This window comes from Thamnophis elegans, chromosome 2, assembly GCF_009769535.1.
Source record: "Thamnophis elegans isolate rThaEle1 chromosome 2, rThaEle1.pri, whole genome shotgun sequence".
Classification (NCBI taxonomy): domain Eukaryota; kingdom Metazoa; phylum Chordata; class Lepidosauria; order Squamata; family Colubridae; genus Thamnophis; species Thamnophis elegans.
Window position 1 is genome coordinate 143,684,033 of NC_045542.1, and position 223,366 is coordinate 143,907,398.

The window sequence follows — 223,366 nt, forward strand, 5'->3', positions numbered from 1 at the left end:
AACTGTTCTTGTTAGGTTGAGGGCTGGTAACACAAAGCCTTCATTGGCCTCGGGTGCTGTGTAGCAACCAGTCCGACCCGATAGCATAATATAATGCGGAATTGAAATTCGATTACCGATTTTCTGTTACGTTGCTATCCAACAGACGGAGGCCATTGTTCTTTTTTTGCAAGCATTTTCTTTATTAAAGATTACAATTGCAATATTAAAAACCGAATGCAAGCTAAAAGAAACAAAAATAGTAAAAAAGACGCAAAGGGAAAAAAAGGCAAGAAGTAAAGAATAGGAAAAAGAAAAGAAAAGAAACAAAAATATAGTTATGAAAAGAAATATATAAAGAAGTGACAATCTTCACCATAATAGATAAAAAACAATTTTAGAACGTTTTGCTTCCTCTTACATGACAACAGATGATCTTCCCATATCCCATCTCTCTATAAACAAATCCATAAAGCATTTCAATCCTGGTATCAGCAGCAGGCCATTAAAGGTTACCACCGGAAATAACAGCATATCAATTTTAATCTTGAGCAAGTAAACTAACTTTTGCTTCTAACAATATTTATCTTCAGTACATTCAAATAATGTAATGCAAACGACAGTCAATATTTTTTATAGCCTATAAAGCAGAGAGGGCAAGCCGCTAGAATATAAATGGAGAGCAAATCCCACTCCCTAACAACAATAATGATGTTTGGTTTAGGTAATGAAACATCTGCAAGAAAACAACCAAGCTCAGGGACCCCCAGGGTAATATAACTTTTGTCCCTTCACATAAGATTCTTCAAAGCTTTAACAAGTCTCTTTTGTAAGACCAATACAGGAAAATTATCCAAGTCATTATCTTGGTGTATAGTTTGTATGTCCCTTTGTAGGAAGTTATCACCCAGCCCTCTTCCAGAAAAATGAAAGATCCTAAGAAATATTGAAAAGGCAGAATATTTCTCGGGATGTGAAAAGAAACATGTTTTAAAAGACAGAATAGCTGCCTGTAGCTTCCTGCCCATTCCCACTTTGTTAATGGGCCATTAAGAAGGCCAAGCTAGTCCCTTTACATAATAAAGAGTTATCCACTTCAGCTCCAGGGGGATGGGATCAAGGCATGATAATATTGTCCCTTTACCCAACTCCCCACATGGCATTTGAAAACTCAACCAAACCTGGATTCAAAACGCAGCCTAGACAGTTGCCCCTGCTTGGCCCCATGGGAGTCCAACAGCCAATCAGAATACAAGCTCAAGATCAAAGGCCACAGAGGGCATAAATCCAGGGTCTCAGCATCTCAGCCTCCCTTCTCTTCTTCTCCACCAACATTGAAGCATGTGATCACCTTTTCTGTTCAGGACTCAAGCCATGTGGTCCTGTCCCATGACCCGTCAAAACCGCGCTCGACTGAGCCGCGCCCGATTAAACCGCGTCGCTGATGTCATCAACAGGGCGACAACAGCCAGCGCAGAGAAAGAAGGGCGCTTTAAATAGCGCTTTGAAAGCAAGCCGATTCAACTTAAGGTAAGGGTTAGGTTTAGGGTTAGGTTAAGGGTTAGGATTAGGTTTAGGGTTAGGTTAAGGGTTAGGGTTAGGGTTAGGATTGGGTTTAGGGGGGTTAGGTTTAGGTTTAGGGGTTAATTTTAGGTTTAGGGTTTACAGCGTGCTTCTGTCTCCGCACTGTTGTTGCCCTGTTGATGACGTCAGCTACGCGGTTTAGTCGGACGCGGTTTAGTCGAGCGCGGTTTTGTGGTGGAACCGTCCTGTCCATCATTAAAAGCATCTTTCCAAACAGTCTCCATGTCACCAGTGTCTTTTTCCCCACTTGGAGCCGAACCCAGAAGGACATTCCTTTCATCATCTTTTAATTATTAAACCATCAGCCCATTTCTTTTCTATGTGCAGAGTAATTTTTTTATCCATATCATTCTTGTAGCTTCTTGTATGTAAATCCAGTTTCAACTCAGCCTCTCACTCGTTAGGTAAACATCTTTCCTCTTCCATAGTATCTTTTGACACACACACCCCAGCCAGACATTAATCGGTTGCTTGAATAATTGCATCAAGCCTTGGGGGGTCAATACTGAGCTGAGCTGGATGGAGCAAAACGTATATAACCGTGATAGCAAACTTATGGCACAGGTGCCAGAGGTGCCATGCAGAGCCCTTTCTGTGGGCACTCACACCGTTGCCAGATGCTCTTCTGCCCCTAATGTCCAAATGAACCCGCGTGCATGCTGGAGCGTCAGAAGCTCGAAGACCAGCTGGCTGTGCACCAGCCACCTGGTCTTCAGGTTTCCAGCGCTCTGGAATGCACAGCTGGTGTTCGAGCCTCCAGACTTTCAGTGTGCACATGCGCATTCCAGTTTGGACACTCGGTGCTGAAAAGGTTTGCCATCACTGATATATAATTTTATAGTAGAATGATGGCAGCAAATACTACATGCTTGCCATATCGTCACTTATCTTGTTCTGTGGGAAGTTATCATCCAGCCCTCTCCCAGAAAAATGAAATATCCTAGGAAATATTGAAAAGGCAGACTATTTCTCTGGATATGAAAAGAAACATGTTTTAAAAGACAGAATAGTTGCCTGTAGCTTCCTGCCCATCCCCACTTTGTCAATGGGCCATTGAGAAGGCCAGGCTAGTCCACTTTACATAATAAAGACTTCTCCACTGCAGCCCCAGGGGGGATGGGAGTAAAGGCATGATAATGTTGGAACTTTAATCAACTGACCACATGGCATCTGAGAACTCATCCATACCTGGATTCAAAACACAGCCTAGAGAGTAGCCCCTGCACGGCCCATGTGAGTCTGACAACCAATCGAAATACATTTCTTACACAGGAAAAGGAAACAGAGAGGTGGGACTAAACAGGTTATAAAAAGCCTAGCAAGCCCCTCCTTCAGCCCTTCACTTCTTCTCCACCAACATTGAAGTATGTGATCACCTTTTCTGTTCAGGAGCTCAAGCCATGTGATCCTGTCCACCATTAAACCATCTTTCCAAGCAGCCTCCATGTCTCCAGTGTTTTTTCCCCCACTTGGAGCCGAACCCAGAAAGACATTTCTTTCAACAGTTCAATTGGCACTTTTTCTTCTTCCATGGCTTCATATTATCATCAGCTAATAGCTGAGAAAATATAAGTACTACGTATTCAAATAATCTTGATGGGTTTGAGGGACAGGCTAAAAGTTATGCAATGACATTTAACAGAAGATAAGGTGACTGCAGGGGTGTAGGACAGGAGATACCTGGCATGGTAATGCAGAAAATGTTGATATAGGCTGTTGTTGTAATATAATTCCTTGTGTAGGCGTAGCCGTCACCCATGGCCCAGTGCATAACGGGGCATGCGCGGCCACACTGAACCACATAGGAAGAAACAAACTCCTAAAGAACATAACATCCTGACATCCTGATAGTACTCCATAATATCCTGATAGTGAATAACATAACATCCTGAGATGTGCCCTACCAATGACGCCCAGGATTTGACCATATATAGACAGAACTTCCCTGAGCAGTAGATTAGAAATTGTACTTTTACAGGCTGTCTTTAATCACATGCTATTGCTCCTCCTGCCTTTGTCCTATCTCAATAAAAGGGGCTCTCAGACCCCCAATCTTGGTCGCTCCATCCCGAGAAGGATCGTGTCCGTGTCTTTTCTCCACATTGGCCTCATGGACGAACCACGGGAACATCACATTTGGTAGCAGAGGATGGTTACTTCGCAGGCTGTGAAAATAACCTTGAGGAGCAAGAAGAAGAGACACACCTGAGGCAACAGACAGAGCCAAGAGCAGGAAGGTAATTTGAGAAAGTATTTCAGGTTTGATCCTCCCTAGTTCTCTTGAGTGTAAAAGTAGGAAAGGAAAAGGGGCATCCAAACCTGCAAGATTCTGTTACTACAACTTTATGTGAAAAATATTATTAGCATTTGGGTCTGTAGAGATTCTCAGTCATCCATCATTAAAGGGCAGTTGCCTCCTGAAAAAACACCTTTGGGAAAACTGTGACCTGGATGACTGAGAATCTCCACAGCCTTTTAGCTACACAATTTGGGATGAGTGCCCTTTGAATGATGTGGGGGTAGGAATGGATTTCCAGAGGGGAAAAAATTGCAGACTACAAGAATCAGGAGCACTACTCAGGTGATCCTGAGGACACAGATAAACCTCTCAAGTGCTTCAATGACCCTCTTAAAAGGATGCAAATGACTAGCTGCTTGCAAGGAGTATAAATCCTTCCATTCTCCACTATCCTGTCAGAGCTGAAGAAACTTCTTGGATGAGAAGTGAAATGTCTTCAAAGAAAAAAACAACAAAGTCCAGTTGCCTCCTGAAAAAAGCACTTTTGAGATTATTAGCATTCACAATTTTGGTTTCCTGGTCTAGACTACCTTGAAGGGTTGAGTCTTGCAATAGTAGTTGGTTGCAAATCAATTATCCAGCAGTGTGATATATCTGCTTAAAAGGCAAGTATAACTTTAGGTAGCATCAACAGAAGTATGAGCCATGGTGGCTCAGTGATTAGAATGGCAGGCTCAAGGTTGACTCAGCCTTCCATCATTCCACGATCGGTAAAATGATGACCTAGTGTGTTGGGAGCCATATGCTAACTCTGTAAACTGCTTAAGAATGCTGCGAACCACTATGAAGCGGTATATAAGTCTAAGTGCTATTGCTATAATGTCTAAATCACAGGATGTAATTTTTCAACTCTGTACTACATTGTTCAGTCTGCCACCTTGCATACTGTAGAAACAGCAAAGAAATGTGTGCAGCTCAAGGTTGAAATGTATGGATTCTTACATACCTGTTGATTTCTGGGTGTTTATTAAGGGAGGATGTATTTAGGACTACGTTTGCTTCCAATAATTTGTTACAATAACATTTTAATTCAACCCAAATCCAAGACTGCAATAAAATTCCTAGAGAATTCCTGGCATTCTGACAGACCAGAGATTAACAGATACAGAGAGAGAACCCAGGCTACAACAGGGAGAACCAACACAATGGGCAAGAACCATGTAAGACAGGGTTGTCAAACTCAATTTCATTGAGGGCTGCATCAGGGTTGTGTTTGATCTTGGTGCTGGAATGGGCGTGGTCAGGGTGGGTGTGGCCAGCTTGATGTCACTCAGGGGCGCCTGTGGCGGCTTGAGTGCTCTGCCAGAGAAAATGAGCTCCTGAGCTTCGTTTTTGGCCCCGATGGCGAAAATGAGCTCCTAAGCTCTGTTTTTGGTTCCAATGGCCTCCTGCAACCCTCTGCCAGCAAAAATAGAGCTCGGGAGGGCTCCGTATGTGAGCTCCATTTTCGTCTGTAAAATGTGTTTTTTATTTTCCATTTTTCATTTTCATACAATCACATATATACTGTGCATAACCGGGGCCATACAACATTAAACAATAAACACAGCAATTCCTCTTGTCAACAATACCCCCCAAAATAAAGACCCAATATACCTCTTCGACCCTCCATACACCTCTTTTTTTCACCCCCCTCCAACTTTCCATCTTCCCTCCATCATTCCCCTCTACCCTACTTCCCCTCCCCCTCTACCACTCCTCTCTCCCAGTCCACTCCCTCCCTTCCTTCTCACCCTCCCTCCAATCCTCTCTCCCACCCTCTCTACCCCTCTTTCTTCTATCCCGCTACTCCTCCCTTTGGTGTATTTCTACTATATGTCAATATATTCAGCTTATGAGCTCCATTTTCGCTGGCAGAGGTACCACGGGCCAATCCTTCACTGTTCCCAGGGCAGCCCCTCAGGCCAGATCTAAGCACTCTGTGGACTGGATCCAGCCCCCAGGCCTTGAGTCTGACACCCCTGAACTAAGATGAAACCATTCAAACCAACTAGCTCACCATGGCTCATACTTCTGGCCTAATCAGAAACAGACACACAAACTCCCAACTGCCATCTATAAAAATGCCAGCAAACTCTCTTGTATCAGAGCACTGACAGTGTCACTCAGCTTGATCATGAAACATTTACAGGAAGAAAATCAAATTCAATAAACACCAGGATCCCAACACTTGAGTCCTGTGTCCACTTCTGTATGGCACACTTTAAGAAGGAGTCAGGATCAGAGAAAGGCAACAAGATGATCCTGGGATTAGAAAATAAATCCGGGGAAAAGAGATTGAAGGAGGTTGTTCTGTTTAGCCTTGGGAAAAAGACAACTGAGTGGAGGACACAATAGCATTCTTCAAATACTGGAAACAATATGACACAGAAGGTCGCCATGACCTGTTCTTCATTGTAGAGTGTAAGATATAAAATAAAGGATTTCCATCACAGGGAGACAGATCCTGATTGAATGTTAGGAAAACAAATATCTTTAACACTAGCAGCAATTACTCAAGGCAGTGGTGAGGGGGCTCCCTTACATCTGATGCTTTTAGTAGGAAGCAGTGCAGCCATCTGTCAAGGATGGTGTGATTTGGATTCAACCTGGTAAGAGGTTGAACTCTGTGGCTTAAGTGTCCTCTTCTAACCCCGTGATTCTGTTAGTATCTGCTTAACTGATGGCTTGGGCGAGGCAGATAGCTTAACTCTCAATATGTCCCTCCCAGGTCCCTTTGAAGCTCCTGATTATTTAGATTTCTCTCTTATGATGCAAAGGGAAATTCCCCCATGTTCCAATAAGTTCAGATATAGGGAAAATAATTGAATCAAATGTTATGTCTTCATTTCCTTAGAGTCCTGCGAAAAAATCAGGTGGAACAACGGCTGATGACCTCTTTCTATCGGTCCACGATAGAAAGTGTCCTCACATACTGCATTATACTATAGTACGCTGGTTTAACTGCTGCAGACAGAAAGACACTACAGAAAATGATCAATCTGGCACCATTGGTTGCACTCTAACCCCACTGGATGACATTGCCAGATCTCGCTGCTTTAGCAGAGTAAGGAAGATACTCAGATATGATTCACACCCTGGTCAGTGTCTCTTCACACTTCTACCATCGGGCAGAAGACATCAAAGCATAGCCAGCTGAACAAATAGGTTTAAAAATAGTTTCTATCCTTGGGCTGTCAGACTCTTAAACACAACCACAATGACTCCACGCACATGCGGAATAGTTTTTCTTTTGCTAATTACTTGTATAGGGATTATTCTTTATACTATTTATGTTGTTTGTATTTGTTGTCATGGATTGCACCAGTGAGGCTAAACCAACTTCATTGTATACATAATGTATAATGACAATAAAGGCTATACTGCACTCTCTCTCTCTCTCTCTCTCTCACCCTCCCTCTCCCTCTCACCCTCCCTCCCTCCCCATCCATCCATCCATCCATCCATCCATCCATCCATCCATCCATCCATCCATCTTTGTACTCTAAAATCTAAAGTATATTGTTGCTGCCACCATCCAAACAGACAGCTCTTAACCAGAACTTGATGGTTTTGGCAAAATTCTTGTAATTGGAATGCCATAGATTTAGGCAGTATAAACCACAAGGTAAAGAGCTGAAATCCAGGACGCAATTATGCATAGCAATTTTCATGTTTCCTTCTCAAAAAAGCAGAACATTGATGCTCATTTTTGGCAATGGCTATAGAAACGGAGGGTTCAGTCCCTAATCACTCAGCCTAAAATCAGATTTTACAACCCTGCTCTATTTGCATCATTGCCTCACTCATTACTGCTGGGCCTCCTATATGAAAAAGCTGCCTGCTCCTTCTTTAGATAAAGAAGAGAAAAACAACAACCAAATGTTCCTTTCACTTCTCCTTTTCTTTTGTTTCACAAACATCATTTTATGTCATCTAGTTATTTTCTAATCATCCGTAAGGGATTTGCATTTAGTGATGAAGTGCTAGAATCTATGTATTATTTCCTATCATTTTGTAACTTGGGGATTATTTCTGACACAAGGCTTTTAAGCGTACACTGCATTGATCCATGAAACCTGAAACTCTTGAACATGCTGGGATGTTTTAGGGCAATGTGCAATAAATTACTACAATAAAGGGCATGCAGCAAAATGAGAAATGCAGATTTACTAGAAAGAGAAGACTGTAGCTCTGGGTACAAATCTTTAAAAGGATTTCTGATAAACAGCATTGTATTGTAAAAAATAAAAATACAACCCTGGAGTTAAATAAATTCTACCCCTCTATTTGCTTTTAAGGTATGGTTCTCAGGAACGGGTTCGCATGTGTTGGAAGAAATGTCCACCTGGGATCAGTTCAGTGGTGGGTTGCTCTTACCGTTGCTACCGGTACGCTGCTTGTGGTCTGTTCGTGCACATGCCGTATGCGCGCTGTTCATGCACCTGGTATGCGCTGCACATGAATGTGCACTCCACCGCCCCTGCAATACCCAGCTGCTCATCGGAGGTCACGCAGGCGCCGCATGCTGTGCGCGCATGTGTAATTGGCCCAGTTGATTCAAAAACAGGTATGGAACATGGGCGAGCGGGTGGGCCAAATGAGCCACCATACTGGTACGGTGGCCGCTGCTGCCGACTACTACCGGTATGGCTGTACTAGCCAGAACCCACCACTATTTCAGTTCCAAGTGGGGAGAAAGATATTGGAAACAATGATGGCTGTTTGGAAAGATGGTTTTAATGGTGGACAGGGCCACAGGGTTTGAGGTCCTGGGCGAAAGGCACATGGGAGAGGGGGGGAGAGAGGGGGGGAGAGAGAGAGGGAGAGAGAGAGGGAGGGAGGGAGGGAGGGAGGGAGAGAGGGAGAGAGAGAGAGAGAGAGAGAGAGAGAGAGAGAGAGAGAGAGAGAGAGAGAGAGATTTGTACCCTCTGTGGGGCTTTGAATTTGAGCTTGTATTCTGATTGGTTGTCAGACTCCCATGGGGCCATGCAGGGGCAACTCTATAGGCTGTCCTGAATCCCAAGCTTGGTTGACTCTTGCTGGACGATGATACAATGAAAGGGCTTTGGGATTCCTATTATGGCTCTGCCTGAAGGAGGTTGATCTTTGTTATGTAGAATAGACACCCAGGCCTTAATGGCCCATTAAGGGCCATTAGCTCAGGGGCTGAGTTTCTGCCTCCCTTTTAGGGGAAATATTCTGCCCTTTTAATATTTCCTAAAATATTTCATTTTTCTAGGAGACGGGTGGGTGCTAACTTCCTACCCATGTAACACGTTGTGCTTTTTAACTATGATTTGATGAATCAATTAACAGGGCTTATAGAATACCAAAAGCTATAACCAATGATTTATAAACCCCAAGGTTTGGGTTTATTCAACTTTATTCATGGCCCAAGTCCAACACATGAGCCCAGTGGGTGTGGTTGTTTTTGTTATGTATGTCAAGTAGTGGCTCATTGGCTAAGATGCTGACCATGTCGATCAGAAAGGACGGCAGTTCGGCGGTTCAAATCCCTAGCGCCACGGAACAGAGCAAGCTCCTGTTACTTGTCCCAGCTTCTGCCAACCTAGCAGTTCAAAAACATGTAAAAATGCAAGTAGAAAAATAGGAACCACCTTTGGTGGGAAGGTAACAGAGTTCCATGTACCTTTGGTGTTTAATCATGCCGGCCACATGACTACAGAGACATCTTCCGACAGCACTGGCTCTTCTGCTTTGAAATGGAGATGAGCACCGCCCCATAGTGTTGGGAACGACTAGCACATATGTGCGAGGGGAACCTTTACCTTTACTTAAACACCCCTGATAGAGGGGTGGGTTGCTGCCGGCAATACTACCGGTTTGGGGGCCGTGTGCACATTTGCACCTAAAAAGGTCTGTCCATGTGCACGTTAGAAAAGGGGGGGGGGGTGGGATTACATTTTTGCAATGAAGATTGTTCTGCGTATGCGCAGAACCAAAAATCAAGATGGTGCCACCGCCGATGGAACTGGTTGGGTCCAGTTACTACCTATTTGGCCGAACCTGTAGGAACCCACCTCTGCCCTGATCTGTTGTCACAGACATGGCCATACCATGTTTAAAGATCCAGCTGAATTTTATCTCTAGAAGCAAAACACTTTCTCTTTTTTTTCTGCGTAGCTTTGTTGCGTGACTCCATTCTGGTATGAAAAATGGATCTGCAATTACAGAAAAATATGAAGGCGTATTCCTCTTCCCCTTATGTTTTTCCCAAAATTATTTTCCAAAATGCAAAACTAAAGTAAATCTTGGAGGAAAGGTCTCTCAATGACGATTAGCCAGGCTGGCTTTTTACAGTCTTCATCTTTAGGAATAATGTGCCCCTGGATGCCAGTTGTTTGACAAAAAATAGTTCTTGCTTTTTGGTTTTTTTTTTTTGTAGGCTTCTCGGAAACTAATCTGATCTAGCTCAATTTTTATAGGGATGGTTCTTCTGCAGCAAAGCTGTAATTGCTTTCCTATTGCTACTGCCTATCTTGTTGTTGCCTGGGTTCTGCCCTTTGGGACGATTTCCAATTTTGGATAATGGCCATGTTTGACATTTCAGTGTTAACATCTCTGTAATATCCTGCATCAATTCTACCCAGCCCATACTATCTGAACCAGCATTTCTCCTCCTCGGCAACTTTTTAAGATGTGTGGACTTCAACTCCTTCGCTGGGGAATTCTGGGAGTTGAAGTCCATGTATCTTAAAAAGTTGCTAAGGTTGAGAAACACTGGTCTGAACTAATAGTGTCAGCATTTTCTAGTTTACCTGTATTTTTTGGAGTATAAGACATATTTTTCGGACAATTTTCCCTCAAAAAAAAAGAGGATGAAAATCTGGGTGCATCTTATACACTGAATACAGCATTTTTTGCCTCACAAAACAATGCCCCCTTCACCAAAATGGCCATGCATAGACTCTAGGAAGCTTTCAGAGTACTCCTGGGGGCTGGGGAGGGCAGAAATGAATGAAAAACAGGCCAATTTTTGCTCAATTCTGCCCCTCCCCCAGCCCCCAGGAGCACTCTACAAGCCTCCTAAAGGCTATTCATGCCCTTTTTTTATTTTTGACAAAAACCGGGCTGTTTTTGGGAGGTCTGCAGAGTGCAAAAACTTTTTTTTTTAAATTTGCCTCTTCAAAATCTTGGTGCGTCTCAGTGACGTGCAGTCAGGGGAGGCAGGGGAGGCAGAGGCTCACCACTGTCATCATGAAAAGAAAAAAAAATGTAAAAGGAAAAAGGCAAGAGCTGAGGTCAGGCTGAGCTAGTTGCTGCCAGTCACAGTGGATGACTCTGCTTAGTGCTTAACTGTTTAAAAAAGCCTCTTAAAAAGCACCCTCTACAGGAGAAGGCAGGAGAACGACGTGCCTCATCTAGTCTGACTTTAGGCGTTTTATGATCACTCGAGCAGAGTTAAGCAAGGGTTAAAAGCCGAAAAATTCCTGACGTAGATGAGGCACGTCGTTCTCCTGCCTCCTCCCGTAGAGGGTGCTTTTTAGAGGCTTTTTTAAACAGTTAAGCAGAGTCATCCACGGTGACTGTGGCAGCAACTAGCTCAGCCTGACCTCAGCTCTTGTCTTTTTCCTTTTACATTTTTTTTCTTTTCATGATGGCAGGCAAGAGCAGAGTTGAAATCCTCTCTGAAACAGCTGGAAAAGGTACGTGTGGGTCGGAGGGAGGGGGAGGCATTCAAACTTCATCCTCCTGGTGCGGGGCTTTGGGCAAAGGCTGGAGGGAAGTGTTCTCCCTCCCCAAGTGTAGTTCAATTGCAGGCAGAGCCACGTTGTCTTTTGAAACCTGTAATCAGTGAAGCTGGGCTGGATCCTTCCGGGGCTGGGGGAAAGTGTGTGTGCTCCAGTATGGCTCTTTGACTGGCTTCCTGCCTCCTCCTGTGATCTCCCTGACTCCCTCCAATCCAACTTTGTGTGTGTGTGTGTGTGTGTGTGTTTGAGAGGGGGGGAGGGAGGGAGAGAGGGAGGAAGGAGGGGAAGGGAGAAGAAAAAGAAAAAGAAAGAAGGAAACTTATTTCACAAAGGAGGAAAACAAATGCTGTCACTTTAAATCGGAACTGAGCAGGCCTGGCTGTGGAATTCTGGGAGTCCACAAGTCTAAAAAAAATTGTGTCAGTGCCTCACCAGCCATAAACCTCACCGCACGTCACTGGTGCGTCTTATACTCCAAAAATACAGTAATTCTAGTTTCTGTGGGGAGTATCGAAACTTGCTTTAAGCAGACAAAGGAACAAGGTAATATTGCAAAAAGCATTGCCACTTTTGGGTCTTTATTTTCCCACAAATGTAAGCCACTCCAGTTGGGGCAGGTCATGTGAAACATATACACCAGTGTATCAGACCTCATCTGATCCATTCTTAGACCATCCTTCTCTGCTTTTGCCCGCATGCTTTGAAAGGAGAGTCCTACATTGCCACGTGTGAAACGCTGAAAATAAAAACAGTATAACAAAACCAGAAAAGCTTTTAAGTACTGCCAGACTGACATTTGCTGGGCAGGATGTTAGCAGTCTGACAGGTTACGGGGCAGTGTTGTGTTTGTGATACAATAGAGCAGTGTTTCTCAACCTTGGCAACTTGAAGATGTCTGGACTTCAACTCCCAGAATTCCCCAGCCAGCATTCGGAGTTGAAGTCCGGACATCTTCAAGTTGCCAAGGTTGAGAAACACTGCAATAGAGGTTGTGAGCAGGGTGATGGCGATATATCGAGAGATGCTGAGAAGGAATGGCCGTAAGAATCAGTGCTCCGTGTAGTACTTGGAGCTGGGCCATGCTAAGCTGAAAAGTGTTGCTGCTTTAAGCACATGGACAGGGGTAGTAAGTGGGAGCACCTGATGGGGAATCATTGGCAAGTGTTGTAGATTTGGATTTGCTCATTGATGTCTCTTAAGATGCTTCTCATCTTGGCTTCCAGCCCATCCAGCTGGGCTGCCTTTTCTTGTAGCAACTTCTCATTTTCTTCATAGGTTTCTTCCAGCTCTGAGTAAGGAAGGGGAGGGGATGGTTAAAGATCGGGAAATTCAAACAGTATACAGAATAATCTTTGCTCATGGCGCATTCACAGTTCTGATTCTAATAGAAAAAGCTAGTTCTATATTAACTTTGAGAATCCAGACAAATATCCACTGCCTCTGGCTGAGATACAGATAGTCCCTGACTTACCACTACAATTGAGCCCAAAATTTCTGTTGCTAAGCAAGGTTTAATGGTTTAATGGTTTAATTTATTTGTATGCCGCCCTTTTCCCTGAAGGGACTCAGGGCGGCTCACAACTCAACAGGGAGGGGAAATACAAACAGAGTAAGGCCGTTTTTAAGTGAGCTGTGGTCCATTTGACCACCTTTCTGGCCATGGTTGTTAAGTGTATCACTGCAGTTGTTAAATGAATTGTGCAGCCATTAAGCGAATCCAGTATCCCTCATTTACTTTGCTTGTCACATGACCCATGGCGACCACATGACCCATTGAAAATGTAAATCGGCACTGTTTATTCTGACAGGAATTCCCTCTTCTAACACACAGACACACACGTCTTAGGCACTCACTGCTCAGCTGCCGTAGCTTTTCGTGAGCATCGCGCAGAAGTCCTTTGGCCTCATCTCGCAGGTGTTCTGCTTTCTTTCGGGCCCCCACTACATGCTGGGCTTTTCGTTCCACTAACTCCTGCATGGTGCGGTATCGATCCCCCAGCGGTCCCTCCAGTACCTGAGATTCAGCAGGAAACATCAGCAGAAAGCATATGAATATAATTTGACATACAAATATAATGGAGCCTAGCAATTATTGCTATAAGTCGGTTGTAAAACGGGCCATTTTATAACCTTTTTTTTTTGTGGTGGTCATTCAGCGAATGCAGAGGAGTGGTGCGGTGGCCTAGAGGCAGAGCTCTCGCCTCACAATCAGGAGGCTGTGAGTTTGATCCTGGGTGGAAGCAGATATTTCTCTCTCTGAGAATATATCTGCTGAACAAAACTCCGCATTGGTGACAGGAAGGGGCATCCGGCCAGTAAAACACACTGCCAACTCCATTTAGTTGCTCAGACTCCACTCCACAAGGGATTATGGGGTCATTAAATGAAGATGACGATGATTCAGCGGATGCAGAGGTCATAAAGCAAATGCTCCAGTGATTCAGCAAACATTGTGGTGTTTAGGTTGCTAAATGAACCCCTTGTTTGCTATAGGCTGGTTTTTGATTTAAAAAAAACTGAAGTAAACACCAGGAGATAGTGAGTGATGATCTCACCTCTTGGGCTTTGGTGTTTGTTTTTTTTAAAGGGCTTTCCAATTTGATTTGATTGATTTGATTTATTTAATTTGTATGTAATCAATCAAATCAAATCAATCAAATCAAGCTTTCCAATTTAATGATTTTATGTAAATAAGATGCTGCACAGGAGAAGTCGATGGCTATTAGCAGGATGGAGTGTCTGGAGGTTTCCAGAGTAGCATTTCTCAACCTTGGCCTTGGAAGTGTGTGGATTTCAACTCTCAGAATTCCCCAGCCAGCATACTGGGCTGCAGAATTCTGGATGTTAAAGTCCAAACACCTGGAAGTTGCCACGGTTGAGAAACACTCTTCCAGAGGAACAGTGGCAGAGGATGCTGAGCGTTGTAGCTCTCTAAATATTGATGAAATATAACTTCACCACCACGAGGCTAGAAGGAGGATGAATGTTTGTTTTTGCTGGAGACTTCAGTGCACACACCCCTTCCTATTCCTAGTAAAAATTCATTTTTATGGATGACGGTATCCTGGCACTAGCCATGGCAGTGGTTAAAATGCAGGCATATTCTGTCCACAGCCTGAAGTTTAATCTCGATAGAGCTCAAGGTTGACTCATCCTTCCATCCTTTCGAGGTCGGTAAAATCAGGACCCAGTTTGTTGGGGACAATATGTAAATAATGCTTACACTCTGACTTACCCAGAGAGTACTATAAAGTGCTATGGAGCGGTCTACAAGTCTAAATATTATTGCTATTTTTGCTACCAGCTTCATGTGTTAGCATCTGATCATTAACTAGCTGACCATTTCTTAGGCCACACAATTTCCCCGTTCTGACGGGAAATCATTGTGAGAACAAATTGAGATCATTTTTAGATAACACCTGATAAAATACAAGAAACTTGTGTGTTACAATTGTCAGGACGTATTTGTAGTAATTCACTTGAGATCTGAATAAAATCAGCAATCTTGAATCTCTGAAGAGGCTGAGAAAAAAAACAAAATAGTTTTCCGTATGTCTTAAACAAAGGAACAAGGTGAGTTTTAAGTACCGTTTTAAATCAGAAATGCACGATTTGGGTTATTTGTTGTCAGCTACCTGATCTATGTGAAAAGGGTGCAAATATTTTAGAATTAAAAGTAACCAGTTAAGACTCCAACAGGCTAAGTTATGGCTCTGGACCCCACAATCGAGCAAAGAAAAGATATTTAAAATCCCAAGCCATTTTTGCCATTTTTGCCAGAATCCTACCTGTTCAGCTTCCTTAGCTCGGTTCTTGGCAGCACTAGCTGTCTCTTCTGCTCGGGTCGCTTGCAAGATGTTGCTGGCCCGCTTCATTTTGAGAACGTCCACCTGCCGGTCAAGATGGCCCACCCGCTTCTTGGCTGCAGCCAACTCAACCTCAGCATTTGCAGTCTTCCTGTTAATCTGGTGGAATAAGATAAGATAAGAGGGGGAACAGGAGAAAACAAGTGTGGAAGCATTGACATGTCCAGTGAGGGCTGCTTGCCAATCCTGGAGCTCCTTGGTGAACCAAGGAGATGAAGTGACAGAAGTGATAACTAGATACAAGAAGTGAACACAGCGAAACCTAGATACAAGCTGAAGTTCAAGCCTATGGTGACAAGGGAGGTGAAGGATTTGTAAGGTAAAGGTAAAGGTAATGTTCCCCTTGCACATATGTGCTAGTTGTTTCCGACTCTAGGGGGTGATGCTCATCTCCGTTTCAAAGGTGAAGAACAAGCGCTGTCCGAAGACGTCTCCGTGGTCATGTGGCCAGCATGACTAAACGCCGAAGGTGTATGGAACGCTGTTACCTTCCCACCAAAGATGGTCCCTATTTTTCTACTTGCATTTTTACGTGCTTTTGAACTGCTAGGTTGGCAGAAGCTGGAACAAGTAGCAGGAGCTCACTCCGTTACACAGCGCTAGGAATTCGAACCGCCGACCTTTCTGATTGACAAGCTCAGTGTCTTAGCCACTGAGCCACCGCATCCCTCACTTCATTGTGTTGGTGTGTGCATTTGGCCATAGCCTTGTTTCTGGCGAGGGGAACAATTCCCTCTTGGGGAGAAATGAGCAGATAAATCTACTAATATTGGGTTTAGGGATCTAATGAATGGAGGTGATCCTTCTTCTTGGACTTTAGGATTGATTTTTTTTAAGGGTCTTTCAATTTAATGATTTCATGTAAATGTTTAGAGATTCTAGACAGGAGATTTTGATGGTTATTAGTAGGATGGAGTGTTTGGAACTTTCCAAAACAGTGTTTCTCTGTCCTCTTTTGTTATCCTTTTATATCCTTTTATCCTTTTATATTAATGGTAATCCTTGTTTACCATTTTATCTTTTTATTGCACAGTTTTGATTTATTGTTAATTACTGAGTGTCCTTGGAGATTTTAGTGATATATAAATGTAAATAAAATGAGGATTGTTTTTTCACATACTGGTAGTCTTCAACCTACCATCACAATTAAACCCAAAATTACCACAGCTGCTAAGCAAAACACTGTAGTCTTTAAGTGAATCATGCGGTTGTTAAGTGAACCTGGCTTCTCCCATCGATTTTGCTTGTCGGAAGCAAAGTCTGGAAAGGTTACAAATTTCCAACCATGGACTTCAAAGGTTTTACGTCATAAACCATGAGTTAAAGCGAAGTATGGGAAGCTAGTAACATGGTAGCTTGCGCATATACAGGTTAACCGAGCAGGAAAATTCACAAATCACTACATGTTAACTTGCCTTGCAGGAAATTTTTGGCACCTCGCCACTCATGAGCCACAACACCTAGGCAACACAGCTAGAAAGAACTACGCAAGCATATTTAGTGTTGCTTCACAGATTAAAGACAAATAAATATTAAACGACTGTCAGGATGTGCTCTCGGTTCCAGGAAAGTGGTTTGGAACCTTGATTGCCATGAAACTCTTTATTTTTTTTAAGCTCCCAGAGCCACCAAGATGGCACTGCCAAAAATCTGATGGTAAAATGCTGAGCGACAAATCTGATGGTAAAGTGCTGAATAACGGCGCTGCAATTCCGTATCAATTTTCATTGGGGTAAAAAAGAAAAGCTGACGTGTGAAGACTTGGGCATGCCAAAGCACAACATGGAAAAACTAAAGGATGCCCTTCAGCATCATCATTAATTGTTCTGCCACTAATGGTTACGGTAGATGTTCGCTGTAACCACAAAAGAAGTAATACTACCAGGCATACTTTATCTGACACATCTAATGCGACATATATCCGGACACGTTATTTTCTTTGGACTGGTAAAAATAATTCATTACAGCGCCTTACCTCGTTAACAACTGTGTTGGTGTGTTGAATATCATTGTCTGCAGAGTTGATGGCTTTTTCGGCAGCATTTTGTGCCCGTTTCGCATCATCCAGAGCCCTTTTCACTGCTTCAGCTGTGTTTTTAACACTCTCTGCCCGAGCACTAGGGAGGAAAAATTCAGTAAGACTGAACAGAAGCCTACAACTCATTAGCAAATTTGATGCGACAAGCATCAACATCAAATGAGAGGTTGTAGAACTATTAGTGGCCATTATCACTAAATGAAATCTTCCCATTGCACGTGCTTTACACAGGTAGTCCTTGACTTGTAGTTGAGACTGGAGTGGAATTACAGTCACTACAAGTTGTTTGGAGGGTTTTTAGGACCTTTTTTTTGTGGCAGTCACTAAATGAATTGCCACAGCTGTTAAGTGAATGCCAAGATTATTATTAAGAGCCATGGTGGTTCGAATGCAGTACTGCAGGCTATTTCTGCAGGCTGCCGGCAGTTCGAATCTCACCAGCTCAAAGTTGACTCAGCCTTCCATCCTTCCGAGGTGGGTAAAATGAGGACCCAGATTGTTGGGGGCAATAGGTTGACGCTGTAAAATGCTTAGAGAGGGCTGCAAAAGCACTATGAAACAATATATAAGTCTAAGTGCTATTGCTATTGCGTGAATGCGGCACTTGTAAAGGAATCTACATTGTCCAATGTGAGGGTTTGTTTTGCCATAAACAGGAACTAAACATTGGTTTCCAGAAAGCGAGAAAAGGGAGGGAGTGAAAGGAAGGAAATGGAAGGGAGGGAGGGAGGAAGGAAGGAGGGAGGGAAAGAAGGAAGGAAAAGGAAATCACGTCCATGTGACCAAATGGACGTAAATGTGAGTTGGTTTTCCAAGCACTCACAACGTGATTACATGCATGTATGGTGGTTGTGGTTGAGGCCACCAGAACTTCAAATCTAAGTAGCCCTGAAGAGGTCCTTTGTAACTTTAAACGGTTGCTAAGAGACCAGTTGTAAGTCAAGGATTACCTGTATCTCTAATCGTAAGACACAGGATATAAAGCAGAGAGTTAAGTTGCCGGCACTATGCTTGCTTGTGAATTTCCCAGACCGTTTAAATGAAACACTATAGTTTTTTGTCAGATCAAGCATTAAGAGCCGAGGTGGCGCAGAGGTTAGAGTGAAGTACTGCAGGCTACTTCAGCTGACTGCTAGCTGCAGTTCAGCAGCTCAAATCCCACCAGGCTCAAGGTTGACTCAGCCTTCCATCCTTCCGAGGTGGGTGAAATGAGGACCCAGATTGTTGGGGGCCATAGGCTGACTCTGTAAACTGCTTAGAGAGGGCTGTACTATGAAGCAGTATATAAGTCTAAGTGCTATGGCTATTGCTATTGGAGCACACTTCAATTCAGTAGAAAGAAGAGACTCATGGAAAAGGCAGTTCCAATTTCTGATACGTAACATGTTCAGCTCCTATGCAAACATCTTCCAGAAATTGATCAGAATCCAGGTGAAAAGAGACTTAGCTCTGCTTTTCCTGAGCTCCCTCTACTCTCCCTAACATACTTACTTGGCCCGGCGTGCATCCTGCAGTAACTGCCCTGCGATGCGGACATCCCCTGCTGTTTGATCCAGGATGGCATCCACATTGGCCAGGCTGCTGACCCGCTCCTTGATCTCCTCGGCAAGGTGGTGGATCTGCACGGGGGATGCTGGGATGGAGAGCTCCAGCACACGGGAAGCCACCAGTGCAATGCTGTCAGGATCTGCCCCCTCGACTGTATGCAGGATGGATCCATTAGAGCTGTGGAAAAGTAAATGGCAGCCCCCTTCCTGGCTCTCCACAGGACTCGCTCTTAAAGGGGCCCCACCTTAAGTCTGAGGCCTCCCATCCCGATGCGAATGTTCTCCCAAATTCCCCCAAAGTACCGTATTTTTCGGACTATAAAATGAATCTTTCTGTCTCCCAAAAGGAGGTGAAAATGTCTGTGGGTCTTATAGACCAAATATTGCTGAAGCCCCGGCCACCCGCTGATCATTTTTTGGCCTCTGCACACCCTCTTTTCAAGTCTTTTTTGGATCCATTTTGGGGGCTTTTTCTGGCCCATTTTTGAGGCTTTTTCAGCCTGTTTTTGAGACTATTTTTGGCCTATTTTGTTTTGCAAAAAAAGCCCAAAAAAACCTCAAAAATAGCCCAGAAAAGCCTCAAAATGGCCCCAAAAAAGCCTAGAAAATGAATAGAAAAATGGCTGGAAAAGGGCTGAAAAAAGACCCCCCAAAAGGGCTGAAAATGCGGTGTGCGAAGGCCAAAAACTTTTTTTTTTTTGCTGTTTTCCTCTTCTAAATTTAGGTGCGTCTTATAGTCAGGTGCATCTTATAATCTGGAAAATACGGTATATTACTCTAGACATATTCTCACTGAGATATTTTCCTTTTTAAATTTAGGAGACAGTTTGGGTGCTTTGCTGAGAAATTAGCAGCTCAATGACGTCTCACCGTTTGTTCTTTGGATGCTTTGCAAGGGTGTCAAGACAAGTGGCAGGCACACAGATGTTGCACCCATGTGCAAAAGAGGCAAGGCTTAGATCTCAATATGCCACTTGCATATTTTCACCATCATTGACTGCCCCCTCCCCCAATACTTTTGTTCTGTTTTCATAAGTTTTTTACTATTTTGAGCTGAGGCCCCCAAAATTTGGAAATGGCCTGAACCTGCCCAGATCTTTGAGAAGATCTGATTGTGTTGCTGGATTCAGAGAGGGAGGTGGTTGCTGTGGCACAACGAGGCAACTGATGATCTATGCACTTAGGTAAAGGTTCCCCCACACATGCGTGCTAGTTGTTTCCGACTCTAGGGGCTGGTGCTCAGCTCCGTTTCTAAGCCGAAGAGCCAGAGCTGTCCGAAGACGTCTCCGTGGCCATGTGGCCGGCATGACTAAATGCCAAAGGCACACGGAACTCTGTTAGCTTCCCACCAAAGGTGGTTCCCTATTTTTCTACTTGCATTATTTAAGTGCTTTCAAACTGCTAGGTTGGCAGGAGCTGGGACAATTAACAGGAACTCACTTTGTTACGCAGTGCTAGGGATTCGAACAGCTGAACTGCTGACCTTCTGATCAACAAGCTCAGTGTTTTAGCCACTGAGCCACAGCATCCATTCTATGCATTTAGTTAACCATTATTGCAGTTGTAAACCAATGTATCTGGAGGGGCTGGGGAATGCTGCACAAGTGATTGGTTTTTACTAACTGGGAGAAGAGAGAGAGATTCTGAAGGAAGTAAAAAGTTAATTCAGGCATATCTGGAGAAAAGCATGGAGGAATTTGGGACACATTCAGGAATAGTGACTTCTCTTTCTTTCTTTCTTTCTTTCTTTCTTTCTTTCTTTCTTTCTTTCTTTCTTTCTGTTAATGCTTAAATCTTAACAGTTGCCATTTTAGGGATATGGGCAACATATGCACTTAATAAATTTAATAAATAAATAAACAAATGAATAAATCTTCATGTACTTTCTACTTCTACTTTACCAGAATCGCCATTTTTGAAGCAAAATAAGTTAGTATATGAACAATCATGATCACATTTTGAATCCCAATATTTTAATTTTTTTAAAAAGATGTTTCTGCCAAATTCAGAGATTTTATAATACATTTTATCTCAGAGAGGCCATTCTGGCGTCAGACAGAGATAAAACTTATCAGAGTTGAATTTGATTCCCAAAGACATCATGGCTGTGTTTAGACAGGTTTCTAGGCAATACTGTGGGAGGAGTGGGGGAGGAGGGCCTGCTAATGTCTTCTTTGAAGTTTTATTCAATAATACCCTGTTTCCCCCAAAATAAGACTTCCCCGGATAATAAGCCCAATTGGGCTTTTGAGCGCATGCACTCAAATAAGCCCTCCCCCCAAAATAAGCCATCCCTGAAAATATTTCAACACAGCAACAGCCATGAGGTGACCACACTTGTCTTATTTTTGTGGAAACACGGTACATTTTTTTTCCTTAATTAGATCTAGGACTTCAAGACGTAATATTAAATTCCCTTTCCGCAACAACAACCCTGTGAGGTAACTTGGGACGAAAGAGAGTGAGTGGAGGTTTTAGGATTGAGGGTAGATTTGAATCGTGAACCACACTGGCTCTCCCACAGTCCTGCTCTTTTCTGGTGGGCTCTCATCCAAGCACAACTGGGCCTGTTTAGGTTTTTGAAATCAGTAAAAGATGGCTAGCTGTTATCCCTTAGGAATGATGTCACAAAATTGAATGATATTGATGGCACGAAGGCTAGGATTTAAAAAAAAAATTTTTTTCTGCTGTGGCCTGCCAGCGGCCAGCAGAGCTGGCAGCAGATTCGGACAGTGAGGTGGAAGTTGGGGAGGAACATGGTCCAGTCCTGGAGTCTGGGGAAGGCTCTGAGGAGGGCTCTGTGTCGGAGGCAGAGAGGGGGCCAGAGCCGTATGCCAGTTATCGGCTGCCTTCAGAGTCAGACATCAGTGAAGTAGACAAACAGCTGGAGCCTGTTCCCAGTGTGTGCATACACAGAGTTGCCAGAAGAAGGGAACAGCTAAAGAACAGGGGTCAACTTGGGAGTAAGGCCACAGATGGATAGTGAATGGCCCCTCCCATAGGGAATAAAAGAGGGATGAAAGGGGAGGGGATTTTGCAGGAGACAATTAGTTCATTCCTGCGTTCCTGCCAAGTATTGCGACGTCTGAAATATATTGGCCTGGCCAGTCTCCAAGCCCGATAAAGGTCAGTAATTGTGAACTCTCTTGAAAGACTATGGGAGAGGAAAGACTTTGCTTTTATTGCTTAAATAAAAGGGGTTTATTGGGATGAAGACTCAGCTTTGTGTTGCTGGGGAAGCCTTGGTCAGAACATTTATGTCCTTCCATTTTGTTTTATACTTATTAGATTTGATTGAACGTTTTGGACTATACCTGGAATGTTTTACACAACTTGTCTTGAAAGACACCTGTTCATGGAGGGCAGAATATATACTTTTAATAAAACATAGCAAAAAGAGAAGAGAGGGGGTGGTGGCGCAGCTCTCATACTTACGATTAAGGAATTCTTTGACTTGCTGGATAAGGTCTCTCAGCTCCTTGTTTGAGTGCTCCATCCGAGCTTTGGTGGCATTGGCATGATCCAAAGCTGCCTGTGCCCTCTGCTTTGCTTCAGCTGCACGGGCCTTCGCATTGGAGACCTGTCCCAAAAATCAAAATCTGAGGGCCTGGTCAACCAGCAGGGGGCAGCAGATACACAGGGATGGGGAAGTTGCTGCAGCTCCCCAGAATTAATGCTGCTTCCCAAAATGAAAGGAAGCCCATTGGGATCATCTGATGGGATATGAAAGGCAGGGCATCGAATTGTTCTCGGATTTGCTTTCCACAAATGTCAGCCAAGCAACCCTCCCTACCTGATGCAGCAGACTTTCCACTTCAGAGACGGCGTTGTGCAGCTCCTCTTCGACATGCCGGGCTCGGTCCAGAGCGTTGTCAGCGGTAGCCACTGCCCCGTTGCAGTGGAGGCCTCCACAGTGACGTCTGCCATCTTCGTCATAGCAACCGGCCCCTCCACAGGAATCGATGGCACAGGGAGTGTCTCCCTGGGCCCCACAGATCTAAAGAGGAGTGTGGGGGGGAGGAAGAGTTACTGCTGAAGCTGCAGGGTCTTTCACTCTATTCCCCCCCCACTCCCCTGGGTGCTTTTCACAACAGCTCCTCTCAAACTCTTCTTCTTCCCCTCAGTTGACACTGGCAATTTGCATAAACCTTGATTTTGGCTCCATTCTGCATGCAAGAGGTTTATGGCACCCTAGAGACAAATAAATAAACTTTTAGGGAACACAGTTCACTTGATTAGTTGCAGGTCTGGGGAAAAAAGTGGATTTACTGGTATTCATATTTATTCATAGAAGCACACTCACAGCAACCATTGGGGAAGGAGCAGAGAAAGGGAAAGGAAATAATTAAAGGAAAGGTGGAAAATAGTGGTAATTTTCTTCCCAGAGAAAAGCAGTTCAATGTGACAGATATTCTTTGCACTGACAAGCTAGTTAACCTGCGCAAAGCAACCTTTTCTTTGTTTCATATATGAGAATTGGTGTTAAATTTTGTAATGAATGTCAACTCTGCTCCTGCCAAGCTCCCGGAAGCTGACAAACCAAAGAAACAAGAACCACATGGATTTTGGCCAGTTTGTGGTAAAAAAAAACAAATCTTGAAAATTTATGACAATAAATTCCAGCCAGATTTACAATTAGCTAATTAAGGCAAGGAAACACTTCCTTCCCAAAGCAGCTCACACCTGAATGGTGGATTTATTTCAATTACACTGATATCAAGAGGCCCAAGTTCTCTGATGGTGCATGGAGTTTTCTGATGTGTATATATAATACAATAGCAGAGTTGGAAGGAACCTTGGAGGTCTTCTAGTCCAATCCCCTGCCTAGGCAGGAAATCCTATACCGTTTCAGACAAATGGCTATCCAACATCTTCTTAAAGACTTCCAGTGTTGGGGCATTCACAACTTCTGGAGGCAAGCTGTTCCACTGATTAATTGTTTTAACTGTCAGCAAATTTCTCCTCAGTTCTAAGTTGCTTCTCTCCTTGATTAGTTTCCACCCATTGCTTCTTGTTCTGCCCTCAGGTGCTTTGGAGAATAGTTTGACTCCCTCTTCTTTGTGGCAACCCCTAAGATATTGGAACACTGCTATCATGTCTCCCCTAGTCCTTCTTTTATTAGACTAGACATACCCAGTTCCTGCAACCGTTCTTCATATGTTTTAGTCTCCAGTCCCCTAATCATCTTTGTTGCTCTTCTCTGCACTCTTTCCAGAGTCTCCACATCTTTTCTACATCGTGGTGACCAAAACTGAATGCAGTATTCCAAGTGTGGCCTTACCAAGGCATTATAAAGTAGTAATAACACTTCATGTGATCTTGCTTCTATCCCTCTGTTTATGCAGCCTAGAACTGTGTTGGCTTTTTTGGCAGCTGCTGCACACTGCTGGCTCGTATTTAAATGGTTGTCCACTAGGACTCCAAGATCCCTTTCACAGTTACTACTGTTGAGCAAGGTAGCACCTATATTGTACCTGTGCATTTCGTTTTTGTTGCCTAAATATAGAACCTTACTCTTTTCACCATTGAATTTCATTTTATTAGATAGTGCCCAATGTTCAGGTTTGTCAAGATCCTTCTGTATCTTTAGCCTGTCTTCTGGAGTGTTGGCTATTCCTGCCAGCTTGGTGTTATCTGCAAATTTGATGAGTTCCCCATTTATTCCCTCATCCAAATTATTGATGAAGATGTCGAAGAGTACTGGGCCTAAAACAGAGCCTTGGGGTACTCCACTGTATACTTCCCTCCATGAAGATGCAGTTCCATTGAGGACTACAAGTTGAGTGTGGTTGGTCAGCCAATTACAAATCCATCTGGTGGTGATGCTGTCTAACCCACGTTCTTCTACTTTATCTAGTAGTAGATTATGGTGCTCCAAAATCTCCTGGTAGACGGCTGCGTTAACCCTGGTCTTAATGAAGCACAGTGGTTCAAAGTCCTGTTGCTCAGTGGTCCAAAGTCCTCTTTTTTGATGAGAGCAACTTTTGCCAAAAGCACCAAAAGCTGGTTCAATGACCGTGGGATTACTGTGCTTGATTGGCCTCTCCATTCTTCCTCCATACTCTGGGTCCGTGGTTTCCAAATGAGATGCAAAGGTTGCACGATATTCTAATTTTTCGAGTTTCACCTGTATATAGCAGAGGTGGGTTCCTACCTGTTCGGCCTGGTTCGGCCGAGTAAGTAATAACTCAGCCAGCCATGCCCCCGAACCGGTTCTATCTTCTGCATGCACAGAAGCATTTTTAAACCATGCACGCATAGTGCGCATCAAGCACATGTGCCCCCAAAGTGCATCCCTGAGCAAACTGGCAGTAGAAGCCGGAACCCATCCCTGGTAAATAGCATGTGTATATGTGTGTCGTATATGTGTTTGGGTATACACTTTCTCTTGAGAGCAGGCAACATAATTTAATTTTTAATGTGGCCAGTGAGCGCACAGTAAAAAAATGACAATAAAGGTTTATCCATCCATCCATCCATCCATCCATCCATCCATCCATCATCTATCTATATCATTTAGCCCCACCTTCAATCATCAGAAAACAAAGAGTTCTAGTCCAGCCTTAGACATGAAAACTGATTTGGTGATTTTGGGCCAATCACCAGGAAACGGTGAGTTCTAATCCTGATTTAGGCATGAAAACCAGCCCGTTGACTTTGGGCTGGTGACTTTCTCTCAGCCCAACCCACCTCATAGAGTTTGGGGGGAAAATAGGAGGAGGAAGGAATATTAGGCATGCATACCAAACCTTGAGTGACTTATAAAATAATAAAGATGGGATAAAATAACTAACACGAATATTTCCCATGTTGTCTTAGCAGACTTGAAACATCCTGTTTTCGTGCTCCCTCACCTTCTCATTAATCAGATCCAGGCTGAGCCCTCGGGTGCGCGTCGAGAGGTCCACCAGCCCTCGGCGGTTGGCGGCATTCTGCCGATTGAAAGCTTCCCTTCGGGACGTCATCAGGTGTTCTGTGCGACGCCTGGTAGCAGCTGATTGGCTGACGGGGCTGGGCACAGCCAAGGTCGAGGCATTTGCCTGGTGCTCTGCTTCGCGTGACTGCACAAAGGACTGGCGGACGCTGTCATAGACCCCTGCCAGGGGAGGAATTATTTAATATAAGCATCCCAGGGACTCCCCCTGGGCAGTAAAACCTCTCTCACTAGACCTGCCAGAAATGCTCCTAGAATCATTACGCGTTTCCTAAATTCCCACTTGCGGGAAAGAGACAGTACAGAGTATGATTTGTTTCCACAGCACAGTTGTAGATACCAGTTTCAAACTAGGTGAAATACTCCTTTCTTTCTCATTAGAATCGGTTTACTCTGTTGGATTTGAGAAAACCTAGGCTAGGAGACGGGGTGGGATGCTGCTGGCATTGCTGCTGGTTCGGTGCCTCAAAAGTTTTACCGGTGACCGATTCACAAATGTGAGTGGTCCACCTTCCGTGCATGCGCTTTGCCTAAAAAAAGGGCCGTAGAGCTGGGGCAGGTGGGCGGAGCCACCCACAATTTCCACAACCAGTTGGATTGAACCAGTCAGAATCGGCAGAATTCTACCTCTGGTCTCTAACCCTAACCTTCTTTTACGACTTTTTGAGAAGCAAAGTCAATGTGGGAATCTGGATTCACTTAACAACAGTGTAACTAATTTAACAACTGCAGCGATTCACTTAACAAATTAAGCAAGTAAAGTCATAAAATGGGGCAAAGCTCACTTAAAAGAAATTTCTCACTCAGCAACATAAATGGCACTGTAGGGAGGGGGAACCGATTAGGTGGTTCCGCCCCAGGCGCCTGATGGACCTTATGGGATTTCAGACGGCGCTTGGAGAAATACCTGACACTCTCGTCCACAATCCGGTCGAGTCCTTAGTCACTGCCTGGAATACAGCGGCGGCGGGGGGCTCTAAACCGGATTGCGCCTTTGTGACCTCTCCGAGGCAGCGGATCCAGGAGGGCCCCTTGGTTCACCGAGGAACTCCGGGAGATGAAGCGCCAAAAGAGACGCCTAGAGCGCCGCTGGAGGGCCAGTAAATCTGAGTCAGACCGAGCACTGATGAGAGCCTTTATCAGAGACTATCTCGTGGCAATACGGGCGGCAAAATGTTCGCATTTTGCCGCCCTTATTACATCCGCTGAATCGCGCCCAGCCGCCTTGTTTAGAATAGCCTGCTCCCTCCTGAAAGGGAGGGATGCGGATGACCCTTTACAAGGTAGAGCTGAGGAATTTGTTCAGTATTTAACGGATAAAGTTGCTCGGATTCGGACAGAGCTGGACTCCAATTGCACGGTACCAGCCGAGGTACCGGGGGAAAGTCTTGAGCATACTTTATGGGTTGAGTTTCAACTTGCTTCTCCTGAGGAAGTGGACAAGGCCATGGGAGCGGTGAGTGCCTCCACTTGTATACTGGACCCGTGCCCCTCCTGGCTGGTCTCGACCACCAGGGAGGTGACACGCGGCTGGATCCGGACGATAGTTAACACCTCTCTCCGGGAGGGAATTTTCCCGCTCCTCCTAAAGGATGCGGTGGTGAGACCCCTCCTGAAGAAACCATCTCTGGACCCAGCCATTTTGAGCAACTATCGTCCAGTCTCCAACCTGCCCTTTGTTGGGAAGGTTGTTGAGAAAGTGGTGGCCTCTCAACTCCGACGGTCCTTGGATGAAACCGATTATCTGGATTCCTTTCAGTCGGGTTTCAGGCCTGGTTACAGCACGGAAACTGCTTTGGTCGCGCTGATCGATGATCTCTGGCGAGCCAGGGATAGGCGCACCCCTCTATCCTTGTGCTCCTTGACCTCTCAGTGGCCTTCGATACCATCGACCATGGTATCCTTCTGCGACGGTTGCGAGAGGTGGGAGTGGGAGGCACCGTCCTTCGGTGGTTCTCCTCCTACCTCTCGGACAGGTCGCAGTCGGTGTTGGTCGGAGGGCCGAGGTCGACCCCAAGGCCCCTCAATTACGGGGTGCCGCAGGGTTCGGTCCTGTCCCCCCTCCTATTTAACATCTACATGAAGCCGCTGGGTGAGATCATACGCCGGCATGAGATTAAGTACCACCAATATGCGGACGATACGCAGTTGTACCTGTCCGCCCTGTGCCAACTCAGTGAAGCAGTAGAAGTGATGTTCCAGTGCCTGGAGGCTGTTAGGGTCTGGATGGGAGTAAACAAGTTGGCACTCAATCCAGACAAGACTGAGTGGCTACTGATGTTCCCTCCCAAAGATTGGCCAAGTATTCCATCTCTCAGGCTGGGGGGGTGAAATTATATGCCCCTCAGAGAGGGTTCGCAATTTGGGAGTCCTCCTGGATCCCCAGCTGACTTTAGAACACCATTTGTCGGCTGTGACCAGGTTCGCCTGGTGTACCAATTGCAACCCTACCTGGATCGGGAGGCCCTTCAGACAGTCACTCACGCCCTTGTGACCTCAAGACTGGATTACTGTAACGCACTCTACATGGGGCTGCCCTTGAAGAGTGTTCGAAGACTTCAGCTGGTCCAGAACGCAGCCGCACGAGCGATTGTGGGTGCACCCAGGTACACCCACGTCACACCTATCCTCCGCGAGCTGCACTGGCTACCCATTAGTCTCCGGACCCGCTTCAAGGTGCTGGTCGTTACCTATAAAGCCCTACATGGCATCGGACCTGGGTACCTGAGAGACCGCCTCCTGCCAATTACCTCCCATAGACCGATTAGATCTCACAGGTTAGGTCTTCTCCGGATTCCATCTGCCAGCCAATGTCGGCTGGCGACTCCCTGGGGGAGAGCCTTTTCTGTCGCAGCTCCAGCCCTTTGGAACGATCTCCCCGTGGAGATCCGGACCCTTACTACCCTCCCGGCCTTCCGCAAAGCCGTTAAGTCCTGGCTGCTCCAGCAGGTTGGGGGGCTTTCGAAATATCCAGCCCCACGGAAACTGTGATTGTTGTGTATTTTAAAGTGTTGTTTTGTTTATTTATCCCCTTCCCTTGTTTATTGTAAGCCGCCCGGAGTCCTTCGGGAGTGGGCGGCATACAAGACCAATAAACATCAACATCAACATCAAACATGTTGGGTTCAATTTTGATCGTCAAGGACTACCTGTATATAAACAAGGGATTTGTAGCTGTGGATTGCTTTGTTTTCTAGACGCAACAAAATGAAGAAAACACTTACCCAACACATTGGTGTTTATGAGAATGTTAAGCTGGTGTTTCAGGTCTGCTAGGCTGAGATTGAGGCTCCGAACTCCACGCTCCAGGATGCCCAGCCCGTGGTTGGCATTAAAATTCTTGTCCTGGGTGGCTGTCAGCAATCCCTCCAGCTGGGTCAGTGTTTCTGTTATATCAGCTATCTCCTGCCTGATCAGAGCAAGAGGGAGACATGAAATACCTCCCCCACAAGACTTGTTAATCCAATGGGATGCTTTTTCTTTAGGGACTAATTTAAGATGTGTGGACCTCAACTCCCAGAATTCCTAGCCAAGCTGGCTGTAGTATTCTGGGAGTTGAAGTCCACACACCTTAAAGGGGCCAAGTTTGAGAAACATTGAAATAGAGAACGACAAGAAAGCTTTATATCCAGAAATTCTTCAGATGCATATCAGTCTTGGAAGAGCTACCACCAGTAGGAATATTATTTTGGTGGTAGATGATATAAATCCAGAAAGTGGTATTTAGCAGGTTCTGACCAGTTCTGAAGAACCGGTAGCGGAAATTTTGAGTAGTTTGGAAAACCGGTAAATACCACCTCTGACTGGCCCTGCCCCCATCTATTCTCTGCCTCCCGAGTCCCAGCTGATCGGGAGGAAATGGAGATTTTGCAGTATCCTTTCCCTGCCATGCCCACCAAGCCATGCCATGCCCACTAACCCACGCCCACAGAACCGGTAGTAAAAAACTTGAATCCCACCACTGGTCTATAGGTAAAGGTAAAGGTTCCCCTCGTACATATGTGCTAGTCTTTCCTGACTCTAGGGGGCGGTGCTCATCTCTGTTTCAAAGCCAAAAAGCTAGCACTTTCTGAAGACATCTCCATGGTCATGTGGCCGGCATGACTAAACACTGAAGGTGCCCAGAACTGGTAGCGGAAATTTTGAGTAGTTTGGAAAACCAGTAAATACCACCTCTGGCTGGCCCCGCCCCCATCTATTCTCTGCCTCCCGAGTCTGGAGGTTTTAAAGAAGAGACTGGACAGCCACCTGTCTGAAATGGTATAGGATCTCCTGCTTGAGCGGGGGCCTGGACCTGGTCCTTTCCAACTCCATTCTGATTCAGTTTAGTGGAAGTTGGGGCTGGGCTGCCTTTTGACTTACCGTATATCGTCCATATTATGCAAGAGGTGAGCAATCGCAGTGGCGGTGGCATTGCGAGCGCTGACCACAGCCTGGATGGCACTCAGTTTGTCCTGCAGCCGACGGAAGGGACCCTCGAAAGCGCCAGCAAGCCCCGTTTGGTGGAGCTGTTGACCCCTCTGCATCAGGTTGCGAGTGTGGGCAGCCAGATCTTGCACAATGCGATCCCAGTCTCCAAAACATTGGTGGCAGGGCTGGCAGGCAGGGAAATCACCAGCAAAACCACGGGAGCACTGGTCACAGCGCACGCCAGACACCCCCAGGCGGCAGGAGCAGTGCCCAGTAGTCCGGTGACATTGCGGCTTCTCAATCCCACGTGGATCACAATCGCAGGCTGCCAAAAACAGACAAGAAGCTTAGCCCACCATCTCTGCTCTTCTACACAGTGCCCCTTAGCAAGCTAAATTCAGCAGGGCTGCATTATTCCAGAAATAATTCCTTTAACAAGTTGAACTGAACCTCAGACATCAAAGCCATTTTCCCATTTTGCATATTTGCAGTAGTGGGCTTCAAATTTTTTAACAACCAGTTCTCTACACTAATGACTGGCTGGCTGGGTGTGGCTGGTTGGGTGTGGCCGGTTCGGGCTGATTCGGGCTAATCCCACCACTGGCTGGCCCCGCCCATCTGTTTTTCAGGTCATTTTCAGGGCTGTTTTCAGGGCCTTTTTGAGAGTGTGTTCTGGGCTGTTTTCCGGCTGTTTTGGGGGGGCTTTTTTTTCAGGCTGTTTTGGAGCCATTTTCAGGGCTGATTTCAGGGAGTTTTTCAGGTTATTTTCTGGGTTGTTTTCTGGCTGTTTTCCAGGACTTTTTCCAGGCTGTTTTCAGGCCATTTTCTGGGCCATTTTTGGACCATTTTTCAGGACATTTTCCAGGCTGTATTTTGGTTGGGGTCGGGGCCAGCCATTTGTGGGATTAGCAGGTTCACTGAACTGGGCAGAATTTTAACAACTGGTTCACCCAAACCAGTCTGAACCGGCTGCCGCCCTCCTCTGCAAATAGGTAGTCAGTCCTCAACTCACAACTCATGTATTAAGTGACCATTCACAGTTACAATGGCATTGAAAAATGACTAGTCCTCACACTTATGACTGCTGCAGCATTCCTAGAGTCATATGATCAGAATTATGTAAATTGATGAAGGTTTTATGTTTTGTTTGTCTTTTGTTTGCCCAAAAATAAAAAAACTTTTACAAAAAAAAAAAAAAAGAATTTGGACGCACCAGCATCTATTTACAACGATTGCAGCATTCCAGGACACATGATCACTTTTTCATCTTTCTTGCCAGCTTTCGACAAGCAAAGTCAATAGGGGAAGCCTGGCTTGCTTAATGACCACATGATTTATTTAATCACGTGGTCATTAAGCAGTTATTTGCCTAACTATTTGCAGGAAAGGTCATAAAATTGGGTACAAGTCATTTAACTTTCTTGCACAGCCACGAAAACACAAACTTACAATTGTGGTTGTAAGTTGAGGATTTCACCTGTATGCTTCCGTTCTATCTATTCCAATCAATAATAAAAGTTCAATAATCTCAGCGTGGGTGCCCTTATTTCAGGCAGGATTGTTTTAAAAGAAGGACTGTTGTTTCATAATTTCATCCACTTGACTGCTTGCATGCTTTCAGGGATATAATTGCCCATTTGGCTGTCACAATCTCTGTGGAGGACTCGTTTACCTTCTTCCACACTTTCTTCAGTTTTTGGAATAAATAAATCAACACTATGCTAAAATGCCACTGTCAGCCTCTGCTTTGCTGTTGCTTCGGCTGCCATGAAACAGGGAGGGAGGGCATGGTATTTGGGAGGGGTTACTCATTGTGCTGGAGGAAGGTTCTGGAGTTCAGCTGCCTATCGGACTACGCATGCGTGGGAGATTCCCGCCAGGACTAACGGCACCGACATTCCATCTTCGTGATGCCTTTTGAAGTTATCTCACACCTGACACTTGAGAGAATTATGATTGGACTGTAACTGTGATGCCAAGGGGTGGGGAATGGGCTATTCTATATATCAATCGCTTTCGTGCCTAAATAATCAGACTTCGCTGCGCTATGCCTTTAATCATTTATAATTAGTAAAAGTACACTTGATTTCTACACATGGAGTCTCGTGGTCTTCTTTCCTAATTATCTAATGGAGAGGTTCTGACAGCCACTTTTCATTGATGAAATTTTTGGTGGTTTTTTTAAAAATGAACTTAAATAGAAATATTAAGACTCTAGTAGATGCAAGACATTTACTTTGCTTTTAAAAGCAACCCGCCTATCCTACCGCCTCCCCCACCCCCGATAGATTTAAATTTTGCAGTCTGTCATTTTGACAGAGTCTCACATCTTGCTTTCTCTCTTACCTCTGCATTGCTGACCCGGCTGACCCCAATGGTTCTCCTGGCACTCGGAACAGGTGCGGCCTCCGAATCCTGGGCGGCATTGGCACTGCCCTGTGAACTACAAAGACAGGCGCCATTAGAGGATCCAAGGCTGCTAACAAGGGCAGAGGTAGAAATACAATATGAGGCCTGGGAGAGAGGCGGGAAGAAAGGGCAGCATCAATAACAATGTTAATAATACCAGTAAGAATAATATAATAGTACATAATGTTAAAACATACTGAAGTTTTAATTCTCTGAAAAGCCTGATTATCTTCTCCTGGTATCTTCCTGTTCTACCTAGGCTTCCCAAGAGCATGAAGCAAATTCCTGGTCCCAACAAAAACCACTTTTATTAATTTACTGTGAATTCTGCTCATTCACATCCAGCAAAGTCTTTCAAAGGAGGATTTACAGTCACAGACTTTATTTGGCTTGGAGAGCTGACTGGCTGATATCTGCAAAACTTGGCAAGGAATCTCGGAGAGTCAGGGACCAATTAAGCGAACTAATTGTCTCCTGCAAACTTCACTCCCCTTTTATTTCCTCTGGGAGGGGCCATTCATCGTCCACCTGGAGCCTCACTCCCAAGTCGACCCCGGTACTTTAGCTGTTCCCTTCTTCTGGCAACTCTGCGCATGCGCACACTGGGAACGGGCTCCAGATGTTCGTCTGCCTCACTGATGTCTGACTCTGAATGCAGCTGAGAACTGGCATATGGCTCTGGCCCCCTCTCTGCCTCCGACACAGAGCCCTCATCAGAGCCTTCCCCAGATTCCAGGACTGGCCCATGTTCTTCTTCAACCTCCTCACTGTCTGACTCTTCTGACAGTGGCTGTTGGCAGGCCACAACACTTCCCAATAGAGGTAATGGGAGCTACAATAGAATCTAAATTTGTGAGAATAACCTTGGGGGAACAGGAAGAGCTCCAGTATAGATGATAGTCTAATAACAGAAAACTTAGTCCAAAGAAGGGATGGGAGTAGAGAAAACATCTCAAAAGGGACCTCCCTAGTTCTCAGCGAAGTATAGGCAAGGTAGGAGAGGAGTAGTTTCAGACTTGCAAAATTCTGTTACTGTAATCTTACAATAGGGGTAGCATTAATACTCATTGTTTTGGTTTCCTGAACGACTAACAATATCTGAACACTACCAAGGTGGAAGAAATGACAACAAACCTATGCAGCAGATAAGGTGTAAAATTATGGACATCAGCCAGCTTGGGACAATATGGCTTTCCTGCCCAAAAATTATTTAAATTGACGGTGGAGGGAAATTTGCTGTCAGAAGGATGTAAAAGGTGATGATATGACCTTGGGACACAGCAACGGTCATAAGTATGACCCAGTGGCCAAGCACCTGAATTTTGATCACATGATCCTGGGGATGCTCCAAAGATTGTAACTGTGAAAAAGGTCACTTTTTTCAGTACCACTGTAACTTTGAACAGTCACTAAATGAATTGTTGTAAGTCGAAGACTACCTCAGAGGTGGATTGCTCCCAGTTCGGCCTGGATCGGGCGAACCAGTAGTGGCGGCGGTGGGAGGCTCCGCCAACCCGCCCGGATGCTTCTGCGCATGCGCAGAAGCATCATTCACACAAGCAAACCAGTAGTAAAAAAATGGAAACCCACCACTGGACTATCTATATTGCTTCATAATGCCTACAGCACTTCCTGAGTGGTTTGCAGAGTCAGCCTATTGCCCCCAACTATCTGGGTCCTCATTTTACCCACCTTGGAAGGATGGAAAACAGACTCAACCTTGACCTGGTGAGAATCGAACTTCTGGAGTGAGCAGTGAGTTAGCCTGCAGTACTGCATTCTAACCACTGCACCATCACGGCTCCAGCCCACTTTTTAGCCTCTTATCAAGCCTACGAAATACAACTGAATTAAACTCTCTTCACCTTCTCCCAGCCTATCAGTCAAGGGCTTCCTGCAAGCTGCAGTCTTCCAGGTTATGGCCAGGGGTGGTATTCATTTGCTTTCTTTACCGGTTCTCAAATCTTAACGCCCCCCTCCCCCCGTCCATGCATGCGTTTAAATCGCACGAGCGGGCTTGCACGCATGCGCTCGGCTTGAAAACCTGCCTAAATAGCATAGAGCCGGGCGGGTGGGCAGGCCCACTCGCGATTTCCACTAACAGTTTGGGTGAATCGGTCCGAACCGGCTGAATGCCACTTCTGGTTGTGTCCCACACTGTTCTTCTACACTGGAAGCTCTCCAGTTTTCAGCACAACATTGATCAAGATGCCTATGCCTGTCCACCCAGAGCTCAGACTGACCTGATTACAAGCGGGGCTCAGTGAGTAATAGGAATGGCAATCGCAGGGTTGGCAGCCCTGCCCACTGGTTAAGTTCCAGAAGTTGGGGGCACAACGGTCGCAGTTCTGTCCTTGGACATTGGGTAGGCACTGGCACTGCCCACTGTGCCGGTCACATTGGCACTGGTCTTGCGAGGAGCATTTGTTCTGCACAGTACCCAGATAGTTACAAGAGCAACCTGCAGGGGGGAAAAATGTATGATATTCAGCCCACTTCTTTGAAGGAAAAAGGATACCGCAATTAGTAAGCCAAACCATCTTTACAGAGAAGTAAATAAATATGTCAATTAAAAAGAAGCCAAACTCATTGGGCACCATAAACTAAACCTTTTTAGTTTGGAGATGGCTGGGAAATGATAAGATTGTGCAGACTGTTGTGGTTCGCCAGCAGCCTGCGGAGTCAGACAGTGAGGAGGTTGGGGAAGAACATGGGCAAGTCCTGGAGTCTGGGGAAGGCTCGGACAAGGCCTCTGCGTCACAGGCAGAGAGAGGGCTAGGGCCATCTAAGAGTTATGTGCTGCCTCAGGAGCCTCCACACTTGGACATCAGCCAGGCAGAGGAACAGGGGGAGCCTATTCCCAGTGCGCGCATGCACAGAGCTGCCAGAAGGCAAGAACAGTTAAGACAAAAGGGACAACTCGGGAGTAAGGCTTGGAGGTGATTGACCCCTCCCATAGGACATAAAAGAGGAGCAAAGGCACATGAGCTTTTTGCAGGAAGCAACTTTGTTCATGCTGGTCAGTTTAAATTCTGAAGCTCTGTTTTGACTCTTTGCTCCATGTGGCCTTGCAAGCTAATTGCCAGTTAGGTCTTTGGCAGAGTTTCAAGGAAGATAAAGGTGGGTGCTTATCAGCCTTATCCCGAAGGACTGTGGCAGAATACTGTCAGACTCTTTACAAACTATTTGTGACTCATTACGGGCTGTGAATGAACATAATTCACAGCCTTTGAAATAAAAAGAGGGTTTTGGGGACTAAAAGTGTGCTTTTTACTGTATCAGGAAGCCTAGGTCAGAATACAGGCTGTCTTTTTAATAAGACAGTCTGCACAATCTTTTAGTAAATGTTTTAATAAGAAGGACTGTCTTTTTCCCAGTCATATCTACCCAACCCACCAGAGTGAGGGAATGCTATGAGTCGCCTCTCCTAAGGAGGCCCATCTATCAAGAACCAGAAGAAGGGCCTTCTCCGTGGTGGCTCCCTCCCTTCCTGTGGAGCATCATCCACACATAGAGATAAGATTGACCTCCGCTGTGACTCTCTTTTGCAAGACCATGAAGACATGGTTGTGCCAATGAGCCTGGGGACTTTTCTAAAATAAAAAATAAAAATAAACAAATAAAACAAATAAAATAATAAATAAAACAAATAAAACAACAAATAAAACAAATAAAACAAATAAAACAAACAAATAAAATAAATAAAACAAATAAAACAAACAAAACAAACAAAACAAACAAAACAAACAAAACAAATAATAAAACAAATAAAATAATTAAATAAAATAATAAATGAAATAAATAAAATAATAAAACAAATAAAATAAATAAAAAATAAAAAATAAACAAAGTAAATAAAATGAATAAAATAAAATAAATAAAATAAATAAAATAAATAAAATAAATAAAATAAATAAAATAAATAAAATAAATAAAATAAATAAAATAAATAAAATAAATAAAATAAATAAAATAAAATCCAGGGAGGCAGTGTTTGCAGCAGATACTTACGGCGGCAGGTGTGTTGCGTGGCATCGCCATAGTAACCCCTTTGGCAGTGTTGGCACTGGTCTCCCTCGCTATGGTAGAGGCAGCGAAGGCATTGGCCTGTGCGTCGATCGCAGGATTTGGGGTCTGCCAGATCAATGTTGTTATTACAGGTGCAGGGCTGGCATCGTCCTCTAACCTGCCAGGGGTTGCCATAATAACCAGGAGCACACTCGTCACAGCGCGGGCCTGTGTGAAAGAAGAGTGCCAGTTGGGACGGCTGGGACAAACAGGAGCAAACTCAGCAAGCACAACCAAAGAGCCACCAAGGTCACTCCAGGGGTGGGTTTCTGCCAGCATTACTGCTGATTCGGGATGCGTGCAATTTGCTCCTTGCGCTTGAGCAGTTGCCTGTAAATAGGTCTGCACATGCGCAGAACATTAAAAATGTGGGGGGAAAAAGATGTCGTGGCAACCAGGGAACTGGTTCGTGGCATGGTGAGCATGCCGTCTCTACCGGTTCGGCGACCCAGTCACTATTTCCACTACCAGTTCCACCGAACCGGTAGGAACCCACCTCTGGGTCACTCCCACCAACACTGACAGGGCAAGCCAGTAGAATATAAATTAAGCAAACACCACCCCCTACCATTGATGACGTTGCCTAGTTTGGTAATGAAACGTCTGCAAGAAAACAACCAAGCTCAGAGACCACCAGGATCCTTCATTTCAACCCCGAGCTACAAATGTTTTCCTTTATTGGAGCAAACTCACTTGTCTCCCCAACAAAATGTATTTCACCTCCCACAGTTCCAGCCTCTCAAGCCTTCCAGACTTGTGTTCCGCTCTTTCAATGCAGCTGGTGTAATGAGCCATTCCCCCAACCTCGCCACAAGGTGAATGAAGACCTGCTGTTGTGGTCCGCCAGCAGCCAGCAAAGCTGACAGCAGATTTGGCAGCAGTGACGGGGTTGGGGAGGAACATGGGCCAGTCCTGGAGTCTGGAGAAGGCTCTGATGAGGGCGCTGTGTCAAAGGCAGAGAGGGGGCCAGAGCTGCAAGCCAGTTATTGGCAGCCTTCAGAGTCAGACCTCAGTGAGGCAGACGAACAGATGGAGCCTGTTCCCAGTGTGCGCATGCGCAGAGTTGCCAGACGAAGGGAACAACTAAAGAACAGGAGTCAACTTGGGAGTAAGGCCACAGGTGGACGATGAATGGCCCCTCCCAGAGGAAATAAAAGAGGAGCGAAAGCGGAGTGGAGTTTGCAGGAGACAATTCGTTCGCTTAATTGCTTTGTGACTCTTTGAGACTCCTTGCTAAGTTCTGCAGCTCTGCAGTTCAGCCTGGCAGCTCTCCAAGCCAGATAAGGTCTGTGACTGTAAATCCTCCCTTGAAAGACTTTGCGGTGAATGAGCAGAAATCACAGTAAATTAATAAAAGGTGCCCCAAAGCTGGACTTGCCTGTATAACCTCCAAGGCAGCTGCACCTCACAGTTCCGGAGGGGTTGTCTTGATGGCAAGTGACTGCAAAATTGCGCCCGGAGCCAGGAGCCTCAGGGCAAGGGCAAGGACGGCATTGGCCACCCAAGGACAGTGCTGGATTCCCATAGTAGCCACTGACACATCTGCACATGAGGGAAGAGATTGTTTTAGGAACACGTGATTTTATTTCTACTTTATTTATTTATTTGTATACCTGCCCAACACACCTCCTTCCTCCTATTTTCCCCACAACAACAACAACTGTGAGGTGAATTGGGCTGAGAGAGAGTGACTGGCCCAAAGTCGCCCAGTTGGTTTTCACGGCTAAGATGGGACTAAAACTCTCCTCCATTACATCTTCATACAAGATTTCTACTTCCGGTTTGGTTTCTTTCGCTTCTTTCCTCTTCTTCCCATATCCATTTGTTCCTAAGATCTAGTTTTGATACTTACTACACAATGCTTTTACTCAGCAAGGTCTACTCGTTTGATCTCTACTACACGAGAGGCAATGTGCTATTTGTACTTAGTGTATTTATTTAGGACTGAAAAGGAAAAATGATTGTATACGAAGCTTTCACCTCTTACAAGAAAATCAATTTGAATGGTGGTCAAGTTCTGGTGCTTTTATAGTTTTGTATGTAGTTTCTTTTTTTTTAGTTTTTTTTAAAAAAAATTAGGGGGGGGTTGGGGCCAAAATACTGAGCAGTGGCTCAGTGGCTAAGACGCTGAGCTTGTCGATCAGAAAGGTTGGTGGTTCAGTGGTTTGAATCTCTAGCACCGCATAACGGAGTGAGCTCCTGTTACTTGTCCCAGCTTCTGCCAACCTAGCAGTTTGAAAGCATGTAAAAACGCAAGTAGAAAAATAGGGACCACCTTTGGTGGGACGGTAACAGCATTCCATGTGCCTTCGCCGTTTAGTCATGCCGGCCACATGACCACTGAGACGTCTTTGGACAGCGCTGGCTCTTCAGCTTTGAAACGGAGATGAGCACCGCCCCGTAGAGTATGTGTGCGAGGGGAACCTTTATCTTTACCTTCCCCTAAAGTGTGTGTTTTTCAACTTACATATTAGCCTTCAGCTATAATATTATCTAGGAGGTTTGTCATCTAACAATCAAACTATTAAAGAAGCCCAACCTTGTTTAGTGTCCGAGCCTGAGAGAGCCATTGGATGATAACTCCTAGGCAAATGGCAGGATTGTGATGAATCATTCACGGTATACATAGTTATGTGTTGTGGCCCAGCAGGAGCCGTTGGAGCTGCAAACAGACTCCCGACAGCGAGGGGCCCTATGAGTCGGCTCTGGAAGATATGGAGGACCCTGGACAGGGTTCAGACTCCGAGCAGGGACTGGTTGGCCACCATGAGGCACCTGAGGCGTGGAGCAGCGGTGAAAGCCAAAGGGAGTTGGTCCCGGACGCCAGGCAAAGGCAGGCAGATAAACGTAGAGAGCAACTACGCAGATACAGAAGATAATTGGACTCAGGTGGTTGTAATTAGGCCCCTCCCTAGACAGTATATAAGGAGAGACTTTGGGAGGAGGCTGTTTGCAGGATTCAACTAATATACCAAGGCTGGAGAAGCTCTTGTGTGTATTTCTTATCTTGGAAGTCTGGATTGCTGCCAAAGTTTTGTCGGTGTGTTAATTTACTATAAATAAATTGTCTAGCAGTAATCTTGTCTTGGAATGCCTTAGCGTACGGAGGGGGTGGGGTCAGAACAGTTATGCATACTTTTTTTGCAAATAGATTTTCTAAATTATCTTTCACAACTAAAAGGTAGTGTACTGTCTGACTCAATTGTGGTCGTAAGTCAAGGACTATCTGTATTCTAGGCTGCTGTTACTCTTGAAATCCATGCAGGAGGTCACAGATGGACTTATGCCTATTAGCTAATGGCCAGCTCTCAGCACCCCCAACCATTCCTGCCTTACCTCTCACACCGATTTCCTTCCGTGTGGCCCCGGCAATGTAAACAGCTGCCTGTCCGTGGCTCACATTCTTCTGCTCGGCCATTACACTGGCATGGCCGGCAGTTTGGGAAGCCCCAGTGACCGGCCTGGCAGTGGTCGCAGCGAAGCCCAAAAACACCTGCCCGGCAAGGACACTGCCCACTGAAGTTGTCACAAAAGCTGTTCTGGGACCCTTGGCTGCTGCACTGGCATGCTGGAAGGGGAAAGAGAAATCACATCATGGCAAGCCCTTGGGAGTTTCCATTATGGGATGAAGGAAGGCGGAACAGACCCCAATGGTTCAAAAAGCAAAACAGATGGAAATTAGAAGTGAATCATAACAATAACAATAGCATCAGTGGTGGCTTCTGGCGGGTACGCCCCGGTATGGGTGTACTGGTGGCAGCTGGGATCAGCAGCCACGGTATCGGAACAGTGTTTTGTTGGGCCCACCCAGTCGGCTGCATTCACTACCTGTTTTTAAACCAACAGGGCCACTTGCGCACGTACGCGCAGCGCACGGCGCCTGTGTGACCTCCGCCAAGCAGCTGTAGCATCGCAGGGTGGTGGGTGTTCCTGCATGTGCAGCGCACGTGCCCGAAGTGGACACTTGGCCCCGTTGCAGCGTATGGTTACAACAGGATCCGGAACCCACCACTGAATAGCATGTAGGCTTATTTATACATAGTGGTGGGATCCTACCGGTTTAACACCCAGTTCGGTGATCACGCGCTTCACTGTGTGCACAGTTTGAGTTCTAGTCTTAGGCATAAAGCCAGCTGGGTGAAGACTTCCAGCTCTATTCTGATTGATTGATAAAAAATATCCGCCAGCGTCTCAGACACTGAGCTTGTCGATCAGAAAAGTCAGCAATTTGGCCGTTTGAAGCCCTAGCGCCGCTTAACGGAGTGAGCTCCGTTAGTTGTCCCAGCTTCAGCCAACCAAGCAGTTTGAAAGCACGTAAAAGTGCAAGTAGAAAAATAGGGACCACCTTTGGTGGGAAGGTAACAGCGTTCCGTACACCTTCGGCGTTTAGTCATGCCGGCCACATGACCATGGAGACGTCTTCGGACAGCGCTGGCTCTTCGGCTTTGACAGGGAGATGAGCACCCCCCCCCCCTTAGAGGTGGGAATGACTAGCACATATGTGCAAGGGGAACCTTTATGTTTATCTTACATAGAAAAGGGCTGAAGTTTCCATAGAGGACCAGTTCCCACTAAATACATTTTCAAAAATAGAGATGGAGATAGGAGGGTGAACTTCATCCTGTCCTTGCAAGCTGCTTCTTCACCCCAACAAGCCCCACCTAAACAATTTCCATCACCTCTAACAGTACTTCCAGTCAACGCTCAGTCAGCAAAAGCAGATCAATATTTCTGTACTGTCTCCAGCAGCACATGAGCTGGACTGGCAGGGACGGATCTGTGCTTTAAAGGAGAAAGGAAGCTGAGTTTCACTCACACTTGCATCCCCCAGGCCCAAAGCCGAAGGTGCCAGGAGCGCAGCGTTCACAGCGGCGGCCCATGACGTGAGGCTTGCACTGACACTGTCCGCCACTTGGGTTGCACTCGAGACTCAGAGATCCCTGGAGATCACACTGGCAGGCTGGAGACAGAGGAAAGAACAAGCAGCAGAGAAAAAGGACTTGATGCTCTTTGGTGATAAGCTCCTTCGTTTCTCCTTCCCACTGGCACAGAAATGGACCTGAGGCCCATGTGACCCTGTATCCCCTCTCTCCATTATGTAAGGGGGAAAATGTGAAGGTGTTTTGCCAGGGTCAGCCCTGTCTGTGCTTGCACAAGAGCAGCCAGGATTCTTCTCCCTGAGCTCAGTTAGCTCACTCACTTGGACCACTCGCCTTTTGGCTGTGAAAGAACAGAAAGCTAAACAGGCATAGTTTACCGTATTTTTCAGAGTATAAGACGCACCAAGATTTTGAAGAGTTAAATTTTAAAAAAAGTTTTTGCACTCTGCAGACCTCCCAAAAATGGCCCATTTTTCAAAAAAAAAAGACGGCATGCATAGCCTTTAGGAGGCTTGTAGAGTGCTCCTGGGGCTGGGAGATAAATGAGCAAAATAGGTCCATTTTTCATTCATTATTCCCCTCCCCAGCCCCCAGGAGCACTCTGGAAGCCTCCTAAAAGCTATGCATGGCCATTTTTGCAAAGTGGGTGGGGTTTCGGGAGGCGAAAAATGCTGTATAAGTGTATAAGACTGCACCTAGATTTTTACCCTTTTTTGAGGGAAAAAGGTGCATCTTGTACTCTGAAAAATACAGTATATCCCATTACCAGTCCCAAAGGTTTCTATTCTGACTTGATGGTCTTGCCTTCCCCAAGCCCCAAGCCCTTCTCCATATCATCAAGGAAAGCAAGTCCCAATCATAGCACCACTGTCATTGGCAATAGATTTGGAGGCGGCTCAGCATATGGATTTGTAGTCTACCTGTTTTGTCCCTGCTTCCCTTCCTGCCTCTCCCAGCTGGAAGGCCACCTGGGAGAGGTAGCAGGTGAGTTGCATGCCAGATCTGAGCTGGTCTCTGCCTTGGCTTGCTGCCCACAAAAACAGCTGTCAGGGTGCTGGGCCCGATGGATCTCTGCTGCTGTTTCATAATGCAATCCCGCAGTTCCCGTTAGCTATGGTTCAGGTTGACTTTGAACGCAGTTTTAACATTCCTCCGGGCTTCAGAGAAAAGCCATAGACCCGTGTTCAAAGGCAGCCTGAACAATAGCTGGCAGGCACCGGGTGCGCATCTGAGACAGCTGAGATCCAGTTTGCTCTCCCTTATTTCACCACACAGCCATCCTTCCGCCATTGGTCAGCTGCTTTTCGGATTGCAGCCGCAGTAAAGCTACTGCAACCTATTGGCTGCTAAAAGGAAAACTCTTAACATTGGGATTACAGACATATAGGCTGGGAACAAGGTCAAAGCAACCTCATGGAGACCTCAGATAAAAGGGATTGCCAGGATATATTCACACTTTGCTAAGATACATGTGGGGGAAGTCTTAGAGCAGGGATGGTGAAACTTTTTCGCCTCGGGTGCCAAAAGGATGCACACACGCGCTATCGCATGCGCAAGGGTGCCCACACTCATAATTTAATGTTCCCCCCATACTGTGCCCCCCGTGCATGTGTATGTGACCCCCCCTGCTGCCCCAGGCATGGCTTTTTGGGAGCCTGGGGAGGCCGAAAACGCCTTCCCAGGGCCTCTGCATGAGACCTGTACTTACCTGACATCACATGGAGACTGCTGGGAAGGGAAGGGCAGCGTAGGTGGAGCAGTTGAAAATCAGCTGGCCAGCACGCACATAATGCGTAGGAGCCGAGCTAGGGCAATGGCGACAGCGTTGCCACCTGTGGCATGTGTGCCATAGGTTCTCTATCATGGGTCTAGAGCAGGGGTGTCAAAATCAAGGGCCCCATGGGGTGCTTAGATCTGACCTGAGGGACCACCCTGGAATCAGCAAAGGACCGACCCATGCGTGGCCCCACCCTCTGGGCTCCGTTTTCGCTGGCAGAGGACTGCAGGGGGTGGTCGCAGCCGAAAATGGAGTGAGTGACATGGAGCTGGTAAGCCACCACCCACCCTGGCCACACACACCCTCCCTCCCCTCCCGAGGTCAAACAGAACCCTGATGCAGCCCTCAAGGAAATTGAGTTTGGCACCCCTGGTCTAGAGTCTCTAGGAACTGTCTCTCCCATCCCATTAGGGCTTCACTTTGAACTTTCCCCGTCTTCCTCTGAGTGAGTGGGAAAGCCTCCCTTAGTGCATGAATGATTTCTTCTGGGTCGAGCCCCTGGGTTGCGGTTGTATCTGGGCAATTTAACACTCACGGAGTGCCCCCTGGTGAATGATGGCTGACATGCTGGTGAGCAACTTGGCACAAGCTTCCGGGGTGGGCCCCTTAATCACGGGGTGAGCCTGCTGGGCACAGCGGTAGCGCTCAAAGGTCTCTTTGCGAGCAATAGAGGCGGCATCCCCGGCAATGAACATCTCCAAGGAGGAGTAACGTGGCACCAGAACCAACTTCCAAGGAAGAGAAGGAGAGAGGGAAAGAAGAGGATATGGTTGGGTATTTGCAACTGGTTCCTCCAGCTATGGTCCTCCCTCCACTAGGGGTGCCAGGGTTAACCAATCTCAGTACTTACAGAGTCCAAGAGTACAGCAGCGCCTTGCAAATGCTCACGCCCTCCGTAATGGGTAAACTCCACCCTTATGGTATACCTGATTCCTTGTTCTAGGCAGACTGGCTGTGACAGCACAATGTACCTGTGGAATGAGAATGCCAATTCACTTCACAGAGGTCTCCAGCACCTACCTCACGTACCCTCAAAGTTACCGCATTTGCAGTGCCCCCTGTTGTCACATGATCACGAACCAGGTGTTTGGTAAATGGCCCGTATTTCCAAATGTTTCAGCAACCCACAGCTGCTCCAGATTTCTGGGATTCCTTTGCAGCTTCCCACAAGCAAGGTCAACAAGGAAGCCAGCAGGAAGTTAGGCATCCTGGTTACAATACAATACAATAGCAGAGTTGGAAGGGACCTTGGAGGTCTTCTAGTCCACCCCCCTGCCTAGGCAGGAAACCCTATACCGTTTCAGACAAATGGCTATCTAACATCTTCTTAAAGACTTCCAGGGTTGGGGCATTCACAACTTCTAGAGGCAAACTGTTCCACTGATTAATTGTTCTGTCAGGAAATTTCTCTTCAGTTCTAAGTTGCTTCTCTCCTTGATTAGTTTCCACCCATTGCTTCTTGTTCTACTCTCAGGTGCCTTGGAAAATAGTTTGACTCCCTCTTCTTTGTCGCAACCCCTGAGATATTGGAACACTGCTATCATGTCTCCCCTGGTCCTTCTTTCTATTAAACTAGACATACCCAGTTCCTGCAACCGTTCTTCATATGTTTTAGTCTCCAGTCCCTTAATCATCTTTGTTGCTGTTCTCTGCACTCTTTCTAGAGTCTCCACACCTTTTCTATATCGTAGTGACCAAAACTGAATGCAGTATTCCAAGTGTGGCCTTACAAAGGCATTATAAAGTAGTATTAACACTTCACGTGATCTTGATTCTATCCCTCTGTTTATGTAGCCTAGAACTGTGTTGGCTTTTTTGGCAGCTGCTGCACACTGCTGGCTCATATTTAAATGGTTGTCCACTAGGACTCCAAGATCCCTTTCACAGTTACTACTGTTGAGCAAGGTACTACCTATACTGTACCTGTGCATTTTGTTTTTGTTATTAAATGTTGAACCTTACTCTTTTCACCATTGAATTTCATTTTATTAGATAGTGCCCAATGTTCAAGATTGTCAAGATCCTTCTATATCTTTAGCCTATCTTCTAGAGTATTCCTGCCAGCTTGGTGTCATCTGCAAAGTTGATGAATTCCCCATTTATTCCCTCATCCAAATCATTGATGAAGATGTTGAAGAGTACTGGGCCTAAAACAGAGCCTTGCGGTACTCCACTGCATACTTCCCTCCATGAAGATCTAGTTCCATTGAGGACTACACGTTGAGTGCGGTTGGTCAGCCAGTTATGAATCCATCTGGTGGTGATGCTGTCTAACCAACATTCTTCTACTTTATCTAGTAGTAGGTTATGGTCCACCTTATCAAATGCCTTACTGAAGTCCAAGTTAACTATATCGACAGCATTCCTCTAGTCCACTAATTTTGTCACATTATCAAAGAATGCAATAAGATTAGTCTGGCATGATCTGTTTTTGACAAACCCATGTTGGCTTTTGGCTATTACTTTGTTTGCTTCTAGGTGTTCGCTAATTCGTTGCTTGATTATCTTTTCCAGAATCTTTCCTGGTATTGAGGTCAGGCTGATAGGTCTGTAGTTTCCTGGATCTGTTTTTTCCCCTTTTTTGAAGATGGGAATCACATCAGCTCTTTTCCAGTCCTCTGGCAGTTCCCCGGGGCTCCAGGATCTCTGAAAGATATAGCTCAGTGCTTCTGAGATTTCGTCTGCCAGTTCCGTCAGAACCCTGGGGTGCAATCCATCAGGTCCTGGTGATTTGAACTTGTCTAGGGTAGACAGGTGCTCACTTACCATTTTCTTCCCTATTTCAATTTGTGTTCCTAATCTGATTTTTGTGGTGCTGTTTTTGATAGGTTGGACTGTTTTATCCCTTTGTGTAAAGACAGATGCAAAACATGAGTTAAATAGTTCTACTTTCTCCCTGTTGCTTGTCACCTTCTTGCCACTTTCTCCCAGCAATGGACCAATTATTTCCTTAACTTTTTTCTTGTTTTTAACATGTTGGAAGAAGCTTTTTTCGTTATTTTTTACTTTTGTGGCAAGTCTTTCTTCATTGTGAGCCTTAGCTTTCCTCACTTCATCTTTACATGCTCGGGCTATTTGCTGATATTCTGCCTTAGTTATGTCCCCCCTTTCCACTTTTTATACTTATTGTTTTTGTCTTTCAATTTGTCAGAGAGTTCTTTATGCAGCCATGCTGGATTCTTTTGGTAGCTGTTAATTTTCTTCTTCACTGGTATTGTGTTAGACTGGGCTTTTGTAATCTCATTTTTTTAAAAATTTCCCCAGCTTCTTGAGTTGTTTTCCCCTTGAGGGTTCTCATCCATGGAATTTTTTCCAACCTCTCTCTAAGTTTATTGAAATTAGTTCTCTTAAAGTCCAAGACTCTAGTTTCACTTTGTTCTACTACTTGAGTTTGCATAATGTAGAATTCCAATATTGCATGGTCACTTGCCCCCAGGGTTCCTGTGGCTTCAACACCTTCTATCATTGGTTACGAGAGGACTTTGCTTAATGATGATGCCTTAATGATGGCAACCGGGGACTGCTACAACTATGGTCATTAAGCAGTGCAGTGACATGATGTTGCTCAAACTGCCCAAGGAGCTGCTGATACAGTTCTATAGAGGAATTATTGAGTCTGTCATTTGCACCTCTATAACTGTCTGTCAGACACAGACTTCAGAGGATAATCAGAACTGCAGAAAGAACAATTACTGCCAACCTGCCTTCCATTGAGGATCTGTATACTGCACGAGTCAAAAAGAGGGCTGTGAAAATATTTACAGATCCCTCACATCCTGGCCAAAAATTGTTTCAACTCCTACCCTCAAAATGACGCTTTAGAGCACTGCACACCAAGACAACTAGACACAAGAACAGTTTCCCCCCCGAATGCCATCACTCTGCTAAACAAATAATTCTCTCACTGCTGTCAAACTATTTACTAAGTCTCACTACTATTAATCTTCTCTTCGTTCCTATCACCCATCTCCTCCCACTTAGGACTGTATGACTGTAAGTTTGTTGCTTGCATTCTTACACTTTATATTGATTGTTTCCTAATAGGATTTAATTGCTTATTTGTACCCTATGACTATCATCAAGTTTTGTACCTTATGATTTGTGACAAATGTATCTCTTTTTTTATGTACACTGAGAGCATATGCACCAAAGACAAATTCCTTGTATGTCCAACCACACTTGGCCAATAAATAATTCTATTCTATTCTATTCTATTCTATTCTATTCTATTTATGATTCTGTCACGTAGCAATGGTAATTTTGGGTACAAGTACCATCATTAAGCAAGGACTTTCCAAGGCACCTGAGGGTAGAACAAGAAGCAATGGGTGGAAACTAATCAAGGAGAGAAGCAATTTAGAACTGAGGAGACATTTGCTGACAGTTAAAACAATTAATCAGTGGAACAACTTGCCTCCAGAAGTTGTGAATGCCCCAGCACTGGAAGTCTTTAAGAAGATGTTGGATAGCCATTTGTCTGAAACGGTATAGGGTTTCCTGCCTAGGCAGGGGGTTGGACTAGAAGACCTCCAAGGTCTCTTCCAACTCTGCTATTGTATTGTATTGTATTGACTACCTTTATTAAATGGGCAGAAGATGGCTTTCTTGCACCCTGTACTATAGAGGCAATTGAATGGCATTATCAAGGAATCTCTGCCTCCTGTTTTGGATGGGAGGAGAAGCAAAATAATTTGGTGCTACTTCTAATCATACACTATAAACTTCTAAAATAGTTTAGGCTTCTGTGAAATCTCACTTGCTTATTATTTTGGTACATACACAAAAATAATATTATGTGCATTTTAAATGCACCAGGTATCATGGCTACAGAGAAAAGTCTGTCTAAAGATTGTCATTAAGACTTTCAAGCAGAAGAATACAGCATGGTTTCCAGGAAAAATTGACTAAGGCTTTGTTATTTGCTGCCAACTTAACCCCTAATCCTTTTTTTTTCCACTCAAGAGATTTCTGGTACCTTAGTGAAGATGGTTTATTATGCTGTTTATATTTGGTTCTTATGCTTTAAAAAATTTCAGCTACAGAAGCAGAATAAATTATGACAGAAAATTCATGCAAACACACTGGAGTTATTCAATATGTCTTGGCACAGTTCTTTACTGTCTGTTCCATCTTTTTAAGAAGACAAAAAACTTCATGCTGTTTTGAAGATTAAGAATCTGTTAAAAATGCAATCCATCCTCGTTCTTGAATCGACATTTGAGTATTTAAAATATTACACATCCCAGTCTCCTGATTTACTTATTTACTGAATCAATATAGACACAGCACACAGAATAAAAATCCCCCCAAACCATTATTTTTATAGTTAAAACAAGCCCGGACAGTCTTAGATCAAACAGGATGGAGAACTGAGTTGAGTTGATCCTGCCAATAAATGCCTCAAAATCCATCCCTCTTAATCCCAAAGAGGAGGCAACTGGACTTTCATGAGGCAACTGGACTTTCTTGTTTTTTTCTTTGAAGACGTTTCGCTTCTCATCCAAGAAGCTTCTTTAGCTCTGACTGATCCTGTCAGAGCTGAAGAAGCTTCTTGGATGAGAAGTGAAATGTCTTCAAAGAAAAAAAACAAAGTCCAGTTGCCTCATGAAAAAGCACTTTTGGAACAACCACGTCCTGGATGACTGAGAATCTCTATAGAATCCCTCTTAATATTTCCCTTTCTCAGCAATTAAAATACCACTACAGGTAGTCCTCAACTTACGACCACAACTGAGCCCAACATTTGTTGTTAAGTGAGACATTTGTTAACATTTTTGCCCCATTTTGTGACTTTTCTTGCCACAGTTGTTAAGCGAATTGCTGCAGTTGATAAGTTAGTAACCCAGTTGTTAAGTGAATCTAGCTTCCCTATTGACTTGCTTGGGAGAAGGTCGCAAAAGGGGATCACCTCACCTTGGGACACAGCAACGGTCATAAATATGAACCGGTTGCCAAGGATCTGCATTTTGACCACATGATCATGGGGATGCTGCAAAGGGCATAACTGTGAAAGACGGTCATAAGTCACATTGTCCGGTGCCCTTGTAACTTTGAATGGTCACTAAATGAACTGTTGTAAGTCGAGGACTACTGTATTTGTCAGTTTGAACTACACTTTCCCAGCAATAAAGTCAAGGTATCCCTATTTTCTAGTTTTTCACTGAAACATACCGGGATGTGGGTAAGAGAGCAGTAGATATCAAGTCATCAGCAGGGATGATGTTTCCACATGGACTACCGCTGGGGACAGGCCCAGGTCGCACCACAGACACCTTCACTTTTTCCCATTTTCCTGCAAACTGAAAGAAGAGGGGAACAAATGGCATTGCCCATGGCGTAACGTGGCTGGATGGGCAGACAGTGACTAAAACCACATAGTGGTGTTTTTCAACCTTGGCAGCTTTAAGATGGCTGGACTTTAACTCCCAGAATCCCTCAGCCAGCAATGCAGCCTGAGGAATTCTGGGAATTGAAGTCCATACATCTTAAAATGGTCACGGTTGAGAAACACTGCCAAGTACCAGTCCGGCCAAGAATAAGGGACAGATAGTAAGGTGAAAACTGTTCAGACTTATATATGAATGAGAAGACCGTGTTTTGAGGGCTTTAAATGGAATTAAGACAAAAGGAATGGGAGCATGAAGAAATTTAAAGTGGGGTGGGACAAGGGAGGATTTTCCACAGGCAACACCAGCAAAGAGGATTGATTTTCCCCGTTAGCTTTCCATAGACAATTTTAGACCAACACAACTTTCTCCCTGGGGCAGATTTGCAGAAATCTTTCCAAGCCACGTATTATTAAACAAAAATGGGAAGACTTGGTTTGAATTCCTTGCTCAGAAGTGGGAGAAATAAACGGAGAAATGAAATACGTTGATCCTGTGAGGCAGTGGTGTCAAACTCGAGTTTATTGAGGGTCGTAACAAGGTTGTGTTTGACCTTGTGGACTGGGTAGGCATGGCCATGGTGGGCGTGGCCAGCTCAATGTCACTCATGTTGGGGGCACCTGTGGCGGCCCGGGCAGTGCTTGGGGGGGGGGGAGAGAATCCTCCTGCAGCCCTCTGCCAGCAAAAACAGAGCAGGGCGGTCCTCCGTTATTTCCAGGATGATCCTACGGGCCAGATCTAAGCACCCTATGGGCCAGGGGTGAAATCCAGCAGGTTCTGACAGGTTCTGGAGAACCAGTAGCGGATATTTTGAGTAGTTCGGAGAATCGGCAAATACCATCTGTAGCTGGCCCCCGAGTTGGGTGGGAATGGAGATTTTGCAGTTTCCTTCCCCTGCCACGCCCACCAAGCCACGCCCACAGAACCCGTAGTAAAAAATTTCCAATTTCACCACTGCCGAGGGCCTGATCTGGTCCACGGGCCTTGAGTTTGACACCCCTGCTATAAGGATCATTGAGAATCTGCTAGCTAAACATATAACCTGACAAAAAATTAGAGGCAATTGAGGATACAGGTTCTGGAATCAGTTCCTCCCTGACAATGACATGAGTTGTTAAGAGTATTGTTTTGGTGATTGCCAATTAAAAAAAAAGAAAACAGGCTCTATACTTAGGCCTTTAACAGGGATTTTCTGGGCAGCAGACACATTTTTTCCTGGCATGAGGACCAAGTGATGCAATGGCCTCCAGATGTTTTATTTCTGTACAGCAGGTTGCTGTAAAATAACAAAATCAAAGGGAATAGTTTGGGAAGTGGAGGCCTCACAGCAGGTAGAGAAGTTGAAATAATACGGTAGATAGAGAAATGTTTCTCAAACTTGACAACTTTAAGATCCATGGACTTCAATTCCCAGCATGCTGGCTGGGAGTTGAAATCCATACAAAAGTTGCCAAGATTGAAAAAGACTGCAGTAGAAGCTCAAAATTCGTGAATGCTGCAGATGAAACTTAGCAGCAAACCAAAACAACCGTGCCAGTTAAACTTTACATTCATGAAGTTGAAATTCACCATTTTAAATAGTTAGTGACAATGAAAATTTAGGGAATTCTGTTAAAGTAACCATTGCAGGTAATTTAGGACCTCAATTAGAAATCATAAGTAGAGGCACCCCTGTGTCCAGACCATTTTTTTCAATATTTTTTCTTGCAGTCGTTAAACAAATCACGTGGCCATTAAGTGAAAAGAATGGTTGTTAAGTGAACCCCATTTTTTCCAAATGGGTGGGGGGGTTTGCCAGAAAACGGCAAAGGTTGCACATTGCAGTCTTGTCACTAACATGCTTTTATTACGCTGATGCCTTCATTTTATACATCCCTAATCATTTTATTAAAGGTTTGATTTCTGATGAGTACAGTATATCATACATTTTAAATCAGGGCAGTGGTGGGTTTCAAAAATTGTTCGAACCTACTCTGTGGGTGTGGTCTCCTTTGTGGGAGTGGCTTGCCGCCCATCTGACCGGATATGAAGATGCTGACGACACTTGTCAGAACCACCTTAAATTACCTCACACACAGCACTGGCATGCATAAGAATATGATGTAAACTTATTTTTTAAAAGGCATCTTTGGTTTGCGTTCAAACAACTTCAACACACGCAATGTTCTGATTGCACCACAAACGCAGTAGTCCTCCTTACCTTTCACAGAGGCACTGAGTTTTATAAATATGAGCATGATAGTGTAGAATAATCATATCCAAGGACCAGTGGTGGGTTTCAAAAATTTTTGGAACCTCTTCTGTAGGTGTGGCCTGCTTTCCGGGTCCACTGGTGGAACCTCTTCTAACCGGTTCGGTAGATTTGACGAACCGGTTCTACCGAATAGGTGCGAACTGGTAGGAACTCACCTCTGAATCAGGGGTATGAAACTCAAGATCTGTGGGCCGGATCCAGCCCGTGGGGTTCTTAGATTCAGCCCATGGGGCCGGTCTGGAAACAGCAACAGTGCCTCTGCCGTTGAAAACAGAGCTCGGGAGGACCAAAGACAGAGTGCTTAGGCCACCACAGGCGCCCCCAACACAGGTGAGTCGAGCTAGCCACACACACCCTGGCCATGCCCTCCCCCAGCCCCTCTGAGGTCAAATACAACCCTGATTCGGCCCTCAATGAAATTGAGTCTGACACCCCTGTTTTAAATTATGAAGGGCAGAATTAATAAAAATGTTGTGTTCCCAAAGGATGTATTTCAGAGGTGGTATTCAGCAGGTTCTGGCCAGTTCTGGAGAACCGGTAGCGGAAATTTTGAGTAGTTTGGAGAAGCGGTAAATACCACCTCTGGCTGGCCCCGCTCCCATTTATTCTCTGCCTCCCGAGTCCCAGCTGATCGGGAGGAAATGGGGATTTCGCAGTAACCTTCCCTTGCCACGCCCACCAAGCCACGCCCACCAAGCCATGACACCCATCAAGCCACGCCCACAGAACCGGGAGTACAAAAATTTGAATCCCACCACTGATGTATTTCAATGGAGAAGCAGCAGCCGAGTGACAAGTGGAAAGTCAAAGGGGTCTTACCTGAGGTTCATAGCGCAGCAGGATATCATACTCCATAGAAAATGGCACATTGTTGATATGGAATTCTACCACACTGCCTTCCAGCACCCGAGCTAAGCCCAGCCCGGTCCACGTGACTGGACGGCCAGGTAGGGATACTCTCTGTATAACTTCAGCTCCCTGCCAACAGAAAGAATGGTAAGCAGTTAACGTTTCCTCAGAAGGACATCTCTACAGGTAGTCCTCGACTTGCAACAGTTCATTTAGTGACAGTTACAATGGCATTGAAAAAAAAGTGACGTCTGACCAGTTTTTACAACTCAAAACCACTGAAGCATGTTCAAGGTCACGTGATCAACGTTCAGATGATTGGCAACCGACTCATATTTACGACGGTTGCAGATGTGATCACCTTTTGCAACCTTCTGACAAGCAAAGTCAATGGGGAAGCCAGACTCGATTAACAACCGTTTTCCTAACTTGGCAACTGAAGTGATTCACTTAACAACCGAGGCAAAAAAAGTCTTAAATTGGGGCAAAATTAACTTAATAGTCCTGCTTAGCAACAGAACTTTTGAGCTCAATTGTGGTCATGAGCCGAGGATTAACTGTAACATTACCAAACTTATCAATTCATAATTATTTAACGGAATCAGAAAACTTCCACTTTACCTAGATCTGCATATAAAACATAATTTTCCAGTCCTGAAATTGTTCCCAAAGAAACTCATAATAAAATAGGATCAGAAAAAAAATTAAAAAGCAATAAGTACAATTAGAATTAGCTGCAACACAGCAGATACTACATCTGTACAATACAGAACATGATGCATTTCAATGCTTGTGGATGCAAAATAGCAATAAGGAAATAGTCTCCCCAGAGATTCTTGCAAAGGTTATATGGCTCTTGCAGCTTTGGTTAGCACAATCGCAAGGAAAAGACACGACTGCTTTAAGATGCTGCAAAAAAAAAAATCAGGGGTGAAATTCAGCAGGTTCTGACAGGTTCTGGCGAATGAGTAGCAGAAATTTTGTGTAGTTCGGAGAAGCAGCAAATACCATCTCTGGCTGGCCCAAGTGTGGGGTGGGAATGGAGATTTTCTAATATCCTTCCCCAGGAGTGGGGAGGGAATGGGGATTTTGCAGTATCTGTCCTCTGCCACGCCCACGAAGCCACATCCATAGAACTGGTAGTAAAAAAAATTGAATTTCACACCGCTGTGTTTGTGTGCCCAAACATTCCAAAGCCCCTTTTGGAGAATGATTCTAAAGCCTTCTCCCTAATATTTCTTTTCTTTTCTTTTCTTTTCTTTTCTTTTCTTTTCTTCTCTTCTCTCTCTCTCTCTCTCTCTTTCTTTTTAAAGCATCCCTTCAAAACTGCCATATGTATTTCCAGGGTTAAAACTCCACTAAGTGTTAAAAAGCTGTGCTTCTTAGCAGTTGGTCTCTACTAGGCTTCCCCTTTGCTGCTTAGAACAAAACGTGTGTGTGTGTGTGTGTGTGTGTGTGTGTGTGTGTGTGTGAGTGAGTGAGTGAGTGAGTGAGTGAGTGAGTGAACAGAGTTTGGCATTTGGGATTGTGCCTAGGATTTAATTTATAAATGTGGATGCAAGTAAATCTGGCAACAGGTAAAGACTGACAGCCTCCTCTCCCCCCAATCAGAACTAAGTCCTTACCCTGCTTCTTGTCCTCACCGGGTCATTTAGCAATGAAATATACAATTACCTGCTTTTATTGCCACTGCCCTGTAGCTAGTTTAGTTTAGTTTAGTTTCCCTTTATTTGTATGCCGCCCTTTTCCCTGGGGGGACTCAGGGCGGCTCACAGTTCAAAAAGAGGGGGGGGGGGAAGGACAAACAATTTTCCAACATGAAGACAATACAACATATTAAAAAGAAAACACAACAGTCACACAATTCGGGTGGGGTTAGAATCTTAACCCCAGGCCAGCCGGGACAGCCAGATCTTTAAAGCGGCGCGGAAGGACTGGAGGGTGGTGAGGGTCCGAATCTCCACGGGGAGTTCGTTCCAGAGGGTAGCCTGAGGCCACACACGAAATTACTCCCAGGTAATTCTTTGCCATTCCTCACCTGGTGGAGGCGGGCTTCTTCTGCCTCGTAGGTATAATGATCCAACACGATGCAATAATAGCCAGTCTGAACTTGATTGCACTGCCGGCCCACCATATGGCTACGGCAGCGACACTGTCCTGTTTCTCTGGCACATCTGTTAAAAGAAAAGGAACCAGGTTCAAAATAAGCAAAGCGTTCTCCCAGGTTTGGGGTCCTTGGTGCTCTCTGAACTTAGTTGTTTCCTTGGGATGTTTCTTTTCCCAACTAGGTAACATTAGTATTAGTATTGACCTTGTTGTTAAACTCTGCTTAGGAATCCATGTGGCAGCATTACCGCATGGCACACTCAAACCTAACCAACATCTACATGCCATTCAAAAGAGACAATCAAAAGGCCAAAAGGGAAACAATACCGCAATTAAGAAACAATTTGGACAAATAAGCTAACAGTAAACATCTCCCTAATCAAGGAACTGCCAAGAACACTCGCACCAATGCTGAAAGGACATTGTATACAAAAATAAGAGCAAACCCCACTCCCTTCCAGCACTGATGATATTACCAAGTTTGGTAATGAAATGTCTGCAAGGAAAATCACCAAGTGTAGGAAGTTAAAACCCACCCCTCTCCTACAAAAATGAAATATCCTGGGAAATATTAAAAAGACAGAATATCATATTTCCCTGGGTGTGAAAAGAGAGAAACATGTTTTTAAAGACAAAGTAGCTCCCTGCAGCTTCCTGCCCCCTCCCCCTTTGTCAATGAGCCATTAAAGCCTGAGCTAGTCTACTCTACATAACAAAGGTAGGATTAGCCTTCCGCAGAAACTCACCACAAGGCACCTGGGAAAATTACATCAGCCAGCAAAGCAACCAAACTTGGACAGAGTTGCCCCCGCATGGCCCCATGGGAGTCTGACAACTAATCAGAATATAAGATCCAGGTCAAAGGCCAGAGAGGGCATAAAATGAGGAACTTTCAGCATCTCGGCCTCTTTTCACTCAGCATCTGGAAGCATGTGATTCCCCCTTTTCTGTTCACGAACTCAAGACATGTAGTCCTGTCCACCATCAAAACATCTTTCCAAGCAGCCTCCATGTTTCCAGTGTCTTTTTCCCCACTTGGAGCTGAACCCAGGAGGACATTTCTTCCAACACATGTTCAGAGAGCACCAAGGACCCCACAAATCAAGATAGGGAAGACTACTCTAGTTTCTGTGCATAAAGTATATTGGGGAGAACTTTATTCATCTGAGATAGGAAGTAGTGAGGACATGGATGTGGAGTAGGCAAAGATGCTGTTCAACTCTGAGCTACAAATATTCTCTTCCTTCAATTAAGTGAGAACGGGACTGTCCGAGGTGGCGCAGTGGTTAAATGCAGCACTGCAGGCTACTTCAGCTGACTGCAGTTCAGCAGTTTGGCTGTTCAAATCCCACCAGGCTCAAGGTTGACTCAGCCTTCCATCCTTCCGAGGTGGGTAAAATGAGGACCCAGATTGTTGTTGGGGGCAATATGCTGACTCTGTAAACCGCTTAGAGAGGGCTGAAAGCCCTATGAAGCGGTATATAAGCCTAACTATTGCTATTGCTGTACGCCTTGTCCCCAGGGTTAAAACTGGCTTTGGTCTTCTGGAGGTTTACTAAAGTTAAATAGGTTCAGGCTTAGTCAGTGCTTCTGTCTCAGGTGCACACATCTTATTCTGAATTATATGGAAGAAAGATGGGGTAAATAAGAACAGAGTTCTCTCTCCTTTGTGTTGTGGCCCGCCAGCAGGCAGCAGATTCGGACAGTGAGGAGGTGGGGGAGGAACATGAGCCAGTCCTGGAGACTGGGGAAGGCTCTGAGGAGGGCTCTGCATCGGAGGCAGAGATGGGGGCTAGAGCTATATGCCAGTTATTGGCTGCCTTCGGAGTCAAACATCAGAGAGGCAGAGGAACAGCTGGAGCCTGTTCCTAGTGTGTGCATGCGCAGAGTTGCCAGACGAAGGGAACAGCTAAAGAACAGGAGTCAACTTGGGAGTAAGGCCACAGGTGGACGGTGAATGGCCCCTCCCAGAGCAAATAAAAGAGGAGCGAAAGGGGAGTGGAGTTTGCAGGAGACAATTAGTTCGCTTAATTGGTTCCTGACTCTCTGAGACTCCTTGTCACGTTTTGAAGTTATCGGCCTGTCAGCTCTCCAAGCCAGATAAGGTCTGTGACTGGAAATCCTCCCTTGAAAGACTTTTCTGGATGTTAATGAGCAGAATTCACAGTACATTAATAAAAGGGTTTTTTTTTGGTTGGGACAAGGAATTTGCTCCACGCTCTTGGGAAGCCTAGATCAGAACAGTTCGCCTTTCCTCCCACAGCAATCTGATTCTTCGCCATCCCATCTCATTTTTTCTCATCCTGGATATTGCATGGCGGTTACTGCACCCATTTTTTCCCCTGCACCCAGCTTCTCCATATTTGCACACAGAACTGTAGCCATAGTTCCTTACTGGTTGTCGTAGGCACCCCCTACATCGCAATCACAAGGACGGCAGCCATACAGATCCAGACTCAAAGCCCAATGTTCTGGCTGGAAAGCAACATAGGGTTTATTAGTTCAAGAGAAACACAATGCACAAAGGACAAGTGTTAATTAACTGTCTAGTACTTACCAGGCACTGATTACAGCTGCGCCCAGAAACCAAGCGTTTGCAGAAGCAATCGCCTGTGATAGCATCACATTGGGGGCCATCTTGCACTGTGCCTCGGGGATCACACTGGCAGCCTGTTAAGTCAAACATGGCAAGCTCACTCCAGTCTCAAGAATTTCCCAGTTTATCGAACCACAATGAATGTATTTCCCCACTGGATAACCGTGGTGGCGCAGTGGTTAGAATGCAGTATTAGCAATAGCAGTTAGACTTATATACCGCTTCATAGGGCTTTCAGCCCTCTCTAAGCGGTTTACAGAGTCAACATATCGCTCCCCACAGTCTGGGTATTGCAGGCTAACCCTGCTCATTGTCAGGAGTTCGATCCCGACCAGCTGAAGGTGGACTCAATCTTCCATCCTGCCAAGTTCGGTAAGATGAGGACAACAATAGTTGGGGGGGCAATAGGCTAACTCTGTAAACCACTTAGAGAGGCCTGTAAATCAGAGTTCCCCAATATTTCTGGCTTTGCAGGCCGATGGGGAGGGGAGAGAGGAGATGGTTCCGTGTGAGGTGCCGGCAGGCATGTGCACACTTAAATGGAATGCGCACATGCTTGCCTGTTGCTCACACAAGTGAGGATGCAAATGCGCATGCATGCGCTTGCTGGCCGTTTCCATGGCTCAGTTGCAAACCCCACATGGCCCACGGCTGTAAAGCACTATGAAGCGGTATATAAGTCTAAGTGCTATTGCTATTCGCAGCTTTTAGAGGACGGCCACTGAAGCCCTACAGCATTCCTTTTATCTTTTTTTTGGTTTGGCTTTGAGAGATAAGCTGAAGTTTTAGCCACTAAGCTTTAGGGCCGGAGTTTCAAATGTATCCTTCATTTTATGCTACCCTGGAATGGAATGGAATAGCAGAGTTGGAAGGGACCTTGGAGGTCTTCTAGTCCAACCCCCTTCCTCAGGCAGGAAACCCTATGCCATTTCAGACAAATGGTTGTCCAATCTCTTCTGAAAAAACTTCCAGTGTTAGAGAATTCACAACTTTTGGAGGCAAGTTATTCCACTGATCAATTGTTCTAACTGTCAGGAAATTCGTCCTCAGTTCTAAGTTGCTTCTCTCCTTGATTAGCTTCCACCCATTGTTTCTTGTCCTGCCCTCGGGTGCTTTGAAAAATAGCTTGACTCCCTCTTCTTTGTGGCAACCCCTGATAAGCTTCCCTACTTTAAGGGAATCCATTCCAAGAGACCAGCCGGGGTTAGAATCATGTGGGGTTCCCTAGTGGAAAACCCCATCTAAGCCCAGGGGAACCCTTCAAGGAGGAAGGTACCTACGCTGGCATCCTTGTGGGTTTTTTGCACTCAGTCCGGAGAATCCAGATTTGCATCTGTCACAGCGGGCTCCCTCCACGTGCTCCTTGCACCGACACTGTCCGGCTATCAGCCTCAGCATTGGATCATCGTGTGTGTCACACACTCCGCCGTCTAACGTCCCATCAGGGTCACAGTCACAAGCTACATGGCAGAAGAGGGGGGGAATTATGGAGCTGTGGTGAAGAGAACACTGGCCACAAATTCAGATTCTAAAGAAAGAATTTCCCACAGTCACATCATCCCCACTTCTGCTCTTCACTGCCGGCTTCCAATAAGTCAAGTCAGTGAGGAAACCAGCCACCATGATGTTGTACTTAATGACTGCACATGATTCCTTAACAACCACAAGCCGAACTATCATTGCGCACTGAAGATCACATTTAATTTCGTTGTACAAGGTGCAATGGCAATAAAGTAAACTAAAGTAAAGTTAAAAAAAGAAAGACCAGCAGGGAACAATTAACACACAAATGGTTTCAGATCCAAACTAAAAAGAAAACAACAACACCACCCTATCTTTTTTTCGTGGATTATCACTGGCTAATAATGTTGCTAAAAGAAAAGGTGAGATACTACACGTAGTCCTCAGCTTACGACCAGTGGCTTAGTGACTATTTTAAGTTATGGTAGACCTCTCCTCAGGGCTACCTGCGGCCTGGATTTGAAATTTTGTCGGCCATCCATAGTCACACAATCACTTTTTGAGTGCTAAGGAACCAGTCCATACTTATGGCTATTTGCAGTGCCCGACACTGACATGGTTGCTCTTTATGATTATTATTTTTTGGCTGGAAACCAGCATTTACTTCTAACCGTGTTTCCCTGAAAATATGACCTACTCAGAAAGTAAGTCCTAGCTTGATTTTTACACGTACACCAATTATAAGTCCTACCCCCCAAAATAAGCCCTATTTAAGACCCCGCCCGCTCCAAGGTGCACTGGTAAAAATTAAGCTAGAGTAGGGATGGGGTTTGTGTGGTGCTGCCCTACTACTTCGGATAGTTGCAACCATTGCCTTGCACACCTCGGCCCATTTCTTCTGCAGCCAGCAAGGCTTTGCTGAAGGCCTCTGTAGCCGATAGCAGAGCTCCGGATCAACCCAGAGCTCTGTTATCGGCTGCAGAGGCCTTCAGGAAAGTTTTGCTGGACTTGCTAGAGAAAGTTCTGACAGCGAAGAAGAGGCTGGGGTTGATGCACACAAGTGAGGTGAGTCAGTGGAGAGTATCCCCCCCGGCCTAAAATAAGACCTGGTATTTTGGTGGCAAAACTATAAGGCAGAGTCTTATTTGGGCGGAAACACGGTGGTTTCCAGCAAAAAATGCCCATTGCAGATAATGGATCCGCTTAACAATCATGAAGCTCACCTAACAGCAGTGTTGCTTCACTTAATGACTACTGTAAAAAAGGTTGTAAAATCGGACATGGTCACCTGGTGACTCCTTAATGACTGGCACGACTTACGACTGTAATTCTGGGCTGAATTTATGGTCCTAAGTCGAGGGCTGCCTGTAGTTTACCTTTCCTATTTCAAGCTTGAGTGGAAACATGGCCCTTTTAAGTTCCCATCATTGTGCGGAGCCATTGTGCTAAGCCAGCGTTTTTTCAACCTCGGCGACTTTAAGATGTGTGGACACGTTTTAAAGTTGCCAAGGTTGAAAAGCACAAGGCTGAATTCTCCACTCTGCTAGCTCAGCTATGAAGAAACAGGCAGCCTAACCTGTAGATCGGGGTAGTCAACCTTTTTATACCTACCGTCCACTTTTCTATCTCTGTTAGTGGTAAAATGTTCTGACCGCCTACCGGTTCCACAGTAATGGTGATTTATAAAGTAGGGAAGTAACTTTACTTTATAAAATTTACAAAGCAGAGTTACGGCAAACGCCTACCGCCCACCATGAAAGCTGGAACGCCCACTAGTGGGCGGTAGGGACCGGGTTGACTACCACTGCCAGTGTAGATGGATGCAGAGAACAACGTTCACTGAATGCGCAACGAACACGTTGGTTCCAAAGCCTCCAATCTAGCTTTTGCAGATTGTCACTTAGTGCTTTGTGCTGCTGTTGATCTGCAGGGTTCTGTTTATACCAGTGACATTTTCTGGACTGAATGCCCAAAGTGTACGCCCCAAACCCCAAGATGCAATGCACGTGCAGGCCCCGCGCATGCGCTCCCCGCATGCAAGTGTGACCCCCTGCATGTGCCCCACCCCCCATGCGGCCCAACGCATGTGCCTTGCCCCGCATATGTGTGCGCAACCCCCGCATGCCCCTTGCCCCCCCCATGCATGCATGACAGAGACCCAAAGACCAGCTAGCTGGTGGGAGGTGTGCACACACATGCGGCAGAGCTGAGTTGATGCGACAGCTCTCGTGCCTGCAGAGAAGGTGCTGGGTGCCATTTCTGGCACTCGTGACAGAGGTTCGCCACCACAGGTCTGTATGTTCAGGGAAACAAAGCTGCAGTAGTAGCAGGGGCACTAAGACACTTTGTGGCTGTGAGAAGGGGAACACAACCAGCCATTCCCAAGAAGGATATTTTTGTCTTGTTCAAATGCTCCAGGCAGAAGGTATTTCTCAGTCCTCAGAAACACCACTGAAGTCAATTATTGAACAATCTAAGCGTAATTTTCCATTGATTTCTGTTCCATGACAGGATGGAAGCATTGTGGTTAGCACTGGGGAGAAATGGCTTTTCAAAATTCTCCACCTTTTTAGGGGAGAAATAAAGCAGTAGGATAGGTTAACTTTCTCCAGAGGAAGAAGAAATTCTCCTCAGGAATTTTTCTCAGCAGTGACCGAAGTTCTGCTCCTAAAATACCCCATGAGGGGAATTCCCTATGTTCTCCTTAGGGATTTCATTGAAGCCTGGGAAGCCAGAAGGCTGCTGTCCCTAGTGAGATAACTGAATAAAAAGAGAATAATTATGTATGTATCTCCTTACTTACTTTTCAACTAAGTACGGGTAATCCTTGCTTAAAGACCAGTTGTTTATCAAGCGTTCAAAGCAGAGGGGAAATGCTACGACGATCAGCTATGACGGGCAATTTATATTAGCTAGAATCGTCAGATTTCCTGCTTTCTAGCTAATCTAAATCACGTGGCACGGTGGATTCCCCCCCCCCCAATTGTTCTACTTAACTTTGCAAACTCGGAAGGTTTCAAAATGTTCCTTTTTTAACGCTGCAAGGGCGCACCTCAAGTGCACATGTGTGTGTGCTCGGAAGCAGACTCACCGAACCAGTAGCAGACTTCAGAGGATTACACTGTTGGTTCAAAGTTACGACGGACACTCTCAAAACCTATGTGCAGTCTGGTTCCAGAGTTCCAATGGCTGCACGCATCCCCACAGCCACATGCCGTATTTTCCGGAGTATAAGATTCACCTTTTTCCCGCAAAAAAGAGGGTGAAAATCTGGATGCGTCTTATACACTGAATACAGCGTTTTTGGCCTCCCCAAACCCTGCCCCCTTCACAAAAATGGACGTGCAGAAGGTTTGGGAGGCCTGGGGACTGGGGAGAGCAAGAAACAGTGAAAAATGGGCTGTTTTTGGCTTGTTTTTGATACACACACACAGAGTACTCCAGAAGCCTCCCAAACCTTATGCATGTCCTTTTTTTAGGGCAAAAACCGGCCCAGTTTTTGCTTCCCCCCAGTCCCCAGGAGCCCCCAGGAGCCCTTTTGGGGGGCAAAAAACAGGAAAAATGGGGCGTTTTTTGCTCATTTTTGCCCCATCCCTAGGAGCACTTTGCAGGCCTCTCAAACTCTCTGCATGCCCCATTTTTCACAAAAAAATGAGGCATGCAGAGGGTTTGGGAGGTCTGCAGAGGGCAAAAACTTTTCTTTTTAATTTACCTCTTCAAAATCTTGGTGGGTTTTTATACTCTGGAAAAAAACACGGTATTTCATGTGTCTCCTTAATCTTTAGGATTTAATTTTCAACAGAGGTTCAAAGGGCAGATAGGACCTAGAAATATCAGGGGTTAGATGCCTTCACCTAGGTAATCTTCAACTTATGGCTAAAATTGAGCCTGACATTTTGCTTGCTAAGCGAGACGTTAAATGAGTTTTGACCCATTTTGCAACCTTTCTTGCACATTAAGTGGACGACTGCGGTCATTAAGTGAGTAACATGGCTGTTAAGTGAACCTGGCTTCCTTTGTTTCTCAGAGGGTAGCAGAAAGTGATCATGTGACCCTGGGACACTGCGGCCTTCATAAATACCTGTCAGTTGCCAACTGTCTGAATTCTGATCCCATTATTATCAGAATGCAACAACTCGTATGTATGAAAAACGGTATAAATCACTTTTTTTTCAGAGCCGTTGTAACTTTAGACTCTCCAACTTCAGATGGTCACTAAATGAATGGTTGTAAGTTGAGAACTACCTGTGCTCTTGTCCTCCAGCTCTCCCAGTGGTGAAAACTGGAGCCTGTCTTCAAGAAAATTCCTCTCTTCTTGCAGATTCTCAATCCTGAGAGTCCATTTTTCTCTGCCCGCCCTCAGCTGCCTCTCTTACCTCTGCACATGCCAGGATCACGGATATCCTTGGTGGGATCCTTATAGTAGAATGGTTTGCAGAACTGGCAGTGATGGCCCATGGTGTTGTGCTGGCACTGATCGCAGACCCCACCGCTGACGTTGCCCGTGGCCAGGTACGCAGCCATGTCGAAGTGGCACCGGTGGGAATGTTCATTGCAGTTGCATTCTGAGGAGGGCAAGAACATACAGGTGCTTCCCTCTACACTCCACCAGCCAATGGCATTTCCCACCCTTCAACCACACCAGAAGCAGCATCCAAGAGACCACAAGGATCGCAACAGTACTTAGACTTATATACCGCTTCGTAGTGCTTTTACAGCCCTCTCTAAGCGGTTTACAGAGTCAGCCTATGGCCCCCAACAATCTGGGTCCTCATTTTACCCACCTCAGAAGGATGGAAGGCTGCGTCAACCTTGAGCCTGGTGGGATTCAAACTGCCAAACTGCAGCTAGCAGTCAGCTGAAGTAGCCTGCAGTACTGCACTCTAACCACTGTGCCACCTTGGCTCTTTATGGATCCCCTGAATCACCTGGCTAGGACGTAGAGGCTCTTCCTTACTCTTGTTTGAACCCTTGTGGCAAAACAGAAGCCGGCCCCAGCCAGCATTTTATGCCTGCAACAGAGCATGGCTGCTGAGGCCTGTCCCAGAGCTGAGCTAGCCCTTCTCTAAACCCCTTCACGCGTAAGAGTTTTCTGCATGTAATTTATTTTCTTGCATGTCTTTGTGTCAACAATCCCGTGGGATCTGTTTGACCCAAGTTCTGTGGGACCTGCTACCACATAAGCATTCATTCACTGTTCCGGCTTGAAACATAAATCTTTCTCTGTGTATAAAATACTATGTTAAATAATTGACAGGTTGCTTTGCTGCATCCTAATGAACATGTGGAAGAGATCTGTGATCTTCCAGATGCTGCTACACTTAAAGACTCCTAGCATCCCTTTACTGTAGGCCATACTCATCATAGTTTTGAGAATGGCTCTGTCCAATAATATCTGGAAGGCTTCAGACTACTATATCTCTCAGGGGAAGAAAGCCTTCTGTGTGATAAATGCCTTACACTAATAATTATATTGTTTCTTAGAATGATTTGACTGCTTATTTGTACTATCATCAAGTGTTGTACCTTATGATTTGTGAGGAATGTATCCTATCTTTTTATGTACATTGAGAGCATATGCACCAAAGACAAATCCTTGTGTGTCCAATCACACTTGGCCAATAAAGAATTCTATTCTATTCTATTCTATTCTAAACAATTGGTAGAGTATATGTCTTTACCATCAACACCTCTACTCTAAGGTCATCTACATAAATGTTTTGGGAGGACACGTGTCATTTCTGACCCCACAGCCTCCCCCAATTTGTCTTTAGAGGCACTGCAGCAGAGGTCCCCAATCTGTGGGCTGCAGCTCATTCCCGATCTGTGGCCTATTCTCAACCGGGCCTCCTGAGTGGCTGGCTGGTGCATGTACATGCACAGCCCCACTCATGAGAGCAGCATTGCAGGTGCTCATGGCCTCACTCACACAAGCAGCAGGTGCACACCTTTCCCCTCCCACAAAACCATACCTTCTTTCCCCCCCTTCCCCTGCCAGGGACTCTGCACAACAGTGTTCACACACACTCACTCTTGCAGGCATTTGTGCGGCGTCCCTCAGCCGGGCGCCAGGGCAGGTCATGGTAGAAGTCGTTGCACAGCTCACAATTCAGCCCTTTGGTGTTGTGCTTGCAGACACAGCGACCGTGGACCTGTTGGTAGGCAAACATAAGAGGCAACACACACCTCAATGGCAGAGGAGAGAGCATCCACAAGGGTCATGTGGTCTAGCCCAGGGATCTCCAACCTTGGGCGCTTTAAGCCTTGCGGACTTCAATTCCCAGCTGGCTGAGGAATTCTGGGAGTTGAAGTCCGCAAGGCTTAAAGCGCCCAAGGTTGGAGACCCCTGGGCTAGCCCAATTCTGTACGTTTGGAAGAGCCCCATGCAAAAACAGGGCCTTTTATTTCTGGTATGAACTGTGGCTTCCTGTGAAAAGGCTTTTGGAAAAAAATAATGATGGTGGCTCTTAAGATAGCATGGAAAGCCTCGAAAGACAAAATGTTCACACATTTTGCAGCTGAAACACAGAAATAGCCAAATCTAAGTACGGCCACAATTGAGCCTTATTGACCTCCTTTATTTGTACCCATTTCTTATGTTCATGTCCATATTTATACACTTATACCTGTGATCTCATACATGTTTGACAAACTAAATAAATAAAGAAAATAAACTCCATGGTTCTAAATCTGACTAGTGTCACCATTGGGCATAGCAATAGCAACAGCACTTAGACTTATATGTCGCTTTACAGTGCTTTCCAGCCTCCCTCTAAGCGGTTTACAGAGTCAGCCTAATGCCCCCAACAATCAGGGTCCTCATTCTGCCGACCTCGGAAGGATGGAAGGCTGAGTCAACCTTGAGTCTGGTGAGATTCGAACTGCCAAACTGTGACCCCTAAGATTTTCCCTTAAGTTAAACATACCTAGTGCCTTTAGCCATTCATCTTATGATTGAATATCCAGGCCCCTTATCATCATCTTTGGCACTCTGCATTTTTTTCCTAGGGCCTCAGCATATTTGTTGTTGTGCCAGGATGCCTTACCATGCCTTCCACATCATCAGCAGGATTGCCAGCGAGAGGGGCACATTCCGAGGCATGCCCATAGCAGAAGCAGTTGCCCCGCAGCACCATCTCATACACCGCATAGTAGTATTTCTCCTTGACTTCCCGACGTGAATCCAAGAGGTTGTCTCCCAGAGTGTGCAATTTAGTCAAGTTCATCCTCAGGTTGGTGACTTTCAGGAGATCTGGGCATTGAAATCATGAGATGCAAAAAGATCGTAAGAAGATTGTGGTGACTAATAAAGGAGAATAGTTGTAACTCTCTGCTCTTGAACTTGCTTGTTTTCTTGCAGATGTTACATTACCCAAACTAAGTAACATCATCCGTTCTAGTAAGGAGTGGGGTTTGCTCGTGGTTTTATATTCTGGCTTGCCTGTGTAGATGGGTGGTGCAGTCTTAGAGGTTTTTGGTTGGGCTGTTTGCTGTTGGTTTCTTTGAGTGTTTCTTGATTGGGATTTTGTTTACTTGATTGTTGGTTTGATGCAGGGGTGGGTTCCTGCCAGTTCTAACCTCTTCTATAGAAGAGGTTCCACAAATCTACAGTGCCGTTTAGAACCGGTTCCAGCTCCCTCCCCCCGCCGGTCCACACATCATCAAGATGAAGAGCGAGAGGAGGAATTCTGGGAGTTGAAGTCCACAAGTCTTAAAGCTGTCAAGTTTGAACACCCCTGGGTTTTTTTTCTAAAGGGTTAGGGGTGCAAGGGTCTTGTAACTTGACAGCTTTAAGGCTTGCACACTTCAATGCCAGAGTTTCTGAGCCAACATTTTGAATGCTAAGCAAGAGCGTTGTTAAGTGAATTTCACCACATTTTACAAGTTGGCCATGCTCACCTGGTCACATGGCCACAAGTCACTCCCACCTGGTCACATGGCCAGCAAGCCACTACCACAAAGCAGGCCACACCTACAGAAGAGGTTCTAAAAATTTTTGAAACCCACCACTGGTTTGATGTTAACCCTGGAATTAATCATTCTGATTGGGTGCTGATTGTTGGTGGAGAGGTGCTTGGGTCTTTTTGTTCCTTTTTGGGTTGGGTGATTGTATCTTTTGGATAGTCTATAGCAGAGGTGGTATTCAGCAGTTTCTGACCAGTTCTGGAGAATGGGTAGTGGAAATTTTGAATAGTTTGGAGGACTGGTAAATACCACCTCTGGCTGTCCCCGCCTGCATCTATTCTCTGCCTCCTGAGTCCCAGCTGATCGGGAGGAAATGGAGTGCCCACCAAGCCACGCCCACAGAACCGGTAGTAAAAAAATTGAATCCCACCACTGGTTTATATAGGTAAACGTAAAAGTTCCCCTCGCACATATGTGCTAGTCGTTCCTGACTCTAGGGGGCGGTGCTCATCTCCGTTTCAAAGCCAAAGAGCTAGCACTGTCTGAAGACGTCTCCATTGTCATGTGGCCAGCATGACTAAAAGCTGAAGGTGCACGGAACACTGTTACCTTCCCACCAAAGGTCGCCTATTTTCCTACTTGCATTTTTACATGCTTTCAAACTGCTAGGTTGGCAGAATCTGGAACAAGTAACGGGAGCTCACTCTGTTACGCGGCACTAGGGATTCAAACCACTGAACTGCCGACCTTTCTGATCAACAAACTCAGCGTCTTAGCCACTGAGCCACCGCATCCCCCAACTATAGTCTATATATGTGGTTAATGTCCATGTGTCTGTTGATGGTTGATTTATCAGAGTGCCTGGCTTCTAGCCCGCCTTCTTCCTGGCGTTTTTTGGACTTGGCTTGGTCTTGGATGGTCACATTTTCCCAATGGAAACTATGGTTAAATCTATCTATATGTTGTAAAATTAAAGAATTTTCATCATGTCTTCTGACTGCTAGTTGGTGTTTGTGGATGCGTTCTGCCTGTTTGGCCTACATAGTGGTTATTGCAGCCAACAGCCAACAGCCCAACCAAAGAATCTCTAAGACAGCTCCCACCAACACTGAAAGGCAAGCCACTAGAATATAAACTGACAGCAGACAGCACTCCTTACTGGCCCTTGATGATGTTACCTAGTTTGTAATGAAATGTCTGCAAGGAAACAAGCAAGCTCAGAGAGCACCAAGGACCCCTCAAGATTGTGGTGAGAAAGCAAGAAGCTTGACCATTTTGGATTAACTGGCTTGTACGAAGTATCAGCTAGAATCAGAAAAATATGCACCACGTTAGGGAGGAGGGAAGGCAAGGGATAGTAAATGCCCAGACAGATCCTTGGAGCCAACAGAGTAATTGCTAGAGCAAAAAATACATGGAGGGCCAAAATTAACTAGCCTGAAATAGGGCAAAAGACAAGGCCAGCTGCAGACTGGACTGCAAACAGAGTGAACTAACTAGTTAAATAAATCTCTCCTTTATATGGGTGTGTGTGTTTGTGTGCTACATAGACTGGTATAGGATATTTTCTCGTTGGGAAGAGATTCTTGTGGTAACAGCATGTTTACCTAGGATTTTGAGTCTACTGGGGGATATATATTTTTCAGAAGAATCATCGGGTTGGAAAAGAACTGGAAAAGGAGGAAAAGTAATTTCATAATCCCCTTCACCGCCAACAAAAGAAATCCCTGGATAATTTTTCACCCATGATAAACGGCTCTGCAGTTTCTGCTTAAAATACACCAGTGGAGTATTCTCGATATGGAACAGCCTGCCTTTGGAAACCATTCTCGTCAACAGGTTGAGATTTAGCAACTGAGAATAAAGAAATGGCCTTCCCCAGAGAGATGACTTTGAAATGTATTCTTATCTTTATTGCCGTGGTGGCCGAGAATTTTAGAAGTTGAAGTAGTCTTACCACATATGGATGCTACTAAAAAAGCAAAAGTCCATTCCTTGAATGTCGCATTGTTTCCTGGACCATTCTATTCCTCCACCCACACCCCCAAGAACACGTCAACCTATTTGGGTTTTTCCTGAAATAAATCTGGAACAGGAAAGAATTTGCAATACTTTGGACACGGCCCAGCTCTGAAAATCTTGAAGGGAAGTGGGATATATTAAATCTTTCCTATACCTCAAACTAATGTTCTACTCAAGTGTTTCTCAATCTTGAGAATGATAAGATATCTGGACTTCAGCACCCAGAATTCCTCACCCAGAATGCTGGCTGGGGAATTCTGAGAGCTGAATATTTTAAAGTTGGCAAGGTAAACTACTCTACTCTTTTCAGCCCCAGAATCCATTGAAAAAACTCACTCTGAATTTTTGCACTGTAGGGATCATGGATTGGAATAGCTGGATCCAGTACTCTATAGATGACCTAGAAGAAAGAAGAAAGACATAATGTAGAGAAGAGAAAAAAAAACCTGGTTGAATGCAGTAGCTTTGATTACAGGTTGTCCTCTACCTACAACCCTTATGGAGCTTGCTGACCAATGACCTACCCATTTTACAACCTTTGCTTGCACTGGTCATTAAGTGAGCCAGTGGTTCACTATGGGGAAGGTTTTGCTGAAAACCAAAAACGCCAGGTTTTGGCAAAAGTGTCATAAAATGTGGTCACCTGACTGCAGAGAGGGTCCAGCTTCGGAATTTCGAATCAAGGTCCTAAGTCCCCTTTTTCAGGTTGGTCATGACATCACGAAGTGATTGGTCATAAGTTAAGGACTATTTATTCTCCACTTTGGAGCCCTGAAGCCAGGAGTCACACTCACCTCCCCTTCTGTAGAAGGTTCAATGTCCGAGTATCGCGACTCGCAGATCACATCATCCACACGTCTCAATGGGCCAGTGGAGGCCGTGGGGAAAGACGCTGCACAGTCATAGGCAAAGTAGCGGTACACCTGCCAGGTGCGGCCAAAGTCTGCCGAGCGCTCCACCAGCATGGCTGCAGGCCGGAAAGTCTGCGGGGTAGAAATGGTCACCCAACAAATCACTCCAAATTGGACTGGAGATCTATAGGGATCACTTTCGGGGTCTTCAGGTTACCATCTGAAGTGTTGTTCAGCTTTTAGTTTTCATTATGATTCTACATTGTCTACATTTAAAATTACTGTATTGCTATTATTATTAATAGTAGCAGTACCATCTTGATCATTATCATCATCATCATCATTAATTGTTGGTGTTATATGTTGCCTGGAGTTAAGCTGGGTTGAGGAAGTGTATAAATTTCACCAATAAATAGAATAATGAGATATTGAAAAAGGAATAAAATATAAACATGGGTGAACCAGGCCCTGTACTATAACTTTTGTGTTAAAGGCCTATCAGCCCTTCAATGTAGGTCAGGTCAAGGAGCAGACATCACAAAAGAGTTTTACTTTATTGATACAGGCTATCAATAGATTTTATTTGGTTTAAGGAGGGAGGAAGAAATATCAGACTTCCGTAATAGAATCGTGGAAGTCTGATGATATTTTTCCTTCCCACTTTAAACCAAAGAGAATCAAGGTGAGGCAATCCTGAGTTTCTCTCTCAAATTTTCTGTTTGGCTGGGCTAGGTTTTATGAATGGTTACCACATATTTAGTCAAGGCTATGGTTTTCCCAGTTGCAATGTAAGGCTGTGAAAGTTGGACCATAAGGAAGGCTAAGTGCCAAAGAATTGAGGCCTTTGAATTATGGTGCTGGAGAAGACTCCTGCGAATCCCTTGGACTGCAAGACGATCAAACCAGTCAGTCCTAGAGGAGATCAACCCTGACTGCTCTTTAGAAGGCCAGATCCTGAAGAGAAAACTCAAATACTTTGGCCACCTAATGAGAAGGAAGGACTCACTGGAGAAGAGCCTAATGCTGAGAAAGATTGAGGGCAAAAGAAGAAAGGGATGGCAGAGAATGGGGTGGCTGGATGGAGTCACTGAAGCAGTCGGCATGAGCTTAGATGGACTCCAGAGGATGGTAGAGGACAGGAAGGCCTGGAGGAACGCTGTCCATGGGGTCATGATGGGTCGGACACGACTTTGTAACTAACAACAACCACATATTTTCTCCAAGGTCATCTCTGTATTCATCCACATGGTCCTAGATTTTTCTTTTGGTTACACTATCAGGGATACAGTCAACCCTTATTTTAAGAACCTCAGTTTAACAAGGCTATGCTATGCTGCAATATTGGCTTTAGGGAAGGGAAGCAAACGAAATTTAACAAAGTCATCTTTACAAGTTGCCTCCAGAAGTTGTGAATGCGCCAACACTGGAAGTTTTTAAGAAGAGAGTGGACAACCATTTTCTGAAATGGTCCAGGATTTCCTGCCTAAGCAGGGGGTTGGACTAGAAGACCTCCAAGGTCCTTTCCAACTGTTATTCTGTTACTCCCCTCAATAATATATCAAATCAAGTGTTAATTATACATGTTTACATAATAGATGAAACAGATTTAATCAGATATTTTACAAAGTAGTTTTATAAGGCTTCCCCCCCACATTTCATAAGAAAAATCATTTGTATCACTGTATACAATGGAGTTTCAGTCTTATAGGAAACTGTATACAAAGGTGTTGCCTTTAGATTCTGCAGACAGGAAAATCGGCATTGAAATGGGCGTCTGTTCTGTACTTTAAATAAAGGCCCTCCCCTGTGAAGAATTGTATAAGGCAACAAATGCTCCCCAAAGAGAAACGCATTCATGCTTCTTAAAGAAAAAGGCATCGTGGGAACCCTCCCCTATGGTCTTTGGTCGAGCCGAGGTGGCACAGTGGTTAGAATGCAGTACTGCAGGCTACTTCAACTGACTGCTAGCTGCAGTTCAGCAGTTCAAATCTCACCGGCTTAAGGTTGATTCAGCCTTCCATCCTTCTGAGGTGGGTAAAATGAGGACCCAGATTGTTGGGGGAAATAAGCTGACTGTGTAAACTGCTTAGAGAGGGCTGTAAAGCACTGTGAAGCGGTATATAAATCTAAGTGCTATTGCTATTGCTATGGTCAAATGGAACATACCTTGAAAGTCATGATTAAGTGCGTGAAGTGGAATTCAGCCTCTAAATCCAGGCGGATACTGACTTGCTCCACTCCTAAAGAAATAAAGAAATGGGTGATAGTGGACCCCAGAAAAATATCAGGGCAATGGTTTCTGACCTAATTTTATTTACTTATTAAATTTATATACCACCACTTCGCTGTTTGAAGCAACTCTAGGCGGCTATTTGGGAAGGGAATCCAAGATTCCTCAGAAATCTATTGGGATTCTGATTATAGAATAATGGCGATGACCCAATTTTCTAAATGACAGCTGGCTCACTGTTGCTCTTTTTCCACCTTTCAAATTACATTGAGCAGTGTTTCTCAACCTTGATGACTTTAAGATATGTGGACTTCAACTCCCAGAATTTCCCAGCCTGCATGGCTAGCTGGGGAATTCCGAGAGTTGAAATCCACATATCTTAAAGTTGAGAAGGTTGAGGAACACTGTGGTTGGGTATCTTCTATGAGCCATGGAGAAATCTATGAACCAGTGGTGTATTAACCATTAAGCAGGCTAAGCACTTGCTTAGGACACCAGACCCAAAGGTGGCACCGCAAAATTGAGAAAGAAAAAAAAAACCCAATGAAGATTTGTTCTGTATGTACAAAGGAGGAGGGTACCAACATTTGTCAGTGCTTAGAGCACCAGTGAGCCTTAATCAGCCACTACTAAGAATCATAGTAAATTCCCCTCCCCTCTATATGTACAACATGCAGGGACACTTTAACTCCAGCAGCTGCCAAAATCCCACCACCAACAGCTGACAAGGAAGGCAGGCCTCTTTTAACAAAACCTCCTCGCCACCACTCAATATGTCTTGTAAACCATACAGGTAGTAGGAAAGAGTTCCTGAATTTATAAGATTCTACCATTAGGTCAGACAGAGTTGAACTATAAAGAAATAAACACATTTCCGCATTAATGATACAAGAATGTAATTCCAGATAATATATTGGATTATTTTATGTATGACTTTTTATAATGGAGTTTGCTAGTTTCTTAGGAAGTGTAGTTCAAAAATAAAACAAAATATACTAAGCAAGGGACAACTTAAATTACTGATATACATATACCGTGTTTCCCTGAAAATAAGACAAGGTCTTATTTTCTTTTGACCCCCGAAATACTCTGGTTTCTCTTCAGATCGTATAAATCTTTCGCCTTTTGACCCCCGAAATAATCGCTTGGCCTTATTTTCGGGGAGGTCTTATTATTTTTGAGGTACAGGAGGCAATGAGCGTGGTCACCTCATGGCTGCTGCTGTGTTGCAATATTTTTGGGGATGGCTTATTTTCAGGGGAGGGCTTATTTTAGCGCCTGTGCTCAAAAGCCCAATTGGGCTTATTATCTAGGGAGGGCTTATTTTGGGGGGAACAGGTTATTCACAGTGGTTTTTAAAACTAACAAAAAGTTAGGTCAGTTTCACTCCCCTAGAACTGTGCATTATTTTTCTTAAATTGATCCAAACAATCTGCTCTTACTCCTTTTTAACAATATATAAAAATTGTTTTTATATTAAAAAAAACCCACCCCACATTGTATTGGGCAGATAAAATATTGCTCTGGTGTAAATATTCTAAGCAAACTGTTGTTTTGATTGCTTGGCTGCAAATTGCCTCTCTGATGTTTTTTTTTTTTTTAAAGCTGAGAATGGGGAAGAAATGATTCATCCCCTTGTCCACCCTCTTCAATCCGGAACAAAGGAGAAGAGCAACTCCAGATGAATCTAGGCAGAAGGAGCACCTGGGAACTTCAAGGAACCAGCAGAAGAAGACCTGCTTAAGGAGACTTGAGCTCTAAGCTGTGTGGGTGATTTTTGGACCCAGGGAGAGACAGTCTGGCTGCCAGTTGCTGGTGCTGAGTTCCTCTCTGAGTAGCTGGCGCTTCCTGTAGGAGCCCCCACCCCCACCTGGCAAAAATCAGAGGAAGAAGGGACTTGGTGGTACATGATTCAGCATTTCCCCTGCGTGGGAGAAAAAGGAAAGCAACGGGACTCTGGGGAAGCCCTCTCTCCTACTCTGCCTCGGAACAAAGAACAGGCAGATCCAAGGCAGGCCGGCCTGGGGGTGAGGTTGGCTTGCTGCTGCAGAGAAACACACGGTAGAAGGAAGAAAATGGCTATGCCTATTTAGGAGTCCTGTTGGTAGACAGTTTACAACACCCTTGCGATGGTGCAGCAGGGACCAGGCCATCCCATCTCCCATCAGCCTCATCTCTCCTACACACAGCGCTCTGCATTATGGTAGAGCATCCAAAGGGAGACCCGAACACCAGACATTGAGTAGCCTGAGGGGACTTTCCATTTTCCTTGTTATCGTATAAAAGGCCTTAAAGCACCTTTCTTGGAAAGCTTTTACTCATGATTCAGCAACAGGTCATAAGATTTAAGGACATGCCTGTATTCAACAATAAATCTTAGAGCCGGGATGGCGAACCTATGGCACACGGGCCACAGGTAGCACGCGGAGCCATTTGTCAGGGCACGCAAGTTCAACCTTTTTTAAAGGCATACCCCCCCCCCCCGCCGGACTCCAGAGGCTTTATAGGAGCCTGGGGAGGGTGAAAAGAGCTTCCCCCACCTCCCCCGGAGGCCCTCCGGAGGCTTCAGGAGACAGACAAACCATGCCCATCTGCATCTCAGGGTGGCTAAGATAACTCGAGGACATTTATGGTGCTCTACTCTGAAAGATGGTTCCATTTGTTTCGTGATTTATAGGACTCACATGGTGACCTATCTCATACAATGATTCTAGGCAACAACCATCCATAAAATACACCCTTCCCGGCAGGTGCTAGATCAAACATCTTTATAGTCCTGTGATGGCAAACCGATGGCACGCGTGCCAGAGGTGGCACACAGAGCCCTCTCTGTGGGCAAATGCGCCGTCGCCAGCTGCTCTTCCGGGTTCCATCACGCACATGCATGCACTGGAACCCAGAAGAAAGCATCTGCCCACTGTGTATGCACAACGGATCAGCTGTGCACGCATGTAGGGTGGAACCTGGAAATGCAGCTGGCTGCTGTGTCCATGCTCACCGGCCAGCTGCTCTCTTCCAGGTTCCAGCGCGTGCTCCAGTTTCGGCACTCAGTACCAAAACAGTTAACCATCACTGTTATAGTACAATACTGCATGAGGGGTCCTTGATATTTTCTGAGCTTGATTGTTTTCTTGCAGACGTTTCATTACCAAACTAGGTAACATCATCAGCACCTTACAGGTTGTACAACTGATTTGCACTGAGGATTGCCTGTACAACTCCTCAAAAACTTGTCATCCTGGCATTTATGTATGGAGATTTCCATTTCTTACCATTCTCTGACTGCCACCAGGTCTTCTTCCGATAGCGAGCGAAGGCAGTGATGACATTCTCAATGCGATGGCTGTTACGGTTGGACACTGAATCATAAGGTCGACGTGAGTCGCACACAAAACACTTTTTCTCATCCTGTTAAAGAAATGGAGTCACATACAGGATATTCTCCCTATAAAAATGGATTCAGGGGAGAAATTCATACGGAAGGAAACTTTTATCGCATGTAAACAGATAGAGAAGGAGCTATTAGCTTTTGTACTGCAAAAAATTAGCTCAGAGTCCTGCAGGGTAGAATTACTAGTGAATGGAAGTCCAATTCCTGGAGCCGTGTTTCAACAACGTTTTGTTGTAATGGTTGTTAAGAAAATGCTGCAGTCAAATAGCAACAGCATGGTTGTTAAGTGAATCCATGATGGCCACATGACCATAGGACACTGCAAGCAGCTGTAAATGTAGGCGGATGGTTCAGTCACTCTCTCACAATCCCAGGAAGGAGACAATGGCAAACCACTTCTGAAATCTTGTCATGAAAACTTCAGGGACCTGTCCAATTGTCAGGAGTCAACAATGACTTGAAGGGACAAAACAACAACAACTATAATCACGCATGTTCAGGCTGGGTTCAGCATTTTTTGTTTACCTATCGAGTCCTTACCAAGAACCTGGAATAGGCAAATCTGGATGGTTGACAGTGTTAGAGATATTGTTGCAGGATGGAAACTGTTCCAAGTAAAGCCACATTCTGCAATTGACTGATGGTGAATTTGTCAATGCTGATGGTGTTCAAATGGTGCTGCAGTGTTTTGGGATTGCACCTAAGGTGACTACTACTACTACTACTACTGCTGCTGCTGCTGCTGCTGCTGCTGCTGCTGTTGTTGTTGTTGTTGTTGTTCTTGTTGTGATATATTTTATTAATTAAACAGGAAACTCAGTCAACTGAATATTCAAAAATGCATCACAAATACCATTGATTGGTGCTAATGGTTGATACGAGTTGCTGCCAGTGTCCTAGGTATCAACCAAGTACCTTCTTAAGATGTACAATGTTCCGAGTAGCACAGTTTTTTGCAGTTCCGCTGATGTTATTGCAGGAAGCTGCAATTTCTTTATGTATTTTGTAAAATTCTTGGACATGGTACCAAGTGCCCCGATGACAATGGGTATCACTGTTTTGTTTTTGTTGTTGTTGTTGTTGTTGTTATTTAATATTCAATTCAATTCACATCTTGGGACTGATAAAAATTTAACATTTCAAGTCCTAACCAAGGACAAAAGAACTAACATCTAAGTATATAGTAGATTATTTACTTTTATTCATTAAACATGAAATCCATGCTTCTGTTTATTATTAGAACTAATAATATTATTATATTTATTTATTTATGTAATAATGAATAAATGAATATTATTTAACTTAAATTAAACTAATTGTCACCACCATCATCATCTCTACCTACCTTTGCAATCCAATACTCACCTGCAAATGACTGACAATGCAGTAAGGACGTGGGTGTCGCAGGCCACAGGTAGAAGTGACAGAGAGTCGATCAGCCCTGCCTACCAGCAGATCTCCAGTGGCTGGGTAGCAGCTGCCGTGGGAACAGCCATGGGGATGTTCGGGTTCCTGGCACAACACTCCTCCCAGCACTGTGGAGACAGGAGGTACCAAAAGAAAATATTATCCTGGAGACAGGATAGAGCCCTAGGAAGCCCTGACCCATCAGGATCCGAATGACAAGCCAAGAATAAGATTCTATTAGAAGTATTTGGATTTGTTAAAAGCAAAGTCTGAGTTTCAGGTTAACACAAAACAGTGGTTTTCCAACTGAAAAATGATTGGAAGAGAAACTTTTTCCACTGCATAATTATTCAAGAGCAAATTACTGGATCAGGGCATTATCTGTTTAGTATCCACCAAAAAAGAAATCTCAGATCTGGAGATAAAAGTTAGTTAAACAAAAAAAAATATTTTTAAGATATACTAGATTCCCCAAAGAATGTATTTGAAATTTTGGACGTCATTACACATATCAAAGAAATTTGCAGGCTTACTGACCCATGTGAAATGTGATAGCTTGCTATTATTTTAGAACAGTGTATTAATGTATGTAAAGATGCTTACGGGAAAATCTCTAAATGTTCATGATGTTGGTGTGATGTTGAACTATGTATTTAAACATTGGAATCTGACTCTTTATCAGGAATTGTGGTTGTATCAACCATGGCAGATGGCTAAAATAATTATATTGAGAAATTGGAATAGTGATATTAATCCAGATGCTAAGGGATTATTGTCAGAAATTGCGATTTATTTTTTAGTGATTATGTGTGCGCAGCACAGAACAGGCAAAGCAGCCTCTGGCTCTGCTCCCTTCTTCACCAGCTGTTCCTCTTCCTTGATTCCATTGTGTCGTAAAGTCAATCAGAATAGAGCCAGAAGGGACCTTGGCGGTCTTCTAGTCCAACCCCCTGCTCAAGAAGGAAACTCTATACCATTTCAGACAAGAAGCTGTCCAGTCTCTTCTTAAAACCCTCCAGTGTTGGAGCATCCACAACTTCTGAAGGCAAGTCATTCCACCAATTAATTGTCCTCACTGTTAGGAAGTTTCTCCTTAATCCCAGGTTGCTTCCTTCTCTCCTTGATTAGTTTCCATCCATTGGTACTTATCCTGCCCTCTGATGCTTTGGAAAACAAGTTGACTCCCTCCTCTTTGTGGCAACCCTTCAAATACTGGAATACTGCTATCTTGTCACCCCTGGTCCTTCTTTTCTCTAATCCTAAAACCCAACTGCCTTAAAAGCTTTTGAAATTAATAAAGCCCAAAATAAACAACACAAGTTGAATAAAATGTAAGTGTCAGCATCACTCCATTATATAATTAGGAAAGAAAGGCTAAGAGATTCCATGTGTTGGAAATCAAAAGTACTTTTACTAATTACAAATGGTAAGCAAGCAGTTGCAAAGCAAAGTCTGCTTAATTAGGCGCGAAAGCGATTGATATATAGAATAGTCCATTCCCCACCCCTTGGGACCATAGCCTCAGGCCAATCATAAGTCCTTCAAATGTCAGGTGTGAGATAACTTCAAAGACATCACGAAGATGGAATGTCGAGGCCGTTGGTCCAGGCGGGAAGCACTCACGCATGCGCAATCCAACCATCTGGTACATACTAGAACATTCCTCCAGCACATCGAATTACCCCTCCCAAATACCAACCCTCCCTCCCCGTTTCATGACAGCTGAAGCAACAGCAAGGCAGAAGCTGACAGTAAGTATCACTACTAATAGAACGAAGTTGCCGAAAACATTTGAGAGGAGGGGACAGATTCAGGAATTCCCTTCTCTTCCTTCTCCTCTCCTTCCCTTCTCCTCCTCTCTTCTCCTCTCCTCTCTCCTTCCCTTCATTTCCTTTCCCTATATGCAGGTAGCCTTCAGCTTACAACCCCACCTCAGCCCACCATTTCTGTTGTTAAGCAAGACAGTTGCTAAGTGAATTCTGACCCATTTTACGACCTTTCTGGCCATAATTATTAATTGAATCACTGCAGTTGTCAAGTTAGTAACACGGTTGTTAATTGACTCTGGCTTCTCCATTGACTTTGCTACTCAGAAGGTTGCAAAACGGGATCACATGACCCCGGGACATTGCAACCGCCATAAATATGAGACGGTTGCCAAGTGTCCGATTTCCATTCATGTGACTGGGGGGAGGCTGTAATGGTTGTCAGAAACATCCATAAGTCACATTTTTCAGTACCACTGTAACTTTGAACGGACACTAAACAAACTGTTGTAAGTTGAGATTTACCTGTAGTCCAGTGGTGGGATTTAATTTTTTTTCCTATTGGTTCTGTGGGCGAAGCTTGGTGGGCGTGGCAGGGGAAGGATACTGCAAAACCTCCATTTCCTCCCGATCAGCTGGGACTCTGGAGGCAGAGAATAGATGGAGGCGGGGCCAGGCAGAGGTGGCATTTACCGGCTCTCCAAACTACTCAAAATTTCCACCACCGGTTCTCCAGAACTGGTCAGAACCTGCTGAATAACACCTCTGCTGTAGTTGCTAATACAATACAATAGCAGAGTTGGAAGGGACCTTGGAGGTCTTCTAGTCCAACCCCTTGCTTAGACAGGAAACCCTATACCATTTCAGACAAATTGTGATCCAATCTCTTCTTAAAGGCTTCCAGTGTTGGGGCATTCACAACTTCTGGAGGCAAGCTATTCCACTGATTAATTGTTCTAACTGTCAGGAAATTCCTCCTCAGTCCTAAGTTGCTTCTCTCCTTGATTAGTTTCCACCCATTGCTTCTTGTTCTACCCTCAGGTGCTTTGGAGAATAATTTGACTCCCTCTTCTTTGTGGCAACCCCTGAGATAGTCGAACCCTGCTATCATGTCTCCCCTAGTTCTTCTTTTCATTAAACTAGACATACCCAGTTCCAGCAACCATTCTTCATATGTTTTAGCCTCCAGTCCCCAATCACTGATCTGCAGATTCCTTCCTGTTAAGAGCTGAGGCACAGTGAAGGCCCGAGCTGGCAATAGCACTATATAGCTACATTATTTCACCTAGCATACTATTTCACTGTTATGTTATTCCAGACTCCTAGTAGTTTCCTGAAAGAGCTATCTATGTCCAGCTCTTTAGGGAGCAAAAAGCAGAATGGCACCATTCAGAAAATGACCAGAAGTGACCACAAAATCGTGGTCACGTTCAACTTGAAAACCCAGCCTGTTTTCTCCTGTTTCCCACCGTTGAACACCTAACTTTGGCTCCCATGTGAAGGCTGGTAAAACCTAACCATTTTTCCACATCATAAAGCTAGCACTGGATGGTGTGGGAATAAGGGAATTTTTTCCCCTTTTAATATTATCTCTATAGCTAAAAATAAATTAAGCTTAAAGTTGGGCAGAAGACGCAGAAAACATCATGGGAACAAAGTGGAAAATTGCTACACAGGCAGTCCTCAACAGTTGTAACTGTTCAAAGTTACAACTTGTCACCCCTTAGGAAGTGGACAAGGCCATGGGAGCGATGAGCGCCTCCACCTGCTTACTGGACCCTTGCCCCTCCTGGCTGGTCTCGACCAGCAGGGAGGTGACACGAGGCTGGCTCCAGGCGATTACCAACGCATCTTTGCAGGAGGGGTCTTTCCCGCAACCACTAAAGGAAGCGGTGGTGAGACCCCTCCTCAAGAAGCCTTCCCTGGATCCACCCGTCCTGAAAAACTACCGTCCTGTCTCCAACCTTCCTTTTCTAGGGAAAGTTGTTGAGAAGGTGGTGGCGCTTCAACTCCGACGGACCTTGAATGAAGCGGATTATCTGGATTCCTTTCAGTCTGGTTTCAGGCCTGGGTACAGCACTGAAACCGCTTTGGTCACACTGATCGATTATCTCTGGCGGGCTAGGGATAGAGAGCACTTCTATATCCTGGTGCTTCTTGACCTCTCAGCAGCTTTCGATACCATCGACCATGGTATCCTTCTACGACGTCTGAAGGAGGTGGGAGTGAAAGGCACCGTTTTACGGTGGTTCTCCTCTTACCTCTCCGGTAGGTCGCAGTCGGTGTTGGTCGGGGGACAGAGGTCGACCTCTAGGCCCCTCAAATGTGGGGTGCCACAGGGTTCGGTCCTGTCCCCCCTCCTATTCAACATCTACATGAAGCCGCTGGGTGAGATCATACGACGGCACGGGATAAAGTACCATCAATATGCAGATGATACATAATTGTATCTATCTGCCTTGTGCCAGCTCAGTGTAGCGGCAGACGTGATGTGCCGATGCCTGGAAGCTGTCAGGATCTGGATGGGGATGAACAAATTGGTACTTAATCCCGATAAGACTGAGTGACTTGGGATGTTGCCCCCGAAGGACAGTTCAGACAGTCCGTCCTTGATCCTGGGAGGTGAAAATTTACACCCCTCAGAGAGGGCCCGCAATTTGGGGGTCCTCCTGGATTCACAGCTGACACTGGAACACCATCTGTCGGCTGTGACCAGGGGGGCCTTTGCCCAGGTTCGCCTGCTACACCAATTGCGGCCTTACTTGGCCAGGGGGGCACTTCAAACTGTCACTCAGGTCCTTGTTACCTCAAGGCTCGATTATTGCAATGCGCTCTACATGGGGCTAACCTTGAAAAGCGTTCGGAGACTACAGCTAGTCCAGAATGCAGCCGCGGGAGCGATATTGGGTGTACCGAGATACACCCATATTACACCTGTCTTCCGCGAGCTGCACTGGCTGCCAATTGGTCTCCGGATGCAATTCAAGGTGTTGGTTATTACCTTTAAAGCCCTACATGGCTTAGGACCAGTCTATCTGCGAGACCGCCTACTGCCACACACCTCCCAATGGCTGATAAGATCCCACAGGGTGGGCCTCCTTCGGATACTGTCAGCCTGACAGTGTCGGCTGGCGGGCCTCCGGAGGAGAGCCTTCTCTGTGGCTGCTCCGACCCTGTAGAATCAGCTACCCCCAGAGGTCCAGACCTTACCCACTCTCATGGCCTTCAGGAAAGCCCTTAAAACCTGGCCGTTCTGGCAGGCCTGGGGCTGTTGACCTTAGTGTTAAGGGCCAGCCCCAATTAAAACGTATGTGTGTTGTGAATTTTAAACTATCTTTTATGTTTTTTTGCTTTTCTTCTTTTTTCTTTTTTTTCTTTGTTGTAAGCTGCCCGGAGTCCTCCAGGATTGGGCGGGCTATAAATTTAATAAATGAAATAAATGAAATACTCTCCATCCCGCCTCCCCCCCCTTCGCCTTTCGATACATGACTGCATTTTTGGACACTTGGCAACTGGCCTGCATTTACAGTCATTTGCAGAATCTTGCAGTTATGTGACCACAATTTACAAAGTTTTTGGGGGAAAAAAGGGGGGGGACACATTTATTTCCAATTGTCATTAAAAACGCTCCACGGCTAATGATGGGTTTGGTTAGCGACCAGGGCATTCAATTAATGATCATCAGAAAACAAGGATGTAAAACTGAATCATTTGTGTGATAACATGCTATTCGGATTTATGGCCATAATTGCCAGGCTCCATTACGGTCACAAGTCAAGGACCATTGTGTTTCCCCTTTGCTGTGGAAGTGGCACACCCTGGGGCATTTAAACTAGGTGTCTGAAGAAAAGGAAGGATTTAATAATAATTCTTTATTGTCAGTGCACAACATATATACAATGAGATTGGTTGAGCTATCTCAGTGCACCCCCCCCCCCCCGCAAGACAATACAACTTACAGCGTAGTCAAAAAGAAAAAATATCCGTAACCCAATAAATCATATTAACAAACACCGAATCCCATTGCACCAGTGTGAACATGTTACATGTTGTGCCGGCTCTGCAAGTCCACAGTACTACTTAGTTATGATATTCTTTCGCTTTCAGGAGTCTGATGGCCCATGGATAAAAACTGTTCTTCAGCCTGTTTGTGTGGCTGGCTATGCTTCTATATCTCCTTCCCGATGGTAGGAGGGTAAAGAAGTGCTGACCAGGGTGTGAGCCATTTAGAACAGTGGGGGGCTTCCTACTAGTTCGGCCCAGTTTGGCGGGCAGGGTCGCTGGAACTGGCAGCGACCCAGGCCTGCTGCCACGCCACCAAACTGGCTCTCCTGGCGCTGCCATCTTGGGTGGTTTTTTTTGCTTCTGCGCATGTGCAGAACACTTTTTATTGCGATGTACATGTGTGCAGAGCGCGCATCAAGCGCATGCGAGCCCACAAGCAAACCAGCAGTAGTGCCTGCCAGAACCCACCCCTGGTTTAGAAGTCTAACACCACCTCTGAAAGTAAAAGAAGAAGACCAATAAAAACAGCAGAGTAGGTAGAGCTAAATAATTCAACAAAATTCACTACATGTAATCAAAAAATAAATAAATGTATGGCTCAATTCTTTGTATATTTACCAAGCGGTGATTTTCTGGAGGCTAAATGGAAATGATTTCCAGGTAACTGTGTATGTTATTTTCCCCTGAAACCAGAGTGTTTTATTGACTGCGTAATATCAAAATTAAAGAAAACTCATCTTCAATGCATTCTATTTCTTACCAGGAAAGAAGTATTTTTCCCCGGACTCCTGAAGAAATAGTTTATGCAAAGAATACCTGTTTTACTGTAATATTTTTTTTTACAGGGTCTTCCTGTAAATACAATTTATTTTCTATTGGATGTGCTGCTTTAACTTTTTTCTTCTTTCTTGACAATATACAGGGAGCGATTGGCAAACACTCCACAGTCTTATGCATTCCATAGCACTTGGCCCCCAGTCAAGTTTTGTTTTTAACTTAAATACGCCTAACCCCCCCACCCCCCACCAAATAACATCCATCATCACATACCATCATACCAGAGATGTCTTTCTCAGTCTAATGGGGGAAGAGAGGGAGAAGAAGGAGCCAAATCATTTTGTTCCGAACCAAAGTTCCCTCCAAATACAATTTTTTTAAAAAAAAATTCTACTGCATCTAAGCTTTGGGCTTCCATGAAGACAGAACAAGGGTGGTCTTCAGTCTGGCTGTTTATTATTCGGATTTAAGAGATGCTTTTCAAATTGTTCTCTTCCCCCTCATTTTATCTTTAGAAAGAAAGCCTGAGGTTTTAATACAAGACTCCAATGAATTGAAACTCTATGTCTTAAGCAGATGTGAACTGAAAAACTGCCTTGGATAAAAGTTTACAAGAGCGCCACTCAAAATGTTCCTTAAAAAAAAAAAGCAATAAATATATAAACATCCAGAGACTGGGGCGGTAGTTAAGGCACCAAGCTACAAATTGGGAGATGGTGAATTCTAATCCCGCATTAAACAAGAAGTCAGCTGGGTGACTTTGGATCCGTCAGAATCTCTCAGCTCTTGGAAGAAGAAGCAGAGGTGGTCTTCAGCTGGTTCAGACTGGTTCAGCCGAATCAGTAGCGTAAATCCTATTGCTGTCCTATTTAGGCATGTTTTTGAGGCTGGTCACATGCACGGAAGGCCAGGCGCATGTGCATGGCGAACCGGTGGTAACAAAATGTGAAACCCATTAATGAGAAGAAGCCAAGGGAAAACCACTGAAATTTGCAAGAAAACAGCTGGAACTAGTTCAGGCCATCTCCAGGAGTCAAAACTGACTTGAAAGCAATACAGGTTGTCCTCAACTTACTATCACAATGGAGCCCAAAATTTCTATTGCTGAACAAGATAGTTGTTAATTTTACAACCTTTTTTTGCCACCGTGGTTAAGTCATTCACTATAGTTGTTAAATGAATCATGCTGTTGTTAAGTGAATCTGACTTTCCCCATTGACTTTGCTTGTCAGAACCCGGCTGGAAAGGTTACAAATGGTGATCACATGACCCCGGAAGAGTGCAACTGTCATAAATTACAGGTAGTCCTCGACTTACGATCACAATTGAGCCCAACATTTATGTTGTTAAGTGAGACATTTGTTAACTGAGTTTTGCCCCATTTTACGACTTTTCTTGCCACAGTTATTAAGCGCATCACTTCCGTTGATAAGTTAGTAACCTAGTTGTTAAGTGAATCTGAGTTCCCCGTTGACTTTGCTTGTAAGAAGGGCGCAAAGGGAGATCACATGATCCTGGGACGCAGAAAATAAATATTTATGACCCGTTTGGCCATGGGGGGGGGGGCAAACATCTGAATAGTGATCACATGATCATGGGGACGCGGCAAAGGTCGTAACTATGAAAAATGGTCATAAGTCACATTTTTCAGTGCCTTTGGAACTTTGAACAGTCACTAAATGAACTGTTATAAGTCAAGGACTACCCGTAAATAACAGTTGTCATGGACCCAAATTTCGATCGTGGGGATGCTGCAACAGTCATTGTGTGAAACCTGGTTATATTTTCGCCGTCACTTTCCATGAGGCTGTAACTTCAAACGGTCCCTACATGAATTGTTGGAGGTCAAGGACTACCTGTAATCAATCCAGAGCTGGATTTAAATCAATTTGGTTTGGGGTGAGTGAGTGAGTCGCATTCCCCATCTGCGAAACGAAGCTCAAGACTATTTGATGTTACAGTGAGAAGAAGGTGGAGGACAGATTCCAACATGCTCTGAAAATTCAAGAACTGACAGTAGCTTTTTGTCATCACGATCCTCCATCTATCTATGCTCTGCCCCAGAGAAGCTGCTATTCGGTGATCCTCACACAGACACAAGGATTCTAGCGGATCTTCCAGACCAAGGCTTCCTTCTTCCAGATCCTTTATCCTTCCACCTGTTTCTATGGCTCAATGCAAGGGTGGGGCTGGAAAAGAGAAATGTCAAAGCTCCCCTCCCCTCCCCTTTCTTTAGGCCTGAGAGCGGAAGCTGCAGCACTGCCAGAAATAACCCTAGCGGGGATTGGCTCTGTTGACCGGCCAGCCTGGCCCTGGGCCAGGGACGTGGGGGCTGAGTTGTATTTGTGAACGATGGCTGAGTTTCAGAGAACGCCTGCCCTCTCAAGAGGCTGCGGTGGGGAAGCGATGGCACAGCCTCAAGCAGGGATCACCATCGTGTGAGTGGGGGGGTCCCGCTGGATGCCACGGGCATGACTTTCTGTCCACCCTACCCAGGCTGTTCCTGCAGGATGGCATGCAAAGCATTCTTCCAATCCACCTGCTTCTTCTAAATCCCGTCCCCCGTCCCCCCCTCCAAGCAGGGACGTCTCAGCTGCCAGGGAGGTGCGGCAAGTGGGAGCTTTCCATCTCCCCACCAGCCTCTCGCATCGCGATGCTGCTTCCAGGCAGCCGGCCAACTCCCCGAGCCTCAAATCCTCTGGAGCCAAAACTTCAAAGGGAATCGGGAACAAAGGCTCCAGCTGGTGGAAATGGGTGTGAAGCTTCCCCACAACCAAGGTTGGTTAGAAATCAGGAATGCACAGACCACACACTCCAAAGTGGATTCCAAAGGCATGGCTGGGGGGGATAGATACGAAGATACGGAGGTTAAAGTGATTGACAGATTGAAAACAAGTAGCCGATAGACCCACCTCCAAAACAAGGACGAATAGGCTGAAAAACAACTTCTATCCCAGGACAGTAACCATACTAAATTCTATGGTATAGTACAAAATCAGGTTTTCAATTTCAATTTTATAGAATGTAAAGGATGTATGTTTGTGTTTTCATTTTTATAGTTATAATGTACAATGAAGACGGCATTTAATTTCATTGTACCATGTACAATAACAATAAAGTAAACTAACTAACATGATTATTTAATGGATAACAGCTGGATTACAACTCTCAGAATTGATAGGTAGTCTGGAAGTCAAAATTTTGACTCGAGAAAAGTTACTACAGTTAGGGAACCTTCCATAAACTCGCATTCACAAGTATAAAACTCTGATCCCGCTGGTAATGCACCATAAATGAGTCTCTCCCAATTATTAATACGAGGACTGAATCAAGGCGATCCAGGATTAAAAATCTACATGCCATGTGCCATTTATAGGTAAGGGGAGGCTTTCTTCCCTGCTCCTATGACAGACGGTGCTTCTTGATATTTATCTTCACAGAGGATATGATGCAAGCCCTTTGGCTCTCAGCAACAGCATCTCCAGTCCGGCACTTACTTCAATATCCCCCTCACTCCTTGAGAGTTTCTCCTGTGCAAATAGTCATAGTACCAAAATGCTGGTTATCAGAGCAGAGGGGGGAAATCAGGCAGTCGGGCTTTCATATCACAGCATTTGGAAAGGGCTACTTGTTGATTTTCTGCCCTCTGCGCAATATGAAAGCAGGCTAGCCTATTCAGAGTAAAAGTGGCCATCCCGAACCTAGAACATTAAATCCCAGCCTTAGAATAATGGTTCTCAATCTGTGACTTGTATACCCGGGGGGGGGGGGGGGGGCACAATGTTGTCACAAAGGGTCCATAAAAGCTTGAAGAAATGTTATGATTTAAATTTTGAATTAAGTCTTTGGGGATCCGTGGCCATAAAAGGTATTTTAAAGGGGTCCGTGGTGAAGGAAAGGTTGAGGACTTAGAAGATGCTTGACTTACAAATTTATTTGCTGACTGTTTGAAGTTACAACAGCACTGAAAAAAAAGTGACTTAAGACCATTTTTTTTACCCAGAGTCATGTGATTCCCCCCTTTTGTGGCCTTCTGACCAGCAACGTCAATGGGGATGTTACGTTGGTAACATGGTTGTCACAACCATGTTACTAACTTAACAACTGAAGTGATTCACTTAACAAATGTGGCAAGGAGTCACCAAACGGGGCAAAACTCATTTAACAAATTTCTCCCTCAGCAACAGAAATTTGGGGCTCAATTGGGATTGTAAATTGAGGGCTATAGTTGCGGCACCCCCACCTTTATTCATCCCCCAAATAGAGGGATCACTCTCCTATTGGCATCTCAACCCCCCCCCCCCCATAGACACCTACACTATTTGGAGCAGATTGCTACACTGAAACCCCCAAAGCTGGACTCAAAACCCTTTGGTATGCCTTCCTGTGGACAGGACAGGAGATATCTCCCCGAGACCCCTCGGCCCTACTCAATGGGGCCTGAAAACCCCAGGAAAGAAAAACGAAAACCTGAAACCACATTGGCACTATTGCACCCCAATGCTTTTGCCTCTGCTCCTTCCTCTCTCCTCCCTAGCTAGAATACCCTACACCACCATGCTTGAAATTTTGGGCTTAGACAATCTAGAACTACACCGCCTAGGGGCGGATTTAAGTGTAGTACACAAAATTATCCACTACAACATCCTACCCAATGACTACTCCAGCTTCAACTGCAACAATACAAGAGCACGCAACAGATACAAACTCAATGTAAACCGCTCCAAACTCAATTTTAGAAAATACGACTTCAGCAACAGAGTGATCTATGCCTGGAATGCTCTACCTGACTACTGTTACATCCTCAAACCCCCATAACTTTAACCTTAGACTGTCTACTATTGACCTCATCCCATTCCTAAGAGGGGCATATATAAGCACACCACCGTCCCTGTATTACGGTCCCCATTTATTGGTCCCCATTTCATTCATACTCATGTTTATTCTTATACTTATTATCTTGTAAACGATTGACACATCAAATCAAACAATAATCCGGAGCTTGCACCCTCCTCTCTTCCAATGTGGAACCAACTCTTCCCACCAACCAGGCATGTCCGGCGGGGTTTGACAGGCCAAGCCGGCGGCGGTTCCCCCATCTCCGAGAGGGAGCAGAGGTGGACGCGAGGAAGACTCACCTGCCAGGAGGAAAGCCCACACTCTGATGCCCGGTGCCGTCGGCCTGGACGGAGCCATGGCGAGAAGAGCTGATCCACAGGCGGCAGCCAAAAGATGATGCTAGGAAGGGGAACCCAAGGCGGAGATCCCGAGGGCAGGGCAGGGCAGGGTGGCCCAGCCTTTCGCTTCGCCCAGGCGGCGCCTCTGCAGGGTCACCCGTTTTTTTTTTCCTTCTGCGTCCCACCAGCAGCCGCTGCCCACCCCCCCACGGGCGCTCACCTTCCCCCGCGCTGCGGGGAAATAAAATAGCAGCTCGTTTCACGCCGCCCTCACGGCTGCTCCAAACATTAAAACTTGGTCGGAAAAAGTTAGCCACAGGGCCGTAGGAAAAGCGCGGGACGGATTCTGCTGGGATCCGGGGGGTGGGGTGGGGTATATGCGTGCCCGAAAGTGCAAAAGAGGCCCGCGCGCGTTTGCAAACTCGGTCTGCACCGTCCTAAGTTTGGAAAACTCCGCCGGGACCCCCGAGGGTTTGTTTATTTGTTGGCTGCATGCCAGGGGAGGTGCTGCTAAGCCCTTTGCGGCTGAAAATACTTACTTCAAGTTCAGTGTCAGCAATTAATTTTTTTTAAAGCAACACAGCTTTGCCGATTTAAAATCTTTCTCTCCCTCCCACCGCCCGCCCTGCAGGTTTTCCAGCAGAAAACGGTATGGATACCACTGTCTTGAGAAGCAGGCTGGATACTGACATGTCAATTATTATTCGCATCTCCAAAACGTGTACCTCATTTACTTAGCAAATTGTCAGGCTGGGAGGGTTTTTATTTCCGAAGATCCAGGGTGCTCATATGATTATATCTGAATTGTATATATATTTGGCCAGCAATTTTCAATGTACTGTAGTCAGTGCCGGATTTAGATGAAAAGAGGCCCTAGGCTATTCCACTTACGAGGCTCTTTCACCTCCCATTTTTAAGTTTGTAAATTACATGAGAGACAATAAAATACATCATTACTGTGATATATATCAATATATATCAATATATATAGCTGGCCTCCCGACAGAGGGGGGCTCTGCTCTGCGGCAAAGGCAGCGAGGCCAGCCGCCTCCCCTGCTGCACTCAGCTGCCCGGCTCGGCCCCCTCGCCCTCACCTGCCTGGCTGCTGGTGGGCTCCGCGTCGACGGGGTGGCTACTGGGAGCGGCCGCGCCTCTCGCCCGACCGCCAGTGCCGGGAACGTGGATAGGCTCCCCAACTGCCGTGGCGCTGGAATGATCTTAATCAATACATTTTTATGTTTGTTTATTAGTCATACGCGTAGAATTTCTCCTTATTTTCGGTTCAGTGTTTTAGTGTTCACTGTTTTTAGAATAGTGTAATTTTAATTTTGCTAACAATTTGAATGTAGGCCCCTCTTGATCTTGAGGCCCTAGGCTGAAGCCTAGTTAGCCTATAGGAAAATGCGGCCTTGACAGTAGTGTTTTAAAGCCATTTGTGACAATTAGCCTTTCTGCATAGTTACAGTAAAGGAAGTGGTGTTTGTAAGGAATTACTTGAAATTAATAGAAGCAACTCAAATGGATTACTGTGATACAGGTAGTCCTCGACTTACAACAGTTCATTTAGTGACCATTCAAAGTCACGACAGGACTGAAAAAAGTGACATGACCGTTTTTCACAATTGCAACCTTTGCAGCGCCCACAGGGTCATGCAATCAAAATTCAGATGCTTGGTAACTGGTTCATACTTATGAGCAATGGTGAAATTTAATTTTTTTTTACTACTGGTTCTGTGGGTGTGGCTTTGTGGGCATAGCAGGGGGAGGATCCTGCAAAATCCCCATTCCCACCCCACTCCTGGGGCCAGCCAGAGACGGTATATGCGGGTTCTCTGAACTACTCAAAATTTCCATTACCGATTCTCCAGAACCTGCTGAATTTCACCCCTGCTTATGACCATTGCTGTGCCCCAAAATCATGTGAACAGGTTTTGTAACTTTTTGACAAGCAAAATCAATGAGGAAGCCAGATTCACTTAACAACCATGTTATTAGCTTATCAATTGCAGTTAACAATTGTGGCCAAAAAAGGCCATAAAATGGGGCAAAACTCAACAAATGTCTCACTTAACAGAATTTTTGGTTTCAATTGTGGTCGTAAGTCAAGGACTACCTGTATTGGCATATCGTGAAGATGCAGGTTTTTGAAAAGTTGGACGGTGGTCTTTGCTGGTTGGTAAAATGTTGCTTGGTTAAGAAAATTCAGAAAAGGAGCAGGTTCAAGAATAACATTGTGAGCCAAATCTTCTCTGGTTTCTTGGCTTGTGGCAGGCATTGTACAAACACAAAAGGATTTCTTCTCTAAACATGAAAAGATAAACTTGTGGCAGTTCAAATACTAACACATTTATTCTGTTGTGGGCTTGCATGGATTACATTACTTTCAAAAGCTCATTCAGAATAAATAAATCAGTGTTTAAAGTGCTGTGGGGTTTTGTTTTGTTTTTTGCAACAGATTAATAGCCACTCTTAAAAGTCACACCACTTTGACTAAGTTGTACAAGGCCACTGAATAGAGGGGCTGTATCCATCTGTTGGTTCTTTGATATGGTATCTCAATGGGACTTCCATGTTTGGGGTACCTGGCTATTGAAACTGGAATTTAACTATGGGTGGACTATATTGGCACAGTGGTTACAGTCAGTGGTGAAATTCAATTTTTTTTACTACTGGTTCTGTGGGCGTGACTTGGTGGGCGTGGCAGGAGAAGGATACTGCAATATCTCCATTCCCACCCCACTCCAGGGTAAGGATACTGCAAGATCTCCACTCCCACCCCATTCCAGGGGAAGGATACTGCAAGATCTCCATTCCCACCAATTCCAGGGGAAGGATACTGCAAGATCTCCATTCCCACCCCACTCTGGGACCAGCCAGAGTGGTATGTGCCAGTTCTCTGAACTACTCAAAATTCCTGCTACCGGTTCTCCAAAACCTGCTGAATTTCACTCCTGGTTAGAGTGCAGTATTGCAGGCTAACCCTACCCACTGCCAGAAGTTCGATCCTGATGGGCTCAAGGTTGACTCAGCCTTCCTTCTTTTTGAGGTCAGTAAAGTGAGAAACCAGATTGTTGGGGCAAAATGATGATTCTGTAAACTGCTTAGAGAATGCTGAAAAACACTATGAAATGGTATCCAAGTCTAAGTGCTAGTCAGTGGTGGGATTCAAATAATTTAACAACCGGTTCTCTGCCCTAATGACCAGCTTGGTAGGCGTGGCTCAGTAGTCGTGACCTGGTGGGTGTGGCCAATGCAACATCACTCATGTTAATGGGCACTTCACTTTAATTGTTACGATGTAATAAGGGTTAACTGGAGAGGCAGTTTCTGTAAGCAGGGCAATAAAGATTAGGCTAGAAACAACACCAGATTGCTTCCTTCCTGCCTTCCTTACAGGATTAGCCCTGTAAAGTGTTAAAAAAACAAATGAGATTTCTTCCAACAACCGGTTCTCCAAACTGCTTAGAAAGTTAACAACTGGTTCTCCCGGATAGGTACAAGCTGGCTGAATCCCATCACTGGTGCTAGTGCTATTGCTGTATTCTTTGAGAATCAGTTTGTATCCATTGTTAAAAAAAAACACATATTCCTCAGATGGATACCACACGAAGAATTAAGTGTGAAATGTCTGCGTTCACTCAATTTTTCTGGAGTTTAGGCCTAGAGTCTGCCCCCACTGCTGAGCAGAAGTGCTGTACTATACATCTATTCTTAAGATGGTAGAAAACTCCCCAGCATCACATTTTTGGACTGCCAATCCCTTCTTATTTCTACTGCATTTCACGTCATAGTGTGAGGACAAAGTTAGGACCATGTCATAGCAACATGATAAACTTGCCCAGTCTGGACACTTAAGATTCTAAGTGATGCATATACATTATAAAATAAAATGAGAATTCTGTTAAAATCCAGACAACCAGGAAATCCAAATTATATCCCTTTCTCGATGGGAAACCCAATAATCTCAGCCCTAAAGTCTGAAGTAAAAGTCAAGTTTTGACTGCCTTTTTGAAGGCCAGCAGCTCTATCCCTGAGGAGGTCAGGAATGATTTACAGACAAGCACAGCAGAAAATGTCGCACCTTTTGGGTCCCATCAAATAGGATTGTTTCATGAAAGGATCTAAAGCATGGCCACTCAGGTGTGTAGGACAGACATCTTATATGTAAGATGGGAAGCTATATAAATCTTTCAAACAAATGCAGTTGTAGCTCCCGATGGTTTTCAAGGGCAGCCAGAGGTAGCGTTCACTGTAGTAATCCAGCCAGGAGGTGACTAAGATGTGACAGTGAGCAGGTCCTCCCAATCCATGGTGCAACTAGCACACAATATGAAATATGAAATTGTGCAAAGCATCTTTGTGACAGCTGCCACCTGCTCTTCATAATGCTGCGTGTGTAATGGTGTGTTTGTGCCATGGTTATGTACAAGTGAAAAAAGGGATTCTATTCTGATCTGATTAGTAATCCTCCTGAACAGACGTGGTGGCTCAGTAGGTAAGACAGTGAGCTTGTTGATCAAAAACGTTGGCAGTTCGGTGGTTCGAATCCCTAGTACCGCTTAATGCAGTGAGCTTCCATTACTTTTCCCAGCTTCTGCCAACCTAGCAGTTCAAAAGCATGTAAAAGATGCAAGTAGAAAAATAGGGACCAACTTTGGTGAGAAGGTAACAGTGTTCCGTGCACCTTCAGTGTTTAGTCATGCCGGCCACATGACCACGGAGACGTCTTCGGACAGCACTGGCTCTTCAGCTTAGAAACAGAGTTGAGCACTGCCTCCTAGAGTCGGGAACAACTAGCACATATGTGCAAGGAGAACGTTTACCTTAGTAATTCTCTTAGTGTTGCTTTTCTTCTGAATTGTTGTCTTAACCACACACACACATACACACACACACACACACACACACACACGAATCAAAATTTTTGGGAAAGGATCCGCAGATATGACCAAAGACATCAGGTAGATTTACCTAACAAAAATCGATAGAGACACGTTGTTTATAACCCTTGCATTGGGTAGCAGTTTATAATCCTTTTTTAAAAATGTAATGAATGCTAAGTATTTTCTGCCAATATGTTTATAAGTATTAAAGTATTCTGAAACACTGCTTCAGCAGAAGGGTGCCATTTCTGATTCAAAAGAACATTATGCAGTTAGATTTTTTGGGGGGGGGGCTTTTGTGGGTGGCAACAGGTGAGATTTAAATCAGTAAGAAGTGGCTGTTTTACACCAAACAGATCTTTATGATAACTGATATTTTCACAAGGAACACTCACACAGGGGTGGGATTCAGCTGCTTCATATCGGTTCGGTCGAACCGGTAGCTCCAATGATCAACTGGGGAGTGAACCGTTTCGTTCCGATGATCAGATGGGTTTGGCCTCCCGCCCTTGCACTTTACTTACCGATATCCTCTCAGTTGATTCAGTCGCTCCTCAGCTGTGTTACTCCCCAGAAGTAACATGGAAGATAAGTTTTGTTAAAACTTTGTACACTGAACAGCACGCAATCACCGAGCCTGGTTGTTAATGCAATACAATATAATAGCAGAGTTGGAAGGGACCTTGGAGGTCTTCTAGTCCAACCCACTGCCTAGGCAGGAAACCCTATACCGTTTCAGACAAATGGTTATCCAACATCTTCTTAAAGGCTTCCAGTGTTGGGGCATTCACAACTTCTGGAGGCAAGTTGTTCCACTGATTAATTGTTCTAACTGTCAGGAAATTCCTCCTCAGTTCTAAGTTGCTTCTCCCCTTGATTAGTTTCCCCCCATTGCTTCTTGTTCTGCCCTCAGGTGCTTTGGAGAATAGATTGACTCCCTCTTTTTGTGGCAACCCCTGAGATATTAGAAGACTGCTATCATGTCTCCCCTAGTCCTTCTTTCTCTTAAACTAGACGTACCCAGTTCCTGCAACCGTTCTTTATGTTTTAGTCTCCAGTCCCCTAATCATCTTTGTTGCTCTTCTCTGCACTCTTTCTAGAGTCTCCACATCTTTTCTACATCGTGGCGACCAAAACTGACTGCAGTATTCCAAGTGTGGCCTTACCAAGGCATTATAAAATGGTATTAATACTACACGTGATCTTGATTCTATCCCTCTGTTTATGTAGCCTAGAACTGTGTTGGCTTTTTTGGCAGCTGCTGCCCACAGCTGGCTCCTATTTAAATGGTTGTCCCTCTCACAGTTACTACTACTATTGAGCAAGGTACCACCTATACCGTACCTGTGCATTTCGGTTTTCTTGCCTAAATATAGAACCTTATTCTTTTCACCATTGAATTTCATTTTGTTAGATAGTGTCCAATGTTCAAGTTTGTTAAACTGGCAGGATCCCACCACTGACACTCAGGAACAGTTAGTCCTCGACTCACAACCATTCATTCAGTGACTGTTTGAAGTTACACCAGCACTGAAAAAAAGTGACTTAAAACCCTCCTCGCACTTACACAATTGTAGCATCCCTACAGTCACATGATCAGAATTTGGGCACTTGGCAACCAGCATGTATTTATGATGGTTGCAGCATCCTTTGGGTCACCTGATTGCAACCTTTTCCATCGGGAAGCCGGGTTTACTTAACGATGGCATAATTCACGTAACAACTGCAGTGATTCTCTTAACAACAGCAGCAAAATGGGTCAATACAATCAGGCGTGACTCATTTAACAACTGTCGTGCTTACCAATGGAAATTCTGATCCAGTGGTTGAGGACTATCCTTAGTCAGGCTCTTTTTTTCTCATTTATAGGCCCCATGTCACTATCCCGGATGGAGAATAAAATCAGTAAGACAGTCACACTAAAATAAGTGCAATAACCCAGAGAGCATGGAAAATCAGCTGCAATCCCACTTGCAATTTATGGATTTAAGAGGGGGGAGGTACACATGCTTGGAAGAAAGCCATGGTTTGTCTGGAACTGCTCTTTTAGCCACACAATGATGAGACTCCAATTAGTAGGACACACAAATTCAGTTCCACCACAAATGCGCGCACAACAAAAGCGCGCCTGACTAAACCGCGGTGTCTAAAGCGCGGTGACAAAACCGCACGACGAATGAGCGACTAATTAGCCCTAAAGCGCGCCAACAAAAGCGCGCCGACAGAAGCGCGCTGTAACGTAACCCTCAACCTAACCCTCAGCCTAACCCTAAACCTAACCCTAAACCTAACGGTAAATCTTACCTTAAATGAAATCGTGCTTCTGTCGGCACGCTGTTGTCGGCGTGCTGTTGTCGGCGTGCTTTTGAAATCGCGGTTTTAGCGCTGCGGTGTTGTCGGTGCGCTTATGACGTTCATGCTTTTGACGGGTCTCAACAAATTCAACCAACCCTCCTGGATAAATAAGACTGCCATTTTGCTTTTAATCGCAGCCAGTTATTTCTGGGAAGTTTACAAATTAGACATGAACATAAACTTCTCAGTGTAATGTCCGTAATGATTAATGCTACCCCAGAACGTGGATATTAATTTTAGCTATGGTACAACCATATAGCAATTCAATTTATAGAACTGAGAACTGTTGCTCGTAACAGTTTGATATGGGCTGTTCTCAACCCATATGAATGTTCATGAAATATTGCTGGATTTCTCTATTCTATTCCAGTATTTTGTTTCCATAGTGAGGATTTAAAAATGTCTTCCTCGGAGTATTGTTATTATGGCAGACAACTAAAAGCCTCATTGAAGCCTCTAAATGTCATTTTACAGAGTTTTATGGTACTTTAAAATTGTTTTAAACATAATTGCAAAGTGGTGAGCGCAGACTTACAAGGGAAGGGGACACATCCTTATATGAACAGCAAATTTTTCTTTGACATGTGTAAGAATGTATCTTTGCTTTTTTTTAAAAGACTCGGTTATCTAAGATTGTATAAGATGCTCAACATATACTAAGAAAAAAATGATTTTCCTTCTTAATGGTACCATAGTAAGAAGGCCTATTTGTCATCATAACCTGTCCTGAAATGCAACAATCTACAGTATTTTTCAGATCTTTCTTATCTCCGATTCTCGGAGAGTTTGGCCAAGGAACAATCTGGATATATACTTAAAAAATTAAATTGTAAGGATAATCAGGAATTTAAGAAAACCACATGAAGAAGACATTAAATTTAAGGGCTGGTAAATCTCCATTCTAGAATTGGGTAGTTAGTTATTCATTTGGCCAAGGATATATTTTGGGCTTGGACAACCTAGAACTATGGTCTGACCTAGTGTAGTACACAAAATTGTCTGCTACAACGTCCTATCTGCCAATGACTACTTCAACTTCAATTGCAAGGAGCACACAATAGATACAAACTCAAGGTAAACCGCTCCAAACTCAATCGTAGAAAATACGACTTCAGCAACAGAGTGATCTATGCCTGGAATGCACTACCTGATTCTGTTGTTACATCCTCAAACCCCCATAACTTTAACCTTAAACTGTCTACTATTGACCTCTCTCCATTCCTAAGAGGTAAGTAGGGGCGGTGCATAAGCATACCGGCATGCCTAACGTCCCTGTCCTACTGTCCCCATTTATTTGTACCTATTTCCTGTGTTCTTATTCCTGTTTATTCTTATTCCTGTTATCTTGTACATGAGTGACAAACTAAATAAATAAATAAATCTCACTCACAGGCTAGTATGCGTTGAGAATAAGATCATGGTTTCCTGTCACAAAAGGACATGTTTGTGTCATGCATGGCTGCAAATGTGGGGAAAATGATTTTTCTTTTCCATCAAGTCCACGCATTATGCTCTGATTCTCTAAACAGCATGCCTGTAAGTTTTCCAAAGACTATGTAACTCCGAATCGGAAATGTCTAAGAATTAAAATCATTTTTTTTTCTACAGGAAAAATAACACTCAGGAAGCGGGAGGGATGGGCTGATTTCCCTTTTTTTCCCTAAGCTGACCTCCTCGGATGTTCTCAGAAATGTAACTCTCCATTTCTGAATTTCACCTCCAGACTCTGCAAGGGAAGAGCAAGGTGCAGGGAGAGGACCTGCTCCAGTTGTTAGAGATAAAGCACAACAAAACTCTTCCACAACTAGGTTGTTATGTTGTCCTGGCGTTTCAAAAAGAGAAGGGATTGTCTGCATTCCAGTTTGTCAGTTTAGTTCCACTTCCTATGGCTCCAAACTCAAAAATTCAGTTTCTACAGCTGTTCCATAGGTGTATAATCTGGTTTTAAATGATCTTCCACACATAGACGGCTGGCTAGTATATAATCTGTACTAGTTGACTTGCCAGTGGCATGTCTGCCTATTCCTTAATACAGTAGGTACCCATTTTTCTGCCTCCTCCGTGCAGTGGGTGGACAGACTCCCATCCCTGCTAAGGAGAGAGCGAGAGCAGGCTCCAGCTTTTCTCATGCACAAAGTGGGCTGGCCTTCCAGACGGACTGGAATGTGCTTTTCCTAGCTTGCTGCTTTTCATGCAGAGAGCTGAGCGGAGTTCTGAATTCTCTAAAGCAAGTTAGGCGTGTCTCCCCCTCCTTTTTACGTGAAGTGTCCCCCCCCCTCCCACTTTTGAGAGATCTTTATACTGGCAACCGAAGATTCCAGAAAAGGACCTTCTCCTTGGAGGGTACAAAATGAAAAACATCTATTAAGTTCTGCCGGTGCTGGTTGTTACTGCTGTGATGCTGTACGATGGGAAGGGACAACACAACAAAGTTTCTCCACCCAAAGCCAAGGGCTATTTGTCAAAACATGCACTGCGCATCCAATGGACCCAACAGTCTGGACTGGTGCGATCCTGCCTGTTTCAATCAGCTGATTCATTCTAAAAGGGCAAATCTTATTTCCAGTCATAGAATGTATCTTGTTTCTAGTGTCGATCTAGGAATAAGCCTTTAGGCATTGCTTCGGGAGACATACTGTAGATACTTCCCTTCATCTGCCAAGCTCCATGAATTTCGGCAAGTCGTTTCCAGATACAGCTATGTGTTGTGAGGAAAACAAATTCAGGGTTACATGATACAAAGGCTGTTTATCTGTTTTGTGAACTAGGAACATTTAGAATCTTGGCCAGTATTTCTTAGCTGGAAAATAAGAACTAATTCCTTTTGATCAATTGATCAATCATCTCTCTCTCTCTCTCTCTCTCTCTCTCTGTGTGTGTGTGTGTGTGTGTCTGTCTGTCTGTCTCTCTCTGTCTCTGTGTGTGTGTCTGTGTGTGTGTGTGTGTGTGTGTGTCTGTCTGTCTGTCTCTTTCCCTCTCCCTCTCTCTCCCCCCTTTGCCTCGCTCTCTCTCTCGCTCTCTGTTTCTGTCTGTCTGCCTCTCTCTGTCTCTGTTTCTCTCTCTGTGTGTGTGTCTGTCTGTCTCTGTGTGTTTGTGTGTGTGTGTCTGTCTGTCTCTGTCTGTGTCTGTCTTTCTCTCTGTCTCTCTCCCTCTCTCTCCCCCTTTGCCTCTCTCTCTCTCTCACTCTCTCTCGCTCTGTTTCCCTCCCTCTGTCTCTCTCTAATAATTAATAATAATATAGTGACAGACTGAAGCAACAACATACTGGATATATCCCTATGATGTAGTTATTGCTGTAGGTATTTTTATTATAAAAACACATTTTTATTGATAAAATTTAGCGAAGTATGAGCACAGATGAATGAGTATGAAAAATCAAATCATTGCCATGCAGGTTAGGTGACAGATTTCATTTGCCTCAAATTTATCCAACCTGTTGAGAAACAGATGAAAAAGTATCACTGTATCCTAATTGGGGGGGGGGGGGTGTTAGACTTTTGTATGGCATTGAAGACTTCTTATAACACATCTCTTTTTCCTTTCTAGCTTATAAGTCAACTATGGGAGAAACTACCACAAAAACACATTGTTTTTTCTTTCTCTTACAGGTAGTCCTTGATTTACAACCATTCGTTTAGCAACCATTCAAAATTACAACAGCCACTGAAAAAAAGCGACTTGCAACCGATCCTCATATTTACTGTATAACCCAACAAGCATTCCCACAGTCCTATCTGTGATCTGAATTTGGGTGCTTGGCAACCGGCATGCATTTACAATGATGGCAACATCCCAGGAACATGTGATTATCATTTGCGATCTTCCCAGATGACTTCTGAGCAGCAAAATTAGTGGGGGAAGCTGGATTCATTTCTCGGGGGCAAAAAAGGTTGTAAAATCACTTCGATACTGCCTTGCTTAGTAATGGAAATTCTGACTCCCATTGTGGTCGTAAGTCAAGGACTACCCTGCCTCTATCTGGAAATAAGTGAAGCACTGTTCGTTCTTTTTATTTACAGACCATGTTTAGCTTCTGCTATTAATCCCTCCTCTGAATACTGTGGGAGTGATAAAGGCAGAGAGATTTAATATTGGTGTGAAAAAGACATAGAGTGTGTTTGCTTTTTGTCTGATACCCAGTTATTCATTTATCCCAGCACATTTTCTCCCCATGTTGGCTGAGAATAATGGAGGTTCGAGTCCAATATATTTGGAAAACACTAGGATAGGGAAGTCTTCATTAAAAGTCTAGGGCAGGAAACATTGCCTCAGCAAAGAAAAGGGGATTCCCAAAGATCTTTCCATCGCAAGTAGATAAGGTAAAGCCGAAATATATCTAGCTGCAGTTTCAGAATTCAAGGTTCACAGGAATTCCTTGAAACATAAATAAGATTAGTGTATCAAGAGGCACAGATATATACATATACACCAGAAAACCAGAAAGGTCAAAGGCTTTATTACTACAAGGAAAGAACATTTTAAAATTCTACTTTTTTAGAGGTGGCACCCTCATTTTCCATCCTGCGGCTGAATTAGAGATGGCCCATTGGGCCAATAAAACAGGGAAGAATTCAGAACACAGACGTCTAGTTCCATTAAGTTAGGAAAACCCGTAGGAGTAGGGAGGCATTTTTAAAAATCTCCAGATAATTACATCTGTAACAGAAAAACATTAAATGGAGGAGGGTATACTATATTGGGTTAAATATCTACCTAAAACACAGCCTTCTCTAGGCAAATAGGTTAAAAGAAAATGGCAGAGGGAATCAAGTGGAATGATGGATGGAAGTGAAAAGAAAGAAAAAGCAAAGACCTCATGAAATCTAGATTGCCTTCAATGCAGGGGTGAAATTCAGCAGGTTCTGACAGGTTCTGGAGAACCGGTAGCAGAAATTTTGAGTAGTTCAGAGAGCCGGCAAATACCACCGCTGGTTGGCCCCAGAGTGGGATGGGAATGGAGATTTTGCAATACTATTAAGGTTACAAGGGGTATGAATTTATTTCAATCTTTTTTTATTCTTCCCAGCCCAACAGAATGTTGGAAAGAAATTATGTAAAGGGATTTAGGATTATGCCTGCCTATTAGTTGGTTTGGGTGTCTTTCTATCAGCAAAACTGATGCAAATTGGATATTTAAGGGTGTGTGTGTGTGTGCAGGGTGAGAAATCAAGAAAAGAAAAATGGACTTAGAAAATGGGTTAGATGTGATGGAAAATAATAAAGTTCAGAAACATGCATTAGGGGACTGGAGGCTAGAATATATAAAGAATAGTTGCTGGAGTTGGTATGGCATGATAGCAGTGTTTCAATATCTAAGGGAGAGGGTGTCAACCTATTCATCAAAGCAACTGAAGGCAGGACAAGAAGCCATGGATGGAAACTAATCAAGGAGAGAAGCAACCTAAAACTAAGGAGACATTTCCTGACAGAGCAATTAATCAGTGGAACCACTTGCCTCCAGAAGTTGTGAATGCTCCAACACTGGCAGTTTTTAAGATGAGATTGGACAAACATTTGTCTGAAATGATATAGGGTTTCCTGCCTGAGCGGGGGGTTGGACTAGAAGACCTCCAAGATCCCTTCCAACTCTGTTATTCTGTTATCCCTATAAGATAACAGCTGCTCTATTCTTAAGCCTCCAGTTATCCTGGTCAGGTGACCCAGAATAGACCCAGAATAAGGCTTGGAAAGAATTCTAGAAGCCATATGAGCATCACTTTTTTTTTTTTTAAATTAATGTATGCTGATGGCTACAATTGGTAACCTAAAATAATCATGACTGACAATTCACTATTGGAAGTTCATCATCTGGAGTGGGATACAGGAGACCTTCAGTAAGTATTCATAGGAGGTGAATTTTGTGTCATGGCCTGCAATCTTCTCCAAACTAGCGGTGTTGGACTTAAAATCATACAATAGCAAGTTGAAAATGATCATGGAGATCTTTTAGTCCAACCCTGACTCCAGCAGGGCTTTCACTGCTTAACAGTTGTCACAGTCAGGAAAATTATTCTAATTTTGAGTTTGCATCTGTGTTGCTGTAACCAACACCTAGTTGCTAATTGATGGCTATGGGAATTGAGGGAACCAGGATAGGAAAATCTCTTAGAAAATTATTGTTTATTGAGTATATGTGCATTACTTTTTTAAAAAAATAAGGACACCAATAATTAAAAAGATGTCGGGAAAGATCAGTAATCTGGAATGGCAGTAAGTGAAATTCAGCTTTTATGGCATTCACATCGGCAGCCTGGGTGATACAGAAATTATGGTTGTTTCCAAACCATAATGAAAATAGCATAGTGAATGATAAGAAGAGGGTGTTGAAAAAGGAAGTATTTCCATGACTAGGATAACAATTTGGGGCCTTCAAATCATGGTTGACTGGTGGCAACTGCCTGGATAAATCTCTGCTGTTTTCTCGGCAAGATTGAAGAAGCGGTTTGCTCCTAACTCTTTTCTAGGGCAGAGAGTGAGTGACTGGCCCAAGGTCACCTAAGTGGTTCATGCCTTAAGCAAGACTAAAATTTATAATCTTCTGGTTTCTAGTCTAGTGCATTAACCTCTGCACCAGGGGTCGGCAACCAGCAGCTCCGGAGCCGCATGTGGCTCTTTCATCCCTCTGCTGCGGCTTCCTGTCACTGGTTGGCTCTACAATTGACAGGGCTTTCAGTTAGGACAGGTAGAGGAAAAAGGATACAGTGCTAGGAGGAGACTCTGTGGTGGGGAAACAGGCTTCTGGTCAGCAGAGGAAAAAGGATGCCGCGCTAGGAGGAGACTCTATGGTTGGAGAACTGAACTTCCGGTTGGCTCCAGAATTGAACGGGGAGCGTCCGGTTAGGACCTTTGTGGCTCTTGCCGACCCCTGCACTACACCAAACTGGTTCCCATTCTACGTCTACAGGGGAAATATTCTATCTCTCCAGCTGATACCTTCAGAAACTGGCCTATGTTCCAGGATCCTGGGTCAAAACATAGACTAGACATATTGTTTCTACAAAACATTCACAGTAGAATCATCCTATTAACACCTGATCCCAGGTAGATTTAAGTGCTACAATCAGTTGAGGATGAAATGATCTGGGTTACATTAAGATTCTGGATTTACTGCCAACGTCTTATCTCTAAGAGCCAGTTATTGACATCAGTAGAAAGCACCATACCATAGTTGTGTCCAGAGCTGGCGGGAAGCCAACCCAAAGGGCTGTCCACAGAAACCTTGACCTTAGCAGGTAGCATAGGCAGTGGCTTTGTCTTGGATATATTGCAGTAATCCCAGTGCAGTTTTCTCCAACTCTTGCAGTTTTGTGGTTTTGCTGGTCATTTCTTTCTCATTGTCCTCAAAGCGCTTCTCCAATTCTGAAAGAATAGACAGATTTCTTTTTTAAAAAATTGAGACATTGCAGTCTATGGAACACTTTCTTTACTCTGGTGCCTTCCAGAATCATAGGATTTATACTTCTGCAACATCCAGAATTTCTATCCAGCTTGGCAAAGATGCAACTTTGGTTACACTAAGATGCAGACCAGGAATTCCATCGCATCTAAAGGCCCCAGATTGGGAAATGTTGTCCTGAAATAGCAAGGTTTTTTTCCCCCCCTTTTAAGAAGGGGAGTGTGGATGTATGAATCAAAATGCCAAGCAGTTCAATTATGAACCAAGAAATGATGGATTCTGATCGTACTGCTACTTCAAAACGCAGTACTTTTGTGATAATAATGGCCCTGAACTTATTTTTTTTTACAAAACCTGCCTTGATTTGAATAGCTGCACTATTATTAATTTAAATATCCCCGCATCTGCTAAAGTAACCTGCAAACCGTATTCCATGTCAGAGTTCCCTTGAATTCCTAGCTTCTTTGCATTTTGAGTATTTCCTAAAAGCCGCAAGACAATTTTCATTGTGCAACTTATTGTGTTACGTTCGCATGGCATGCTTAACGAGGTTCCCTAACTCCTTAAACAGTCAGGATATTTATGATCATCTGTTATTGTTCAGTGGGTTGTTTAGCCTGGGGTAGTGGCACACTGGACTATGTAGTCTCAAAGGTGCTTTTTTCTTCAAAAGGCAACTGGAGTGTTGTTTTTTCCCTTGTGGAAGAAGAAGAAAACATTTTGCTTCTCATCCAAGAAGCTTCATCACTTCTGAAGACTGGGGGGGGGGGTAGCAGTGGTGGGTTACGGACGGTACTCCTTGGTACAGGCGTACCGATACCTGCTGGGAGCACCAGGTACCATTCTAGTACAGTGCTCCAGAGGGCCCACCCACCCGCCCGCCGTCCTTACCTGTATTTGACCCAACCGGACCATTTGCACACGCCCATGGAGTGTACGGCGCCTGCGCGATGCTCTGCTGCGCAGCTGGAGCATCACGGGTGGTGGGCGCACATGGTGGATGCCCAGCCCTGTCGCAGCGTACCGGTTGCGACGGGATCCAGAACCCACCACTGGGGGATAGGATAGGTATTGACAGTTGAGATTGGATGGGGTGGTGATGGAAAGATAGATTCTGATAGGATGCAGGGGGGTGGGGGGGAATGGAAAGATTGTATTTCTTTGCAGTCATCTGGTCATTAGCATTCTCTCTGAGACCTCCTGAGGCCACTTGGGGGTTTATCTTTATCCTCAGGGTCACCTGAATCAGGATGTAATTGTTTGTGGAATCTTCTTGGAACAGCCACAAGGGTTGCATTGTAAACTAGAAATAGGTGGTATCTTACTTGTCCCCCTCTGTTGAGGGAGGGGTGTTCATAGATGGATTACAGGTAATCCTTGATTTACAAGAGTTCATTTAGTGACTGTTTGGAGTTACAACAACACTGGAAAAAAGTGACTTAGGGCTGTTTTTCACACTTAAGACGATTGTAGCATCCCCATGGTCATGGTGATTTATATTCAGATGCTTGACAACTGACTCACATTTATGATGGTTGAAGTGTCAACCTGGGTCAGATGATCCCCTTTTGCGACTTTCTGACAAGCAAAATCAATGGAGAAACCAGATTCACTTAACAACCATGTTATTCACTTAACAGCTGCAGGGATTCACTTAACCCATGTGGCAAGAAAAGTTGTAAAAAAAGGAGGGGGGAAACTCACTTAACAAATTTCTCATTTAGCAACATAAATTTTGGGCTCAACTGTGGCCATAAGTTGAGGACTACCTGTGTTTACCTCTCTTTCAAACCAATGGTCCTCTCTATACAGAATGTGGACTTTGTGCCGGACAATGTAACTCTGTTCCCATACCACCTGTTAGTAAATATCCATCATCACCACCAATGTTTATTTTTTGAATATATTTGCATAATCAGAGAAGGTACATGAGGTTGGGATTTAGCCAAACTCTCCTCTTGCATTCTCACCTTCCAGCTTTCTTTTGCTGCTGTTGGCCTTATCTAGGAGGTTCTGGGCTTCCTCCTTAAGATTTTTCAGCCTGAGCAGGACGTCCTTGGGCTGTTTTCCCAATTCGTCCTGCAGCTTCTGGTAGTTCTGCTTCACCTCGTCTACCTCCTGGACACAAAGGGAAAAACATCATCACAGAGCAAATGGGTAGAAGTTGGCAATCAATCTGTCAGGCCTGGAAGCCATCATTTGTCTTGGGCCCTCAGGCCTGCCACAATTATTGCTGTTGGAAACTGGGATTATATGGAGTGGGGTAGATATAATCAAAATAGCATTCCTTTCTCAGAGAGTCAAGGTCACCCTACCCTGCACCTGGAGTGGCGTGACTGGGAGCCATCTCCAGTTTTGGATGGTGCCCGATTGGACCACGTGATGGACATGTGGGTGCTGGGCAGGGGCTTGGACTTTCATTTGGGTGGGGGAAACCTAGAAGCTTTCAGATTTGGGTTTTCCCTGATGTGCCAATATGACATCTCTAATAAAATGGAGCTTTGAGGAATCTGAAGTCTTGGAGTCTTCTTTCATTGGGGGTCTTACTTATTTATTTATTTATAAAATTTCGGGATATCCCAATCCCGAAGGACTCCAGGCGGCTTACAAAAAAGAGAAAAAAAAGACACATAACGAACACTGTCTGGCTGAGGGCATCTGAAGGAGGCCCAATCTGTGGGAACTTACTGGCCGCTGGGAGGTATGTGGCAGTAGGCGGTCTCGAAGGTACGCTGGCCCTAAGTCATGTAGGGCTTTAAAGGTAATAACCAACACCTTGAATTGCGTCCGGAGAAAAATTGGTAGCCAGTGCAGCTCGCGGAGGACAGGTGTCACGTGAGTGTACCTCGGTGCACCCAATATCGCTCGCGCGGCCGCATTCTGGACTAACTGCAGTCTCTGAACGCTTTTCAAGGGTAGCCCCATGTAGAGCATGTTGCAATAATCCAGCCTTGAGGTGACAAGGAACCCTGACAAGGAACCCTGACACAATCCCTGAGTAAATATATGTGAAGAATGGTGAGGCGGTTGCCTTTGAGCCAACCGCTAGTCTATTTCCAGCAAACCAAGCAGACGAAGAAATTAGGTCCCAGAAATTAAGAACAGTATCTAGGTTTCCATACCACCTTCAGAACCGTTAGTGGACTTTGCAAGCCATTTACAAACTTCAAGACAGATCAAATGAAACCGTGGCCTCTCTCACAATTTATCCAAGTCAGCAGCTGTTCTGCATTTTTCTCTTGATCACAGCTTGTCATTTGCCATGTTTCTATTCTGCCTGCAGGCCTTAATTTTGGCACTTGGGATATTTTGTAGCAGTGACCAATATTTCTCCTGCAGTCCTACTGATCTCCATTTCCCAGATATTCTAATAAACAGATGTAAAGCATACAAACAGTGTGTAACATCTGGCAGAATTAACATACACGCACGGAGATTAATTGAATTGTGAGCTCGTGCTTCTGTTCCCTAAACTGATACAAACAGGCCTTGGTAATCCTTATCATGTGCCACAAATTCATGATGTTGTTGCCTTTTGGGTTGTTTTTCAGAGGCAGATTTAGCTATTTTCTCATCAGGGACTGATTAGCATTTTCATAACTGTTCTTCAAACCTGAGAATAAGATTCATGAGAGAGAAAATGGGCACACCTCCTTCTTTAAGCCCTGCAGGCACTCTCCATTCCTAACCATGGTGATGCCCAAATAATGTTTGTGCTGTGATATCACGATGTGAATGCTGCCACACGGCTGAGTGATGACAATGCACAACAGTAGGTAAGGGGTAAGAGCTGCACTGTGAGGTTGTGGCAACAATACGGTAGTCCTCGACTTACAACAGTTTGCCTGGTGACTATTCAAAATTACAATGGGACTGAAAAAAAGGGACATGACCCATGTTTCATACTTATGACCATTGCAGGTCACGTAATTTACATTCGGATGCTGGACAACTGACTCACATTGATGACAGTTGCAGTGGGATCCCCTTTTTGCAGCCTCACGCAATACGTTGGGGCAGAGATCGAACCCTAGGCCCCTAACATATGGGGTGCCGCAGGGTTCGGTCCTGTCTCCCCTACTTTTCAACATCTACATGAAACCGCTGGGCGAGATCATTCGGCGGCACGGGATAAAATACCACCAGTATGCGGACGATACCCAGCTGTATCTGTCCGCCCCATGCCAACTCAATGAAGCGGTGGACGTGATGAACCAGGGACTTGAAGCTGTTAGGGACTGGATGAGGGCTAACAAACTTGTGCTCAACCCGGATAAGACCGAGTGGCTGTTGTGTTTCCCTCCCGCCAATTTGGCAAATATTCCATCTCTCAGGCTGGGGGGTCAAACATTATACCCCTCAGACAGGGTCCGCAACTTGGGAGTCCTCCTGGACCCACAGCTGACTTTCGAACACCATTTGTCAGCTGTGACCAGGGGGGCATTTGCCCAGGTTCGCCTGGTGCACCAGTTGCGCCCCTACCTGAACCGGGAGGCTCTCACAACAGTCACTCGGGCCCTTGTGACCTCTAGGCTGGAGTACTGCAATGTGCTCTACATGGGGCTGCCCTTGAGGAGTATTCGGCGACTTCAGCTAGTCCAGAATGCAGCCGCGCGAGCGATCGTGGGTGCACCTCGCTTCACCCACGTAACACCTATCCTCCGTGAGCTGCGCTGGCTACCTGTCGATCCCCGGATACGCTTCAAGGTACTACTTGCCACCTATAAAGCCCTTCATGGTAGTGGATCTGGGTACTTGAGATACCGCCTACTGCTGATCACCTCCACACGACCCATTAGATCTCATCGTTTAGGCCTCCTCCGAGTTCCATCCGCTGGCCAATGCCGACTGGCCACCACGCGGAGGAGAGCCTTCTCGGTGGTAGCCCCGACCCAATGGAACGATCTCCCCGTGGAGCTTCGTACCCTCACCACCCTCCAGACCTTCCGGGGGGAGGGAACTGGAACCGGTTCTAAACAACATGGTAGATTTGTGGAATCTCTTCTATAGAAGAGGTTAGAACTGGCAGGAACCCAACCCTTCTGGGGAGGGTGAAAAACAGGGGTTGCACATGCATTTGTGTGGGGGGGGGGGCAGTCTGCACATAACCCTGTGCAGAAAGACAACAAAGGAGGGAGAAATATAGGAAATCCCAAAGAGGAGATGAAGGCAGAGGCCATTACCAAGAAGAAGATACAACAAGGCGGGGAAAACATGTCAAGGAGCAGTTCTGGAAGTCTTCTGTTTTTCAACCTTGGCAGCTGTAGGATACGTGGACTTCAACTCCCACAATTCCCCAGCCAGCATGAATTCTGGGAGCTGAAGTCCACACATCTTAAAAGTTTCCAAGGTTGAGAATCACTGCGCTAGAGTGTGAATCCACAATTCGTTACTCCCAGCATGGAAAACAGTTGCCTGTCATGAAAGCAATGACGCCAATGGGTCTCTCACATTTTTAAGCCGGAGAGCTATGTTAGTGGCACGCTCAGCTTTTCCCGTGGCCTGCTGAGCCTGGCGCTGATTGTCCTGGGACTTCTTTTGTAAGGTGGCCACATCCTGAGCCAAGTCTTTCAGACGCCGTTCCAGTCGCAGTTCCTTGTTGAGGAGTGTTTCAAGCTGGCTCACAGCCTAAGAAGAAAAGAAAATCACAAAGCATGGTTGACTTTTGAGAAAGGTTACATCCACATTCAGGGCACATCCACGCAAAAATGAGTTTTGGAATTGGGACTCCTCCATTATATCTCTGACACACAAAGATTGCAATTAATCAAAAGTTAATACAGTAAAATAATGTTTCCCAAATGTCTATGGAGATTCTTGGTCATTCAGGTCATGGTTGTCCCAAAGATGCTTTTTCAACAGGCAAAAGAACTTTCCGGTTTTTCTTTGAAGACGTTTTGCTTCTCATCCAAGAAGAGCTGAAGAAGCTTCTTGGAAGAGAAGTGAAATGTCTTCAAAGGAAAAATAAGAAAGTCCAGTTGCCTCCAGAAAAAGCACCACGGGAGAACCATGACCTGGATGACTGAGAATCTCTATAGACTTTTAGCTATACAATTCAGGATGAACACCCTTTGAATGGTGTGGAAGTAGGAATGGATTTCCAGAGAGAAAAAAATGGCAGAGTACAGGAACCAAGAGCACCACGTAGGTGACCCTGAGGACACAAATAAACCTCCAAGGGTTTCAACGACCCTCTAAAAAGGATGCAAATGACCAGCTGTGATCAAGGAGTATAAATCCTTCCATTCCCCACTATCCTGTCAGAGCTGAATAAGCTTCTTGGATGATGAGAAGCAAAAAAAACACACACACACACACACACACACACACACACACACACACACACACACACGACAGTCCAGTTGCCTCCTGAAAAAGCACCTTTGGGATGCTTCCCAAATGTTTTTCTTCATTATCCCAAGAAAGTCCCTAAAATTGACTTTAAGTCCATTTTATTTGTGTCCTGCCTTTTTGGGGAGGGAGGTCAATCGTTTCTTTAAATGGTTGCTAAGTGAGCAGTCATAGGGACTGCTTATGGACTACCTGTAGGAGCTGAAAGTTATATCCAAATGTATGTCAGAAAATATTAATTAGTCAACTGGGTTATATAGGGAAGTCAGAATTCGTAGGTTGATAATAGCTGCAGTACATTGAATAATGAATAATAGAAAAAACAAACGTGACTTTGGGAGAACATACACAGCATTTTAAATCAATGTGATCCTATAGAAAAAAAGGATTTCATTAGATTTCATAGGCATAGATGAGATGTGAGACCGCAGAAAAAGTGATTCAGTTGTTCAGAAACCTACAAATGAATAGTCTGGCAACTGTGGTTTAGAAATAATTATATGTTGGGCTGTTGGGCTGAGCTCCAAGCTTCGCAATTTGGTTGCAAACATTTCAACACCATTCAAGGAGACATCATCATACAAAGCTGATCAAGAAGATGTTTAGAAGATTAATACCACAAATGGCAGAAGACATGAGACTGTTTTGTCAATGGAAAGATACAGGTTGATAGATGGAAGAGTATAATTTAAAACTAGTTAAACTTAGTGAAATTTAGTGATAATAGGTATAGTTAAATAAAAAATTGATAATGATAATAATGTATACAATGTTTGGTGTTATGATATGCAATAATTGGATATGAATATTGAATGATACCCATGAAGGGAAGATTAGAAAACCTTTTGGATTATATATTAAGGTCAATAAAAAAAAAGAAGTAAATTAGATAGAGTCAAGTTTTGACCATTAGGGGGGAAATGTTATGATATAGGATATAGTCAAATAAAGGGATGATAAATAGTTTATATATAGGTATGGGTACATCATAAGTAAACTGGATGTAAATTGTAAACAGTGTTTTGAAAAGGAGGATTGGAAAATTTTGTTACTAAATATTATGGATGTTTAGCTAGAATAGGACATAAGGACTCAGTACTATTGGAGGATTTTAGAAATAGTAAATGAAAGGCCAGTATGTGGTTATGTATGAAATGTTGGTATATTTGATGATGAAGGACGTTTAAACAATGATAGGCAAATAAAACTGGAGGTATGATGATGGTAACATATATAAACATTGGAGTTAAAATACTTGAGTTAATATGAACTATACTTGATGACGGTGGAAGAGATGCACGAAAGTCTTTTGTAACCAACTGATACACTTTCTACAGTATGTAAAGAAAGAAGGTTTTATGTGTTATGTTTGTTTTGAAAATAAAAAATAAAAAAAATATTTTTTTAAAAAAGGAGACATCGTCAGTGCGCTTTGAATTGTGCTTGTCCATCCAGTGCACTGACGATGTCTCCTCTAATAGCGATGAAATACTTGCAACCAAATTGCCAAGCTTGGAGCTCAGCTCAACAGCCCAACTACCAACCCGAGTTACTTATATTCAAATACATTTCATAATTAATTGTTTCTTTAGAATAGCCAAGAAGGCTTTAACCATCAATCTATTCATGTGCAAGCATAAAAAAACCCTGATTGATTTGATTGTCTATGATGAAAGCCTTGAAAGAATTACTGAAAGTCCAAGTATAGTAAGAAGGTCTGAATGTGGGACGTCACGAGGGGATCAGAGAAAAATCATCTTGGAAGGAAGGAAGGGAAAGAAAAAAAAAGTATACTAACTGCAAGAGAAAGCATGAGCCTAGCATGAAGCAGCATTAGAAGATAGACTAATCTCCTAATACAGGAGGAGCCAGGATTAATAGAAAATGAGTGTAAGGAAAGGGGATTTGGAAGTTACGTGGAACAGAATGATAAGAATTAAGCTGCAGATGACAGAGAGTTTGTAGAATGACATTAATATGAACTATGAAAAAGAATGCTTGCTGGAAGGATAAAGTTGTAGATAAGAAAAATTGAACAGAAGAAAATGAGTGATGCAACAAATTAGAGAAAGATACTGTATAATATATAGGGCAATGAAATGAGTTGCAAAGGATGCACAGATACTCCTTGACTTACAAACGTCATTGAGGGCAGAATTGTCCCAAAGGTGCTTTTTCAGGAGGCAACTGGACTTTCTTGTTTTTTTCTTTTGAAGAAATTTCGCTTCTCACCATGACCTGGATGACTGAGATTCTCTACAGACTTTTAGCTATACAATTTGGGACGAACGCCCTTTGAATGGTGTGGGAGTAGGAATGGATTTCCAGAGATAAAAAATGGCAGATTACAGGAACCAGGAGCACTGCTCAGGTCACCCTGAGGACACAGATAAACCTTTTAGACTGTTGTTGACTGTACTTCAGCAACAGTCCAAAAAGATGCAGATGACCAGCTGTCTGCAAAGAATATAAATCCTTCTATTCCCCACTGGCTGTCAGAGCTGAAGCTTCTTAAATGAGAAGCGAAATGTTTTCAAAAGAAAAAACAAGAAAGTCCAGTTGCCTCCTGAAAAAAAACACCTTTGGGACAACCATGACCTGGATGACTGAGAATCTCTATAGCCGTGATGGAGAACGTATGGCACGCATGCCAGAGGTGCAGAGGTGGGTTCCTGCCAGTTCTAATCTCTTCTATAGAAGAGGTTACACAAATCTACAGTGCTGTTTAGAACCAGTTCCAGCTCCCTCCCCCCGCCCGTCCGCACATCATCAAGATGAAGAGTGAGAGGAGGAATTCTGGGAGTTGAAGTCCACAAGTCTTAAAGCTGTCAAGTTTGAACACCCCTGGGGTTTTTTTTTTCTAAAGGTTTAGGGGTGCAAGGGTCTTGTAACTTGACAGCTTTAAGACTTGCACACTTCAATGCCAGTTTCTGAGCCAACATTTTGGTTGCTAAGCAAGAGCATTGCTAAGTGAGTTTCACCACATTTTAAAAGTTGGCCACACCCACCCAGCCACATGACTGTCAAGCCACTCCCACCTGGTCACATGGCCAGCAAGCCACTCCCACAAAGCAGGCCACACCTACAGAAGAGGTTCTAAAAATTTTGAAACCCATCACTGCAGAGGTGGCACACAGAGCCCTCTCTGTGGGCATGTGCGCCATCGCCAGCTACTCTTCTGGTGTCTGGCGTGCACATGTCCGTGCCGGAGCGCCAAACAGCCAAAGACCAGCTGGGCGGTGTGCATGTGTGTGCTGGCCAGCTGGTCTTCAAGTTTCCAGGGCTCCAGCATGTGTATGCAATCACACGCGTGCCGGACACGAGAAGACCAGGTAGCTGGCAAGTGCATGCACACTGCCCAGCTGGTCTTCAAGTTTCCGGGGCTCACACGCACATTCCAGTTTGGGCACTCAGTGCCAAAAAGGTTCCCTATCACTGCTCTATAGTCTTTGAGGCCAGAATTACAGTCCTAAATCCTGTTGGTCATAAAATAATTCTATGACCTTTTTTTGCAGGGGTCACAGCTTTGCCAAACAGATCTAACTGTCAATGTTCTGCAAAACCATCCTAAAATCCAGTCACATGATTGTGGGAGGCTGCAAATGACTATAAAAGTGACCATGTTGCCCAAGGGCCTGAAATTTTGATCATGTGATGATGATGAGGGCAACCATCAGAACTTCAAATCTGGCTGTTAAGTAGCCCCAAGGTGGTCCCGTCGTAACTTGGAACAGTCACTAGTCAAGGATTACCTGTATCTATTTTTCTGCTAAATCTGCCTTCTGGTGTTTAAGAATAATAAGGTGTCAGAGAATTTTTTAAAAATCTTCCATAATCAGAAAAGTAACCATCTCATTTCCATCTCATAAACAACCCCTCAGTCTGAAGTTTTAGTTAGTGCAATACCATTTTGCTTATTTTAATTATTTCATAAAAATAAACTGGCAAAATCGGTATATATATATTTGACAGATTATACTGATAGAGAGTATGGATTACTGGGACCATTTCATAGTAGCCATGATAGGATTTTGTAGTAGAAGTAACTGTCTGGCGGCACCATAATGGCCTAAATTTATATTTATGTTTGTGTGTATATGACATTTTAGCATTACGAATTTGGTATTGCAAATACCTCTACCATGTATTAACTGTCACCCCATAATGTTGGGGGCATGTACAATACATATTCGATTCAGGCTAAGGCTAGATTGGTGGACATTCGGTATGTAGACTGATGCCAAGATCATTTAAAAATGGACTAGAAGAGCCAGATAAAGCAGGGATACTGTGGAGGTGAGATAAGCTATATTTAATGCATTAACCAGAGGCCTTTGAAAAGGGTGCTGATATATGGTGAAGTGAACTTACAAACAACAACGGATACTTAAGAGAGGGAAGTGTAACTCCTTCAATGAGCTTGGTACTACTAGGCACTGTTCCCCAACTCTGATAAGCTTAAGATGTGTGCTGGCTGGGGAATTCTGGGAGTTGGAATCCACTCATCTTCAAGTGGCCAAGGTTGAGGAATACTGCTATTAGGTATATATGTCATGGTTCCCTAACTGGTGAAAAGCCAGTACTGCCAATAAGGTAAAGGTTCCCCTTGCACATGTGTGCTAGTAATTCCCGACTCTAGGGGGCGGTGTTCATCTCCGTTTCAAAACCAAAGAGCCAGCGCTGTGCCAAGATGTCTCCGTGGTCATGTGGCCGGCATGACTAAACGCCGAAGGTGCATGGAACGCTGTTACCTTCCCACCAAAGGTAGTTCCTATTTTTCTATTTGCATTTTTAACATGCTTTCGAACTGTTAGGTTGGCAGAAGCTGGGACAAGTAATGGGGGTTCACTCCATTATGCGGCGCTAGGGATTCGGACTGCTGAACTGCCGACCTTTCTGATCGTCAAGCTCAGAGTCTTAGCCACTGAGCCACTGCGTCCCTTTTGGTGTATCTAAATATGGTGTATCTAATTACATTTGTACGTTGAGAAAACAGAATGCCTCGGAGTTCAATTTGTGATGGATGCATTACTTGGAACCTGACAATATAAATGTTAATTAAAACTTCATAGAATCATAATCCACTGGCTTAATACAGGTAATCCTCACAACAGTTCACTGAGTGACCGTTCAAAGCTACAACAAAAATGAAAATAAGTGACTTTTCACACTTTGAAGCATCCCCATGATCATGTGATCAAAATTCAGACACCTGGCGACTGACTCACATTTATAACGGTTTCAGCGTACCAAGGTCACGTGATCACATTTTGCAACCCTCTGACGAGCAAAGTCAAAGGGGAAGCCGGATTCACTTAACAACCATGTTACTAACTTATCAACTGCAGTGATTCACTTGACAACTGTGGCAAGAAAGGTCATAAAATGGGGCGAAACAAATGTCTGATTTAACCACAAAAATTTTGGGGTGGCTCAATTGTGGTCATAAGTCAAGCACTATCTGCGTTAAAGAGGTTTTGCTCTTAGGAAATAGCCATTACATTTTCAGCTTTGGGGTGACATTAAAGAACATTTCCTTAAATGCCAGTCTTGGGTGATGCTGAAAAGCGGAAAAAAAAAGGGATTGATTCATTCATTACGTGGCCATCAAGTTGTTTTCAACTCCTAGAGAACACTTAAATAAGAGTTTTTCCGGGACATTGTAACCTGTCTTTCATGTTTCTCAAAGGTTTCACTTTGTTGTGACCAGCCGGCGGCCAGTAGAGCTGGCAGCAGAGTTGGACAGTGAGGAGGAGGTTGGGGGGGAACACCGGCCATTCCTGGGGGCTGAGGAAAGCTCAGACGAGGGCTCTGTGTCGGAGGCATAGAGGGAGCCAGAGAGCAGTAAGGCAGAGGCACAGCTGGAGCCTGTTCCCAGTGAGTGCATGCGCAGAATTGCCAGAAGACAAGAACAACTAAGGAAGCAGAGTCGACTTGGGAGTAAAGCCACACCTCGGAGGCGATTGGCCCCTCCCATAGGAAACAAAAGCGAAGCAAATGTGGAGGGGTTTTTGCAGGAAACAATTCATTCCTTCAGTCGTTTCAAGAGTGGAAAGTTCTGTTTGTGACTATAAGAGACTCTGTGCCAAGTTTTGTCTTGTCCTGCATTTGGAAACTAGTTATCTGGCAGCTCGTCAAGCGAGATAAGGTTCGTGTTGATAAATATTCCTCTGAAAGATTGTTTGCCAAGCCTTGCTAACTGTGAATGAAAGGAATTCACAGTCGTGTAAATAAAAGCGGTTTTGCCGGGACCAAGGCTCTGCTTCATTGCTTGTTAAGGAAGCCTAGGTCAGAACACACTTATCACCACTGAACTAGAGTCCAAAAGTGCTTTGCATCTGATTAATCCCTGGATGGGAGATGGCTATAAATTAATCTGGGAGTACAAATACAAGACCCAAGAGAAGGCAGCAGCTACTTTGTTGACAAGGAAATGGCATGCATCCCTGAAAACAGGAGGGACTGAGTTTGAGTCTTACCTGCAGAATCACGGAGGGGCAGAATGAAAGGCCGGGTACAGAAAATACTTGGAGCTGTCCACTGAAATAGCCCTTAGACTTATATACCGCTTCATAGAGCTTTTACAGCCCTCTCTAAGCTGTTTATAAAGTCAGCCTATGGCCCCCAACAATCTGGGTCCTCATTTTACCCACCTCGGAAGGATGGAAGGCTGAGTCAACCTTGAACCTGGTGAGAGTCGATGTGCCAATTTGCAGGCAGCCGACAGTCAGCAGAGGTAGGCTGCAGTACCGCACTCTGACCACTGCACCACCACAGAATATCTGAAAAGCTATCCAGGGTCTTGATTAAATCACAACTCCCTTCCTTCCAAAAATTACAACCTTCTGCACTTCACCTGTTTGACTTTGCCTTCCACACTCTGGATGGCTTCCTTTGTCTTTTTCAGAGCTTCCTTGGCTGCCTTCACTTTGTTTTTGGCGCTGTCCAGTGCTCCAGAGGTTTCCGCCACCGTTTCCTGTACACCTTCTGCTTTTTCCCTGTGGGCAACAAAACCAAAGAACTTCATCGCATTTCACCAAGATAACGGTTATTGCAGATGAAGCTTTGGGGATGAAACTACAGGTACTTCCTCTACTGGATCAAAAAATGGACAAACAATCTCAATACATAATCATACACATACTCACTGCACCAGGATTGCCTTCGCACAAAACTGGAAAAAAAATCAATACACTCTCAGATGAAACTACAATCAGGAAAATACTCGAATGCAAAGAAATGGATGAAATGACAATAGAACTAAAAGAAAGAGAAGAATCGGACTTCTATAAAGTATGGAATAAAATGTGCAAGTGGCTAGAAAACGGAAGCCAAGACAGAAAATAGAGAATGCAAATATACGGGGATATAAATAATGAATACTATTATATGTGTTAATATTACGTTTGTTACTTTATAGGACAAGGTTAGGTTAGGTTAGGTTAGGTTTATTAAACTTGTATGCCGCCCTATTCCCAAAGGGACTCAGGGCGGCTGACAAACCAATAGGGAAAGGGGGCAATACAAAAGACAAAACAAGACAACAACAAGTACAAAGACAAATTAAAAACATCTCAACAGCCGCAACAGTTTGAGTGGAGCTGGAAACTCTCAGCCCCAGGCCTGCCGGAACAGCCAGGTCTTGACGGCTGTGCGGAAAGCCTGAAGGGTGGTGAGGGTCCGAATCTCCACGGGGAGCTCGTTCCAGAGGGCCGGAGCAGCCACAGAGAAGGCCCTCCTCCGGGTGGTCGACAGTCGACACTGGCTAGCTGATGGAATCCGGAGGAAGCCTAATCTGTGGGATCTAATTGGTCGCAGGGAGGTAATTGGTAGGAGGCGGTCTCTCAAGTACCCAGGTCCGATACCATGTAGGGCTTTAAAAGTAACAACTTTTAAAGGTTACAGGGAGAGGAAGGCAACGCAGAAGGGAGAATGATAAAAGCTAAGAAGGAAAACCGATATAGAAAGCTGTAAAATTACTGTATATCGTTATGTATGTTCTGTGTTTTGTTTTGTCTTATTGTGTTTTTTTTCTTTGCTGTGTCTTTCCTATTGTTTTTAAAGATCAAAACATTTAATAAAAATTATTGGGGAAAAAAAGAAACTAAAGGTAGTCCTCAGGTTATGATGGCCATCTGGAGTGGAATTTCTGTTGCTAAGCAATGCAGTTATAAACCACGATGATGACATGTAACCACGTCATTTTAGGCAAGAGCAATCCCAACAGTCCCGGCTGCTATCATAACCAAAAACCATGCCGCTTGTTAAGAGAAAACACTACGTGACCAGAGTCCTAGGCAAGCAGGCCAGAGGGTGAGGAGCTCTGGGGAGTGCAAATGAATGTGAGTTGGCCGGTGGGGGCCAGGGGTGGGCACGACTTAGTGTGTGCCAGCTAGTGAGGATAGCAGGCATGTGGTACTGAATGCAGGAAGACCAGCGGGGACCACTAGAGAGCATGGGCAGGAAGGTGGGTATTACAGAGATACCTACCGGTGGTCCTCAACTCACAAGTTTATTGAGTGACCAAAATTACAACGGCACTGAAAAATATGACTTATGACTCTTTTTCACAGTTATGACCTACGCAGCATCCCCACGATCATGTGATCAAAATTCAGACGCTTGGTAACGGGTTCATACTTATGACCGTTGCTGTGTCCCGAGATCATGTGATCCCCTTTTGCAACCTTCTCGCGAGCAAAGTCAACCAGGAAGCCAGATTCACTTTAACAACTGTGTTACTAACATATCAACTGTGGGCCTTGAGTTTGACACCCCCTGCAATATGCTAAAATGAGGGCTGCATCCTCACAACATAGTGAACCACAACGTGTGCAGTTTGGTCCAGTGTCAACCTTTGAACTTCAGAAGAGGATAATAAAAGATGAGAGGGACCCATCCTACCCAAGGTCACATCCTCTCATTGGCTCTTAAGCTTAGATCCTGGTTAAATGACCCAATCCTGCAAAATATGTGACATGGTTATTTCTTTACCGAAAACAATAATAATTAATAAAGTGGTTTGGTTTTGTTCCTGCCAGAGACACTTACCTGGCCTGTTCTGCTTTTGTCAGCAAATCCCTAGCAAGAGTTAGGTTTTGCACTGTACAGTTGAGGATAACGTCCACTCTGTTAAGCTGGCCGATTCTGTCCCAGATCTCCTTAATCAGACTGTCGATCTCACTTTGGCTGATGGGCTGGGGAATGTTCAGGACCCGCTGAGCCACCAGCTCAATGCTCTCTGGATCGGCACCTTCCTCTAGGGAGACAAGCACAGGCCTTTGATGCTCATCTAGTCACCAGTCACCAGCCTCACCCCTGCCCCTCCAAACCAATTATTACAATATGAACAGAGGTGGGTTTCACATAATTTTACCACTGGTTCGCCGTGCATGCGCATGTGAGCTTCTTCGCATGCGCGTAGGCTTCCACGCATGCACTTTGCTTGCACGCGCGGCTTGCATGTCTGCACATGGCTTAGAAAACGTGGCTAAATAGGACGGCATAGCGCCGGGGTGGGTGGGCGGCTGGGCACAGGTAGCCACTATCGATTTGTTTGAACTAGTCTGAACTGGCTGAATACCACCACTGAATATGAACATTGTCAGAACACACTTCCATTACTAACACCCATATTTTCCTTCCTGCATAGGGCAAGAATGGGTGGAAGCTTTACAGAGGGAGACCCGAACTCAAAATAAAGAGGCATTTCTGGAGGGTGAGACTCCCTGCAATCATGAGAGCTTCATCACTGGAAGTTTTCAAGTAACGGTTGGATAGCTAAAAGTCTGTAGAGATTCTCAGTCATCCAGGTCATGGTTGTCCCAAAAGTGCTTTTTCAGGAGGCAACTGGACTTTCTGGATCTTTTTCTTTTGAAGACGTTTCGCTTCTCATCCAAGAAGCTTCTTCAGCTCTGACTGGATAGTGGGGAATGGAAGGTTGGATAACCATGTGTCTGGGGAGAGCATGAGGATTCCTGCCCTGGGCTGGGGAACAGATTAGAAGATCTCCAATATTTCTTCCAACCCTATGATTCTACGAAGGTAGGCTTTATATTTTATTAAGGCAGCAGGAGGATACATTTACTTTTCGACATGCTTTATCTCAGGTTTGGTGTGAGCAATGCTCTGATACCTGCTAGGAAGTCTTTTATCTTCTGGATGAATTCTCTCAGCTTGGCTGTGGATTTCTCCACCTGGTTCCGTGCTCCTTGAGCGTGGTCCAAGATGTCCTGAGCGTGGTTCCTGGCATCCCGTGCCAGGTTCTGGACTTCTTGCACCTAGAATGGAAGCTTCAGCATAGCATTTCTCAGGGGCATCTAGTAGAGGTATCAAAAAAATGATGCCGTAACCATGTAATGCAGGGGTGTCAAACTCAAGGCCAGTGGGCCAGATGTGGTCCATGGGGTGCTTAGATCTGGCCTGCAGGGCTGCCCTGGAAACGGCGAAGGACCAGCCCGTAATACCTCTGCCAGTGAAAACAGAGCTCACGAGGAATGCATGCGGACCTCCGAAGCTCCGTTTTTTGCTGGCAGAGGGTTGCAGGAGGCCGTCACAGCCAAAAACGAAGCTCAGAAGCCCATTTTTGCTGGGAGAGCATTTGAGCCACTACAGGCGCCCTCGACCCGAGTGATGTCAAGCTGACCACGCCCACCATAGCCACGCCTACCCCAGCCCCCAATGTCAAACACAACCTCAATGAAATCGAGTTTGACATCCCTGATATAATGCATGTAGGAGGGACTTTGTTTGAACAGCGGTAAATATTATCTTGATTCTTTTTTCAATTCAACCTATGCCGTTTATTGTACTTTGAGTTTTTTGACAGTTTTGTGGATACACATTGGAACTGTTCACAAGAGGAACAATACCCTGACTTTTAAGGAAGAATGTTTATTTACAGGTAGCCCTCGACTTACAACAGTTCATTTAGTGACCGTTCAAAGTTACAACGGCACTGAAAAATGTAACTGATGACCATTTTCCACAGTTACGACCTTTGCAGCATCCCCATGCGCATGTGATCAAAATTCAGACACAAGGCAACTGGTTCATACTTATGACCATTGCAGCATCCTGGGCAGGGGTGGGTTCCGTCTGCTGCCACTGCCGGTTCTCTCAAGGATGTGCCCCACGTGCACTTGATGCGTACTATGCGCACATACACAGTTATTGAAAAAATGATGGCAGCAAGATGGCAGCATTTACAGCGCCGCCGATAGAACCGGTTCAGGGGTATGACAGGCCATGTTACTACCTACTTGGCCAAACCAGTCGGAACTGGTAGGAACCCACCTCTGTGTCAGGCCTGCAGGCGGTTCCTTTTGGGATCTTTAGCCTGCCATACTAATATTCTACTCTGCTATGATGTTTCATTAGTGGGGAATTGAGAGGGGGAATAGTAAGGAGTAGAATGTGATGTTGTCAAAATAAAAATTTCATTTGAAGCCCAAGGTCATCTTTTGTTCTCTACATCTCTGCACCTGACCGGAACTGGATGGGTGGAACTGCCAGCAGGGCAGTGGAAGATTGGACCATGTGATGGACTTGTGCGTGTGGGGGCAAGATCTTCAACTTTCAACTGTGTGGGGAAAACCAGGAAGCTCAGATTTGGGTTTTCCCAGATGTGCCAACATGGCTCTCTTAATAAATTGGAACTTTGAGCAATACTTTGCCTTGGACTCTGATTTAATTTTGGATGCTATTTGGAACTCTGACACTCTGATCCTGGGATCATGTGATTACCTTTTGCAACCTTTTGACAAGCAACATCAATGGGAATGCCAGATTCATTGGTTCACCGACAAAAGGGCAAACGACAAAACCGTGCCTGACTAAACCGTAGTGATAAAACCGCGTGTTCTAAAGCGCTCCGACAAATGAGCGCTGAATCGCACCAACCACAGCGCGGAGAAGAAGCACGCTGTAAAACTAAACCTAACTCTAAACCTAACCCCTAAACGTAACGCTAAACGTAACGCTAAACCTAACCCTAAACCTAACCCTTAACCTAACCCTAAACCTAAACCTAACCTTAACCCTAACCCTTAACCTAACCCTAATCCTAAACCTAACCCTTAACCTAACCCTAAACCTAAACCTAACCCTAACCCTAACCCTAACCCTAACCCTAACCCTAACCCTAACCCTTACCTTAAGTTAAATCGGCTTTCTGTCGACGCGCTATTGTAAAGCGTCCTTCTGTCTCCGCGCTGTTGTCTCCGCGCTGTTGTCGCCACGTTGATGACGTCGCGGTTTTAGCGACAGGGTTTAATCGGGCTCGGTTTTGACATTTGCCCTTTTGTCGGGTCACGAGATTCATTAACAACCAGGTTAGTGACTTAGCTACTGCAGGATCACCTCATGGTGACATGGGAGGCAAACATGTTTAATAAATAAATAAATAAATAAATAAATAAATAAAATTAGTCTGGCAAGATTCCTATCAATGGGCAAGTAGAAATATGCACACCATTCTGATCAGCTCCCTATGTCATCCTGGTTCCTTACAGCTGACAAAAGTACGTACATATATACATACGTTAAATCAACTAAGAAATGTTTTTCTACAAATTAACAGTATCTCATCATGGGATGCTTCCATACAGTCAGCCTGGCATTGTACCTTATTAACCATGGTGACCAGCTGACTTGCTGTGGTCTCCAGCTGCTGGGAGATGTTCTGGGCCGAATGTAGGGCCTTGATGGACACAGGAAGAGCTCCAGTACAATTAGGGCCTCCACAGTGCCTTTGGCCTGAAGTGTCCTTACAGGAAGCTCCTCCACAAGGAGCGTCTTCACAGGCCTCGTCTCCAAAACCTCCGCAGATCTAGGACAACAGACAAAGGTTATCCAGCAAAAAGAGATCATTGATGACCTCTGGACCTCATCAATAGACCAAGAATGAAAATGCCAGACTCGGGAACAAGGAGCAGGAAAGGGAAATGAATTCAATATGCATTTGACTGCTAACTTGTCTATTTTTTATTTGTTTGTTTAATCAATATGCATAAACCTAACTTTGACATCGGCATTTTTTCCAAATTCTGCAATGTGATTTCTATTAAAAATAACACACAAGGGAAAAATATCAACAAAATACAAATTGCCATGTATAAACATCTATTGCATTAAGGGATGTGGTGGAATGTAATATGAATTCCCAGGGGGAAGGGATTGCTTTCCAGAGGGCAAAGAGGAACAGAGCTTGGAAAGTTTGCTCAGCAGGAAGAGAGTTAAAACTAGCAGTTCCCAAGATTATAACATAGTTAAATGTAGCTGTAGTTATGTAGATAGTTGCTTTAGTCTGGCAAGATTCTGTCTATAGGTGAAGAACAATAAAGGAAACTACTCAGAAGTTACCGTATTTTTCGGAGTATAAGACACACCTTTTTCCTTCAAAAAAGAGGGTGAAAATCTGGGTGCGTCTTATACACTGAAGACAGCATTTTTTGCCTCCTGAAACCCCACCCCTTCACCAAAATGGCTGTGCATAGCCTTTAGGAGCTGTTTTTTGCTCAATTTACACCCTCCCCCTCAGCCCTCAGGACTACTCAGCAAGGCTCCTAAAGGCTATGCATGCCCTTTTTTGGGCCTCTTTGCTCCCCCCCCCCCCCCGAGCACTTTACAAGCCTCCTAAAGGCTATTCATACCCTTTAAAAAAAAACAACAAGAAAAACGGGCCATTTTTGGGAGGTCTGCAGAGTGCAAAAACTTTTGTTTAATTTGCCTCTTCAAAACCTTGGTGCGTCTTATACTCCGGTGCATTTTATACTCTGAAAAATCTGGTATTCCATATGCCATTCTTGATTCTCGTGGCCTGACGGGGAATATTTTAAAAATTGTGTGTATTAGACACCATAGCAAAGAAAAAATGTGTGTGTTTGGAAGCATACGCACCAAAAACATATACGTTTAGGTGACCATTCTTACAGAAAAGTTCTCAAATTCAACCTAGTAAACCTGGCTGGCTTGCAAACATCAAGAAGGGGGGGGGGGAGGGAAACTTTTTAGAACTGGCAAACTTGCAGATTTGGCACTTTGGTCCATATGTAGTCTAACCAGAGGGCAGTTTGGGTAGGGCTACCATTTCATCTCCAGCAAACTCCTCTTGGCTTCTCCAATTGCTATTCCTTCCCTCTTATGGAACTTACTTTCTGGTTGATCCTGTTCAGGCTGAGGGCATCAACTTTTCGTTGGATAGTATTCAGAGCCTTTTGGTGAGCAGCTGCTCCCTTGCGAAAAGCCTCTCCTCTTTGTCTCAACAGCTCCACCGTGGCCAGCCGGGTATGTTTGGCTTGGACCACGGGACTTTGACGCCCTCTAACGGAGGTGTTGGCCTGCCTCAGGGCCTGTTCTGACTGCTGGAAGTACTCCACGATGCTACGGAAAGATTCTGCCGGCAGAGGAAAAACAGGATTTAATCGAGAAAGGAACATGACTTGTATGGATGCTCCTTTTATGTAACATGGCAACTACAATTAGAATAGAATAACAGAGTTGGAAGGGACCATGGAGGTCTTCTAGTCCAACCCCCTGCTTAGGCAGGAAACCCTACACCGCTTCAGACAAATGGTTATCCAATCTCTTCTTAAAAACTTCCAGTGTTGGAGCATTTACAATTTCTGGAGGCAAATTGTTCCACTGATTAATTGTTCTAACTTTCAGGAAATTTCTCCTCAGTTCTAGGTTGCTCGTCTAGTTTTAATTAACAGTGGTCTTTTGTGTCATCCCTCAATAGAGTTTCTGCTGTGGGCCTGAACTAGTATGCTTTCTTTAATTTCTTTAATTCAGTTCAGTCATGGCTCAACTCTGAATCGATTCTAGGCTGCTCACATTATAGCAAAAGAAGATAAAAGCACAATACTGCACAAAATAAATTGACAAGATGGGATCCAGCCACTCCATGCAAAAACATTCAAAACTTCTAGAGGCAAGTCGTTCCACTGATTGATTTTTCTAACTGTCAGGAAGTTTCTCCTCAGTTCTAGGTTGCTTCTTTCCTTGATTAGTTTCCACCTTTGGTTAGTTTGCTTTTCTGTCCTGTCCTCAGCTGCTTTGGAGAATAGCTTGACCCCCTCTTCCTTGTGGCAACCCCTGAGATATTGGAATGCTGCTATCATGTCATCCCTAGTCCTTCTTTTCATCAAACTCAATATGCCAAGTTCCTGCAACCGTTCTTCATGTGTTTTAACCTCCAGGCCCTAATCCTCTTTGTTGCTCTTCTCGGCACTCTTTCTAGAGTCTCCACATCTTTTTTTACATCATGGCGACCAAAACTGGATTCCTTACCATTGAAGCTGGCATTTACCATCTTTCCCAGTTGACTTCTAAGGTAGTTGACAGTCTGGTTCAGTTCCTCTACTTGTTCATTCAATGCATTGAGTTGGTCCCTCTTCTCTGTGACTTTCCGTTCAGTGCTATCCAGGCACGAATCTGTATCTTGCAGGTTCTCCCACAGCTTATCCATGTCTGCCCTAAGAGAAGGAGGGCAACATAAGGGCACAGGTCCCACTCCGCCATATGCTTTTTGGCCAAGATGTTCCTTTCAATAAAGGTAGGATATACAGCTGGTCCTCGACCTACAACCATAATAGAGCTCAAACTTTCTGTTGCTAACCAAGATAGTTCTTAAGTGAGTTTTGCCCCATTTTGCGATCTTCCTTGCTCCAGTAGTTAAATGAATCACTGCAGTTGTCAAGTTAGTAACATGGTTGTTAAGTGAATCTGCCCTCCCCATTGTCTTTACTTGTCAGGAGGTTGCAAGAGATGATCTCTGGGACACTGCAACCATCAGAAGTACATGCCAGTTGCCAAGCATCTGAATTTTGATCACATGACCATGGGGATGCTGCAACGGTTGTAAGTGTGAGAAACGGTCGTAAGTCACTTTTTTCTGGGCCATTGTAACTTTGAATGGTCACTAAATGAATGGTTCTAAGTTGAGGACTAGCTGTAGATGAGACGTAGAGGCAAAATAATTCAGTGATCCCCTCATGGGGGACCCCCTTCTGCTTTAAAAGAAAAACTTCAAAGTCAAATTCAGTAGGATTTGAAAAAGAAAAACAAGGAAAGCCATAATTTAAGGCACTCAAACAAAACCAGATCAATGGATATTATACAACCATGAATAGGACAGAGGACATGCAGCCAAGGGGTGGATATAAATGAAATACAGAAAGAAAATAATTCAGTGATGTATATATCCCCATTATTCCTCTTCCTCTCTTTAAAGGTTTAGAATTTTAATTCAGGAAGACTTTTCAAAGGAAAGGATAGAGATCCGTGGTTTTCAAAAAGTCATTAAAATAAACCCTAGAATTATCATTATAGGTAAAGTTCCAAAATTGTATGAACTACCGTATTTTTTGGAGTGTAAGAAGCACCAAGAGCTCTCTGAAAGCCTCCATAAGGCTATGCAAGGTCATTTTGGTGGTGGGGCGGGGTTTCGGAAGGCAAAAATGTTGTATTCAATGTATAAGATGCACCCAGATTTTCAGCCCCTTTTTTAGGGAAAAAGGTGCATCTTATACTCCGAAAAATATGGTATATGATTTTTAAGATCCTGTGTGTACATATTGTTGCTTCTGTGAGAGCTGCAGTCCAAAGTATGGGTAGTCCTTGGCTTATAACAGTTCATTTAATGACCATTCAAAGTTACAACAGCACTGAAACAAGTTGTCTTGTGACTGTTTCTCATACCTACAACCGTTGCAGTATCCCTATTGTCACATGATCAAAATTCAGAAACTTGGCAAATGACTTGTACTTATGACCGTTGCAGTGTCCCGGGGTCATGTGATGACCTTTTGCGACCTTCTGACAAGCAAAGTCAATAGGGAAGCCCGAGTCATTTAACAACCTAACTTAACAACTATAGTAATTCACTTAAGAACTGTGGCAAGAAAGATCATTAAACTAGGCAAAACTGACTTAACAAATCTCTCAGCAACAAAAATGTTGGACTCCTTTGTGGTCATATGTCGAGGACTACCTGAACAGTGCCTCTTCAACAACTGTCCACCAGGGGGCAATAGGCAACAGATAGAGAGAGTAAGGATTTACTCTATGTTCCTTTCTCACCTTGTCTGGTCTTTGTCCGCTAATCTGAGGCCACTTCCTTCTTCCTTGACGCAATTGGGATTGGAATGTCAGTAGCTAAGGCAGTCATTAAGTGAGCCGCACCCAATTATACAACCTTTTATGTAATGGTCATTAAGTGAATAATCACAGTTGTTAAATGAATTATCCTGTTCCCCTGAAAATAAGACATCCCCAGATAATAAGTCCAATTAGGCTCTTGAGCGCATGAGCTAAAATAAGCCCTCCCCGAAAATATTGCAACACAGCAGCAGCCATGAGGTGACCACGCTCGCCGACTCCTGCACCTCAAAAATAATAAAACCTCCCCGAAAATAAGGCCAAGTACTTATTTCGGGGGTCAAAAGAAAATAAGACCCTTATTTTTGGGAAAATACGGTACATGGTCATTAAGTGAATCTGGCATTGGTAGTTTTTTAACCTACCATGATTTTTTTCCCTAGAAGTCACTAAGTCACTACAGACGTCTAGGCAAAAAATAATAATATTAATAAATAATAAGTAAAATAATAATAAAAAGAAATAGAAAGTAAGGCTTAAGATCATCTTAGTGAATTCTAGGCAAGGTCTGTAACTGTACAGAGAATTCACTAAGATGGTCTTAAGCCTTACATTCAACAACTGATGAATCAAATAAAATAAAATGAATAAAATATCGATGAGATAAAGTGTCAGAACCATCTTCTAGGAGAAGGGAAACTCTTGATTATAAACCTCCACTGACTTGTGGCTATATCCACTCCAGGAAAAGGCTTCAGGAGTCAACCTCGAGGCTAAATCCGGAGCCGGAGTCCCGGAAGCAGTTCGTGACTGTGTACAACCACATTCTGGTAACTCCTGTGATGCAGCTGGAACCAATCATATCGGCTCTGGCATTCCACTGGACTATTTCAGCGATGTGGAGAGGGGGGATCTGCTGCTTGGGTAACAGTCTATCCTCCATATTAATCTACCCAGGCCTTGTGCTCTAGAGAGGACACTCCAGCTTTGACCTCTTTCCAGAGCATGATACCATAGTCTTTTGAGACTGAAGGATGTCAATGCAATGCAACAACTGATGATGATAATGATGATCATCATCAAAAAGAAGATTATGTGTCATGCACAGAAAGCGAACAGGAGACCACATCTCTGTTTCTCCTATCTGTTCCCCCCACCTCCTACCTATTGGCATACCCATTTCTCCTACCTTGTATCTGCTAGGAGGTTGTTGAGCTGCTGCAGCACAGGACCACTCAGACTCTTTCCATCCATCAGAAGCTGCTCCACCCAAGCCAAGCTGCTCTCCAGGCTGCGCAGGCGACTGTTGCTGGCTTCAGGTATGGGGCCACCTTCCTTCAGGGCCTGCACTCTGTCCTGCAGCCTTTGCAGCTGTTCATTGAGCTGATTGAGCACGAGATCCCATTGGCCAAAGCACTTGTGGCAGGGAGAACAGTGGGGGAAATTCTTCTGGAAACCACGTTGGCACTGGTTACAGTTTCTCCCTGTAAAGCTGCCGCGGCATAAACAGTGTCCAGTGAGACGGTCACACTGCGGGCTCTCAGAGCCCATCGGGTCACATTTACAAGCTGCAGAGTGCAAAGACAGAGGTCATATCCAAGAAAAGTTAATAAGCTAATAATAAAGATATTGTGTGTGTGTGTGTGTGTGTGTGAGAGAGAGAGAGACAGAGACAGAGACAGAAACAGAGAGACAGAGAGAGAGAGAATGAAAGGAAGGAAGGAAGGAAGGAAGGAAGGAAAGAAGGAAATGCGCGCCCGACAAATGCGCCCTGACAAAACCGCCGCGACAAAATGGCAATGTTGAAAGCACGCCCACTAAAGCGTGCCGACAAAACCGCGCCCACAAAAGCGCGATTAGGGTTTTTAGGTTAGGATTAGGGTAAGGGTTAGGGTAAGGGTTAGGGTAAGGGTTAGGGTTGTTAACGTTGTTACCGCTGTTTTCTCATTGTTTTTGATGGCGTGCTTTTGTCGGCACGCATTTGTTGACGCGCTTTAGTGGGTGCGCTTTTAACGTTGCCATTTTATCCACGTGCATTTGTCGGTGAACCAGGTCATCGTATATAATTGTAAATACTATTTTTTATATATTTTGGTCAACTACTAAATTACAGAATAGGTTTGATGGAGGTTAGAGCAAGATACCAATTTAGTATCTTCCTCAAGTGTGCAGCTTCAATTTTTTTTAAATTGAAAATGCAACATTTAAATCGATGTGTATTTAATATAAATAAATAACACAATAAAGAAAATCAAGCACAGATACCAAAATATGGGGGCGTAAATAAGCAACCTGAAATATCATAAAACTAATATATTCCGATCCTTTTATAAGCCTACGGTTGTATGAGACATTTCACACTTTCATTTGTATGAGAGCATTCCATTTTCTAGCTTTGATTAGAAATTAAAGAGTTTCGATTCTAATGAGAATGATGGCAGGAAACATCTAATACGCCAGATCAGGGAAGGCTGGTTTACAATCTGGCACAAGTCTTAACTTATTCCCAACCTCCCAAAAATCCAACTCTTAATCTGATAGGGTTTTCAATATGCTGTTTTGTGTGCACATTGTACTGTGGGTAGAAAGTGCCCGATTACATCCGATGCTCCTATTTACCTAAGCACTGCTCTTCTGGGTCGCCCCAGTGGTTTTCTTGGCAATGAGAACAAACACGACCTCCAAAACCTGGCTGGCAGTGGCATTGCCCTGTAAACTGAGTTAATAAAAAAAAGCAATTTAGAATGAGGGCAGTGATATAGCCGAAGCCCCAAAGTCACTGGGTCTATTTTAGCACCTCTCATGTGGGGTACTGGGGTTAACTTTCCAAGGTCTTAATCCCTCACCATGTTACAGTCTGCACGCAAGGAATGGGTCGGGTCGCAGTTACATGGCTGACAGCCCAAGTCGCTGCCGAAACCCCAGAAGTTCTGGGCACATCTGTCGCAGTTCTTTTCCACCACGTTGGCACGGCAGGGGCAATGGCCTGTAGTTTGATCGCAGTGGCAGATGCCTTCGGAGCAGTGGGTGGGCAAAGTGCCTATTTCGTTACAAGTGCAGCCTGGGAGATAAAAAAGGAAGGATTAGCATTGGTAAAGCAACAACCTCCCTGCCTGCCTGGCTCACAGCTTTTCCTGCCAAGAATTTTCTTTGGAATCCACCGTTGGAAGAAATGTCCTTCTGGGTTCAGCTCCAAGTGGGGGGAAAGACACTGGAAACATGGAGGCTGCTTGGAAAGATGGTTTAATGGTGGATTGGATGGATCACGTAGCTTGAGCTCCTGAACAGAAAAGGGGGATCACATGCCTCCAGATGTCGGATGAAGAAGGAAAAAAGGGTGAGATGCTGAAAGTTCCTGGCTTTATGCCCTCTCTGGCCTTTGATCTTGGGCTTGTATTCTGATTGGTTGTCAGACTCCCATGGAGCCATGCAGGGGCAACTCTCTAGGCTGTGCTTTGAGTCCAAGTTTGATTGAGCGTTTCTTCTTCCCAGGTGCCCTGTGCTGAGATGGGTAAAGGGCCAATACTATCATGGCTTAATCCCATCACCCTGGAGCTGAAGGGGGATCTTTGTTATGTAGAACAGACTGACTCAGGCCTTTTAATGGGCCATTGACAAAAGGGAAGCAGGAAGCTGCAGGGAGCTACTTTGTCTTTAAAAACATGTTTCTCCCTTTTTACATCCAGAGAAATATAATATTCTGCCTTTTCAATATTTCCCAGGATATTTCATTTTTCTAGGAGAGGGGTGGTGTTAACTTCCTACACCATGAACAAAGTTTCTGTTTCACTCACCTGCGGGATCTGATGTGATTCACAAGACTGCAGCATGTGTAGCATTTAAGAATTTCAGAAGGAAGACATAAGCATATATTGATTTTGCTTCAGGTGCAGTTGTAAGAATCACATAGGATCTTTCAGTGAAGTCTTGTTTTAGAGGTCTCGTTTCCCACGCGCACACACACGAATCCAGTTTGGGAACAGCTCTCAAACACCATTTTGCTAGTCTGTGTCAAGATTTTTGGGTCAGGGGTGGGCTTCAAAAATTTCAGCAGCGGGCTCTCTGCATGGTTGCTGAGTGGGCATGGCCATGGTTGCTATGGCCTAGTCAGCCTCCTCCACCACTTTCCACTTTCCCAGGCTCCAGAGGCTTTCCTCAAGCCTCTGGGAAGACGAAAACTGCCTCCCTCGGGCCTGTTTCCAGCCTTCCGGAACTTCCAGAAGGTCCATTTCCCCCCCCCTCCCGGAGTCTCCGCATGGGCCTTGCTCTTACCTCGCATCCAAAATGGGCCATTTGGAGACTCCTTGGAGGGGTGGGGTGGGCGTGGCCAGCCTCTGAACCAGCCATAACATTAGCTATAGGTTCTCCTAAACCCGGGCGAACCTGTAGCAGTCCACCCGTTTTGGATTAAATATACACATCAATTGACATCCCAGCCCAGAAGATTTTTGAGGCTTCTCTGGATTGATTAAGCTATTAATCAATAGGAATGTTTTAGACATGAGCAGGCAAATATACATGCACTAATTCCGATGGACAAATGCACAGACTGTACATGTGATTTGGGGAGGAAGGAGAGAGAAGAGCTGTTTGAAGGGATGGGAAACCTCTGGAATCTCCTGGGGTTGTTGGGAGATGGGAATTAATTCCATGACTGCTAAATTGGGAGCAGAGAAAATGAGCCCTGATTAGCTGCCCTACTTCTATACCACCTTACTTAGTTTTCTAGGAACCCAGCTCAAATTAGTTTAAACTACAAAGTATTGGGTAAGGTTGAAAAAAAGCTGGGATGCGAATCAACATGGGGAAAAGTGGCCAACATTGACTCAGATACAGAAACTACATGGAAGAAGGCTCTAAATTTTTTCCCACTGATAGCAGTATACGCAGGCTCCAGTCCCAAAGTTTTTTTTCCACAATATTACGGGCATAAATAAGAATTGAAATGTAGGTCAGAAACCAGGAGGACCGAAATGTGATTTTTGAATTTAAATTCAAACATAGACTGGGCAACCATTTGACCAAGATGGTGTAAGGTCTCCTGCCTTGAGCAGGGGGGTTGGACTAGAAGACCTCTAAGGTCCCTTTTAGCTTTGTGATTCTATGTTTTACATCAGGGGTCCCCAATTCTCAGCCCATGACCCGTGGCCCACAGCCCATGGCCCACTACCAGCTGTGGCCTGTTCGAAATTGGGCCGCACGAGCGATGGGCAAGTGTGCACTCACAAAGCTCACAAGCGCACCTGTGCGAAGCTCCGCTCGCGTGAGTGGTGCGTGCTTACGCTCGTGTGCAAAGCTCCATTTACATGAATGGAGGGTACTTGCGTTCACATGCAAAGCTCCATTTGGAGCTTCACATTCGAGCATAAGCATCCTCCACTCATTTGAGTGGAGCTTCACGGCAGTGGGTTGCTCCCGGCGTTACTGCCAGTTCACCCAAACCGGTGCGAACCGGTAGCAACCCAGCTCTACTTCGCGGGCAAATGCCCACCGCTTGCACACAAAGCTGCATTTGTGCGAACAGAGAGCACGTCCGCCTGCCACTCGCAGCCCCTCTCCCCACTGCACTGGCCACCAAGCTGGAAAGGTTGGAGACCACTGTTCTATATTCTCTCAACTCAATCGACTTTATCAGATTACTGCTGGAAGGATGAAATAATTCCCCCATGCCAGTGGTTGGTTGCCAATTTTTTTACTACCAGTTCAGGCAATCTCCCCCGCGCATGTGCCATTTCTGCACAGAAGTGCCTGGGCGGGTGGGCGGAGCCTCCCGCCGCTGCTACTACCAGTTCACCCGATCTGGGTCGAACCGGGAGCAACCCACCTCTGCCCCGTGCACTCTATCCTTAGCTCCCAGAAGAAAGGAAAGAGGGAAATGAAATTAAATAAAAACTGATCACGATCTCAGAACTTTAAGGAGACCCCCAAAAGCCCCTTCTCATTCCTCCTGAATATCATTCAAGCTGATTCAATCAAGAGCCCTGGTGGCGCAGTGGTTAGAATGCAGTATTGCAGGCTAATTGCGTCCACTGCCAGGAGTTCAATCCTGACCAGCTAAAGGTTGACTCATCCTTTCATCTTTCCGAGTTGGATAAAAACACAGAATGTTGGGGGGCGGGGAACAATGTGCTGACTCTGTAAACAGCTTATAGAGGGCTGTAAAGCACTATGAAGAGGTATTTAAGTCTAAGTGTTACTGCTGTGGCTATCTCACTCACGTCGGCAGCTCCGTTGAAAGGCATTGCCGTAGTAGCCAGGCTGACATTCGGCACAGCGGGGTCCACCAGTGTTGTAAAGGCAATGTAGACACTGACCAGTGTGTGGGTCACAGGCCTCGGGGTCACTGGGGTCAATGTTATTGTTACACTGACAAGGGCGGCAGGAACCACCTTCCTGCCCAGGGCTTCCAAAATAGCCAGGGGAACAGCGATCACACCGTGGCCCTGCCAGAAAAAGAGCAAGTTATCCATGAGATTTTTTTTTAAAAAAAGAACTTTCTCTTTCCTCGGCTACTTCACAATCAGCCAATACTACTAAATTTCTGAGGAATTGGGAGAAGGGATTGGGTTGAAGTTGGTGGAGGAAATTTAGATTCATAGGATTTCTGGTATCCAAAGTCAGATATTGGATCACCCTTTATTTGAAGTGGTGTAGGGTTTCCTGCCTAAGCTGGGGGTTGGACTAGAAGACCTCCAAAGCCCTGTTATTCTGTTATTCTGTTAATAATTACATTCACTGTCCCAGTTGGGTATGTACTGGGTGGCACAATGGTTAGAGTGCAGTCCTGCAGGCTACTTCTGCTGATCACTGGCTGGCAGCAGTTTGGCAGATCGAATCTCACCAGGTTCCAGGTTGACTCAGCCTTCCATCCTTCCCAGGTGGGTAAAACGAGGACCCAGATTGTTGAGGTCAATATGCTGACTTTGTAACCCGCTTAGAGACGGATGTAAAACCACTGTGAAGCAGTATATGTCTAAGTCCTATTGCTATTGCTACTGTGTGTCTGTATAGGCACGGAAGGGAGGGAAAATTAGCAGAAGATAAATCAAGGGATTGGCTTGCAAATCTTAAGACCGCACAACTGTATGGGTCTACTGTTTCTGCTCCCTCCATCGGTCTGAAAAAGACCTCAAGTCTCTTCTGACTGCATTCTTTTGATGAGTCACATGATGGGCAGGTCAATTTAGCATAATTGTGGCAAGAGTCCGATAATGCTTCAAAGGGGTATTAGAGAAAGTGGGCTTGCAAAGGATGGAGCATCACAGATTTCTGAAACTTAAATTATTGTTGGCAATCATACACCTTCCTTGCCCCCAGGATACAGGTAGTCCTCGACTTACACTCATAATTGAGCCTGTAATTGCAGATATGCCATGGTAGCTGTTAGGCACCTGATTTTATGACCTCTTTTGCAATGATTGTTAAGCAAATGCCATAGTTGTTAAACAACCCCGTGTTTTCCAATGGGCTTTTCTTTTGTTGTTGCCAGAAACTGGAAATAAATGCCCAAGACAGCAAAAGAAAAAAAAACCCTGCAGAAAATCAGAGTCGTGTGATCGCGGGAGATCACAAATGGCCGTAAACGCAAGCTAGTTATGAAAAGTGATCACATGACTGTCGGAATTTTGAAATCGGGTTGTAGTTTGGTGGAGGTCTGCTTTAACTCTGAATTGTCACCAAGCAACAGGTGGTTAAGTGAGAATTACCTGTATACCTTACCTGTGTAGCCAGGAGCGCACAAGCAAACGATCTGGTTTGTGTCTCTGTCAGCCTGGCATGAAATGCCGTGATAGTGCCGAGAACCTGGATATCCAGGACAGGGACATGGCCGACACTGTTGCCCTGATCCCAGGACTGGGTCTCCATAGTATCCGTCCAGGCACCTGCAAGGGAAGCAAAAATCCAAGCAATGATGGACATCGAAAATTATCATGACCTTTTCAAGGTTATTTTTCACAAATTAGTATTGTCCAGAATGGGCACTTATATCAATATTTTATCAAGCTTAGTATAAATCTTCTCATCATTCCTATCACCCATCTCCTCCCACTTACGACTGTATGACTATAACTTTGTTACTTGTATCCATATGATTTATATTGATTGTTTCCTAGTATGATTTGATTGCTTATTTGTACCCTATGATTATCATTAAGTGTTGCTTTGCGCCATTTTTCAAAAAACAGCTCAATGCGCAAACCGGAAGTTCGGAAACCGACTTCCGGATTGCCCATAGGGCTGTTTTTCTCCCTCCGCAGGCTTCAGGGAAGCCTCCTGAAGATTTGTAGATTTGTAGATTTATTATAATTTATAGGCCGCCCTTTTCCCTGAGGGGACTCAGGGCGGCTTACAAAAACACGGGAAAGGGGGTACAAAGACAAAAAGCATAAGACAGTACATAATATTAAAAAAATAGAGCACAACATTCATTCATCATTCGGGAGGGGACGAACTAAGATTTTTATCCCCAGGCCTGACGGGATAGCCAGATCTTAAGGGCCGTGCGGAAGGCCTGGGCGGTGGTGAGGGTGCGGATCTCCACGGGGAGATTGTTCCATAGCGTCGGAGCTGCAACTGAGAAGGCTCTCCTCCGCGTAGTCGCCAGTCGGCACTGACTGGCGGATGGAATTCGGAGGAGGCCTACCCTGTGCGATCTGATGGGACGCAGGGAGGTAATTGGCAGAAGGCGGTCTCTCAAATAGCCAGATCCACTACCATGGAGCGCTTTGTGAGTGGTAAGTAGGACCTTGAAGTGCACCCGGAGACCAACAGGTAGCCAGCGCAGCTCACGGAGGATCGGTGTTATGTGGGCGAACCGTGGTGCGCCCACGATCACTCGCGCGGCCGCATTCTGGACTAGCTGAAGTCGCCGGATGCTCTTCAAGGGCAGCCCCATGTAGAGCACGTTGCAGTATTCCAGCCTAGAGATCACAAGGGCTCGAGTGACTGTTGTGAGGGCCTCCCTGTTCAGGTAGGGCCGCAACTGGCGCATCAGGCGAACCTGAGCAAATGCCCCCCTGGTCACAGCTGACAAATGATGGTCGAAACTCAGCTGTGGGTCCAGGAGGACTCCCAAGTTGCGGACCCTGTCTGAGGGGTATAAATTTTGTCCCCCCAGCCTGATTGATGGAACATTAGCCAAATTATTGGGAGGAAAACACAACAGCCACTCGGTCTTTTCCGGGTTGAGCACCAGTTTGTTAGCTCTCATCCAGTCTTTGACAGCCTCAAGGCCTCGGTTCATCACTTCCACCGCTTCATTGAGTTGGCACGGGGCGGACAGATACAACTGTGTTTCGTCCGCATATTGGTGGTATTTTATCCCGTGCCTCCGAATGATCTCGCCCAGCGGTTTCATGTATATGTTAAATAGTAGGGGGGATAAGACCGAACCCTGCGGCACCCCACAAGTAAGGGGCCTCGGGGACGATCTCTGCCCCCCCACCAGCACCGACTGCGACCTGTCCGAGAGGTAGGAGGAGAACCACTGCAGAACAGTGCCGCCCACCCCCACCTCCCGCAGTCGTCGCAGAAGGATACCATGGTCGATGGTATCGAAAGCCGCTGAGAGGTCAAGGAGAACCAGGATGGACGCATGGCCTCCATCTCTGGCTCTCCAGAGATCATCGGTCAATGCGACCAAAGCAGTTTCTGTGCTGTAACCGGGCCTGAAGCCAGACTGGAAGGGGTCAAGATAGTTAGCTTCCTCCAAGGTACGCTGAAGCTGGAGAGCCACCACCTTCTCAACAACCTTCCCCACAAAGGGGAGGTTGGAGACTGGACGGTAGTTGTTAAGAATTGCTGGATCCAAGGAGGGTTTCTTCAGGAGGGGTCTCACCACCGCCGCCTTCAGCGCGGTGGGGAGATGCCCCTCCCGAAGAGAGGTGGTAACAACCGCCTGGATCCAGCCTCGTGTCACCTCACTGCTGCTGGCAACCAGCCAGGAGGGACACGGGTCCAGAATACAGGTGGAGGCGCTCACAGCTCGCATAGCCTTGTCCACATCCCCGGAGGCAACATCCTGAAACTCAACCCAGAGATGGTCTGCCAGATCATTCCCTTGTGTCTCGGCTGGATCTGCAAGAGTGGAGTCCAGGTCCGATCGAAACCGAGCAACTTTGTCCGCCAAGAACTGTACATACTCCTCAGCCTTACCCTGTAAGGGGTTCTCCGTCTCCCTCCTATTCAGGAGGGAGCGGGTTATCCTAAACAGGGCGGCTGGGCGGGACTCGGCGGACGCTACCAAGGAGGCAATGTGTGATCTTTTGGCTGTTCTTAGAGCCCGAATATACTCCTTGGTGCAAGCTGTCAACAGTGCCCGGCTCGACTCGGACCTATCAGACCTCCACAGGTGCTCTAGGCGTCTCCTCCGGCGCTTTATCTCACGGAGCTCCTCGGTGAACCAAGGAGGCCTCCGTGGGCCGCTGACCCGGAGGGGCCGTAGTGGCGCAGTCCGGTTTAGAGACTCTGATGCTGCTGAGTGCCAGGCAGCAGCAAGAGTCTCCGCCGAACTGTGGGCGAGAGCATCTGGAATAACCCCAAGCTCCGTCTGGAACCTTACTGGGTCCATAAGTCGCCTGGGGCGGAACCACCTGGTCGGTTCCTCCTCCCTACGGTGGGGGTTTGGCCTCCGGAAGTCTAGCCTCAGTAGGCAGTGGTCTGACCACGACAGGGGAATGATCTCATTTCCCCTCAGACCAAGATCATAACTCCACTGCTCCGAGAGGAATACGAGGTCGAGCGTGTGACCCGCTGAGTGGGTTGGGCCTCGAATTACTTGGGTCAAGCCCATGGCTGTCATGGAAGCCATGAACTCCTGCGCTCCATCAGAGTGTTCACCGAGCGAAGGCAAATTGAAGTCCCCCAGAACCATAAGCCTAGGGAACTCAACTGCCAGCTCGGCTACTGACTCGAGGAGCGAGGGGAGGGCTGCTGCAACGCAGTTGGGAGGCAGGTACGTAAGCAGCAGACCCACTTGACCCTTGAGGTCCAGCGTCACCAGTAGGGACTCACACCCGACAAGCTCCGGAGCAGGGATCCTACGAGGTGCTAAGGACTCCCGGATTACAATAGCCACACCGCCACCCCTTCCCTGGGCTCTCGGCTGATGAAGCACCTGAAATCCGTCTGGGCACATCTCTACGAGGGGGACTCCTCCTTCTGTGCCCAGCCAGGTTTCAGTAATACAGCCTCTGGAGGGAGAAAAACTGTGCAACACACAAACCGGAAGTCCATTCCCAAACCTCTGGTTTGCGCCTTGGGTTGTTTTTCATCCTCTGGAGGCTTTAGGGAAGGCTCCGGAGGGCGAAAAACAGCAAAAAATGAAGGCTGAAATCAGCTGGCTAGCATGCGCATGCGTGCTGGAGCTGACAGGGCAATACCTTGCGCGCCCTGAGAAATGGCTCCACGTGCCACCTGTGGCACGCATGCCATAGGTTCACCATCACACTCTACAAGTTAATATTGCACTCTACAGCACCCTCCAACCAGGATGGTTTTCACTTACTTTCTCTTACCGGTTTTGCAAATGTGAGCCCGTGTGTGTGCTCAGCCTTCCGCGAATGCACTTTGATCACGCACATAGCTTGCATGCATGCACATGGCTTGAAAACATGCCTAAATAGGAGGGCATAGAGCCGGGGCGGGTGGGTGGGCCCGCAATTTCCACTAACAGTTTAGCCAAATCAGTCCAAACTGGCTGAATCCTACCTCTGCCTTCTTAACATTTCCCCCCTCAAACTCATAGGTAACCTACTTTCCACTAAACTTCCTATGCCATCAATTGTTTATTTAGTTATGCGATTTATGTATTGTCTCCATATAGACCTGTTCATAGATGTCACACAGGTTCTTCTTCCTAAAATAACTCTGCAAGCTCAGCTCAACTCTTCCCCTGAAGATTGGTATCTACACAGTAAGAGTAATGCCATCTTTAGGGGAGAATAAATGAAAGGCTCTTTTAGATTGCTCCAAGGCTGAGAACAAGATGGGGGAAGAACACTTCTGTCTTTGATCATAATCCTGCCCAGCATAAAATAGATACATCTCTCAAAACATTTTATTCATTGAAAATGCTTCATCAATAGTTCTCAGCACAACATTTCTACCAGGGCTTAGGGAAGCGGAACCCCCCCAAACCTAACCCTAAACCTAACCCTAAACCTAACCCTAAACCTAACCCTTAACCTAACGCTAAACCTAACGCTAACCCTTAACCTAACGCTAAACGTAACCCTAATGCTCTAAACCTAACCCTAACCCTTAACCTAAACCTAAACCTAAACCTAACCCTTACCTTTATGTGAATCGGCTTGCTTTAATTTTATTTTTATTTCAATTTTTTATTTTTTTCGTCGCGCTGTGATGACGTCAAATGTGCGCTTTCATCGAGCGCGCTTTTGTGGACTGCGGTTTTGACGGGTCACGGTTCCCGCAGCTAACTCTAGAACACCATCTGTCAGCTGTGACCAGGGGAGCTTTTGCCCAGGTTCGCCTGGTGCACCAGTTGCGGCCCTATCTGGACCGGGAGGCACTCCAAATGGTCACTAACACGCTTGTCACCTCAAGGCTCGACTACTGTAACGCGCTCTACATGGGGCTGCCCTTATAACTTTCCATTGGTCTGCCATACCATACTCACCTTTCACAATGGCGGCCTGCTGTATAATCTCGGCATTGTTGACAGGCTCCGGTGTGTGAATCACATTTCTCTGCGTGCCCGTTACAGTGACAAGGGCGGCAGTGAGGGAAACCCCACTGGTCTAGTGGACACTGATCACACTGGCGTCCTATGATACCCTGCTGGCATCGGCATTGGCCACTGACTGGGTCACAGATTTTGGAGACCGAGCCCTCAGGGGAACAAGCACAGGCTGTGGAAAAAAAACAACAAAAAAACAGGGATCAACAAACATGGAAACCTTATTCTGGGGGCGGATCAGGCAGGCTCATCCTTATTCAAGGGTGTCCGTTGAATGAGAACGGAATTGCAGGGATGGATGTAATCTGTGTCAATACAGGCAGCCCTGAGCTTACAACCGCAATTGAGCCCAAAATTTCTGTTACTAAATCAAGACAGCTGTTAAGTGAGTTTTGCCCCATTTTACGACCTTTTCTTGCTGCAATGGTTAAAAGGGTCACTGCAGTTGTTAAGTTAGCAACATGGCTGAAAAAGGAGTCCTGTGTCCCCATCAACTTTGCTTGTTCGAAGATCACAAAGGATTATTTATCTCTTGTGAGAATCAGAACAGCAACCTGGGAAGCAGCAACTGTCATCAATACAAATCAGTTGTCAAGTGTCAAAAATTTGGATCACGTGACCATGGGGATGTGGCAATGGTCGTAAATGTGAATTGGTCGTAGGTTGCTTAGTGCCATTGTAACTTGGTCACTAAGCGAATGGTTGTATGTTGATGGCTACCTGTATTGAGGTATTATGCAAAGGAGATTATTTGGCACACAACGTTTCATTTCAGCAATGACATCATTGTGTAAATCAGGGGTAGTCAACCTTTTTATACCTACTGCCCACTTTTGTATCTCTGTTAGTAGTAAAATTTTCTAACCACCCACCGGTTCCACAGTAATAGTGATTTATAAAGTAGGGAAGTAACTTTACTCTATAAAATTTATAAGGCAGAGCTACAGCAAACCCCTACCGCCCACCATGAAAGCTGGAATGCCCACTAGTGGGCGGTAGGGACCAGTTTGACTACCACTGGTGTAAATGATGTAAACCACTGTGTGCAAAATCTGTTCACTGACTTCTGATAAATTGGGATGTCACTCCGTTATCTGCAGAGGTGAAATCCACTTATCTTTGCTATCGCTTTGGTAGCAATGTGAGCGTGCACTCAACTCTGTGCGTGCGCAGTACCTCCCACGCATACGCAGAACGTCAAAAAGGTAAGGTAAGCGAACAGCAAGGGAGGGAATCCGCTTTGCTGCGCAATTTATATTAGCTAGAAAGCAGGAAATCCTGCTTTCTAGCTAATATAAATTGCGCATCACAGATGATCATTGGAAAAACAGGTTCGCCTGAACTGGTTTCATTTATTTTACTACCAGTTTGGACAAGCCAGTAGCATTTTTACTACCGGTTCAGGTGAACCAGTCCAAACCAGTAGCATCTCATCCCTGGTTATCTGTTAGGGCGGCTATCTATTCTGTTGAACAGAATAGATGGAGAATATATTTGTTCCCAGTGGAGGCCCAAATAATAAGGAGTTTCCTGATGTAGATATTATGCCCATCTCACCTCTGGCTCAGAGCATTTTTTGGTTTTTTTGTTACTTATAGTATGGTAAAGGCAAATAGAACAACTCCTTCAAAGTGACCTCAGCTGTTGGAAACCGCATAATGATGATCCTGCAGGGATGGGCTTCAAAAAGTTTAGCAACGGGTTCTCTGCCTGGTTGCTGGGTGGGTGTGGCCATGGTGGGTGTGGCCTAGTCGGCCGCCTGCACCACAGTAGGGGAGAGCGTTTTTGACCTCTCTGGGCTCCGAAGGCTTTTTTCGAGCCTCCGGGAGGGTGAAAACGGACTTCCCCCAGGCTCCCTCTGGCCCTCTGGAGGCCGGAAATGGGCCCGTTTCTGGCCTTCTGGAACTTCTGGGAGGCCCATTTTTCACCCTCCCCAAACCTCCAGGCGAGCCCTGTACTTACCTGCATCCCAAATGGACCACGTGGGGACTCCTGGGAGGGGAGGGGCGGGAGAGGCGAGGCAGGGTGGGCGGGGCCAGCCAAGGGTGGGGTTTGCAGCTTCTCTGAACTAGGTAGATTCTTAGCTAGGGGTTCTCCTGAACCCGTGAGAAGCCAAAGCAGCCCATCCCTGTGACCATGTTGTCTTTTCAGAGATGCTTTTTTCCTCTGTATCTCAAACTCTAAAAGCTGCTGTAATAAAAATTTTCAATGCAGCCATTGAATTACTGTTGTATGGATGAGGAGGAAAGACTAGATAATATCATCTCATGTGGCCTAGGTTCGGTTCAAATTTAATCACTGTTGGATATTTAAGTATTTTCCATCATTATTTTGGTTTTCGTTTACTTGGGTACTGCATTGGTTCCCCCAACCTTTGGGCTTTTTTTAAAAAGTAGCTTAATATATCATTACATTTTTTTCTACACCAAATGTATTTTTCTTTTGTGTTCGTGTAAAACATTAGATATCTTAAACTATGTAGTTTTATTATAAAACAATAATATATTTGATTATATTTTTACTTAGTTTATACTATATGTAATCTATCATCTCTCTCCTATCTCTCCATTATCTCTCTCTCTCTCTTACCTATCTATCTATCTATCTATCTATCTATCTATCTATCTATCTATCATCTATCTATCTATCTACCTACCTACCTACCTACCTACCTACCTACCTACCATCTATTTATCTATCTATCATCATCATCTATGTCTATATCTATTATATCCATCTATTTCATTATCTATCTATCTATCTATCTATCTATCTATCTATCTATCTATTTATCTATCATCTCTCTCTCCCATCTCTATCTATCTATCATCTCTCTCTCCCATCTCTCATTATCTATCTATTTATCTATCTATCATCATCATCATCATCTATGTCTATATCTAACTATCTCTATTATATCCATCTATCTCATCATCTGTCTGTCTGTCTGTCTGTCTGTCTGTCTGTCTGTCTGTCTATCTATCTATCTATCTATCTATCTATCTCTCCATCCATCCATCCATCCATCCATCCATCCATCCATCCATCCATCTATCCTATATCCTAATATTGCTTGTGCTGCAATATAAAAGGGTACCCTGCTTTCAACCAGCTGTTTCATCCCTCTCTGACTTTGAATACTGGTAGTTATTGTGCTTGTGTGTTTCCTGCCATGCATACACTTTGAAAAAAGATAAAAATGAGGCAGGTCCAGCCTTAGCTACTCACAACTGCAGCCGTAAGGTCCAAATCCGTAAGTGCCTGGGATACACCGGTCACATTGCCGACCCATAACGTTGGGCTTACACTGGCACTGTCCTCCCAGTTTATGGCAGACGCTGCTGGTGGAACCCTGGAGGTCACACTGGCAGGCTTAGTGGGAGGGGGAGGGGGAGAAACAGCAATGCAAGAATTAGAGTTATAAGTGGAACACAAAAGACATTCTGCAATCAAGTCAGATTGGATAGATCTTGGATTTTGGGGTCACAAGATGAAGGAGGATGTGAGAGAATGTCTCCATGGCACACAGAGTAAAACTCCTCCCTCTAGAGCTGTCTTAAAAGGTGAGAAGTGTTAGGGACATGCCTGCTTATGTTACGCAGTAGATTATGTAGCGGAACTCCAAAAAGCTATTGGAGATAATAATACAGGAATCAAGACGTGGTTTTCAGCAGTAATCAGGCAACTGCTCTGCATTCCAGATATTCTCTGCACTTGCTTTATTAGCTTGAAAACTTTAAAGGTTTCTAGACCTCATGATTGTACCTTTTGGACATTTCAGCCACAGGTCTGGAAATGAGGTTTTTTGACTGCAGAATTCAGAAAAAACCATTCAAAAGAAATTCCCTTTCTTATACTTCACTCGTAATGCCTCCTTAAGTGTTTTGGTCAGCACACTATAAAAAAGATGCTGAGACTCTGGAACAGGGGTCGGCAACCCACAGCTTTGAAACCACCTGCGGCTCTTTCATCCATCTTCTGTGGCTCCCTGTCACCTGGCGGTGCCACCATTTTGAGAGGAGCTTCCAGTTTTTTTTGGGGGGGGGGGGGGAAGCAAGGTGTGCCAGGAGGAGATTCTATGGCAAGTGGTGGGCTTTCCAGTTGGCTCCATAATTGATAGGGCTTTTGATTAGGACAGGTAGAGGAAAAATGATGCTGTGCTAGGAGGAGACTCTATGGTAGAGGAAAAATGACACTGTGCTAGGAGGAGACTCTATGGTGGGGAAACCAGACTTTCGGTCGGCTCCAGAATTGAATGGGTGGCTTCTGGTTAGGACCTTTGTGGCTCCCAGTGTTGTTGTTGTTTTTGTTGGAAACGGGTCCAAATTTCTCTTTGAGTGTTTAAGGTTGCCAACCCCTGCTCTAGAAAGAGTGCAGAGAAGAGCAACAAAAATGAGCAGGGGCCTGGAGGATAAACATATGAAGAACGGTTGCAAGAACTGGGCACAGCTAGTCTAGTGAAGAGAAGGACCAGAGGAGACATGATAGCAGTATTCCAATATTTGAGGGGCTGCCACAGAGAGGAGAGGGGGAAACCTGTTTCCAAAGCACCTGAAGGCCAGACAAGCAATAATGGATGGAAGCTGATCAAGGAGAGATTCAACCTAGAAATAAGGAGAAATTTCCTGACACTGAGAACAATCAACCAATGGAACAGCTTTGCCTTCCGAAGTTATGGGAGCTTCATCACTGGAAGCTTTTAAGAAGAGACTAGATAGTCACTTGTCTGAAATAGTATAAGGAGATTGGAGTAGATGACCTACAAGGTCCTTTCTAACTCTGTTATTTTGTATTCTGTAGTCTTATGTACAGATTGAGCCCACCCTGAGGAAACCTCCAGCCTTCAGATCGAAACTTGCTAATTATAGGAAATATTTTGCTACGTTTGTCCCCATTTAATTTTCAGACACTGGGCTCTATTCTTACACCAGATTCAAGAAGACCAAAGCTAGAATTCCCACCATCGGTCCATACAAGTTTGGGCTGACGATTCCTAGAATTCAACACCTTTGGGGAATGAGACACTGGCCCTCTCCTATCTGTGGGGTCGGGGGGGGCATTCTTTTACTTACGCAGAGCCCCGTCATGGATGATGGCAGAAATGCTGCAGAGCAGGTGGGCACAGGTCTCAGGCAGGTCAGGCATGGTGGCCATGCGAAATAATTCCAGGCATGTGTAGTGTTCCAGGGCCTCCCGGCGCTCCACAGAAGCTGGATCGTCACCATGGAAACCAGGTAGTTCTGTCACGTAGGGTAAAAGGACCAGCTGTGGGATAAAGGAAGGAGGAATCTTAGATGACCCTTCCTTCCTTCCTTCCTTCCTTCCTTCCTTCCTTCCTTTTTCTTTCATTTCTCTCTCTGTCTCTCTCTCCCTCCCTCCATCTATCTACTTCATTTATCTCTCAAAGGAAAGGAAATCAAAGAAATACAAAAATAATAATCAAAATACAGGTAGTCCTTGACTGTCATCTATTCATTTAATGACTGTTTGAAGTTACAATAGCACTAAAAAATGACTTACAATTGGTCCTTGTTGTTATGACCATCACAACATCCCCATGGTCATCAAAATTTGGGCCCTTGGCAACCAGGATGTATTTATAACAGTTATAATCTGGGATTATATGATTACTATTTGTGACCTTCCCAGCTATCTTCAAACAAGGAAAATCAATAGAGGAAAATGGAGTCACTTAATGACTGTGCAATTCACTTAACAACTACGGTGATGTGCTTAATATCCCTGGCAAAAAAGGTTGTAAAATCAGCCGTGATTCATTAACAACCACCATGCTAACAACAGAAACTCTGCTGACAACTGTGGGCATGAATCCAAGACTACATGAGGGAGAATGAAATGAGATGAATACCTCATGAAGAGGCATTAATATAAGACTTAAGGAAAGTAGCTTAGACCACAGTGGAACCCTGGGCTGCCCTTAAGAGAAAGGAGTTCTCACCGAGTCTACCAGGATGAAAGCTGCAGGATGGCGCTGTGCCACACCTGCTCGCTGGAACCGTATGATGATCTTGTAACGGTTTCTTGGCTCAAAGCAGAAGGGCCTTGGCAGAAGCAAGTATCTGGGGAGCAACGATAAGCAAAGATCTTGTCAGGAAAAAACACAGAATGCATTACGGTGGAGACAGATGCTGGCAGGATGAAGAGCCCAGTTCATAAATCAAGAAAGTTATAATAGTAACTTTCGGGGAATGGACACCCGCACTTGCCAGATCTGAAGATCAAAGGCAACCATGTCGAGAAGGAAAAGGTAGGGCCAGATCACCTAGAAGCCCATCTGCTGAGCCAAACTATTAAGCATCTTGTTAGAAAGAAGGAGATGTCCCATAACCAGTGGTGGGTTTCTAATTTTTTTCCTACTGGTTCGCTCACGTGCGTGCCACTTCTGCATATGTGCACAAGCTTCTGCACATGTGCAGAAACGTCCGGGCAGGTGGGCGGAGCCTCCTGTTGCCGCTACTATTGGTTCGCCCAATCCGGGCCGAACCGGGATCAACCCACCTCTGCCTATAACCCAGCTGTAACCTGGAGAGGGAGTGGGAGAGGGAGAGGGGAAGAGAGAAAGGGGGAGAGGGAGTGAATGAGTGAGAGAGAATGAATCTATAAAGTGAAAAGGAGAGAAATAGAAATGAGTTTGGAAAGCCAGAGAAAAGGAAATCCATAAATTGATCAGAATCTCTCACAAATGCTAGAAGCTAAAATTCATGCAAAATGGAATTTTGCCATATAATCTTTTTTTTTAAAAAAAAAAACTTTGAAAAGAAATATCGAGTTAGTACGTGTTTTAGAAAGAAATTATAGAAGTGATGAGGCAAAGTCTCATGCAGGATCAAATTCCATTGGCACACGTGGAGGTTCTTGGCTAAACCAAAATATCAATAACTTTCTAACCACATAAAACACAGGCACTTTTCATTTAATTATAGGAAAAAGTCAGTCAAGCCAGCACCAAATATCTAGATGGAAGAAAAGTCAATTGCACCAAAACACAAGTTTTAACCTTACAATGTTACAATTGGACCATGGTTAAAGAGACTTGTTGGCTAAGTCATTATTTGGCAACCTATCTATCTACCCCATTCAGAGATATCAGGTGCAATTATCTTCCATGTTTAATCCTTCTTTCTTCTCCCACATCTTCTTCCAACTTTTCCTTACCAGTAAAAATCCGTTAATGATAGAAAGTCAGAGTACCACACAGTGTCTTATTAAAAATGAATAATTACTATTTTCCAAAATTTTTTAGCTCTTTGCTGTAGATTTTTTGTATTTTGTATCTAAGCACCGATGATGTTACCTAGTTTGGTAATTGTTGTGGCCCAGCAGGAGCCGTTGGAGCTGCCACCAGACTCCGACAGCGAGAGGCCCTATGAGTCGGCTCTAGAGGATGTGGAGGACCCTGGACAGGGTTCCGACTCCGAGCAGGGCACAGAGAGGCTGGTTGGCCACCAGGAGGCACCTGATCCTTGGACCAGTGGGGAGGAGACAAGGGAGAGTGAGCCAGAAGCCAGTAGAGATGTTCCTGGATGCACACCATCCAGCTAATAGGCATCAGGAACAATTACGCAATTACAGGAGGTAATTGTACTCAGCTGGTGGTCATTAGGCTCCTCTCCAGACTTTAAAAAGCTACTTGTGCACACGCCCCTCTTTGCAGAAGTCAACACAGAATCGAATGTCGGAGAACTTTGTATGAGCTTGGCAGGCTGGATTGCTGCCAAGCCTTATCTGTGTTTATTGCTGCCCAAGCCTGTCTGTGCCAGGTTGCTGCCAAGGACCTGTTTGTCTGTTAATTAAATGCCGAAATTTATCTCTGACTCAGAGTGTGCTTTGGTGTCGAACGATGGGGGTCAGAACAGGTAATGAAATGTCAGAAAGTTAAAGATGGCCACTGCATCCAGGTGATCAAAGTCCCATCCCTTTTTAACACGTGACACACATAAACAGAGGCAAAGTGTTGAGTACATGCGGTCACAGCTCCATCCTATCATTTTGAGCCCCTCTGTAGACATTTATCTGCTGAGAAACATGTTCTGTTCTTGAGTATCAAAGAAAATGTAGAATTTAGTGCAGAGGGCTGTTTCATTTTGTCAGGCGCATCCTAATCCATCGATTTAAGAACAGTCATTAGTGATGGGAAACCTACAGTGAAAATGAACAGTAGCAGTCTCTGTAATAAACCTCCCCATTGAGTAAGCAATTTGCCCACCTCTTCTCCCATCTCTTCTCACCTGGAGGTATGGGGCAAGCTCCCTTGATACACCTGTTCAGAGGGCAGCAAGTTGCCACAACGTGGACTCACTGGTAGATCCTGCGAGCTGACACTGACAACAACTTCCCAATCTTCTGTGGACTGAAGAGGAGATACAACAGGTTTAAAGACAGGATTCTAGGATAAATAGTGCTTTCTCAAATTCTCTCACAGAATGGAGATCCTTCTTGAGACCTCTATTTATTTATTATATTTTTATCTCACCCTTATTACTTTTATAAGTAATTCAAGGTGGCAAACATGCATACTATTCCTTCCTCCTCCTATTTTCCTCACAATAGCAACCCCGGGACATGAATTGGGCTGAGAGGCAGTGACTGGCATAAAGTCATTCAACTGGCTTTTATACCAAAGGCAACACTAGAACTCACTTTCTCCTGGTTTCCAGGCCAGCACCTTAACCACTGCTCCAAACTTCATAACTCTTTCTGACTCAAAAAAAAGAGATTCATAAGGGTTAAAGAATAAATCAGTAATCACAAAATTAAATCTAAAGAAAAAGATAGGCTTGGGCAGAGACCCTCTGGAATCCAGGAGAGGCCGTTTTCCCCCTCCCAGAGGGTCAAGGAAAGCCTCCAGAGCCTGGGGAAGGCGAAAAACAGGCCTACCGGAAGTACCAGAAGTCTAGAAGTGAGCCTATTTTCAGCCTCGAGGAAAGCCTCCGGAGCTTGGGGAGGGCAAAAATGCCCCCCACATCATAGTGTGTGAAGCCAACTAGGCCATGGCCCCATGGCCAGGGCCACCCAGCAACCGGGCAGAGAACCAGTTGCTAAAATTTTCCAATTCCACCCCTGCGGGAAACCCGACCAGATGAGCTAATTCACCTTTAAGGCTATGTGAGGCTTGTGTAAGGCTCATATAAGCCTATATGAATAGAAACATGCAAGTCCCCGTGTGCACATTTCCCACCTTTACAGCCTGAAAGCTATGTAGGATCCCTTCTGAGCTTCTTTCTCTTCCCATTATGCAGCTGTGGGCTATGCGCATTTTTATCTGACAATTCCTTTGGCAGCAAGTCGTTGCACCATCTCTCAAGTTTTTTCTCGCATACCAGTTACATGCAGTGAATTCCAAAACCCAACATGCCCTTGAATCTGGGTCTATTTTGCCCCAGAATAACAAGGTGATATGTTCACCTCTCTGGCTTTCTATGATTTAAATATTTTCCCTGCCAGCAGAACCCTCATCAGAGCCAGTGTGATGTAATGTTTAATACACAAGGACTCACAGGAAACTGTGAGTTCTGGTCCTGTCTCGGGCACAAAGCCAGCTGGGTGATCTTGGGCCAGTCACGTTCTCTCAGTCCTAGAAAGGAGGCAAAGGCAAACTCTTTCCGAGATCTTGCCAAGAAAACTACACTATCAGCAAAGCTGAAGGTCATAGTTGGCCTTATATATGTGGACTTTAATAATAACAAGGACAGATTTGTATAATTACAAATAGCAATAGCACTTAGACTTATATACCGCTTTACAGTGGTGGGATTCAAATAATTTAACAACCGGTTCTCTGCCCTAATGACCAGCCGGGTGGGCATGGCCATGGTGGGTGTGGACAGGCAGCACCCGGCCTCCCTGCAGCCTCCTGGGAACAAAAACGGGCCGTGTGTGTGTGTGTGTGTGTATGTGTGTGCGTGCCGTATACTCACATACTATTTTGGGTCTAGTAGGCCTCCCTGCAGCCTCCTGGGAGCAAAAGCAGGCCGCAAGGGGGCATGCCTTCTTCCTGTACCCTGTTTTGGGCCTAGTAGGCCTCTCTGGAGTTTCCTGGAAGCAAAAATGTCCATGGGGGGACTGCACCACAAACTTTGCATCCCGTTTGGGGTCTAGTAGGCCTCTCTTCACTTACCTGGGAACCAAAATGGGGCTCCTGGGGCTCCTGGAAGATGCAGGGCATGAAGGGGTGAGGCCAGCCAGCAATTTAACAACCAGTTTGCCCTAACCAGCTGAATCCTACCACTGGCTTTACAATGCTTTAGAGCCCTCTCTAAGCAGTTTACAGAGTCAGCATATTTCCCCCCAACAGTTTGAGTCCTCATTTTACCCACCTTGGAAGGCTGGAAGGCTGAATTAACCTTGAGACTGGTAAGATGTGAACTGCCAAATTGCAGGCAGGCAGCAGGCAGAAGTAGCCTGCAGTACTGGATTCTATCCACTGCATCATCGTATACATGTATGGCGTGTATGTGTACGCGCGCGCGCACACACACACACACACACACACACATGTATGGATTGAGACCTTTCTCTCCTCCTTGAAACTAGGAGTCTAGATATATATCACATTGCAATATTCCAGGCTCAAAAATTATAGCAGATCTCTACTGGTGGTTAAATTTCCAGCTAGACTGGAAGGAGGTATTAAGAGAGGGCTTAGCTTAGAGTCTGTAGAAAGTGTAGAAAGTGGCACAGGCTTGACCTTCCCCGGAATCCCTGATGCCTCATCTGACCATTCCCAAGACAATGCAGTTAATCTGGTGCGATGCTAGTAAAATAGAGTGACTAACAAAGCTTCTGCTAATTCACAAGCAGTTCTGATTGTTTGCGCCCGACACATATATAACTTATTTTGCTTCTTTTTTTTACTATATCCCCCATGCAGTTGTGGTTTATAATATAAGACACTAAGTTGAGAAGGTGCGCTGCAAATCCATTTCTTAATCTTAGCACTTTGACCTAATAATGACCTACCAATAGGTATTCATGAAAAGCAGAAGTATAAATAATCAAAGCAATTGTATTCAAAAAATGATTTTTGAAAGATTTCCTCCAAAATGATTCTTGCTCCCATGCACGTGCTGAAGATAAGGCCAGGACTTTGCCCGTCCAAAGCCCACCCGTCTTCCCTCCAACAATTTCTACCCACCTCAGGTTCATAGCGGAACAAGATGCCATATTCCATTGGGTAAGGAATGTTGTCAATGTCGAAGGAGAGTCCAGCCCCATCGCGCACACGGGCAAAGCCTGGGCCTGTCCATGTGATCATATGGCCTGTGTGCTCCCGCTGTATAACTTCCACATCAGGCTGTAGATAAAAAAGCAGTGTAAGTAGCAAAGACATGGTACCAGTGTTTCTTACTCACAACTTTCTGGCTTCTGTGAGTATGTTTTTAGCAACTTGACTGGCAAGTGGAAATAGACCTTTGAGGAAGCCTTCCCTGCTATGCCACTGAGTTACTATTCCAGCGAAACCACATGCTTTTCTTACAAGCTCAAGATGTGTTTAAATCATGACAGAGAAGCACAGTGGATTTAAGTTTTATTCTTTTACCTTTTGGCTTAATAAAACCCAGAGCTCAACAATTTCCAGGCATCCTCTCCCATCTCTTGAACCTATATTTCTTTCTTTCTTTCTTTCTTTCTTTCTTTCTTTCTTTCTTTTCTTCCTTCCTTTCTCTTCCTCTTCCTTCCTTATTTCCATCCATCCATTCTTCCTTCCTTCTCCCCCTCCCTCCTTTCTTTCCTTCCTTCAATTTTTTCCTTCCTTTCTTTCCCCTTCTCTCTTTTTCTTTCTTTCTTTTTTTCTTTCTCTCTCTCTCTCTCCCACCCTCTCTTTCTTTCTCTTTCCCTCCCTCCCTCCCTCCCTCTCTCCCCCTTCTTTCTTTCTCTTTCTTTCATCGTCTTTAATCTATCCATGGATCCATCCATTTTCACTTTCATCCCTACAACACAAGTTATTTTTCAGAGAAAAAAGAACATAGGAAATACAGGTGGTCCTTGACTTATCACTTAGTGACTGTTCAGAGTTACGATAGACCTCTTTGGGGTATTTATTTATTAGTCCTGAGATTCTGACATTCAGACATATATACGCCACAATTATGTGACAGCAATTTGAGCAACTGGCATGCATTTATGCCTGTTTGCAGCATCTTATGATCATATGACCATGTTTTATAATATTTTTTCCCAAAAAGTTGTATTTACATCCAGTTTTTAGCAAAATTGGCTCGCAACAAACAATTGGTTCACTTAATGACTACATCATTCACTTAATGTCTGGTGAAAAAAGGATGTAAAATCAGGTTGATCAAGCTCCATTACAGTTCTAAATTGAGGTCTAACTGTATCCAGTGGTGGGATTCAGCCAGTTCGCACCACTTCAGGAGAACCAGTTGTTAACTTTCTGAGCAGTTTGGCAAACTGCTTGTTGGAAGAAATCATTAGGGCAGAGAACCGGTTGTAAATTACTTGAATCCCACCATTGCTTGTATCTAATTTATATACTGCCCAACTCCCTTTGATTCTGGGTTGCAAGAGCCGTGTACTACGTAAGGAGTTAATGTGTTATCAGACCCATAGCTATCTATAAATTCCCCTAAGCTAGGACTTCATGTGCAGCGCAGGACAATATCCCTTCACTGGGATCAAAGTGAAATTCTGCTGCCAGTCCAGTTTGTTGAACGTGAGCTGGGAAAGAAGGTCCCATCTTATTTGCTCTTTTCCCCTTTGGAAGTCTTCTTTGGCAGCCCTACTAGTATCTTAGAGAGCTCTGGGCAATCCCAGTTTCTCTTCAAGCATCACTTTCCCCACAGACATTTTCCCACAGTCACCTTTTGTTGAAGCTGTCGGGCTCTCGAGAGCGCCCCCCGCTGCTGCAAGAGTCTTATTGTGCTGTGCTGGCGCCTCAGCCTCACCCTGCGCCCATTCTGGACTCCGTTGTAATATTCCACACAATCCACAGGCGATTCTGGTCGCAAGGGACCCTGTCACCGGGAGGAAAGCAGATCTCACTGTAATTGTTATGGGCGATTGTGTCTTTCTGTCTTGGCCACCCAACAATCCAAAGGAGCTAAAATCTGCAAGGGCAAAATGGAAGGGAACCATATTCCCCTCTACAGTGTGTGATCTGGACTCCTTGCTTGAGCCACCTGGATTGGGAAAGGGATTCCATTGGATCATATCCAAAATCTCTCAAGATTGTTATGTACTCTGAGTACTATAGAAATACGTAGGCAAATATAGCAATCTGTTGGACTAGACCAGAGGTGTCAAACTCAATTTCATCCCTCTCTGACTCAGGTCTGTGGTTGACTTCAGGGACCCAAGCGGGCATGGCCGACTGGATGGGTGTGGCTGACTGGGTGGGCATGGCCAGCTTGACAGCACTCACTGGGCATGGCCAACTGGGTGGGCACAGCTAACTGGGTGGGCATGGGCAGCTGGACACCACTCCTCAAATTGCAGGCATGTTTCCTCTTTGCATTGGGTAGACTGGGCTGAAGCCATGGTAGCCCGATGTTTCCTCTTCGCATTGGGTAGACTGGGCCAAAGCAATGCACGCCGGCCCCTTACATTTTCCAGGACGGCCCCATGGGCCGAATCCAATCACATTGTGGGCTGGACCCGGCTTACGGGCTTTGCGTTTGACACCCCTGGACTAGACAGAGGCAATACATGGACCTCCCGACTTCTCTTTTACAGCAGCCCCCAGCATCTTGAGATTTTGCAACAACAAGATTTTATGTGTGATTTCAGCTCATGGATGGGGTTAATCTCTGTCCCCAAGTTCAAAAAGAACAGGCTGAAAATGGTCAGCCATACCCTTTCCAGGGGTAATTCATACAAGTACAGCATGTCTGGATAGCCTCTTGCAGCCTTTTAGTAGGCTAGGAAATTGGATTGTATTCCCTAGCACTCAAGCAGTCTTCAAATTTGCCTTAAGCCAGCCTCAGACCACCAGCATCCTCGCCCTTCTTTATCAAATTCTTAAATAAATGACAATGGTTTTCTAAACACAGACAAAGCTGCACACAGATACAGCAGTTTTTCGTCCTATCCAGTTCATTCCCTCCTCCTTTGCCCAGCATACTTACTGGGAGATCTGGATCGGTTGGAGGAAGACCAGTGGCATGTTCAGCCTCATACATGTAGTAGTCCAAGGGCATACAGAAAAACCCCGGCTGCACATCATTGCACTGACGACCTATAAGGTGGGGCCGACAGGGACACTGGCCATCGTTCACAGAACATCTGGAGACAGAAGGCACAACAGCAAAAATAAGACCCCTTTAGCTAAGCCTTTGAACAACATAAATGGAATGGGACTGGCAAAAAGCAGGCAACGTTCAACAGCACCAATGGCTTCAGACAGGGTGTCCTCAACTTATGACCTCCGTGGAGACCAGAATTTCTATTGCTAAGCAAAGCGGTTGTTAAGTGAATCACGCCCGATTTTACAATTTTTTGTTAAGCAAATAACTGCAATTGTTAGGAGAATTAAACAAAAGCATTGATTTTGCTGATCAGAAAATGGCTGGAAAGGTTGCAGATGGTGATCATGTGACCCCGAGGATGTAACTATCGTAAATACATGCCAGTTGCCAAGCACCTGAATTTTGTTGCGGATGCTGCAAAGGTTGTAACAGCACTAATAATAGCAATGGTATTTAAATTTATATACTACTCCATTGTCCTATATAACAGCGGCCCCCAACCTTTGGGGCACCAGGGACTAGTTCCGTGAAGAGAGGTTTTCCCACGGACCAGACGGGGCATGGTTTTGCATTCTGCCTGCATCCTGCAGATGGGGATTCACTTGTTTGCGCATACCAGTTTCTGGCATGCCACGGACTGGTGCCAGTCCACAGACTGGGGGGTTGGGAACCCCTGTTATACAATGCGCTCTGTCCCCAAAATTTGGGTCCCTATTTTACCAACTTAGAAAGGATGGAAGATTGAGTCAACCTTGAGTCTTGTCAGGATCGAACAGCAGGCTGAGGGGCAGAGTTTTCCTGCAATGCTGCATTTTAATCACTGCACCACCAGGGTCCATACAAGCAAGAGCAATAGCTGGTTGTATTTCATTTCTTTCAGCACCATTATAAATTGGAATGGTCACTAATGAAAATTTGTAAGTTGAGAACTACCTGTAATGCAAATAGGTATATAGTGTATAGCAGTGATGGCAAACCTATTTTCCCTTGAGTGCCAAAAGCATGTGCAGGTGCCAACACCCATAATTCAATGCCCCCCTGCAGGCCCCGGCCCACATGCATGCATGTGCGACCCCCTCTGCGCTCCCCCCACTCCCCATTTTTGATGCTAACAGACCTCCCTGAGGCCTCCTGGAACCAAAAATGGGGCACGAGTGGGGCGCATCCCCCCACCTCTCCGCTCATGTGCACATCCTGGCAACCTCCCACGCATGCTCGTGCAATTCACCCCCGCCACAAATGTGTGTGTCTCCCAGCAGAAACCCGAAAATCAGCTGGCCAGCAGAAGGCATGCAGGCATGTGCAGTGGAGCTGACCTGGATGATGACTGGCATGCCCACATAGATGGCTCCACAGGTTTGCCATAGGTTCGCCATCACAGGTCAGTGGTGGGTTTCAGATTTTTTAGAACCTCTTCTGTAGGTGTGGCCTGCTTTGTGGGAGTGGCTTGCTGGCCATTTGACTGGGTGGAAGTGGATTGCCGGCCATGTGACTGGATGGGAGTGGCTTGCCAGGCATGTGACTGGGTGGGCATGGCCAACTTGTAAAATGTGGTGAAACTCACTTAACAACGCTTTTGCTTAGCAATCAAAATGTTGGCTCAGAAACTCTTGCATTTGAAGCACGCAAGTCTTAAAGCTGTCAAGTTACAAGATCCTTGCACCCCTAACCCTTTAGAAAAAAACCCCCAGGGGTGTTCAAACTTGACAGCTTTAAGACTTTAAGGTTTAGATAGGACTCTTAGAGGCAGACGGGGTGATTGGTGAGCCAGTCAATCAGTGAGCGGTGGGCAGGGCAAGCGTGGTGTGGACGGGCAGGGAGAGGGAGCTGGAACTAGTTCTAAATGGCACGGTAGATTTTTGGAACCTCTTCTATAGAAGAGGTTAGAACTAGCAGGAACCCACCCCTGTCACAGGTGTATAGTGTTAAAGGACAGATCCTCTCCTAACATTTCTCCCTGTAATCTGGTGATATGCCTACAATGGTGCTTCTTATCAATATTCATAATTAACAATGCAGACTAACGGAGGTAGCTATAAGAGATCATGACACTCAGTACAGATGAAGAACAACTGCAAAGAAAGGATAAAGATGCAAACTGAGACATGAAGAAGAGAGATGGTGACTATACTGCAGGGGTGGGTTTCAACCGGTTCGCGGCGGTCCCTGAGTACCCGTTGGTCGGCAAACCCGGAAGTAAGTAACTTCCGGGAATGGCGAAGGGCCCACCCACCCGCCCGCGCTCCTTACCAGTCTTTGAAGGCTTCTGCGCTTCTACGCAGGCGCATGGCACATACAGCTCCTGCACGATTCTCCGCAAGCAGCTGGATGGCACATACAGCGCCTGCATGATTCTCTGCGAGCAGCTGGAGCATCGTGCAGGGCTAAGACGCATGCGTGAACTGCGCATGTGCATGAGGACGCCGCTGGCCCCGTTCCAACCGAACCGGTTGGAACGGGATAAGCAACCCACCACTGCTATACTGACACGGTCTGCCTATTATTGGTCAGGAAGAGAGTTCGATTCTCAAATGCAACTTCAAACAAGGAATCCTAGTTCTAAATTAGGCTTTGCTATGGCAAGCAAAAATTCAAGGCCGAGTCAGTCCTTTCCAAACAGGTCTGGATGCAATAAGGAGTATCACTTTTTTTTTTTGCACCAGCGTGGCTCTCCCCAAATTCTCTGATTCAGTCTTGCAAAACACAATGGATGTTATCACAACAGACAGCCGAAGTTCCCACTAGTGGGTGCCAAAATTCCACCCACGCCCTCTCTTGCAATCCTTTTCTTGCCTTGCCATGTTTAGTTCTGCGACGAGAAAAACAAACATTTTTTTTGTCTGCTTGGCTGCACTAAGCCTTGTATCAGGTCATAGGACACTGATACAGCTGCAGAAAAAGGGGGAGTGCCATGTTCCTGGAAGGTTCAAGGGGAAACTGGCCCCCCTCCAAGTCCCAAGAAGTGTTTGCATCTTGCCTCTCAAAATATCTGTGTTGTGAGTTGAGTTCTTGGCAGTTGAGTTGGAAGAAAATTAGACCAGCTCCTCGGTAGAGGTGTTAGCAGAGGGCTGTCAAACTCAAGACCCAGGGGCCGGATCAGGCCTCTGGGGTGCTTAGATCTGGTCCACTGGGCTGCCCTGAAAACATTGAAGGAGCAGCCCGTGGTGCCTCTGCTAGTGAAAACAGAGCTCGGGAGGGCTGTGTGCGACCTGGCAGAGGGCCACCGGAGACCGGCCCAGTCGAAAACGGAGCTGGGGAGCCCATTTTTCCTGGCAGAGCACTCATTCCACAGGCGCCCACAACATGAGTGATGTCAACCTTGCACACCTACCCTGGCCACTCCCACCCTGCCCCACCCAAGGTCAAATACAATCCTGATGTGCCCCTCAATGAAATTGAGTTTGACGCCCCTGTGCTAGCATGAGAACCCAACTCCATCCCAGCTCCTAGAGGTGCTCAGTGTTGTGGGATGAACGAGTCAGTCATACAGCTGAATGCACAGATAGTCCTCAGCTTAAAACCATCTATGTAGTGACCATTCAATGTTACAATGGCACTGAAAAAAGTGACACAATTGTTTTTCACACGACCGTTTGCAGTAACCCACAGTCACGTGATCAAATTGCAGGCAGTTGCCAATTAGAATGTATTTATGATAGGTGTCCTGGGATCGTGTGATCACTTTTTGCAACCTTCTGAACTACAAAATTACATTCACTTAACGACCATGTTACCAACTTAACAACTGCAGTGGTTAATAACTGTGGCAAAAGGTTGGTAAAATGGGACGCAGCTCACTTAAACAACTGTCTTGGATACCAATAGAAAAGTTGGCCTCCATTATAATTGTAAATGGAGGTGCCACTTGTATTTCTCTACGGCTTCGTCTCATCAGATGGTTGTTTCATCTAGCCAAAAAGAAGTGTAACTTGGAGGGCACAGGGACACGGAGGAAAATTTTGACAATAACTCTTGCTAAGCTAGGCACGGCCTTGGGGGAGACACTGAGAACACAGTAAAGTGGGCCCCCAGGACCAGCCCCTGTTCCCAAAGCTCTTTGGTCTGGTTCCCGATGGTTTCCTCAAATTCATTCGGGTATAGGTCATTGTTTTGTGAAATTTCACTCAGTACAGAAAGAAAGAAAAAAGTCTCCCAGCTGCATGAAATGGAAGCAATTCTACACCTCTGTGTTAATTTGAATAAACAAATGAATGGATAAGCATTTGTCTGGAGACATTAGGTCATCACAACATTACAGTTCATAGCAGTGCACAAGCATAGCAAGGAGTGTCTTCTAAAATCATAAATCCCGTTGTTTACAAGGAAATTTAGAAAACACGAAACCAGTTTTTAAAAAAACTTAAAAGGAAAGTTAACCAGTTTAACATGAAAGTTTAAAAAAATGCTTAAATGTAGTTTTGATATCCAAAAGCTAGCATCCCTATTTGTGCACGATGCTGAAAAATGTTAGTGTTGTTGCTTAAGGGTATGAGCCGTGATGGTGCAGTGCAGGGGTGGGTTCCGGCCAGTGGTGGGTTTCAAATTTTTTTAGAACCTCTATTGTAGGTGTGGCCTGCTTTGTGGGAGTGGCTTGCTGGCCATGTGACCAGGTGGGAATGGCTTGCCAACCATGTGACCGAGTGGGAGTGGCTTGGCAGTCGTGTGACTGGGTGGGCGGGGCCAACTTGTAAAATGTGGTGAAACTCACTTAACAACGCTTTTGCTTACCAACCAAAATGTTGGCTCAGAAACTCTGGCATTTGAAGCACTCAAGTCTTAAAGCTGCCAAGTTACAAGACCCTTACACCCCTAACCCTTTAGAAAATAAATCCAGGGGTGTTCAAACTTGACAGCTTTAAGACATGTGGACTTCAACTCCCAGAATTCCTCCTCCAGTCATGTTGGCTCAGGAACTCTGGCGTTGAAGTGTGTAAGTCTTAAAGCTGTCAAGTTACAAGACCCTTGAACCCCTAAGCCTTTAGAAAAAAAACCCCATGGGTGTCAAACTTGACAGTTTTAATACTTTAAGGTTTAGATAGGACTCTTAGAGGTGGGGGGAGGGGCAATTGGTGAGCCAGCCAATCAGTGAGCGGCAGGCAGGGCAAGCTTTGTGCAGACAGGCGGGGGGAGGGAGCTGGAACCAGTTCTAAACGGCATGGTAAATTTGTGGAACTTCTTCTATAAAAGAGGTTAGAACTGACAGGAACCCACCCCTGGTTCTGGCAGGCAGTACTGCCAGTTTGCTTGTTTGTGCGCTGCGCATGCATGCACAGTGCAATAAAAATTATTCTGCGCATGCTCAGAAGCAAAAAACAAGATGGAGGCGCATACAGTGCCGCCAAGAGAACTAGTTCGAGGGCTTGGCAGGCCTGGGTCGCTGCCGGTTCCAGCGACCTAGGCCACCAAACCACTACTGGTTCGTCTGAGCCGATCCAAACCGGTAGGAAACCACCAATGGCGCAGAGTGCAGTACTGCAGGGTACTTCTGTTGATCACTGGCTACCAGCAATTTGGCAGTTCGAATCTCACCAGGCTCAAGGTTGGCTCAGCCTTCCAACCTTCCGAGGTGGGTAAAATGAGGACCCAGATTGTTGGGGGGCAATACGCTGACTCTGTAAACCGCTTAGAGAGGGCTGTAAAGCACTGTGAAGCGGTATATAAGTCTAAGTGCTGTTGCTATTGCTATCAGTGTTATTACGGAATTTGACCACTAGCCACAGAGTCAATTTGTGAAGCTCTATTTTCAGGATATGTCAATTCAGAATTCCCAGCTGTGGAGAAACAGACGGTCTCTCGGGAGCCACTTAAAATGTTTCCTTCTGCCCTTTGATGTCTGGCTGACTGCAGTCCTACCTATTGTCGAAGGCACCTCCGAAATCACAAGCACAGCTTCGGCAGCCTGCCACGTCGTAGCTCAAACCCCAGTATTCGGGCTGTGAAAGAGAAGGACCAACATACCCATTAAGGGACTGGGCTCAAAATAGGCACAGCACAAATCCAATTGATACAACAACCACTCACCAAACACTGGTCGCAGTATTGCCCAGTGACAAAACGCTTGCAATAGCAATCACCTCTGATCTGGTCACAGGGGCTGCTATCTGTGATGATGCCACGTGGGTCACACCTGCAGGCTGAGAACACACATCAGTAGTTTCCTGTGGGATTCTGTGTCTGGTCTTTAAAAAATGGGGTAGGCAACCTAAAACTCATGAGGACCGATAGAAAACATTTGTAGCTCAGAGTTGTGAGGTCCTTGATGTCCTCTGAGATTGGTTATTTTCTTGCAGATGTTTTATGACCCAAGTAAGTAACATCATCAGTGCTAGAAGGGAGTGGGGTCGCTCTCTCTGCTCTCCTCAAAAGATACGCATATCTACATATCATTAAAAGGAGATGGTCAAAAAGCTAAAAGATTGCACCTCCTTGCCAGCAATCAACATAGATAGAATAGAATTCTTTATTGGCCAAACATGATTGGAGACACAAGGAATTTGTCTTCAGCGCATAAGCTCTCAGTGTACATAAAAGCTATAAGTGATAAATCATGATCATTGTCATCATAAGAATATATTCATCATAAATCATAAGATACAACACTTAGTAATAGTCATAGGATACTAAATTAGCCATCAACATAAATCATACTAGGAAACTAAATAAAACAATACAAATAGTAAAGATATAAGCAACAAAGTTATAGTCACAAGTAGAAAAAGAGATAGGTAATAGGAAAGATGAAAAGAATAATAGTAATACAGCCTTACTAAATAGTTTGACAGTATTGTAGGAATTAGTTGTTCAGCAGAGTAATAGCATGGGGGGAAAATGTCCTTATGTCTAGTGTAAGCAGATATTAATACCAAGATTAATATTAGACAATCAATCAATTGGTAAGCAACATTTTAATCAAGGAATTATCAATTCAGACAAATGGTAAACAATAGCCTAATGAAGGAATTACCAAGAACATTTCCACCAACATTGACAGAACAAGCCACTTGTATATAAACAGAAAGCAAACCCCACATCCTTCTGGCATTGATGTTGTTACCTAGTTGGACAATAAAACGTCTGCAAGAAAATAACTAAGCTAAAAGAGCACCAAGGACCTCATAGCTCAAGAATGACATGCAACCCTCAACCCTCACTTTACAGCTTGCAAAGCACCTCCCGATTGTGTTGCGATGAGGTTTGAGGCACATATTTCTCTGCTTGAACACCTCCACCCCCCCAAAGCCCAACATAGCAGACTCGATCACTGCAAAGTTAGAGGGAACGCCCAAATGCTTCGCTCCACCCAACATTGTACAAACTCAATGTTCAGATTCTGCTAAGAGAATTCACACGTAGTGCAAGCTGTTTCTTCACCTTGCTCTGAAGAAGTAATTTCTAAAGAATTTCCATTCCATAGTTGTTTTGCCTAAAGAAAACAGCACTAAAGAACAGGGAGTACTGCTTAAGTAAATAGAGACAGAAGGGTGGGAAATAATAGGCTGCATAAGAGATACTGGTAATTGGACTGATAGAGCCTGGTTTTCTACTCTCTTTAAGCCAGTGGCACATCTGGAATTTTGGAAGCATGTTAGAGGTTCTCTCAAAGAATGGCTGTCATGTTGGGTATGGTCAACTAAGCTTGATTTAGACTTGTCCGGAACTGCACGAGTGTATTGCCCCAGGGGTGGATTCAGCCAGTTTGGACCAGTTTGGGAGAACCGGTAGTTCCAGCGATCAGTTGGCCCCACCCACCCGCCCCAGCTCTATTCTGTCCTATATTTCCTTTGTTTGAAGCCCAGAGCTGTTTTACTCACTGGAGCTGCAGGAAAAGGTAAGATTGAGTGCTGATTTCAAATGCAATATGCGTGCGTGAAGCACGCTGTAAGCGGACCGGTTGTTACACCAGTTGAATCCCACCCCTGCGTTGACCCATTTCTACACTGCAAAGGGGTTGATGGGTAAGCGTAGGCTGCAGATGATTGCAGGCAGGCCAATGCGCACAGCTCCTAAATCTCAACTGTGCATTGCGTGGAGATGTACATCCTGCATTGTTGTTATTTTAATTGTCTACAACGCTTCTCTGGGGACTACAAGGGCCCAGGCTCCAGATGCATTGCTAAAAACCTAAATTAAGTTGGTGCTGGTGCTTCCCTCTGCAGTGTGCTTACTTTTATATTCTCTTTTTTATGTAATTTTTTTTAATTAAAGCAATGCATCCTTAGCATATACACATGGGGTATGAGCAATGTTTAAGCATGTTGGCTTATAAGGAAGTCTTCAGAATGATAAATTCTGAATAGCACAAAATCCTTAATAAATGTCTCACTAACAGCAGAAATGTTGGGCTCCATTGCGGTTGTAAGTCAAGGACTCCCTGTAGTCTCTGTATTCCTGCAGCCACATGGTTTCCCCAGGCAGCCTTGTTACTTACGTTGGCAGCCAAGAGGATCGTTGAGGCTCAGGCCGTAAAAGCCTTCTTTGCAGCTGTCACAACGCACACCTTTGACGTTCTCTTTGCAACGACACTGTCCTGCAATCATGCCCAGCGCTGTGTCTGTATGACTGTCACACACGCCACCATCCGAAGAGCCTGCTGGGTCACAGTCACAGGCTACGAGATGAAAGAGAAAAGGTGTGTATGAGGAGAAGAAGAAATTGGTAAATTGGATAGGCAGAACCAGAGGTGGGTTCCTACTGGTTCGGACCGGTTTAGCTGAACCAGTAGTGGTATGCCGGCCTAGATTGCAGAACCTGCAGTGATTCAGGCTGGCCACATCCTGAATTGGTTCCCCGGTCGCCACTGTTGTCACCACCATCTTTTTTTTTTTAGTTCTGGACATGCGCAGAACAATTTCCATTGAATTACACATCCAGTGCGCGCAAAGAACGCACAACAGGAAAACGGCAGTAACGCTGGCTAGAACCCACCCCTGAGCAGAACAATGCCACACTGCTAATTAATTTTATCTGCAAAGCATGCTAAAGCTCCATAAAACCAGCCCTCATTGATGGCGACTTCCAGAAATAGTGATTTGTTCACCTCTTTCTTCAGGTTGGGGCAGCTTCAGGAAGAGCAGGGCTAACTTTGGGTTTTACAAAAAATTTCAAGATTTTTGGGGTCCCTGTCTCTGTCGATAGTAGCCCGTCTCATTTTACCTTCTGAGGCAGAGGTGTCAAACTCAATTTCATTGAGGGCTACATCCCAATTGTACATGTGGTATTTCGGTTGTATTTTTATCTAGCATAAAAATACCAAGGTTACCTTGAGTTTGATCTTGGGAGGGGGGCGCGTGGCCAGGGTGTGTGTGACCAGCTCAATGTCACTTGTCGCAGCTCCATTTTCAGCCACGACAGCCTCCTGCAGCGAAAATGGAGCTCGGGGAGGCCCTGTGTGGCCTGCCTGGGCTCTGTTTTTGCTGGCAGAGGGCTGCGGGAGGCCCTTGTGGCCAAAAACGGAGGCCAGGAGGGCTGTGAGTGGCCCTCTCTAGCTCCATTTTTTCTGGCAAAGACACCACAGGTCAGTCCTTCACTGTTTCCAGGGTGGCCTCACGGGCCAGATCTAAGCACCCCGTGAGCCAAATCTGGCCAGCAGACTTTGAGTTTGACATCCCTGCTCTAAGGAGAACACATTCTTGGAGAAAAGAGTATGATACACAAACACTGGAAAATGCATTTTGGTTGTGCCTAGTGCACAGGAAAAGCAAACATTTGGTTCTCTGAAGATGTCCAGGAACTGGATCTTTGCATTTTGCCACACATGAGCTAAGATTTGACATTGGTGGTCAACTGACTATTATGCCACCATATTGAACTTCTGATGCCTGCAGATGCCCCTGGTTTTGATATGTCATGAGCCACGAGAAGAGCCACAAGAAGGGAAACCTTGTGAGTAATTTCAGGCTTTTGTCTCAATAAAAAGCTTGACTGAACACTTGATTTAGAACTGAGCTGAACTAACTGCTAAAGAAGATGATGGGATGGGATCACAGAGTGCAGAGTCATCCAGCACAAAACACTTTGTAGGGAATCATCCGTGAATCAAATGCAGGGACCGTTGTGTGCAGTGTTCATTTCTAACTGAGTTCTGACAGTTTATTACATAATCTTCTTCAAGTCCTTTCCTCTGGAGGAAAGCTCCAATAATATCTTACAAGCAACAGTGCCCTTCGTACAAATCAATACATCCTGGAAGTGCTGAAAATGTTGATCGCTGACAAGTTTAAAAATCGCTAACAATTTAAAGGTAAGGTAAAGGTTCCCCTCGCAATATGTGCTAGTCGTTCCCGACTCTAGGGGGTGGTGCTTATCTTTGTTTCAAAGCCAAAGAGCGCTGTCCGAAGACGTCTCTGTGGTCATGTGGCTGGCATGACTAAATGCTGAAGGCGCACGGAACACTGTTACCTTCCCACCAACTACTTGCATTTTCACATGCTTTCGAACTGCTAGGTTGGCAGAAGCTGGGACAAGTAACGTGAGCTCACTCCATTACGCGGCACTAGGGATTCGAACCGCCGATCTTTCTAATCGACAAGCTCAGCATCTTAGCCGCTGAGCCATCGCGTCCCTCCGCAAGTAAACTAGTGGGAAATTAAAATAGAGTTAAGGTCAAGAGAGCCAGCCTTGGTTAAGGTCTCGGGCTAGAAATGAAGAGACTGTGACTTTTTGTCCTGTTTCAGGCACAAAGCCAGATAGGTGACCATTGGGCCAGTCACTTTGTCTAAGCCCTAGGAAGGAGGCAATGGCAAAGCACTTCAGAAAAACCTTGCCAAGAAAACTGCAGGGATTTGTCCAGATAATCTCCAAAAATCAGACACAAAGGAAGAAAAAGAAATGGGTCCATGAAGGAATGGAAACCTTCCCAAAGCAATTGGCAAAGCCACTCACTTTCAGTTGTGTGTAGATTCAGATTATTTTATCTTTGTTCCTGGGGCACGCAAGGAGAAAGTGACATACTTACGAATGCATGCCGTTTGGGCCCTGATGTCAGCCAGTGGGTTGCGGTAGAAGAACGGCTTGCAGCTCTGGCAGTGGCGGCCCATGGTATTGTGCTGGCACTCATCACACACCCCACCACTGGAGTTACCTGTAGCCAGGTAGACGGCTATGTCAAAGTGGCACCGGTGGGAGTGTTCGTTGCAGTTGCATTCTGGAGAGAAGACAGGGAAGTGATTCAGGTGCCTGCATCTCGTTCATGTCCATTCTCCTCCACAGATGCCACCCAAGACAACCCCCTGACCTAGCAATATTTATACTGTGTTTCCCCGAACATAAGACAGGGTCTTATTTTTTTTTGACCCCCGGAATTAGTGCTTGGCCTTATTTTCGGGGAGGTCTTATTATTTTTGAGGTGTAGGAGGCAGAGAGCATGGTCACCTCATGGCTGCTGCTGTGTTGCAATATTTTTGGGGAGGGCTTATTTTGGGGGGAGGGCTTATTTTAGCTCAAAAGTCAAATTGGGCTTATTATCTGGGCAGGTCTTATTTTCAGGGAAACAGCAATAATGCTTAGACTTATACACCACTTCGTAGTGCTTTTACAGCCTTCTCTAAGCAGTTTACAGAGTCAGCCTATTGCTCCCAACAATCTGGGTCTTCATTTTACCCAGCTTGGAAGGATGGAAGGCTGAATCAACCCTGAGCTTGATGAGATTTGATCTGCCAAATTGCAGTCAGCCGGCAGTCAGCAGAAGAAGCCTGCAGTCCTGCCTTCTAACCACTGTGCCACTGCGGCTCTTATTCCAGTAGAGATTGAATAAACGATGACGCAGACTTTCTTCTCCCCTGAAATTTGGTCTCAAGTCATGACAATTGTGCTGCTCTCATAGGATACTCCCAAGGGGAAGAAGCAAGGCAGCCAAGATGAGTGAGCCATCAGCCAGAGTGGAGAAACCTTCAGGAGTTTCTGCAGTGGGCTTGGATGGCTATCCAAAAGAGGAGGGTCTCTGCCTGGACCTTAACTAGATGTGTGATTCAGGATACTATACAGGTGGTCCTCGGCTTACAACCAAAATTGAGCCCAACATTTCTGTGGTTAAGTGAGAAATCTGTTAAGTGAGTTTTGCTCCGTTTTACGATCTTTCTTGTTAAGTGAATCACTCCAGCTGATAAGTTAGTGACCTGGCGGTTAAGTGAATCTGGCTTCCTCATTGACTTTGCTCATCAGAAGATTGCAAAGGGTGATCACATGACCCTGGGATGCTGCAATGGTCATAAGTATGAACCAATTGCCAAGCATCTGAATTTTGATCAAGGGATGATGGGGATGCTGCATAGGTTGTAACTGTGAAAAATGGTCATAAGTCGCTTTTTTTCTGTGCCGTTGTAACTTTGAATGGCCATTACCTGTACAGGTAGTCCTTGATTTGCAAACATTCGTTACTGACCATTCAAAGTTATAACGACACTGAAAAAAGTGACTTACAACCCAGTCCTTGCACTTATGACTATCTCAGTTGCACGATCAACATTCAGGCACTGGGCAACTGATTTGTATTTGTGAAGGTGGCAATGTCTTGGGGTCACCCTTTGCGATCATCTCCATCTGGCTTCCGATAAGCAAAGTCAACAAGGGAAGCCAGGTTCACTTAACAACTCCCATAACAATTGCAATGATTCTCTTAACAATCGTGGGGGGAAAAGATAATAAAATCAGTCATGATTGATTCAACAACCGCCTCGCTTAGCAATGGAAATCCTGCTCCCAATTGTAGTTGCAAATAAAAAACTTACCATAGTAAATCAGTAAGTACACCCATTATTAAACTTTCTAGGGCCGTGATGGCGAACATATGGGTACGTGTGCCACAGGTGGCACATGGAGCCATTTGTTAGGGCACATGAGGCGTTGCCCTGTCAGCTCCAGCCAGTTGCCAGCTGACTTTGGCCTTTTTTTAAGGCTGGTTTTCGCCCTTAAGGCTCAACGAAGCCTCCGGAGCGCAAAAAAATGGCCTTACGGGCAAACCGGAAATTCAGAAACAGACTTCCGGTTTGCTCATAGAGCCGTTTTTTCCCCTCTGGAGCCTTCAGGAGGCTTCCCTGAAGGCTCTGGAGGGCAAAAATGGCCCTACAAGGAATCCGGAAGTCACTTCCAGTTTGGCTGTAGGGCCGTTTTTCGCCCTCCGGAGCCTTCAGGGAAACTTCCGGAGGGTCTTGGAGGGCGGGGAAGGCTGTTCCTCCCCAGGGTCCTAGAAAGTCTCTGGAGCCTGGGGAGGGCGAAAAACATGTTCATTGTGGGTGTGGGCATGCCCATGTATGACCCCCCCTGCGCTCCCCATGTTTTTGGTACACGATGGAAAAAAGGTTAGCCATCACTGTTCTAGGGCTTGTGGTCTTGGCTATGTAAATACACAGCAATGTTACCATGTGCATCAGAGATTGATCTCCCTGCAATGACTCCCACTGGTTTACCATGCAATCCCTCCCTGCTCCATGTAAGCACAATGGCTTAGCCTTCCACTCACACCTCTGCAAGCATGTGGATTGTGGACCTCGGCTGGACTCCAGGGCAAGTCCTGGTAGAAATCCTTGCACAGCTCACAGTTGAGACCCTTCGTGTGGTGCTTACAGACACACTGTCCATGGATCTGGAACAGAGGAGACAGGTAAAATAGGTTTACAAGCAATGGCGGGATGCAACCAGTTTAACAACTGGTTCGGTGAGCGTGTGCTTTGCACGTGCAAGCACACTATGTGTGCGTGCTATATATGCGTGCTATGCATGCCGCAGAGAGTTTAAAAACTGCCCATTTTAAGCATACAAACTTACCTTCTATGTCAGTGCCAGTGAGTAAAACAGCTGACGCGTGGCAATCCACTGTGCCGCGCAAATCAGCTGAGGTAAAAAACAGGAAAATATCGGACAGGAAAGGGCAGGGGCGGGTAGGCGGGACCAACTGCTCACCAGGACTACCTGTTCGTGTGAACCAGTCCAAATTGGCTGAATCCCACCCTTGTTCACAAGGTCTTTCACACCAATTAGTGAAGGAGCATCTCCCAGCATAGAGGTATTTTTTTTTAAAAAGACCATGAATTTCTATAGTAGATGCAGAGAACCCCTGATAGTAGCTAAGCTCTCATAAACTTCGCGTGGTTATCAATTTCTCATCACCCTGGTCTTTCCCTTGCCTCCCACTGAGTAACTTACCATGCCTTCAACCGGGTTAGCCGATCCTGTGAACGGGGCACACTCAGAGGCATGTCCATAACAGAAGCAGCTCCCTCGAAGCACCATCTCATATACCGCATAGTAGTATTTCTGCAGTACTTGATATCGTGAGTCTAACAAATTGTCTCCCAGCGTATGCAGCTTGGTGAAGTTCACCCGCAAGTTAGTGACACGTAACAAATCTGGGCAAGGGAGGGAATTGTTGAAGCAGTAGTTTAGCTTTTACAGATTCTTCAGCCTTCCCCCTTTCTATCTTTCTTGCTTTTTTCCCTCCTTCTTTTTATGGCTGCGGTTATCAGGTAGGAAGCCCAGTAATATAACTACTATCTTTTCCCAAATGTATCTATTCCAAAGTGTTGAATAAAAATTCTCATCCCATTTCCACAGGGTGTGATTGTCCAACATATCTGGAGGATACCTCCAGCTGAGATGGGCAGCCTATATTTTTTATTAAATAAATAAGTAAATTGAAAAACAGACATAAAAGGTACTGTGCTATCACAACCTACAATAAGCCCTGTTAAATAAACCTGCATGTCAATCCAGTTTGAGATGGCTGTCAGCCTCCCAAGTTGACCAGAGTGGAAACAGGACAAGATGAGCTAATTCAATTTTATTATAAGGCTCCATTGATAGAATCTTGCAAGTCTGAAAGTACAAATCTCCCACCGTCTCTTTTTACTGCCTGATTAATTAGGGCGGATCCTCTCTAAGTTTCTTTCTCTGCCCAGTACTCAGTTGTGGGGTCTTCCCTCTTTTATCTAATTAGGTTTAGGTTTAGGTTAGGTTTAGGTTTATTGGATTTATATGCCGCCCTTCTCCCAAGGACTCAGGGCGGCGTACAACATAAAAGAAAACACATATTACAAAAATTAAAAGGGACATTAAATAAAGTATCCAAAAAAAACCCCAATTGATATTTACAATAAAAATTTAAAAATCAAATTAAAATTAACAACCAAATTAATCCTATATTTTATTCTATTTATTCTATCTATTTATTCTATATTCTATTCAAACCAGGCCAGCTTGCTGGAAAACCCAACTTTTTAGGGTGCGTCGGAAGGATTATGTGAAGCTCCGGGGGCAGCTCATTCCAGAGGGAAGGCGCTACCACAGAGAAGTCTCTCCCCCTGGGGGCCGCTAGCCGACACTGTCTGGCCGATGGCACCCTGAGGAAGCCAACTCTATGGGAACGCACTGAACGGTGGGAGGCTACTGGTGGCAGTAGGTGGTCTCACAGGTATCCTGGGCCTAGGCAGTGCCCTAGACAGCATTTCTTGCCTCCCATCTGCCAAGGTCATGCTCAAATTTCACCACAGTGATCTTCCTTAGAATAATGATGCCCTTTCTTTATTAAAAAGTCCTCTACACCCTTATCACTCATTCCCATATTTGCTTGTTTGGGGCATGACTAACTCTGGGAGGGTGGAGGTTTATTCTCTGAGTTTGTGGTTTGGTTTCCGAACACTTTTTATTACCAAGCTAGGTAACATCTTCAGTGGAACTTAGGGAAATTCTGTTCTGTTCCCTAGATTCCACTGAAGATATTATATAGCCTGGTAATGAAACATTTGGAAACTAACCAGGGGTGGGCTGTTGGGGTTCGCAGGGGTTCGGGAGAACCTCTAGCTAAAATTCTATTCAGTTTGGAGAACCCCCAAATCCTACTCCTGGCTGGCCCCACCCTGCCCCACCCTGCCCCTCCCAGGAGTCCCCATGTGGCCCATTTTGGATGCAGGTAAGTGCAGAGTGTGCATGGAGGCTTGGGAAGGGTGAAAAATGGACCTACCGGAGGTTTGGGAAAGCCGGAAATGGGCCTCTGGAGCCTGGGAGGCCATTTTGGCCCCCCGGAGATGCAAGGAAAGCCTCCAGAGCCCGGGGAGGGCAAAAAAGCCCCCCCACTGTGGTGCAGGAGGCCGACTAGGCCACACCCACCATGGCCACGCCTACCCAGCAACCGGGCAGAGAACTCCTTGCTAAAAATTTTGAAGCCCACCCCTGAAACCAACCCATAAGCTCGGAGAACAAATCTCCACCCTTATTATCCCTCACTCGAGTTACAGATTTTCACTACTATCGCAAGCATGACTCAATATCTAAAGCCTTCACAACATATTTTAATCCTTGGCAACATTTCTTTTCAATTCTCGGAAGCAGCCTCCTTACTTCCTGTTGAAGCCATACCTTGGATTTCCTGGCTGTAGGGGTCTTCTACTTTCACAGCTGGATCTAGTACCTTGAAAATGACCTGAAGAGAGAAGTTAAAAGACACACCTAAGTTTTAGCAATAGCAATAGCAATAGCAGTTAGACTTATATACCGCTTCATAGGGCTTTCAGCCCTCTCTAAGCGGTTTACAGAGTCAGCATATTGCCCCCAACAACAATCCGGGTCCTCATTTTACCCACCTCGGAAGGATGGAAGGCTGAGTCAACCTTGAGCCAGTGAGATTTGAACCGCTGAACTGCAGATAACAGTCAGCTGAAGTGGCCTGCAGTACTGCACTCTACCCACTGCGCCACCTCGGCTCGCCACCTGTATGCTCTTAGGAAGTTAAGTTTTCCTTAACTTCCTAAGAGCATACAGGTAGACTTCGACTTAACGACCACAACGGCGGCAGGCATTTTGATCATAAGTTGTTGCAGTGGTACATCTAGTCAATTTTATGACCGCTTTTATAATGGTTGGGAAGCAAGCCACCATGGTTGTTAAGCGAACCATGCAATCATTAAGCAAATTAAGCATAGATGATCGGTGGTTTTTTCCTGTTTTCTGACAGCAAAAATGTCAAAAATCACAGTCACATAAACATAGGACACTGCAACCGATCTTAAATGTAAGCACCTGAAATGAGACTATGTGCCCATGGTGTGTGGGTGTGGGTGTGTGTTTATGTGGGTGTGTTTGTGAGTGCATAGCAGTTCTAACCTTCAGAATGGGTCATAAATGGCTCTTTTGAAGTTTGTTGTACCCTCAAATGGTAATTTATGCAACTGGTCGTAAATCAAGGATAATCTGTAAAGTCACTGAGTTCTTTTTATCAAGATCAATGTCCAAGGGAAAACAGTGAAGGCAAGGCTGCTATCTAAATTAGGCAATGACTGGGTCTAATAATAATTAATCATGTTAGCCCTTCAAAATAAGAAATCCAAAGTAGTGAATAAACTACATAAACACATAAAAGACATCTTTTTAAAAGCTACGTTAAAGTAAAAGTTCCCCTTGCACATATGTGCTAATCATTCCTGACTCTAGGGGGTGATGCTCATCTCAGTTTCTAAGCCGAAGAGCCAGCGCTGTCCGAAGATGTCTCCGTAGTCATATAGCCGGCATGACTAAACACCAAAGGCGTACGGAACTCTGTTACCTTCCCGTCAAAGGTGGTCCCTATTTTTCTACTTGGAATTTTACATGCTTCCGAACTGCTAGGTTGGCAGAAACTGGGACAAGTAACGGGAAATCACTCTGTTACGCAACGCTAGGGATTCGAACCTCTGAACTGCCAACCTTTCTGACAAGCTCAGCGTCTTAACCACTGAGCCACCGTGTCCCTTAAAAGTTGTGTTACGACACAAAACCCGGATGTCATAACACTGCCACTATGAAAGAAATTCTCATATTCAGTGGTACCACAAGGTACCAAATTTCAAAGAAGGCTGATCTTTCCCCATCACCTAATTTCCCATATTACAAATTCAGGAATCTGCCCTAAAAAAAAAAGACAATTGAGTTAAAGTGAAAATGAGCCCTTGAGAAACACAGGGGTTTTGAGATGGAGATAAAAAAAGTCTCCCATGTAAAGAATTAAGTTGGTGCTGAATAACATATTTTGATATGAAAAACCTAAGAGATTTGGTCCCAGCTGCTTTACTTAGAACTGAAGATATCAAGAGAAATTCCTTGTTATCTCTCTGGCATGTGGATAGGGAAACTATGAATGTTAGGAATATTTTTATTTTATTTTAACTTGTACTTTCTTTTAACATTGTTGATACATGGTAGTTAAACATAAAAACTTGGAGCCCAATTCTGTCAGCCTTATAGAGTCATGTATCCAAAACCTACTACAGGTAACATTTAGTGACACAAGCTACTTATGACCTGCTTTTGAAGTTATGACAGCTGTACACAAACACCCTTCAGTTGCATTCTCCTATTTATTTATTTATTTATTTATTTATTTATTTATTTATTTATTTATTTATTCATTCATTCATTCATTCATTCATTCATTCATTCATTCATTTATCAGATTTATATACTGCTTCATAGGGCTTTCAGCCCTCTCTAAGCGGTTTACAGATTTTTTAGCAAATTGAGTCAGCAACTTGCCACCACAATCTGGGTCCTCATTTCACCCACCTCAGAAGGATGGAAGGCTGAGTCGACCTTGAGCCGGTGAGATTTGAACCGCTGAACTGCAGATCACAGTCAGCTGAAGTGGCCTGCAGTACTACACCCTAACCACTGCGCCACCTCGGCTCTTCCATTTTGGATGCTTGGCAACTTTTATGGCAGTTTGCAGCATCCCATAATCATAATTTTTGATGGGTTTTGCTGGTTTCCAGAATTCACTTTTGGTTGCATCAAAACCAATAAAGTAGAAGATTAATTTTCATTGATAAAGTAGATTAATTTAATTACCATTGCATCAGAGGTGAGTTCTGCTTCTTTTACTGCCGGTTCATGCAGGGACGCGCTTTGGGGGCGCATGCACAGTAGGCAAGAAAAATACTTCTGTGTATGCACAGAAGCAAAAAACCGATAGAACCGGTTCAGGGGCTTGGCCGGCCAAGTTACTACCTATTCGGCTGAACCGGTCTGAACCGGTAGGAACTGATATCTGCATTGTATTCTCTTAACGACTGTCACAAATATATTGTAAAATTAAGGCTGGTCAGATGGTGACTCGCTTAATGATGCAATGTTCTAGGCTCAATTATAGTGGTAAACCAAGGACCATTTGCACCTGTCAGATCTGCTCTGATCTTTCTATCCTCCCCTTCCTAAGTGAGGAGCAAGAAAAATGTGACTTTCTGGCTTAGCTGTAATCTATACAAGTAGTCCTTGATTTACAACAAATGAAGCAAACAAAACGTTACAAAAGTTATGACATTGATGTAGTTACTTACCAAACACATCTAAATTATATTAGAGTAACCAAAATATCTTTACAATCCACAAGGCCTTTGAGCACCCCTAATGTTTGGAAACTGAAAATCGAAAAATTTGACACGCCCTAAACAATTCATTTAATGATCGTTTAAAGCTACAAAAGCACTAAAAATGGCTTTCACGCTTACAATCGTTGCAGCATCCTTGTGATCACATGACCAAAATTCAGATGCTTGGCAACTGACTCATACTTAATGACGGTTGCAAGGTCCCAGGGTCGTGTGACCACTTTTTGTGAACTTCTGACAAGGCAAAGTCAACGGGGAAGCCAGATTCACTCAACAACTGTGTTATTAACAATTTCAGTGATTCATTGTTAAGAAAGATGGTAAAATGGGGCAAAACTCACTTAACAAATCCCTCACTTAGCAACAGAAATTTTGGATTCTGTTGGGGGGTCGTAAGTCAAGGACTGCCTGTGTAAGGACCTAACAAGGGGTTCTCACAACCCAAATGAAACTAACCAATTCCTTTCAGAGTCATAATCCCAATTTAAGTTCTGTATTCCCATGGCTACTGTTTGATACAATTTTAAGACTAGAGTAGACCATAGAACTCTTCTAGTTAGCCCAAAAAAATTCGCCTCAAAAAAGCTAAGAAGACTTTACTGCTTTCCAAATACATTTCAACAATTGTGGCTGTCTTACTCAGAACTTGAGATTTTACATTCCTTTCTGCTGTTTAAAAATTAATTTGAATGTCACGTTGATCTTTCTATTCAACGAACACAGTAAACTGGACTACAATGAATGAGGCCATTACTCTTTGTTCACTCTGTATTATCCACTCTGAGAGGCAGCCGCCTTAAAAAACCTTCACACTCCTTACCTAAATTAAATCTAGGATATCTTGCCTGCAAATTACGTTTGCGATCAGATTGTAGCCCATTCTCAGAGCCAAGTATCTATTTGTACTCTAGTTCCATTAATCCTAGTCCAGAAAGACAAACTGAGCTATGAATGACCTTGTGTTGCTAGAGTTGCATAGAAAAAAGTGGTGAATTTGGGGAAGGGGTTTAAACCTGCTCAAGTAGATAAAGACTGACTGCTTATCTTCCCCATGTTGTTCATATAATTACAGAGATACAATTCTCTGGTCTTCCAAGTGACATTGCCAATTGCATTTCATTCTGACTTCCATACAATAGCACTGACTTCACCATAGCTGGAGGGCTCAATCTCAGAGTATCGCTCGTCGCACATTGCTTGATTGACATGCGTTGGGATCTGAGTGGGAACAGCTGGGAAGAGCTTGGAGCAATTGAAGGCAAAGTAACGGTAAACTTTCCAGCTTTGCCCAAAATCTGATGAACGCTCAATGAGCATTGCTGCTGGACGGAAAGTCTGAAAGAGAAAGAAGAGAGGAGTTAACCGGAAAATATTTGTCGTTACTGTAGCTAACTTCCCTGTATATCATTAAAGATGATCTCTACCTTAAAATGTCCAAAACATACATGAATAGCAAAGCAAGTCAGAGAACAAAGAGACTGGCTTTTCTAGATGCAAGTTTGATTTTTACTTGCCCCCCCCTTTAGACCTTCTGTATATTTCATTCATTCATTCATTCATTCATTCATTCATTCATTCATTCATTCATTCAACAGCAGTGACGTGCGGTGAGGTTTATGGTTGGTGAGGCAAGCGGGCAAAAGTCGCCCTATGGCGGACACAGCGCCAGGGCTTTTGGACGTCAAAAAGCCCCGGGGCTGTGTCCACCATAGAGGCTTTTGGACGCCCCGGCGCTGTGTCCGCCATAGAGGAAAAACTTCCTTAGACCAATGGAAGACTTTAAAAGCAGAGAGGACCTATGGAAAACTTCAAAGAATCAATACTGGATGGAACCAAAGCCACCCTGCCGCCCCGGCGCTAGAGGCAAAAGCCGCCCTGCCGCTACACACACACAAATTACTTACAGTAATACAATTACTTACAAATTACATTAATTTTGAATTCCTCCCCCTCCCTCCAACCCACATACCTTTTCCAGCTGTTTCACAGAGGATTTCAACTCTGCTCTTGTCTGCCATGATGAAAATGTGAAAATGTAAAAGGAAAAAGGCAAGAGCTGCTGAGGTCAGGCTGGGTTAGCTGCTGCCAGAGTCCCCAATGGATGACTCTGCTTAACTGTTTAAAAAAGTGTCCTCTACAGGAGGAGGCGAGAGAACCAAGTGCCTCATCTACATAAGGAATTCTTTGGCTTTTAACCCTTGCTTAACTCTGCTCGAGTAATCATAAAGATAGACTAAATGAGGCACGTGGTTCTCCCGCCTCCTCCTCTAGAGGGCACTTTTTAGAGGCTTTTTTAAACAGTTAAGCACTAAGCAGAGTCATCCACTGTGACTCTGGCAGCAACTACCTCAGCCTTTTTCCTTTTAATTTTTTTTTCTTTTCATGATGACAGTGATGAGGCCCTGCCGCCCCTGCCTCCCCTGACTGCAGGTCACTGTTCAACAGGGAACAAAAGAGACTGGCTTTTCTAGTTGCAAGTTTGATTTTCATTCGCTTCCCTCCGCCCCAGACCCTCTGTATATTTTATTCATTCATTCAATTTCCATATAATACAGTACATTTCCATTATATTATGGGAGAGTTTCCATGACTTGCTCAAAATGTAATACATTTTTATTTTACCAGCACTTTTCATACATATTTCCACTTGTGGAATACCTACAGGACCTGTCCCAGAGGGTTGAGTGTCCATTTGTCTTAACACCTTTTTGAGTCAGATGCTACAGTGATTCAGGGAGTTCCAATAAATAGAAGGAAAGGGCCTCTCGTGTTTTACTGCACCCCCATCAGTGTTTGACTGATGACTAGATCCATCTAGCTCTCTGATACAGGATGCATATCCTCCTACAGGCCCAGATCTGCTTGGGGGATCAACTTATGGAGGTTTCTGCCACATCCAGAGAAATCCACCAATTGCTGCACCTAACATGCCCTGCAATGAATTGTTAGGATAGTTTCATTCACTGGCCTCATTACAAAGCACTGCTGAGATCAGTCATAGGAAAAGAGCACAGTTACAGTATGTCAACGTCATTTGCGCTACTCATGGACTAGAACCATGATGGTAAACCTATGGCACGTGAGCCAGAGGTGGCATGCAGCACCCTCTCGGTGGGCACACAAGTTATCGCCCCAGTTCAGCTCTGCGCCACATGCGCTCGCGCATCCTGCCAGCCAGCTGGTCTATGGGTCTCTGCCGCACATTCGCCGTGTGTATGTGTTTGTGAGGCACATGAGGAGGGGACGTGCGCATGCATGGGGGGACATGGCATGTGCGAGAGGGCATACATGGGAGCGCATGCGGGGGGCGCTTTGGGCACTCGGTCCAGAAAAGGTTAGCCATCACTGGACTAGAGGATCCCATAGTAAGCTGGTTCTTCACATGTGTACTACAGGCAGCTTATTTTGAGGCTGAGAGTCTCTGGAATGCAAATCCCAGCAATCCAAGACAGCACAGCGACTGACTTGAAATTATAGAGCTGTGGTCCAACAAATGAAAACATTAGGGTCCAGAGCAGTGGTGGGTTTCAAAATTTTTAGAACCTATTCTGTAGGTGTCGCCTGTTTTGTGGGAGTGGCTTGGCGGTCGTGTGACTGGGTGGGCATGGCAAACTTGGAAAATGTGGTGAGACTCACTTAACAACGCTCTTGCTTAGCAACCAAAATTTTGGGCTCAATTATGGTCATAAGCTCCCCTCCTTCCTGCTCTTTGAGAAGAGCTCCGTTTTCAAGCTGCTTGTGAAAGAGGAGGAAGGGGGCAGGGAGAGGTTTTTCAGGAGCCCAGAGCAGCGCTGAAGCCAGGGAAGGGAGCGTTCTGGTGCTGGGCCTCCAGAAGAACAGATACTAGGAGGCACACTAAATTTCACCAACCGGTACGCCCGTACTGGTGCGTACCGGCTGAAACCCACCCCTGGTCCAGAGGTATTTTACAAGAAGAGTCCTCAACTCCTCTGCTCATAATAAAATTTCGTATACCATCAGGCTTGAAATTTTATGCCTGGATAACCTTGAACTACACCGTTTACATTCAGACCTGAGCTTAGTGCAAAAGATAATCTACCATAACGTCCTACCAGTTAATGACTACTTTTACTTCAACTGCAATAACGCAAGGGCTATCAATAGATACAAACTAAATGTTCGAATCTTGATTGCAGGAAAAATGATTTCAGCAATAGAATAGTAAATAGATAGACCCTACCTGATCCTGTTGTTAGTTCCTCTAACCCCCATACCTTTTACCTTAAGCTGTCTACCGTGGACCTTACGCCTTTCTTAAGAGGTCCCTAAAGGGGCGTGACTAAGCGCACCAGCGTGCCTACCGTCCCTGTCCTACTGTCCCATTTATACGTACTCTTTTTATGTGTTTATGGCTATGTTTTGCTTATTTTATCCATTTATTTGTGCCACTTTTTCATGTGTTTTTCATACTTCTTTCCTTGTACTTGTTGACAAATAAAATAAAATAAATCTGAGAAGAATCAAGTTGATTCTAGAGATAAAGAACATCCATATACCCTTCAAAAGAGATAATCAAAAGCTAAAAGGAAGTATGAAAGCCACCTAGAATCACCTTGTAGAAGAGCCGGGCGGCATAGAAATTTAATAGATACATTTTTAAAAAGACCAAAACACCGCCTCACCGGTAATCAACACCTAGATAAGCAGAGATTAACACCAAGATTAATACAAGACCAACAATCAAGGAGCAAAAAAATACTCCAATTAAGGAACTACCAAATGAGAAAAGTGATCAAATCATAAACCACAGCTTAATCAAGGAATCACCAAGAATAGCAATAGCAATAGCAATAGCAGTTAGACCTATATACCGCTTCATAGGGCTTTCAGCCCTCTCTAAGCGGTTTACAGAGTCAGCATATTGCCCCCAACAACAATCCGGGTCCTGATTTTACCCCCCTCGGAAGGATGGAAGGCTGAGTCAACCCTGAGCCGGTGAGATTTGAACAGCCGAACTGCAGAACTGCAGTCAGCTGAAGTAGCCTGCAGTGCTGCATTTAACCACTGCGCCACCTCTTACTCCCACTAACACTCCTGGGACAAGCCACTTGTATATAAAGAGAGTAAACCCCACACTCTTCTAGCACTGATGATGTTACCTAGTTGGATAATGAAACATCTAATAAGAAAACAATCAAGCTCAGAGACCACCAAGGACCCCATGGATCAAGTGGGGGAGGGGGGAAGACCACTATAGTTTTTGTGAGTAAAACATTGGGAAGAATTTTATTCAACCAAGGAAGGAAGTAGTGAGGACACGGATGCAGAGTAGGCAAAGATGCTTTGTGGTGCACTTCATGATACACTCAGCCTAGATTAAAAACAGAAATTCCTGCCGTGCTGGGTAACATTTAAGTGCCAACTTAAAGCTTAAATATATTATTATATTAACATCTATGAGTTTCACAAATGCAAATAGCCACTGGGAATGGATGCGTGGAATAATAATCAAGTGCGCAGCAGGCAGGAAGATCTTTAAACTCTTTAAACTCTGCTCGTTGGGGTTTTTATGAAAATTACTTTTCTAAAAAGAGAGGAAATCTTCCATTGGCACAAACTTAAATTGGACCAGAAACCTAACTATTTGCAGAAAAGCACATTAATTTACACTCTCATTTTTTAAAAGAAACATCAAAAAATACAACTATGCAATGCTTTCATCAGATACTTTTTCTGATGAAGGCAAAACATCTAATATCCTCTCTATTGCATCTGCCGATTCATAGATCCTCAGTAAAGGTAAAGGTTCCCCTCACACATATGTGCTAGTCATTCCCGACTCTAGGGGGCGGTGCTCATCTCCATTTCTAAGCCGAAGAGCCAGCGCTCTCCGTGGTCACGTGGCCAGCATGACTAAATGCCAAAGGTGCACAGAACACTATTACCTTCCCACCAAAGGTGATTCCTATTTTTTCTACTTGCATTTTTATGTGCTTTCGAACTCCTAGGTCAGAAGAAACAGGGACAAGTAATGGGAGCGCACTCCATTATGCGGTGCTAGGAATTCGAACCGCTGAACTGTTGACCTTTCTGATCAACAGGCTCAGTGTCTTAGCTACTGAACCATTGTGTCCTTCTAGATCCTCAGTACAGTACCTTAAATTTCATTATGAGATGGGTAAAGTGAAATTCAGCTTCCAGGTCCAATCGAATGCTGACCTGCTCTACACCTGGAGAGGGACAAAAGACAAAAATTAGGCCTTTCTCAAGAACTCTGCTCAAGTAGCCTTGATACCTTGTAATACTCAAGAAAGCAGGGACTTGCTATCTAGCACCACCAACCCTTTTTCTAACTCCCCTCCATTCATTAGCCTTCGTCAACTGATGGGTGAGTGGGTGCAGTCGGAAGTCTAATCTGTCAGGGCAGCTTCCCACGTGACTGAGAACCTCCATCATTCAGGATTGTGTAGCATGGAGATTCCAAGAATCAGGTTCTCTTCAGCAAACATGCGTCTTCTAACCCAAAGAGGACAACACAGCAGAATGACAAGAATGCAGCAAAAAAGCTGAATTTAGATAACATATCTCCAGTCACCTATGGAGAAAAAAAAAATCCTCCATAAAGTCTTGAGATAGCTCTCATCATACAGCACATTCTCAAAGTGTTTGAGATACAAAGGATGTTGCCACAAAGCATCATTCTCAATTCCTACTTGTATGCTGTGATTTAATGTCAGATTTGCTCCTGAGGATCTGGAAAAAATAGTCTCATAAAGCTGCAGATACTTTATTTTTCCTACTATTCTGCTCTATTTTCTGCAAATGCGAATGCTGCTTACCTGTGTGTAGGCAGGAGCCAGGAGGAGTCAGTTCTGTGGATCCACACATGCCCCCCACCCCCGCCGGCTGCAATCCAGGCCCCACCTGGTCAACCGGGCGGCCGACAGGGAAAGCGGCGAGCAAGCAAGCGGGCAGACAGGAGGGACCGGTCTGGCCTCCAACGCTCTGTCCCACAGGGACTCACTTCCCTGCCTCCTTCCTCCGAGAGCCGCAGGTAGCAGGAAAAACGAGAAACTTTGGGGGTTCTGTGGGTGTGGCTAGGTGGGGGCATGTGACTGAGTGGGTGTAGGCATGAGTGATGTCAAGTTGGCCACGCCCACTCAGTCACATTCCCCCACCTAGCCACACTCACAGAACCAGTAGTAAAAAAATTTGAAACCCACCCCTGATAGGTTAGGTGAAGAGAGAGAGAGAACAATTGGCTCACAATGTTCTCACTGTTGAAATTGAACTTGACCTGTTCCTAGTTCAACTTCTTAACTATGGCATCACATTGACTCCTAAAAGTAAAGCTCCCTGTAGTTCCAGTTTAGCCAATGGTGATTGTTATTGGTAATTGTAATTCCACAGTATTTGGAACAGAGACTCCATTTGGTGTAGTAGTTGAGGCATCAGTCTAGAAACGTGGAAACTGTGAGTTCTAGTCTCACCTGAGGGACAAAGCCAGCTGATGATCTTGGACCAAGCATTCTGTCTTGCACAATCTTTTTCAGTTCATGAAAGATACAATATGACTATCACATCTGGACTTCAAAAGTCTGAGAGACCACTAGGTGGCAGCAAATATAGTGGTGCTGATACAGAGGTCAGCTGTGGTCAGCCAAGATCTGGCAACACTAATGATGAAAAATGTCTTGTTGGAGGCCAACAAGATCTGGAGATATGTAATTTTGGGGAGTTGCTGGACATCTGGAACCAATGAAGATGAAACATTGGCTTCCAAAACTTCCAAATTAGTTATTCTTACCATTCTCAGACTGCCACCAGGTCTGTTCACCATTCTGGCCAGTAAGGTAGATGACATTCTCAATGTGGTGGCTCTCACGGAAAGAGGCTGAGCGAGAGTCACAAATGAAGCATTTCTCAGAGTCCTGTCAAAAGAATCATTCTGGTTTAAATATACAGAAGCATTGCACGTACCTTCAATGACCTTCATCATGGTGTGTGTGACCAGCATCTCTAGTCCAGGGGTTTCCAAACTTGGTAACTTGAAGACTTGTGGACTTCAATTCCCAGAATTCCCAGAAGCCCACATGAGTTTACAAGTTCTCAACTAGGGTTTTGAGTATTTTGAGTATTTGAAAATTTATTTATAGGCCACCCTTTTCCCTGAGGGGACTCAGGGCGGCTCACAACTCATGGGGAGGGGGATACAAACAATAGTACATAAAAGCAATACATAATTAAAAATAAAGCACAACATTCATACCATTCGGGTAGGGGTGAGTTACATTCTTTAACCCCAGGCCTGACGGGATAGCCAGGTTTTAAGGGCTGTGCGGAAGGTCTGGAGGGTGGTGAGGGTACGAATCTCCACGGGGAGATCGTTCCAAAGGGTCGGAGCTACTACCGAGAAGGCTCTCCTCCGCGTAGTTGCCAGTCGACACTGACTGGCAGATGGAACTCAGAGGAGGCCTAATCTATGAGATCTAATGGGTCGCGAGGAGGTAATTGGCAGAAGGCGGTCTCTCAAGTATCCAGATCCACTACCATGAAGGGCTTTATGGGTGGTAAGTAGCACCTTGAAGCGCACCCGGAGATCGACAGGTAGCCAGCGCAGCTCGCGGAGGATAGGTGTTATGTGGGTGTACCGAGGTGCACCCACGATCGCTCGCGCGGCTGCATTCTGGACTAGCTGAAGTCGCCGAATGCTCCTCAAGGGCAGCCCCATGTAGAGCACGTTGCAGTATTCCAGCCTAGAGATCACAAAGGCACGAGTGACTGTTGTGAGAGCCTCCCGGTTCAGGTAGGGTCGCAACTGGTGCACCAGTTCAGGGTTACCTGAAGATGGCTAACAATGCAATATTCCTGAGGCTCTTCCAGGCCACATGTTGATGTAGTGCTCAGGTTTTGGGCCCTCCCAATGAGCAGGTTTCCTGTGGCGGGGTAACAGCTTCCTTCCAAACAACCATGGTATAAGTCAGGCTCTTCTGTGCCCTGAATGTCAGCTATCTGGCCTGGTTAAAGAAACAACAGAACAGCCTCACCCAGTCTGTTTTTTTTTAATGAAATATCTTGGCATTGGGAAAAAAACATCATCCCTTCCAAAAAGACCAGAACACCATGTCCCCTCCCCACAAAGAAACCTATTCATGATTAATAACAGTGTCAACTGTAAATGACTCCAACCTGGTACATCCAAGCCAAAAAAAAATCTCAAAAAGCGGAGATGAAAAGGTAACTCTTGTTCCAGAAGGAAGATATAAAGGCTAGGTTTGCATGTGACAGAAGCCCAGTTACTCACAAGGTACTACATCACTAATACAGGTAATCCTTGACGTACGGCCTCAATTAAGCCCAAAACTTCTACTGCTAAGCGAGACAGTTGTAAAGTGAGCTTTGCCCCATTTTATGACCTTTCTTGCCACAGTTGTTAAGTGAATCACTGCAGTTGCTAAATCGATAAGATGGTTGTTAAATGAATCTAAGTGAATCCTTGACTTTGCTTGTCAGAAAGTCACAAAAGGGGATCAAATGACCCCGGGACCAGAGGTGGTATTCAGCAGGTTCTGACCAGTCCTGGAGAACCGGTAGCAGAAATTTTGAGTAGTTCAGAGAACGGGTAAATACCACCTCTGACTGGCCCCGCCCCCATCTATTCTCAGCCTCCCGAGTCCCAGCTGTTCGGGAGGAAAGGGGGATTTTACGGTATCCTTCCCCTGCCATGCCCACCAAGCCATGCCCACCAAGCCATGCCATGCCCACTAAGCCATGCCCACAGAGCTGGTAGTAAAAAAAAATTGAATCCCACCACTGCCCGGGACACTACAACCGCCATAAATAAGGACCAGTTGCCAAGCATCTGAATTTTGATCACGTGACCATGAGGATGCTGCAATGATCGTAAGTCTAAAAAATGGTCACAAGTCACTTTTTTTCTGCGCCGTTTGTAACTTTGAACAGTCACTAAACGAATGGTCATAAGTCGAGAACTACCTGTACTCACAAGAATTTTAATAGATTGCAAATACACCATATTTAGCTCCTGCTTAGCTCTTTCTGCCAGAGATCAGCCTTCTTATTCCCCCAACCCCACCCCAAAGTCAATAAACAGAAACCAAGCATAAACCATGATTTCTTATTCTGGCGTATTAAGGGTTCCCATATCCCAATTAGTCCATCCCAATAATTTTAACCAATATTTAAGCTTCCGGGTTTCTTTAGCTATTGCTATTTGTTAGACTGGCCAGCTAGGAACAATTGCTCCAGAAAAATTATTCATTCTGTCTTGCTATGAAATACAAATGCATTGTTGTAAAATCCTACAACTATATGCCAGTTCGACATGCGAGTTTCCATTAGGTATCAGTGGAAGGAAGCAGATGATGGATGAAGTAGCCTGCTGGTTCTGGGGCTGACTCACAGTAAAAATGCCTTTTAGTTCTAGAGGGAATAGAATGAAAAAAATAAAATCTTATTTTGTATTCCCTTACCGAAGGAAAAGCTAATAACTGTGATTTTTTTTCTCTACACACACTAATGATCTACTATGCACATACGGAAGATTAAAATAGTAAACAAACCCACATCTGGGAATGCTAATTTCCCCAGCCACTCATCTGCAAATGATGGTTTCTGCCAGGGGAGGAGTTCAGGCTACAAGGGGAACCCAGAGGCTTACTCGTTCTCTGGGGATCCTTTCCCCACGTACGGTGTGTTTTGGCAGTGAATTTTGATCATGCCTCTTGAAATCTAATGTCCATAATCAAATTGCATAATTAGAATCCTAAGAAGAACCAACTGGGAGTTGAGTAGGAGACAGAATACTTCACTGAGGACCACATGATCTCTTTATCACAAAGGTGCTTTTTTCAAAAGGCAGCTAGACTTTTTCTTGTTCCCCCCCCCCCTTGGAGACGTTTCACTTCTCGTCCAAGAAGCTTTTTCGGTTCTGACTCCTCACCTTCCCTGGTTGCCCAGTTTTGTGCCATCCATTATGCCATCAATCCTGCCTACGATTAAAAAGTACAGGTAGTCCTCAACTTGCAACTATTTAATTAGCGACTGTTCAAAGTGGCAAGAAAAAGTAACTTACAGTATGACCGGTGCTTACGCTTATGATGTACCGTATTTTTCAGAGTATGAGACGCATCTTTTTCCCACAAAAAACATGGTGGAAATCCGGAAGTGTCTTATACACGGAATACAGCATCTATGGCCTATGAAACCCCGCCCCCATTGCAAAAATGGATGTGCATAGCCTTTAGGAGGCTTGTAGAGTGCTCCTGGGGGCTGGGGAGGGCAAAAATGAACAAGAAACACCCCATTTTTGCTCGTTTTTGGCCTCCCCAGCCCCCAGGAGCACTCTACAAGCCTCTCAAAGTCTCTGCATGCCCTTTTTTGGTGAAAAAAAAATGAAATGGCCCATTTTGCAAATAACGGGTGGTTTTCTGCTCGTTTTTCCCACCCCCCAGGCCCAGAAGCACTCTACAAGCCTCCCAAAAGCTCTGAATGCCTTTTTTTTGGGGGGGGGGGCAAAAAACAAAATGTGCAGAGGGTTTGGGAGGCCTGCAGAGTGCTTCTGGGGCTGGGGGGTATGGTTGCAACAGGGCCCGGCGTCCTCCACATGAATGCATGCGGCGCGCGCCAATAGCATGCGCACGCATCTTACCCTCCACAAGCCTTTGCGATGCTCCAGCTGCTCGGCGGACCATTGCCCAGGCGCTGTAAGTGCCATGTGCATGCATGGAAGCGCCGAAGGCTTTAAAGGACAGGTAAGGAGTGCGGGCAGGTGGGTGGGCCTCCGGAGCACTGTATCAGAACAGTAACCAATGCTCCGGGCAGGCTCCAGTACGCCCGTACTGGGGCGTACCGCCTGCAACCCACCACAGCAGTGGCCCATAATTGACTAGAACTCGACATTGTAGGGCGTATTCTTCCAATTTACAGCAATGATTCTGAGTATATTTACTAATGAAATTTTCACTGCATCCCCAGATTTACTTTCCAGAAAATAGAACTAGGCCCTTGCTTCCCTCCCCTTCCTTCCTTTAGCATTTTGGGCAGATATAGGCATATCCTCCCCTTCTGATCCCTGATCATCCTCCTCTGCTGTCATTTTTCTGTTGTCTTCCTTGAGCACCAGATTCATGTCAGTGATTTCTGAGAGCTGTTCAATAAGGCTAGATGCTCTCAGCTGGTAATACAACGTATGCTTTAATTCTATAGAATCAGTACATGGAAGGGTTGAATCTTGGAGATGATGTAGACTACCCCCCTTGCTGTGCAGCAATCTACTGGTACAGTACCCCTCACCAATGACTGTCCTTCCTCTCTTCAAGCATCTCCATTTTCCAGGCCCCAAATCAAGAAAGACACGTGGCGATTCTTTCAAGCCAAGTTCTTTATCGTTTCACACCTATAGGCAAAATCTTGCTACTATCTGCATCTATCATATACTCTGTGAACTATTAGGGAGAGGCTTTCTTCACCCTCTTCTTCTCACACATAACATCTGGACCGCGTTGCCTCTTGCTTGTTTGGAATGCATCTCCTGGTGAATCCAGCTCCTCACTGCATTCCATCCGAAGAGCCGTGGTGGCGCAGTCGTTAGAATGCAGTACTGCAGGCTACTTCTGCTGACTGCCAGCTGCCTGCAATTTGGCAGTTCGAATCTCACCAGGTTCATGATTGACTCAGCCGTCTATCCTTTCGAATTCAGTAAAATGAGGACCCAGAGTGTTGGGGGCAATAGGCTGACAGTGAAAACCACAGAGAAGATTCTAAAGCACTGTGAAGTGGTATATAAGTCTAAGGTCTATTGCTATCACATCACTGGAGGATGATCACCACCTATTAGGGAAGTCTGTTTCACTACTGATCAAAAACTACTTTCTTCAAAGTTAGATCTATTTTTTTTCCCTGCCTTCTACAGCAACACCAACAATTCTTCCTCATCTTGTACATGATAGCCTTTCCGATATTCGGAGATGGCTATCATAACTCTGAGTGGTTCTTTGACCACTGTTTGAATTTCTGATTGAAGAACTACTGGCGTAAGTTGGGCTGTGCATCAAAGGACTGAGAGAACCATATTCATATGGGGAGCTGCAGCAGGTTAAAGACAGAAGGAATTAGAATTATTCTTCAAATGATGTCTATTCAATCCCCCAACGAATTAAGTTAAAAAGAACACACTGGTGTATAAAGGTCATGGCTTTCACTGTCTATACTCTAAGACTCAATCCATGAGAAATAAGATGAAGCTGAACTCTTAAAAAATGGAAGGAAACATGCCTTGTTTGATTGAAATATCACAATTGGACTTCAAAAATAGTGACTTTTAATCAACATGGAGCTAAGATTCCAGGCCAGAAGAATATGATGGAACTCGTTGATTCAAACTCCCAAAGGTATTGGGCTTAAATAAATGGAATGAATTAAAAATGGAACAGTGTGGGAGATACCAACACGTCTAGATAAAAACTTAGTGAAGTTCTGAAGACAAAACAAAAATCAGAATGTTGAAAAAGAGATACGTCAGCAAGAAAGAATACATTTTAGTAGGGTACAGTGGTAAAGATGGTATTGAGAAAGGCTACAACTCAGAATATGCTGAGTTTAATGAAGAATTCTTTAAATGTATTAAATGAAAAGATTCAGTTTACCAACTGATGTATGAAGACGATAAAATCTTAATAGTTAACAGAGAAAAAGCAAAGCAATTCCTATTTGCTTGCGTTTTCTCCAACAAGAGCATCTCTTATTCCATCAAGCAATTGTGAACAATAGAGGGAAAAGGTAGGATAAAAACCTGAGACGAATGTAAACATCATCTGGAAATATGTACTTATTTTGGATGAATTTAAATGTCCAGGATCAGAAGAATTGCATCCCAGGACCATGATGGCGAATCTATAGCATGTGTGCCAGAGGTGGCTTGCACGCCCTCTCTGATGGCACATGAACCGTTGTCCCAGTTGAACTCTGATGCACATATGCACGCATCTCCCACCAGCCAGGCGGCCTTCAAGTCTCTGATGCACATGCACGGCAGGTGGGGGGGCATGTGGGGGTGTTGTGCATGTATGTGGGGGGCAGGGGGGGCACGCAAACTTGCGTGGGGGAGCACATGCACACTTTGGGCACTTGATTAAGAAAAGGTTAGCCATCACTGTCCTAGGATATTGAAAAACAAGAACTGGTGAATGGGACAATTTGTCCCTACTTCAACAATCAGGAAAAAAGAAATCAGGGAGAAAAAGGGGAAACCATGGAATTGTAGATTAGACAACCTCGGAAAATTCTAGAGCGAATCCTAAATGGATCTTTAAGCCCTCTGAGAACAATGTGGTAATTACCACAAATCAGCATAGACTCCTCAGAAAATCTTGCCACACTAATCTATTTTTTTTTTAACCAGGTAGTTCCAATTTATAAAATATGGGAAAGCTGTGTGCATAAGTTATCTTGATTTCAGCAAAGGATTTTGTAAAGCACTGTCAGCTTGATTAGCAAGCTAATTAAAGAATGAACTGAATGGCCTGAAAATCAGGCAGGCAGAGAGCTTATTTGAACATCTTGTTTGAGGAGTGCTCATTAGCACTTTATCAACAGTGAAGTATTGATGGAGTGTCCAAAGGTTCGCATATTTTTTAAAAAATATGTTTATTAATGGATTGAATGAGGACAGGTAGAGAATGGTTATTAAATTTTAGATAATACAAAATTGGATGGGCTAGCTAGCCCTCTGGATGCCAGAATAAAATTCAGAAAGGATCTGGATAGGTTAGAGAAAATTGCTGAAAATATAATGAAATGCTACAGAGACCAATGCCGAGTTCCTCGTTGACATGATAGAAATCACAAGCACAGTTACAGAATGGGGGCTATTTAGCTTGGTAAGAACACTTGAGAAACAGTACAATTGGAGAAGCTGATTGCAAAAGGAATATGAGTAACAGGCTTGTGAAGAAGGGAAATTTTAGGCTTCATCGGTAGAAATACCGTTTACCTAGGAAGCAATCATTCTGCTTTATTTTGAATTGATCAAATCCCACATCAAGTGCTACACCCAGGTTTAGGCACTACACTTTGAGATGGATCCAGGGAGGAGGACCCAAAGTTATGATTTGTAAAAGATGAGGAAGTAAGGAAAAGTTTTAAAGTGGTGCTCAGTTTATCTCCAAGATGTTCATATGTCAGGATCAATGCAAACTAATAAGATACTTCTGAAATGCAGAGCCTCTTGTATTTTCATCTATCTGCAACAATAAACTCCCTTTTTACGATCCTGTAATCCCTTAATTCGGAGTAAAATCAGGGTGACTGGATAAAGCTGAGTGTTCTGCTCCGGGCAATGAGGGTTCTGCTCGGGCAGCCAGTTAACTCCACGCTTAGGAATATTTTTAAAGATCAAGTTTATTGTCAGGAATCCTTAATGACAAAACTTACAGTTCAGTAATGAGGTTCTTCTGACTTTCCCTGATCTTTCCCTTCATGTAGTGTAAAAAGACATTAATTCCTCTAACCCATGCTGCTGGTACAAAGGTGCTTCTGCTAGTGCTGATGGCGATTCAGTGAGTGCGAAGCAACAAACAATTTCCCGGGCAAAATACCCACTGCCCAATCAGGGAGCCCAGATATGGTCACATGCTATGGGACTACGTTTCCCACAAGGTAATTGCATTTCCCATGAGATAGCTGCTTAAAGGAGACAGCTTCTAATTTTTAAATTAACTATACACTGTTGGGGCAGCACACTGAGCATTTACTGGCCGGATGCCCTTCTTGATGCCATGGGGAGTTTGCAACAGACATTTGTTCTTTGCATCCTAGGAGAAAAATATCTGCTGCTACATAGGATTGAACCCTCAACCTTCCAAGTGGGAGGCAAGCATCTTCACCACTAGGCCACCACACCGCTCAACTACCTATCTGCAACAATGAAAATATGAATGTTGTTCTCCAAACATAAACACAAGCTTTGGTGTAGTCTCTTCTTTACTCACTCAAGAACCTCTTTAGAATTGTAGGAAGTTAGCACCTATTCCTCTCCTAGGAAAAGGAGATATTTTAGGAAATATTAAAAGGGCAGAATATTTCCCCTAAAAGGGAGGCAGAAACTCACCTCCCCGCCTTTGTCAATGGGCCATTAAGGCCTGGGCCAGTATATTCTACATAACAATGTTCTATCTCCTTCAGACAGAGCCATAACAGGAATCCCAAAGCCCTTTCATTACATCATCCATTACATCATCACCCAGCAAGGCTCAACCAAGCTTAGGACTCAGGACAGCCTACAGAGTTGCCCCTGCATGGCCCCATGGGAGTTGGACAATCAGAATACAAGCTCAAATTCAAAAACCCAGAGAGGGCATAAAACACAGGGACTCTCAGCATCTCTTCCCTTTTTTTCTTCACTCAAGATCTTCAAGGCAGGTGATCAGTGGTGGGTTCCGGATCCCGGTGCAACTGGTATGGTGCAACGGGGCCTGGCGTCCCCCACATGCACACATGCAGCATGCGTGCACACACGTGCATGCGTCTTTATCTCCACAATGCTCCAGCTGCTCGGGGGAGCATCGCGCAGGCGCCGTATGCTCCGTGCATGTGCGCGGAAGTGCCGAAGAGATCAAATACAGGTAAGGAGCTCAGGCGGGCGGGTGGGCCCTCTGGGTGGGTACTGGAACGGTACCCGGTACTCCCAGCAGGCACCGGTACGCCTGTACCGGGACGTACCGCCTGCAACCCACCACTGCATGTGAACCTGTCCACCATTAAAACCATCTTTCCAAGCAGCCACTATTGTTTCCAGCGTCTTTCTCCCCACTTGGAACTGAATCCAGAAGGGCATTTCTTCCAACAGAACCAAGGAAAGAAAACAGATCCTTCCCCTCTTGTGACTCTGCAGCTTACTAAGAGGACCAGAAAAAGGGACTGTTACGTGTTCAAGAGTGAGACTGGCAGGCACAAAGGACTTCTGCCTTTGCAGAGGAGCCCCAACCCTGCCTCGGATCCTGTCAATTGGGAGGAGGAAACCCAAGTAGACCGGTCCCATAACATTAAGCACAAGGGTTTGATAACACATTGCTTACAATACCACTGTCAGGGTTCCAAATAACATCCAAAATTAAAGCAGAGTCCAAGGCAAAGTATTGCTCAAAGTTCCAAGTTTATTAAGTGAGCCATGTTGGCACATCTGGGAAAACCCGAATCTGAGCTTCCTGGGTTTTCCCCACCCAGTTGAAAGTTCAAGAAACTTGGTGGGATGAAACCCACAAATGGAACATACAGTTATGAGGATTTAAATTATTTAAAAGAAATAGACCAAATAAAAGAGGAGGTTGAGTTGTAATATATATAAGAAATAACTATATCTCTACAGAAATAAAGCACAATAATGATGAGAACTATCTTGAATGCATTTGGATCAATATTAAAGATTGGGGGGGGGGATGACATTGCCATAGGTCTATACTACAGGCCACCCAACCAAGGAGAGGAAGTAGATGTACTTTTTGCTAGTCAGCTAACTAAGGTATGTAGGAAGCACACCACAATAGTAATGGGGGATTTTAACTCCACTGACATCAACTAGGAAACAACCTCTGCACCAAGTGGAAGATACAACAGGTTCCTAACGAACCTAGCAGACAACTTTGTTTCCCAAAAAGTAGAGAAGGGAACAAGGGGATCGGCCATATTAGACTTAATTCTCACTAACAGAGAGGAAATGATAGAAGGTGTTGAAGCCATAGGAACCCTGCGGGCAAGTGACCATGCAATATTGGAATTCAACATTATGCAAACACAAGTAGTAGAACAAAGTCAAACTAGTGTCTTGGATTTTAAGAGAGCTAATTTCAATAAACTTAGAGAAAGCTTGGGAAGAATTCCATGGATGAGAATCCTCAAGGGAAAAACAACTCAAGAAGCTTGGGAAATTTTGAAAAATGAGATTACAAAAACTCAGTCTAGCACAATACCTATGAAGAAGAAAAATAACATCTCCCAAAAGAAACCAGCATGGCTGCATAAAGAACTCTCTGACAAATTGAAAGACAAAAAAGTTAAGTATAAAAAGTGGAAAGGGGGGGTATAACTAAGGCAGAATATCAGCAAATAGCCCGAGTCTATAAAGATGAAATAAGGAAAGCTAAGGCTCACAATGAAGAAAGAAAGGCTTGCCATAAAAGTAAAAAATAACAAAAAAGCTTCTTCCAAATGTTAAAAACAAGAAAAAGGTTAAGGAAACAATTGGTTCTTTGCTGGGAGAAAGTGGCAAGAAGGTGACAAGCAACAGGGAGAAAGCAGAACTATTTAACTCATTTTTTGCATCTGTCTTTACACAAAGGGATAAAACAGTCCGACTCCAACCTATCAAAAACAGCACCACAAAAATCAGATTAGGAACACAAATTGAAATAGGGAAGAAAATGGTAAGTAAACACTTGTCTACCTTAAATGAGTTCAAATCACCAGGACTTGACGGATTACACCCCAGGGTCCTGAAGGAACTGGCAGACGAGATCTCAGAACCACTGAATTATATCTTTCAGAGATGCTGGAGCACCAGGGAACTACCAGAGGACTGGAAAAGAGCTGATGTGGTTCCCATCTTCAAAAAAGGGAAAAAAACAGATCCAGGAAACTATAGACCTATCAGCCTGACCTCAATACCAGGAAAGATTCTGGAAAAGATAATCAAGCAACGAATTAGCGAACACCTAGAAGTAAACAAAGTAATAGCCAAAAGCCAACATGGGTTTGTCAAAAACAGATCATGCCAGACTAATCTTATTGCATTCTTTGACAAAGTGACAAAATTAGTGGACGAGAGGAATGCCGTCGATATAGTATACTTGGACTTCAGTAAGGCATTTGATAAGATAGACCATAACCTATTACTAGATAAAGTAGAAGAATGTGGGTTAGACAGCATCACCACCAGATGGATTCGTAACTGGCTGACCAACCGCACTCAACGTGTAGTCCTCAATGGAACTGCATCTACATGGAGGGAAGTATGCAGTGGAGTACCCCAAGGCTCTGTTTTAGGCCCAGTACTCTTCAACATCTTCATCAATGATTTGTATGAGGGAATAAATGGGGAACTCATCAAATTTGCAGATGAAGCCAAGCTGGCAGGAATAGCCAACACTCCAGAAGACAGGCTAAAGATACAGAAGGATCTTGACAAACCTGAACATTGGGCGCTATCTAATAAAATGAAATTCAATGGTGAAAAGAGTAAGGTTCTACATTTAGGCAAGAAAAACGAAATGCGCAGGTACAGTATAGGTGGTATCTTGTTCAATAGTAGTAACTGTGAGAGGAATCTTGGACAATCATTTAAATATGAGCCAGCAGTGTGCAGCAGCTGCCAAAAAGGCCAACACAGTTCTAGGCTACATAAACGGAGGGATAGAATCAAGATCACGTGAAGTGTTAATACCACTTTATAATGCCTTGGTAAGGCCAGACTTAGAATACTGCATTCAGTTTTGGTCGCCACGATGTAGAAAAGATGTGGAGACTCTGGAAAGAGTGCAGAGAAGAGCAACAAAGATGATTAGGGGACTGGATGCTAAAACATATGAAGAACAGTTGCAGGAACTGAATATGTCTAGTTTAATGAGAAGGAGGACTAGGGGAGACATGATAGCAGTGTTCCAATATCTCAGGGGTTGCCACAGAGAAGAGGGAGTCAAACTATTCTCCAAGGCACCTGAGGGTGGAACAAGAAGCAATGGGTGGAAACTAATCAAGGAGAGAAGCAACTTGGAACTGAGGAGAAATTTCCTGACAGTTAGAACAATTAATCAGTGGAACAGCTTGCCTCCAGAAGTTGTGAATGCCCCAACACTGGAAGTCTTTAAGAAGATGTTGGATAGCCATTTGTCTGAAACAGTATAGGATTTCCTGCCTAGGCAGGCGGTTGGACTAGAAGACCTCCAAGGTTCCTTCCAACTCTGCAATTGTATTGTATTAACTTGCCCCTACACCCACAAGTCCATCACATGGCCCAATCATCCACTACCCTGCAGGCAGTTCCACCCATCCAGTTCCAGTCAGGTGCAGAGGTGCAAAGACAAAGGATGACCTTGGCGTTCTAGAAAGGAATTTTATTTTGGAAACATCACATTCTACTCCTTACTATTCCCTCTCCCAATTCCCCACTAATGAAACAGCACAGTAGAGTAGAATATTAGTGTGGCAGGCCAAAGATCCCAAAAGGAACCGGCTGCAGGCCAGACAGCCACTCGTTTCTGATCCAGGCGGAGAGACCAGGGAGGTTTCGGCTATTATTTCCTATCGCAATGGTGGGAATGAATCCATTCTGAGCCGCGTTGTGACCGCTGCTTGAATTTTCACATGGGAATTTAGTACAAGGAAAGTGGGTCGCAGGGATGTTGGAGTATTGCCCGTACACATGGGCCACGTTCCACCAGCTATTTAGAGCTTAGTGCTCCATCTCCAACTCGGCCTCACAACTCAACCTGTTTTTTGCCTTCTTTTTTATTTTATTTTTATTAATAGCTAACCTCCCACCTCCAAATCTTTGCCAATCATTAACTCACACTATGTCTCTGCCCAGCCAGAAACAAACCTCACGCATTCCAAAGAGCCACACCTGGGCATTCAGGAGAGTTAATTTCTAAGAATGTAGGAGGTCAAAATGCTTGGAAGCCACACCTGTTAAGGAATTTCTTTTCATGGGTCTCAAAGAGGGGCAAAGTTTCATTTGCATCCAGCGAAAACTTTTCTTGAGGTAGATGGGAGAGAAACTTCATCAAAGGAAAAGTGTAATATAATGGTAAGGGATTTTGCTAGGACTGAAATGATCCCAATTAAATCTGCACCTAGTCATGGACGCTTATAGGGTCCTTTACTTGAGTTAAGGGGAGGCGGTGGCTCAGTGCTAAGACGCTGAGCTTGTCGATCAGAAAGGTCGGCAGTTCAGTGGTTTGAATCCCTAGCGCCGCGTAACGGAGTGAGCTCCTGTTACTTGTCCCAGCTTCTGCCAACTTAGCAGTTCAAAAGCATGTAAAAATGCAAGTAGAAAAATAGGGGCCACCTTTGGTGGGAAGATAAGAGCGTTCCGTGCACCTTCGGTGTTTAGTCATGCCAGCCACATGACCCCGGAGACGTCTTCGGACAGCACTGGCTCTTTGGCTTTGAAAAAGAGATGAGCATCACCCCCTAGAGTCAGGAACGACTAGCGTATATGTACGAGAGGAATCTTCACCTTTACTTGAGTTACTATTTCTCTGTTCAAACTATTTCGCTGAATTACTGTTGTGTGGATGTCTATGGAAGTTCTCAATCATCCAGGTCATGGATGTACCCAAAGGTGCTTTTTCAAAAGGCAATTGGATTTCCTTTGCTTTTTCTTGAAGGTGTTCCACTCCTCATCCAAGAAGCACCCTCACTTCTGGCTGAATGCTGGGGAATGGAAGGATTTATATTCCTTGTAGTCATCTGGTTCTTTGCACTTTGAAAGTAGGTCATTAGCTCTCTGAGAGTCCGAGGCCCCTTGGGGGATTATCTGTGCCCTCAGGATCACCTGAATCAGTGCAAATGGGTGTGGAACCTTCTTGGAAGTGCTGAAATGTTGTAAACAGGAGATAGGTGGTGTCATTTTCCTCCCCCTCTGTTGAGAGAGGGCTGTTCAGTTTTGACACAGTTCAGTTCAGTTCAGTTTTACCTCTTTTTCAAACCAGTGGTTCTCTCTGTCCAGAATGTGGATGGAGAATGGGACACTAAATTAAAATGCATTGAGCTTCTTGAGGATAAAAATCCAGCTAATAATAATTGCTGTCAATGTCAATTTCAGAAGGGCAATTAAAAAAAATACTGTCGTTCTAGATATATTCGATGGCTTGCAATTATTCAGCGGGGAAACTTTTTACATATTCAATTGCTCCCTTGTTATTTTACTTTATACATCCAAAGGTTAAGATTCATTGTTGAAAGCAATTTGTGATATTTCTCTCTGGGAAAGACGGATGCTGTTACAGAATGCCCCATCACACTTTTCTCAGAAAAGCATTGGAATATGAGTCATGGGAATCATTAAATGATCAAGGAGCATTGTAGATCAATATATATTTGAGAATTATCAGCAGAGTTCTCAAGATCCCTCCTTAAACCCTACGCAACAATTTTTTTTAAAAAAAAATAAAGTGGTTCCGACAATATAGCTCAGTGGCTAAGACACTGAGGTTGTTGATCAGAAAGGTTGGCAGTTTGGCAGTTCGAATCCCTAGTACAGGTCTCCTGCGTGAGCAGGGGGTTGGGCTAGATGACCTCCAAGGTCCCGCCCAACTCTGTTACTGTTTACTGTTAAATATCAAGAATATATTGGACACATCATAAGGATGATGGGTAGAGTTTTTAGACAGATCTTGGCCCAATCTCCTCTGAGCCTTGGTGGCGCAGTGGTTAGAATGCAGTATTGCAGGTTCACTCTGCCAACTGCCAAGAGTTCGATCCTAACCGGCTCAAGGTTGACTCAGCCTTCCATCCTTCTGAGGTTGGTAAAATGAAGATCTAGATTGCTGGGAAGCAATATGCTGACATTTGTAAACCATCCAGAGAGGGCTGTAAAGCACTATGAAGCGGTATATAAGTCTATTGCTATTGCTAAATTTAAAGACTGACCCACCAGAATCTACCGTCAGCATTTGAGAGTTCCTTTTGCAGCAGTAGATAGAAGTGGCACGGTGCCAGCTGCTCTCAGAGCCTGACTCTACTCCTACCAATGCTTGTTGTGACCTAGTTGGACTAGTAATGGGCCTCCAGGGCATGAGTGGTGCACAGGATGATCAGGGGCGTGTCATTACATGCATGACCTGACTAAAATGTGTTGGAAATTGACAGAGATATATGAGTTACAATCAGACAGAAAACGCTTTGTCCTATGGGCAACATAGAAACCTTGGCAAGCCACTCTGTGGAGCAAGATGTTGCCATCCCTGGGAAGCATAATCAAAAGTATATCTTTTCATACAGGTCTTTTTTTTTTAACCCTTTCAGCTCTGGGATTTTGTTCCACTGAGATTTCTAGAGTAGGAGGAACAAAGTAAAATCCTCTTCTTAAGCTACCTTTATCTCTTTGGCTTAGGTATACATGTGCATGTCTGTTTTTACAACCGCACAAACATGCATACATATTTTTATATGTACTATAACAACTGAGTTGGGGTTTTTTATTTTTTTTTATTTTTGCCTTTGAGTCAGCTTTTGGAAGTTTGCCCTTGCCTCCTCCTTCCTAGGAGAAGAGAGTGACTAAGTCCTCCAGCTAGCTTTGTGTCTAAGGCAGGTCTAAAATTCACCATCTCCCAGTTTTTAACATGACACCTTAAGCATAGCACCAAATTCATTGTACAGTACACACCAGAGTGGTATTCAGTAGGTTCTGACCGGTTTTGGAGAACCAGTAGCGGAAATTTTGAGTAGTTGGGAGAACCAGTAAATACTACCTTTGACTGGCCCTGCCCCCATCTATTCTCTGCCTCCTGAGTCCCAGGTGAGGAAATAGGGATTTTAGTGTTTAGTGTTTAGTGTTTATTGAACATTTATAGGCCGCCCTTTTCCCTGAGGGGACTCAGGGCGGCTTACAATAATGAGGGAAGGGAGTGCAAGACAAGACATAAAAGAAAAACGTGAGTAAAAAAAATTAACCATAAAAGCACAACATTCACTCAACATTCGGGCGGGGAGAGAGTAAAATCCTATCCCCAGGCCTGACGGGATAGCCAGATCTTGAGGGCCGTGCGGAAGGCCTGGACGGTGGTGAGGGTGCGGATCTCCACGGGGAGATTGTTCCATAGCGTCGGAGCTGCAACTGAGAAGGCTCTCCTCCGCGTAGTCGCCAGTCGGCACTGACTGGCGGATGGAATTCGGAGGAGGCCTACCCTGTGCGATCTGATGGGACGCAGGGAGGTAATTGGCAGAAGGCGGTCTCTCAAATAGCCAGATCCACTACCATGGAGCGCTTTATAGGTGGTAAGTAGGACCTTGAAGTGCACCCGACGATCAACAGGTAGCCAGCGCAGCTCACGGAGGATCGGTGTTATGTGGGCGAACCGTGGTGCGCCCACGATCACTCGCGCGGCCGCATTCTGGACTAGCTGAAGTCGCCGGAATCTCTTCAAGGGCAGCCCCATGTAGAGCACATTGCAGTTATTTTGCAGGTTATTTTGCAGTAACCTTCCCCTGGAGTGGGGAGAGAATGGAGATTTTACAGTATCCTTCCCCTGCCACACCCACCAAGCCATACCAAGCCCACCAAGCCATGCCCACAGAACTGGTAGTAAAAATTTTGGAATCCCACCACTGGTACAAACAATCTAAAATCATACAAATAATCATTGAAATGTATGGATCAGATACATGCATTTGAAGATGATTCACCCAAAGCTTTGTATCAGTTCAAAATTTTGGCTCTTCTTAGAGCTCAAGGCACGGGGACTAGCCATCCTAAGCAAAATCTGAAATTCAGCATGACCCTAGCAAGAGTAGAGCTGCAATCAGCTAAATCCTATCTCTTTTGACTGATAGTGACTCTTTCTGAAATTTAGATAAATTAGTTCGACTGGATTTAGAGTTTTCTGCATGCAAATCACATATTTTAGAACTAACCAGTGGCCCATAATTGAGTGGACCTTGATATTGTAGAGCGTATTCTTCCAATTTACAGCAATGATTCTGAGTATATTTACTAATGAAATTTTTACTGCATCCCAGGGGTGGGTTTCAACCGGTTCACGGCGGTCCCTGCGAACTGGTTGGTCGGCGAACCCGGAAGTAAGTAACTTCCGGGAACGGCGAAGGGCCCACCTGCGCACCCACGCTCCCTACCCAGTTTTGACGAGTTCTGCGCTTCCATGCATGCACAGGACACATACAGCGCCTGCGCGATCCTCCAGGAGCAGCTGGAGCATCGCACAGACACTAGTACGCATGCGTGCGCTGCACGCGTGCACGAGGACGCCGCCGGCCCCGTTCCAACTGAACCGGTTGGAACGGGGCGAGAAACCCACCCCTGCTGCATCCCCAGATTTACTTTCCAGAAAATAGAACTAGACCCATGCCTTCCTCCTCCCTGCCTCCCTTCCTTCTTCCTTTCTTCCTTCCCCCCTTCCTTCCTTCCTTCCTTCCTTCCCTCCCTCCTTTTCTTTCTTCCTTTATTTGACAAATTTACGTAGTTACCCAATTAACATAGAGATGACTCTGGGTGGCTTACAACATTTAAAAATGCAATGGAACCCCCACCGCTCCATGGCAATAACAACATAATCTAACCAACCACTTGATCGGCTCCATGTCCATTTGTGGTCCCCAGACCAACTGAGAAACCATGTTTTTAGGGCCTTTTGGAAAAGCAACAGGGTGGATTCAACCATATCTTTGGTACGGGGGGGGGGGGGGGATGATGTTCCATCGAGAAAGGGCCACTGCTGAGAAGGTCCTTTTTCATGGCCTTCCCATTATAGGAAGTTAGCATCCACCCCTCTCCTAGAAAAATAAAATATTTTAGGGAATATTAAAAGGGAAGAATATTTCCCTAAAAGGGTAGGAGAAACTCAGCCCCCCCCCTTTGTCAATGGGCCATAAAGGCCTGGGCCAGTCTATCCTACATAACAAAGATCTACCTCCTTTAGGCAGAGCCATAGTAGGCATCCCAAAACCCTTTCATTACATCATCACCCAGCAAGAGTCAACCAAGCTTGGGACTCAGGACAGACTACAGAGTTGCCCTTGTATGGCCCCATGGGAGTCTGACAACCAATCAGAATACAAGCTCAAATGCAAAGCACAACATAAATCTCTCTCTCACACACCCATGTGCTTTTTTGCCCAGGACCTCAAACCATGTAGTCCTGTCCACCATTAAAATCTTCTTTCCATGCAACTTCCATGAATCCAGTGTCTTTCTCCCCACTTGGAACTGAACTCAGATGGACAATTTCTTCCAGTACCATCCTGGTAGGTCAGCTGGATATAGTGGGGAATCACTATAGTCTTTCAGATAACCTGGCTCCAAGCCATGTCGAGGTTTAAAGGGATAGCCAGCACTTTGGATTGGAATTGTACTAGTGGTGGGTTCTGGATCCTGTTGCAACCAGTACACTGCAACAGGGCCCAGCATCCACCATGTGAATGCGCACAGCTCCCTGCGCATGCGCAAATGCCCCGATCAGCTCAAATAGCGGTAAGGAGAGCAGGCGGGTGGGCCCTCCAGAGCACCATACCAGAACGGTACCTGATGCTCCCAGCAGGGACCGGTACGCCCGTACTGAGGCGTACCGGTCGTATCCCACCACTGAATTGTACCCAGAAGCAGATTAGCAACCAATTCAGACAAAAGGAAAATTGTCAGAGTCTAAACAGACCAGTGATTCAGTAATTCTATAAAAAAGAAGATGGCAGCTTCAATCTTCCCAACCTGTCTCTGCTGCTGCCTCAGAAAAACTGAACAATCCCTGCCCCAAATGGCTCCTTTTTGGCAAGCAAAATATCTGCCCCAAAGCTAGGAGAAATTTACAAGCTTACCCAGTCGAAAGCTTAATGTGTGGCCAACTAATTGCATCCACCTACAGTAGCGGTTTCCAAACGTGGCAACTTTAAGACTTGTGAACTTCAATTCCCAGAATTCTGGGTGTTGAAGTCCACAAATCTTAAAGCTGCCAAATGTGGAGATTCCTGACCTATGGCATAACCAGCAAGCAGATGTCATGACTACTCATTCACAAAATATATGCCTATAGGATTTAGCCCAGACCAACAAGTAAGGATCCTGTCTCAACACTTACCCCAGAGAGTCAAATAGTACAGCAGTACCATTGGCACGGCAGAGAATTTCAACATTTCAACCTGCAGATGGGGAAAAAAAGCAGAAATTAAAATCTGACTTTTCCTGTCTGCCATATCTAACTAATTAATTAAATTAAGGAACTTTTAAGCCATACAGTGAGATGGGTAGCATATAAATTTAATTAATAAATAGACAAGAATATTTGGGTCAAATCTTCCTTCGCCCGGCAAAAAATATAGAGAAGACTGGCACACATGTATTTATTGTGTTGTTAAATAAAAATTTATTTACAACTTTAACCATGAAATATGGCACAATATTTATACTTTATAAAGGCATATAAGAGTTGACTATATGACATGTTGATTAAATGAAAACAGCAATTCTAAGCGTGTTTACTCAAGACATCCAATCTGTTTAGTGAAGCTTATGCCCAAGTTACATGCACCTAGGATAGCAAAATAAGCTTTTTTTCATAACATCCAAATGGAAAGAAAGGTGGAAACTTTTCTTGTTATTAGTTTTTTAATATCTGCTTAGTTTTTGCCATTTGGAAAAATAGAAGGAAATAAAATGTATTATACAAATATTAGAATTCAGTTTTGCAAAGCAAAATCCAGTTTTGATCTATAGTTTGCAGTATCCTCAGACAGTGATTAGCCAATTCTAAAAAAAATGGGATTCCCCCCCCCCCTTGGAGTTTCCTAAAATTCTCCTTCCTTCATCCTTCACATTTCAGGGAGTAGGGGGGAGTGTTTAACCCTGAGTTGCCTATACTCTGTATTATTTGGTGAGGGGAGGTGGCTAGTAGCTCATCCAGGCAGCACATGATGGAAAAAGCTCAAGTAGGATTTTCAGGGCAACCATGAGTAGAGTAGCAAACAGTATGTGAGAGTTTTTTTTCCTCATTCAGAAAAATTAAAATTTGCATCTATTTAGACTTAACTAAAGCTAAAGCGACTTTATTTCTGCTCACTTGTTCTCTTTAGAGACACGTGCCTGTAAATTACTATATTGGCCGGCCTGCCTGTGTTTTCAGGGAGGAAAATGAACACAAATTTTACGTGCCATGGGAAAACTCTGAGAGGGGATGGCAGGTGGAAAGAGAAGGGCCCAGATGGATGGAAGTAAGAAAAAGGGAAAGAAGGAAGGAAAGAGAAAGGAAGAAAAAAAGAAGAAAAAGGAAGGAGAAAAGGAGGAAGGTACAGAAAAAGGGAAGGAAGGGAGGGAGGGGAGGGAGGGCTTTGAGAAGGAAACACAATATGAAAACTTATCGGAAAGTTGGTGCATGGGTAAAAAAAAAGACATCCGTCATCCTTCTTTCTGTGTGAGCCATAGATCTCAGCCTGTATTCCTCACACAAACACCATTATGAACCTCCCTGTAACAATATTAGAAAAATCCTGCTCTAGATAATATGCCATTCCTATCAGATACACATACTTTGCAAAATAAGCATCCCAAACAACCGCTATGCACTTTAGCATTAAAATGTGGGGTTTTTTTCTTAGCCTGGGTATCAATTGAGCAGGAGGAAAATCCCTATGGGATGGAAGGAGCCTACCCCAAGGTCCCAGCCAAAGAAGTGTGGTCTTTCTGCCATCCTGGCTGCCTTGTTCTCATAGTTACTTCATTAAAGGCCAGCGTGGCCCTCTCACCTGTTGTTTCCTCTGCTCCTCCGGCCGCTGGATTTAGAGAAGAGCCGAAGCAATTCTTCCCTTTCCTTTGCCAATAAAGGAACTCTCCACTTGTCCGTCCGAACGGTCCTAATTCCCCGTTGTCCGGGCAGCGTGAGAACTCTGCTGTGCAAACTCAACTGCCGATGGGTAAAAATAATCCGGCTCTTCCCACCCGCCGCTCTCCATGAGGGCAAAGCAGGGGTTGAGCTACATTCAAATGGAGCTGGGACTCTGAAAGGGACTAACGGTCTCTAAGCTACGGGAATGTCGCAGCCTATTCTTTCTGCTCCACCGCACACAAAGTCCGTCTGCCCCGCTCCAGGCGCAGGCCCGGCTTTGCCTGTCTGAAAGGAGTGAAAGACGGAGGAATCTCCCATAGAGGAGACAGGAGCAAAACAGGCCCCTCGCTTCATTCCTCAACAGGCCTCACCAAACTTCGGAGACAGAGGCCAGGAAGCCAAGGAGAAATCCTCAGGGGGGCAGCCTAAAACCTGACCCGTTTGGTGATCCATGACATCCTGAAGGAAGATTTCAGGCTCACTGTCCTGCCAAATGGCCAGAAATCTCTTCAGGCTTTGAAATATAGGAAGCCCTCAACATACAACTGTTCATTTAGTGACCGTTTGCAGTTACAACGGCACTGGGAGGGAGGGAAAGTGGCTTATGGCCATTTTTCATACTTGCAGTATAACTGTTGCAGTATCCCAATGGTCCTGTGATCAAACTTTAGACGCTTGGCAACTGACTTGTATTTATGACCGTTGCCGTGTCCCGGGGTGTGTGTGTCACGTGATCAGGTGGTCACGTGACACCCCCCCCCAGGACCCTTTATCGATCAGAAAGGTTGGCAGTTCAGCAGTTCGAATCCCTAGTACAGGTCTCTTGTGTGAGCAGGGGGTTGGACTAGATGACCCCCTCCCCCAACATCCCTTCCAATTCTGTTACTGTTGCCTTTTGCAACTTTCTGACAAGCGAAAACGGTGGGAAAGCCAGATTCACGTAAGCACCGGGTTACTGACTGAACAGCTGCAGTGATTCACCTGAACCACCGCGACAAGAAATGTTATAAAATGGGGGCAAAATTCACTTAACAACCGTCTCGCTTAGCAACACAAAAGTTGGGCTCAATTGTAAGCCAAAGCACCTGAGGGCAGGACAAGAAGCAATGGGTGGAAACTAATCAAGGAGAGAAGCAACTTGGAACTGAGGAGGAATTTCCTGACAGTTAGAACAATTCATCAGTGGAACAGCTTGCCTCCAGAAGTTGTGAATGATCCAACATTGGAAGTCTTTAAGAAGATGTTGGATAGCCATCCGTCTGAAACAGTATAGAGTTTCCTGCCTAGGCAGGGGGTTGGACTAGAAGACCTCCAAGGTCCCTTCCAATTCTGTTATTCTATTCTACCACCTGTATGTAGGGAGTTCAAGCACCAAGCTGTTTAAGAGAGCGGCTCACCGATGGGTAATTACACCCTGAACAAGGTCAACGCCTCAGTCTTGTCTTTTGGGCAAGAGGTCACGGGTCTGAAGGCCAAGGGATCCCCCTCTCAGAGGCCCCGAAAAGCAAAGCACCGCCTGCTTTTTGGGACCCGTGAGGACAAAGGCGTCATTTGTGCTTCCACCCTGCCCAGCCTCAACCGGTTCCCTGGGAGCCTGGCGGAGTTAGGCAGGAATGCACTTGTTGTGTCTTGCGCCAGGCGTTCTCATAAAGGTACCAAGAATAGCTTATCCTTCCTCCCCTTCTCAGTTTTGTTCACTCCCCAGCCGCTCTTCTTCGGTTTTGGTAGGATGCTTTTTTTTTTACACACAGAAGGCAGGGTGGGAAAAAAGCGAGTGTTTTTCCCCAGAGGCTCCATCAAGGGCTTAAGCCAGGCAGAAAGCTGTTCTTAGAATCAGCTGGCATCCTCTCCATTTTTTGCTCTGCAGAAAGGACAGGCAATCGAAGAACTTTGCAAATTGGGGAAATATATATACGCAGGTCAGAAACCGGTCCCTGAGCCCCCACTGACAGAGCCCTCCTGAGGTTTTGGCAGCAAAATGAAATCGCTGGGATAGCAGGCAGAATGGAACATGCCCCTAATAGCTTGGAAAAATACACCTAAGGTTAGAAACTTTCTGGTGTTTCCTTCTTGCCGGGCTGTTGAGCTTCAGTAAGCCCATACAGGTAGTCCTCGACTTTACGACCACAATTGAACCCAAAATTTAGGTTGCTAAGCGGGAAATTTGTTGAGCTAGTTTTGTCCCATTTTACGACTTTTCTTGCCACCTTTGTTAAGCGGATCACTGCAGTTGTTAAATTAGTAACACGGCTGTTACCGTATTTTTCTGAGTATAAGATGCACCAAGATTTTGAAGAGCCAAATTTTAAAAAAAGATTTTGCACTCTGCAGACCTCCCCAAAACAGCCCATTTTTCACGAAAATGGGCCTGTTTTTTGTCAAAAAAAGGGCATGCATAGTCTTTAGGAGGCTTGTAGAGAATTCCTAGGGGGTGGGGGCAAAAATGGGCAAAAAAGTGGCCCATTTTTTACTCATTTGTACCCTCCTCAGCCCCCAGGAGCACTCTGGAAGCCTCCTAAAGGCTATTCACGGCTATTTTTGCAAAGGGGGAGGGGTTTCAGGAGGCCAAAAATGCTGTATTCAGTGTATAAGACGCATCCAGATTTTCACCCTCTTTTTTGAGGGGAAAAAGGTGCACCTTATACTCTGAAAAATACGGTAAGTGAATCTGACTTCCCCCATTAACTTTGCTCGTCAGGAGGTCCCAAAAGATCCTCACATGATCCTGGGACACTGCTACCATCATAAATATATGCCAGTTGTGACCACCATGTGACCAACTGCAACGGTTGTAAGTGTGAAAAATGGGCATATTAGTCACTTTTTTCCCAGTGCCGTTGTAATTTTTGAATGATCACTAAATGAACTGTTGTAAGTCGAGGACTACTTTTAACTAGACATTCAATTGGTGGATTAAAAAAAAACTTTCAGCAACGAGATGCGATGCTGAATTTTTTTTCCCATTCAACTTGGGGAGAAAGGAAAAATATCCCCTCCCCCCAAAGGACAAAGAATATTCAATACCTTGGATTTTTTTCCCCTTTGGATGTCATTTGACTGCCAAGATGTGCATAACAGGCTTGTTTTCCCTTTAAAGCCCCTTAATTTTATCAGTCTCTCCTCTGACTCATTTGTGGGTGTATTTGTATTATTAGTGCGCTTCCCAACGAGCTCTAAAATTTTGTATGTTGGCACCCCAGACTTTCTGACTAACAGTTGGGAAACAGAAGATTCAGGAATAAGCCAAAGGATTAGCTTACTCCCACAGAAGCTAAAGTATTGCAAGTTAGGAGGAAAAAGTGAAAACTGAAGGGACACGCAATCATTTCTGCCTCAAAAGGGGAGAGCTAAAAATATAAATTACTAACAGCTCAGAACACTGAAGGGCCAAATATATCCAACATAAGACACTGCGTTAACTGGGAAAGTACTAAGTATCCTGGTGCCTTTTATATATTTTGAAGTTTGACTCCCGTTAAATCCCAGTTGGCATAGCCCAAAGTTGGGAAATCTAGCAGGCCCCAGACTAACATTGCTTTGCTAGGAAAATCTAAAAGAGGGTAATCAATAATTCACTTTTGAGAAAGAGGTGGGGTGGGGGGAAGAATGCATTCCCAAGTGATTTCAAGAAAACATTCACATAGAGTAGGGGTGTCAAACTCAGATTTCATTGAAGTCTGCATCAGGGTTGTGTTTGTTACCTCAGGGTGGATGTGGCCAGCTTGAAGTCACTCGTGTCGGGGGTGCCTGTGGTGGCCCAAGTGCTCTGCCAGCAAAAACGGGCTCTCGAGCTCTGTTTTTGGCTCCCACAGCCTCCTGAAACCCTCTGCCCTCTCAGGTTTTCACTGGCAGACAGTTGCAGGAGTCTGTGGCCGCCAAAAATGGAGCTCGAGAGTCCATTTTCATTGGCTGAAGTACCATGGGCTGGTCCGCTGTTTCCAGGGCGACCCTGTGTGCCAGATCTAAGTACCCCCCCCCCGGCCGGTTCCAGCCCTTTGCCCCTGATCAGAGGTGGTATTCAGCAGGTTCTGACCAGTTCTGGACAACTGGTAGCGGAAATTTTGAGTATTTCAGAGAACCGGTAAATACCACCTCTGGCTGGCCCCGCCCCCATCCATTCTCTGCCTCCTGAGTTCCAGCTGATTGGGAGGGAATGGGGATTTTGCAGTATCCTTCCCCTGCCACGCCCACCAAGCCACGCCCACAGAACCGGCAGTAAAAAAAAATTGAATCCCTACCACTGCCCCTGACGTAGGCAACACTGTGCATAGCCAAGAAAAGGAATAAGCAGGGATCACCAAACAAATCAACCCAGAATTTTCATTCAAGGTACAACTGGCCAGACTCAAATGACCTAGATTGTTTTGGACACACTGTGTGAAGACCAGTGGGAAAGATGGCAGGAAAGGGAAGAAGCCATGCAGTAACAATAGGTGTGCCATTTGCCACAGTGACAATAGGTGTGAAAGAGTAGGCTAGGAATATATTGCTATGGAGAAAAAATCTATCAGGTAGTTCTCGACTTATGTCCACAATTGAGCCCAAAATTTCTGTTGCCGAGCGAGACCGTTGTTAAGTGAGTTTTGCCTCATTTTTCGATCACAGTTGTTAAGTGAATCACTGAAGTTGTTAAGGTAGTTAACCTGGTTGGCAACTGAATCTGGCTTCCCATGTGACTTTCCTTGTCAGAAGGTCGCCAAAGGTGATCACATGACCCTGGGACACTGCAACCGTCATAAACATGAGCCAGTTGCCAAGCATATGAATTTTGATCACGAGACCATTGAGGATGTTGCAATGTTCAGAAGTGTGAAAAAACACTTATAAGTCACTGTTTTCAGTGCTGTTATTACTTCAAACGGTCCCTAAACCAAAGCTTGTAAGTCAAGGGTTACAAGGGTGGGTTCCGGCAGGCACTACTGCCGGTTTGCTTGTGTGCATGCCGTGTGCGCACTTGAATGATTCACGCTATGCGTGCATTGCAGTGCAATAAAAATTGTTCAGCGTATGCGCAAAAGCAAAAAACAAAATGGTGGCGCCTATGGTGCTGCCCGGAGAACCAGTTTGGGGGCATGGCAGGCCTTGGTTGCTGCCGGTTCCAGCGACCTAGGCCGCCAAACCACTACCGGTTTGGCCAAACCGCTCCGAACCGATAGGAACCCACCACTGAAGGATTACCTGTATGAGGTTGCTAGGAGTCAAAAATGACTTGATAGCCCATAAGCAATCAATCAATCAAGAACATCATCCTGCTTATTTGGAGAAGGCCTGCTTGCAGTTGTGATGCAGTTTATGAGTGGAGACCCCACTATCTTCTTAAGCTAAGATTTTCTGACCACTGCTGTGGACAGAATACAAGGTTCTGCCCACCTAAAGAGGATGCAAATAACCTTTATATAGCTGCATAATAAATGCTGACTAGTGATGACATCATGTCAATCATCTTATTTTTGATAACATGGGTTAGATTTTCTTCTTATAGTGAGAAGAAACAGTTAATAAAACAGAGGTTGGCAGGGAGCATTTTTTGTGGTCAGTTACCTAATTCCCATTTAAAAAATACAAGTGCTGATTTAAGGTAACTCGTGAGCCAGCATCTGCAAATGCCTAAGTATGCTATTAAGGAGGCTTATTTGAGTTTAGGGGCTTTGGTGGTTTGGAGATTTTAGTTCAGGAATTTATTTTGTTCTTTCAATACTTTTTTTCACAATTTATAAAGCAGCAAAATGCATAGAATTACTGAGTTGGAAGAAACCTTGTAGGTCATCTAGTCCAACCCCATTTCTGACAGATGGAAGTCCAGTCTCTTCTTGAAAGCTTCCAGTGATGAAGCTCCCACAACTTCCGAAGGCAAAGCTGTTCCATTGGTTGATTGTTCTCACTATCAGAAAATTCCTCCTTATTTCTAGTTTGAACCTCTCCTTGATCAGTTTCCATTCATTGTTCCTTGTCTGGTTTTTCGGGTGCTTTGGAAAATAGATTCTCTCCCTTCTTCTCTGTGGCAGCCCCTCAAATATTGGAACTCTGCTATGTCTCCTCTGGTCCTTCCCTTCACTAGTCTAGTATTTACAACAGTTGCAGTGCCCCCAGAGTGATGAGGTCACCATTTGCGATCTTCCCATCTGGCTTCCGGAAATCAAAATCAATGGGGGAAACCAGACTCACTTAATGACTGCATGATTCTTTTAACAACTGCAGTGATTCACTTAACCACGAAGACAAAAATGTCAAAAAATTGGGCCCAACTCAGAGCACCCACCTTGCATAACGACAGAAATTTTGCTTGAAGTTGTGGTTGTAAGTCAAGGACTACTCACACCCATATGAACAAAATTCTGCACCAATTTAGCACAATTTATTTCAGTATAGAGGAAAGCAAAAAAAATAAAAATCTATGCACTGGAAATCTAAATGATGCTCTTGTCTTCAATTTATTCCTCAATCCTGAAATCTCAGCAAACCTCCTTCCATGTACCTTTTATTATCTGAAGGCTGGAGACTTGGTGTTCTTTTAAAACTACTACTAATGGACGCTGCAGCAGCTTTCTGAATGTGGTGCCAAATGGCAATTTTTGTTCTTACATAGCAAAAAGAATTCCTGCAGCTTTCTGCAACAGTCGTATAGTAATCTCTTCGCATTCCCATTCATATCAATGTTTCGGAGATTCCCAACCTCAGTTAGCACAGCATTAAATGAATCACCTTTCGCCAGGGTTTCTTAACATAATATCTTTTGAGCAAGGATTTTAGGTTCAGAAGGAGATGTCTGACTTCTCCCTTGGCAGCCTGTCCGGATATTCAGTTCTCACCTGGGCTTCTAACTCCCAAGATTTGAGCTTCAGTGGGAACTACCCCAGCCTTCCTTTTGCAATGGCAGTTTTTGCCCTGCTTCCTTTTGTGGGATTAAATTATATTTATTATCCCTCCAATCTCAAAAGTATGGATGGAAAACCTACTTTGGTCAGGACACCGGAGTTGGACACTGACCTGTGTTGCCTGTTGTCTTCCAAATTCCCAATCCCCACCTTGTGTTGTTAATTTAAACAATGTACAAAGTTGTACGTTGTACATTGATAAATAAATTTAGCAGGGTACATCCTTTTCTTGCACCGACTGCTTGCAAAACAGCACTCCTCTTTCCTTTATGCCTTTGAGTTATGCCAGGATACCAAGCAAGAGATGGAGCCTAATAGCTGTTCCCATTTGTAGATGAGGAAGCAGCCTGGGAGTATCTCAGTTATTCCAGAAGGATGAAAAGTAGAACTTTTTTTGACAGAGACTCTCCAAGAAGCCAAGTGGATCTGGCAAAAGCCTTAGGAATCGGGCTACACTGTCCACCTTTCCCTCCTCCAAGCTAAAGGACAGAAGATGGCTTGCAAAGAAGCTCTTCCATTTCCAATCATCCAAATTCCACCAGCCAAAAATAATAATAATAATAATTCTGGCCAACCAAGGGAATAAGGGATCTCTCATGCCATGGCCAGGTGCCCCCCCTCCCCCAGGAGCAGAAGAGAGGCAGGGAGAGGGAAAGGCCCCAACTCTTACCTGGGAAGAAGCCCCGGTGGTGGCTCCAGGCCTCATGCCAATTTGGGGAAGGTGGCCCAGTTGGGGCCCCTTTGCAGTTCGCGCATGCAAGAGCTATTGCCTTAAGCGGTGCAAAGTGCTTTGCTGTGCTGTCTGTTCCTGGAGAAGGGCTCCTTCTTTCAGCAGCTCCTCCTCCCTTCATGCAGTGCCAGGGGACGGGAGGAAGGGAGGGAGGGATCAGCCCTCCTTGGCAGCCGAGCCAAGGTAACGCAACTAGGTAGAGACTCTCCCCGTTTCCGGGAATGGCCTGGTGCCTGACAGGAGGGAAAGGTGATTCCCTGCGGTTCTCCGAGGAGCACTAGCTTTTCCGATCCAGCATACAGGTGTTTTGGCCTGAGTTTACACACACTGATGGAGAGGGTTATACGTCCCTTCGTCCAGCAGAAATCTCTGGATCCCAACACAGAAGTTTCAACTACTAGCTGTACTTCAGGCTGCTTCAGCTGACTGCTGGCTGTAGCTCAGCAGTTCGAATCCCAACAGGCTCAAGGTTGACTCAGCCTTCCAGCCTTCCGAGGTCGGTAAAATGAGGACCCAGATTGTTGGGGGCCATAGGCTGACTCTGCAAACTGCTTAGAGAGTCCTATAAAGCACCGTGAAGTGGTATATAAGTCTAAGTGCTATTGCTATACTGTATGTATGTGCATGCTTTCAAGTTAGTTTTTGATGACTGGTGATAGCCTAAAATATTCCTTGCAGTTTTTTTGGCAAGATTGTTCAGAAGTAGTTTGCCATTGTTTTCTTCTGAAAGAGAGGGATTGGCCCATGCTCACTCATCTGTCAGGATTAGAACTCAAAATCTTCCAGTTTCTAGCCTGCTGCCGTAATCACTACGCCCAATTGGCTCTCTATTATTTTTTCTTCTTCTGTTCAGTCATGACCAATTCTTGGAGATTGCCTGGACAAGTCCCTGTAGTTTTCTTGGCAATGTTTTCCAGAAGTGGTTTGCCATTGGGTCCTAAAAAAAAAAAAAAGCATTGAAAAATGCATCAAGGCTCAGCAAAAACACAAACCAGCGCGCTAACCCATGCCAAAGCTCCTGAATTCGTTATCCCCTTCACAATGCTTGGGTTTTAGGCTGGGATTTAGGGATAAAGAAGGATAGTGGGACTCAAAAAATGACTATTAAATTTTGAGATGACATAAAGGAAGGAGGAGTGGATTACATTTTCGAAGAGAAGATTTCAGAAGATGTAGACTGGCTTCAACATTGAGCTGAAACAAACAAAGGTAACCGGAGGAAATGTGAAGAAGAAAAAGAACCACGAAAGTGATTAACACAGGATGGCTTGGGAATAGAATGTGTGAAAAGGAGCAGGGTGTTGTAGGAAACCATGAGCCAAAACTGTGGTGCAATTGGCCAAGATCCAAGCTCTGCTCTTGAAGCCCTGAAAATTACAAATAAAACTCCAGTGGCAAATTATAAAAAGCTAAAGGTTCCCCTCACATATATGTGCTAGTCGTTCCTGATTCTAGAGGGCGGTGCTCATCTCTGTTTCAAAGCCGAAGAGCCAGCGCTGTCCGAAGACGTCTCTGTGGTCATGTGGCTGGCATGACTAAACGGCGAAGGCGCACAGAACGCTGTTACCTTCCCACCAAAGGTGGTTCCTATTTTTCTACCTGCATTTTTACGTGCTTTTGAACTGCTAGGTTGGCAGAAGCTGGGGCAAGTAATGGGAGCTCGCTCCCTTATGCGGCGCTGGGGATTTGAACCGCCGAATTGCCGACCTTTCTGACAGACAATCTCAGCATCTTAGCCACCGCATCCCTCAAATTATGCAGGATACCTGAATAGCTATAAGACTTATATATTGCTCCATAGTGCCTCATAGGACTCTCTGAGCGGTTTACAGTGTTGCCCCCAACAATCTGGCTCCTTGTTTTACCAACCTCGGAATGATGGAAGGCTGAGTCAATCTTGAGCCAGTCAGGATCGAACTCCAGGCTTTGCGCAGAGTGCATCTCTCCCCGAATAACAAACCTTTAAAAGACTTATGGACTTTTTAAAAAGTTTCAAAAACCTGACCCAGAATCTCTTTTTTGATCTGCCCCTCAATTATGCCCATTTTAAGGATTAGCTATGAGGCTCAGAAGGCCTGGGCCCTGCCGTGTGGGCAAGCCAGCTGCTTCTATGTACCATAGTTCTTCTCAGCCAACAGCTGGAGAAATGGTCGGGGAAGAGAGGCACATTGTGGCAGGATGCCAACTCAAGAGTCACCGGAGACCAAATGACTGACCTTGAAGAGCAGTGAATGCAACCACAATGTCAACAGGAATAGGAAATGTACCCTCCGCCCCAAACCTCCGCTTTTAACAATTTTGGAGTGTGGGAATTTGTTGTTTCACCTGGATGTAGCTGTTTCAAGGACTCCTGCTAGGAAGTTCATTTTTCTCTTGGGTGATTTGTCAGTCACATTTCAGTGTTTCAAGTGTGGTTGCTGGCACATCCGGCTCTTTTCTTGAAATGCCTGAGGAGGGGTGGGTGGGCTTATCTCTCCGCTGGCCTCAGCTTCCACGGATGGGAGAATGAATGAAGCTACAGCTGCCTACACTTCAGTGTCCTTCTGGGGATCCCCTTGGAAAATCCTTGGTTTCATTGTTCCTATGCAAATACTCCACACCAGAGATTCTTACAGGCCAGCAGCATGGCTCTTTCTGAAGGCTGGTATTTTTTCCCTCCCCTTCTTCGTTTTGGACTTTTAAAAAAAATGTCTTGAAGAGCTTATACGCTGCCAGTGAAGAGGTCCCTCTTTGAAATAACTTCCCAAGAGCTTATTTTGGGGAAAGGGAAAGCTGGATAAGTTATCCACTGAAGGATATGGAGCAGATGACAACACAGGGATCTGAGAGTTGAGTTTGAGCTGTAGATATTTACTTACTTACTTGCCTAATTACATATTTATTTATTAAATTTATGTGCCGCTTATCTTGCCCAGAGATGAAGATCATTACTGATAGGCTATCAGTTCCTGGAGTGAGTGGTGAAAGGCTTCAATTGTATATGAGAACTTTTTTTTTTTTTTGAAATTGCAAAAACCTAAAAGCGTTTGTATAACACAGTGATGGCAAACCTTTTGGTCGTGCGCGCGCATCCATAATGCAATGTCTGTGTGGCACCGCCCCCTGTGACTCCCGCCCCGTGCATGCACGCACGACTTCCCTCCCCACTCCCACGCATCCTAAGCTCTTGCATCCTATGGTGCTTACAGGGGATCAAAACAAGTTCTATCTCCAACATCGGATTCTTTAATAAGCATCGTTATCTCAGAGGAGAAGGATGAGTTGCCTTCCCTTAGTTCGGGGTAGGGAACTATGGTCCCTTTTATGATCCCTGGACTTCAACTCCCACAATTCCTGAGCCAGCCAGTTGAAATCCACAAGTCATAAAGGAGCCATGATTCCCCACCTCTGCCTTAGTTGATGGGTGCTTTCATTCAAGAAGACTATTCCGTCCAGGGTTGGGCTTCAAAAATTTCAGCAACGGGTTCTCGGATGGGCGTGGTCATGGTGGGTGTGGCCTGGTTGGCCTCCTGCACCATGCCAGGGGGGGGTGCGTTTTCACCTTCCCCAGACTTTGGAGGCTTTCCTCGAGCCTCTGGGAGGGTGAAAACCTCCTTGCCCAGGCTCCACAGACCCTCCAGAGCCCAGAAACAGGCTTTTTTCTGACCTTCCAGAACTTCTGGGAGACCAATTTTCCCCCTTCCCTGAGCCGAGCCTCCAAGTGGGCGCTGCATTTACCTCGCATCCAAAACAGGCCGTGTGGAGACTCCTGGAAGGGAAGGAGTGGGAGGGGTGGGGTGGGTGTGGCCAGCCAGGGGTGGGATTTGAAGGTTCTTCGAGCCGGCCATAAAGTTAGCTACAAGTTCTCCCCAACCTGTACAGTCCACCCAATCCTGTCTTCATATCAGCTCTTATAGTGCCACTGTGATATTATTGTTCATTATCAAGAATCCTGCAGCCTCTTTCGTGGCAGTTCCGAGGAGGGCATTACTCATACCTTTTCCAAGTTAGGTCATCACTGATTGGGCCCTACTAGTACAGGGAGGTCATTCCACCAGCTATGCAAATACAGTTCTAATAGGTCAGATTCCTTTTTCCAGACATACCAATCAAACACACCCAGAGACAGAGTGATAGCTCTGATTTCATACTGAGACCAGTAACAACGGAAAGAGGAGGAAGGTTGATTTCCAAGTGGTGCAGGAGAACTGGTCCAGAGTCATCTGTTCCTTGCAGTTGTTTTGACTAAAACACGTCCAAATGTAAAGACTCATTCAGCAAAACAAGTACAGGTGGTCTCTGACTTAACAATCGTAATTGAGCCTTATGAATTACAGTCATAAGTCGTTGCTGGGTCATCCCATCCAAACTGTGTCCGATTTTACAGTCTTTTTTTTTTGCAGCAGTTGTTAACTGAACCCATTTTAGACAATAGTGGTGGGTTGTTGTTGTTTTTTGCTGGAAACTGGACATAAATGCAAAAAAATACCCACTGTAAATCTCAGTGATGTGACTGTGGGACCCTGCAATCAGTCACAAATATAAGCCGATTATCCAGTGCCCAAAATGTGATCTCATGACCCAGTGGTGGGTTCCGGATCCCGTCGCAACTGGTACGCTGTGACAGGACCAGGCGCCACTGCCCTGTGACACTCCAGCTGCTTGGCGGAGGTTGTGCAGGTGCTGTAAGCTGCGTGTGTGTGCGCAAATGGCCCAGTTGGCTTAAAAACAGGTGGTTGGGTGGGCCCAACCAAACACCGTTCCGGTATCGTTGCCGCTGGTCCCAGCTGCCACCGGTATGCATAACCCCAGGAGGAGTTGGCTATTGGAACCTCAAATCAGGATCATAAGTAGCTTTTTTTTGAGGGGGGGGGGTGTTTTGTAACTTCAAACAGTTGCTAAACAACCAATTGTAAGTCAAGGACCACCTGAAGGTTTGCTGTGGCGGGAAAAAGGCCGCATTAGATGCTCCTGAAGGAACAATTCATCAAGAACTCTTGATCAATCTTCCAACACAGGGTTGAGCTGTCCTTCCTCATTCATGTCTGCTTGGGGATGGCAAAATCCACTGGGTGCAAATGTCAGGGAAACTGCTCCCGTGTTTTTCTCTTGCCACTGGAGTAGCAGCACGTCCTGGAAGGGTTGATGCCAGCTGATGATACCTGCTTCTTGCTCAAAGTATTGTGGAAGTAGCGGGTTGGGCCTTCAGTCCCATAGGAGTCGCTGAGGTCAGGCGGTTTTTTGGTGGCCAGGAGATAGAGGGCTGCGTACTGATGCTGCTTCCCCAGACGATGCATCGCACACAGCTGCTGCTGCCAGCTAGCCACTTGCTGTAGCCGGTGGGTGGTCGCAGGATGTCCCAGCCAGGGTACCTGAAAAAAGGCAGTGCTACTTTAGGCAACGGCTGTACCTCTACTTCCAACATTGGAATTTTGTAAGAGGAGATTGGAAAACCGTTTGTCTGAAATGGTATAGGGCAGCGTTGGCGAACCTTTTTGGCACCAGGTGCCGAAATGGGAGTGTGAGCGTGTTTGTGCCTGCCGGAGACCAAAAGAGCAGCTGCACAGTGCGTATGCACACAGGCGGCTGCTCTTCTGGTTTCCGGCGTCCACATGCACACCGACCACTGGGTCTTCCCGTTTCTGGCATGCATGCACATGTAAAGACCAGCTTGCCGGTGTGCATGCGCACGCCGGAAATCAGAAGAGCAGCTGCTCAGTGCGTATATGCACACTGGGAAGATGATCTTGCAGTATCCAGCGTGTGCATGCGCATCGGCCAACTGGTCTTCCAGTTTTCAGCCCTTAAAATAAAATAAAATAAAATAAAATAAATAATTAATAAAATAATAAATAATAAAATAATAAAATAATAAAATAATAAAATAATAAAATAATAAAATAATAAAATAATAAAATAATAAATAATAATAAAATAATAAAATAATAAAATAATAAAATAATAAAATAATAAAATAATAAAATAATAAAATAATAAAATAATAAAATAATAAAATAATAATAAAATAATAAAATAAAATAAATAAAATAAATAAAATAAATTAAATAAATTAAATAAATTAAATAAATTAAATAAATTAAATAAATTAAATAAATAAAATAAATAAAATAAATTAAATAAATAAAATAAATAAAATAAATAAAATAAATAAAATAAATAAAATAAATAAATTAAATAATAAAATAAATAAAATAAATATAAAACGTCAGTCAACCAGCCAGCCAGCCAGTCACCCCACCTGGGGTGGTGGTGGTGGTGAAGGGAGTGTAATGGCCAGCCTCTCCAATAGTTGCATTAAATCTGTCATGTGCAAAGAATCAGGGCCATACATTAACTTACCATTCAGAAGATTTATTGGTCAAGCTTAGGCACAAGAATCTAGACAACAAAAGTTCAATACTATGTTTGTACCAGCTGAGGGTCAATGAAATTCAAGAGGGATTGGACTTAGATCGCTTGTGGGAACGTAAGAATGCTCAGTTGGTGACTCTACCCCCCCAGCTCTACCTGTTCTTCTGTAATATCTGATGCATTGATTGCATTTAGCCATGGATTATTAGAATTATATTTTGTGCCTCATTAAGTTTTATATTATTTATTTATTACATTTATTTGCTGCCCATCTCTTCAAAATGATTCTAGGGGTTAATAGTGGTTTTAGTATAGTTGTATGGTTCTTGTTTCTATCTCTATTTTTTATTGTTCTTGCTGTTTTAACTGTTGTCAGCCATCCAAACTCATATCTTTGAGAATGGTTAGGCTGTTGGTTTGAGCTCTGAGCTTGTCAATTTGGTCGCAAACATTTTGTCACCAGTCAAGGAGACATCGTCGGTGTGTTTTGAGTTGTGCTTGACCAGCTGAATGAGCACAACTCAAAACACACCGACGATGTCTCCTTGAATGGTGACGAAATGTTTGCGACCAAATTGTCAGACTCGGAGCTCAAACCAATAGCCTAACTACCAACCTGAGCTACTAATATTTAAACACATTTCATATGAGATGGGTGTCTATACAAATTGGATAAATAAATACATTTAAGAAGATACACTGTACAGCTAGATAGAAGCCAAGATATTCTTTTTCTTAAAATAAAATCAAGTCAAACCTTTTTTAGGGCTTCAGTTTTAATATAAGGTCTATCTGAAAATAGAAGAAACTGCAATAATTTTTTTGGCAGTTGTGACCAAAAGAGAGGGTCAGACATTATCAGTCCCGATCTGAGTGAATATCTTGTGAGATCCTAAGGGCAAAGAAATCTGGTTTGTATAGCCAGGGGTTAACTAGAGGCATAACTATGGTTCCATTTCATGGGCTCGTCCTTGCCTTATAACAATTCATATAATGACCGTTCAAAGTTACAGTAGCACTGAAAAAAGTGACTTATGACTGTTTTGCACTCCTACGACCGTTACATAAGCATCCCTGTGGTCATGTGACCAAAATTCTGATGCTTGGCAACCGACTCATATTTATGACGGTTGCAGTGTCCCAGGGTCACGTGATCCTCTTTTGTGACCTTCTGACAAGCAAAGTCAATGGGGACTCCAGATTCACTTTATGACCACGTTACTAACTTAACAAATGTGGGAAGAGAGGTCGTAAAAGGGGCGAAACTCACCAGCTGTTTCGCTTAGCAGCAGAAATATTGGGCTCAATTGTGGTCATAAATCGAGGACTACCTGTATTAAGCAGGGCATTTAACCTGGATTCATTAGAGAGGGATTTGCAATGTTAACAGTTGGTGGAGGTACCGCCCTCCGCGCTTTGCTATGGCAGTTATCACTTACGGTGGACAAGGGAACTATTGTGCTCACTCCAGCTTAAAGGAAGAGAATCAAACTTCCTGACAATACATACAATTCTCTTCAGTTTGGATTTAAACAATGGCATCTTTCTCTGCAACCACAGGTATTAATTAACACAGCAAAGTCAGGAAGGTAGAAAGAGGGACTCCGGCAGTGCTGATTGTCACTGCTTCTTTCCCTCTTGCCAGTTGAAAATTCCAGATCTTCCGCATTTCTTATGCCAAGAAAATATAGGATTCTAAGGGCCGTTGATACACTTTTTTTCTTGTTATAGATGCACACTAATTCACCTATTTCTCTGGATGTCTCTGACAGATTTCAGCTGTAGTTCCTATAGATGGGTTCCTACCAGTTCGCAACTATTCGGTAGAACCGGTTCGTCAAATCTACCGAACCGGTTAGAAGAGGTTCCACCAGTGGACCCGGAAAGCAGGCCACACCTACAGAAAGAGGTTCCAAAATTTTTTGAAACCCACCACTGCCACACACACACACACACACACACAGAGAGAGAGAGAGAGAGAGAGAGACTGACACAGAGAGAAAGAGAAAGAAAGGAAGAAATAAATAAATAAAGAAATAAATAAAAAAGAAAGAAAAAGAGTGAGAGAGAGATGAAAGAAAAAAAGAAAAAAGGGACAGAGACAAAAGGAAGGAAAAAGAGAGGGGGGAGGGAGGGAGGAAGAAAGAAAACACATGGCCAGAAAGCCACTCCCACCAGGTCACATAGCCGGCAAGCCACTCCCACAAAGGAGGCCACACCCACAGAGTAGGTTCCAAATTTTTTTAAAACCCACCACTGCTGTAGTTGTACCAAAAGCTGCTCATAGTCTAAACCAGGGGTGTCAAACTCAAGGCCTAGGGGCCAGATCCAGCCCTCAGCGGGCTTAGATCTGGCCTGTGAGGCCACCCTGGAAACAGGGAAGGACTGGCCCATGGTGCCTCTGCCAGTGAAAATGGAGCTAGGGAGGGACACATGCCCCCCCCCCCCTTCACCGAGCTCCATTTTTGCTGGCAGAGGGTTGCAGGAGGCCTTCACAGTCGAAGATGGAGCTTGGGAGACCATTTTCGCTGGCAGAGTACTTGGGCCACCACCAGCCCGCCGACACTAGTGATGTCAAGCTGGCCACACACACTACGCCTTCCCCCGCCAAGGTCAAAAACAACCCTGATGTGGCCCTCAATAAAATCAATTTTGACACCCCTGGCCTAAACCTGGAACTTTTAGACATTATTGAATAGAACGGCTGCATTAGCTGGGGATAGTGTGACCACTAAGTGACTACTAAGTCCAGAATTGTAATTTTGTTTTTATCTGAGTCTGAAGATAAAGATTTTTCTTGCCTCAGCAAGAACAAACAGAATAAAAAGAAAAGAAACGGAGTGGTTTTTCAACAGAATGAAAAATGAAGCTTAAAGTGCATTATTACACTTCTTCGAACTCAGGGGTTCCACAACCAGTACTGATCTGCGGCCTGTTGGGAACTGGTCCACGCAAGTGGTGGGCAACTACACAAATCTCCATTTGCACATGCTCAGGATAAGGTTATGTGTGTGAAATCATTCCCCCCGCCCCCACTCGCCACCGCTGCCACTCGCCTCCATTGCCACTGCCAGTCCACACAGCCAGAAAGGTTGGGGATGGCTGTTCTAACTGATGTCACTTGGTTGTTTCAGATTGTGTCTTCTGGAATGGACAACTGTTGTGGCCCGCCATCGGAGCTAGCAGCAGATTCAGACAGTGAGGAGGTTGGGGAGGAACATGGGCCAGTCATGGAATCTGGGGAAGGCTCTGATGAGGGCTGTGTGTCGGAGGCAGAGAGGGGGCCAGAGCTGCAAGCCAGTTATCAGCTGCCTTCAGAGTCAGACATCAGTGAGGCAGATGAACAGCTGGAGCCTGTTCCTAGTGTGTGCATGCTCAGAATTGCCAGACAAAGGGAACAGCTAAAGAACAGGGATTGACTTGGGAGAAAGGCCACAGGTGGACGATGAATGGCCCCTCCCAGAGGAAATAAAAGAGGAGCAAAAGGAGAGTGGAGCTTGCAGGAGACAATTAGTTTGCTTAATTGGCTCGAAACTCTCCGAGATTCCTTGTCAAGTTTTGCAGATATCGGCCTGGCAGCTCTCCAAGCCAAATAAGGTCTGTGACTGTAAATCCTCCCTTGAAAGACTTTTCTGGATGTGAATGAGCAGAATTCACAGTAAATTAATAAAAGGGGGTTTTGTACAAGGAGTTTGCTTCATGCTCTTGGGAAGCCTAGGTCAGAACAACAACTTTCTGTAGGGGAATGGCTTCCATAGGGCATCCTGCAAAAATATATAGGTCCCATAATGTTGCCTTTTAAGTAGTTAGCCAGAACGTTAACAGGCAAAACTTATTTAACTTCAAGTATAAAATAGTTTATTATTTATTTTATTTATTTATTAAATTTCTATGATGCCCATTTCACTGATACAGCAAGTCTGGGCTAATAAGTCATTAGATTCCCACATTTATCCACACACACTGCCTTTTTCTTTATGTGAAATTGTGAGTAAGACTTTCTTATGATGGAGATACCCTTAGGGCAGTGGTGGCTAACCTTTTGTCATATGCAATGCGCACGCAAGGTCCCTACATGCCTAGACATGCGTGTGTGACCCCCCTCGTGCTCCCCCTGCCCCCACGCATGCGTGTGTGACTCCTCCCTGCTCCTCCCCCGCGCATGTTTTTTGGGCCCTGCAGCCTCCTGGAACCAAAAACGGTCTGCGGGGGAAGCACCACCATGCTCCCCCCACCCATGCACATGTGACCCCTCATTTATGCATGTGCGCATGCGACCCCCCCCCCCAACCATGTGCGCACGACCCAAAAATCAGCTGGCCAGCAGGAGGTGCGCATGCATGTGTGGTGGAGCTGAGCTGGGGCGACGGCTCGCGTGCCCGTAGAGAGGACTCTGTGTGCACTTGTGACATTCGTGTCATAGGTTCCCCGTCACAGCCTTAGGATGTCTGTACATCCGGACTAAAAACAACTGGACTCCAGGCAGCCATTTTGGTCGCGGAGTGGTTAGAATGGAGTACTGTGGGCTACTTCCGCTGACTGCCGGCTGCCTGCAATTTGGCAGTTCGAATCTCACCAGCCTCAAGGTTGACCCTTCCAAGGTGGGTAAAATGAGGACCCCAATTTGTCTGGGGCAATAGGCTGACTCTATAAGCTGCTTAGAGAAGGCTATAAAGCTCTGTGAAGTGGTATATAAGTCTTACGTGCCGTTTCTATTGCTGCATACAGATTCAGTATTCCAGGCATGACAGAATGACACCATTCAAAGAGCAGGAAGATCCTGTTCAGGAGAAACCTGACTTATCGTAAGTACATACTTGGCACTGAAAAGGTTACAGATAAGTCTTTGACTTACAACCATCGGTTTTATGATCATTCAAAGTTACAAGGCACTAAAAAAAAAGACTTACGATCATTCCTTGCATTTAATAACTGTTGCAGCATCCCCACAATCATGTAATGAAAATGTGCTTGGCAATTAGCAAGCATCTATACTGCAGTGCCCCAGGATCACATGATGGCCATTTGTGACCTTCCCAGCCAGTTTCCAACAAGCAAAGTCAATGGGGGGGAGGGGGAAGCATGGCTGCATGATTCATTTAGATCGTAAGTTAAGGACTGCTTATATCTAGCCAGTGATGGCTAACCTTTTTGTCATCATGTGCCGAAAGCGTGCACCCACACACCCATAATGCAATATGTGAGTGACCTCCCCGCGCTCCACTTCCCCCCCACGAATGTGCACGTGACCTCCGCCCCCACACATCAACTCCCCCACATACGTTTCGCACCTGTGCCTGCATGCGATAACCCCGTACATGCACCATGACTCCCCACACCCCATGCATGCATGCGTGACCCCCACATGTGTGTCCTGCCCCCATACATGTGTGGCAGAGACCTGAAAACCAGCTGGCTGGCAGGAGGCATGCATGCATGCACAGTGGAGCTGAGCTGGGGCAACGGCTCACATCCCGCCGAGAAGGCGATGCATGTGGTAGGCATGCCATAGGTTCACCATCGTGGATCTAGGTCTTGTTTTCTCATCAAAAGCAACCTTCTCACCTGTTCAGAGAGTGAGTGGCCTTTTGAACTTGCTGCAATCTCGTCTCGGTACTTGGGTTCTTCATGAAGGCCCCTCCATACCTCCTCAGCCCCTAGATCTGAGTGGCAAAGAAAATGATATTACATAAGAGCAACGAAGATGATTAGGAGACTGGAGACTAAAACCTATAAAGAACGGTTGCAGGAACTGGGTATGTCTGGTTTAATGAAAAGAAGGACTCGGGGAGACATGGTAGCAGTCTTCCAATATCTCAGGGGTTGCCACAGAGAAGAGGGAGTCAAGCTATTCTCCAAGGCACCTGAGGGTAGAACAAGGGTGGAAACTAATCAAGGAGAGAAGCAACTTAGAACTGTGGAGAAATTTCCTGACAGAACAATTAATCAATCAAACAGCTTGCCTCCAGAAGTTGTGAATGCTCCAACATTGGAAGTTTTTAAGAAGATGTTGGATAGCCATTTGTCTGAAGTGGTGTAGGGTTTCCTGTCTAGGCAGGGGGTTGGACTAGAAGACCTTCAAGGTCCCTTCCAACTGTGCTATTCTATTCCTATTCCTATTCCTATTCTATTCTATTCTAACATGAGATATGGCAGCGTTACACTTGTTACAGTGCTGAAATGTGTTGGGTCCCTTAGAAAGAAAGTATGAACCACCTCACCATTTCTGAAGAAAAGGTCCTACACAAAGCTTTAAGTAAACCATCCCTGCTCCATGCCTACTATCTGCAGCAATAATTCCTCAACCCAGGTAGCCCTCAACTCGCGACCAAAACTGAGCCCAAAACTTTCTTCTGCTAAGTAAAACAATTGTTAAGTTTGCCCCGTTTTGCAAACTTCCTTGCCACAGTTGTTAAGAGAATCGGTGCCGTTGTTAAGTTAGTAGCACAATTGTTAAGTGAATCTGACTTGCCATCAACTTAGCTTGTCTGAAGGTAGCAAAAGGGGATCTCATGACCCCGGGACACTGCAACCGTCATAAATGTGAACCAGTTGACAAGCGACCGAATTTTGATCACATGATCATGGGGATGCTGCAACGGTCAGGAGTAGGAAAAACGGTCATAACCCACTTTTTTCAATGCCATTGTAATTTAGTGAATGGTCATTAAGTGAACTGCTGTAAATCAAGGATTCCCTGTAGTAGTCTCAGATCAGATGGATTATAACTACTGGGGTTCTAGGACAGGTCAGCCCTTCTGCAATCGCCCAAGTTGGAGAAAGTGGTTCTACATCAGTGGTGTCAAACTGAAGGTCAACAGGCCACATCCGCCCCGTGGGATGCTTAAATTGAAAAGGACTGGCCCGTGGTTCCTCTGGCAGCCAGTGCGAGGGGGGGCTTGTGTGTCCCCCTGTGTCCCATTTTGGCTGGCTAAGTGCTGCAGGACGCTGTCCAGGCTGAAAACTGGGTGCGCAGGGGTCGTCCGTGGCCCCTCCGAACCCTGTTGTAGTTGAAAAAGTGCTGCAGGAGGCCACACAGGCCATCCCGTCTCCTCCTGGCTGGCTGGCCCACAGAGGAGAACTATAATCCATCCCTCAAAGAAGGACCCAGTGGTAAAATTCATTTTTTTTTACTATCAGTTCTATGGGCATGGCTTGGTGGGTGTGGCAGGGGAAGGATACTGCAAAATCTCCATTCCCACCCCACTCCAGGGGAAGGATACTGCAAAATCTCCATTCTCACCCCACTCCAGGGGAAGGATACTGCAAAATCTCCATTCCATCCCCACTTCAGGGGAAGGATACTGCAAAATCTCCATTCTCACCCCCTCGAAGGGAAGGATACTGCAAAATCTCCATTCTCACCCCACTCCAGGGGAAGGATACTGCAAAATCTCCATTCCCTCCCCACTCCAAGGGAAGGATACTGCAAAATCTCCATTCCCACCCCACTCCAGGGGAAGGATACTGCAAAATCTCCATTCCCTCCCCACTCTAAGGCCAGCTAGAGGTGGTATTTGCCGGTTTTCTGAACTACTCAAACTTTCGGCTACTGGTTCTTCGGATCTTGACAGAACCTGTTGAATTTCCCCCCTGGTTTGACACACATACACACACCTGTTATACACAGACCAGGAGGGATTTGCTCTTTGATGCCTGGTTTTCATTCCCATTCTTATTGGGCTCCAGAAGAAAAGGACATTACAGCCTTCAACTCCCAGCCCAATTTTAGGTAAAGTCTTGTAAGGAAGAACAGGAGCCCCAAGGAGCTGGAAAGTTCTCCAAAAGGGAAAGAGCACCTGAGAGAAGCTGCAATCTTTGCCCAGAGGCCAAAACACTCTTCTGGCTGCCAAAGATTCGGGA

At 44.9% G+C, this 223,366-nt stretch overlaps 2 protein-coding genes across 2 annotated transcripts; both read right to left on the reverse strand.

Moving 5' to 3' along the window:
* Positions 1-12,506: 12,506 nt before the first annotated feature.
* Positions 12,507-88,971, reverse strand: LAMB2 (laminin subunit beta 2). The gene is made up of 33 exons (XM_032212031.1): positions 88,630-88,971; positions 76,902-77,071; positions 75,418-75,553; positions 72,082-72,155; positions 69,859-70,047; positions 69,401-69,464; positions 66,184-66,389; positions 65,169-65,289; positions 63,514-63,702; positions 58,957-59,136; positions 57,638-57,750; positions 57,476-57,555; positions 55,013-55,148; positions 52,945-53,103; positions 49,657-49,784; positions 44,336-44,456; positions 44,021-44,213; positions 41,645-41,788; positions 40,165-40,396; positions 38,207-38,370; positions 36,772-36,996; positions 35,004-35,221; positions 32,698-32,794; positions 30,304-30,676; positions 29,166-29,350; positions 25,862-26,103; positions 22,801-23,004; positions 22,443-22,587; positions 18,952-19,159; positions 17,398-17,539; positions 15,345-15,521; positions 13,411-13,570; positions 12,507-12,844 (listed from the first exon to the last, which is right to left on the reverse strand). Exons 1-33 carry the CDS (start codon positions 88,685-88,687, stop codon positions 12,708-12,710), a joined length of 5,370 nt encoding a protein of 1,789 aa, XP_032067922.1. The 5' UTR covers positions 88,688-88,971; the 3' UTR covers positions 12,507-12,707.
* A 13,781-nt stretch (positions 88,972-102,752) lies between these two features.
* Positions 102,753-209,230, reverse strand: LOC116504622 (laminin subunit beta-4-like). The gene is made up of 35 exons (XM_032211766.1): positions 209,093-209,230; positions 199,808-199,868; positions 181,827-182,002; positions 180,793-180,916; positions 179,142-179,215; positions 174,171-174,359; positions 170,026-170,089; positions 167,818-168,020; positions 167,137-167,257; positions 164,633-164,821; positions 162,107-162,286; positions 159,700-159,812; positions 159,532-159,611; positions 153,559-153,715; positions 152,296-152,448; positions 150,609-150,767; positions 147,703-147,824; positions 145,413-145,533; positions 144,526-144,718; positions 142,682-142,825; positions 139,394-139,625; positions 134,473-134,636; positions 132,972-133,196; positions 129,600-129,814; positions 129,373-129,469; positions 127,943-128,321; positions 124,945-125,129; positions 123,807-124,048; positions 122,279-122,482; positions 119,789-119,933; positions 118,705-118,912; positions 116,510-116,651; positions 108,754-108,930; positions 105,273-105,420; positions 102,753-103,265 (listed from the first exon to the last, which is right to left on the reverse strand). Exons 1-35 carry the CDS (start codon positions 209,126-209,128, stop codon positions 103,132-103,134), a joined length of 5,556 nt encoding a protein of 1,851 aa, XP_032067657.1. The 5' UTR covers positions 209,129-209,230; the 3' UTR covers positions 102,753-103,131.
* Positions 209,231-223,366: the final 14,136 nt, after the last annotated feature.

Coding starts and splice junctions, on each gene's coding strand:
- LAMB2 (XM_032212031.1), bottom strand. CDS start 88,687: ATGGCTCCGTCCAGGCCGACGGCACCGGGCATCAGAGTGTGGGCTTTC. Junction 72,156..75,417: donor CTGGTGGCAGTCAGAGAATG/GTAAGAAATGGA, acceptor TTATTTCTTTAG/GAGTGGAGCAAGTCAGTATC. Junction 44,457..49,656: donor GCTCTCTTACCCACATCCCG/GTATGTTTCAGT, acceptor CTCATTCCACAG/GTACATTGTGCTGTCACAGC.
- LOC116504622 (XM_032211766.1), bottom strand. CDS start 209,128: ATGAGGCCTGGAGCCACCACCGGGGCTTCTTCCCAG. Junction 118,913..119,788: donor GATAAAAGACTTCCTAGCAG/GTATCAGAGCAT, acceptor TTGTCTCCCTAG/AGGAAGGTGCCGATCCAGAG. Junction 103,266..105,272: donor CAGCAAAAGAAAGCTGGAAG/GTGAGAATGCAA, acceptor CTATTCTTTCAG/AATTGGAGAAGCGCTTTGAG.